This window comes from Cervus canadensis, chromosome 12, assembly GCF_019320065.1.
Source record: "Cervus canadensis isolate Bull #8, Minnesota chromosome 12, ASM1932006v1, whole genome shotgun sequence".
NCBI classification, from domain to species: domain Eukaryota; kingdom Metazoa; phylum Chordata; class Mammalia; order Artiodactyla; family Cervidae; genus Cervus; species Cervus canadensis.
In genome coordinates, this window is record NC_057397.1 from 945,536 (window position 1) to 1,233,893 (window position 288,358).

A 288,358-nucleotide genomic window follows, 5' to 3' on the forward strand; every position below is an offset into this window, starting at 1 on the left:
GGGAAAATAAATGAAAATGATGTGAGTGGAGAGTAAATCTAATGAGCGGGAGACAAGACTGGAGTCTGAGACTGAGGCTTGAGCTAAATGGGGCCTCTATGTGTTATCTTTAAGCCACAGAGGAAATCAACAGCCTGAGTAAAGCAAAGGGTAACAGACCCTTTTCTCTGAAGGGGGCGTTGGTTCTAAAGGAGTGAACCTGTGGGCCTCCTGGCATAGAAGCCTTTCTGTGCCCCACCTCCTTCCTTGATTACAGGAAACAGGCTTCGTTCAGCCTCCATGACCTTCCCTGAGTTCCATGGAGCAGGTTCAAACAGTTGCTAATTAGGGAAGGGAAGGGAAGCGGAGGGTGTTTCCTGGTAGCTCAGCTGGCAAAGAATCTGCCCGCAATGCGGGAGACCCCAGTTCGATTCCTGAGTCGGGAAATTCCCCTGGAGAAGGGATAGGCTAAACACTCCAGTATTCATGTGCTTTCCTGGTGGCTCAGATGGTAAAGAACCCGCCTGCAATGCGGAAGACCTGGCTTCGATCCCTGGATTGGGAAGATCCACTGGTGGACCACTCCAGTATTCTTGCCTGCAGAATTCCATGCAGAGAGGAATCTGGGGGGCCACAGTCCGTGGGGTCCCAAAGAGTCAGACACGACTGAGCAACTAAGCATTAAGCACAGGGGATGCAGAGACCTGGGAGGAACAGTTAAGAAACAATAGTGCAGCCTTGGGGCAGGGTCCTGTTCCCCCTCAGGGGATACATATGGCAATATCTTTCAGCTGTTTGCCCATACTGAAATCCCCTTCAGGTGGGAGAAGTTCACAGTATGCTGCCCACAAGTATGTAGATCCCAGATGGGTTGGAACCAGAAGGTTGAAGATGCTGACTCCCACTTACCTCCCCACCAGCCAATCAGAAGTATGTCCACCAGCTGAGCACGCTCCCTTTGAACCCTTGCTATAAAACTCCTGACTACCTGCTCCAGGTTGGGACACACTGTTTTGAGGGCATTAACCCACTGTGGTTCCCTTTGCTGGGCAAACAATAAAGCTATTCTTTTTGTCTTCACCCAAAACTCAGTCTCTAAGATTTAATTCAGTGTCAAGTTACAGAAGGGGAAGCTATTAGGCTTTGGCAGGACCCTCACTGAGGACTCAGCCTGGGTGGAGGTGGTTATCTATACTCTTTCACAGCCCTCCCACCTTGTTGACCAGGATGTCCTCCTGGGAGACTTTTTGGGTTCATCTCTCATCTGTACCCTTGGGAGACTGTGGTGGATGGTGTGGAACACTCTGCCCCTCCTCCCTGTCCTCCTGCAGAGGATGAGGAGGGAATAGATAAAGAGATGGGAAAAGAGGGGTCAGGGACCAAGTCTGAGAGGGCTTTCTGGGGAGTCTGGGCTATATCTTCTGAGCAGGCAGACCTGCTCATGAGATCTTGCTCATGTACATCTTCCTTCTTGTTTTCATTTATGGGTTCATTCATTTTTTCATTCAACAAATGAACTGTACAAAAAAAGTCTTCATGACCCAGATAATCATGATGGTGTGATCACTCACTTAGAGACAAACATCCTGGAATGGGAAGTCACGTAGGCCTTAGGAAGCATCACTACGAACAAAGCTAGTGGACGTGATGGAATTCCAGTGGAACTATTTCCAATCCTAAAAGATGATGCTGTGAAAGTGCTGCACTCAATATGCCAGCAAATTTGGAAAATTCAGCAGTGGCCACAGGACTGGAAAAGGTCAGTTTTCATTCCAATCCCAAAGAAAGGCAATGCCAAAGAATGTTCAAACTACCACACAATTGCACTCATCTCACACACTAGTAAAGTAATGCTCAAAGTTCTCCAAGCCAGGCTTCAACAATACATGAACCATGAACTTCCAGATGTTCAAGCTAGGTTTAGAAAAGGCAGAGGAACCAGAGAACAAATCACCATCTATTGGACCATAGAAAAAGCAAAAGAGTTCCAGAAAAACATCTATTTCTGCTTTATTGACTATGCCAAAGCCTTTGACTCTGTGGATCACAATAAACTGTGGAAAATTCTGAAAGAGATGGGAATACGAGACCATCTGACCCGCCTCTTGAGAAATCTGTACACAGGTCAAGAAGCAACAGTTAGAACTGGACATGGAACAATAGACTGGTTCCAAATAGGAAAAGGAGTAGGCCAAGGCTGTATATTGTCACCCTGCTTATTTAACTTCTATGCAGAGTACATCATGAGAAACGCTGGGCTGGAAGAAGCACAAGCTGAAATCAAGATTGCTGGGAGAAATATCAATAAACTCAGATATGCAGATGACACCACCCTTATGGCAGAAAGTGAAGAAGAACTAAAGAGCCTCTTGATGACAGTAAAAGAGGAGAGTGAAAAAGTTGTCCGAAAGCTCAACATTCAGAAAACTAAGATCATGGCATCCGGTCCTATCACTTCATGGCTAATAGATGAAGAAACAGTGGAAGTAGTGGCAGACTTTATTTTTCTGGGCTCCAAAATCACTGCAGATGGTGATTGCAGCCATGAAATTAAAAGACACTTACTCCTTGGGAGAAAAGTTATGACCAACCTAGACAACATATTAAAAAGCAGAGACATTACTTTGCCAACAAAGGTCCATCTAGTCAAGGCTATGGTTTTTCCAGTAGTCATGTATGGATGTGAGAATTTGACTATAAAGAAAGCTGAGTGCTGAAGAATTGATGCTTTTGAACTGTGGTGTTGGAGAAGACTGTTGAGAGTCCCTGGACTGCAAGGAGATCAAACCAGTCCATCCTAAAGGAGATCAGTCCTGGGTGTTCATTGGAAGGACTGATGTTGAAGCTGAAACTCCAATACTTTGGCCACCTGATGCAAAGAGCTGACACATTTGAAAAGACCTTGATGCTGGGAAAGATTGAAAGTGGGAGGAGAAGGGGATGACAAAGGATGAGATGGTTGGATGGCATCACTGACTCAATGGACATGAGTTTGAGTAAACTCCGGGAGTTGGTGATGGACAGGGACGCCTGGCATGCTGCATTCCATGGGGTCGCAAAGAATTGGACACGACTGAACAACTGAATTGACTGACTGATGCTAGTCATGCCATTGCCAACAGTGTTAGAAGCTAGAGTGAGACATGGTCCTGATCACTTTCCTTCACTGAATCCTTTCCTCTATGAGGCTGGATGCCACTGGCCTTGAAGCTGGCCAATAGCAGTCTTTTTGGAGGTTGGATTCTCTGGAAGAGACGCAAAATCCTTCAATTGAAACAAGAGGGACTCAGAGCATTGCATTTTAAACTGTTAATGTGAACTATGATCTCATCTGTAATTAGCAGATGGGAAAGTCACAGATAACTAGTAGTTTATTATAAAGTGTGGTAAAGTGTGAGAGCACGCTCCTGGGGGTGCAAGAGAAGCAGGGTGCCAAGACACAGTGTGCGGTGAGGGAGTTGGGGAGGACACGCTGGCATGCTGGTTGTCGACTGTCAACTTGGCCTCACTGTCGCCCTGTCCTAACTTAGCTCCCCTCTGCATCACGGAGGAGCCAAGAACTGCACCCTAGGATTCCCTTCCCTGTGGGGTTCTGGGCTATCATTTTCCAAGGTACAGGGGGTTGGAGGGATTTTATTTCTACTCAAGGAAAAATCTAGGACCTGAGGTGGAGGTAGCTTGTGTACAGTTTCGTTTGGGCAACATATTGATAGATTTGCAATCCAGTTCCCCTGGCTCCAGAGTCTACAACTTAATCACTTGATGACAGGGCCTCATTGGATCCTAAGCAAGTGGGCTTCAAGTCAGAGAACTATCATGGGAGGAGAAACCAGCCTATTCCCTTCAGGGTCTTAAGCAAGGCTCTCGGTGTGGCTCATGCATGCCTGTGTGATGTGCGTGGGCTTGTGGTAAGAGCCGGAGCTCAGGAGGAAGAAGGAGAAGGGAAGGCTGGATGGAGAAACAGCTTGATGTACTTCCGCCAAACTGGATATAAGGAGTTGCCCTCAGCCTGGTTGGGGCCACAGCGAGGCAGAGGAAGAGAAGATGAGCTTCTTTACAGAGGATTAGACTTGAAGCTTGTGGGACAGCCAGGGCTTTGTCTTGGAACCTGTTAGATATTTGATTTCCTAGTTCAGAAGAGAGGTCTGGGCTTACCCTTAGAATCATCTGCAGAGATGGTGGCTGGTGTCATGGGAAGAAGTCTGATGGATTGTGCCAAGGAGGAAGGCAGCTTAGGAGGGAGGAGCCGGAAAGCTGCAGCAAGACTGAAGTCTTGCTCTGTAGGGAAGTAGCTATGAAGAGCAATGGAAGAAAGCATCCTATGAAGGAGCCAGTGGAGGGCTGGATCAAGTACTCCAGAAAGAACCAGCATCATGATTGCATCTTCAGATTGGATCTTTCCTCTGCCTTCCAACTTGTACATCTGGCAGGATCAGCAGCAGGATCTGCTTGGCAAAGTACTCTGAAAATGTTAATTCTTATGATCATTATGGTCATGATAATATCAAGGTAGGGGGTTAGTGTATTCTGAAAAGACTATGTTTGAAATTGTTATTTCCAAACAGAAATTGATTGCATTTGCGTCACACTGTTTCATAAAAGTTGAAGACAGTTGTATAACATCGCTTATATAGAATCTACAAAACTGGTACAGACGAACTTATTTTCAAAGCAGAAATAGAGACACAGACCTAGAGAACAAATGGATGGATACCAGGGGGAGGGGGCAGGGCGGTGGGATGAACTGGGAGGCTGGGATGGACATACACGCCCTATGTGCCATGCCTGTCCCTAGGTCGTGTCCGAGTCTCTGTGACCCCAATGGACTGTAGGCTGCGAGGCTCCTCTGTCCATGGGAATTCTCCAGGCAAGAAGACTGGAGTGGGTGCCATGCATGCCCTCCTCCAGGCATATATACAGTACTATGTATGAAATAGATAATTAATGGGAATTTACTGTGTAGCACAGGGAACCCTACTCAATGCTCTGTGTTGGCCTAAATGGGAAGCCAATCCAAGAAAAAGAGGGGATATCTGTATCATGTGGCTGAGGCACTTTGCTCTACAGTAGAAACGAACACAACTTTGTAAAGCAACTATACTCCAGTAAAAATTAATTAAAAAAAAAAAAAAGTAAAGACAAACGCACAGAATCAACTCAGAAGGGTTGGGGTGCTCACTCCAAGAGTGGGGATATTACCTTCCCAGGGTGGGAGAGGCAGGAGGGTGGCTGACATGCAATTAATAATTCAAGGAGGCACAAGGTGTCATCCTGCAGGGCACCCTGCCCCTGGTAACTCATCAATAAAATATTGGGCTCAGTGTGTGGAGCCCACAGCTAATCTGAGAGCAACATTCTCACTTGGAAAGGCTGGTTGGCATGGGAGCCAGAGTGTCAGAGAAAGCCATGGGTCTGGAATGAAAATGTCATGAAAGAGAGTTTCCAACACCCCTTCCTTTACTGCATCCAAAAGAGCAGCTCTAAAATCAGGTCAGCAGTGGTTATTACGGCCCTGGGAACATTCTACCCACGAGATGGGGGCTCCTGCACGCTGTCTGGCTGGACCCCCTCTGCTATCTCCACCCCGGGAGTGGTCCAGACCCTCTGACTCAGGGTTGACTCTCCAAGGAGCCAGTGAGACCTTTTGCAGCCTGTTAGGTAAACCCATGTGTTTACTTTTTCTTAATTATCATTTTTCACTCTTAAAGGAATACCTACTCATTAAAGAAAAGTTTGCAAATATAGATGATGGTGTTAAGACAAGAAAAATGGCAAATGTCCACTATTTAAATAAAATCATGTGTTTAATAATTATAATAAGAAATGGTGCAGCACAGGGCCAAGAGGTTGGGTGTACTAGGTGCATTTTCATCTGTTATCTTCATGGCAGCCTTACCTGGCGGCCTGGGCAGCAATGCTGTAACTCCACTCCAAACCCAATGAGATCTAGAGACTGAAATTTGTTTTATAATGAATTTGGGGGCTTAACATGAACTGAGTCCTACTTATAGTCTTTAGTTAAGCTGCTTGGTGTGAATATTCATGTATTAATACAACATTATTAATGGTTTTAATTACTGAACACTGTCTCAGGCCCCTCTGGGGATATTTTTTAGTATGTGGTATCGTTTACCATATTTCTCAAATCTGAAAATTTCAAAATTCCAAATCATAATGGCATCCTTTATGATCCCCCTGTGACAGCTGAAGACCTTGAGGTGCAGAGTTTATGCCACTTGTTGGTCACTCAGTCATGTCTGACTCTTTTGTGACCCCATGGACTGTAGCCCACCAAACTCCTCTGTCCATGGAATTTCCCAGGCAAGAATACTGGAGTGGGTTGCCATTTCCTTCTCCAGGGGATCTTCCTGACCCAGGGATCAAGCCAGGTCTCCTGCATTGCAGCTGGTTCTTTACTATCTGAGCCACAGGGAAGCCCTATACCACAGGCCTGACATCAAACAGCTGAGAAGAGGTAGAGAGAGGATTCGAACCCAGGTCTGCGCACCTCAAGAAACTATGTACCTCCCAACCCTCCCCACATCACAACACACACGAAGAAGGATAATGGCTGTTTCACCCACGGCGACAGAGGATGAGGGTGCTCAGAACCAGAACAAGGGGTCCAGGCTGTCCCGACGGCAGCTGCTTCAGAGTCCTGCCCTCCTCACCCCTTCACTCAGCCTGCCACCCCCTGGTGGGGAGTCTGCCCAGACTTTAAGTTTCGTTTATAGAGTGTGATTCACCCATCACAGGGCTGGGCAGTGGTGCTTCAGGGCAGAACTCTAGAATCTGACCGCCTGGGTTTGAATCCCAGCACCTCAATTTTCTGGTTGTAAGACCTTTCCTGGAGAAGGAAATGGCAACTCACTCCAGTGTTCTTGCCTGGGAAATCACATGGACAGAGGAGCCTGGTGGGCTACAGTCCCTGGGATTGGACCCGACTTAGCGGCTAAATGTCAATGACAACAAAGATCTTTCCAGGGTGAGTTGCTCAAGTTCTCTGTGCCTCAGTCCCTTCATCTGTAGAATGGGGATGACAACATTGTACTTACTTCCAGCTGAGAGCGGCGGCACTCACGTGGTCCCCAAGGCAGGAGGGAAGCAGAGAAGCTGCTGGGGGGGACCCTGAACTCAGGATGATCCTCTTAACATTTGGGGATGGTGGATTGGGAGGTAGCAGGTCCTCAGATCCAGCCCTTGGTAGGTAGGTAGACGCCTTGCCTATTCTCTAAGAGAGGCTGCGCTTGTCTCGCAGGAAAATGTGCATTACCTATGCAGGCTGATCAACAGAAGGTGGGGGCTACCTGGGTCAATGCCCAGAAGATGTCTTCATCAGGTCAAGAATACAGAGCTGTTGAGAAAGCCTCTGTTAGGCCTGAACACACGTAACCTAAGCCAGTATCATATTCTGTGTTTCTTTTTGCATTTCACCGTTTGGGGAACTATACTTTCTGCCAGAGTTGATACTTGACATTTCTAAGATCAAACCTAAAATGTCACAAGTAGAGTTCAGAGGAGAAAAGGTGAGGCTGGAGCCCCTGGATGGAATACGATGCCAGGATTATTTCTGAGTTATGCCAGGTTCCTGGAAATCCCTTGACATTTGAAGTTCTTTGAACAAATGAGCTGAGTGGACTAAAAAGTAGGTAAACAGAAAATATATCTGATTTCAGGAAGACCGTCACCCTTCACTTATCCAAGGCCCAAGAGGAGGTGTGCTTGTCGGCTATTCAAACACAGGCCGGTTGCCTGGTTGTGTCTCTTGCCCTTTGCTCTTCATATGCAAACTCTGCATGCCCCGTGGGGTCATGAAACAGACTGGCCTGGGGGGCAAGCACTGAGTGATTTGGGGCTGGGCATTTTGGAGCAGAGACGGAACCTTCTCTTTGTGGGGTTCTTGATGATCTGATGGTGATTTTCAGCACCGCCTTGCCCCCTTGCTCCTCTGCTTGATGGAACCTGGAATGAAGCCACACCTCCCAGACTCAGGATGGGGTCTCCATCGCCTCTATCTCCCTGCCCCAAATTTCAACATCCCTGAGTCAGGGATGGGTTCTGGGTGAAGCTTCACAGCGGCGGCCTCATGCTTACGCCCAGATGGGCAGCATCCATGGACCTGTGTTTGGCCCCATGCTCCCTCCCTTAGGGTCTGCCCAGCTATCCCACCTGGGGCCACATTCTGCTTCTAGTCCAGGGGCCTTGTCCTGAGTCCTAGCTCTGAGTTTAGGGACAAAACCTCTGTTCCTGGGGCAGGATCCAGCTCCCCCGGGCTTGTCTGCTCACTGGAGCCTCTTGGGGACTGTCCCCAGGTTCCAGAAGGGCCCTGTGTTCTGGATTAGCCCAAAGCCAGATGCCACATGTCAGATTTCTCTGTTGGATGCTGCGCTTTCTCAGCCAGACTCTCCACCGAGGCTGGCCTCCTGCTGTGATGTTTGCTGGGTTCCCAACCTACCTGGACTCAGCTCCCCACCTCTATCCTGAGGCTCTAGGACTTGGCATGCCCTGAACTTTTCCTTGTTTAAATGTCCCCAGCAGGTTGGACTGAATAAACCTTAAGGTTTTCTCTGGCTTTCTCTGAGTCTGCAAAGATAATAATCAGCTGATAATGGTCTAGGGCTTTGCTCACAGAGGCTTTCTCACCTGACACCCTCTGCGTGTTCCACCGGGGCCTCCTGTGCTTCTTTGACATGTGCAGTTTCTGAGAACGAAAAACTTTCTGAACTTGGCTCCAAGGTCAAAGTCCACCTGAGCTTCAACTCCTCCTCTGTACTTTGTGCTTCTCATGCGTTTGTGCAAACTCTGGGAGATAGTGATGGGCCGGGAAGCCTGATGTGCTGCAGTCCATGGGGTCACAGAGTTGGACAAGACTTAGCGGGTGAACAACAGCCGAGAGCGTAGTTTCTCTTCTGTCATGGGGGTCTCACCTGAGGTAACACAGGTAGGTATTTGTTTGAGAGTGTATCTACCATGGATTCCTTTCCTGATGCTAAGTTTCTTTTCAATGAGTTGTTGTTAAGAGTCAAGAGTTAGATAATAACTGGAATTTAGTACTTTTCATTACTTAAACCTTGTCCTCCCCTCCATCATGAAACTTACCAGAAAAGCTTTGTGTTTGCACACAAAGTGGGCTTAGACAGGTATGGATTCTTTTTTTTTTCTAAGATATTTTTGGAAGTGTACTATTTTTAAATCCTTTATTGAATTTATTACAATATTGCTTCTGTTTTATATTTTGGTTTTCTGGCCGTGAGGCATGTGGGATCTTAGCTTCCTCCCAGACCAGGGATTGACCACCCACCCCCTGTAATGGAGGGTGAAGTCTTAACCACTGGACAACCAGGGCAGTCCCCAGGTATAGATTCTTATGGAAGAGACAGTATTTCTCGTTCCATTTCAGTTTTCTCTTAGTGGCAAACACAGGAAGAATCTGTCTCCTAACCTCCCTTGCCTTGAGGTGGGACCAGTGACTGAGTTCTGGTTGATGATAGGAAAATATAATAATATGGGTGACTCCCAGGCCTGGTACCCAAGACCTTCTGAGTGACCTCCCTTCCTTTCCCTCTCTTCCCTATAGCTGGCTGGATAGAGAGGATCAGGCAGAGGACTCCAAGTGGAAGGAGACCAAGATCCTGAGACCATTACCAGGAAGGCCCCGCCACACATCCAATAGGATGTAAATAAGATCTAAATCTCTCATTTCATTTTAGCTGCTAAGTGTAGGAGTTATTTGTTAAGAGCACTTAGCTATTGTTGACCAATACAGTTCTGAGCCTAGTTTTACACCTAACTATAAGATCTTGGGCAATTCCTTTACTTTTTCTGAACTTTCTCATCTGTATGAAGCTTTGCTGGCAGGCTCTGTGATCAGAAGAGCAGAGCTTAGCATGCAGCCTTCCCAGGAAACAGCGTACCTGCCTAAACCTGCTCACCAACCTGCTGCCTTCTCATTGTGCTTCCATCCGATCCAGTGGTCTCGAGCCCACCTCAGGGCATTTGTACTTGCTATTCCTTCTGCTTGGGTCACTTTTCTCCCAGGATCTATGGCTTTCCTCCTTCTCATCAATTAGGGCTAATCTTTAGCATCATAGCCTCAAAGATGCCTTCCCTGGTGTCTACAGTTCAAAGAACACACTTGACTTCCAATTCTTTTTTTTTTTTTTTTTTGGCCACAGCATGTGGGATCTTAGTTCCCTGACCAGGGATTGAACCTGTGTCCCCTGCATTGGAAAAGCAGTGTCTTAACCTCTGGACCGCCAGGGAAGTCCATGATCTTCAATTCTTTATCACAATTGTCCTAATTTTTTTTTGTTGCCTCTACCCCTCTCTGAAAGCATTGTTCCATGCTTAGTCATGTCTGATTCTTTGCAGCCCAACGACTGTAGCCCACCAGGCTCCTCTGTCCATGGGATTCTCCAGGCAAGAATACTGGAGTGGGCTGCCATTTCCTGCTCCAGAGGATCTTCCCAACCCAGAGATCGAACTTGCATCTCTTGCGTCTCCTGCATTGGCAGGTGGATTCTTTACCACTGTGCCACCAGGAGGGCTTCCCTGATAGCTCAGGTGGTAAAGAATCTGCCTGCAATGCAGGAGGTCCTGGTTCAACTCCTGGGTAGGGAAGATCTGCTGGAGAAGGGATAGGCTACCCACTCCAGTATTCTTGGACTTCCCTGGTGGCTCAGTTGGGAAAGCTCAGGACGGCTTCCCTGATAGCTCAGTTGGTAAAGAATCTGCCTACAATGTGGGAGACCTGGGTTTGATCCCTGGATTGGGAAGATCCCCTGGAGAAGGGACAGGCTACCCACTCCAGTATTCTGGCCTGGAGAATCTGGTGTCACAAAGAGTCTGACATGACTGAGCAACTTTCACTTTCACCTCACTTTCACTTTTCAGTGCCACCAGGGAAGTCCCTAAATACTCTGAAAGCATAGTATTATGTATTGGTTTATAGGAATATTATCCATTAAAATTATCATGTACCAGGCACATGACAAGCGCTCTATAAGCAGTAGTTCTTTATGCAGATCCCACTATACTGAGTCTCTGTTTACAGATCTCTCTTTTCACACTCCATTGTGAGCCTCTGAAGGTCAAGGACAAGGTCTTACTTATATTCGCTTCCCAATAAACCATGTATATAAGAGAAGATGAAGAAATGTCTGTGACGGGAGAGAAACTCAGATCATGTCTTCTATCTAGAGCATCCAGAGACCAACGAAACCATCCTTGTTCTAAAAAAAATTAAACCTTTTTATTAGTATATTTATTTTATATATAAAAGAAATACAAAAAAAGAAACACAAAGAAAATGCGTTTATGGCAACTCGGACTTGTCGGCGCCTTCGGCGGGGGCTCCCGGCTCTGGCCCGCTGGGTGTCAGCAAAGTCCGCCGGTTGTAGTGGCCCTTGATAATGCCCGTGTTGTTGTTCTCGTTCAGCAGCTGCTTCTGCCTCTGCCTGTTGAGGGACTGGACGAGGCCCAGGACGACCGCGGCCAAGGAGTACTGCCCGGGCAGTCTCCTCGGGGGCAGGATGAAGGGGTTGGGCTGGACTCTTCCCAGGAGAAAGTACGTTTTGATTTTCCCTTCCTGCTCGCTGATGCCCTTCACGTAGATCTCCCCTCGGTAGTCAAAGGCAAAGCCCTGGTCCTTCAGGATGAGGTAGGTCTCCTCCGGGACCTGGATCCTGCCGCTGACCCCCGTGCTGTCCATCCGACTCGCCAGGTTCACGGTTTTGCCCCAAATGTCGTACTGTGGTTTCTTGGCGCCGATGACGCCGGCTACCACGGAGCCGTGGCTGATGCCTGTGAGGGAAGCGAAGGAGCAAGAGATGAGAGAAGAGGGAGGTCTCGGAGGGATCCACCTCCACCGTCCATGGGATTCTCCAGGCAAGAATACTGGAGTGAGTTGCAATGCCCTCCTCCAGGGGATCTTCCTGACCCAGGGATCGAACCCACATTTCCTGTGGTTCCTGCATTGGCGGGCAGAGTCTTTACCACTGAGCCACCTATTTTCATCTCATCTTACTACTATGAGGTAACAATACAAAACCCAGTTTACACAGGATAAAGCTGACACTCAGAGAGTTTTGTTTTTGTTTTCTAATTTTGGGCCGCACCTCGAGGTATTTGGAATCTTAGTTCCCTGCCAGGGGATCAAACCTGTGCCCCCTGCAGTGGAGGCGTGGAATCTTATCCACTGGAGCACCAGAGCAGGGCAGTCCCAGAGGATTTAAAAGACTTGCCCAAGTCATAGAGCTGGTCACAGCAGACCCAAAACACAAACTGAGGTGCCTGATCCCATTGGGAACATAATTTTCCAAATTCCAAACTATGCCTCCAGTGTAAAGTACAGGTTGGCCTTAATCTCAGCAACATCTCCTGAAATTACAAAGCCATTGCTCAGGGTTATAGTTCTGCTTTTTGTTCTTGGTTCGATCATGTTTTCAATGATTTCAGAAAGGACATGTAGGGCCGCTGAAAGATGTGGAAACAAGCCCTGAACATCCCATCCATCGATCAAAACATAAAATATCAATGCTTTATTCCAGTGAACAAAGGCAGTCCTTAGATCTGACAAGTCAGGCATGGGTATTACTTGACCTTTTATACTTGAAAGCTACTAAAGCAGAACCAAGAAAGTAAAATGGCACACCAGCCAGAGGATATCTAAGACATAAGAACTGCAAGAACATCTGTTTTTAGATTGCACACTGGACCCCAGAAGGTCACTGGTCTCAGTAAGGAAATCTTGGAGCTGCTGCTGGAGGACCATTTGGCTGTGTGATCGTAGGCTAGTCGCTCCCCTTCTCTGGACCTGACTTTACCCATCTATACAATGTGAATGTGGACTAAGCAGGGGCTTTCAGATTGGGCTTCCCAGGTGGCTCAGATGGTAAAGAATCTGCCTGCAGTGCAGGAGACCCAGGTTCGATCCCTGGGTTGGGAAGATCACCTGGAGAAGGGAATGGCAACCCACTCCAGTATTCCTGCCTGGAGAATCCCATGGACAGAGGAACCTGATGGGCTACAGTCCATGGGGTCACAAAGAGTTTGACATGACTGAGCAACTAACACGTTCACTTTTAGACTGTGCTTTAGGAGCCACCCCACCCCCACCCCCCAGGCTCAGTAAAGATGCTGAAAAAATTAACAAGTTTTACAAACTGTAAATGACTATTATCATATCACTGTGAGTATTGTGCTGTTGTTTTGCACAAGGGTATCCCAAAGCTCAAAGGATGCTGAGCTATGTGGCTGATTGAAGAACTCTAATGCTATCTGCCTGTCCCTGGCTCAGTTCAGCATCTGACATCCTCAGGAACAGAATCCTGGCTTTTGGCTCAAGGCATGACCCCCAGCATCAGATGACACAGAGGGAAATGACTGACAGTCAGCTTTCTCTCTACCCAGGGCTTGCATGGGTGGGATTCCAGACAAGCTGGAGGAGGGGGGAGCCATAGCCTATCATTTGCTTGGTATTTCTGCACACAGGCCAGAATCCTTCCCCTGCTTCCAGCATCTTGAGCAAGAAGAAGCCCAGACAGGCCTGTCCTTGACCAGGTCACACTGGCTCTGCTGTATTCTTGCGGGAAAAAGCGCCCCTGGCTTGATGCCCAGGGCATGGGAGGGCTCAATGGAGTGAGGCCAGCCAGCCTTCCAGCTGCTACTCACCAATCCGGAGCTCAAAATTGTTGAAGGAATGCTTGTTGATCTCCTGGATGCTTTCAGTCAGGGCGAGGGAGAAGTCGGCCAGGGCACACAAATGCCCCCACTTATCTTCGCACTGCTGCAGCAAATGTGAGAGAAGAAGTCATTGGACGGGCAAACAGGATCGTTTCTGCTGCAGGGGTCTGGTCTGTGTCCTAACCTAACTCCACCCACACCCGCCTTCAAGGGAAGTAACCAGGTTGTCAGCCGCTCAGTCATCAGTGTCCAGAGTCACAGGGTGCCAGGACATTTGCTCCAGAGAGTGTGTGACTCTCAGATTCCATTCCCTACCCCTACCCTTGTCTGTTCAGGTTGATGCTGCTCACAGGGGTGTGTGCGTGTGTGTGTGTGTGTGTGTGTGTGTACACTCCTACATTCACATGTGTGATGTTTCCAACCTAGGAGCCGTGTCTCTTTCCTTTGAAGCACTCACAGTGTCTGTTTAAGGGATGTTTCACGTAGACATTTGCTTTCTGAGCCTCAGTTTCCTCGCAGCAACAAAGACCCAGTGCAGCCAAAAAAATAAATACATAAATTTTTTTTAAAAGTCTGACTTTCATTTTTTAAAAGTGGAGCTATTATTATCATTACTTTTGGAGGAGAAAACAAAAGTAAGAATAAGAAAACAGGCTGGGATCAGGGGTTTAGCAACATCTGCAACTGGGTCATAATTGGTATTTCTCATTCCTGACTTTGCACATCAAGTGAACAGTGAGGTTCTGAGTGACGCCTAGAGGCTTCTCAGTCATAAAGAAGCATTGTTTCACCCAGTGGATCCTGCTTACATGGGGAACAAATACATCACGCACCTGGAAGGTCCACTTATCAGAGTTTCTCCCTACAGGTCGCCAAGTCTCCTGGCGCTGACAGCCCACCACGCTCCCACCTTCAGCGACAGGACCACAGTGTGGTCCCTGCCGGAGGGTGTGGTCGAGTCCAGAGCATTCTTTACCTGCTTCTCAGGTGACAGGCCCGACACGGCCATGTAGGTGCTGCCAATTGTCTTAATCTTCTCAATGTCCTGAAACCGGTCTTCTCCGAGCAGCTGAAACAGACCCAGACAGCAGCATCAGTCCTGGTCCTCATGCTCCCAGCAGCCTGGGGCTCCTGGAAACAAGCCCTTGGCTCACGGTAAGGACCACCTCGGGCTGGGTTAGCATCCTTGAGGTAGCCACTTTCCTTTCTCAGAATCAAACATCCAGGCCGTCAACATATGTTTATTGATCACATGCTAAGTGTTAGGTGCCCAGACGGGTGTGACCAGATACTCTAAGCACTAGATCAGTTCCTATGAGTCTCTGAAATAAACAAATCTATCTTATTAGATTAAAGAAGAAACAGCAAATATTCTGAAATCCATCAACATCTCCTTTTGGCTTTACTGTCAGTGTGTATTTAAAATTTTAGCATTTCATGTCAGCATCCTGGTCTAAGGCACCTGGTTTGTAGTTATTGTTGTTTAGTCGCTAAGTCAAGTGTGACCCCAGGGACTATAGCTCATCAGGCTCCTCTGTCCTTGGGATTTCCTAAGCAAGAATACTGGAGTGGGTTGCCGTTCCCTTCTCCAGGGGATCTTCCTGACCCAGGGATCAAATGTGCGTCCCCTGCATTGGCAGGTGGATTCTTTACCACTGAGCCACCAGGAAAAGCCTTATACTTGGTTACTGTATTGCAGTAACTTCACTTCTTGAGCTAAAGTTAAGCCACTATTCTGAGATCCTGCAAACTGTGCCCCGGGCAGAAAGTGGCTGGAGCGGTGTCTGTCCTCAGCTGTTTAATGCCTGACGTTTATCCTCAGATGCCACTAAGCAGGCTTGGTCTCTTAGCAGCCCTTTGACTATTGATATTTTAGCTCAGAGATTTTGGCATGTTTTTGGTTGCCCACCTCCCTCCCTCTGCCTCCTTACAATTGCATTTCCCCAGATTCCTGCAGGAGGGGGAGCTGCCTTCCTCTCTTCTCTTACGAACTACTTCATGCATGCCTGCTAAGTCGCTTCAGTCGTGTCTGACTCTTTGCGATCCAATGGGCTGTAGCCTGCCAGGCTCCTCTGTCCATGGGATTCTCCAGTCAAGAATACTGGAATGGGTTGCCAGGGGATCTTTCTGACTCAGGGATCGAACCCGTGTCTCTTATGTCTCCTGCATTGGCAGGCGGGTTCTTTACCACTAGCGCCACCTGAGAAACCCTCGGAACTATTTGGCTGAAGGCCAATTTCCAGTCCAGACAAAGCTGTTCCCTCCTCAAAAGTCGATTAGGAGGCTTTGCTACTTCGTTTTACATCCACTATGCAGCTAAGAGCATCAGGAGCCATGATGGGGTTCCTTATCAGTGCCTTTATTAATTCTCTGTGAGGAGCACTGAGATGTGAGGGACTCTTCAGCCTTCGATGAGGCAGAGGCTGGGGATGAGAAGTCCTGCCATTGGGTTATCACAAACCCAGTCCTGGAGCGTGTGCTCCAGGCAACGTTCCGCCTTTCTCTGAGCCGGGTTCCAGTGGCAATTACATCAGAAGAAGAGCAACACGATTACTGAAAGGTATCTGGTTGGAGATCAGTCAAGGCAGAGTCTAGAGGGTCTCTTTGGACCCAAAGGAAGAAGGCAATCTGACTTGTCACTGTTGGTAATAACGGTAAAATATTTTCTTTAATTTTAGGATCCCCAAAGCTCACATTTCTCTCTAGGAGATGAGGCTGGTCTCTCCAATGTGTATCTTCACTGCTTGCTATATCCTTTAGGTAACAATATGTTATCTGCTTCATCCAAGCAGTGTCTATATGTGATCTGACAAATCTCCAAACTTGCCAATTATTGTTATAAATGCCATGTACTTTGTCCATCTATTGCATTTCATTTTTCTTGCCTTGCAGAAGTTCATTATATATTTGTCACATTGATAACTTTTTGTTATAGCATGTAGACTATAATAAAAATAAATAAGTATTGTGTGGAAAAAAAACAAACTCCAGAGAGCAAAGAAAGAAGGCATGTCCAGATGATCCAAGAACCCATGCAAAGAAGGCTGATGGGGCTTGGGGTTGGCAAGCCAGGGAGTCTTATTTTTCCTTCCTGTTGACTACATTCTCTTCTTTCTTCCTTCTCCTCCGTGGCTTCTCTTCTTCCTCATCTTTCCCCCTCTTCTTTTTCTTCCACTCTCTCATCTCTGCTTCTCCTCTTTCTTCTTTCACCTTCTCCCCAAATCTCCTTTTTCCTCCTGTTCCTCCTGATCTAAAACCCCTTAGAAGGACCGATTCCTTCTCTTAGTCTTTCCAAGTTCCCTCCTCAAACCTTCATCTCTACCAACAGAGACGCTGTCTTCGACCTCTGTTTATTGGGAAGACTGGCAAAGAGGAGCCGCCAAGGGATTTTAGGCTTCAAAGGAATGTAACAAAATACTGTTGCTTTTGGTGGTTGCTGGTAGTCAGATGCAGAAGCGTGAATGGTAAGCTGACTGTACTCATTCAGATGAGAAACAATATGGACTAAAGCAGGTCAAGGGCCACTTTGATGGTGAGATGGTGAAGGGCGTATCCAAGAACTATTAAGAAGCAGGACTCCACAGGACATTCTAGATGGATGGTGGGGATTAAAGGAGAGAGCTTTGTTTAGGGGGATGGGGTAGATGCTGTTGATACCAGCTCAGTTCTCTTGTATGGGCTCATTCTCCTGAGAACCCTCAGGGCTGGCTGCTAACAGTGTACTGTTATACCCATTTTGGAGAATAGCCCTGAAAGCCCTCTTCTTGACAATGCCTGGAAGATCACACACCCCCACGGGGGTGGCCCATGGCCAATGGCTGACCTAGACAGGTGTACAAAAGCCTTGCCTCAAGGTGGACCTCTGTGGTACCCCTTATAGCCTTGAGCTCCCTGGGGGATCAGGCTGAGGAGGCTGGACTTCAGCTGAACCCACATTTTTGCCTGGCTTCTTCCCTGACATCTTTTCAATTACTCACAAACTTCCCATCTAGGATTTAGGCATGTGGATGGACATGGGTGTCCTGTCAAGCTAGGGGGTGGTGAGGAGGAGAAGACCCCCTCCTGCAAAGCCTATTAATGTAAAGTGCGGCATGAGGGTTTCCCCCATTCCTGAAAACTGGAAGAAGAAAGTATCATCTGGGGTGCGTTTATATTTTGTGTAGGTCTGTGAGCAAATGCTAATTGATGGTTTTATCTTTGGCAATTTGAGCAGATGGAGAAATGGCCCCATCTCTGTGATGTCAGGGCCTTGTAGCACTGGCCTCTGGTCAAGTCCTGGTTTTGCCATTTGCTGGTTGCATGACCCTGGATTAAGTTCCTAGCCTCACTGAAGCTCACGTTCTTGGTCCTCCAGGAGAAACAACCGCCTTTATCTCATGTGATAATGAAATTAGATGACACATGTCTGTGTCTATAATGCAGTCTGGAATTCTGTAAGTGCAGACATTGGTTACAATGAGCAACACAACACTACAACAGCAAGGATGCTTATTCGCGATTGTAAATTTCTGAGGCTCCCGTTTACCTCATCGAAGTCAGCAATGATCTCATTCAGCAGGCGGAGGCATTCCACTCCTTGGTTGTTCATTTCAGTCTGAGAGTAAAAGTCTGCAAACCCCGGGATGGAGGCAAACATCACCCCAACGGCGTCATAGGATTGAGAATACAGCTCCTGGACAGACAGACACAGAAGGAACCAGAAACAGTCCTCAGAGGTGAAGTTCTGCGGTGATGCTCCCTATGTACATGCACCTGCAGCCACGCACAGGCACCCGGAGAGGACAGAGAACGGGACCCTGACAGCATCTCACCGTAGCCTCGTCACCAAGTGGGCTGGGACCATTGAAAATTCATGGTCCCAATTTCGCTGACTTGAGCTTAACTGAAGCCCAAAAATTGACATAAAATGAGTATAATGGTATAATATGCCATGTAAATGGGCATGAATGACAAACGCTTACTAGAAAACTGTTTTTTAATGACTAAACATTCACAATCTTCTTTTTTTTTTTTCTTTTGCTTTTCATGTTGAATTTGTTTCCAAATCATTTTTAGTGTGTTATTCTAAGACCAATTGATAATTTTAAGTGGCAAAGCTATGGCTGATTCATGTTGACGTATGGCAAAAAGCTATCACAATATTGTAAAGTAATTACCTTCCAATTAAAATAAATACATTTTTAAAAATAAATTATTTTTGCATTCTATTGTAAAAATACATTGTACTAATAGTCTGTATGAGGATTAAAAAAAAAAAAACTATGACGAGAAAAAGAGAAAATTTGTAAATTCATGGTCTCCAGTCTCAGCTGGGCCCAGATTTCTGCCTGCGCATCACTGCCCTTGGTCAGCTTCCTTTTCTGCTATTCTCAGTGGCCCTTCTCAGCTCTAATCACTCTCCTTAGCTTCACTCTCCACTTGATTCTTCTCAGTAGATGGTCTTGTCTGATATGCTATTGAGAACACTGAGGCTCTCACTTTCCTCACTCATACAATCATCTCATTCATCATATCTTCATCTCTTTGGCTTCAACTCCAGACAATGCATCTTCCCTTCTCCTGCTGAATATCAATGCTTCTTCCTCATCTCTGGGTCCCCCTCTAACTTCTTCAAACTTGCCCTCCTCTAGTGATCCCTTCCTTTCTTCTTTCTTTCTCCTCTCCCCCTCCACTTTCTCTAAGTGCCTCTGATAAAAAAAACTGCAAGGTGCTCTGGATGCTGAAGACACTTGTAACTAATCATCTCCACCCTAACTTCTCAAACTAGCTATCTCTAGTGCCTGTTCATGCTCTGTGTCCATCTGCATGAAACGAATCTAGGGAAGGTCAGATTGCCAGCCAAAATGAGGACATCACTACACCAATCTCTGTGCAAGGCTCCCTGGGCATCCCTGGGAACCGGTGTGGTGATCACACCCAAGTTCATAGGTCTCTTGACTTCTCTGTGCTTGTTATACCACATCTATTTTCTTTGTGTCTGGCCCCTTCAAGGATTTATTTATTTTTTTTGGCTTATGTACTATCTTCAGTGTTGGTGATTGTTGCTATGGTTCTGTCCTTGACCCCTACAAGGTTCACAGTGTGCACACTCACCTGGGCCATCTTGTTCACTCTCAACCTTTCACCAACAATCAGGTGTGAGTCTCTAGAATCCCATTTCCAAGTCAGTTCTCCTTGGGCTCCAGGCTTCTCTCTTCCATGCTGGGTTTCCTTCACACGCCTCAAATTACAAGTGCTGCACCTGACTGCATGTCCTCCGCACCTACACCTGCTCCTGTTTCTTCATTCTCTGACTCAGTTGGTGGCACCGGCATGGACAAGTCATCCAAGTTAGAGACCCTCAGAGTCATCCTTGACCCTTTCTTCCCATCATATTCAGATCCAATAAACTGCCAAGTCCAGGCGGGTTTCTTTTTGTCTCCAACATATTTTTTCTAATCCTCTCACTGTTCCTATCAGGTCCTTCCTGCTTTCCTCCTTGACTATTTTTTTTAAACATTTTTTAAAAAAGATTTTTAAAATACAATCCAGCTATAAGGTTTTTTTGTTTGTTTTGCTGCACTGTGTGGCATGCAAGACCTTAGTTCGCTAACCAGGAGTCAAACCCACAGTCTCTGCAATGGAAGGCAAAGTCTTAACCATTGGACCACTAGGGGAGTCCCTTCCTTGACTATTAATTAATATGAGACCCTCTTCCTGGGTTCAGGACTGGTCTTATCTCATTCAAAGGCATGTTCCATATGGCAACCAGAGTGATATTTCAAAGATAAAATACTGACCATGCCCTTCCCAATCTCAAAACCCTCCAACTGCCCTCAGGACAAAGTTGAAACACAGGAGCATGACCTATATTCACATATTCCTGCCCTCGTCTCCGCCTATCTCTTCCGCTTCATGGCCTGCAATTCCCTGTGTTGGACCTTCTGTTCTAGAAACCCCGAAGCATCTGTATTCCTATACGCCCACGATGGCGGATGTGGTAGGCACCTGGCCTGCATTCTCTCTTCCCAGGTTCTGCCGTCAGCCAGCCCTTGAGTTTCTTTGCACAGAGTTTTTCTCTGGCCACTGGAGGGCACTCTGCCCACGTGCGCCGCAGGCTAAAATCTCCAGGAAGCAAACGCCCACCCCCTCCACTCCCTGCCCTTCCTCAAGGAGCTGCTCTTAACAGATTCCAGATGGACACCAGCATAGAGTCCTCAGCACCTTCACCCTTTGGGCAGATAATTTTGAGGCACGCGTTCTACACCATTTCCCAGGTTTTCCACCGAGATTCAGCTCCAGTCACCCACAGAGCTAACTAGTCTGATAACGCCTCAAGATTGGATTCCTTTCCTTTCCCTACCATCTTTCTTCCTCTCCTGTCTACCTGGGTGGGTTTCCTGGGACCACCTCCAAGCAAGATACTTGCATGCGAACGCTTGTCTCAAGGAATGCTTCTGGAAGAAGCCGAAGACACATCTTCTTCAATGCTTTCATTTTTACGGTCTGTCCTTTGATAGAATATGTCCTTCCTTCCCTGCAGTGAGCCTCCATAACCAGGCTAACTCTAGCTTTCTGCTTTCACTACCCACCTAGGTATCATATCTTCCTGCAAAACTTCCCGGACTCACCGATAGGGGTGGGAGGCTGACTTGGGCCGTGTGGGCACCTGGGTCACTATACACCAGAGCGCTTGCCGTGTACACTGTCTTAATGTCCCTCTCTTCATTTACCTGTGGACTCTGCAAGGGCAGGGACTCCACACCATTCATCTCAACGTGTTCAAATCATGCAATTAGTAGTTTTTGGATGTCTGCAATGTCATACATGCCCCATACAGGGTCTGAAGTGAAAGTGAAGTTGCTCAGTCGTGTCTGACTCTGCAACCCCATGGACTGCAGACTATCAGGCTCCTCCGTCCATGGGATTTTCCAGGCAAGAACATTCCAGTGGGTGTTCTCTAGGAGATCTTCCCTGACCCAGGGATTGAATCCAGGTCTTCCGCATTGTAGGTAGATGCTTTACCGTCTGAGCCACTAGGGACTGGTGCAAGGTAAATGCTCACAGTTTTGTTAAGTTGATGACTCTTAGCCTGTGTTGTTGTTATTGTTGTTTAGTCGCTCAGTCGCTCAGACCTCATGGACTGTAGCCCGCCAGGCTCCTCTGTCCATGGGGAATCTCCAGGCAAGAATACTGGAGTGGGTTGCCATTTCCTTCCCCAGGGGATCTTCCTGACCCAGGAGATCTTCCTGACCCAGGAACTGAGCCAGGGTCTCCTGCATTGGCAGGCAGATTCTTTGCCACTGAGCTACCAGGGAAGGCCCCCTTAGCCTGTGTAGGAAATGTTAAAGCTTTACAAAGCATTTTCATATGAATCCGATGCTTTAATCCTTGCACTAATCCTGTGCGAAGTAGGTACAATTTTTATACCCACTATACAGATAAGGAAAATGAGACACGGATGACATAAGGCATTGGGATCATGCAGTTGGCAGCAGAAGAGCCAGAGTTAAAGACGTCTGGGGTCTTCCCCACTCAGCACACCTGGACTTGCTTTCTCTGCCTTTTATGCCCTTGGTCTGAGAAAGAGGTTGTCCCTGACTCATGATCAGTTGACTTGAGCTTTAAGAGTGGGTATATCTGAATGGACGGTTTTGCTAGTCCTCATTCAAAAGGTGGCTGGTGACCAGCTGGATTGGGTTGGGTTGGGGGACAGTGCAGATTGTAGCCAAGTTGCAGAGCCATGGTACACAGCTTTCTGAGGCTGGGTCATTCACCTTGGCCTTGAACAATGGAGTTAGACTGCAGGAGAAGCCTGACTGCTTTATGGGTCTGAGAACCTGCATAAGCAAACCTACAGAACTGCATCCTCTGAATGGCTGTGATTCGGAGAGAAAAAAAAATCTGTTTGCTCAATTACCTGCTGTATTAGTCTGCTCAAGCTGCTGTAACAAAGTACTGCAGCCCGAGTGGCTTAAACTACAGAAGTTTACCTTCTCACAGTGCTGCAGGCTAGAAGTTTAAGGTCAAGGTGTTGCCTGGGTTGGTTCCTTCTGAGGCTGCTCTCCATTGGCTTACAGATGGCCTTCTCCCTGGGTCTTCACATGAGGTCTGTTACACGTGTATCTGTGTCCTAATTTCCTCCTTTTATAAGGACACCCAGAGAAGGCAATGGCACCCCACTCCGGTACTCTTGCCTGGAAAATCCCATGGACGGAGGAGCCTGGTGGGCTGCAGTCCAGGGGGTCACTAAGAGTCGGACACGACTGAGCGACTTCACTTTCACTTTTCACTTTCATGCATTGGGGAAGGAAATGGCAACCCACTCCAGTGTTCTTGCCTGGAGAATCTCAGGGATGGGGGAGCCTGGTGGGCTGCCGCCTATGGGGTCGCACAGAGTCGGACACGATTGAAGTGACTTAGCAGCAGCAGCAGCGGCATAAAGACACCAGGCACATTAGATAAGAACCCCATCCTGTCCCTTTAAAGACCCCATCTCCAAACACAGTCACATTTTGTGGTCCTAGCTGGTAGCAAGAGGGTTCTGCACTACTGGGCTGGCCAAGTGGAAGGACAGAACTTCTTTGTCTTGGGCACAAACAGGTCCCAGAGGAAATAAGACAGACTGAGGGACTCGTGAGCCGTTAGCACAGTAGTCCAACGACTCTGGTCTCCCCAGTCATATCCACTAGGGCAGGGAAGATGGGGTAGGCAATGATGAGACCCCCTCCCTAGCACTGCCCCAGAGACTGGAAGGTGTCACAGGAAGTTCTTTCCTCAGTGGGCCAAGCCGGGAACATGTGAAGAGAGGAGACGATGGCCCTACAGATGTAGTCCTGTGGCCTTGGCCAGGGAGAGAAGTTCCCTGCTTCAGGTCCCTTGGGGGTAGAGGAGATGCTCATGTCTGCTCTGCTGTTGCCCTGGTTTCCCTGAGATGCTCTGTGTCACATCCCTTGATCCTCTGCGCCACGGTCAGCAGTGGCTGCCTTCTCCTGGTGGCCCAGCTCCTGTCAAATATTCTTGCCTGGAGAATCCCATGGACAGAGGAGCCTGGCGGGCTACAGTCCGGGGGGTCACAGAGAGTCAAACATGACTTAGCAATTAAAGGACAACAGTTTACAAAGGGCTTAACTAGGAAGATGAGGGTCAAGTATAAGTTTACCCTAAGAAATCCCTTATGGATACAGGGCTCGTGGCCGTCGAACTGCGGCAGTTGAGCTGCCATCCTCCTGGGCTCAAAGGGATGAGAAGAGCCAGAGACAAGGATGTTGATTTGACATCGGAGGTGGCCCAGCAGCGGCCTTGGGAGGAGCTGTCAGTTTCTGTGGGGGATGTAGGCAGCCTTAAATGGATCCCAAGGGAGGGAACCAAAGGAATAATAATATACTGACCTCATTCTCCTTCCCCGGCTCCTGGATCTCTGGCCCAGTGTCCCCAGTTAATGACCCTCAGCTGGGTGTCAGAGGGCTTGCGAGGTCACTGCCGTGACCCACGCAGGTTGCCCCCTCCCTTTCCAAGCGAGCAGGGAGAAGGGGGTGGGGGCGCTTGGAGGGGCTCACAGGAGAGCTCCAGCCCCCTGCCCACACCTGGCCACACCTTTAGAGACATCCTGTCACTCGACTCGCTCCAATCAACCGCGCCGAGTGTGCCATCTGGTTCTTTCTGTTTTGAGTTCTAAAAAGATAAAAACACTGTACACTGCGGAGGGATTGATGAGTATAGAAATGCTATTACTGTTTCATTGTCACCCTCCTCTGGCTGGATGTGCAGGTTTGGGCTTTGCAGAGGATTCGGGCACCTGCATGCTCCGCCCTCTGCCCCCTACCCAGAAGCCAAGATGAAGATTTTGCCCAGGGAACCAGGTCTGGTTTTTCCCTGGCCTAGGCCTGTCTGACTCAAAGCCCTGTGTCTTGTACTAAGTGAAGTCACCTCTCTGCAGGGGAGAAACCGTGTCTGATACCTCCTGGCCTTGTAAGTATCCTCAGGTCTCAGCTCAAATGCCATGTGCTCAGAGAGAACTTCCAGGAGCCTCCAGTGAAAATGCCCCCCTTTCACACGTGCTTTTCTCTCACTCGGGGATACCGAGGTGGCTCAGTGATAAAGAATCTGCCTGCCAATTTAGGAGACTCGGGTTTGATTTCTGGGGTGGGAGATCCCCCTGGAGGAAGAAACGGCAACCTACTCCAGTATTCTTGCCTGGACAATCCCATGGACAGAGGGGCCTGGCAGGCTATAGTCCAGGGGATCACAAAGACTTGGACATTACTTAGCAACTAAACAACAACAACAATTCTCTAACTCAGCTTCATCCACCCTCATAGAACATTAACATTAACATATAACTGTGTTACACATTCTTTTGTTTTAATGTCTGTTTTCCCAGAAAAACACGTGCCTCACATCAGGCAGGACTTTGTCTTCTTTGTCCTTCTTTGTCTGAACCCCAGGATCTAGAATAACATGTGGCACTTGGTTGACCCTCAAGAAATCCTTGGGGAATGAATGACTGAGTGAATAGGTGGGAGGTGGGGCTGGGAGTAGAAAAAAGTAATGATGACTCATATTTTCTGAAATAACAACAGCAAGAATCAGAGGGCTTGTAGAATGTGCCAGGCACCACTTAAGCCCTTTATGCGTAATAACTCATGTAAATGTTGTAACGTAAAGTTGGGGGATCCTGTTCCTGTGGAGATGAGGAAAATGAGCTCTAGAGAGGTTCGCCTCTTGTTCATGGTCACAGAGTCGTGAGAGGAAGAGCCAGGACTGAAGTTCAGGCATCAGATTTTCAAATATACCAAATGGCTCTGCTATCCTGAGCCCCGCTTACAGCCGGCCACACTGGGCACGTCATGTGTTCTTCTTACCCAATTTAATTCTCACACTAGTTCAGCAAGGCTGGTATTATTTCCTCCTCAGTTGGATGACAGAATGGATTCAGAGAGGTTGCGTAAGCCGCCCTGGGTCACACCGCTAGTTCGGGGCAGAGGTGGCACCAGCACCTGAGACAGCTGCCCTGGGCACTGTCCTTCCGGAAGTTCTAACAGAGCCAGGATGAGCGAGCAGGTTTCCTGGGACTCAGCGAGCACCTGCCTGACACTGCTGACCCAGCCCCGCTGGCCTGATCCGCAAGAGCCCCTGCCCGGCGTGCTGAGTGCTCTTCGAGGCCGGAAGTCGAGCGGAACAGCAGGAATGCCAGGACCTCTGCGCGGATGACTCAGCCGGAACAGACTCGGACAGGATGTTCCAGGGTGCGGCTCTGTCAACCGCCCTAGGTTTGGGTGGCTCACGTCATTCCTTGTCACTGCTCCCCCATCTCTGCCACTCACACCCCGACAGCAAAGTGCAGGAGAGGAAGCACAGCGTTTGGCTGGGAGGTTGTGCACACCTGGGCTTGAACTCCAGCTCACTACACACTAGCTCTGTGACCTTGGGCAAAGTCCTTTACTTCTCTGGCCTCAGTTTCTCCATCGATGAAATGGGGATAATCATTCTTATTCCTTGTTGCCCGTATCTGTGAGCACTGCCCTCGCCTCTGAAAGCTGGGACCCAAAGTCACGAATGTCCCCAGGCAGATATTCACAGGTTTGTATCACAGTCAGATTTGTAGCAGGAGAAGAAGCTAAAAATGCCTCTTATGGAAACAGAGCATGAAATCGGGAATTCTTGCAGGCTATAGCTGTCCTGTCTCTGTCTGTCACCCCTTCACATGTTACACCACTCTGCCTGTGTCTCCTGCACCCAGACATGCACAGGCACATGTAGACACACACAAATGCCAAGTTCTTCCACAGATACATTCTTATTTCCATACACACAACCCAATCTTTCCAGATACCTACACAACATAAATCATGCCACATAGACATCTTCTATAACCATCACATATACACGTACACACTCCCTCATCTTCACAAACTCCTGGGGCACCATGGGTAGCAGCACAGTAAGGAGTGACGTGGCACAGATGGAAGAAATTTGAGGGACTGGATCAGAGTTGTGGCTTTGCTGAAATAAACAGAGGTACACCATGGACCTCTCTGAGCCCCAGTTTCTTCATCACTACTGTGGGGGTCACAGAACTCTCCTCTTCAAGTTGTGAATAGAATGAAAGGTCATTTTCATCAATTGCCTGTCTCAGTACTTGGCACACAGTAGGTGTTCAGTAAATGATATGGCATCATAACGTGAAGTCGTCCAGGCAATGTGAAAACTTCCTCTATTTAAGCCTAGCCAAGTGCAAACTGTTTAAATATTTATAAAACCACAAATTAACTTGACAAGACTTTCTATTGAGAATGCCTCATCCATGTGATGAAGGCTGAGCCTGACCTTTATTTTGCTCAGTGGGGGTTTGGCTCGAATAATCGCTGATGACCTGGGGTCTGGGCATCTCTGGTTGGTTTCCTTCATTTCAGGATGAAGTCAGCCAGTGCATTCTTGTTCTTCCCCACTGGTTCCAAATATCTCCTTGTTTTGGTGTCTTGATTGACAGGTGGCTTTCCTTTCATTTCTTTGTGGGTCTTCCCTCCGAGGGCTCCAGTGTTCCATCTGCTCCTTCTGGTGGTCGCGGTTGATGCTCAGCAACATTTCGCTTTCTTGGCTTCCTCAAGAAGCTCTTGCAACAAAGTCCCTGACCTTAGGGAGCTCTGAGGAAACCAGGCTTGAACCCAATTCCAGAGAACTCCATCTGTTGAGGGTGTTTGGTGCCTTAATCTGCATCCAACAGACTCTCAAGGGCGTAAGTTCATCAAGAACTGATTATTCAAGCAGCAGATGACTCATGCTCTTGGCTTCTCTCCCACTGGCCTTTTACAGAGGCTCGGATGGGAAATGGACCTTGTAGGTCTCTCTTAATTCTACCCTAAGGCAGGGGTCACAACCCCAAATGTTTTCAGAGGTCCAGCAGGTAACATATGTGTCAAGGTAGAGATGGATAAATTGGAGAGTCCACTCCAGTGTCTAAAGGCATCGAATCTACCAATTAAAACAAAAAAGCAAAACAACCAACTGACCACTGTCCCAGCCCACTGGCTTGCTGGTCAGATTTTGTCTCAGAATCAGCCAGTCTGTGAGCTTTGTTCAATGAGTTCTTCATCCCCTGTTTGACTCGGTTTGAAACTCTCTATTGGAAGGGTTGTCTTGGTCCGGTCTCCCAGACAACAGACCTTGCCTTTGTAGTGTCCTTGGCAAGGACTTTCCTCTCACCACTTAAAAAGTTTCAGCAAAGGAGCTCACCATTCTAGTTCATCCACAAACCTTTAGTGAGCAGGACCACGGGGTCCTGCACCAGGGCCCAAGGATCAGTGGTGACCAAGGCTGATGTTGTCCCTGCTCCTGTGGGTCTCACAGCCTGATGGCTCTGTCACCATAGGATTCTACATAGTGTTGAACACAGAAATATCCCCCGAGGGCCGTCCACAGCCCTGGGTCTGCCCTCTGGAGCCTCACAGAGCAAGGTCAGTCCCTCTCATGCGATAACCCTTCAGGTCTTTAAGGGCATCTGTTATTTCCCTCTTGAGTTACTTTTTTCAACCAAATGGCTTGATTTTGTTTTTTTTTTTTTTTCATTTCTCATCTTTCACATCTACTCCATTATCGAGTCCTGTTGATTCCAACCTGTAGAGATACCTAGGATTCATCCATTTCTATCTCACTGCTACATCTTAGGCCTCCCCATCAGACCCTTTCCTGGGCTATTTTAGGCTCTCCTAACTAGTTTCTGGTTTTGTGACTCTCTTATCCACACTCTATTAGCATTCGGTCAGATTAGGTAACACACTTTCCAAAGGATCACACAGCACTTAAAAGGGTGCCCCAAACCCTACCATACTCCTTAAGACCCAACTGCCAGGCCCTGGCCCCGGTTTTTCTCACATCACTCATCACTCTTCATCCTTGGAATGCGAAGTGTTCCAAATTCACGTCCCCCGCACAACCTGGGCTTCCCATGTGGCTCAACTGGGAAAGAATCTGCCTGCAGTGTGGGAGATCTGGGTTCGATCCCTGGGTTGGGAAGATCCCCTGGAGAAGGGAAAGGCTACCCACTCCAGTATTCTGGCCTGCAGAATTCCATGGACTGTATAGTCCATGGGGTTGCAAAGAGTCAGACATGACTGAGCGACTTTCCCTTTCCCTTTCTTTCCACAACTTCAGAATGTGCCCTTATTTGGAAACGGAGTCTTTGCAAACGTGATTAAGCTAAGATGAGGTCATACTGGAAAGACAGAGTCCTAAATCTAACAACTGGTATCCTCAAATGAAAAGAGGACACATGCCCTTATAAGCAGGGGGAAGGCCATGTGACTAAGGCAGAGATTAGACTGATGTGGCCACAAGCCAAGGAGTGCTTGAGGCCACCAGAAGCTTCAAGAGGAGGAAGAATTCTTCCTAGAGACTTCAGAGGGAGCATGGTCATGTTACTACACTGAGTTCAGATTCTGGCTGCCAGGACTGTGAGACAATGCATTTCTGTTGCTTTAAGTCATGCAGTATTTATTAAAACGGCCTTGGGGAACCGAGACAATCCCCTAGCCCAGCCTTCCTGTTCCGTGGGCACCCCAAGCTCATCCTCACCCCGTGTCTCTGCTTGTGTTCTTCTCTCTCTCCTGGATCGTCCTGCCTCTTCCCCACTCTCCTAGGATGACTTGGTCCTTCCTATCACTCAGTCGCAGGTCAGGTGTAGGCATCTCCCCTGATCACACCTGTCCACGCCTGCTGCTACTAGCAGGTAACCTTTGTTCACCCATCAGAGCAGGGCCCTCACAGTGCGCTTCTGTACTGGCCTGTTATCTCTCTGCCCCCATTTGAATATAAGCTACACGATGGCAAGCCCTTGTCTAGTTAATCCCCCAGAAGCATCCCAGGGCCTTTTAGATGTTTATTGCACAGTCTGTGCCTGAGAAATAATTTTTGACTGTTTGTTGTGACTCAGATACCAGGAAGGTTTAGTTTGCTTTGCTTAGACAAGGCTGCCCTTTTGTGGTCAAAGGCTAAGGCTTACTTCACTTGCTGTAGTGTCTTCAGGCTTCATCCATGTTGTAGCATGTATCAGAATTTACTTCCTTCCAAAGACTGAACAACATTCCACTGCATGTATAGACACAACATTCCACTGTACGTACAGACCCCGTTTCCCTTATCCATTTATCATTTGATGGAGTCTTGGATGATCCCAACATTCTGGTATTATAAATAATGTTGCTATGAATATGAATGTGCAGCTATCTCTTTGTGACTCTACTTTCAGTCCTGTTGGTTACATAACCCCAAAGTGGAATTGTTGGATTTATATATATATACACACACACATCTATGTAAAACTTTAAAACTCCAACTCAGTCTTGCACTAGTGACCTTATTACATGCATCTTACAGATGAGGTACCAGAAGCTGGGGAGGCCACACGTGTGTTTCAGAGTGCTGGGGAGTGGGCCTGGCCTCCATGCTCAGCTGAGGACAGTGGGGCCCTCTGAGCGCCTGGGATCAGGGTGTCCTATCGCAGCCCTCCCGCGGCTGCCCGTCCTCGGGGCAGATGAGCCCAGGCTCACCTCGTTGTCCCGGTCCTTCTCCAGGAAGTGGCGGGCCACGTGGCTCGGCAGGATGTTCCGCAGCATGTTCTCATTGTGCTCCCTCAGCTCCTTCATCTCGTTGATCTCCTCTTTGGCCTGGACTCGCCACAGGAAGTCCAGGCGGGCCGTGTACTCCAGCTGTGGTTCAGGGGACAGAAGGGGAGGACAGGGTTCAGACACACGTCTGTGGGAGGTGGACAGGGCTTCTCCCGAACCCTCTGCACATGAAACAGAACCCGAGCCAAACATTTCGGGAGGCCTTTGCCTGACACCAGGAGACCGGAAGATGAGTAGCTTTTACGGGCCGTGTGCCTCCCATTCCGAGCACTGCGGCACCTGGGATTTTGTCGTCGTTTCTTTCCTCCACTGTGCACTGCAGGTGCTGTGAGGTCAGGGTTCTGCCCCCGCCCCCCATTCAAATCACATGCTTGCCATATAAAAACCTTCCTGGCACAGGGCTGGTGTTCCATTAATATTTCTTGATTCGACAAACAAATTACAGTAGTAAAAGCAGCTAGCACGTAAGCTGTGCTCATCAGATGGTGCCAGGAACTGTTCTAAGGAATATACATATATTAATGCCTTTAATCTATGCAACAAGGACTTCCCAGTGGCTCAGTGGTAAAGAATCCCCCTGCAGTGCAGGAGACGTGGGTTCAATCCCTGGGTCAGGAATTATTTAGGAAGTTGTAGGTAGAACATATGACTCACAGTAGGTATTTAATACCTATTAGTTCCCTCTTTTCCTAAAATCCTGTTTGTTTTTTAATTTTTAAAAATTGTTACTCTTTCCTAAAAACTTTATCTTTTGTATTGATATTTCAGGTGGACAGCAAAGGGACTCCACCATACATACACATGTATCCACCCTTCCCCAACTTCTCTCTCAGCATTTCTTTTCATTGGAAAGTGGACAGTTTCCTTTTTAAAAAATCTCACAAGCCATATTTATGAGGGCTTTTGGTAATGTCATTATTTCAAAGTCTTTAACTGTTGAAATGAACAATATGTTGCACCATTTAACACATGGTTAGACACCCTGAATTCAAGGGCTTAGAAAAATTCAGCTAGTTCTTTTCTTTGTCTTATGTGCAAGTCTCAGTGAATGGCAAAAGTATGAAAAGGCAGAGGTGCAAGGTTATTCTTTCAGCAGAATTTCTAATAGCAAAAGCTGGAAACAATCCAAGTGCTCATTTTGCTGGTTGAATAAACTTATATACAGCTATAAAAAGAAATGAAGAATATTTCTCTATATGTACTTTGATGGGTTGGTATCTAAGACGGAGAAATACATGAACAGTTTGTCATTATTGATCTAATGAAAGGGGATATCTATATATCTCTCTCTCCATACATATATATATATATATATATTTATTTATTAAAAATTGAAGTACAAAAACATAAAACATAATTACAACGAGATGAGAAAGGTGGGGTGAAGGAATAGGGATACATTTAAACTTTATAAATTATATCTTGTTTTATAAACCTGACTTTTGAATCATGGAAATATTTTACTTAATTATGAAACTGGATGGAATTTTTAAAAGCTCAAAGAAGCAAACCTACAGGTATAACCGCACAGAGAATAATTATTCCAAATGTCTTTTAACACAATAAGTTGAAGGCACATTTGTGAAGAGAAATATTCTAAGGCTCAAAAGAGCTCAACAAGAATCCTCAAAGTGTTTACAACAATCACCTGGTAGGTGGTGGTGTCTGTGGTATTATTGTTACATTACTGTGGTTTGGAAAAGACTCTTGAGAGTCCCTTGGACTGCAAGGAGATCAAACCAGTCAAGTACTAAAGGAAATCAGTCCTGAATATACATTGGAAGGACTGATGCTGAAGCTGAAGCTCCAATACTTTGGCCACCTGAGGCAAAGAACTGACTCATCAGAAAAGACCCTGATGCTGGGAAAGACTGAAGGCAGGAGGAGAAGGGAACGACAGAGGGCAAGATGGCTGGATGGCATCACCGACTCAATAGACATGAGTCTGAGCAAGCTCTGGGGGTTGGTGATGGACAGGGAAGCCTGGTGTGCTGCAGTCCATGGGATTGCAAAGAGTTGGACATGACAGCAACTGAACTGACTGTATCTGAGGGGCTTCCTTGGTGGCTCAGACAGTAGGGAACCTGCCTGCGATGTGGGAGACCTGGGTTCCGTCTCTGGGTTGGGAAGATTCCCTGGAGAAGGGAGTGGCCACCCACTCCAGTATTCTTGCCTGAAGAATTCCACGGACAGAGGAGTCTGGGGGGCCACAGTCCATGAGGTCACAAAGAGTCGGACATGACTGAGCGACTAATACTTTCACTTGCATTGTATCTGAGTTGCAAGATAAAGCAAATGAATAACCCTTTTCAACTTTTTGTATTCTGATTTCCCTTCCCAAACCATTTAGGAACTGGCTATATGAAAATAGTACCAAGTGTTTGTGTGCTCTCAAAATTCATATTTTGAAATCTTAACCCTCAAAGTGATGGTATTAGGAGGTGGGGCCTTTGGGAGGTGTTTAGGTCATGAGGTTGGAACCCTCATGAATGGGATTAATGTCTATAAAAGAGATCCCAGAGATGTCCCTGTGCCTTCTGCCATGTGAAGATGAAGTGAGAAGATGCCTGTGAACCAGGACGTAGGCCCTCCTCACCAGACACTGAATCTGCCAGCACCTTGGTCTTGGACTTCCTATCCTCTACTGGGAGAAATAAATTTATGAGTTTATAAAAGAAAAAAGAAAAGAGCACCAAAAGAACTAACAAACATTGTTTATATGTTTTGTGCCAGGCTCTTAACACAGAATGATAATTAACACGGACTGAGTCCTTGTCTTGAACTGGGCACTGTACTTAGCATTTCAAACATACTGAAAGTCTTTTAATCACACTATGGCTCAACAAAGCAGGTACTTTTTTATGCCTGTTTGATAGCTGAGGGAACGGAGGCACAGGAAGGCGAAGTCAGGTGCCCAAGGTTTCACAAATAGCGGCTGGGCTTTGAACTCAGGGCATTTGAACTCCAAGCTGTGATTCTTAACCCCTGCACTCTATGAACATGACTTCATTCAGCTGTTTTCCAACTCTTGATAGATAACTATTAGACTTTTCCTTTTGCAGGTAAAGAAATGTCAGCTCTGAGAGGTTGAGCATCTCAAGGTCACCTATTCTTCCAGGAGCCTTGCTGGGATGCAAATTTAATAATTTGGTCCCAAGACTTGGGTCTTTCTAAGCTGCACAATCCCAGTGCCTATCTTTATCAGACCCGGAAGTAAGCAACTAGAGACCTGACCTCATTAATCTCTATCTCTGTGCACAGGTGTGCCATCCTCTGCTCTGAAAGCAGAGCTGAGGCCAAGCCCAAACCTCAGGGCTGCAATGAATCAGGCACGAGGTGGGAGGCACCTGGCTGTCTGCTCTCTTCTGTCCAATGTTCGGGAAGTTCACCTGCCTCAGAGGAGGAGGAAGTGTTTGGTGTATCACTTTCACATATGTGCAGAATGAGAGTTCCCAATTATTCGGTTGCATAACCGCCTCCGTCACTCTGGAGATGTACAATTACACATGCTCCCACCGGGATGCTGCTGCGTACCAGGCGTCAGTGGGGATTATTCAGGCTTTAGTAAAAATAGAGGGCCTCTGAGTCACCAGGGAACACAGTGGGAGCAGGTAGCAGACTCAGAAGTGGACGGACTTGATCCGGATGAACAGGACTCTTATGGGGTCATGAAATGATGCTCGAGGTGATGCAGTTCAGCAGAAAGGTACCCTCTAACAGATAGGCAGCACCACGTGGTGGAGAGGGTGTGGACCGAGAAGTTGGATGGAGCATTTGCATCCCTGTTTCTGTCTGGTTCTCCTTGACTTTGTGACCTCAAGTGACTTGAGTCTCTGCTGTTGCCTTGGGACCAGATGGATGATAACGCTTTCTCTGTTTGTCTCAGACTCTTGCTTCCAAAGTAAAATATTAATAGCTCATGATGTTTGAGCACTTACTCCAAGTGCAAATCACTGGGAGAAGTGAATTTTAATTATATTCTCATATAATACTACAAAAAAACCTACAGAAACTGTTACTATCATACCCACTTTATAGGTGAGAAAACAGAGACACAGAAAGTTAGATAAATGACTGAAGGTCACATATCTACTGAGTGGCAGAGTAGGGATTTGAATAGTATCTACCCCACTCCAAAGGTTACATCTGTAACTGCTACAGTTATGGGATGTAGTTATGTCATTTTAAAACCTTTTGAGGGACTTCCCTGGCGGTCCACTGGTTAAGACTGCTTTCCAATGCAAGGGGGGCAGGTTTAATCCCTGGTCGGGGAACTAACATCCCACATGACTTGCAGTCAAAAAAACCAAAGCGTGAAACAGAAACAATATTGTAGCAAATTCAATAAAGCCTTTAAAAATGATCCACATTAAAAAAATCTCTTAAAAAGCCTTTGAAGGTTAAAAATAAAAAAGAAAATAATCAGATATCACTTAAGTACTCAGGCCCTCACTATTCACTTACTTGCTCTTTATTCATATTCTTCATGAGATGAGGTTATCTGCTTTTGCAGGATAAATGGAAAATAGAGTAAACTGAATCAGAATTTCAGAAGGGCTTTGCGGCGGCACTAACAGGCACAGAGTAATCCTTAAGGTGACAGGGAAGGTAGAAACAGCCTTCCTATTTTAGAATGAGGACTCCCTCCCCATTCTGAACTTATGCTCTCTTAGCATAAGAGAATTCTCTGAGAACTTCTCACTTGTCAGTTTAAAACCCGTGTGATGGAGAACACGTACACTTTTCTATAGGATTGCCTTGTCTGATTCTGTCTTCACAGCCCTCAAATGGCTTGTCATTTGCATGTCAGATGAAGAATTTCTCCCCTGTGACTAGAAGCTATCAGGATGTGGAGGACATGATCCCAGCTCTCACAGAAAACCAGAAAGACCTAAGTAGGGGGATTCTGCCAATGGCCAGACTTTGACCTTCGGCTTAGTGTTTCAGCTGAAACTGAAGGGCAAGGTGAGGTCATATTTCAGGATTGAATGCCCTTGGTGTCGTGAAGATACATAGACAGTGCCTTTTGTTTTCCCCCGATTGAGAAAGTGGAAAGGTGGGCTCTGGAGACAGATCTGGGGTTGAATTATACTTTTCTCACTTTCTAGCTCAGTAGCCTGACTTCCTTCATCTGTAAAACAGGATCCATCATAACGACCATTCAGGTTGTTGAGATGATTCGATAATACAGGTGAAGGCCAGGCACATAGTAGGAGGCCGATACATGCTAACTCTTGCCTCCTTTTCTTCGATTGCCAAGGTTAGTTTTATTTATTTTGTCCCCCTGAGTACATTTTACCATCGGCTTCCCAGGTGGTTCAGTGGTGAAGAATACACCTGCCAAGCAGGGGATGCAATTTCGATTGCTGGGTTGGGAAGATCCCCTGGCAACCTACTACTCCAGTTTTCTTGCCCAGGAAATCCGTGGACAGAGGAGCCTGGTGGGCTATAGCCCACAGGGTCACAAAAGAGTCAGACATGACTTCATGACTAAACAACATGTTACCATCCCGCTTTATTACAAATAACTTTATGTATGTATCTCTAGCTTCCTGGGGTTTTTGGCTGTTTCATCCCTGGTTTCTCAGGATTCGTTACCTCCCTGTCTCCATGGTAATTTCTCAGTGGTATGTTTCTATTTCTACTCTGGCTGATAGTCTTGTTTTTTTCCTTTCCTGGTTACTTTTTTTTTTTTTTTAAGTACACGCACAGAGAGACAGGCTGGGATCCAGAGCACAGCAGTGAAGCAGACAGGGCCTGGCTCTAGCAGAAAGTGATGAGTGTTGCAGCATTCATGGTCTGTGTGCGCATGGAGAAACCCTACTGGTTGTGGAGAACCGGTGACATCTCTTGGGTGAGGTCTGGTATGATGCTCCATGCAGAATAATTTCTGCTTCTCTGACTCTTGCGGTCCTTGGACAAGGCTGGTTCACTCATAGCACATCCCACATTGCATTATTTAGGGTCCACTCTCCTCCAGGAGACAGGAAGCCTTGGGGCTAGGGACGGGGTTTTGTACGAGGCTATCCAAGGTGACGCCCCAGATCCTGGCAGACGGGGAAGTGGCATCAATACTCTAGGCACTTTATCTACTCAGGACAAATCAATGATGAAGTGCCTCCTCTATCTCTGAAAGGCAGCGCTCAAAATGCTACATACAATCATCTCAAATGATTCTTCAAAACAGCCCTAGTCAGGAATTACTATCTTATTGTAAAGAAGAGGAAGCAGAGAGTCAGGGAGAAGGCCACAAACTTCTTGGAGGCAGGGTGGGATTGGAACCTTGGTTAGGATGGTCCTCAAGCCCGATTGGGAGTTTGGAATAGACCTGTACCTGTGTGTGTGCATGCTAACTGTGTGACTCTATGGACTGTAGTTTTCCAGGCTCCTTTGTCCATGGGATTCTCCAGGCAAGAATACTGGAGTCAGTTGCCATACCTTCCTCCAGGGGATCTTCCCGACCCAGAAATCTAACACACGTCTCTTATGTCTCCTGCATTGGCAAGTGGGTTCTTTACCACCCAGATGACATGTACACATACCTATATTTAAAATAGGTAACCAACAAGGAAGAAGGAAATGGCAACCCACTGCAGTATCCTTGCCTGGAAAAGTCTGTGGACAGAGGAGCCTGGCGGGCTATACAGTCCATGGAATTGCAAAAAGGTCAGACATGACTTAGCAAACAAACAATTGTACAGCACAGAGAACTTTGCTCCATACTCTGTGCATGTTGTGCATGTGTGTTATTTGCTCAGCCATGTCTGATTCTTTGCGATCCTGTGGACTGTAGCCTACCAGACTCCTCTCTCCATGGGATTCTCCAGGCAAGAATACTGGAGTGGGTTGCCATTTCCTTCTCCGGAGGATCTTTCCAACCCAGGGATTAAACCTGTGTCTCCTGAGTTGCAGGCAGATTCTTTACTATCTGAACTCAATACTGTATAATAACCTAAATGGGAAAAGATTTTGAAAAAGAAGAGAGATATATATAACTGAATCACTTTGCTGTACATCTGAAACTAACATAACATTTTAACTCAACCATACTCCAATAGAAAAAAAAAAAAAAGCCAAAACACAAAATCCCCAAACCTGAATGTTTACCTTATTTACACAACTTCCAATGTTACTGTTTAGTTGCTAGGTTGTGTCGGACCCTTTGTGACCCCATGGACTGTAGCCCGCCAGACTCCTCTATCCATGGGATCTCCCAGGCAAGAACACTTGAGTGGGTTGCCATTTCCTTCCCTAGGGGATCTTCCTGATCCAGGGATCGAACCTGTGTCTTCTACACTGACAGGAAGAATCTTTGCCACTGTCCCACCAGGTTGACTTCCATAGTAATAGTTTTATCCAGGCAACAGAACTGGGAGAGATCCCAGTTGGCCTTAGCCAGAAATTGAAAGCTCTTTTTTTTTTTTTCCTTATAATAGTTTCACTGAAAGAGATACAACTAAAAGGAATGGAAACCATATTGCTCTCCAAATCATCTCCATCTTAGTTTTTTATTAAGTGTTCCATACTAGGAATTGCTTTGTTAAGAATCACAACTTGCTGGGAATTCCCTGGCTGTCCAGTGGTTAGGACTCAGCGCTTTTAACTACCAGGGCCTATGTTCAAACCCTGGTCAAGAAGCTAAGATCCCACAAGTCATGCATGGCTCCGCCAAGAGGGGGGAAGAAAAAGGAAAGAAACAAAAGAAAATAAAAGAAGAAGAAAAAGAAGAATCGCTACTTGCTGCAAGTTACTAAAAGTCATTTACCACAGAGATGAGTGGTGGCCCCCCAGGCCAATTTTATGGCAGCAGGAAATACCAGGTAATCACAGGCAGTCAGAGGAAAATGTCAGATTACCTGCTGTCCATGGTAGAACACAGCGAGAAGGAACATGGCCATTAGCAGTAGTGATGCTTCCTTGGTCCCCAGGAAATCTCTGCCAGGAGAAAAAATGCAAATAGTGGCGTGGTTATTGACAACTATGAAGGGACTTCAAGGAGACCCATTATGAAACTGAGATTCAGAGTGGAGTGGGATAAAAAGAAAGGAGCAGTTGTTTTCTGAGCTCCCACTATATGATAGGGGCTCTCTGAAGGCCTCCACATAGGCTAATCGGAAACCAGTTGACCCCCAGGGCTACAAGGTCATGTAGGTCATACCTGATGGAAGACTCCAGAATCTAACATCTAGACAATGCATTCTCATTAATAATGATGTCTTCTATTGCAAAAAGCTTTTTTTTAAATTTCAAGGAGCTCTTACACTTTATTGTCACAAAGGTCCACATGAAGACAGACATTCTCTTTCTTCAGTGTTGTCCTCTTTAAGAGACAGGCACATTGGAGTTGCTATGTGGCAGTACCTGTTCTAAGTGCTCTAAGAATAACACTTCAGTTCAGTTCAGTTCAGTCGCTCAGTTGTGTCTGACTCTTTGTGACCCCATCAATCGCAGCATTGGAAAAGACCCTGATGCTGGGAGGGATTGGGAGCAGGAGGAGAAGAATAACACTTAGGTTTTTATAAAAAATCTTATTGCAATTTTGGGCACTGTTGTTCTCCTTTACAATCTCTTTTCTGCATCGCTGCTAGAGTTTTGTTTTTTTAATACCACGAAAGCCAGAAAGATCGAGGGCAAGAAGAAAAGAGGGCAACAGAAGATGAGGTGGTTTGATGGCATCACTCACTCAATGAACATGAGTTTGAGCAAAGTCCAGGAGATGGTGAAGGACAGAGGAACCTGGCCTGCTGCAGTCCTTGGGGTCGCAGAGTCGGACATGGCTTAGTAACTGAACAACAACAAAACCAGATCACATCACTCCTTTGTTTTATAGCTTCCCAACCACAAGCATACATACACTCAGAACTCATTCAGAGGTAACTTGACTCTTATGTGTTAAAGGACACAATGGGGCCATAAGAGATGAGATGCAGGGCTCAGAGAGAGAGCAGAATGGGCACAAATATGGCGGCACCCAGGCCATCTCCAGCCTTCCCTTTTCTATTCTCCCTGGAGAATAGCAGGAGTAGCACGGGGCTCAAGGAAATGACAGCATGAACTCAGCTGCCAAGGCCAGCTTTTCACCTAGCTTTACACTAAAAGACCCTTCCAGCTTACACAGGGCCAGACCCAGTCCAGCTCTCCAGGCAGAACGGAGACTCGGGAATGGAAATGTGCTTTCTCTTGGGGAGATACTGTGTGCATGGGGACCCAGGGCTCCGAGGAACCCTGGCTGCAACAAGATGCAGATTCGTGAATTCCTAGTTCCATTGCTTTTCCTTGGAGATAAGATGCTAATAATAGATGAAACTCATTATTACATCTCTTTTCTGTAGCCCCAATGATGCACATAATTATTGACCATCTACTGTGTACCAGGCACATGCTAGGATACAGAACTGAAGAAGATACCTTGCCTTTGCCCTCAATACAGTTCAGTAAAGGAAAGAACTAGACAGATGATTTCATAACATGGTAACCCCATAGTAAGGATACACCCTGGTTGCCATGGGAATATAAGGGAAGAGAAAGTAAACTAGGCTGGATATTCAGGCGAGACTCAAGAGCCGAATACTAAAGGCTGATAAGAGTCCATCCTAAAGGAGATCAGTCCTGAATATTCATTGGAAGGACTGATGCTGAAGCTGAAACTCCAATACCTTGGCCACCTGATGCGAAGATCTGACTCATTAGAAAAGACTCTGATGCTGGGAAAGACTGAAGGTGGGAGAAGGGGATGACAGAGGATGAGATGGCTGGATGGCATCACCAACTCGATGGACATGAGTTTGGGTAAGCTCCGGGAGTTGATGATGGACAGGGAGGCCTGGTGTGCTGCAGTCCGTGGGGTCGCAAAGAGTTGGACACGACTGAGCGACTGAACTAAACTGAACTGAAGAGTTTGGGAGGAAAAGGGGGGAGGGGAGTCTATAGGTATAAGGCATAGATCTTACTTAGCTAGCAGCTGGTTTACAAGCCTGTAGTGCAGGGAGGATAAATAAATGCCATACGTCCAGTCTGAGGCCACACGCAGACTCAGCAGGAGAGAGTGCTCAGATCTGGGAGAGCCATACAGCTTACAGCTGGACTGTAGGTCATGTATTGTCATCCAGAATTTTAGGGGCTAGGATTCATTCATTCATTTGGTCACAGTCACCATAGTGCTGAGCACAGGTACATACTAACACGACCCTTTTTTCATGTCACAATTCTCTGGCCTTTCAAGCTTGTGGACACCTGACAAAATCAATTCACGAGCTTTGTACTCATGCAGACCCAGCTTCCAATCTCAGTTCTGCTACTGACCAACGGTTTGACCTTGGACAAGCTACTTAATACCTCTGAGCCTCAGTCTGTTGCCTTGTGAAGGACACTAATTGCATTTACCTCCTTAATTGTGAGAAATAATTGACCAAATCTTGGCAACATACATGCTTGGCATGTACTCTCTTTATCCCTTAAAGCTCCCAGTACATCAACTTGCTCCTAGTGGTGGTATTTTACAAAATCACTCATTCACTTGGCATAGATTGAATGGGACGTGTCCTATGTTTAGCTCCTCATGAATATAGCCTGAACTGCTGCCCTGACTTTCCTTTCTGATGCAGAAGAATTTTTAAAACTCAGCAACTTATCACATAAAACATACCTTCAAGAGAAAACGTAAATACATCTTGAATCATTGTGAAAGTAGTGGTTGACTAAAAATAGAGAGATGACTAGAACACATTCGGAAAAAGTAAAGGAAAATTATAAACAGTTGTTAAGTCTTCAGGATGTACTTCAAATGGAAAAAATATGGCCTAACTAGAGACTACAGAATATGCCCAGTAAGTTAGTCAGGCCAAAGAACATCCAGAAAAAACTGTGATTTGAAAGGATTTTTTTTCTTTGTAATTTCGATGACTATTTGAAGAACTTCCAAAGACAGCCAAATGACTGAAATTTGTACAAAACTGTAATACTTTGCCAGATATTAAGTGGCAGAGACATGAAACCAAGGAGATTTTGAACTAATTTATTTGTATTAACAAAATTACTGAGTTGATAGTATCCTCACCCTATGCTCATAGAAAAGGACATAATTAAGTGAAAACACATGTAGAATAATGTGATCCTCAGGGCTACCACAATCTTCAGAGACCATCTTATCTGATATCTCATAAAATTAATATTTAATTTGAGCATTAATCATTGCAGAGTACTCATACTAGTTGTAGTGAATTCGGAAGCTAATACAAATTCACAAATTAAAAAAAATAAAAATTGTTCTTCAGCCTATCACCCAGAGAAAACAATGATTAGTATTTTGGAATCAGCTCAATGTCATTTCCTTTTCCTTCATGCAAAAATATATTTATGTTTACAAATTTAGAATCAGAGGGTTCAGACTGCTTTGTAACATATTTTTGCACTTAGTATGTATTACGAAAATAATTCTATGTAATTAAATACTACACAATGTGAATTTAATGTATCCATCCAATTCCATATTATGTGTGCCATACATCATATGATGGTCCTTGCAAGCCCTTTAATTACTGGTTGAAGACTAAGCCCAGAAAGAATAAGATGCTTGCTCAAGGTCACCCAGCTGATTTGTGTCCCAGGATGAGAATTCACATCTCAGGCACCAAGTCAGAGCATTAGCCATTGCGCATCTGATGCCAAATTTTAATGCTGCAATTAGTTCCCATTTCCCCTTGTGGAACCCAAAATAAACCAGCCAGTTTGAATTTATCTTTTATTCTGTTGCCATACTAATGACTGCATTTGCTTAGCACTGATTTTATGTCATACCTCTAATAACACTTTGCGTACATTGCCTGCTTTAATTGTCACAGCAACACTTAAAATATTATTCTCCCTATTCTAGTAAAGCAGAAACTGAGACTCAGATGTTAAATGAGACACTCTAATTCACAAATCTAGTGAATGATGAAGGCTGACTATCAGTGCACATCTCAATGATGCTTTTTCAGTAAGCTCCCATGGCTTTCTAACATGCACTTACTTATAATTACTTGCTTCTAAGCTCCTTACCCCAGATGGCTCAGTGGTAAAGAACCTGCCTGCCCATGTAGGAGACGAAAGAGGCAGTGGGTTCAATTCCTGGGTCAGGATGATCCCCTGGAGGAGTATTCTTGCCTAGAGAATCCCATGGAGAGAGGAGCCTGGAGGGCTATAGTCCATAAGGTTGCAAAGAGTCAGACACGACTGAAGCGATTTAGTAGGCAAACTCCTTGCAGTATCTTGTTCATCTGTGAATCTGCAGAACCTACCAAAGCCCATAGCAAAGGTTATGACACTTAAGTTCGGAAGCAAATTCTCCTGACAGCAAGGGGAGCACCTGGTTTGCGAGCACGTGAATGTGCGCTCAGTTGCTCAGTTGTGTGTGACTCTTTGCAACCCTATGGAATGTAGCCCGCCAGGCTCCTCTGTTCATGAAATTTCCCAGGCAAGAATACTGGAGTGGGTTGCCATGCCTTCTCCAGGGGATCTTCCCACCCACAGGATCAAACCCACATCTCTTGTGTCTCCCGCATTGGTAGGTAGATTCTTTACTACTGAGCCACCCAGGAGATCATAGGGTGTAGGCAGGTGAAACTTAGCTTACTGTGAACTAGTGGTGTAATATGATCCCAAATGAACTACTATTTCCATCAGTCACTCATTCATTTCATTCAACAAGCATTTAATTGGACATCTGCTGCCAGATACTCCACTAAGTGCCAAAAATTATGAACATGGGTAATGGCCCTTGCCCTTAAAAGCTCCTATTCTAACAGAGGAGGAAGATATGGAAATTAATGATTACAATCAGTGTAATGATAAGTGCAATGATAAAAAATTATATGCATAGATTAGAAAATGAGGAATGATCAAAGAGGGCTTCATGGAGGAGGCGGTCTTGAGCATGATGGGTTGGCAAGGGGGGAGAAAGTGCAGAGACTCATGTGGGCAATGGCACATGGTTTCCCATGGCTAGAATGTGAGATCTAAACAGTGACCTGTGGAGTTGTAGGAGATAAGGTCGGAGGAGTCAATGGGACTCCAGGGAGGGTTTTGAAGTTCTTGACAAACAAGTTGAACTTTCCTCGCCTTAGAGGTAACAAGGAACCCCTTAAGGATTTTAAGAAAGATAATGAGTTGACCAGATGGCTTTGAGGAGGATGCCTTGAGAGGGCAGTTTAGGAGATCAGATATGGTACAGCAGTCCAGAGATGAAAGCAGGGATATTTCTAACAATAGTAGTATTTGTGCTCTAGAAAGGGTCATGTCTAACACAGTAAGTCCCTTACCCATAAACCTTCAAGCTATGACCTTTCAAGGATGCAAAGATGCATTCACATGTCCAATCATGCAAGTTAGTTCACGTGTCTGGCTACATTGTACATGCATGCATCTTCTGTTGTCCAGTAACATATAGAATACAGAAGTACAGGGTCTTTATTTCAAGCCCAGGATGTCCGGAAGCAAGAGTACAAGCAGTGATGTAGCTGGTACTGTACTGTAAGATTAAACATGTTTTCTTTATTTTTTGTGTTTGTTTTCTATGCATTATTTGCTTGTAAAGTATTACAAACCTATTACAGTATAGTACTATTTAGCCTATTGTGTTAGCTGGGTATCTATTTGTTGGACTTACCAACAAATTGAACTTATGAATGCACTCTCAGAAGGGAACTTGTTCGTATGTAGGGGACTTACTGTAATAATCATTTATATTCATCAAGTGCTTATTCTATGCCAGACCTTGAGCTAAGTTTCCACTATCACAATTTATCTCTCGTATATTCCTACAACATAGGAACTATTATCACCCCCACTTCGCAGATGAGAAAATCAGGCTTAAAGAGGTTAAGTTGCTTTTAATTCATTTTCTCAAGATCACACAGCTGGCTGATGAAGGTGCTGGGATTTGAAGACAGGTGGTTTGGCTCCTAAACTTGTACTTGCAGGTGTCACGATATAGTCTTCCTTACTGGGGGTGCTGAGGAGGATGAATTTCTAGGGGCCGATAAGATATTGGCAGTGAGGGTACCTCCCCTGTTTTGCGCTCACTGTCATCCATGGAGACAGGGGGTTGTCATGGAGGGGGCCTCATGAGCAGATAGAGTCCGAGTATTGGGGTCATCTCAGTGTGGATGTAGCCAGGATGCCCTGGGCTAGGTTCTCTGTACTTTCCCAAGCACCCAATCCCCAGGAACAATCAGCAGAAATGCCCCAAACCAATGCGAGCTCCTACGGATTGGTTAAATTCCAATCGTATGAGCAGATTGTGACTGCTAAATGGATCCACAGTGACTACTGACCTGTTGATTTATAAACATGGCCGAGAGGGAAAGCTGAATGGACTCTTCCATTTCTCATTAATTTAACTCTGTTGATAGAGTGTGAATCAATACAAGACTAACTGACAATCAACCTTGAGTCAGGAAGCTGAGAAAAGCAGCAATGAACTTGGGATTATGTGCACTCTTAGAATCCTACTTAACAATTTAACAGTAAGTTTTTCCTTAAGACCTTAAAACAGAATTCAGAACTAAACCTTTCTCCTGAAAAGGAAGGATGGGATAGGAGTGAACAGATGCTGAACACCGACCATGGGCAGGCACATCGGAGTCTCAGGCAGCCCCACAATTGAGTACAATTACTTCACTTCGCTGATGAGTAACCTGAGGTCCAGAGGTGGGAAGGGACTTTCTAATGCAGCAGAGTCTGGACCTGACGCCAGAGCCCTGGTTTGCTCCATTAATACTTTTTAAATTTCCTTTGAGTGAGTAGGTTTTAGGTAATTTTTATTTTTACCACAAAAATGGCCTTCCTTGTTCATATATATTTTTGCCCTCTTTTGTGCTGATTTCTGCTTGGCCATGGGAGGTCTGTTGCCACTAACCATTTAATCTAATTTGAAACTATTTTGACTTTCTTTGAACCCTGGGCATTTGGTGAGAGATTCTTCATCTTGATGTGAGAGACTTGTATCCAGTGTTTACAAAGCTGGGCTTTTGAGCCAGAAAGACCCGAGTTTGAATCCAGATCTGTCATCTATTGGCCATGTGCATCCAGGTAATTGTTGAACCTCTCTGAGCCTGTGTTCCTCAGATTGTTGCCATGAAGGTTAAATAAGGTAATGGGTATAAAGCAGATGTTGTATTTGCATAACAGGCACAAATTAGTACCTAGAAATTATAAGGAACCTTTACAAACCTAGTAAGAAAAAGGCAAACCACCTAATAGAAAACCAGGCAAAAGATATGACCTGGAAGTTTACCGAAAATGGCCAATAAACAATAACAAGCTGCACAAACTTATTCATGATGAAGGAACTACTAATGAAAATAATGAGATAAAATTCTCACTAAGGAACTGAATAAGAATTACAGAGACCACTGCTTGTAAGAGATAAACCATTCCAAACTTGTTGGAGAGCCATTTGGCAAGATCTTAAAAAGTTGAAAATGCAGATACCCTCTATTCCAGTAAGTGTGTTTTGAGATCTAAACCCAAAGAGATATTTTCAATGGTGATCATGAAGTATCAATAACGTTTTAATAGGTTAAAGGATAAATATATCTTGGTATGTTCTATCTAAAATGAGCTAAATCTGTAGATATGAACCTATACGAATTTAAAAAATACAATATTACATGATAGCATAAGAATTTTATAAACAACTTAAAATATAGATACAACTAAATATATACTGGGTTAGCCAAGAAGTTAGTTAGTTCTGATTTTTTCAGTTTATAGAAAAATCAGAATGAACTTTTTGGCCTACCCAATATAAAACACATGGATGGGAAGGATACACATTAAATGCACCAGAAGTTGACTCTTGGGAGGAGGATAAAAGAACAATGCTGGGGAAGGGAACTTCAACAATATCTGAAAGACTTTATCCTTTTAAAAATGCAGAAGTAAACATGACTAATTGTATGCATTGTTTATTTCCAGGAGCTGTATCATAAATGTTCCCATTATTAGTCTCAGGCACATTTTCTGGGGCTTCTAGGACTGTCTTGACCGCCTCTATTTCTCAGACTTTGGCCACGTGTTCTGGTCTCAGCGAAACTTCTGTTTTTCCCACCTCCCGAGGCCAATCAGCCTCCTGCTCGGTGTCTGGCTCCTTCCACCGCTTCCAGCCCCCGTGGAGCTCCACAAGGCAGGTGTGGGGTCTGGTTTCCCCAAGGGCTGTAGAAATGGCTGGAGTACATCACCAGGAAGTACATCCAGAATATGAACTGAGACTAATGGGAGAAACGAGAGGGAAGGAACCAACAGATTCCATCCCTCCTGTCTGAGACATTTTCCCTACCTCTTCACCTACCCAGAGAGACTTCGAGACATCCTCCAAAGCCCCAGCTTCACGATTCATCTGGGCAGCATAACATGGCTTGTATTTCCCTTCCATCCTTTCCTTCTTCACTTCCTTTCCCCTCACTTTTGCCGTCCTGGGTTTGGATTAGCACTTCATGCTTGCCTCGGGCTCTGTTCTCTAAGGAATCTAGGCTAAGATTTTTGTTGTTGTTGTATTTTTCCATATTTCAAAATAACACAATGTAAGGAGTTTAGCAACTGCTCGATGCACAGGTCTGCTATTATTAACAGCGCTGCAGCAAAGTGACAATCAGACCTCACAAATCTTGGAGCTATTACAGTTGAAGGAATTATAAATTATTACATTTAGGGAGACTTGAGCTATGGTTTAGTCCAAACTTTAATCCATGAATTAATCTGTAGTGAATATACATGATAAAATAGAAAACTAGGAATTTTGCCTAAACTTGTCATCCACAGTGCGTGAGAAATAAGTCAATATTCAATCAGTCTCTAAGTTTCTCTGCCTTAATCATTTTCCCAATGGTTTCATTTCCCACTAGACGCTGAGCTCTTTTTGAGCACAGTGGTGGGCACTTACTCTCCACTGTGGCTCAGGCTGTCGTAGCGCAGAAAGAGGCCTGCATAGATGGTCTCGGTCAGCAGGGCATAGATGGCAATCATGATGAGGAGCACGGCCAGCTTAAGCACAGAGTTGAGTCGGAGGAAAACCGCACAGGTCACCATGGCCAACACCCCCGTGAAGATGAAGTACTGGAAACAGAGAAGGGAGCTGGTCAGATTCAACAGGAATGTGGGCTGGTCACTCTCCTAGTCATAGATTCCAGGAGGTCGCTTTATACGGCTGTTTGCTGAGCATCTCCATTTGGAGGTCTCAGGCCATCCTCAAATTCAACAGGTCTCAAGTTGAACTCATCATTTCCTTACCACTGAGAGAGTCAATTTCCAGGTAGGCTGATAAGAAGTCCAGAGTCCCCGAGGAGGAAAAAGGGGTCCGGAGCTCTCAAAGAGGAGGTAGGGGTCTGGGGTTCTCAAGGAGGAGAAAAGGACAAATGTTTTTTTCTTTAAACCCAGAGCTGAGGATTACACAACAAAACAGCTCATCTTGCTCAAGGATATGTTTTCCCTTAAACTCTGTACCAATGATTATATGACAACAATGTACCGTGCATGAGGACATGTTTCTCCTTAACAAGAATCTTCTGACTAATCTTGTTATCTATCTTAAGATGTATATTGTGGGAGTGGGTCTGGTAGTGGTGGTATAGTTACTAAGTCCTGTCCGACTCTTGTGACCCCACGGACTGTAGCCTGCCAGGCTCCTCTGTCCATGGGACTCTAGGCAAGAACTAGGAGTGGGTTGCCATTTCCTTCTCCAGGGGATCTTCCTGAATCAGGAATTGAACCCAGGTCTCCTGAATTGCAGGCAGATTCTTTACCAACTGAGCTACAAAGGCAGCTCTAAAGTGAAAGTTGCTCAGTTGTGTCCAACTCTTTGTGACCCCACAGACTATACAGTCCATGGAATTCTCCAGGCCAGAATAATGGAGTGGGTAGTCTTTTCCTTCTCCAGGGGGTCTTCCCAACCCAGGGATTGAACCCAGGCTCCCACATAGCAGGCAGATTCTTTACCAGCTGAGGCACAAGGGCAGCTCCATGGGTCTGGTAAGACCTTTCTATTGTTAGTTCTAATCTTATTAATTTAAGATGTATGTTGTGGGAGTGAGTCTGGTAAGACCCTGCTATTGTTAGTTCTAACCTTGTTAATTTAAGGTGTATGTTGTGGGAGTGGGTCTGGTAAAAGTATATAAGGCCTTGCTAAGACTAACGAGTGGGGGTACTTGCCATACTCCTTCTGATGTCTATGTCAGGAAATTTCTCTGTCCCTTTCTCACTTTAATAAAACTCTGCTACACAAAAGCTCTTGAGTGATCAAGGCTGGTCCCTGGTCCCGAAGCTAAATCTTCCTTGGAGTCACGAATCCAACATCATTCACCATAAGCTATCACCACCTCCCCCAAAGTCTCTTTCCAATTCTTGGCAGAACCATTGGCACCATTTCTCAAGCCAGAAACCTTAGTCTCATCTTTGTTGCTTTTCTTTCCCCCCATATTCCACAGTCTGGTCATCCTAAGTTTGTAGATTCTATTTCCTCAATAAATCTCACATCCATCCACCTTTCTCCTTCTATCCTATTTCTGTTTTAGTTCTCACCTAGTTTTGGAATAGTTTTCTGGCAGCTGTTTGCTTCCAGTTCCCAATCCCTACTGAATATACACTCGTTTTTTTTTTTTTTTTTTTGGCCACACCACGTGGCATGTGGGATCTTAGTTCACCAACAGGGATTGAACCTGTGGTCCCCACAGTGGAATCTTGGAGTCTTAATCCCTAAACCACAAGGGAAGTCTCTGAATACACACTGTTATTTTCCAGCCGGTATTTCTGAAACTCAGATCTAACCATGTCACTCCTTAACTTGAAGTCTTTCCATGGCTCTCTAGTCTCTCAAATTAGAATCTCTTTCCTGCATGGCAAAATTCTCAAGACTGTCATATATCAGATCCCCTTTCACTTCCCAAATCCCGACACATGTTCCAGCCTCACTATGAACTGGCCGTCTCCCACCAGCTGTTTCCCTGCTCGCTTGTTCCTCCAGGGTTTTACTTCTCCAGTGTCCTGTTTCCCTCAGGTCTCATGCGGGTGGCCAAGCCTTACTCTTCTCATAGCATTAGCTCAGGTGTCCTCTCCTCCGAGAAACTTCCCTGCAAATCCTCCAGGTGGATACGGCCTCATTCCTCCACGGCATCCTTCCTGGACTAGCATGATACCTGCCAGCTCGTATTAGACGTAGCTGTGCAATAGGCCAGCTGGGAACCAATCACGGGCGGCAATGTTACAGTGACCCCCAGGTGTCAGTCTGCCCAGGTAGATCTCAGCCTTCTGCAGGAAGATCCTCAGCCCATTTCCCTTACAGAAGGACCCACTATGTCATTTTGGTTGAAAGGTTAGGATTCTGAGTATCCAGTAGGAAAAAAGAATAAAACTTGCATTATCAAAGACCCACTTGATGGTGGTACTTTGATTTTTATACACATGGTCTTCCCTTGTGATTTTTCAAAGCAGCTGGTCAAGATGGGATTCCTAATTTCCATTTTACAGGTGAAGAAACTGAGGTTCATAGAGCTGAAGTAAAATTTTCAAGTCCTCATAATTAGAAAATGATACCGAGGACACGTGGATACAACCTGTGCTTGTGACTGTTAACTCTAGTGGGCATACTGGGCTTAATAATTTCTAAAAACCATTCCAGCCTTGTTATGCATGGCTCTTTCCAATAACTGGTTGTCCTCTCTCTCCTGGGACATCAAGAGACAATTTCTGTATGGGTAGAGGAGACAGGTAAGAAATACTGGAAATCTCTGAGCAACGACTGAAGGAGTCCCAAGTCTTGACAAAGTGTTGAGGAGAGCAATATTCTGTTTGCTTGAGACAAGCATTTTATAAACTAAACAGTGAAGTTTTTCCCTACAATTGTAGTCTGGGGACCTGCTGGACACCAAGAATTGTTCCAGGCTGGAAGGCACCATCCTAATGTCAGGACATTGTCACAATGCATCATCTTCCTCTTAGAGAAGGAGGAAGAAGAATTTTACACAATGATAACCTAAAGGGACTTGCGCATCTGCTGACAGGGGTAGTATATACTGGAGTGTCTGTACCCATTTGATTGCTGTCAAAATCCCATGGCATTATGAAGTCACAGAACAAGAAGGAGAGAGAGCAGAGAGTTTTCAAAGAGAGGATCCAAACTTCCCAAATCACATGAAAGCGAACATTTAGCAATTACGAGTCTAGGTACAAGCACACAGTGAAGGGTACACAGTCCAGCAACAGTGGCTTCCCTGTCTCTTCCTGACCTCGGACTCCTCTCATGGTCCAGGAATGAGGCTGTCATGAACCCGGGGTCAGCACGGGTGCTGGGTGGGGACGACTGATCTGACTCTCCCAGCTGTTCCCTGGACCGCATCAGGTAGGGGAAAGGAACATTTCACACGTGTCTGATGCTCTGGGACAGTCTGACTGTGTTGGGCTTGTCTGAGCTCCACGGTTTCCATGGTTGACGTCCCCCCTCCTCCCAATACTAGAGGAAGAATGATGAGTATTTTTTAGTTCCTCATAAATTGTTAACTTAGATCTGTTGAAACTGTATTTAAATTCCACAAGCAGATGTGCTGTTTGTGTCTGACTTGGGTTGAGGATGGACTCTTCTGGTTATTTCCTAGAAGGGACTGCAGCCCCGGTCAATATTTTAACCTCATAATAATTCACAGGAAGACATAATCTCTGTTAATGATGTTCACAAACGATGACTCACAGTGTAGTAAGAAATAAAACCTAACCAATGAGCAGGCAGATAGCTAGTTCTTAGGGAAAGAATTTGATATTTTCTATACTTTAAAAAAAATATATAAGAATTATGCTTCTTTTGATGATGCTTATTGGTCAATTCAATGTAGTCACCTTAAGGAACTATGTGTTTATCTTGATCCTGCTTCTTTGATGACTGAGCTCAGATCCCTGTAAATAATCTTCAGAGTCCAGTTTTGAAAAATGCCCCCCAAAATGCAATTTTTCTATATTTGATTCCTAAACAATGATGTCCAACCAGATTATGTCTCCCACATTACAGGTGAATTCTTTACCGTTTGAGCTACCAGGGAAGCCCAAGAATACTGGAGTGGGTAGCTCATCCCTTCTCCAGGGGATCTTTCCAAACCAGGAATTGAACTGAGTTTGCTCGCATTGCAGGCAGATTCTTTACTAGCTGAGCTACCAGGGAAGCCCTTTCACTTTCACTTTTCAAACAACAATGTCCAGCCAGATTACACAACTTGGTGACTTTCAAAAGTTAAATTTGTTCCCAGAGGATAACGATTTGATATTGCTGGACATACCTAGGAAGTATATGCTGTCAGCAAAGAACAGTTAGCAAAGAGGAACGCGGGGGTGCTGTTGGAGTGAGCGTATCCTCTCCAAGGCCACTCTCTTGGCTGGGGCAACACGTGGAGGTCTAGGAGGAACTGGCTTCCTGAAAATGATCCAAGTCAAGGTGGTTGCCACTTTGTAAATAATTGATAGGAGACTGATATTGCAATGAAAGTGTGGCCCACTCAAATTTTTAATCACATGCTATATATGTGATTATGCAGATAATCTCATGTTTAGAGCATGAAGCCTTGCACCTTTTTTTTTTTAAAGTCATTTTATTTATTTATGACTGTGCTGGTTCTTCGTAGTTGGGCAGGCTTTTTTTTTTTTCTAGTTGAGGTGAATGGGGGCTTCTCTCTATTTGTGGAGCTTGGGCTTCTCTTGTTGGGGAGCATGGGCTTTACGGTGTGTGGGCTTCAGTAGCTGTGACTCCAGGGCTCTGGAGTACAGGCTCCTTAGCTATGGCACACAGGCTTAGCTGCTCTGCCATATGTGGGATCTTCCCAGACCAGGGATCAAACCCATGTCTCCTGCATTGGTAGACAGACTGTTTACCACCGAGCCACCAGTGAAGCCCTGGCTTAAAAAAAAAAAAAAAAAATTGTTATATTCTTATTTCCCTCCTTAAATACAAATCTCTACTTTGGCAGATACTATTTACTCAATTATCAAAGCTTTAAAGAAAGAGGAGAAAAGGAACTAATATTTAGTGAGTGTTTTAGGTGTATTATCTCTATTTGTCACCCAAACAATCTTAAAGATAGCTATTGTTAATAATTCCATTAAACAGATGAGGAAACTGAGGCTCAAAGAGGTTAGGTGATTCCCCCAAGGCTAAATGGCTAGTCAATGGCAGAAAAAGAGTGCTTGCTCATTCTGTGTCACCTCACAGCTTCTATCATTCAAATCTATCCTATTTTCCATGCACAATTAATGTCTTTAAACATTTGGAATCCAAGCTTCAGTGAGATGGGACTTGGTTTTTGGATCACATTGTGTTATTACAGCTTTTGGCTCTTTGTGGGGAAAGGCAATTCCAAAAATTAATTATCATTTGGGAAAAAACAAAATGATCTCCACTATGTATTTAGCCATAACATAAACTGGCTCAGTGTAGAAGAAAAATGAGCTTATATAATATCCCTCTGTTCAACTAGAAAAAGTTCTGAAATTACAATGGTGCTATTTGACACATTTTTTGTTTGAAGTTTTTGGTGGGCTTGTCACTGTGAAAGTCTGGAGAATCTAATTTTATCCTGAATGCCAGTTGGAGATTTTAGACTGCAGTGAATACATTTTCCTCCAAAATTACTCAAGGCTCTGATCCCTACCTGAGAAGTTAACCAGAGAAATGAAGGCAAGAGTTTAAGAAAATACCAATTTTTACAGTCACTTTTGGAATTTAAAATATCTGCTTATTTGCTTGAGGAATTCCACGGACAGAGGAGCCTGGCAGGCTACAGTCCACGGGATCGTGAAGAGTCGGACATGACTGAGCGACTACCATGAACTATTTGCTTTATTGTCACTCTTCTGTTTCTGTTCCTCTCTTTTTGCTCCTTCTTGGTTTTTCTCCCTTTTGTCTTCCTCTTTTAACTCCCACCCCCTTTCATCCCTCATCTTCATCATCATGATCAACTGATGTTTAATGAGCATTTATTATGCACCAGAAACTGTAGTAAGTGTATACATGCATTCTCTCAATCTAAGTCTCATGATAACACTGTGAGGTAGGCACAGCTGTTATCCTAGTGTGGAAATGAGGCTCAAAGAGCTTAAGTAAGTTGCTCAAGACCACAGCTGCAAGTTGAGCCAAAATGTTCTGACTACAGGTTTTCAAGACTCTTAATTCTCTTCCCCTTTCTCTCTGTTTCCTCTTTTGCACTTAAGTTTTAAAATAGTTTTCTTCAGTTATGATTCACCTACAGTGAACTGCATGTATCTATTGCATATACTTTGCTAAGTTTAAGTATTTGTATAGATCCACAAAACCATCACAATTACGAAAATGAACACTAGCATGAGTTTCAGTGTATCCCTTTAGGATTCTCTCCTCCCATGTTCCTCCCTCTCCTCCAGAGGCAACCACCTATTTCTTTCTATTATGTATCAACTTATCAATACATTTTCTAGAGTTTTAGATCAGTAGGACCATACAAATGCATACTTTTGCTTTGTTTTGCTTATTTCTATCAGCATACCGATCTTGGGATTCATCCATGTTATTGCACATATATCCAGAGATCATCTCTCTCTACCGATGGGTAGTAGTCCCCTGGATGGTTATTCTACAGTTTCTTAGTTTCTTTATCCTCTTGACTATTTAGGGACAATTGGGTTATTTTTAGTTTTTATCTATTACAAAGAAGGCTGATATGAACATTCTTTTCCAATACAGAAATATAACTGTATTTTCTACTATAAAATATTTTACAAGAAGTTTATTAAGCAACAGAGTGGTTGACTTGAAGGGAAAGCATTCTAGGATTCATTTCTTTTAGAATAATTTATCCTTTTTTAAAGATTTATTGCCCTATATGTTTACTTCATTATCTGATTGGATTTCTTTTCATTTTTTGTAACACAAAATAATAAACATTTTGATCTTTATAAAAAGGAGAAATGTCTTCTTAGACTTTTGGTGTTACTTTTCTTTTCTTTTTTTTGCCACACTGCATGGCATGTGGAATCTTAGTTCCCTTACCAGGGATCGAAACCCAGCCCCCTGCATTGAAAGGGCAGGGTCTCAACCATGACCACCAGGAAGCCCCATCTTCCTTTAAGATTATTTTTAAGGAAGAACTAGAGCAACAACATATAATCTAGGGGTAATTACTGAACACTACTGAAGCAAAGCTCATCTGATTGCTCTACTTAATGTCCCATGAATTATGGTATTTTTCAGACTGTGGGAAAAGACACTATTCCCAGCCCAATGTGAGAGCCAGGCACTAATCCTTTCAGATGTTTTTTTTCTGGAGCATCACTGTTTCCTCATATGCATGCACTGATCAGACCTTCTGCAGATCTCTGAGTCTTCTCTCTCAGAAACTCTTCTCTCTGGCAGTATGTCCTACAAACTCTAGCCACCTTGGTCCCCCCAGATTCTCAGTTTTTATCTCCTCAAATCAGGAAGTTGCACTGAGTTCCATGTGCGTTCTTCCAACCGGAGCCAGTCTGAAACACTCTTAATGCAAGATACAGCCCAGGCAATCATAGGGTTCACTTAATTTGCTTCCTGTCTTTCAGGGATTGCTCTCCTTCAGTACCTGATGCCCAGTGTCTTGAAAACTATTGTTTCAGATATTTTGTTTGTTTTTAGCTATTTCAGGTAGGAAGGCAATTTTATCTCTACTGTTCCACTTGAAATTTATCTTTTTAAAGAAAAATTATTACATTGTGGATTCTGTCCTGTGCTGTGCCCTTAAGGTAATGTTGACTATTGAATACAATATTGTCTTTTCTCCTTAAAGCAATTTAGAAGCTTGAAGAGTTGGAAGAAATGTTCTAGCTACATGAATTATAGAAATGATGGAGTGTGAGTATGAAGATGATGCCTTAAGGACACGTGAGATTGGCAGGAAGCACATGCTAGTAAAGTAATACTCAAAATTCTCCAAGCCAGGCTTCAACAGTATGTGAACTGTGAACTTCCAGATGTTCAAGCTGGATTTAGAAAAGGCAGAGGAACCAGAAATCAAATTGCCAACATCTGTTGGATCAACGCAAAAGCAAGAGAGTTCCAGAAAAACATCTACTTCTGCTTTATTGACTATGCCTAAGCCCTTTTGACTGTGTGGATCACAACAAACTCTGAAAAATTCTTAAAGAGATGGGAATACCAGATCACCTGGCCTGCCTCTTGAGAAATCTATATGCAGGTCAGGAAGCAACAGTTAGAACTGGATATGGAACAACAGACTGGTTCCAAATCAGGAAAGAAGTCCATCAAGGATGTATATTGTCACCCTGCTTATTTAACTTATGTGCAGTGTACATCATGAGAAACGCTGGGCTGGAGGAAGAACAAGCTGGAATCAAGATTGCTGGGAGAAATATCAATAACCTCAGAAATGCAAACAACACCACCCTTATGGCAGAAAGCAAAGAAGAGCTAAAGAACCTCTTGATGAAAGTGAAAGAGCAGAGTGAAAAAGCTGGCTTAAAACTCAACTTTCAGAAAACTAAGATCATGGCATCTGGTCCCATCACTTCATGGCAAATAGATGGCGAAAACAGTGACAGACTTTATTTTTTCAGGCTCCAAAATCACTGCAGATGGTGATTGCAGCCATGAAATTAAAAGACGCATGCTCCTTGGAAGAAAAGTTATGACCAACCAAGACAGCAGAGACATTATTTTGCTGACAAAAGTCCGTCTAGTCAAAGCTATGGTTTTCTCAGTAGTCATGTATGGATGTAAGAGTTGGACTAAAAAGAAAGCTGACTGCAATTCTTTCAAAGAATTGATGCTTTTGAACTGTGGTGTTGGAGAAGACTCTTGAGAGTCCCTTGGATAGCAAGGAGATCAAACCAATCAATCCTAAAGGAAATCAACCCTGAGATATTCACTGGAAGGACGGATTCTAAACCTGAAATTCCAATACTTTGTCTACCTGATGGGAAGAGATGACTCATTGGAAATGACTCTGATGCAGGGAAAGATTGAGGGTGGGAGGAGAAGGGGACGACAGAGGATGAGATGGTTGGATGGCATCACAGACTCAATGGACATGAGTCTGAGTAAACTCCGGGAGTTGGTGATGGACAGGGAGGCCTAGTGTGCTGCTGTCCATGGGGTCTCAAAGAGTTGGACAGAACTGAGCGACTGAACTGAATCTGAAGGGGTTGGGTACACTTGGAAGAGGTTTGAAGGCTGGGTAGAACCTGAATTCATGAAAGAGAAATGGGAGAAAGTCCCAGGATGCAAAGACACCAATGATGATTGATGCCTGTAGGGAAAACTGGTTCTCAGGGACCCTTTAAAACCATAGCATACTCTGTTCTTGCAAGTATAGCTGACTGGTCAATGACTATTCCAATCTGCTAGAGCATATTTAAAGGGGTTTGATTGTAAAACGAAAATCTTCCCATTTAATCTCCTGAGAACCATATTCTGGAGTTTGAGATGATGAGAATGGTTTGTGCGTGTGACTGTCATTCACTTTACAAACTTATGGCTCTTTGCTCTCCTAGACTACTTCTCGAATCATAACTGGAACATGACTTTCTTCATGATCATTTCCTATATCCTCACTCTTTTTTTTTTTCTCTAGTAATTGGCAAGCTACAGTTCAGAAATAAACTTTACTTTATACCATATATGATGACAGGCTTTTATGTTTATGCCACATCATACAGCTTAATTACCTGCTTCTGGACTGAGAACTGTTCCCCATGGGGGAGGTAGACAGGTCCAGTATACAGATGAGGAAACCAAGGCTCAGAGAGAGAAAGTGATTTGCTTGGGGATACACACTTGTGAGTGATGGGAGGTGGCTGTGCAAATTAAGCCTTTTAGAAGGTTTGAATGTCTGATTCCTTCTACTTTGGTAGATAAATCCTTGGGTAGAGAAACATTGCCAGATATATCAAGATGGCAAATGGTGGGTTTAACCAGGTTGCTGTAGTAGCTGATGATGGAAAGAGTCCAGGTGCTCACATTTTAGGCCAGTGGGATTCCTGCACCTGAGGAGATGTCAGAATTTGGCAAACTTTGCCTGGCAAGGGCCAGATAGCAAATCTTTTTGACTTAGTTGCCACTACTCAACTCTACCATTATATTATAAAAGCAGCCATAAAGACATTGCTAACAAATGGGTGTGTCTGTGGCCCAGTAAAACTATTTACAAAACAGGTGGCAAGTGGAATTGGGCCTGTGGTCATAGTTTGCTGGCCCCTGGGCAAGATGATCCTCTGTCTTGGGAGGAAAATTTTAATATTAAAATTGATTCATTTATTTTATCTCATTTTTTAACATTTCTATTTTATGAATATGTTTCAAAATGTACATGACACTTTAGTACAATGGTGCCTGTGTGCATGCTAAGTTGCTTCAGTCACATCTGACTCTTCGTGACCCATGGACTATACATAACCCACCAGTCTCCTCTGTCCATGGGATTCTCCAGGCAAGAATACTGGAGTGGGTTGTCAAGCCCGCCTTCAAGAGATCTTCCTGACTCAGGGACTGAACCTGCATCTTTTACTTCTCCTGCTTTGGCAGGTGGGTTCTTTACCACTAGCACCACCTGGGAAGCCCAGGACATTGGTATATATTACAGATAAGTATATTTTTATGGTGCAAGTTCAAAACCTTTTAACTTAGTAAATGAATCACAGCTGACATTTAATCAGCAGATACTTTGTGGCAGGTGTTTCTCTAACACTTTCCATGGATTAATTCACTTAATCCTCACAACTACCCATGAGGAAGGTATTGTTTCCGTCTTCATTTTGCAGAGAAGGAAACAGAGGCACAGAGATGAACTTATGTGATCCAAAAGCTTACCCACCACTTTTTAGGCCTGGGAAATCCATGAGTGCTGTGGTCCTGAGTTTGGGAGTTCAGGTTTGAGGCAAGGGGTATATACACAGCATTGAATCAGAGGCCCAGATTAATACTTAAACACCAGCTTCAAGTCAGATCACATGTTAGAAGCTCGACGTTTGCCAACTCATTTAGGTAGGCACCATGAGAACCTGATATTCTGTAACTCCACAATCACTGTGCAAAGAAGGTATTATTTTTCCCACTTTACAGATGAGGAAGCTGAGGTTCAGAAAGAGTTTGAACTGATTCAAGATTCCACTGCTAGCAAGTAAAGGGGTTCAGTTAGGAGTGAAATCCAGCTCTTGCCTAACTCTAAATATCTGATTCTTGGCCAACTTACTGCCCCTTGGACACTCTTCATGCTCTCCAAATAAAGGTGTTCTCAGGGGACTGGTGTCCCACAGACTCTACAAAATCGGAGATCACTCCTTTCTTGGTGGGAGGAAGTTCCAGAGCACATGGTCTGCCCCACACAGCTGTGAAACCAGAGCTAGTCCCATCCTGCCCAGAACTTCCTTAGGAAGAGCCTTGTTCTTCCCTAGGGATGGAGCCTGAATTCAGAAGTGTGAGCTCATGAATAAGCCAGATGTGGTTTGAACTGCAGCAGTAACTCTTGATAACTGAATGAAGAAAGGAAACACAGAAAGAAGGAAGAATGAAAAGAAGTGAGAAAAAAGGTGGGTCAGGCAGGAGTAGCAGTGAGCAAGCTACTTTCTGAACCTCCGTTTCATTAGGTACAACATGGAGATGGTAGTAGCATCCTCCACATATCTTGAAGATTTAATGATTTTGTACATATCCAGTAGATGCTCTATTACCTGAGGTCAGACGTGAGGCTTTCTGTCCTTTTCAGAACACCTGGACCAATTCTGGGGCTGAGGTCAGATAACAGAGCGCCTTTCCCCCACCACATACTGGAAGAGGTCTCAGAGAACAAAAGTCTACCCAAGGTCGTCAAGGTTGGCTGCTGTCTGCTGGGACATCCCAACTGTCTTCCCTCCAGACCTAGAGTTTATATCCCAGTATGTAAAGGTCTGGGTCATGGCTTAACAGAGCCAAAGATTGTCCTTTGCTTGACCCTTAGGTTGACCCCAAGACCCAGGGCCAGGCTAGTCCCTGTGAGGGGCCAGGAGATGGTCAGGCTTATACTACAATGGTAAGTGGCCTGCTGGGACACCGCCTGAGTCTGCGATGCTCTGGGCACTTTCTGTACCACTTTAATTTATATTTATTTACTTATCTTTTTTTTTTTTTTTTCGGTCGCACTGCTCAGCATATGAGATCTTAGTTCCCCAGCCAGGGATTGAACCTGTGTCCCCTGCAGTGGAAGTGTGGAGTCTTAACCACTGGACTCTCAAGGAAGTCCCACTTTGATTTATGTTTGGTTGTTGTTTTCTGCATTTGTGATCTACTAGCTTCCTTCCTTCCTTCTATCTCCCCTTCCTTCTATCCATCCTTCCTTCCATCCTTTCCTTTTCCAATGCAGCAAACTCTGAGCCACAGCTCTGCGCTATGCCCTATACTGGAGACAACAGTACATTCTGCTCTAGGGTTTTAAGAGGAGTTGGGGGGAAATGAGAGGGAAGGGGAGGCAAAGGAAAGAAGAGCGTGGACAGAGGAAGAAGTGAAGAAGAAAGAAGAGGAGGAGGAAGAATAGAACAGAAATGGTAAAGAGAGGCAGAAGAGATCAGGAAAGAGACAGAAGAGAAGCAGCAGATACAAGGAGAGAAGGGAGGTCAGAAAAGGGGAAGAAGAAGAAAAGAAGGAGGCAGAGGCAGAGGAGGGCAGGCAGGCCCCTGGAGAGCTAGCCAGTCCTGCCGATTCGGAGCTGATGAAGATGCCTAAGCCCCAGTCTCACCGAGGGGAGCTCGTGAATAAATACCTCTGGGTAGGAGCAGATATCTGTAAACACAGCTGAGGAATTGAAAGTCAGGTTCTTCAAGGGTATCGACTTGTCAAAATCACACCACAGCTGCGGATTAAGAAAAAAAAAACAACAAAAAACAAAACAAAACAAAACAAAAAACACAGGAACAACAAAGTCAGTGCGAGCTGGAGACGGAGTCCTGTGCTATTGCTGCGGGGCTTCGGCAAACAACTGTGGCAGACCGGGCCCTCGAGGGGCTGGATTTCAGAATGCAAGCCCGCTGGGATCTTCTGTTTCATTTTAAAGAAAGGACTGGCTCAGAAAAAAAATTCACAAGCTAGTCACGAAACTAGGGAAAGACTGCTCCACCAGCCCCATCATGGAGGGTCGCTGGAGTGCGCCTGTGGGGCATGGAAGAGAGAACCAGGTGGGGAACACTCACAGCCTGTCTCCACATGAACAGCTGGGGGGACTCAAGGGACCCACAGGGCATGCTTTCCAGAGAGACTCTTAGCACTGGGGTGGTGGGCATTTCCTAGACTAGAAGTTGCTGCAGGAGATCTTTTAGCACTCATAAGAGAATAGCTACCACTGGCTGAATGCCTAGGCTGTGGCAGACACTTTGCACAAAACAGGTGTCACAACCCTCTTGTGATGTAGCCACTACTTTTATCCCCATTTTACAACTGGAAAATATGAAACTCTGAGAAGTAAAGTAACTTGTCCAGGGTCACCGAGCTGGTAAGTGGTGGAGGTGAGATTTGAACACAGGTCTATCTGACTCCAAAGCCTCTGAACTTCCTCCCACAACACTGTGGGACAGTTGGCCCCAGTGGCAACCGTGACCTACAGTCACTGGGATGCCCCAGAAACATCTGATTCATCGAGAGTTGAGATCCTGGCTACAGCTCTGCAGTCCATGATCAATGACTAAGGACTTCTGGTTTTAATTGCCGTCATCTATAAAATGTTCATTAGATGAGGAATTTAATTAGACTATGATTCCCCTTTTCTTTGTCCCATAGTCTCTTTACAACCAGGCCAACCACAGAGCTTGAGCAACGTGGACACTAGGTAATTATTGGTCCAGTGTGAACAATGGATTTCAGGCAGTGTAAATCTCTGACTTACGGGCTGACAATTGTCCAACAGTTGGGCTCCCTGAACACTTGGAGACCCTCCCTCAGGCCCAAAGGACACAATGATGGCTTTGGCCACAAGATGATGCCTTAATTAGTCTCCTTCAATTTTCAAAGCCTGGAATCAGATAAATCTCTCCTAAACATCTAGGTTCCTAAACCATGAACAACACAAGACTATTGGGATAGACACAGAAAATGCCTATAACTACCACGTTACCATTCTAGAGAGAATATGAATTCACTGAAGCATGGATCACCAAGTTAAAGACAGTGATAAATATGGCAGTTGGAGATTCATCTGAGTTCGATGTGTCACATCCGGTATGAACTCTTAGAACGTCATAGGCAAGATGCTCAACCTTCCTGAAAGGCAGCTTCCGCATCTGTTAGGTGGGAACGATAATACCTACCTGTGGCACACAGTAGGTGCTCAATAAATGACAGCTACTTATTTCCATTCTCCCCGCTTCCCCTCCCAGAGATACAGTTGGGCTAACGAGAATGAGCGTGAGTCATGGAGTCAGACAGACCTTATTAGCAAGTTATTTCATGTCTCTGAGCCTCAGTTTCCTCAGCCGTAAAGTGGGGATAAAGAGACTTACCTCACGGGGTTTGTGCGAGAACTAAATACGGAGAGCACAGACAGCTCCTCCCTCAGAGCATGGCACACAGCAGGTGGAAACTTAATGAGGAATAACTCTTGTTTACGACTTTAATTGACTGGCCACTGAAGTACAGAAACCTAAGGGCACTTGCAGTGCCTCTAGAGCAAATAACCTCCACCACCGTTTTCCACCAGTAAAATGCACGGTTCTGACAGTATAGCCACATCTTCTTTCTCTAACCCTGAACTTGGGGTTTGACCAGATACATGAAGGCTTTAATAATTAGTTCCAAGGAAGGCAATGCCAGAGGCTGCAGGTTCTATAAACTCTTCATTCCTGACTACACACTAGACACCAAAGGACTTGCAATGCTTACGATATTTAGGATGGCGCCCAGGAAATTAATCAAGATGGATGCAAAGATGATGACGTTCCTGGCCAAATAGGTCTCATTAATCCAACAGCAGGTCTTCCGGAGGACCAGGGGCAAACACTTGTAATCCTCCGCTGTAGTGATGAGGACCAGAGCCGAGTGCAGCATGATCAGGATGGAAAACTGGATGGCCATGGGCATCACCCTGCGGGAAACACAGAATGTTGGGTCGCGTGGCATTAATGGTGGGATCCCCCTTCACTGTGCAACCCTGACAATCATGTTCACAATCACCTTTCCCTTCTCCTTGTACCCAATAATTCCTCTAAAGCTCTGTTTGCCCAGGAAAGGGGCTATTAACAAGAGACTTTTCAAAAATTACATCCATCCCTATAAAATATTCTCTTGAGAAACTTGGCAATGAACATCAAATATTGGGCTTGGTCTATTGCTTCTGCCCATTTTTTCCCACTTATTTCATCATTCCTCTTTCTCACTTGGCAGCTGCTGCCAAGGCAACACACCACTGGAATTTTATCTGAGTACTCTGGCTGTGGCAGAGCTCCATATGCCCTTTCCCCCTCAAGGTGGGTGTTAGGAAACACTTACCCCCATGACTGCTCCCATACTGAGAACTGAACATGGCACCTCTCTATGTGGCTCAGTTTGGTTAGTGATTATCACAGTTTGCAGAGGCTACACTATGTGCTGTGTGGGAGGTGGGTACCAGTTCAGTTCAGTTCAGTTCAGTTGCTCAGTCATGTCCGACTCTTTTCGACCCCATGAATTGCAGCACACCAGGCCTCCCTGTCCATCACCAACTCCCAGAGTTTACTCAAACTCATGCCCATCGAGTCGGTGATGCCATCCAGCCATCTCATCCTCTGTCTTCCCTTTCTCCTCCTGCCCCCAATCCCTCCTAGCATCAGGGTCTTTTCCAATGAGGTGGGTATATATGACTCATATTTGCCTAAGGCTTCAACATCACTCCCAGTTACACATCTGGAGCTTCAGCGCTATGTCCCATGGTAGCTCCTGCCTATTGGGCACCTCTGTTGGGTGTCAGGTGGTGATCTAAAACCCCATCTCTGGAGGCATCTGCTTCCTCTCCTTATCAGCCAACTTATCACCAGGATTCTCCTTGGGGATTTATCCTTTGTTCTCTCTACTCTGCCCAGCCATTTGGGTCCTCTGCTGGCACCTCAAGTTTCCCTACCTCTGTTTTAGCCAGTGAACTGTTGCCTGTTACATGGTGTCTTGAGGGACGTGGTAGGAGGTTTCGCATCTGTTCCTTCCTCCATAAAATGAAGTTCATTCATTTGGCTTTAATATTTTGACTGGAACTCAATAAATGTACATTGAGTGAATGAAGTTGAACCCACCTTCTTTTTTTTTTTGGCCACACCATGCGACATGTAGAACTTCCCCAGCCAGGGACTGAACTCGTGCCCCCGGTGGTGGAAGCACAGTGTCTTAACCACTAGACCACCAGGGAAATTCCTGAACCCATCTTCTGCTGGCGCTACCACTTCTTACTGTCTTGTCTAGATTTTCTTATTTCTTATGATTAACACTAGCGTAAGTACCGTATTGAGCTCTTGATTATGTCCTTAGGCACATGCTGAGCACTTTATATCAATGCATAATATCTCATTTCCATTCCTCAGAACAAACCTGAGAGGTCTTTTGATCTCTTTTTTCACATGAAGAGTTAAGGCTCAGAGAGCACCAACTCCCCAGGAGTTACTGAGTTGGTAAGTTTTAGAGTTAGGACTGAAAGTCCACTCTGCTTCACCACTTTGCTAAGTCCAGCCATTTTGGTGAGTAATGTAGGTCCCATGATTGCAGTAATCTTTTTTGTTTCTGTGGTTTCATTGTGATCTTTATTCATTCAACAAGCTTTCTTCCTAGGGTACCCTTCTTCAGGGGTACCAAGATGAAAGACACATTTTGCCCATCTTCTAGGAGATCATAATCTAGAGGGGAATATGGATATGCAAATGATGAACTATTACATACTGTGTTGTGATAGAGAAAAGGTAATCAACAAACATGATTTAAAAAAATAAGAAAGGAAATCAAGGAAGACTTCCCAGAAGAGGTGACATTCATGTTAGGCCTTGGAGATTGAAGAGTAGGATTTTAGGGAGGAAAGATTGGGGAATGTGGGCAAAGTAGCAGAAGAATGGGAGTGACCAGTGTGTAGACTGTCAATTTCCTCTGCATGGTCAACCATCATGAAGGCTGGAAAATGACTTCTCCTATAGTCCAGATATCGCTGTTGGAGGGTTTTTTTTTTTAATGCCTGCACAGTTTTGATTTTATGAATCACCTTGATGGGAAGTCTCTGCAGGAGTTTAAGGTAAGAACAGAAGGTCTGTGCAGCAGTGGGTTCCCAGAGGGCTCCACACAGATGGGAAACTTCCCCCCAGACAGGGTGGAAAAACACGCCCTGACAACACACCATTATTCCTGGGCACCCAGGGGAGGCAAATGACGAAGAAGTCAGGCAGATCACTTTGTCAGGTGCTCCCAGGAGAGAAGGGGCCAATTCCAAGGCTGACGCTGATGCAGCTTAATAATGTGAGGCAGCCGCTGAGAATACTTGTTCCAAAGCGAAGGCAGAGGCAAATCAGGCAAGGGGGAGTCTGAAAGCAGCTCAGCGGGAGACTTGGACTCTGAAGGTCAAGGCTGCCATCTGGGTGGTCTACAGACCTCCGCATGGTGTACCGGCCTGGCAGGTTCTCACCGCTGCCTTTTTTCTTTCCCCACCTCTCTGTACCCTCTGGGCAATCCTCAAGCACATGCCCTAAACGTTCCTCCTACCTCTGTATTTTCTCACTCTCTGGGGGGGGTGGTGGTGGGGTGCAGGGCAGGGACATCCTGGTCATTCTTCAAGGCTCAGCTTTCTTTGGATTCTTCCAAGACACTTGGCATAAGGCTTGTGCTTGTGCTAAGCTGCTTTGGTTGTCTGACTCTTTGCAACCCCGTGGACTGTAGCCCGCAAGGCTCCTCTGTCCATGGGATTTCCCAGGCAAGAATATCACAGTGGGTTGCCATTTCCTTCTCCAGGGGATCTTTCCAACCCAGAGATGGAACTCATGTCTCTTACATCTCCTGCATTGGCAGGTGGGTTCTTTACCACTAGCGCCACCTGCGAAGCCCTGGCATAAGGCTAAGTACACAGAAAGTGCTCAATAAATACTCACTGACTTGCTTTTTTTCTCTTCTCATCAGCCTCCATAGGCTGTATTCCTATCCACACTTCAGCCCCTCTGCCTGCCCTCCCTGATGCGTCCTTTACAAGAGGAGGAAGGACCAGCCCTACTGGTCCGCATTCATCTGGGGTGTTCAGTGGACCTGGTTCTTCCTAGAGGGCAGAGGTCAGTGTTTATGCAAAGTTCGGATGCTTGTCCTCTCCTCCTTCTAGATCCAGAAGGAGGATGGGATGCTCAGGAAGCTAGAGCCTTAACTTTCCCGGTGGCAAGAGACTTGGTCATCTTCTCCTTTTGGCCAGACCATCTCTTCCTTTAAGCAAGGAAGCTCAGGTCGTCCCAGGAAGTCCTGATGGGCAGGAGGTAAAAGGTAGCTAAGAGCAAAGCCCTGTGTGTTTGAACCAGTAGCTCTGAAACACAGCCAATAACACACCTGGGGCAAGGTAGCAAATTCTTCTGAGCATCTTACTTAAATTTTTTTTCCCAGTAACTTATTTTTATCTGCAAAACCAGGATTTTTAAGTCCACCTCTTAAAGGAGGCTCTGAGGGTAAAATAATAAAGCAATGTAATGCTTAGCACATAATAAGAGCTAAAAAAAAAAACCCATTCATTTTCTTTCTCTATTCATGGTAAAAATCAGTAAAAGCATTTTAAAGATCTCTGGGAAGAATATTAATGGCAAGATAGGCTTTCTAAGCAAGCTACTGGTGCTACATAAACATTCCTCTGCAAATCTCTGCAGCAGCTCTTCAGCGTTCATTTATTTCTGCACATGTAAACATTATAACATCAATTGCAATTTTTATCTAATTATAGAGCTACTCAGGCATCAGGGATTCTGAATTTTCTTTTGCATTGTTGATGCACGTGAGAGGCAAGGAAACCTTTCATTTCTGAAATCGAATCTGAAAATGAATGACAAAGAATTTGTAAACAGCTCCATCCAAAACATTTCTAGACCTTAAGTTCTAATTTGCAGTATGTCATTAAAACAGGGTGTGGGCTGGTATCATAACTGGGCATTTGCTGGGGAGACAGGGATCTGGGAAATGAGTGAAAAGCCTATGGTGGCTGGTGGTGCAACAGGAAAACAGAAATGCAGACTGAAAGATGACATTCATACCACACTTTAGAACTGGCAAAGAGCCCATGAGTCCAGAGGTATATCTGATCCTCGTAGCAATCCCGAGAGGTCAGTATTTGTAGCCTCTTGATTAGGTGGAAATATGACTCAGGAAGGGAAAGGGAGTCAGAATTTATCAAAATGGGTGTGGCTCATTTGATGCTTATAGCAACCCTGGGAAGCTGGCATTATTTTATAGATGAGAAAACAGGCTTCAGAGAGGTCAAGTATAATACATACAGGCAGCCAGTAAGATGCACAGAAAGAATTAAGATCCTGTGCCTCTTTCTTTCCTCTCTATTTTCCCTCTCTTGCTTGCTCCCTCTCTCTTTTCCCTCCTACCTTTTCCCTCTCCCTTTCTCCCCTCCATCCCTCCCTTTCTCTCATTACCATGCATGCAGACTTAGATACACTCTTCTCTAATTACAAAAGGTATCTTCTGGTCTTTCCTCAGTTTCCCCTTCTGGGAGAGGAACAGCTGCAGGCATGCGGAAATTAAAGGAAAGAGCCAGGCAAAGCACTCTCTTTCTTTGCCAGGGTCCATTAATTTTTGCTTTGGGCCTGGGAATTCGCTGTGGTCATATGAGCAAAGATTGGCTCATCTGCTAAAGAGTCCATGACGGAAGAAAGGCAACTGCAAGGCACCTACCATCTGTTCAGTCTCAGAGAATCAATCAGAAATAAAGTGAGTTGGAGAGGAAAAGCGCTCACAGTGAAGACAGGCTGGGCTGTCTGGGTCCACGGGCCACTCAGTTCCCAACATACGTGGGCTGTCTGGTCAGAGCTCAAACTTGGAAGCTGTCTTCACTGTCAGTGTTTTTTCTTCACTGAGCAAGTGAGGTTGGGGTGTTGGCTGGTGTTTCATTTATTTTTTTTTTATTATTAGAAAGGTTTTTTTTTTGGCTATACCCTGCACGGCATATGGGATCTTAGTTCCTGACTAGGGATCGAACTTGCACCCTCTGCATTGGAAGCATGGAGTCTCAAGTACTGGACCACCAGGGAAGACCCTGGCTGGTGTTTTGTTCCTGGCTTCAGCTTGTACCCCAGAGTCAGAGGCTTCATCCAGTCAGCTGCTAGGTGAGGTTCTAGATCTCTTGCCCCTGGAACCCAGGAATTGGGCATGAAGGTGGCTCACCTTCCTTGGTCACCTCTCCTGGGAAGGCCAGCTGGGAAAGATGGGGCACGGTGACCCCTTCTTCTGTCCCAGGTGCAGGTCCTCAGGTCCAGTCTGGGTTCCTCCTTCACCCTCATCCCCCCTACACAGTCAGTCCTGGAAACTGTCAACTCTCTGTCCTAAGTACGGAGCAAGTTCATCCTCTCGGGCTCACTCCTCTTTCACTGTCTGGTCCCTCTTATTTCTCATCTGGAGTTTTGCCAGTGCCTCCCAAACAGTCTTCCCAACTGCAGACCTCATCCTCGCCCATCATCATCCATCCCTTCCAAACACAAACCCAATCACGTCCCTTGTTGGATTAAAATGCTTCCGTGGGGCTTCCTTAGTGGTTCAGCGGTTAAGAATCTGCCTGCCAATGCAAGGACACCAGTTTGATTCCCTGGTCTGGAAAGATCCCATATGCCAAAGGGCAACTAAACCCAGGTGCCACAACTGAAGCCCACGCACCCTAGAGCCCCTCTGCGGTAACAAGAGAAGCCGCAGCAGCAAGTCCGTGAACCGCGACCAAGACCAGCACCTCTAGCCACGACTAGAGAAAGGCCAAGTGCAGCAACAAAGACCCAGACAGCCATTAACAAAGAAATAAAATTTCAAAAAAAAACTAAAAAGAAACGCTTCAGTGACGTCTTCTCTGCTGACCAGTCATATTACTCTGCAAGGCTTACACATCACTCACCTCCAGAACCCACATTCCAGCTCTCTCCCTGCCCCTCTTGGCCTCCGTCTCATGTCTCTGTCATGACTGGGGAGAGACCTTCAGGCAGTGGTTCAGGTGTCAGCGTCCCCTCTGGGAAAGCTGCCCTGATCCCCCCACCTCACCGCACGCTTGTGCTATCATGAGTTATTGCATTCCGCTACAGTTGTTCAACTCACGGGCTTTCCCCCAAGTAGACTGTCAGCTTTATGATGCCAGGGACCACATCTCTAGTGTCCGGCATGGACCGGCACACAGTAAGTGCTCGAAGGATGTTTGTGGGGAACGTCAACGCCCTGTGCTCCAGGGCGGGAGGGAGCACACGCCAGAGGGAGCACACACCAGCTGTGACCACACCCACGTCCTCCCTGGAAGGAGAGAGGAGGGGAGTCCAGGGGGTTTGGGTAAACCTGACAGGACCCCACAAACACACACAGCTCACCACCCTGAGGCCAATCCTTTCCCTGTGATCCTAGACCCCACATGGCTCTTCGGTAGTCAGGAGACCCATTCTCCTATGGCAGTACCAGGGGGTACCCCATCCTGATTTATTCATTGCCATTTTTGTTGTTGTTCAGTCGCTCACTCATGTCTGACTCTGCGAACCCATGGACTGCAGCACACCAGGCCTTCCTGTCCATCACCAACTCCTAGAACTTCCTCAAACTCATGTCCATCGATTTGGTGATGTCATCGAACCATCTCATCCTCTGTCGTCCCCTTCTCCTCCTGCCCTCAATCTTTCCCAGAATCAGGGTCTTTTCCAATGAGTCAGTTCTTCCCATCAGGTGGTCAAAGTATTGGAGTTTCAGTTTCAGCATCAGCCCTTCCACTGAATAGTCAGGACTGATTTCCTTTAGGATTGACTTGTTGGATCTCCTTGCAATCCAAGGGACTCTCAAGAGTCTTCTCCAACACCACAGTTCAAAAGCATCAATTCTTCGGTGCTCAGTTTTCTTTATAGTCCAACTCTCACGTCCATACATGACTACTGGAAAAACCATAGCTTTGACTAGATGGACCTTTGTTGCCAAAGTAATATCTCTGCTTTTTAATACGCTATCTAGGTTGGTCATAGCTTTTCTCCAAAGGAGCAAGCGTCTTTTAATTTCATGGCTGCAGTTATCATCTGCAGTGATTTGGGAGCCCAAGAAAATAAAGTCTGTCACTGTTTCCATTGTTTCCCCATCTATTTGCTATGAAGCAATAGGATCGGATGCCATAATCTTCACTTTCTGAATGTTGAGTTTTAAGCCAGCTTTTTCACTCTCCTCTTTCAGTTTCATCAAGAGGCTCTTTAGTTCTTCTTCACTTTCTGCCATAAGGGTGGTGTCATCTGCATATCTGAGGTTATTGATACTATTATCACTATAATATCATTGCCATAGCACATACAAATTTACATATGTAGGCTATACCTATCTACATATATATCTACATACACAGCATATAAGTAGCTACATTTATAGCATATACATCTAGACATATGCATATACTTTATATTTCTTTATGTCCTTCCACTAGATGATAAGGCTCAGAAGGGAAGGGTTTTTTATTGCTGTTGTTTTGTCTCTCTCTCTCTCTTTTTTTTTTTTTGCATTTTCTGTTCAGTGATGTAACCTCCGCATCTAGAACATACCTAGCTCACAATAGAGAAGGGTTCCCCAGCTCCATGTGGAAGAGGTACATGGGCCTTGCTTCTCTCTCTCTCCCTCATTTAAAACATTTTTTTTAAAAAATTACAAAATGAATCATAAATACAGAAAACCACATAAGTAGAGCTTAATTAGCTATTTGAAAGTGTCTGCCTTCGTAATGGCCACTCAGTTCATGAAACAGCACTTTGCAGGGCATTTCAAAAGTGCATCCATGTCTCCTGTTCCAGTCATGATCCTCTCTCCCACTCCTTGTTAATCACTTCCTATTTCTTTATAATTTTAGCATCCAGTTTTAGACACTACAGTTCTGTCTTGCCCATTTTTTGCTAAATTTTATGTATCTTGTAAGTCTTTATAAAAAATCTACAGGTTCTCTCTTTACCTCTTTCCTTGCAATTTATTAATTAAGGAGTATACGCCTTTGACATTACTTTGCCAACAAAGGTCCATCTAGTCAAGGCTATGGTTTTTCCAGTGGTCATGTATGGATGTGAAAGTTGGACTATAAAGAAAGCTGAGCACCAAAGAATTGATGCTTTTGAACTGTGGTGTTGGAGAAGACTCTTGAGAGTCCCTTGGACTGCAAGGAGATCCAACCAGTCCATCCTAAAGGAGATCAGTCCTGGGTGTTCATTGGAAGGACTGATGTTGAAGCTGAAACTCCAATGGCCACCTGATGCGAAGAGCTGACTCATTGGAAAAGACCCTGGTGCTGGGAAAGATTGAGGGCAGGAGGAAAAGGGGAACGACAGAGGATGAGATGGTTGGATGGCATCACTGACTCGATGGACATGGGTTTGGGTAGACTCCGGGAATTGATGATGGACAGGGAGGCCTGGCGTGCTGCGGTTCATGGGGTCGCAAACAGTCGGACACGACTGAGTGACTGAACTGACCTGAACTGATATGCCTTTGGCGCTTCCCTCAGAGGCAAAGAATCTACCTGCAAATACAAGGGATGTGAGTGGGGAAGATCTCCTGGAGAAAGAAATGGTAACTCATTCCAGTATTCTTACCTGGGAAATCCCATGGACAGAGGAGCCTGGCAGGCTACAGCCCATGGGGTTGCAAAGAGTCAGACACAAGTTAGCCACTATACAACAAAAACAAAATGTGCCTTTGATCTCACTATCTGGATTTTAATTTTTTAAAGTTTAATTTATTGAATATAGTTGACTCAGTGACTCAGTTTGAATCACTTTGAAGAATGTGTATATATATATATACACACACACATATATATATACATTCTTTTATATTCTTTTCCACTATGGTTTATCACAGGCATTGAATATAGTTCCCTGTGCCATACAGTAGGACCTTGTTGTTTATTCTGGATTTTACTTTTGTAAATTCATCCAGTATCTTCTGTCTCCTATGATTCGTGCAATTTAAGAACCCAGTTCAAAGGCCTGGCCAGACTTAGGTTTGATCCCTTTGATGAGACTATCAGCTTGTGTTCTTCTATCAGGAGATAGACTTGCTTGTCTTTTCTGTGTTGTCAACTACTAAATCAATTAATTCATTGAAAGTTGGAAAATGGTGATATTTTAATTCTGTAATTCCTTTAAATTGTATCAGCTTGAATAATTTTATGAGTTTCCACTCACCTGATCTTGCAGTTCATGCAGGAAAGACAGAAAATAAAATTGTTTCTTTTCTCCTTTTCAGTGGTTTCCAATGTATGTGTGTGTTAGTTCCTCAGTCATGTTCCACACCTTGTGACCCTATGGACTGTAGGCCTCTAGGCTCCTTGTCCATGGAATTCTCCAAGCAAGAATTCTGGAGTGGGTCGCCATGCATTTCTCCAGGGGATCTTCCTGACCCAAGGATCGAACCCGGGTTTCGCATTGCAGGTGGTTTCCTTACCACTGGGCCACCAGGGAAGCCTAAGTATTACAAGTCAGTTCCCCACCATCCACCAAAAGTTATCAACCCTTAAAAATGTCGTTATAAACTCAAAAGTTTAAAATATTTGCTGATATTTGATTGACTCTTTTAATAGTTATCCACACCACAGCTCTAATTATTCCATTTTGGGACAGTAGAAGCTTCTTCAGTGTGGCTTCTGAGTTCTTTAGAGGTGACTATCAAGCATGATGACTTTGTTGCATTCTAGAAGGACAAGAGGTTTCAGCCTTATCCTGCATGTTTCCTGTCCCAGCTCTAGCATCATACATATCTCCAATATTAAAAAACAACAGCTGTGATAAGTTACTTCAAGTTCACAATCTGGCCCCTAATTATGCTTATACCCACTGGGTTGGATATGCTTTCTAGGACTTCCCATACTTATAGCTCCAATCCAGGATACCATCTTCTTTTTGGGTGTCATGTCTTCTTAAGCTCTTCTTGCTGTGAAAGTTTCTCATACTTTCTTTGTTTTAAATGACCTCAACTGTTGGGAGAAGTACTGGTCAGGTATTCTATAGAATGTCTTTTCAACTGCAGTATGTCTGATGTTTCCTCATGATTAGATGATGGGTTTTGGGAAGGAAGACCAGAGTTCATATGTATTCTCATTTGGCCATCTAATGCGAAGAGCTCATTCATTGGAAAAGACCCTGATACTGGGAAAGATTGAAAGCAAAAGGAGAAGGGGGCAACAGAAAATGAGATGGTTAGAAAGCATCACTGACTCAATGGACACGAATTTGAGTATACTCCAAGAGTCAGTCAAGGACAGGGGAGCCTGATGTGCTGGAGTCCTTGGGGTTGCAGAGTTGGATACAACTTCGCATCTGAACAACTCATCACAGCTCATCAACATGGCTTATCCCTGTTGAGTTTAACCATTATCACCTGACTCAGGTACACTCCCCTATTTTTCCTCCATCCACACTGTCCTCCTTGGCAGGGAGTCACTTTCAGTGTAGCCCCACTTTGAGTAGAGGAGATAATTGCACCTCATCAAAGACACAGTATCTACATAAATTATTTGGACTTTTCCCCATGGGAAATTTATTTGCTCTTCATCTTTTCTTTATTCACTCAACCATTTATTTAAATCAGTATGAACCCATGGATATTTATTTTACATTATGGGTTATTGTTGTTGTTCAGCCACCCAGTTGTGTCCAACTCTTTGCAACCCCATGGATGGCAGCATGCCAGGCCTCTCTGTCCCTCACCATCTCCTGAAATTTGCCCAAGTTCACATCCATTGCATCAGTGATGCCATCCAGTCACCTCATCCTCTGATGCCCTCTTCTCCTTCTGTCCTCAATCTTTGGGTAATAACCCAATACTATTTTATGTATTTTCTGGCTCAAGTTGTTCCAACTCTGGTTCTTGGGAGCTTTTCCTATGTCCCTTTGATATATTTCCATCACTGTGTGTTTTAATACTACCTAATTTTCTGGCCCTAAATGATGTCCCAGGCTCATCTTATATATTTACTACTCCAGACTTAGAATCAGCAGCTCTCCAAGGAGTCTGGTGCCTTGTACTGGATATCGATATTAGAAATCAGAATCAGGGTTGTGCCTATCGCTTGATGTGCTATCACTGCTGAGGCATCATTGCTGCTGGAAATTCTCTGCTGACAGAGCAAGGACATTGGGAATGGCAATCCACTCCTGGAGAATCAGACAGAGGAGCCTGGAGGGCTACAGTCCATGGGGTTGCAAAGAATCGGACACGACTGAAGCGACTTAGCAGGCCTTCTAATATGTGTCTATAAATATATCTGCGCTTATGTAGACATCCTATATCCAACTGCATCTATGAGCTCAGTCGCTCAGTAGGGTCAGACTTTCTGTGGCCCCGTGGACTGTAGCCCACCAGGCTCCTCTGTCCATTGAATTTTCCAAGCAAGAACATGAGTGGGTTGCCATTTCCTACTCCAGGACATCTTTCTGACCCAGGGATTGATTTAACGTGTCTCTTAAATCTCCTGCATTGGCAGGCGAATTTTTTTACCACTAGTGCCATGTGGGATGCCCCAAAGGCACATATACTCTAGTGAGCTTAACAAATACATGCTAATGTCTCCAACTTTAAGCCTTTACCATGTGGATCATTCTAGCTTTTTCTCCTTGTCTGTAACCTTCTGGACCAACACTGAGAAACCTGACTCCCACAATCATCCATCCATTAGCTTACAGTGCCAAATAAACTGTGGCTCAAGTTGTTCACACATATGTCCATGAGATTCACCTTTATCAGCTGAAGTACAGTGCTATGGCACAGTTCTTTTTATGCTTAGTTCTAGAGCCCATGAATCCCCAAAACTACTTAGGAAACCCCCTAAGCTACTTAAGAAAACCCCATCTTTTCTCCCCACCCCCTTCAGTAAGGTTGTTTCACACTTTTATTACAGGTATAATCTTTTATCATAGTCTTATTTCATCATGGGGTCCCCTGAACTCCTAAATACTTTTTAAAAAGTTGTATACATTAAGGTCGTTCTTTGGGCTGTAAAGTTTATGGGATTTGACAAATGCATAGTGTCATATATACACCATTACAGCATATTAGTGAATAGTGTCACCACCCTAAAAACATCTCCTGGGCTTCACCTATGCAATAATGCTCTTATCCTCCCTTCCTTTGCATGTTGTCTGATTTTAAATGAGCATTTTATATGATTTCACTTTGTTTCCTTTCTTAGTGTATCAATTTTATTTGTTTATTTATTTATTTATTTTTTAGTATCTGGTCTAGAGTTTACAACGGTTTTAGTATCTGGTCTAGAGTCCTTCAAATTGGACTTCCCTGGTGGCTCAGTGGTAAAGAATCTGCCTGCTAATTCAGGAGACACAGGTTTGATCCCTGGGTTGGGAAGATTCCCTGAGAAAGGAAATGACAACCCACTCCAGCATTCTCCCCTGGGAAATCCCATGGACAGAGGAGCCTCGTGGGCTACAGTCCATGGGGTCACAAAGAGTCGGACACGGCTTAGTGACTAAACACCACCACCAGCAACAACTTTCAAATTGCACTGCAGCACTTCATATGTAACGCTGGTACCTTAAGGCATCCCCAGTTCCTCCCTCACAGGCCTTATCGTGCTGCTGTTGTTCATCTCACTCATCTATGTCTATGACCACTAAATACATCGTTAATATTGTCACTTTAAACAGTTATCTTTTAGATCAATTAAGAATAAGAAAAAAAATTTAACTTCATCTTTTCTGAGGCTCTTCCTTTCTCTGTGTAGATCAAATTTCTGACCTACATCATTTTCCTTTTGTTTGAAAAACTTTTCTTTTTTCTTTTAAAAAAAGCTTTAAAAAATATTTCTTGCAGGGAAGGTCATACAGAAATGCACTTTTTATTTGTCTGATAAAATCTTCAGTTCTCTTTCGCTTTTGAAACATACAGAATTCTAGATGGGTGACTTTTTCCTTCAACACTTTAAGCATTTCATTTTTCATTCTCTTCATGCTTTCATGGTTTCAGACAAGAAGTATGGTGTATTTCTTCCTGTTCCTCCGTAGGTAAGTAGTAACTCCCCTACCCTCACCACTCCAGTCTTCTGTGAAGATTTTTTCTTTGTCTTTCGTTTTTTGCTATTTGAATATGACATACTTAAGTGTGCTACTTACTTATCTGGTTATTTATTTATTGTGTTTATCCTGTCTAGTGTTCTCTGAGGTTCCTGGTTCTGTGATTTGGTATCTGTCATTAACTTAAGAAAATCTTCAGCCATTATTACTTCAAAGATTTTCCTGCTCAGATCTCCTTTCATCTCTTTCTGGCATTCTGATGATGCATAAGTTACACTTTTTGGAATTGTCCCAAAGTTCTTGGATGCTTTGATCTTTATTATTTTTTTCATTTCATTTTTCTCTTTGCATTGCAATTTGGGAAGTTTCTGCTGACCTATATTCAAGCTCACTGGTTCTTTCCTTGACCTTGTTGAATCTATTGATGAGACCATCAGAGACATTCATTATTTCTGTTATGGTGTTTTTGAGTTCTAGTGTGTTTCTTTTTGACTTTTTCTTAGAACTTCCATCGTTTCTTGAACCATGTCTACTTTTCCCAGTTGAACCCTTGGTATGTAGTAATAGCTATTTCAAGTTCTCATGCTGATAATTTCAACAAACTCTGTCATACCTGAGTCTGGTTCTGATGATTGCTTTGTCTCTTCTTCCTTTTTGGTATGCCTTGTAATTTTCTGTTGAAAACTGGTCATATCATATTAGGTTATAGAAACTGAGGTGAACAGACCTTCACTCTGAGGATTCATTAATGTATTAATCAGGCTAAGGGGTGGGCTCTGCTGAGTACTGTATCTATAGGTACCAGTGGCTCCAGATTCTTCTTGTTTCCTTGTGTTTGGCTCTTCTCTTGGACTGAGCTCCCCTAAGTATTCATTGGGCTTCCCTGATGGCTCAGACGGTAAAGAATTTGCCTGCAGTGCAGGAGACCCGGGCTTGATCCCTGGGTTGGCAAGAGCCCCTGAGGAAGGTAATGGCAACCTGTCAAGAAGCATTTAACAGGAGGCTTCCTGTGTGCTGTTTTGGATCTGTCAGGAATCCTCTGTTCCTTACTAATTTCTGAATATTCAGGAATTAAGAGGAGGGGCAAGCCCTTCCCCGGGGCTGAGGAATCCAGGCATCTCCTTTGTTAATTTTTCAATACGGTGATAAGTACCCTCTTCCTTCTTATGAACCATACGGTAAAAAGTGATCGGTAAAAAGTGATCGTTTACAACCCTCTCTCTTTAATATGAATCGCCTTATGTTTTGTAAGTCTGGAATTTTAATCTTTATCTTTGCTGAGAATAACTACCTTGTAAGACAGTATATATGCCCACACCATGTTGATTAAAACACTTTTGCTCCATCAGAGCTTGGGTCCCTGTGTCTTTCTTTCTTCCTCTCTCTCTCTCTCTCTATTTCTGGCTGATTCCCTGGAGCGTGAAAGCCGGCTGCGTAACCCGGGGAATATTAGCCTTTTTCCTTCTTTCACTCTCTCATCATTGATTCTGGACCACCAGGTTCCGGTCCAATAAAGGACCAACAGCAACCCACTCCAGTATTCTTGCTTAGAGAATCCCACTTATCAGAAAGAGCCTGGGTCTTGCAGTTCTTTCAGTCATGTCCTCGAATAATATACTGGATTCTTGATGGTGATAAGGTGTGGGGGATAGGGCTCTGCCAATCCTTTAAATCTCCTTTTTTACTTTAAAAATATTCTTCCTTTCCACCTTCTATTTCTCTTAAGGCATTATGTGCTGCATTTATGTGGCTTATGTTTCCTCACATTAAATCTTCATTCCTGAAATGTACCTTTCTTTTATTTCCTTTTTGAGCACTCATCCCAAATTTCTAAGTTGTTTCTAATTCCGATTTAGGTTGTTACAGGCTGCTTTGAATCACATTAAGGGTTTCAGCTGGTAGGTTAAAATTTTGGTATCTGTTGTAAGCATGTCTTTTGGAGTGTCATTGCCAATAAGGATATCAATCTATTTTTACTTTATTATTGAAGTATAGCTGATTTACAACATTGTGTTAATTATTGCTGTAGAGAAAAGTGCTAATCTACTTTTAATTCTTTTTCTTATAATAGCTTCGTATGAGATTGCCACCAATACATTCTGTTGCTAATTTTTGTGTAATTAGCAAAATTTGTGCAGAACAAAAATTAGTAACAAAATGTATTGGTGGCAATCCCATACGAAGCTATTACAAGAAAAAAAGAGAATTTATAAAGAAGTATGGGTTGGAATAGTTGTTGTTGTTGTTGTTTTTTAAACTCCATAGAGTTTTCTTGTCTTTAAAAAAAGATTTATTTTATTTTGTCTGTGCTGGGTCTTTGGTGCTGCATGCAGCCTTCCTCTGGTTGCAGTGAGCAGGGTCTATTGTTTTCATGGCAGCGGCTTCTCTTGTAGAGGATCACAGGCTTCGGGTGCATGAGCTTCAGTTGTTGCAGCATGCGGGCTCAGTGGTTGTGGCTCGTGGGTTCTAGAGTATAGGCTCAGTAGTTGTGGCGCACAGGTTTCGTTGCTCCATTATGTGGGATCTTCCTGGACTGGGGATCAGACCTGTGTCCCTTGCATTGCAAGGTGGATTCCTAACCACTGAGCCACCGGGGAAGCCCCCACAGAGCGTCCTTTAATGCTTTCATATAGCATTCAAAACTTGATGGCTAGATTCCTTTTCAGTTTTTAATTGGACCATCCCTTTTCTTCTTCACTATAACCCTTACTGTGAGTAATTTTGATCCTATTCACACAGGGCCCTGTCCTGGGAGGGGGATTTGGTTGATCAGTTTTAGGAGCTCACAGGGTCTGATGATTGTAGCTCTTTGAACCTTAACTATAAATCTTCATGCTCACCTGATGTTGGATTGGGCAAACCCTTTCCCACTTTCAGTTGCTTTTGTGCTTTGGTCCAAGGCACTTTCCAGTGGACATCTGTTGGCAATACTGGGACTCTTCTCTTCCTGGATCTGACAGATATCTGCTTGTTTCTTTCCAATTCCTTCCACAGATACTGATATCATACCAGTCTTGGGGCTCTTGGGAGACTGTCATTCCCATTTTGAAATTTATGGGTCTATCACATTAATTCTGTTTGTTGCAAATACGGTCCTTGAGGTTTTTGGTTTTGCTATCTAGTTGCTCAGATTCTGAGAAATTCAGAAACATATAATTTCAGAGATGTATCACCATTTTCCCGGAATCCCCTTTCTCCTTTGTTGTTGTTCCATCGCTAAGTCATGTCCGACTCTTTGTGACCCCATGGACTGCAGCACACTAGGCTCCTCTGCCCTCTACTATCTCCTGGAATTTGCTCAAATTCATATCCATTGAGTCAGTGATGCCATCTAACCATCTCATCCTCCACTGCCCCCCTTCCCTTTTGCCTTCAATCTTTCCCAGCATCTGTGTCTTTTCCAATGAGTTGACTCTTCACATCAAGTGGTCAAAGATGATTCAGCTTCAGCATCAGTCATTCCAATGAATATTCAGGGTTTATTTCCTTGAGGACTGACTGGTTTGATTCTTTCTCCTTATATCCTTGCTAATCAGGAAAAGGTCAAGCATTGCCATGCCCTCGAGTCGAACATCTTTCTTTCACAGAATTGTGCTATAACAGTCCTCAAAAACCTTCAGGGTCTCCTTCTTACTTCCAGATTCAATTATAAAATTCCTTAACATAGCATGCTGACATTGAACTCCTGCTGGTTACCTCCCTATCCAGCCATGGCCCCCACCAAATCCTTGTACAAATGCTTTACAAATGCTCTAGAGTCTTCCACTTACTCACTGTGTTACAGACACGAGGTTTTTCACATCCCTGGGCTTTTTCCTGCACTGTTTTCTAAACTGGGAACACCCTTCCACTCTTTTTCCCTCATCCTGCTCAGCTCAAAACATCAACCCTTCTGCCAACTTTCTTTAAACCACCTAGGCAGGATGAATCACTGATTTTGGCATAAACCAATTAAGTAATTAAAAGCACAGACTGTCTCTGTTAATCCAGCTCCATCACTATATGGATGGGGATTAGAATGCTGCCTCACTTATTGGTTATTTTTGAAGCTTTATTGAGACAATCTGTGTGAAGGGTTTAGCACATAATAGATGCTCAGTAACTGGAAGCCATTATTAAAATCTCTCTCTCTCACTAAATTATGTCTTAGGAGATGCAGACTTCCTCCTGCAAAATGATACCATCCCGAGGGGCCGGCGAGTTGCATTGCCTGTATTAGACATTCAACTAATATTTGTTGATGTTATTTTTAACCATGCAACAGGGGGAAATTCCTGGCAAGTTTAGGGGGAAGGGAATTTATCTGAAAAAGGCAAGTGCTACCTTCCCGTACAGGAGACAGCAAAAAACATGGCCATTGGATGAATCTAGAACTAAATTCAAATGCTGGCTCTTGCACCTGTAACCTGTATGATGCAAGTCTGTGTCTAATAGAGTGTTAAGATCTCCAGGCTGTGGAATCTGGTTTGAATCTAGGCTGTAACATTTTTTAACTGTGAGATGTTAGGCAACTCTATTCACTACCCTGAGCCTCAGTTTTCTCCTTTTTAAGTGGGGATAATAATAGTACTTACCCCATAGGGTTGTCATGAGAATTAAATGTGTTGGTATATGTAAAGAATTTGGATCAGGGAATGGCCACATATATTTGATTGCAGTATTATGAGAGTGCCAATTTTGCTGACCCTGAAAGCTAGGATACTCTATCTATGAACAATAAAGATGCAGTTAACAAAGGGACCCATTGATGGTGATGGAGGGATTTATACTTACTTTCTGCATTCATGGGTGCCATGTCAAATACGAGGGAACCCTATGTTGATTTTTGTTGTTGTTTCTATTGAGATTGGGAAAAAGCTCTTGCCTTGGGAGAGTAATGAGGTTATTATGCAGAGTTATACAACCAAAACAGACCCTGCTATCATCAAATATTTGGCTATGAATCTGAGATCCTGTTATTTCAAATTCCGATCCCTTGAAAAGGTCAGTGGCTGGCTCCAGGTGAGGGCCCATCAGCTCTCAGAGACATTTCATCTGATAACTCAGTCCTTTTATATTTACCTTGAAGAAGGAAGCAAGCTTTGTATTGCCGTGATAAATAGAAGAACGATAAATGCACAGACCAAGTTTGATTTGAATACTTCATCCCTCATTTGAGAATACTGTAATTAAAAAAAAAGGGAGAATGAATTACATTGCAGCAGCGTTGGTCTCTTGGAAAAGTTAAGTTTTTACCAGTGTTTGGAGTCAGGGGGAAACATCAAGAAAAGATAAGGCATTTATATATATATATATGTGTATATATATATATACACATATATATATTTGACATTAAGAGTCATCCATATGTTAATAAATCTTTGCGGGCATTACCTCCATCCCTCCCACCAGCCTTCCAGTGAGAGCCCAGGGGTGAATATGATTTCCTTTATAGCAAAAGGGAACCAATTTCCTTTATAGCAAAAGGGAATGGGAGAGGGACTTTGCATGAGTTTATAAATCAGTTCTCTTCCTTCCTCTGAACTCACATCATCTGAACAAAACAGAAGAGCACACATCCATATACGTAGCAAATCAAATTCACATGGACTTTCTTCATGAGTAAACGTTAAGTCATTTAAGGATCTTGCTCTTGGGGACAAAAGGAAATTTTTGACCATAGAGTCCTTCTGCCTCCCTTTTTCATGAAAACTATTGAAAAATAAAATCATGGAGTCTTAGAATAGAAAATGGCCAAGAAAATCTCCAGCAAGGGCAGTCCTTTCATTTTGTACAAGAGAAACCAAGACTGATGGACCAATATGCTTGATTGTCCTTCTGTTGTCTGCTCGAGGTGGCCCTGGGGAATGGTACTAACTTTATTTTGATTATCCAGAGTACTCAGTAATTTCATTGTCCACCCTTAAAAGCTTCTGGAAGGTCAGCACTGAACGTGTATATACTTGTCTTAGTCCTGCCTAGTTTCCTGAACTGTCTTTGAGTCACTAAACTGAGGAATAATCCAATTCCTTCAGAAGGAAGAAAGGATTTTTTAAAACTGAAAAAGATCTTAAAGTTAGCCTACAACCAAGTCCCTCTTTTTGTCTTAATGCCAGAGAGGTCTAGTAACTCACCATAGCCCACATAGCACACAACATTTTGAGGAGTGGGAACAGAAAGCTAAGTCTGACTGCAATGTCTTTGATTCCCAATTTGAATTTCACCATGATTTTATGAAGGAAGCCAGTAAATAGAGTTCTCATGTTCTATGTCCCTAATACCAAAAGAAGACTTGCTTGGGTCAATGAAATAGTAAAATCAGTCCAACTTGTTGTTGGGAGTCCAATCCCTGGTAGCATGATTTTTACTCTCTTGCCTACTCCTTGGTGTGGTCTGGGTTTTAGACTGAACTTGCTGCTCACTGTCATGGCTGTGATTTGGAGAGTGGAAATGACCTGCAGTTAGTGAACTCCATGGTGCAGGCACCAACGCAGCTCAGAAACTGCACATTCATTGCTGTCAGAGGGCAATGTTTTTTCTACTCACTGGTGCTGAGTCCAGCGCCTGTTTGCTGACAACCTGCTCCATACCTAGAGGTGAACATGTCCCTGAAAAATCACGAAGCACCTTCACTCTTGATAAAATGATAGAAAATTCATGTTACTGACAGTTTTCCAGAGCACTGCCTAAGAAAGGGCACCATCAGAGAGACCCACACATACCCACTTCAAAATAAGAGCTAGTCACAAAGCAGTTAATTCAAAGAATGATAAATGTCTGAATTCTTTCTAACAACCAATTGCACAAGACCTAATTATTCTTTGTTGACTGATTTCAAACCAACTTGGTTACATAGATTTGATAATGCGATTTTAAAAACAATGATAATAATTTTTCTTGTATATAATCCCCCATAATGGCAGAAAGCAGAGGAACTAAAGAGCCTCTTGATGAAGTTGAAAGAGGTGAGTGAAAAAGCTGGCTTAAAACTCAACATTCAAAAAATTAAGATCATGGCATCCGGTCCCATCACTTCATGGCAAATAAGTGGGGAAAAAATGGAAACAGTGACAAAATTTATCTTCTTGGGCTCCAAAATCACTGTGGACAATGACTGCAGCCATTAAATTAAGACTCTTGCTCCTTGGAAGAAAAGCTATGGCAAACCTAGACAGCATATTAAAAAGCAGAGACATCACTTTGCTGACAAAGTCCATATAGTCAAAGTTATGGTTTTTCCAGTAGTCATGTACAGTTGAGAGAGTTGGGCCATAAAGAAGGCTGAGTGCCGAAGAATTGATGCTTTCAAACTAGTGCTAAAGAAGACTCCTGAGAATTCCTTGGACTGCAAGGAAATCAAGCCAGTTAATCTTAAAGGAAACCAACCCTTGACTATTCATTGGAAGGACTGATGCTGAAGCTGGAGCTCCAATACTTTGGCCACCTGATGTGAAGAGCTGACTCACTGAAAAAGACCCTGATGCTGGGAAGATTGGGGGCAGGAAGAGAAGAGGGCAGCAGAGGATGAGATAGTTGGATGGCATCACTGACTCAGTGAACATGATTTTGAGCAAGCTCATTTTCTTCAAATGGCAAGTTGGTTGGTGATAAAGTAGGAGGACTTACTTGGCCCCCAAAGCCTCCACCCTGTCAGTGTTTCACAGTGAACAAAGCCAATTCCTTTCAACCTCAGTTTTCTTATCTGTCAAATGGGGAAATGAATATAATTCATAGGTTTTGCAAAGCTGTTCCATTTTACTGTATTTTGTTATGCTAGAATTTAATAATAACTGCTATCATTTTCATGTTTGAGCTCCAGTGCTTAGCACAGGTCACAGAAAGGAAGAAACTTATAAGATTTGTGAAGATGAGACCAATTAAATATAAAATATTGGTTTCATAATGGAGTGCATTGTTACTTTGGAAATGCAAAGGAGACAGAACTGTGGAAAGAACATCCCTAATTGGCTTAGAATGAGAGGGTGCTGAGACTGAGTGGTGATTCATTTCACTTCCTCTTGACTTGTGAAGATCTGAAGGCTCTGGTTCACAGCTATATTAAGTTACACGTATTCTCCTTCCTGCCATAGTTAGACTCTTTATCTTGCCTCTTCTCTGTCCTCACTTGGCCCCATTTACTCCTTTATGTCTTAGTGGTGAGCATGGCGTAATTTAGAGCTTGACTACCAGGGTTTGAATCCAAGCTTCAACACTTAGGAGCAACGTAACCTTGGACAAATTTACCAAGTTTTCCATGTCACAGTTTCCTCACCCAGAAAAAGGGGACAGTAATAAAAGCTATCTTGGGTGGGTTGCTGGGAGGATGAAATGAGTCAATTTACATAAGGTGCTTATAGTCGTGGATATAGCACATGGTAACCTTATATAATTATTTACTATAATCAATGAATTATACATATTTTATTGCTATACAGTAAGTCCCCTACATATAAATGAGTTCCTTTCCAAGAGTGTGTAAGTCCAGTTTGCTCGTAAGTCCAACAAAGTTAATCTAGGTAAGTAACATAATCGCTCTATGGTATTATACTGTAATAAGCTTATAGTACTTTTCACAAAAATAGCATATGTAAAAAGCAAACAAACACAGAAAATAAAGAATGCATTTTCAATCTTCAGTACCTTGGAAAGTACAACATTTGGCATACAGGGGCTGGCATCGAGTGAACAGACAAGAAGAGTTACTGATGGAGGAGACAGAGGAGGTGGGAGATGGCAGGGCTGAAGGGTCGTCAGCAGTAGGAGGCAGAGGGCAAGCTGCAAGTTCACTCCCACCTAACACTGAAGAACACACGCTTGCATCTTTGAAAGTTCTCAGCATAAACACTCGTATGTAAGGGACTTACTGTATTTGTTACATTTTCTTGCAAGTGTTGCTTTCTAGAATACTGTCTTCGATTTTTCTGTACATAACTGTACCTTGCACTCAATAGGGCGCCCCAAAATGTTGCTGACTGATGGGTCCATCATGTTAGAAAGGATTCTTCTAATGGGAATTACAATCTCCTATGTGATCTTTTGTCTTAGGAAAAGACTTTGTCCTTATTCCTTCCTTTGCCTCCTAAAAGATCCTTCACCAAACAGGTAGAATTGTCCTTTCTCCGTGGACCTTTGGAAAAAGTGTCCTTGGAAATGACCACTGGGCCCTTATAATTCACCAAGTCCTTGATGTATAAGAGGACTTGGCCATTGCATACATTAAAAATGAGGAACTTGAGAATCAGAGATGGGAAAGAACAGGTCAAAGTCAATCAAGTGGTTGGTGGCAAAGTTCAGACAATAAGACACATCTCCTGGCTCCTAGTGGAGTTTTTGCTCTACTACACCATTGTCTTTGGACAGGAAATGGCCTGAAGACAGTAACTGAGCTAACTGTGGATGAGATTAATACCCATTAAAAAGGCCATAATACTTGGAACAAATTACAAATGCTTCCTTTGAGAGCTTAGATTAGAATTTTGATTATAGGTAGCCCTTTGTATCCAGGGGTTCCACACCAGCAGATTCAAACAACCACAAATCAAAAATATTCGTGAAAAAAAAAATTCCAGAAAGTTTCCCAAAGCAAAACCTGAAGTTGCTACTCACTGGTAATTATTTACATAGTATTTACACTGTATCTGCAACTATTAACATAGCATTGAATTGTACGCAAATTAGAGATGATTTGAAGTATATGAGAGGATGCGTGTAGATTATGTGCAAATACTACATCATTGTATGATCTTGGTATCTATGGTCCTGGAATCAATGCCCTGCTGATAGAAAGGAACAACTACTATTATTTTTCAATGTGTAGGGTTTTGGTTGATTCAGGAAAGGGTCAGTTCAGAAAAGAGCCAAAATCTAGTATAACAAATTGAATAATAATGAGTAGGCAATAGGCAATGTGCTTCTTGTGGATGATCTCATTTAATTATCATATCAACATTTTTAAGAAGATTGTATTTATCATATCCCCATTTTGCAGATAATGAAACTGAAAATTAGAATTATTGAGTAACACAAGCAGGACCTCACAGATTGTAAAGAGGGACTCTAGACTGTTTGACCCCAAAGTTCAAGGTCTCATCGGCCATATTATGTCGGGAAAGAAAGAAAGTGAAGTCGCTCAGTCGTGTCTGACTCTTTGCGACCCCTTGGACTGTAGCCCACCAGGCTCCTCCATATGGAATTTTCTAGGCAAGAGTACTGAAGTGGGTTGCCATTTCCTTCTCCAGGGGATCTTCCCGACCCAGGGATCAAACCTGGGTCTCCCACATTGCGGGCAGACACTTTACCATCTGAGCCGCCAGGGAAGTCCATACTATGTCAGGGAAGTGTGTAATTTCCTCGGTTCTGTCTCATCACAACAAAAATCTGAAGCGATGGACCAGCATCACAGCCCTTGGACAGACCATGTCACAATCGCAGCTCTTGGACAGACGGTGTCACAGCTCTCAGGCAGATCAGAGTTACAGCTCCATGTTACAGCTCAGTTTTATTTAGAAAATAAAGGAAAATACATCCTTGAGGCGTGAGGGCATGCCAATCCAAAAGATGAGGAGAAAAGAGAGCAAGCGAGAGAGAGCGAGCGAGAGAGACACCCCTGGACCCTTGGCTCCTCTTTTTACACATTTCTTCTCCTCCCCTGGGTCTGCCCTATGTAAATTGGGCTAGCCAGGAATGCTGTTTGTTCTACCTGAGGTCCCCACTCCAGTCCTCGGACCATCCTTTGTTCTATTTTCGGGGGCTTTTCCCTTCCTTGTCTTTTAGCCACCACCATTCTGGACTCTTTTTTCCTATTCTAACTACTTAACATTTATCTGCTGAGATTTTGCTGTTTTTAAGATAAAATCATCTTCACAAGGCGAACGATCATATTTCAGTGATGTGGTTTACAATACAAAGAAAGAAAACGTGTTAAAAATTTGAGTCTATGTAAATCTTCATTAGAATGAAAGTGAAGCATGATCTGGGCAAAGAATGGACCTTAAAACACTTCATGAATCAGTCTAATACATTGGCACTGCTGCATTTTCATGATTAATTTATGGATCCTCATCACAAAGCAAAGCAAAATAAAGAACCTTTTTCCTAAGGCCTAAATAGGTGAATGAATAACAGGGAAGAAAATAAAAGATACAGTGGATTTTATTAAATGCAACAGAATAAGAGGGACCACCAACTTTCAAATAGTTAAAAAAATGTTTTAAAAATGAAAATTTCCTACTTGATTTGATTAGGTTGGAACTTGGGTTCCCTTCCAAGGACGTAGAGCAGGAAGAACTTGTGTTCCATTTTGTTCATTGTCTGTGGATGTTGGCCCTGCATTCTCTTGAAAGACATGTTCATAAATGAACTCAGAGCCATCAGGACCTATGACTTCCTAGGTCTTTCATAAGGAAGCTTGGAACTGAAGTGTGCTCACACAAGGAAAAGCCCGTTCTATATTCTTCATCTATAGAGATATGACTAGGGAAGTTAGCTTACAAAGGTGATGGACAGAGTTTCTAGTTTTTTATGTTTCTTTGCCTGAGACAGGCCTGGGAAATCATCCTAGGTGGGTCAGAGGGAAATCACCCCACTCTGCTAGATTCTCTAATTTGTTGTTGTAGTTGCTGTTCAGTTGCTAAGTTGTGTTTGACTCTTTGCAACCCCATGGACTGCAGGACACCACGCTTCCCTGTCCTCTACTATCTCCCAGAGTTTGCTCAAACTCATGTCCACTGAGTTGGTGATATCATCCAACCATCTCATTCTCTGTTGCCCCCTTCTCCTTCTCTTCCTGCCCCAAATCTTGCCCAGAATTAGAGTCTTTCCAATGAGTTGGCTCTTTGCATCAGTTGGCCAAAGTATCGGAGCTTCAGATTCAGCATCAGTCCTTCTAGTGAATACTCAGGGTTGATTTTCTTTAGGATTGACTGGTTTGATCTCCTTGCTGTTGAAGGGACTCTCAAGAGTCTTCTCCAGCACCACAGTTCAGAAGCATCAAATCTTCAGCATTTAACCTTCTTTATGGCCCAACTCTCTCATTTGTACATGACTACTGGAAAAAACACACCTTTGGCTATACAGACCTTGGTCTGAAAAGCGATGTCTCTGCTTTTTAACATGCCATCTATGTTTGTCATAGCATTTATTCCAAGGAGCAATTTTGACTATGAGCTAAAACGTACTTACTAAATTCTTACATCTCTATAAGTTGTAGAGGACACTTCAGACCAAAGCAATAATCTAGCCCAAACCACAATTATTTTTGTCTTTTTTTTTCATGTATTTATTTGGATTGAAAAATTTTATAGGTGGAGTGGGGATTTTATTTGTCACCTTGATCTAACTTTAATGAATGCTGATTTCACTTGGTAAAACCTCAGAAATGAGCCATTAACTCCTACTGGAACATTTCCAGTGATGAAGAAGTCAGTCCCTCAGTTGACAGCCCATTCCATCTTTGGATAAATCTAATTTGAAGAATGATAGTTTTCTAGCGCATCTCTCACTAATATAAGTTAATATGTTAAGAATCTCAACTGAGACAATCTACTCATTTTGCATGAGTGAACTAAAGAATGTAACCTCCATTCTATTGTTGGATCCATGCATTGTGAGACCTGGCACTGACTAGAGCACTCTTAAATTAGATCATTTGGGTGAAAGACATAATTACAGTAAAAACCAAGAAACTAATTTTCAGTCCTTTCATATTTTGAAATAGACTCTATTTCCTATCTTGGTGTCTAACCAAAATATTACCAGGAGGTAATTCTATGAGGGACAGGTGTATCTGAGGAATGTCTCACTGGTATACTTCTTCCTAAGAGATCTGACCTTCAAACACAGGTGGTCTCATCTTTAACAAAGTCACAAGGAATCATGCTAATGCGTATTTAAGATGGACAGCTTCAGAAGTGTGAGACAGAGAGGATGCCACCCCAGGAATGACAGAAGATCCTTAATGATAACATAGTATTGTAAATCTGTCTTGACAATGACAATGTATTATGATCTTCCTTGGTGGCTCAGCTGGTAAAGAATCCACCTGCAATGCAGGAGACCTGGGTTTGATCCCTGGGTTGGGAAGACCTGGGTTTGATCCCTGGGTTGGGAGGATCCCCCGGAGAAGGAAATGGGAATCCACTCCAGTATTCTTGCCTGGAAAATTCCATGGACTGAGGAGTCTGGTAGGCTACAGTCCATGGGGTCGCAAAGAGTCAGACACGACTGAGAGACTTCACTTTCACTTTCACCCCCTTCAGTATTCTAGACTGGAGAATCCCATGGACTGCATAGTCCATGGCGTCACAAAGAGTCAGACAAGACTGAGCGCCTATGCACACAATGTATTATAGTCTTCCTGGGGAGGGAGATGGATTGCCATATGAGAATTCCAAGACGAACTTTTACAAAGCTTACAACCCACCATTCTCCCAGCTCACCCTTCTCCAAATCTCTCACTGTGGGGAGGAAAGACTCTTCCTTTCTTGAGGACCCAGTCGCCCAAGCCATGGTGAGGGGATGAGAATGATAACTGCTCCTTGACTTTTTGCTTAGAAGCCCGTAGGTTTAGATGATGCTTATACCCACACATAAAACATCAGATCACTTTTAAAGACTGAGATGATGAACTTTAGGTTGAAATCATCATAACTGTATCATTCTATACTAGATTATTACAGATGAAGTTGGTCCTCCTGACTCTGAAAACGCTGGCTTTGTGGTACTGGAGCTAGCTAACTGATCTGATAAAAAAAAAACAAAACACAAGTGACACAGCCCTTGATCTCATTTGACCTCCTAGAGGGTGTAGAATTAGTAGTAATTTTACAAGATAATATGAAGAATGTAAAGGATTCTCACTTAGCTATTGTTTGAATAGGAATGATTTTCCCCCCAAGCATCTTTGAAATCTGTCCATCTTACCTGAGGAAGATGGTCTAAATATTCTTATTAGTCTGAACCTTACTAGAGCAATAAAACTCAAGAATAACCTGAGGCTACAAAGGAATAATTCCTTCAAAAACCAGAGATCACTTGGTTCAGTGTTCCATGTATCTCTCGTCTGCATCTAAATAAAAAATAGTGTGCTTCAACACATTCTGAACATTTCCCAAAATAGACAAAAGCATTTTTTCTCATTACTTAATCCCAGAATCCAACATCTTAAGAGATTTTTCATTCATTTAGCTACCCTCCTCTGCTTTGCTGAAACTCTTCCCTATTTTAGTTCACTCATTATAACTCCAATATGAGTTTATGGAAAGAAGAAATATTTCAAAATTTGTGACATATTTTTCCTGAAATCTCTTAAGCCTTTGGTTAGCTTTGATTTTCTTTATAAAGGATAGAGAAAACTGAGTGAAATTCTGAACAGATATAAGAACCAACTGTACTCAGCAAAGGATTATATAAAGGTTTCTTTGTGTGACAAATCCTTGTTTTTATGTGGTTACTGAACATAATAAAAGTAATATTAAATGAATGTTTTGAAATATTCAGCACAGAACTTAGTTCATAGCAAGCACTATCTATGGGCTATGGGTGTGTACTTGATTATTATATACCTTACAAGGTTATGAATTTATGAAAGTCATAACCCTAGTACCCTGAGATATAAGACACATTAAGATTGCTCTTTACCACTGTTTTTAATGAAGTAGTTTCTCTAAAGAAGCTGTAGAATTGTAAGATTTAAGTGAGGATGTAGCCTCACCCAGAATTGGATTGGCATAGAATTCATCAGAAAGAAAGGGAAAAAATAACTATTGCATTTATTCAGACATCTATTATATGTGTATTATGTCATCTGATTTTTACAACAATCCAATGAAGGGCAGGTGGTATGATCACCGTCATCTCACTGAGATCAAACACCTTGGCCTCCATCACCCAGCCAGTATTTAGCAGGAATTGGGTTCAAGTCATGTCTACTCAGTAAACAAGTTTATGTTCTTTCCTCTGTCTTTTAACAAAGACCAAACACTTGTGAGCTTCCCTGGTAGCTCAGATGGTAAAGAATCTGCCTGCAATGCGGGAGACATGGGTTCGATCCTGGGTTGGGAAGATTCCCTGGAGAAGGAAACGGCAACCCACTGCAATATTCTTGCCTGGAGAATCCCCACGGACAAAGAAGCCTGGTGGGCTATAGCCCATGGGGTTGCAGAGAGTCGGACATGACTGAGCGACTTTCACTCACTCAAACACTTATGAAATAAATGAAGCTTTGGCATGTATGCAGGGGTGTCTATCAACTTGTTATTATCCAATAATGATCTGTAAGTTAATCAAGTCTCCATTGCACCTACAACTATTTTCAAAGTAGGATTTGAACCAGTGTCTGTTTGACCCCCAAGCCTGAGCCCTTGGAAGGCTTATGGAGACAATCCTTCTAGGCTTATCTGAGACCATGTGGACCTTGTTTATGAACCCAGGACCTTTTGACGTGACCTGAAGGCATGAAGCAAGTGACTAGCTCAAGTTTCAAAGTACAGCCAAGGATGGAGAAGTGTGGCTGGCAACTCAGGACAACAGAATCCCAGGAGGGTTTTCTCAAAATGTAGGTCCCTCTGCAAAATCAGAATCTTAGGGACAGAGTGATGGGCAGGGGTACATTTTAAACAAGATCTTCAAATTTGAAAACTATTAGCCTAGGACAAAGAGGCTTTTTATTGCTTAAATTTGTAAGGGTGCCAAAAGAGGCCTTGATTTCTCAAAGAAAAAATTTCAGAATTTAACAGGAAAATACTGGCATTGAAAGAAGGAAGGAAATCTAATTGCCATAGATATGATTTGATTTTTAACAGCCCACTAAAAGGCAATGGCAACCCACTCCAGTACTCTTGCCTGGGAAATCCCATGGATGGAGGAGTCTGGTAGGCTACAGTCCATGGGGTCGCAAAGAGTCAGACACGACTGAGCGACTTCACTTTTCACTTTCACTTTCAAACATAAAACACTCCACATTAAAACATAAATTTTCAATCAATTTTGAAGTGTGTACTAAACATATCTTAATCTTTATTCAAAATAAAGAAGCTGCCTCATTCTGAGGTGGTCCTGATGTTTTTGTAACATCAAGTTGAGTGAAGTCACTCCAGTAACTATTTCCGTGTGATTAAGCTCTCTTAAAGGCACTAAAGTCTTTCTTTGGCTTGGAAATCAAAGTAATTGTAATTAATTGCCTTCCTCATCTAAGCTTCATTCAGAGCCTTGTTCTAGAAGAGAAATAAGGGGTAGAGGCTGAGAAATATCACCTTTCTATAAGTGTTCTGGGATTAAGATCCTCACTATATAAAGAACACTCACAAATCAATAAGACAGAAATGAGCATCACAATAAAAGAAAACAATTAAGACAAACATTCAAGTCACATAATTAAGACTAATGTGAAGATCACAAAAGAAGAAATATAAAGACCAAAACATAAAAAACATGTACAGAAAGACATTTAACCTCAATAATAATTTTTTTAAATACGGCAAGAAGAAGCTCCTTGTATCTTATCAAGTCAGCAATTTTTAAAAAGTATAGGCACAATTTTTGAGGGTTATTTCAGAATGAAATCAAGTATTTTAAAATGTGCATTCTCTTATGCCCATTTTTATGATTGTATCCCAAGAAAATAATTAAACATGGATGTATGATTTAACTATGACCCTGGTAATGGCAATGCAATTTATAATTTGTAATAGTTAAAAACTGAGGGAACAAAAGCCAAAGGTAGTTAAAATATGCATGGGAATAGTATGCAGTTACAAAAAATATTTTGTAACTAAATATTTATTACTGTGGGGAAAAGTTCAAGTGAAGAATGCTTAACATTGTCTTACAAGGCATGATGTATAAAATGGCCCTGTTTTAATAGACACATTGCATGGGTAAGTAAAAAGAATCACACTCATGAAAGACTAGGATGACACATGACAAAATATTAACAATGGGTATTGTGGGCTGAGATCATAAGAGGTGTCATTTTCTTCATTTTGCCTTATATGCTTGGTATAAGCTTTCGCTAGGGCAAATGCATTACCTTTTTTGCAAAAAAATTCATATATAATAGAAGAAAAAACCCAATATGATTGACAGTATGTGACAAATGCCGTGATTCCTACATCTCTTTATCACAGTTCTAATTTTTTTTTGCCTGTGAGATCTGTAAGCTCCCTTAGGAAATTTTAGCTGGAAGTGAAAGATGGGCAGAAAATTCTTTAGTGGAGGGGACCTTAGATGACTGGATAAGGGCTCCGCCCCCATTCTGGAGTCTTCCCAGAAATCTCATGTGGTTGCAGGGGGGTGAAGATGTTGAGAATCACTACTTCTAACCTGGCCAAGATCCAAGCCTGGGGTCACATGACTTGTCACCCATGTGATTTTTGAGTGAATGGAGCTGCTATTTATAATTACATTGAGAAAACGGATGTAAACTGGGCAAACCAAGACATGTGTTCATCATGACCTCCGGGAACTCACAGCCTCAAAGCATTGACTGCTGAAAGCTACCAGGAGCTGCCCAACCATCTCATTTCACAGATGAGAAAACCTGAGGACAGAGAAGGAAAGTGTGCTGTTTAAACTTGGTTAAGACACAGGAGTCATGAGCATACTTTCTGAAGCTTAACTCGGAAGATTTCTCTGTGTGGACATGTGTGAACCACCATGAGATGACATGGCAGGGAGTAAGCAGAACATCACATTCTTCTCTCCTGAAACTCCACCGCCAAGAGTCAGACCAAAAGCAACCCATGTCTTTTGGATCTTAGGATTCACAACATATAGCCTGAGGCCAGTTGTAAGGGTGAGGCAATCAATCTCCTTAAAGATTCTCCTTACTAACCTGAGTCTTCAATCACTCAACAAGTATTTATGTAATACTGGGAGGCAGGTAAAATGTCCCATTTCACATAACACTTGCTACATATGCTAATTTTTATAAGCTAATGTAACCAAGAAGTGTCTGGATGACATTTCAAAGCAGTTTTTCGTGTTCTCCAATTCACAAATAAACATGGAGAGGAAAACAGTTTCACTTATATTGTTCAAACAGAATGAAGCTTTTTCTTCCTACAGAATTTCCAAGGTAAAAATCATTGCTTCCATTTCCAGTTTTTCTCTCAGAAAATATACCTTTATGGTCCAAACTTGCTCTCAAAAAGCAGGGTAGGGCAGTGGGAAGAGAAAAGACTTTGGTGTCACAAATACAGTAAATATTTCAACAAATCTAAGATGCACAAATTTTACCCTACCTTTTAACACTGAAATCAGAAAGTTATCTTACTGTCAGTGAAGACTTAAAATCTTAAATTCCTCCAGGGAGGTTTGTGATTGCTGCTACTGGTCACCAGGGGGCAATATGAACCCAGTGAAGTGAAAGTCTTGGTCATGTCCAACTCTTTGCGACCCCTTGTACTTTAGAGTCCATGAATTCTCCAGGCCAGAATACTGGAGTTGGTAGCCTTTCCCTTCTCCAGAGGATCTTCCCAACCCAGAGATTGAACCCAGGTCTCCTGCATGGCAGACGGATTCTTTATCAGCTGAGCCACTAGGGAAGCCCCAAAATACTGGAGTGGGTAGCTCATCCCTTCTCCAGCAGATCTTCCTGACCCAGGAATCAAACCTAGGAATCCTGTATTGCTGGCAGAGACCATTTTAAATTCTCTGCCTGACTTTTTTTTTTAAAGATCACATTCAGAGTGCGAACTCAGGTGGCAAAACCAAGTGGATTCCATTTTGGAGTTCCACTTCTTGGAGAGGATTTTTGTTTGCTTGTTTTTTCATCTAACCAGTACCCAGGGAGAGGCATGTGAGTTTCCTTGTTGACTCTGTCCATTAGGTGGTTTTTCTTAGTGCTGCGTAGAAACCAAACACCTCACAGTCGATGGTACCTTAGAGTTGATGAAATATGGCAACCAGATTCTGAGATCTATAACCTCTACTTAACCTCTAAGAGGTTCAGTTTTCTCTTACAAAAGTGAGTGAGATAGTAATGTTTCCCTGAGGATGCAATAGGCCAGTATACCGAAACACTGGCCACAGACTAGATTGCACACAGATGCTATGCTTTAATTCTGGAGTCCTGTGGATTTGAAGGCTCTGCTTTTACTTTGGTAAGGCTTCTGGGACCTTTCTTACCTGACCTCTCTCCCAAATCCCTGCCCTGCGCCTTCTACTTCATCCAAAGTTCAAAGAGAAGAGAACAAAGATGGCAGAGGATTGCCTTCTCTAGACAAGAGCCTGGGGGAGTAGATCCTCAGGGCTCCTGGGAGTGGCAGTGTCCTGACTAGACCAGAGCACTAGCTTTGGGGTCACAGTGAGCTCAGACTGCAATCCCGATACTGACAGCTTGAATTTGGGTGGGCTATTGAATCATTTCTCCCTGCCTCCATTTCATCAACTATAAAAGGAGGCTCATTATAACATCTATTGGGTTGTCCAAAAGTTTGTTTGAGTTTTTCTGTAACATCTTATGAAAAACCCTAATGAACTCTGGCCAACCCAATATTTCATACTGTCATTGTTAGTCAGTTTGTGCTCATAGCTTAGAAATTGTTGTTATGTAGTCACTAAGTCCTGTTTGACTCTTGGTGACTCCATGGACTGTAGCCTGCCAGGCTCCTCTGTCCATGGGATTTCCCAGCAAGAATACTGGAGTGGGCTGCCATTTCCTTCTCTAGGGGATCTTCCTGACCCTGGAATTGAACCCGCATCTCCTGCTTGGCAGACAGATTCTTAACCACTGAGTCACCAGGGAAACACATAACTTAGAATGGTGCCTGTTGTTCAGTTGCTAGTCATGTCCAACCCCGTGAACTGCAGTTCTTGTCTTTGTGACCCCATGAACTGTAACCTGCCAGGCTCTTCTGTCCTTGGGGTTTCCCAGGCAAGAATACTGGAATGGGTTGCCATGTCCTTCTCCAGCGTGAAATAACCACTGGTTACTACTTTTGATACATCCTCTGCTCAGCAGTAGTGCTGCCCCCGAGAGGGTCTCTGAGCAGGAGTCAACGAGGACTGTCTCTGTGACATGAGGGGAGTGAGCACTATCCAGTGTGCCTCAATTGCCCGCCCCTGGGAGCCCATGTGATGCAGAGCATGTGCTAGATGGTATAAGACTGGACTCTCAGTGTCCTAATCCCCACTTGTCTGTTCAGGAGGGGATGCTGTCCCTTGCTTCTCCTAGAAGAACCTCCCTGGTCACAGAAATCAACCTCTGATATATAGTGCCTCCTCTAGATCCGTTCCTCCTCCAACACCAGTGCCTGCAGGTCAGCACCAGACATTATTGAATAAAATTACATTAGAAATGATCTCTAGTCTGCAGGGGTCAGGTCATCAGTGAAGCAAGTACATCTTCAGCAAGAATGAATAAAGGAGTTTTTGTACAGCTCTGGACACAGGTATTTACACAGCCTAATTGAGAAGATTCTTTGTAAGACCACCCTGTCTTTCCTAGCTCCTTCAATGGAGAAGCCAGGATAGAAAATGCATTTAATTATATTACTAACAAGAAATATCCACCTGCAATGGTTGGGGGTGGGTGGGTTGTTAAATAGGCAAAGTGTTTCTTTTCCTTTTGTTTTGTGAGTACATAGATACAATACATTCAAACTGTAAATCGCAGGTAAAGATCTTAATTTTGGAGTTTGCAACCTTCGGATAGTTATCAAAGAGACTCACTGGGAATAAAGCATGTGCTTGGAAGTGTGAATTCTCTAAACCCAGCAAAGTAGAATCTCCCAGGCAGCTGAACAAACTTGCAAAAAATTGCTCACTGGAGCTTTGCAGAGTATCGAATCAAACTCCTGAAATTTGCTTGCAAATCCCCTGCTGTTCTTGCTGGAGGCTCCTGCAGATGCCGAGCACCTCCTGTGCTCAGCCAAGGAAGGTCTGTCAGCTTCCATCAGTGCAAAGGAGCAGCCTAGTTACCCAGGGACAGCACCCACTCATGGTTTGGTGCTGGGGGGAGGGGAGAAGGGGCATGAAACCATGTCATCATCAATACAGTAATGGTGGCCACTTTTGAGCAGTTGATCTCATCAAGGCATTGCCTGGAGCATTTCATCCTAAATTATCAGGGAGGCATGTTCATCAGCCTCATTGTACAGAGAGGATCTCCTGCTCAGAGACACCTTCACTTACTGAAGATCACACAGCAAGGAAGTGGCAGAGGTGGAACTGGAATCCAATTCTGAATCCACTACCATGTACTCTGCGTACATCAGGGGAACTCTGAGCAGCGGACAACTGGGAAAATGGGAGAACAGGAGTCTACAGTCTAACAAAGACAGTGTTTATCACTAATGCTTGCATTAGGTTGTTGGGTGTCCTCATATAGTAGGTTACAAGGGTAGCAGATTCACCGAAAATCAAAGGCAAGTGGGTGCTAACGTCACTTGGGTTAACAATCTTAAAGTGTAAGGAACTCCTTTGTTCTTTCCATCATCTTTTCCATAAAGAGCAAACGATGCTCTCTTTATCTAACCAGCATCTCCTTTCATGGCCTTCGGTCTACTCATGATTTTCAAAGAGAAAAAGAAAAGACAGTACCAAACCCAACAAACACACACAAACACACCAACCAAAACCGCAGCCCCTGGGCTCTCTCTCTAGTCCCATGAACATTTACAACAATTTATTTCAGAAAAAGAGCCACTGTGGAGACCCAGCTCTACCTTGTGCTCCAGGCTGGAGTCTTTAAACATCAGTGAGAATGGCTTGATATGCTCTCTTCTCAATTTATCACCACTCCGCAAGTCGATGGTATGTTCTATTCTCTTGTTAATTTCCTCAGGCCCAGACTGGACATGCAAAGCTTGTGCAAGATGGTTTGGAAGTAGATTTATTGAATTTCTTGTTAGGGCAGCCAGAGTCTAGGGGGAAAGCACATGCAAACACAATAAACCTGCTAGTCCCCTTTGGATTAAAAAGAAAGGCAATGTGTTCAGATTAGGTTGCATTGCAAACAGTAACAGCATTCCATGCAGTTGTATTCAGTGAAACCTACAGAAGTCGGTAAGTTAGCATTTGGTTCCCAGAAACACAACCTGGAAAAACAGTATATCAAGGGGGACATTTCCCTTTCCTCTGTGTAGGTGCACTGAATTCCTTCAGTTCAGGTATTGGGAGAGTTGTCGGTTTGCAAATGTTAACCAAGAGCCTTTCTCTAACCAGGCACATACCTGGTTTGAGAGAAAGAAAACCAATACAAATAACAGAAGGGAAAACAGAGCTGAAAAGCCCACAGAAATGATCCTCTCCAGCCAAGTAGATTCCACATTTTCATGTGCTCTTTCCTTGAATGGTGGTGGAGAGACTTGGGGACCAATGGCTTGCATTGTTTTTTTTTTTTTTTTTAGCATTTCTCATGGACAGTCAAATGAGCCAGAATCTGCTACTTAAACTTGATGGAGATTGTTAGACCTTTTACACTTGATGAATGTTTTTTCCCCATAGACTGTTATATATCTATATTTTCATATAGATATATGTGTTTAATTTCCTTCAGGCAAAAATGCAAGCAGTTGCAACCTCTCACCATTTCACAGGGTTAAACAGCAGGAGGTGGGGAAAGGCACAACCACCATGGTTGATCATTGGGTGTGGCCACATGGATGCAGAAACAGCACTGGCTTAGGAAGACCCAGCAGATTTGGCAGAGGGAACTCTGTCTCCTGACATCTTAGCCGCAGGTGACAAGATCAACCAGTTCGGGATCCAGCCAAATGCAACACCCCTCACAGCTCCAATTTTAACTTCTTTGACCCAAAACATGAGAGTTGGAGCTGGAGGGATATAAGGACAGCAAGGCTCATCTCCTTCCCCAAAAGATTTCTTGAGAAGAGGTGGAAGATGTAGTACCTCTGTAGAGGGGAAGAGAAAGCTCTGCCTCCGAACACACTCACTGCATCTTCTTTACTCTGCCAGCCTCTCATCTTGGCCAATGTTAGACCATAGGCTAGACTGAGATAAGATGATGCAGTCATGAAATAACAGCCTGTGAGAGCTGATAGAACACCTTGGAGGTCCTCCTGCCTGAATCCTGCATATACCCATGTTGCGGTGGTTGTTTAGTCACTAAGTTATGCCTGACTCTTTGTGACCCCATGGACTGCAGCACGCCAGGCTCCCCTGTCCTTCACTATCTTCCGGAGTTGGCTCAAACTCACGTCCATTGAGTAGTCAGTGATGCCATTCAACCAATCTCATCCTCTGTCACCTCCTTCTCCTCTTGCCCTCAATCTTTCCCAGCATCAGGGTTTTTTCCAATGAGCCGGCTCTTCGAATCAGGTGGCCAAAGTATTGGAACTTCATGAGCCTCAAAGAATTCTACTCATGTGCCATCAGCCTTCTCTGCAGCCAGGTCAGACTCTCTGACTCTGGAGCCAGAGTTGGGGGCTTTGATCTCATGGAGCCCACTAGTCCATTCCATGAGGATTCCTCCTATGACACTGTTGGACTCTTCCTCTTAATCTTCATGGAGATACTCAACATAACCTAAATTCATAGGCTCTAAAGAATTCTAGAGCAGGGCTTTATCACTGGTAGAATTTATTGAAAACCTTTACTCCAGCCACACAATAAAAGATGGAGTCACAGGTGCCAACACGAGCAAGTACAGTATATGCTCTGAGGATACTGAAGCTAATTTCAGCACTGAGTGCCAAGGAGGCAACCGCAGAGAAAAAAACAAATATCAGGAGGAGGTATGGAGGAGGAGAGCTGGATCCAAGAGAAGGAAGCAGGTACCAGTGTTTTAGAAAACCGAATAGCAGGGTTCATACTGGGGCAGAGGGTTTGAGCTCTGGGGTTAAATGTTCTTAGAACAGCATCTCAGAAGGTGAAGGAGACTGGAGCCTGCCCTCTGTGGATCTCCTATTGGCTTCTTGGGCAGAAATTCTCTACACTGTTTGGAAATATCAGAATTCAGTCTTCTATCTCAGAGAGGAGGTGGGAAAGACACTCTGCTGCTCACAGCAGACCCCAAACACAAACTGAGGTGTGCCCAGTACCATTGGGAACATAATTTTCTAAACTCCACTCCAGCTCTATGAATTTGTGGAAGTTGTTTAAACCCTCTGGGACTTCCCTAGCCGCTCAGCAGCATTTAAGATGGTTAAGGCTCCACGCTTCAGCTACAGAGGACATGGGTTCAATCCCTGGTCAGGGAGATAAGTTCCTGCATGCCTTGATGTGTGAGGAAAAAAAAAAATCATCAAAGTCCAGATGAAAACCAGAGATCCTTCTGAACCCAAGTTTCCGAACATAGGGTCTTGCTGAGAAGCTCGGGATTTTGTAAACTTCATTTGAATGGGGTAGGAGAATATAAACCCTCTCAAACTCATCATTTGTTTTATGACCAGAAGACTGTTCTTTCGGAATCATGTTTATCTGTGTACACACCAACAACCTGCTTTTTCTTTTAAACAGGTCCTATGGCTTCATGGATAGTCATACACTTTGGTATTCCTTAATCAGTTTGTGCCAGCAAATAACAAATTACTCCCAATAAAATCGCATACTGAAAGTGTACTCTAGAAATATCCAGTTTTGTTGAGTCAAAAACACTTTAGCTGTTATGGATCACATATTCCGGTCTTCAAACACCCTCTACGGCATCCGTGTAGATGCTGCACAGTTTCCGTTCTGGAATCTGGGGAAATCATCCCTCTATTTCATCACAAGATTCTCTTAATTAACTCTTTCCCCAAAATCTTGTTCTAAGGAACACAGGAATGAAGGAATGCTTCTTTACAAAATGGTTTCTGGACCAATCGATTTGGGAAATGTGGATCCACTGTTTGTTTACCGCCATCCATTCTCACTACTCTCCTCCAGAGAAAGGATTTTGTCTCTTCTGCGAATCTCTTTGTCTGGAGTGTGTATGCCAGAACCTGGCACAAAAGTAGGGACTCAGTACTGGTGTGTTGGATGAAAAAATTCTTATATCCTCCTACTGGAGTCTCACAGTACACATTACTGAAATAAAGGTACTGATAAGTTCTGCAGAAATCAGGCTTTTAAACTCTGCATATTCCAAACTTTTATAACCATGGAACAGTTTTTGCTCAGATCTCCTCTCCATGGTCCATGGAGGACCACTTTGGAAATAGTACTCTAAAGTTCTTCCCTGGTTTTGTTTGCAACTCTTCCTTAGTGGATGTGTTTCTGATTTCTGAATACAATCTATTTACTCCCCTCCGCTTTTCTTCCACAGGCTAATGGCTTCAGCTTTCCCAATCACTTCACAGGTGACACAGTTTCCACATAGGACACAGCAACGCTTTCCAGTTTGTGCATACCTTGAGTCACTACTGCACTGAATCAGACCGAATGCAAATGACATCAGACCCTGTGTTGGAGCCTAGGCAACTGATGCAGTATGACCCAGTAAACAATTACTCAGTCTACTACATATTATGCATTTGAATGTGTGGCAGCTAGGTAGAATGTCCTACTGCTTCTCTGAAACCCAATTCAGACATCATCTTCTGCAAGAAGCCTATTGAGTCTGCACGTATCCTTAGCACAGCAGTTACTGTGATGTATTGTTACCGCCTCATTGTGGGTTTGCCTGTTCCTCTAGGCTCTGATCTGGAGGGCCAGGCACTGCATTTTACCCGTAACTAAGCCTTCAGCATCTGGCATATTTGATAGATTCTTAATAAGCACTTTTGGAATGAATGAATGCATGCATGAATGAAAGTTTGAATGGCTGTGTCAGACTATTCTTAGGGCATGTTTTCAATCTCTTGCTACCAAAAGTCTGGTGATGCTTTTCCTGTCCTCCCCCAAATGGACTCCAAATTTAGACTTTGTTTACCAAATTGCATTTATTAAATAAGAGGTAGTTTGTTTTCCTACTATTCAATTAAATGCCTAGTTTTTGATCAGCCTGGGGTAACAGGCATTTGCCACAACAGTTTAAGAGAATTCCAGCCAAGAGCAAGAACCTTGAAAGGCAGCTTTATGACGCTTCTCAGCATGGGGTTTTATTCAGGTGTTTGGAATCCAGAACATGAGGTCACAGATGGGAAAGCACTAACCTACTGTCCTTTCTGGGACCAATGCCTGGATAAACATCAGCTTGAGTGTTTCCCATGAACCAGAATAAAGCAAAGGTTAACCTCATCAGTGAAAGGGTGTCATCTTTTAGCCCCGCGGGAGATGGAGTCTTGAGATTAATTGATAGGTAGTTGTGACTGAGATCCTGCACTGTAGGCCAGCTCACTATTGATTGGGAAAGACCCAGGGAAGATGCCCATCCCAGCAGGCTCAGAGTCTCACAGGGACCTCTGTCTCTTATGCGGAGATGGCTTATCCTCTCCCCAGACCTTGGCTGTTTCCAGCCTCAGGCTGGAGGCTGCACTCCGAGGCAGGTATGCCCAGCAGCTTCCTCAGCTGCTGCAGAGCTTCCTCCCATCACCCCTACGGCAGCATCTCCCTGAGCCTCACCTGGAGGCCTCTGTGGCTCCACTTCAAACTCGTCACCTGCAGGGTTTGGATTTCGGAAAAGGCAGAAATTGTATGTTTTAGTCCCTAACCCATTTTCTGTGTCCTGCAACTATAGGCCGGTGGGAGAAGAAATTGCCAGGAACAAACACCAAGCCTGAAGAAGGGCTCCCAGGTGCACACATTATTCTGTGCTATGCTCAGCCGTGCCCTGCTCTGTGACCACGTGGATTGTAGCCTCCCAGGTTCCCCTGGCCATGGGAGTTCCCAGGCAAGAATGTTGGAGCAGGTTGCCATTTCCTAATCAGGAGATCTTCCTGACCCAGGGATCGGAACCAAGTCTCCTGTATCTCCTGCATTGGCAGGCAGGTTCTTTTCCACTGAGCCACCAGGAAAGCTCATTTTTTTCCTTCTACTTCTATTAACCACCCTCAACCAGTCCCCAGAAGAGAAGACTTCTTTTTTAAGTTATTTTTGTGTTCTTTTTATGAAAGCTCACTTGGAAAAGCTTTGAGGTGATCTAGTCCAAAATTATTTGCTCCAGGAAGAATGCTTGTTGCTTTTGAAAGTGGAACAATTATTATTTTTTCCCCTCAAATCCAGGGATGGGGAGCAGAGATTTCTTTGGGTATGCATGTCATGTTTTTATGGTAAGAAAGTTCTAGGTGGTATTTATTTGGGTAAACGCTGAGCTGGGGGTCCCAGGGAAAATATCCACATGGAGCTTTCCAGAACCTGCCATGTAACAATTTTTCCTTCTGAAAAACATGGAGGTTCTAGTGAATTAGACCATTCTTTATAAGCAAGCAGTGTTAGCCAAGATTGCCACAATTTTCCCTGTCTGTACTGAGACAAAAATGAAATGTCACATTCAAATGATATGCCTGATGCTTTTTTTAAAATTAGGGCTATTGCTTACTTTCTCTCTCTTTAAGATATTTATACCATCATCACCTGTCTCCCAAACAAATCAAAAGAATGTTTAATGAGATCTTACTGTGGGAGGAGGTTTACAGAATACAACTACAGGAAGAGTTGAAGGAATTTTCATAATAGGCTCGTAGCTTCTGCACCAGGAAACGAAATAACAAGCATCAGAATGTCCACTCTGTTGGCTGAAATAATAATCCGGACATTTCTAGCCAGCCTGCTCCAGGATTCCAGTACCCCTCTGTAGCCTGGCTCCCCATTCTCAATTGTCAGCAAACAATGTCAGTCTGGGGCCTGGGCTATTTGAGCCTTCACTGCTTCCCACTTTGGAGCAGCAGCAGAAGTGTGCGAATGTTGGCTGGATGCTGCATTGAATAGGGAATAAAAAATGTATAAGCGCGTTTGTCACTTTGTGGTCTGAAATTTCAAACTGTGTGTGATTAAGAGAACAAAACAATAACAGGGAGGTATCCCAAATTCTGGCAGATTCCACAATAAACATTTACTAATTTGCTGCTGATTTGAACCCCACAAATTCACTCTTGAACTTTTAACTAACATTGATAAGGCAGATCATCAAAACAGTTTACTTATTTGGGGGTTTAGGTCCCAGATATGCTAGGTTCGCTTCTCAGGGTCCTTTGTCTGACATTAAATGCCTCATTCTTTGTTTCAGTTCATCCTACTAGTGGCTCCTGGCTTTGGACACAGGCACGCTGGTTGGTTGCCTTTGGACTGCGTGTGTGCTAAGTTGTTTCAGTCCTTTCCTACTCTGTGCGACCCTGTGGACTGTAGCCCGCCAGGCTCCTCTGTCCATGGGATTCTCCAGGCGAGAACACTGGAGTGGGTTGCCATGCCCTCCTCCAGGGGATCTTCCCAACACAGGGATCGAACCCGGGTCTCTTGGGTCTCCTGCATTGGCAGGAGGGTTCTTTACCACTAGTGCCACGTAGGAAGCCCCTCCCTTTGGCTGAGAGGTGGGCAAATGGTCATTTGTGACTGAATTTTTGGACTGACCACAATTCCAGGTAACTGGGCACAGCTCTCGAAACAAGGTTACCCGGAGCCCACAGAGGGAAGCTCCAGCATTCAAGACTTGGTCCCGGAGCCCTAGTCCAAGGACCTCAGAGCCAGGTTAATCCAGGACAAGCGGTGCCTGACACTGATTCTGTCCGGCCAGGAGTTTGTCTGGCTCTGTTTGACCCATCTGCTAACTAATTCGGGATCCCTTAAGTCTGATTTCATCCTCTGAATTTCTCAGAAAGATGCTAATCTCACTTTGGGAATAGGATTGTACTCTTGTCATTACACACTTGAGCCATTTTTAATCAAAAATAGTTGCTAAACTGCTGCAGAATTGGCTGAAGCAGACCTTGGCACATCCATTTAGATGTGGCCACTTTGAAGTTAGATGATTTGGGGGCAGGCTGCCAAGTGAATTATTAGCTTTTAAAATATCACATCCACAGTAATGTGTGGAAGAGATGTGCAAAGTCCGGCTTGGACCTCATCTCAGGACTGGGTGGAGTGGATGAGAGGGATGGTGTGGACTTAGGGAGGGAGGCAGGACTTCCGCTCTGGATGTGGCTCATGAGCTGGGGAGAGAGAAGCCGACACATTGATGGCTTGTTTATAAAGCCACAGGATAGGTGTGAATCGAAGTACTCACAGCACTGAAATGACTGGACCAAAATGTAATCAGCTGTGGCTGGAGAGGTGGCCACTAGCTCACTGACCAAGTGACCCTTTGTACTGGCAATGAATTGGGCTGGCAATCAGATAATTTCAGCTCAGGAAATGAGTAAATGAACATCTATCAGGACCGAAGTTATTCAGATTTCTTGTGAACATCAGTGATGTAGGCTTTTTGGAAATGTTAATGCCATGGGAAAAATTAATGTGTGTGTGTTATATCTGTGTCTTTGTTTACTTAACAGAAATTTGCAGAAAATTTAAATATAAGAATTACCTTTTTATCTTTTTTAAAAGGTTCTGAAGTAACTCTTTTCATTGAGGAATATGACTTAAATATTACATCAAGTTGCTGTTCAGTCGCTAAGTCGTGTCTGATTCTTTGAGACTCCACGGACTGCAGCACACCAGGCTCCCCTGCCCTTCACTATTTCCCGGAATTTGCTCAGATTCATGTCCACTGAGTCGGTGATGCTATCTAACCATTACATTCTATCAAGAGTTGCTGATAAATTGCTCATATTTGGTGCCATAAGTCTATGGGTCTTATTATACAATTTGATGATTAAGTTTAGTGACTGATGCTTTCCTGGATTCAGCTCCAAAGGAGCTCACATTACTGACCTTCCAGAATCCAGCCTCTAAACTTTTCAACAGAGATGGGGTGACAGACTGGGGCCTGGGACCCTTGGCTGCAGTGCTGCAATGCTTGCACCTAAACACACCTCTCCACAAACAACAAAACAGGAAGAAATTGTAAGGGACTAAAAATAACTGCATGCATGTGCAGTTGGAGCAAATTCTGAACAAAAGATACAAAAAGACCAAAAAAAGCCCAACTGCCACTTCGGAAGAGCCAGGAGCAAAAACAGGGAGTTGGTAGCAAAAGCAGGGTACTGTGCATGCCCCCTGCACACAACACCACCTAAAGGGTGGACAAACGACCTAAGCCACCCTTCTGGCCAGACCCCTGGATACACCTCTACCCTCATCCCATATGAGGAAGAAGCTCGCCCCCACTTTGGGGAATGAGCAAGCAAGGGAATCTGTTACTTGTTCTTGCTCCCTCCAGCTACAGCAGGGGCCCCAGTAAAGCCTTGCCTGAATTTCTTGTCTGGCCTTTGATCAATCTCTGTATACAGGAGGCCAAGAACCCTGGGGGGTTACAATAGCAGGACAAAACTGGGAAAAGAAGAGACTGCTTCCTGGTTTCTACATCCTGTTATCCTAACTTTTCTATCACACACTTTATTAGATTGATGTAATTAATTTAGCTCTTCTTGGCTATCATTATTCCTAATGTTTGTTTCTGAGTTTATCACTTCAGAACAGTCCTGTGTCGAAGCGCTCTCAAGATATGGACACCTGAGTGGGGGCTACCATGTATGACTTGTATGGAGCTCTTATCATCTCAAGCTGTGAGAAGATCCTTTAAGGGACTAAAAATGATACAAAAGTCATAGAGTAGGAAAGACACAATGGAATCTAGTGGTTCATAACCTGGAATTCACAGTAGTGTTTGAAGATCCTTGAGATGTGACGGTCTTTCAAAAAATTCCATCAACACCCAAGGAATTAGGGCTATAACTCCTTGTAGACTCCAGGTGAAGTGAAAATAAGTACATACACAAACAGTCAAGATGAAGCTGGCCAGGCCAACAGAAACATCCACTGTCTGTGCTCTGGGCTGGAACTGAATCATCTTATGTTGGTACCATTCATTTCCTTGTGAAGAGCAGAGTAGCAATGGTGGGTCATGACACATGTGCTAACTCACTTTAAAAAGAGGGAATGCAAATTCACTCACATCAAATGCAATTTTCTTTGGAAAGAAAAACTTTGATATATATAAATTGCACTGGGTCAGAACAATGAAAGGTATTCATGGAGAAAAGATGGGAAAATCTTGACATAACTCAATGAAGAACTTTTACAATGACACATCTCAGCCCAGCAAAACTGGCGCCAAGATGAATAAAACTTAAATCCACTTCTATTTTTTCAAATTGAGGAAATAAGTAAAACAAACAAACAAACAGACTTTTGCTTTCTCTTCCTACCTACCTTCACACAATTAAAATATCATACAATTATCTTCACATATTTAAAATACTATTGGGACTTGCCTGGCAGTCCATTGGTGAAGATCCCTGGTGGGGGAAATTAGATTTCACATGCCTCTCCGCATGATCAAAAGTAAAAATAAATTAAAAAAAACCACCACTGCGTTCTTTGGGTCCAGTTCCTCAGATGTTTAGGGCTCCTGAAACAACTAGTCAATCCCTGGTGAAAGAAGACTCCAATGAGTTTAGCAAAGTTTCAGCCAGCTATTGGCCATGGGGGAGCCACAGGCTATGTCTTGTGCCAACTTACATGCTCCTTTCCAGAGCTGCAATTCCATACAAGCCACAAACTCATCTCTCCCTTTATCTTGTCCACCTTAGTCTATCTCTGGAACTTCAGAGAAAGTGGGAATGTTGCATCAAAGTTAATGGATCAAATTGCCTTCTTAATCCATTCAATGCTCTCTGGATGGCTTCAAATCCATTTGCCTTTCTGAAGAGAGTGAAAAACCAGATCCCTCTAATTCCTGGCTGAACTCAGCTGCTATCTTCAGAGTCGGAACTAAGAGCAGCCTGGGGAGTTTTGTTGTCAGTAAAAGCCACGTTACTGGAAGAGTCCAGATGGACTTCAGGGAAATGTCCAGAACCCATCATGGTGTCTATCCCTAAAGCCTGCAGATGTCCCATCCAATGAACATCAGAGCTTAATTTGATGTTAAAAGTGGTTCAAAAGAAATTACCTATGGAAGAAAATTTGCCTGTGGCTTCCTCTATATCAAGACTGAACACAGACAATTAGATACTCAGCAGCTTGTCATAGAATCAGCCAACTCGGAAAACACAGCTTCCTCTTCAAGACCACTGCCCAGTATTTCAGGAATTTTTAGGGGTAGAAACTTCAGATCAGTGTTCTCAGAGGGGAAGGAGAAGCATGTGCTTTGGTCCTGAGGAGCCGCCCTGCTTTTTCTCTCCTCCTGGGGTCTTGTTCCCTCATCCTTTGCCTCACTCCTGCTTGTCTGTAGATTTCAACGTAACACCCACCTCCTCGGGAAGGTCTTCACTGACTACCTGGGATCACTATTCGGTCATGCTAGAATGAGAGCAATGTCCACTGAGCCTGATGACTTGCTAGTAATACCACCGGACAGTGAGCTCCCAGACAGCTCGGACGCAGTACAACGCTTGGCAAATCATAGTTCATTAAGTAGTTGAATAATCAGTAACTGCCTGAATGAGGAAACAAATGGACCTCTTGGGGGACTGACTTGCCCAAGTCAAATGCTAAAGTAAAATGAGTTTGAATTAAAAGTGTTCTTTGTCTTCTGGCCTTTCATATGCAAAGAGAAGGGGCCTGCCACTTAATTTGCATCCCACCTTTAGAGAGAAACAGAAGGAAAGAAATCAAATCCTAGTGATCAGTTATGTCTTGACAGGAGAATACAATGGTCATGTTGATCATTTTGCCTGAATGACCATTTTGCCTGAAAGATAGCAAAGTGTGACGATGTTTATAATGACGTTTGGTTTTTATTTTTCCCCTCCGTTTAATCAAAATGCAATTATCCAGAACACTTAGAGCAAGGGCAGACTTCATCCCCTAGTTAGATGAAATTTCATCTCAATAATTTTTTTTTTTTTGCTTTAACTCTTGCTTCTGATTTGGTATTAACATTTTAAGACAGTTCATTAGATGACAGTAATGTTAAACTGTTATACTAGGAAAACTGTAAACAAGGGGTATTCCCATTACTTCCCATTATTACAAATAATTAATTGTTCTCTGGGCTTTGGGTGGCAAGATTCTGAAGTGGAGGTAACTCACCAGGATAGCCACAGACTTCCAACATGTGTCTGAGGCTGACAAACTGAAGGGGCAATGTTGGAGCTGAGAAAAGTCATGGGACCATCTAGTCCAGTTCTGCCTTTGCACAGATGAAAACCCTGAGGCCTGGAAGGGAGACGTGGTGGTGGCCCAAGGCCTGCAACAGTATCTGGAGAATCAGAGCCAGGACTCCATTCTCTTGAGCTTCCGTTCCAGCCCTTCTGACTATCACAGGGGCAAATTTGAGGTCCGGCAGAAATTTGCCCCAAGATTAGGAGACTCACAGGGCTAAGCGGCTTACTATGAGGAAACGGGCCCTCAACATCAGGTCTGCATGACTTTGATCAGCAAGGCAATGGGATGAGAGTTTTTTTCTTTCAATGGCTACAGAAAACAGGATCTAAGCAAAGTCCCAGCTGGGACTGATAAAAACATAATAACATAAATATGCTCTTATATCCTGCTTTCAACCATGGCTAGCCTCACTCCCTACACATTTCTGGAGTCAAGGTTCTCTAGGCTAAGTGCAACTAAATCAAATGGTTCATTTTTTGTTTTTATTACTGCATAGACATGAGAGACTTTTCTGCTTAACCCTTTCCATGCCAACAATGATCGCATCAGGACTTTCAGGGAGTCAGATGCTGCTGCTGCTGCTGCTGCTAAGTCGCTTCAGTCGTGACCGACTCTGTGCGACCCCATAGACGGCAGCCCACCAGGCTCCCCCGTCCCTGGGATTCTCCAGGCAAGAACACTGGAGTGGGTTGCCATTGCCTTCTCCAATGCATGAAAGTGAAAAGTGAAAGTGAAGTCACTCAGTTGTGTCCGACTCTTAGCGACCCCATGGACTGCAGCCCACCAGGCTCCTCCGTCCATGTGAGTTTCCAGGCAAGAGTACTGGAGTGGGGTGCTATTACCTTCTCCGAGTGAGATGTTAGGGGCATGCTAACACTTCCTGGAGGAAAAACTGGTCCTTTTCTGGAGTTTTCACAGAAAATTTCTAAATATGCCTGCTGAGAAAGTGAGTCATCTTCAGAGGGTGAAGACACACACATGTGCACACACACACCCCCTTTTAAGCTCGACTGACCAGGAAACAAGGTAGACAGTAGAAGCCTGGTATGCATCTTCAGGACACAGAGAGGAGACACTGCAGCGTGATTTAAAGCATGAAGGTTTTAGAATCAGACATGACCGGGTTCTGGTTTTAGTTCTGTTGTTCACTCACTATGTGGCCTTCAGGGAATGAACTTCTCTCTCATTTCACAATTTTATCACTTGTAAAGCAGGCACATCACACTGACCCAGTAAGACTGATGTGAGAGTGAAACGCAAAGACTTTGAGCAATACTCCCCACATGGTACCTGGCCCCAGGCTCTCTCCTTCTATTAGTGACTCCATGGATGTTTATCTATGTTCCTGGTAAGGAAAGGCATTTAATTTCTGTCTTGCTGTGTGGAACACAGGCATACCTTATTTTAGTGCACTTCATTTTATTGCACTTTGTAGATACTGTGGTTTTTACAAATTGAAGGTTTGTGGAACCCTGCCTCAGGCAAGTCTATGGGTGCCATTTTTTTAAACCGTATTTGCTCTCTTGGTGTCTTTGTGTCACATTTTGGTAATTCTTACAATATTTCAGACTACTGCATTATATCTGCTGTGATCTGTGATCAGTGGTCTGTGCTGTTACTATCATGATTCACTGGAAGCTCAAGTGATGGTTATCTTTTTTAGCAAAAACATGTTTTTTATTAAGGTATGTACATTTTTTAAAGACATAATGTTATCACACGTTTAATAGATTACTGTATACTGTTAATATAACCTGCATGCACTGGGAAACCAAAACATTGGTGTGACCTGTTTTACTGTGATATTTGCTTTATGATGGTGGTGATATTTGCTTATATTGATGGTTTGGAAGCAGATCTAATATAATTTCATTTGTGTTTTCAATCTTCACAGTGCACATATGAACTTCATGCTGCTGCTGCTGCTGCTAAGTCACTTCAGTCATATCCAACTCTGTGCGACCCCATAGATGGCAGCCCACCAGGCTCCTCTGTCCCTGGGATTCTCCAGGCAAGAATACTGGAGTGGGCTGATGACCAAAGTCAGTCTACTGTACAGAAACAACTAATATATACAACAGAAGTACCAAATCTATACTTTCCCCGCCAGTGATTCTTTTAAAAGGTCTAGAGGAGTAATGGAAAAATGCTTAGATTCTGATGTCATGATCAATGTGAAAAGGAGGGATGGGACAATGGTGATGATTTCTCAATAAATGGGGGAGACAACCCAGGCTTTAAAAAAGGGTTGGCTTCTAAAAGAATCGCTCCACCTCTCTTGGCATATCACCTGTCATAAAAACCAAGTTAAGTATATGTATGGCTGATGCACTTTTCTGTACAGCAGAAACCGACACTGACATAGTAGTGTAAAGCCACTAGACTCCAATAAAACACACACACACACACACAACCAAGTTAAGATGATTCATATCCTCACACAATGCACTTTATAGCGACATAAAAGCTTCTACCTTTGATATCCTCTTGTAAATCATAAGTAAAAATGCTCTTTGTCTAATGAATCCATTCTTGCTCCCTACAATCCATTCTCCACAGGCAGCTGGAATGATCTCTTAAACATCTAAATCAAATCATGTCACTGGCCAGCTTAAAATAGTTCTATCACTTCCCTAGAATAAGATTCAAAGTAAACCAGGTTTTCAAGCTCAACCTCTGTCTTCTTTAACTTGATCTTGTGTTCCTTCCTTCCCCTCTCACTATGCTCTAGTCGCTTGGGCCTTTTTGCTCTTCTAACACATCAAATTTTTTCCCACCCCAGGGTCTTTGCACTGGCTGTTCCTTCTATCTATAATGTTCTTTTTCAGGTCATTCAAATGCAGGGCTCTTTCAACACTCATGTAAAATTTTCAGAGGACTCTGATGTAGTAAGTCTGCAGTAATTCTATGTGATTCTTAGTTATATATCCACCTATATTTACTTCTCAGTACTTTTGTGTTTTGACTAATTGTCTGCATTCTCTACTCCCTTAAAATGTAAGCTCATGAAAGATGGGGGCCAAGTCTGTCTTCTCCTTACGGGATCCTCAGCATCTCAAAGACTAAGACTGTTAAGCAATTGAATGAACCAGAGCTCAAGCTTACAAATAGATTTTAGTTATAGCATGCAACCAGCAGGGGAAAATATGATCTTCAGTATAAGGACCCTTTTCTTACATCTTCATTTTCATCTCAAATTTTGTCTCTGTTCTGAGAAATTCAATGACCACGTTGATGACTTACTCAACAGCCTAGCCTTGAGATTTCTTGGACATCCCCCTGGAGGTCAAAATGCTCACACTTTTGGTGTACTTCAGCTATCTACTTCTACTTTTGTAATCTTACATTTTAATAGTCCACGTATGATCATAAGTTTCTTGCCTTCTAGTTTTCTTAATTTCATTCCACTCAGGCTCAGAGTGTAGGAACCCTCACAGGTATCTGAGCCAGGGTTCAGGGAGCCAGGACCCCAAATCAGTGGGGAAGATGTCTGCCCATGTCAAGAGAAAAGGATGAAAAGCACAAGTGTTTAGGGTGTCCGAGAGTGGGCTAAAACAACAATTTTAGCCCAGTGGGGCACAAATACAGAGGCTGGAAAGATGCACAACATCTAAACCAAGAGATTATCTTCAGGTGTAGATTGGGACTGAAGACTCACATAGGGGCCAGAAATAATTCTAAGTGACTTCCCTGGCTCTTGCAAACTACTGACGGACTCCTGAAATGGGTAGTGGAGAGGGGACTGGGGTGGAGTTGGGGGTCTTGGAAATCCAGAGCTCTCTCATATCAACTTGGACAATCTGGCTTCTGATTCACCACTGCATCAAATCTGCCTCTTGCCAATGTTGTTTTCCAATTCACTTCAAATTGGCAATTTTCAGTCGTCCTTTCACTGGGCCTTTTGGCTACACTGGACACTGCTGATCACCTCATCCTTCTCCAAATGCTCTGCTCTTAGGCTTCCATGATACCTCATCGCCTAATCTCCTCTGATCACTTTGCTTCCTCTCTGTCTCTGTCATGGGATCCTGACTCTCCTTTACCTCCATCTGGTGTTCCTGCATTTCTGTCTTATACTTTCTTACTGTTTTATTTTGCATATTCCTTAGCATGATCTCTTTCACTCTCATGGTTTCATCTATCCTCAGATGTTACCAGACTCACATCCCTTCTGTAGTCCTTTTACGCCTAAGCTCCAGAAGTGTGTGTTCAACAGCCTTGGATATCTCTCCTTGGACCTCTCCCAGGCTTTTAGTGTTTCCTTCCATTCCAGTATCACTTATTTCGGTGGGCAGGTCTACCAATCATCCCATCAGATCCAAGCAAAAAACCAGGAAGTTAAACTTGATTGGGTCTTCTCCTTTTCTACCCATATTGATTGTTTAATTCATTCAATCAGCAAACTGTAAACAAGCCTTGTTATTTGCCAGGTATTGTTCTGATTGTGGACTCAACAGTGATAAGGGAACAGACACAATCCCTGTCTTCCTGAAGCATATAAACTATTGGCTAACTTCATCTCTAAAGTGTTTCTTTCCTCTGTCCCTCCTTCTCTATTATTCTAGCAGTAGTTGGCATGAAACAGATGCTCAATTAATCTTTATCGAATGAATGAATACATGAGAATGTAACTACCCAAACATCTGCTATCTATATAGCACCGATTACAGCATGGCATACTGCTGTCATTAGAAATATTTCAAAGCATACTTTATGAATCAATAGAAGCTAAAACATCTGGCCAGTTTAGCTAGAAAACCCCCAACAAAGCATTCGTGTATTTTGTCTGTGCTAAGCTAACACTTGGATGGTCTGGGCTTTCTGTAGCACTGACCAGGTGATTTGGCAGAGCACAGGCTCAGCCAGACCAGTCTTGATCTCTTCCAGGCACAGTCTACAGCCCTGCACCACACATACGGCTCACTGACTTCCAGAGCTAAGCACAAGAGCAAACTCTGAGCGCCTGTGACCATTTTAATTGACTTAACCGTTTCCAAAACGTTATTAGTAGCACTTGGTTATTACATATCATTGGCTCTTAAGTCTTAGGACATCAAAACAAACTAAGATTACTCATCCTGAAGATGGTAAATACAGGCAAAACTCAGGCATCTTAAGAAATATATGGTATGGTTAAACACCAGAAATAATAATCTTTGATTAACAATGATATCTTTATGATATCAGTTAAGATCATTAGGAAATTAGCAGAGGAATATATCTAGTATTCCTACATAATTCTACCAGATCAGTCAATCATGAATTAAAACCAAGTATCTCTACCTCTCTTCTGGGTTCTCAATTCTTAGTAGCAAGGATAGGCACACTGAGACTAGAACAATTATTAACAGAAATTATCCCCATTTCCACAATCAGCTTAAATGGATGGAGTTTTTCAAAAGGAAAGACCAAAAATAAAAGGAAAAGCAAAAAAGCAAGAGAGACAACTTTATGCACAGTTACTGAGGTGCTCAGGGTGAGGTGTGCATCTTTTTAAAAATAACCAGCATTCAGGCTCAAGTTAACAATAGACAGAGGAAACAGATGGTACTTTCAGCGGGGCATGCACCAACTCCAGGAAGTATTTAAGACTGTAATTTTCTATAATAGCAAATTGTACCATGAGCACCAATTCAGGGATGGAAAGAGGTAGGTATTGAAATCAGTGATGACTTGTGTGGGCATAATAATTTGGGAGGAAAGTAAATACTCACAAAAGAACAGTGAGGACCTAAGGGTTGACTCTTGCAATGCATGCAGACACGGTTCAACCTGCATCTTTGCCCAGTGGAATGGGTTCCATGCATTGATCTACAACTCCTTCACACAGAGCTAGAAGGAAACAGAGGTTACCCTGGCCTCAGAGCACCCTGTCGATCTTTCAAATGCAGAAGAAAGAGGCAAGACTTTCAGTATTTTAACCTTTTCTATTTCACATGCCTTTAAGCAGACAGATTTTTCTTAATGACAAGTCAGCGAGAAATGTTCAGTTCTGTGGATTAAAACAATTAACTTCTATATGTCTTCACAAAGCTCCAGATACTATCAATTTGGTCTATTTACTTCATAGTAGTTTCAGCTTTTCCTTGGCTCAGGAGCATGTCAGAAGCTGTTTACAAGAGTTATATATGGACTTTTTTGGGTAAGTTTCTTTAAAAAAGTGCAATGAATTCACGTAATTTACACAAGGTCAACTATGTGTGCCTGGCCTAAATAACGAAAGGGAAAACTCACGCCAGAACAGGTGATTTTGCCCGTGCTCTGACCGAGCACTCTGGGCAGTGGAACATTCCTGAAGCCACTTCAGTTCTCCTTTGATTGACTTCAGTTCTCTGGTGCCTCTCAGAGTAAGAGCATCTCACTAAGTTTAGTGTGATTCTAGTATTTGAAAATATACTTAAAAACAAATTTGATTCTTTGATCATTTACACTTTATGTACTGACTGTGTTGCCCTATGTCTAACGCATGCACTGCTCAATCACTTCAGTCATGTCTGACTCTTTGTGACCCTATGGACTATAGTCCGCCAGGTTCCTCTGTCCCTGGGATTCTCCAGACAAAAATACTGGAGCAGATTGCCATGCCCTCCTCCAGGGGATCTTCCTGAACCAGGGATCAAACCTGTGTCTCCTGCATTGCAGGTGGATTCTTTACCATCTGGGCCACCAGGGATGCTCATCCTATCTCATAGAAGATGCAAATCCATGCTACATAAGAATAGCATCATATTGACGGCTTTGAAATCACTAGCTACTCTTGAATGACCTCATCTTAACCTCACTTGCAGCTATTATATTTCCCAACCAACAGTGACCCCCTGATTCTACATTTCAGAGGGTACCTCAGTTCTCTGAGCCAGCCAACTAACTAAAAAAAAAAGACATTCTCAAGGATTTGACCTTCCTCTTCTGTTGCTAGTTTCATAGCATGAGGTTTATCTTCTCCAACATGAGGAATTAATTTTGGTAAACTGATAATTCAGCTTCACATGACATTTATTTTTAACTAGGTCAAAAAAAAAAAAAAAAAAAGAAGAGGGTGTTGAGAACCCTCTGGGATTCCTGGCATTTCTTGAAATTGACTGCATAAGTGAATTCCATCATGAGGGTACATGTTTGATCATTTACGATTAAGATGCTCAACAGAGAAAAGGTTAAAGATGAATCGTTTCCCCTGAGGCATCTGGGTTGGAGGTGCACATGCATTCACAGCAAACCAGAAGAAGGAAGCCAGGACTTACGTTCTGTTTCCCCACTATGTTATCGAAGGGCAGTTCGGGGCTCCAAGATCCCTCTGTGAACGTCGCCCCGCTGTTTCTCCTGTCTGAGGAGCTCACAGACTCCTTGACGATGTCTTCGGGCAAAGACAGCAGACTCTCCTCAGGCTGCTTAATTAAATAGGTCTCTATATTATGCTTCCTCAAGAATTCGTTCCTCTCTTTACCGTGACCCTCTTCCACATTATAGTCACCGTTGAGGCAGTCCAGCGTGGCTTTGGAAATGTGAATCCGCCTGTGTGGACAAAGCATAGGTTGTCATACACCTGACGTGGCTTGCAAAGGCCATCTCTGTTTTTGGTTCTTGTGCAAACCCGACATCAGGGCTGTACGTGGGTGCCGGGAGGACATGTCCTCAAGGACTGTATCTGTTCCTCTGAAAAAAAGCAAAAAGAATAAAAGAAAACAGAAATATAAGCATAAATCAATGAGCAGAGTATCTATCACCAACTTCACCCCAAGGGACCCTGTAGCCTCTGATAAACTGCAGCCTCATTGAGCCACATTTAAGCAACCTCCTTTTTTCCCTCATGACCATCAGCCTGATCCCAGCAACTTTTAAACACACGTGATTTTTTTCTCAGCTGTGTTGATTATTTTGGAAAAACAAGTTCCATAAATGTTGTTGAACCCAACGGCAGTTATTGTCAGATTACTACACAAATGTATACTTTTCCCATCATTTCAATTTTCACACATTTGTGCCTTATTTCTTCAATTTATCTATAAGCTTCTTAAGAACAAAGGCAGGTCTTACAAGTCCACGGGGCTACATGGAAGGAGCCTTTAGGAAAACCACTGAAAGATGCAATTTCCCCTATAACGTGTATGTGAAAAGCAGAAGAGAATAAAGCTGTGGATATGTGCGGGCTAGGCTCACTCACGGGGTGACAGACTTGTATCAGCCATCGCAGTCCAAGATTCTAGTTTCTTTTCTTAGCCAAACAACAGATGACATCAAGTGCTATAAAGACCAGATGTGAATCTTGGGAATGTCACATGGTAAATCCTTCTGGACAAACGTTTTTCTATTCTCGTCACTAACTGAATCTGACTGCTTATTGTGCTGCATTGTGGTCTGGGCAGACTTGCTTGTTGCTTACAAGCAGGGACACTTTGGCCAGGTTGCTTGCATTGAAACCCTAGCTCTACCACTTGCTAGCTGAAAGATCTTGGGCAAGTTATTCAACCTTTCCAGGTGTCTATTTTCTCACCCATAAAAATGGGAAAAATAATAGTGTTCATTTCTTAGGGTCATCATGAGTATTGTAAGAGTTGATTCATGTAAAGCAGTCAAAACAGTTTGTGGCACACTACATGTGCTACAAAAGAAAACACTTGAAGTACTCTTTGGAATGGCACTATTTTATTTGTTGTTTATTCCATGCCTCCTCAAGGCTTATGGGATACAGTATACATTCTGAACAAGATCTATAAGGTTTCTACTATGTGGATCCTGCTTCTTCAAGGTTCATTTGCTGACACTCTCTCCAGCTTATCAAGTAATTGGCATGTCCTCAAATTCAAGGTGCTATTTCACACCTGCTAAACTCAGAGCAAGCCATTCTCCTTGCCTAGAATGCTCCCCCCGTGTTCCTGATCCAGCACAAATTCATTTCTCTCGGTTGACTTCAGTGCTCTTGAATATATGAATGAATGAATAATGTAGATACTTAAGACTGCTTGGCTTCTGGATTCTAGAAACAATATATCCAAGCAAACAATTTTTTAAAAGTGATTTTTCCAAATGCATTTTACTTAGTACTATCTCTGCTTCTCCCTGTCACCCTCCTTTCTAACAGAGAAAATAATTCACTGCAAAGACATGTAAAGAAACTGCCAACAATGCGTTTCTGATCATTTAAGGTACATTCTGCACATTTCCCAAATAAGTATTCTTGTACACAGGCATTGATGTCAAAGGTGAGGTAACACAGAAGCAGGCGTCACTTCAGTGTGCTCCCCTTTATTTTGCCTCAGAGCTACTTCGTTTCTTTTCAAATACAAATTGCAGGTCTGTGGCCACCTTGCACTGAGCAAGTCTATCAGAGCCATTTGTCCAACAGCCTTTATGTCTGTGTCACGTTTTGGTAATTTTCGAAACATTTCAAACTTGTCCACTATTGTATTTGTTATGGTGACCTGTGATCTTTGATGTTATTCTTGCAAAAAGATTACAATTTGCTGAAGACTCAGGTGGTGCTTAGCATCTTTTTAGCAATAAAGTATCTTTTAATTGAGATATGTGCATTCTTTTAGACATACTGCTAATGCATCCTTCATAAACTGTGGTATAGTGTTAACATAACATTTGTGCTGGGAAACTAAAAACTGTGTGTGATTTGTTTTATTGGGATATTTGCTTTATTGTAGTGGTCTAGACTCCAGTTTGCAGTATCTCCAAGGTACACCCATATTAAAAATAAAAGCATGTGAAAGCTGTTTTGAGCTCTCCAGAGAAAAGTACTAATTACAAAATATTCTTATGATAAATTTTGTTAATATATAGGAACTCAGCTCAGTAGTGCTGACCTAGGAGAATAAAAAAGTTGTTTCACCTTCCATGAAATAAAAAGGTGTCCCAGTCTTTCTCAGATCAGTCTCAGAGCTGGGTGCTTGAAAGCTTTTTCTCGCAGGCAAAATGAAACTCTTGGAAGTGTTTTATAAAGTCCGATAGCTGATTTTCTTTAAAAATAATCAAGTTACACACCAACCCCATTTGGTATTGTCTCTGGATTCTGTATTTTATCATTCTGTGGTCAGTGCTAAGGGGGGCTAATATTTGCATATCCTAAATCGATAGTATGTTTCCCATGGTGAAAGACACCCTTCTCATCATTTACTATGATCCTTCTGCTGAAATTCTAATCCATATTTAAATGCTTTGATAGAAATGGAATTTCAGGGGTTCATTTTCATCCTTGCTACTATTTGGAGCTTTGGAGTAAGATACTTGCAGCTGAGGTCTGGTGACTACATTTCCCTGTAAGGAAATGAGTCAGTTCTCAGACAATATTCACATATATTGGATAGGTAAATCTGACAGTTTCTGATAATTTTTAAATGCCATGACATAATAATAATAGTCATGATGGTAAATAAGCTCTAACAGGTGAGCAACACTTATTTTGCTGCTGCTGCTGCTAAGTCGCTTCAGTCGTGTCCGACTCTGTGCGACCCCATAGACGACAGCCCACCAGGCTCCTCTGTCCATGGGATTTTCCAGGCAAGAACACTGGAGTGGGTTGCCATTGCCTTCTTCAATGCATGAAGGTGAAAAGTGAAAGTGAAGTCGCTCAGTCGTGTCCGACTCTTAGCAACCCCATGTACTGCAGACTACCAGGCTCCTCTGTCCATGGGATTTTCCAGGCAAGAGTACTGGAGTGGGTTGCCATTGCCTTCTCCAACTTACTTTGCATAAATGTTATTTTGTACCCAAATGTAGTCTATATGCTTTTTTCCAGGAATCATCTAATTTCCATTCCTTCCAACAACTGTAGGTGATAAAGCGTTTTCCCCCCTCATTTTGCTGACAGTGAAACTGGCTGAGAGGCAATGAGTAAGTAACTGGATCAAAGTCCTATGAATGGGAGATGACAGTGCTGGATGGGGATTATAGCTTTCACCTTCGGAGTCCTTCCAAGACCCGCAGCTACATCACATAGTCATTACTACAACCGTAACCACCATTACTTCCTGAGCAAAGAACTTTATGTACATTGCTTCACTTAACTAAAAGTTGAGAACCGTGGTCCTCAAACCATGGTACCAAGGCCAGCAGCATCAGCATCACCTGGGAGTTTGTTAGGGAGGCACATTCTTTGTTCCCATCCCAGACGTGTGGATAGAAAATCTGAGGATGGGGCCCAGCTATTTCTGGTTTAACAAAATACATATGGATTTTGCATGACTCCAGGGAACAGACCATCAACCATTATGCCATGGTGTTGTATGCCTCCTTCCCTTCTTCCTATGTTCTCTGCATCATACTCAGCACTGCACACACAGTGAGGGGGCAGAGAGTCATAATAAGGACAATCTTGAGCAAATGGGACTGACAAATTAACAATTGGAGACAGTGATGGGTAGGGAGACCCTTCATAGCTGTGTTTATGTGACAAATTTCATTTCTTTGAGCCTCAGTGTCCCCATTAAAACAAGGAAGCAACTATTCACTATATGGAGAGATCAAATGACATGATGTATTCATGGTATTTAGCAGACTGTCTAGTGCATAAAAGATACCTGACACGGGTTTAGAATTGGGGGCTATCTCTCTCACTGAAAGGAAAAGTAAGCTGAGTTATATCCTACAAAAGAGGGGGGGAGATAACAGACATTAAAATAGCAGAAAAAGCCAAACAACGTCAAATCATGGAAAGTTCAGAGACATGTCTGAGTTTTCAAAGGAAGGTTAAGGTCATATAGAAGGTCCATAAGTCTTAACCCTGGCTGCCCATGAGAATTGCTTTAAGAACTTAGATGAGATTTTGCACAGATTCTGCCTGACATGGACTGGTACAAGGTCGAGACCACAGGATTTTTAAAATGCTCCTGTGCTGTTTCCAAAGCGAAGTCAAATCTGAAAGCCGGTGCTTTACAGGACTGAGTCCAGAACACCTGAGTGTCCTCACTGCCTATAACAAATGTCACTATGACTTTTGGAGCCAATATTTGCATGATGCTTTAAAGTTCTGTGTCCTCCAAAATAATTGTTTCTTGGACATACACTTTTGAATTCTGCACGTGGGAAACCCACTGTCACAAAGAGAGCCAATGATAAGTGTTAAGCGAGGAGACGGCCTTGCTTTGGCTTACCCGGGGATTCCTCCAGATTCAAGTTTGTTGGCAATGTCCACATCCCAAGACCAGACGTCAAACTGCCACTTCCGAAGACCCAACACACCACACAGTACCGAGCCTGAGTGGATTCCAATCCGCATGTCAACATCGTGCTTCGTCCTTGATCGCACATACCTGATGACATAGTGAATGAAGAGACAGATGTCAGAGGCCAGAGTGGGCATCTTGGCCCTGGTGGCAGTTTCAGTCCTGCTTACTCTATAAGTTTAACTCTTGCTCATTCACATGCCACCTCTTCCATGAAGACTTCTTGGATTTCCTGATAACTGGAAAGATACCCTTCCTCCTCCAAACTCCCCTAATTTTTAATCTGAACTTCTAAGGGTCTTTATCACCTTTCTTCCCAAACCTGGTCATCCTATATAACTTCTTTCTCAGGGAAGACAACCCACTACTGCACAAACCAGCGATAGATTCTGCACTTCATTGAACACTTCATTTCCAACCTAAATATTTTAATTTTTATTCCATTTCCTTCTCTCCATTCCTTAAACCAGCATTCTAGTTCAGGTCACCATTAGGCTTCAGTCTGTAGTCCCCTTTCAGCTCATGTTCCACATATCTATCTACAAGACAAAAGTGACTGTCACTCCATCACTCCTTGTCCAAAACTCTTTCCTGACCTCCCAACCCCTTTGAGCAGTGGTTTCCAGAGTAGCTTGCTTACATCCCAGGGCTGAGCTGGGTCAGCTGTTGGGATATATAAAGACAATCACACAACTTCTGTCCATAGCTTTTGTTTTTATCTTTACCAAAATTCAATATATGGATTGACCTTAGGGACCTTACAGGGTCTGTGTCAGACTGTCCTCTGCTTGTGAGTATGGGGGAGGCGTCTTGAAAATAGATTTCTCCATTATGGGCTGCCTCTGGGTATAGCCATCCCTTCCTCATTTTCAGAGTATTTCCAACTACTTCAGTTTAAGAGTTAAAAGATGTCCTTTAAGTAGAAAGAAATTCAAACAGAATATAATACTTATGATAGAAGAGCTAGAAAAATCTTCACTGCCATATAGAAATCCAATGGTTGTTTTACTTCAAAATGCTGAAAGAAGTTGTCAAATTTAAATTTGGACTTCCTTGATGGGTATGGTGGATAAGAATCCACCTGCCAATGCAGGGGACAGGGGTTCAATCTCCGGTCTGGGAAGATTCCACGTGCAGTGGAGTAACGAGGCCCGTGGGCCACAACTATTGAGGCCGAGTTCTAGAGCCCACAACGCACCATAACTGAAGCCCGCATGCCTAGAGCCAGCGCTCCACAACGAGGGATGCCACGGTGCTTCTCTCCATCACAGTGAGAAGCCTGCCCGCTGCAAATAAAGAGTAGTCCCCACTCGCGGCAACTAGAGAAAGCCCGTGCCCAGCAACGAAGACCTACTGCAGCCAAAAATAAGGAAACAAATAAATGAAGAAGATCTACCTCTACGGCAGCTTATATGATCAACACTGATCATATAGATAAGCAACAACAATATATTGTATAGCACATGGAATTATAGCCATTCTCCTATAACAGCTAATGGAGTATAATCTGTAAAAATACTGAATCACTATGCTGTATACCTGAAACTACTATGATATTGTAAACCAACTATACCTCAATAAAAAATAAATTAATGTAAAAAATAAAGATGATTTATCCCTTTTTATTTGACATGAAAGTGAATATTTGGGGAAAAAACCCAAACTTTCTTAATTTGTTTATCCAAACTGAAGAGGATGATTTAAGAAGGAAGGAGAAAGTAACTGCTTTTCCTGAGAAATTTACGCTCTGAAGAGAGAATTTTGAAAATGGAAGTTCGGAAATGTCTCCTTCTCTTTGGGAACTTGACTGTTAAACATAAGTTATATCAACTATCAAAATTCTCAGAAAGGGAGTTCCTTGACAGTCCAGTGGTTAGCAGGCTTTCACTGCCGGGGCCCAAGTATGATCCCTGGTCAGGGAACTAAGATCTTGCAAGCTGGGTAGCAGGGCCAAAACAACTCTCAAAGATGCATATTTACTAATGTCAGGGAGAAAAAAGTTTTCCTTTCCCCTTCTAGTTTCTTCAGACTGTTCTAAAAATTAAATTGACGTGAGACAGAATAACAGTAAAAAATCAAATTTAATTACATACACCCAGGACCTCCCAAGAAAAATGACATCCCAAGATAAGTTAGGGAGTAAAGGCTTCTATGAGAGAAGGGATGAAAGGAAAAGTTAAAGTTTTACATAATCTCCTTCTTCTGCCTCTGTAACTCCACTTGCCCCTTGCAAAGTCTAGATCACGTAGGTCACGTAGTCTCAGAAAGTGGGGACTTGCAATACTAGGAACTGGAGTTTATCTAACTCACCCTTGTCCTGCTCTTTGCAATCACCCAGCCCTGCAAACCTGCTTAATCACGCCTGTCCAGGCCAGGCATCCCCCTCCCCATTTTGACCACTGTTCCGGCACGCGAAACCTCTTCGTTTAAACCAGCCTATTAACAGCTGGTGTTGCCCACTACAGTCTGTCTATAAAAACTCCGTAATCCCTTTGTTCGGGGCTCAGAGCTTGGAGTGTTAACTCCTCTGGGCCCGCCAGCGTAATAAACCTGAGTTCTCCCAGTCTCCGAGTATGGTGCTTGGTTTCTGCAACAGGGGAAGGGGAGAGGAGTTTGGGACTTCAAAGAGGGAAGAAAGCAATTTACAGGAAGATGGGAAAGAAGTGTTTGGTAAATATTTACCAGGCTTTGCAAAGACAATGGGACACACAGAGAATCTGATCAAACAGGACTTGCTAAGCTTCCCCAGTTTAACGTGTTTAGCTCCTATTCCTTCTGGTATCTCTGAGGCCAGGTCTCTTCCTGGAATGGGGCCAATTTAAATTTTTTTAGGCAGTCAAAAGGAGGAGGTAAAAGCTCTTCCTGAGCCTTTTGTTTCTTAAAAACCACCTGCCAGGGCTTCCCTGGTGGTACAGTGGATAAGAATCCCCTAGCCAACACGGGGGACATGGGTTCTATCCCTGGTTCGGGAAGATTCCACATGTCGCAGAGCAGCTAAGCCCGTGTACTACAGCTTCTGAGCTTGCCCTCTAGAGTCTGTGCTTTGCAACGAGAGAAGTCACGGCAATGAGAAGCCTGTGCACCACAATGAAGTGTAGACCCTGCTCACTGCAACTAGAAAAAAGCTGTGCTTAGCAACGAAGACCTAGCACAGTAAAAAAAAAAAACCCAAAACAAAAACAACAAAAATAACAGCCTAAAATAATCTTCATGCCAGACAGACACATTTTGGGGTGGCAAATTTTGCTCCCCTACAGTAATCTACTTTAAAATTTTCCAAGTACAGAATTATGGTAGACTTTGAACCCATTTGTTAAAAAATATAAAAAACCTATTGCCTTATAATGAGTTTGTATGAATAACTCACAAACATCAGAGGAAAAAAAGTAAGATTGGGGACTTCCTTGGTGGTCTAGTGGCTAAAACTCCATGTTTCCAATGCAGGGGACCTGGGTTTGGTCCCTGGTCAGGAAACTATATCCAATATGCCACAACTAAGACCTGCATGCTGCAACTAAGACCCAGAGCAGCCAAATAAGTAAATATTTTTTAAAAAGGAAAATGTATGGCATGCCTTGTATAAGGCTTTGTCACAAATGACTTAGAAAACACAGCCAAGGGTGCAAACACACCTCCAGGACCTGCCTGTCTTTATAAGATGTATATTTCTCTCTGACGGTCCTCAGAGCCAAACACAGAAATAAACTGAATTTGAAACCCGACCTTTGCATTTCTGTATCGTAAACTATTAGGATGAAAAAAATATCGGTTATGTTCAAACCCACTGCTCTCACCAAAACATAGTGAGAGCTGAAAGATCTTTGCACTATCATTGAATTTTAAATATTTGAAAGTATTGTTTATTTCACCAGTATCATTTATAATCCATCTCTCCTGTGCGTTTTATAGTATGTGCTTTTAAATGTATGAATATATTGATAGAATGGACAATAATATAATTTCTAAATTATTATGATCACTTTTGATAGAGATGGGGGATCAAAATATTCTGAAATCACTGGCCTGTGAGATAAAATGGAAAATTCCTAGCCTGGCACATAAAATCCTTCATGAGCTTTCCTGCATCTCAATTATCAGCCTCATTTCTCAAGCATACATTGGACGCCAGGCGTCCAAACTGCAAGTCACTGCCTGAATCCTGGGCCCTCCTCCCCCAGTCTGGAATGTCCATCCCCTCCCTTTAGGTGACATCTGGATTATGTGCTTTTCCCAGTGTTCGTACTGCATCCCATGTAACAATAATTGGGATGCTGTATTATAATCATCTCTTCCCTCTACTGAATTCTAAACATTGATGGTATAGACTTTGCATGGTTCAGTGCCATCCACCCCTCTTAACATGGTACTGTGTTTGGAATGTGGCCCACACTTAATGGACGTTTACTGGATGGAAAAATGGATGGGTGAATGGATGGGTATCCACAAACTATTCATATTCTCATATTTCTTTCTCTTTTTTAAAATTTCCTGACAAGGGATCAAACCCATGCCCCCTGCAGTGGAAGCAAAGAGTCTTAACCATTGGACCGTCAGGGCAGGCCCCATGTTTCACATTTCTACATATAAACTCCTTGAAGGCAGTATTCCTGTCTGAATAATTCCTGTATCTCTCACAGCCTGGAGCATCATGCCTCACATATAGTTTTTTTTTTTTTTTTTTAAAGAATAAATGAATGATTCCAGATACAAGCTGCATTCTCTGTTCTTAACAAGTTTGGCTAAGAGAGTAAAGAATTCACTTGCAATGTGGGAAACTTGGGTTCAGTCCTTGGGTTGAGAAGATCCCCTGGAGAACAGAACAGCTACCCACTCTAGTATTCTGGCCTGGAGAATTCCATGAACAGAGGAGTCTGGCAGGCTACAGTCTATGGGGCTACAAAGAGTCGGACACGATTGAGTGACTTTCATTTCACTTCACTTCAACAAGTTATAAGATAATACACTTATTTAAACAAGAAAGTAAAGTGGAACTGGGTTGAGAATATAGAAATAAATTAGATGTTAAGAAGGCAGCCACAGACATTAGAAAGAATGCTTGTAGCTAAAGGATGAGACAAGTTTTATTCCTGGTGAGGACTCTATAGTTTCTGGGCCATTGTTTTAACTTTAACTTTTAAGTTAAAAACTGCGTGTGTATACATATATACACACAGCCTTCATCCACTGATAATTAAAACATTTGAGACCATTTGAAAAACTCAATAAAGCAAGAGGACAAGTAGCATCTAGCACTTAGGAAGAGCTTTTCAGTTTCTGATGCTTTCTCAATGAGTTTCTGTGAGATGCATCGGTGGGGGAGGTGGTCAGTGTGGTCTACCATGTCTTATACCACAAATTGCAAACACATATTAGGATTGTGTTTTCCTGCATATTTCATGTTATTTTCAGCCAACAAAATGTGAGCAGAGGGACTTTTCTGGTGGTCCAGCGGTTAAGACTCAGAGTTGCAGCACAGGGAGCATGGGTTTGACCCCTGGTCAAAGAATCAAGATCACACATGCCTTGCCGTGAGGCCAAGAAAATACATATTTTTAGGGCAGAAGCTTTAAAAGACTGATCAACCACATTTTCTCTCTGTTCCCACCATCAATCAAGGACACTTGGTGATGAAGCCTTCTTAACTAGGGTTCTTGAATAGTGGTTCCCTGCCGTTTCCTCAACCAGTTCACAATGGACAGAAAATGTGAATGAAAAGTGAATCTTTGTTGAGTTAAGCCATTGAGATTTGGGGGGATGTCTCTCATGTCAACCTACTTGGGACTATCCTGAAGGGTACAGTCAACACCTCCAATCTACATCTTTCTCATGATATGAGCATCACAATAGTGGAGGGAGTAATACAGACTCTGTTGTCAGACTACTTGAGTTTACGTCTGGCTCTGCCCCTTACTAGCTGCACTATCTTAGGCAAATTACTTAACATCTACCTAAAATGGGAATGATAATAGCATTGTCAAAATTAATTGACTAAACATACATACAGAGCTGAGAAGAGTGTCTGGAACATACTACAGACTACTTGGACGCTTATCACATTTGAAGGAACTGTTGTTGTTAAGTCACTGAGTCGTGTCTGATTCTTTGCGACCCCATAAACTGTAGCCCACCAGGCTCCTCTGTCCATGGGGTGTCTCAGGCAAGAATACTGGAGTGGGTTGCCATTTCCTTCTCCAGGGGATCTTCCCGAGCCAGGGATCAAACCTGTGTCCCCTGCATTGACAGGTGGATTCTTTTCCACTGAGCCACCTGGGAAGCCCATGCGGAACTACAGGCAAGTAGGATTTTCTTGTGGCCACACAGCTGAAAAGCAGGATTCTAAGACTAAACCGGGGCTGTTGTTTTTTAAACCTCATGCACTTCACAACGTAGATACTGTACGTGTTATGTGAGTCTGGGCAGATAACTTCATCCAACCCAGAGTTTCAACAGTCGTAAAATAAAACTCTAGCTGATTGTTTCACTTACAGAGCCTCTGTGAGCCCCAGAGGAGATAATGGATGTTAAAGCACTTTGCCAACTAATTGTGAGGGTCTATTAAACAGCACTCTGTGCTAATGCCATTGGGCAATTAACATTATCCAGGGAATGCACTGGAACATCTTAATGAAAAGACATTTAGATTTTTTATTTTTTTTCTACAAAACAAAAATCATGAGAAGACAAACATGGTTGCTACACTGCATTCTTTCTTTTTGTTGTGTCTGGAATTTGACTTAATAAAAGATAAGAATGAAATTATGGCAAAGTAATGAATAATTTACAGACAGTGATCCTCTTTGGAAAGGCTACCCAGCGGTGGCATAGAACTACAAACACATACCATGTGTTTCAAGACCAGTTCTTAAAGGGGTGCTCTGAGTATCCTTGAAACTAAAATGGACCGAATTCTGCTCTGAGTTACAAGTCCTGTTTATTTTTTCCAAAGTAAAGTCACACTGATGCTTTGCTGTGCTTCATCACTGCAGATAAAGAAAAAAATGCCTATAGATCGCTCACCTTATAAACATGTTATTTTCCCTTTCTTCTCCATAAACTCTGAGCTTCTGGAGGGCAGGGGTATCATCTTTCATTTCCACATGCCCAGCACTTAGCACAGAGTGTGTGCTGTGTGCTCAGATGCTCAGTCATGTCCGACTCTTTGGGACCCCATGGACTGTATCCCGCCAGGCTCCTCTGTCCATGGGCTTCTCCAGACAAGAATACTGGAGCGGGTTGCCATTTCCTTCTGCAGGGGATCTTCCCAACCCAGGGATTGAAACCGTGTCTCATGTCTCCTACATTGGCAGGCAGATTCTTAACCACTAGCACATAGTGCTCAGATGTACTTATTGAATTCATGGACAAAATCTTTCTTTCTCTATAGCCTTTGGCTGCTTCTAAGAGCCCCAGGGGAACCATGGAGGTGCCTTTAGCCCTGCCAGTTGGAGAGTGGGAAGAATCTCCACATCTTCCCCCTTCAATTCAAGCAGGTTTGCTCTCATCTGTTTGCATGGAGGGCTTCTACCAAGGTTTCTTTGAAATAAAGACTCCACTTAATAGTTATTACAAAATTTTTTGTAGCTCTAGATCAAGCAGGGGTACCCATAATGCAGCAGTTAACCATAAAAAAGTGATGATGTTATTTCCTGTAACTGAACGATTAAAGAAGAGTGCTTGGTATATGGTAAAAGATGAAGAACCTTAGAAATGTTCTTCCAATTGAAATGCTGGAAAAAAAGGAAGAGTGTGGGAGTTAGTTAAGGAAGTCAGTTACAGTCACTGGGTGGGGCGTTCTGTGCAAGTGTCAAGTTTTATCTTTACAATAACTCTGTGTACCATTGCCAGCACCATTTTACAACTGAGGAAACCGAGTTCCAAGAAGTTCCTTTCTTCTGGTCACACATATAGCAGTGGAATAGCTGGAATTTCACCCCGGGGGTGTGAGTCTAAATCCAGGGGTCCACTTCTACTACGTGGAATGGTTTACTTTGAAAAAGAAGCCATCCTCAGCGGTACCACTGAGGTTTAATCTGGCTCTGCCCGATAGATGGATGACACAGTCTCTGCTGATTAATTTCCAAAGTCAGCAGACCTATGACAAGCTCCCTTCCACAGAATTTTGAGTTCACTGAAGATAGCAAAGGAGTCACTCACTGTCAGGGTGGGGGCTGTTAGCACGCTGGTCATGGAGCCTGACTTTGCCTTCAACCATGATCTATTCCACAGCCTTTACTGGACGCTGGAGTCAGCTTGCCTTACAAAACTTGCAGCTCATCTGCTTCTAAAAAGTTGAAAAACTACCATGTCTTATCCTAGCATGGAAGTTGCAGTCTCATAAAATACTTCATATGATGCCCACAACAGTTCTGATGGGTAGATGCCTATCAGGATTATAAACTTCCATTTTACAGATGAGGAAACTGAGGCTCCCAGAGAGTTAAAACGTATTCAATATCTCTTCTGTGTTGACCTCGTGTTCTGTGTTGACTTCATCATCTCTTTTCATTCTCACAACCACCCGATACTACATATCTTATCCATTTATCTCATTCATTCACCCAACAAGGATTTCTTGAAGACCTCTGCAGATATAAGCAGGGAACCAAATAGACAAAGCAGAAAATCTGTTCCTGTCTTTATGGACCTTGAATTAGGACTCCCCCCCCCCCCATTTTACAGCTAAGGAGCCTGGCACAGAGAGAGGTTAAGTCTCTCGTTCAAGGTCAGGAAGTGACAGGCCCTGATCGGCCCTCAGAATGCCAGAATGCAGGCTGAGAGCTCCGCGGACACCTGGCCACTCCTCGTAGTCCATTCAACATCACCCTCCTGCTTTTGAGAGTGGGAAGGTAAGGGGAGAATCTAGAGCAGGATTTCTGGTCAAAAACAGTGTGAACCCCGTGAGACAAAAGCAAGAGAAAGGATCCAGCCACCTATTTCCCACACTGAGCTCTATGTCTTTCTCTCTCTGTAAAAATAGATGTAAAAAACTAAGGTTGCCCTAAATGATGTGTTTGTGCATGCACACACGTGCACACATGTGTATGTGTGCGTATGTGTGCGTGTGTACTCTACAATGCATATTTCTTTAAACTCACAAGCACTTTCCTATGCCATGGAATACTAACGCAAACCATGGCAACTAATGGTTCCTCATTTCCCTGTTTTGTAATATGCAAAAATTTATCTAACCATTTCCCTGCCTTTGGACATTTAGGGATTCAGATGAATATGCCTCAGGGTCTTTGCCCTGCCACTAATAGGCTGTGCGTCATTGACAGGAATTTATTTATCCAATCAGAGTTTTATTTTCCTCCTCTGACAGTTGGAGAAAGAGACAGCAGTTTCTTCACCTCACAGGGCTGTGGTCACTATTAGGCAAGGTGAGTCAGGAAGGTTATTTAATATAGCGTCTGGCACATGGTAAGCATTCAATCAATATTAGCTTAATGAACTATTGCTACTAAATAGATTTGATCTTCACCATTGTAAATAATTTTGCAAAAAGAACCCTTGCTCACGCATTACAGACAACTCTGCTGCATTTTAAAGAGAACTACAGCTTTGTGGATGCTGTAGTCAATGACTTTTCAGATCAAGGTAAGAAAGGGGTTTGGAAAGGAAAGAAAGATACACAGAGAGACAGAGACAGACAAGGGAGAAAGGGAGAGAAAGAAAAAGCAAGAAAGAAGTTCAAGAGGGAGACGGAAGAAGGAGGAGATGCCCAGAGGCATGCAGTAGGCTTGGGCACTCCTGCCTCTTAAGGGAAGAAAAATAAATCCTGATTTTCATTCCTCATCCTGCCATGCTGCTTGGCAGGACAACCCCACCACAAGAATTAAGACCTTTGCTCCAATTAACCGTTGGGGATAAGCCAGTTTCTGCTTGGCATTCTGGTGTCATTCCATGTCTTTTTAGCAACTGCGCTGAAAAGATCAGGCTCTGAAATTTTCATTAAGTTTCATCAAGGGAGCCTTTGCAGATCGTTAATAAAGACATTGCATATTACAGAGCCTACCTTCAGCTCTAGTGTCTTATAAGCTATCAAGCCTCCCCAGAAATAGAGCCAAGGTGTGTGAAGAAGTGCCACCTGGAGCCACTTTTCAATCTACTTAATGGAACTATTATCTAGGCCTATTTTAATTAATTTAATTTTATGAACAGACATCCATGAGATGCTATTAAATGCTTCATTAGAAATAAAGCTACATTCAATCACCTCTTTTTTTTGCCATTCACCAAGCTAATATCATGTTTCTAAAATCAACTATTTTTTCTGATGGAATACATTTACTAAGAGGTTTGATGAAGGCTTATGATCTTGTGATTGTCAGAGGTTCACTGACTTCTCTTCCCTCTCAAGGTCAGTTCTGATGATTTATTAAGGATGTATATGACACCTTCTAGGCTACCCTGTGACCCTTTGGGTGCCAATAGCAGATTGCGGGCATCAGAAAGAACTCCAGAAATCTAGAGATGAGATGTATCACGCTGTCATGGTTAAAGCCAATGGTTTTGAGGGCAGATGGTTCTAGATTGGTGCCCCTGTTCGGCTACTGACTAGTTCTGTGGTTGTGGGCAATTACACGAACTCTGTAAGCTCCAGTTTCCTCACGGGTAAAGTAGGAGCCTAATTCCAGAGGTGAGTCAGGATGCACCCACACAGCCGTACTGATTGTTTATGGCTAGCACCCACTCAGACGGACTTCCCTGACTAGTCTGATTAGTCCGTGTTGCAGCCCATATTAGTGAGAGAGTCAAGTCCTAGGCAGGCTGATAGGAAGTCTGGGGTCTCCGAGGAGGAGAGGGGGCCTTGGGGCTCTCAAAGAGGAGATAGGGGTCTGGAATTCTCAAGGAGGAGGAAAGGACAATCGCCCTTTCCCCCCTACATTCCTTAGTATTAGTCACCTAAAACGTTTTTTTTCTTTAAGCCTGGAACTGATGATTACACAACAAACTACTCGGTTTAAACTCCTTACTAAGGATTATATAACAACAATGTATCCTGTTTGAGGACAGTTTCTACTTCCTGAAAACCTTCTGACTAATACTGACATCTTAGAATGTATATTATGGGAGTGGGTCTGGTAAGATCTTTCTATTGGTAAGTTCTAATCCTGTTATCTTAAAATGTAAATTGTGGGAGTGGGCCTGGTAAAATGTTTACAACCTTGAGACATTCTTTTGATTTATTGTAATAACTAATTAAAAAGTATATAATTCCCTTGTCTAGCCTAGCAAGGGGGGCACTCCCCGTGCCCCTTCTGATGTCTGTGTCAGAAGCTTTCTCTGTCCCTTTTTATACTTTAATAAAACTCTGCGACACAAAAGCTCTTGAGTGATCAAGCCTGGTCCCTGGTCCTGAAGCTAAATCTTATTCTTCAGAGATCATAGTATCACTAGTTGTTCAATATTTTGCTCTCAGCCCTGCCTAACTCCTAGAATTGCTATATGGACTAACTGAGTGAAGACATGTAAAACACTTAGTTCATGGCATAGAGTAGGTGTTCATGTAACCTTATTGTTATTGTTATTATTTTATTAGACTAGAAGCCCTAAGAAATGAACAGATTTCTGTAACTTAACTGAGTCCAATTTTCCAGTGTCCAAACTCAGCCCTAATTGTAAGATTCTATTAAAAAATTTTTTTTTCTGGTGATAAATGCATGCTATGTATTTGAATTTTCAAAAGAACACTCTGAGTTAGGGCTCTTATGGTTCCCATTTCACAGAAGAGGTCATGCAGGCTTTGAGAAGTGAAGAAGCAGGAACCACATTATGTCTTCTGACTGCAGTTTGCGATCAAGTATGTTCCCTACAAGTCACTCTTCCAGGGAACCATTGCTGTGATCACATCCAGCAACAAACTCTAATAAGGTGGTGTGTGTGTGCTTAGTCACTTAAATGTGCCCAACGCTTTGTGACCCCTTGGACTGTAGCCTGCCAGGCTCCTCTGCCCATGGGGATTCTCCAGGCAAGAATACTGGAGTGGGTTACCATGCCCTCCTCCAGGGGATCTGCCCAACCCAGGGATCGAACTCAGATCTCCCACATTGCAAGCAGATTCTTTACCGTCTGAGCCACCAGGGAAGCCTAGAACCCTGTCCAAATGCTTAGAGTATTATCAATCGACAAGGGAAGTTTACTATAATGATAAAATTTGATTTAAACTTCTAGGTCACATACTGTGTCTTGACGGTCTCTTGGGGTCTCAGCTTTAGAGGATTATAACCCTTTCCTATTTCACTACTGCTCTATTTAAGGTCTTTACTCCTCTTTCCTGTACTGTTATAAAAATATCTCCCAACCAGTTTCCTTCCCCTGGGCCTCTGTTTTCTCTCATCCAGAGTCAACTGGAGAGACTTACCCATCTCCATGGTTACCCTCCTCAAGCCCAGATCGGAACATGACACTTCCCCACTTCAAGTGTCAGAGACTTCCCATCGCCTGAGGGATAAAACCTGATGTATCTCAAAAGGTCACCAACTATCTGTGCACTAACTCCACAGACTGAATTTAGAATTATAGTGACCATGAAGCCTGCTTCAAATCCTTCACACACACACATACATATGCACCAACATACCCATGAACACACATGTATAGACACATAGGTGCACATATACTCATGCATATCCACATATCTCACAAAGACACACACACACCATACGTATACACATACATACACATACACATATATACACGCCACATATACATACATAGCACACATGTACATATATACAATACATACGAAAGAAAGTGAAGTTGCTTAGTATTGTCCGACTCTTTGCAACCCCATGGACTGTAGCCTACCAGGCTCCTCCGTCCATGGAATTTTCCAGTTAAGAGTACTGGAGTGGGTTGCATACATAAGCATATATACACATATACACACACACACACACACACATGTGGTTTCTGCCATTCTTAACTACTAGGGTAACCTTCTTCACAGCCTTGTGTTTTTTTAAAGGTACTTAAAAAAAAATTATCTGGCTGCATTGGGTCTTAGTGTTGCCACCCAGGCTTAGCTGCCCCAAGGCATGTGGTATCTTCCCGGACCAGGGATCAAACCCACATCCCATGAGTGCAAGGTGGATTCTTTACCACTGGGCCACCAGGGAAGACCCACGACTTTGTTTTTAGGAAAAAAACTTTGGATCTCAGTGAAAAGGACCACTGTGGAGATACATAGATGGGGAAACCGTTCCCTTATGCTTTTACTTCTGACAGTCTTGACTCTGTTTCCTTGGGAAGCCTTCTGGTGTTCTGAGTAGCATGCTTATCCCAGCTTTCCAGATTCCAGCTCTCTGTTCCCACTAGTGTGTGATGGAAGGAGAATCCCTATAACATATCTGGAGTGATTGGTGAATAAAGGCCCAGTGCCACTTTGAGCGTTGGTTTGCCATTTGTGCAGGAGTTATAAATCTCACCCAAACATAGACACGACTGAAGCTGCTGGGGTCGGATGCCATCTCACCATCAGAGCACCAGCCCCTCACTGTCAGTCTGTACTCTGGGGACTGGTGTTGGGATTCCGACTCCTTGAGGAAATGCCAAAAAGGGGGACAAAGAAACCCTGACAAGGTGGGGGCAGTACCTCAATAGGGATCCATCTCTAATGACAAATATACAGGGTGGCCATCAAGCCTGGGGATACCAGTCAATAAATGGCTTATTGACATTACAACATACGCAAGTAATGTTAAGTATGGTTCCAGACTTGACGGCTTCTTTGGAGTTTTCCAGTTGGAACAAGTGCCTTTGGGGCTGAATACAAAGTTGCAATGTGTCTAAGTGATGGTTGGTTAAGATTTTTGACTTTTTGGCAAAGCTATAGAACTGGAATTTTCTTCTCCGCCCACTGAGGTGCAAATATTGTCTGCTGGTCATTCCTCAGAGTGCAATACTTGACAGTAGGAGTGGAAACTCTACAAGTCTGAGCCAATTGCAACTAAGGTTTGCCTAATTCGAGAGCTCGTATTTTATTTCTCTGCACCATGCTTTGTTGGTAACCGGAAGAATTCATGCTGGACCTCAAGTCACCCACATTATAATCAAGGAGTTGTTTGAGTATTAATAGACTCTGACTCATGCAGTTAAAAAACATCCTCCTGAACTGTCTTGTTCTAAAGGAAGTAAAAGCTGTACTTAATAAACTAACAAGAGAAAGTCCTTGAATCACTTCAGCCCTCCAAATCTCAGTGTCCTCCCACTCCAAAGCTTCAGAAAGGACACTTTAGATTGGTTAAAATGGTCAGGAGGGGTAAGATCCTCTCCAGAAGATAAATGGTAATGTTCTGAGACTCTTAAAGCATTTTGACAATCAATGTTCATTTCTTCTGCAATGTCATCTCTGCAGCATATCTTCTACTCAAGTTCAAGTTAGAAACTCCTATAAGTCTGTGAATGAATGGATAAAGAGAATATTCTTTCTTTCTTTTTTTCCTTCCTTCTCTCTCCCTTCTTTCCTTTCATCACTCATTTCTTTCTCCCTTTCTCTCTCTCTCTCTCCACACAGAGACAGACACACAGAAACACTGGAATATTATTCAGGTTTAAAAATGAAGAAAATCTTGCCATTTGCAATAACCTGGATGAATGTGGAGGGCATTATACTCAGTGAAATAAGCCAGAAAGAGAAAGACAAGTCCACTTATATGTGGACTGTTTTTTTTTTTAAAAAAAGCTGTACCAATAGACCCAGAGTAGAGAGGTGGTTGTCAAGAGTTAGCGATAAGGTAGAGAACAGGGTAAATGTTGGCCAAAGGGTAAAAATACTCATTATAAGATGAATAGGTTCCGAGGTTTTAATGTAAACGTGATGACTATAGTTAACATTAATTATTGTATATTTGAAATTCACTGAGAGTAGGTTTTAAGCATTCTCATAAAAAGATTACTATGTGAAGTGATGGATGTGTTCATTAACTTGATTGTGATCATCATTTAAAAATGTTTAAGTAGGGTCTTCCCTGGTGCTCCTGTAGTTGAGAGTCTGCTTGCCAGTGCAAGGTACGTGGGTTAGATCCTTGGTTTGGGAATCAAGATCCCACATGCCGTGGAGCAACTTCCCTGCGTGCCACGACTACTGTAGTTTGCGTGCTCTACAGCCCATCCTCATCAACAGGACAAGCCGCCAAAGTGAGAAGCCAGCGCACAAAAACCAGAGAAAGCCCGTGCGCAGCAGTGAAGAGCCCACGAGCCTCAACAAAGGCTCAGTGGCTCTTAATTTTATTGATCAATTTAATCTGAACACAAATTTAAAGGAAGAGAGAAAGTCAGTGGAAGGTTTTGCTACTTACACTTGATTTTGATAAGTCATAAACTTGCAGAGGCCTCAGAGCTGATCTAATCCAACTTCCTCATTTCATAGACAACCAATCCAAGGAACGTCTCTAATGGGCAGCCACAGACAAGAGAGGGACCCCGGAGAGACCCGTTCATCACTGTATTTCTGGGACTTAGCACAGTATCTGACACATGGTAGAACTGAACAAATTATTTGTTGACTGACCTACTGATTGACTGACAGTTCACAGACCTCATCAGATGCACAGCTGGTATGAGACATTGGGTCTTCTGGGTTTCGGGCCCATTGCCTCCTTGAAACCAGTCAACACATTATCACAATTCAACCTAGTTTTCAGGGCAAGACTCTCAAGCATCTGGATTAACAGCTGAGAAGCATCTGTAGCCTTTCCCATCTACGAAAGGCTGATCAAAGGGAACCCTGGTGGGAAGTGGTGGACTCCTTTCTCTATGGTCCCTCTTGGAAGAAACATCTGTATCTCTGTAGAAGAGGAGGTAATAGCAAAGTGGACATCTCCAGTCTCTTTCCAGAGACTGGTCTTAGGGCTTGTGATGGTGGGGTTTTTCATTATATATGCATGTGTGCTAAATCACTTCAGTTGTGTCCAACTCTTTGTGACCCTTTGGATTATAGACCACCAGGCTCCTCTGTCCATGGGATTATTCAGGTAAGAATACTGGAGTGGGCTGCCATTTCCTCCTCCAGGGGATCTTCTCCATCTGGGATCAACTTGCATCTCCTACATTGGCAGGCAGATTCCTTACTACTGAGCTACCAGGGAAGCCCTCTCACTGTACACCTCATGGCAAAGCACCTCACTGCTTCGACCAGGCCCTGGTCATGGTTGGTTCCAGAGGTGGGATCCTGAAGGCCTGCCCAGGGGGCACACCTGCCCACCCAGAGTGTGATGTCAGTCTCAGTCTTGAAATGACCAGGGTTGCTTCCGTGGGACAGGATCGTATTTAAGAAAAGTGCTTCTATGCCCTCATCTTAATTAGGGGACTTCCCAGCCTTTCCCGATGTCAATAGACTTCTGCCTGAAACCTGAATAAAGTCAGGGATCTGTCAGCAGGTAGAAAGGCCAGGCACATGGTGTTGGTCACAGCCAGCTTCTATTGTAATAGAGAGGGAGCCTCCAACTCCTGCCTGTACCCGGACTGGTCTTGGGAACCAGCAGACAAGCTGAGCCTACAGTGGAGGGTGTGCATGGGGGTGCGGGTTGCTGTCTTTGCTGACTTTAACCCAGACTAACACTCCCAAGCATCACACTTGCAACAGGTAGACCATATGACGAAGGTGTGCGTTCACAGGGAGAGTCTTCCAGTCTGTTTTCAACAATACTCTTCTTCTCTTAAAAGACAAGGCACAAGCCACGGAGATTTCTGCCCATGAGTCCTCTCTTTGCTGCCTTTGCTGTGGTTGTGGGAGGATGTGATGCTTGGAGGATCTGCAAACATTTTGGAACCTTGAAGGGAGCTTTGACAACACTGAGGTTTTATCCCACAGCCACAGACAGTCTAGTTCTAAAGTCCTTGACCTCAATAACTTATCCCCCTTTGATTAAATCTCTATTTGTCAGATATACTGACCAAAGCCAAGAGCACTTGTCACACACCCATGAAGACGAAGACACCCTTGGCTGCCCTTCCTGTTGACCTTAGGATAAAATTAAAGTGGAAGTTACTCAGTCCTGTCTGACTCTTTGTCAAGTCTCCAGGCCACAATACCGGTATGGGTAGCCGGTCCCTTCTACAAGGGATCTTCCCCACCCAGGAATGGAACCGGGTTCTCTTGCATTGCAGGCAGATTCTTTACCAGCTGAGCTACTGAGACCCCTTAACGTGACTGAGAAGGCCCTGCAGGTTCTGGCTGGTCCCAGCGTGCAGCCTGCCTGTCACCACATTCCAGCCAAGACCTCACCAACTGCCATGGCACCACATCCCGAATTCTGCACACGGCCATCTATCCTCCAAGCTCTCCATTCCACCTCCAGAATCTAACGTCTTACTTTTCAGGTAACAGCTTAGACATCTGTACACTGGAAAGTCTTCTCCAGCACCCCAGATTGCACAAACTGTTGGTTTTCTATCACCCCAACCACGCTGGTTTGATTCATCTCAGAGCGTACTGTACTGTGTTGAAATTGTCTATGTATTATCTCTCCCACTGCACTGTCATCTTCCTGAAGGTAAGCACTACATTCATCATGTTCCTTGCTGTATCCCCAGAAGAACATTGGTTATACAAATTTGTTGAACAAATAATGAAAAGGAAGTATATCTAGAATAGAATGAAACTAGCAGGTTTATTGGCTTTATGGGAGAACTAATGGGCATAAATCTTCATGAAATAAGTCAAAGAACTCCACCTTGCAACATACACAATTGACCGTAAAGGATAGATAGGGTACTTTTGGTCTTTTCCATCAAGCCCACCAAAGGCCCGGGATTAGGAAGAAGATCCCAAGTTACCTGATGGTTTTGATCATGCTGAGGCCCATTTCAACGCAGCAGTGGGCATGGTCCTGCCGGGGCTCAGGAAGTCCTGAAACGCAGTAGTAGCAGTCCCCCAGAATTTTAATACGAAGGCAGTGATGCTCCTGAAAAGCATAATGTGGGAAAGGATTGAGTCAGCAGATAGGTAAGTGCTTCTGAAAGGCTTGGGAAGGAGGGAAGCTGGGTCAAGAGGTCTGCACCTTGGAATCAGGGGCTCCTACTTTTGAAAAGCTGCTATCATCTTCCCAGGAAATTAGGGGATGTTTGAAGGTATCAGGGGCAGAATGGAGTCATGGAAAAACAGTGGATTCTGAGCCTGACAGATACACAGTCATATCCTGGCTCTAATCTCAATACCTACTGTATGGATGGACCTGGCAGAGTGGGCATTCAACATGGGTATTCAGTGTTCCCCTATGAGTCCTGTTCCCACTACACATTTCTTTTCAGGACATGTCCTGGACTGGTAGTTTTTGTTGTTGTTGCTAGCTCAAAACAAGCACTTAAATATATAAATCACTTAAAGATACCAGCCTTTTCAGCTCTATATAAAGTCCTTTCCCAACTAGGGTACTGGCACCTTAATAAGAGGGACTGACTATGTCTAATACATACTTCCATTCATTTATTAATTCATATGCTTGTTGACTGATAAAAACATCAGTTGAGCACCTATCTATCATAAGGTAACTATTGTCCCTGACACAAAGGTGATTAATAATGGCCCCTAGTATGCACCATGAACTTCCCTGGTGGCTCAGTGGTAAAGACTCTGCCTGCCAAAGCAGGAAACTTGGGTTTGATCCCTGGGTCAGGAAGATCCCCTGGAGGAGGGTATGGCAACCCACTCCAGTATTCTTGCCTGGAGAATCCCATAGACAGAGGAGCCTGGTGGGCTACAGTCCATGGGGTCGCAAAGAGTCAGACATGACTTAGCAACTAAAGAACAACAATATGCATCATATATTAAATGGAATGAATCTCACGACAACCTTGAGGTAGGTACAGTTTTTATCCTCATCATTTCACCAGTGAGAAGCAGGACACAGCTGTTTGGTGGACTCACATTCTTGAAGATATGATTCTTACAAAGTTTCAAAGAACAACAGGCATCTAGGAAACCATGCATCTTTTCATACTGAACTGGAATAGGCTGGATTTTGCAGATTTTAGAGGACAGAGAACTTGGGACAATATAGCATTGGGGCAAAGAGTGTTGGCAGAGGAACTCCACTGTAGCAGGTCAAATCCTAGACCCCCACCTCATCTTTACTGTGTAAAGATCTTTAGGTAAATTACTTAACCTCGGAGCCTCTGTTGCCTCATCTATAAAAAGAGGCTAAGTCTAGGACCTCAGGGATGTCCCTGGTCATCACATGGTTGAAACTCTGCACTTCCAATGCAAGGGGCATGGACTCAATTCCTGGTCAGGGATCTAAGATTCCATAGGCCATGTGGTCAAAAAGTTTAAAAACAAATAAAATAAAATTAGGTCTTTAAGAAAAAAAAAAAGAATAGGACCTCACGGTGTGATTGTAAAGATGAAGGAAGATGATGTGTGTGAAGGTTTAGTATAAGGTCAAGCAGATGGGGCACTAAAAATATTGCCCGTCTCTGTGATGGGGACTTGGTCTCCTGTCCTAGTTCTTCCACATCTCTATCTGTGACCACAGCAGAGTCCCTCTAGATCTCCTTGGGCTAGATGCCTGGGACTCAATGACCTGTGAGGTGTTCTCTAGATTTGAAGCCCTAGGAGCCTATGAGTCTAGGGCTTGGTGGGTGAGCAGCTCTCCTTGGGAAACCAGAGTCCAAGGGCAGGAGGAGGGGAACTGCAGACACCAAGGGGCCTGCTGAGATGCCAGGAGCACACTGATGTCTTGGTACTGCAGGCTCTAAAGCACCATGCTGGCTTCCTAAGCGGAAGAGCGGTTGGGACATCATGTTTGGGTAACGAGTGAAATCACTCTCCCAATAAAAAAAACAAATACCAGACAGGGAAAAGAGAACCAGAACTGGCTCTGGTGTTTCCCTGTCTGCACCAGATCTCCAGGGTCTTGCCAACCTTCCCAAACAGGAACAGATGCGATCTTCAGAATGCTGATAGCATGCACAGCATCCCATGGTTATTTTTAGGAGCATGTAGTTTCTAATCTATTGGCGGCTTCAGTGCCACTAATTTTGCAAGACAACAAAAAGGGAAACTCAAGACTTTTGCTTGTTTCTTCTAACACACTTGAGACTGTGATGGCCAGAATGGAACTAGACAGACCTAGCCCACTGGTTCTGACAGTTTCTAGATTTGTGTAGTCCATGGGACAGTTATATACATATATATACATATATATAAAACAACCAGTGGGCCCAAGGGACTGCACCAAGGTTCAATTTTGTGCTTTGCCAAGGAAGTATGAAAAACATCCATCGACATACAAAAATAACGACCCAACTATCCCACTATTCCCATCACTTTATAAAAGAAAAGGCATTTTTAACCCACTTCACTCTGTATAATAGGTTCTAGGTTCATCCATCTCATCAGAACTAACTCAAATGCATTCATTTTTATGGCTGAGTAATATCCCATTATGTATATGTACCACAACTCTTTTATCCATTCATCTGTCGATGGACATCCAGGTTGCTTCCATGGTCCAGCTATTGTAAATAGTGCACTGAACAATGGGATACACGTATCTTTTTCAACCCTGGTTTCCTTGGGGTATATGCCTGGGAGTGGGATTGCTGGGTCATATGGTGGTTTTATTCCTAGTTTTTTAAGGAATCTCCATGCTGTCTTCCATAGTGGCTGTATCAATTTACATTCCCACCAATAGTACAAGAGTGTTCCCTTTTCTCTACACCCTCTCCAGCATTTATTGTTTGTAGACTTTTTGATGATGGCCATTCTGACTGGTGTCAGGTGATATCTCATTGTGGTTTTGATTTTCATTTCTCTAGTCATGAGTGATGTTGAGCATCTTTTCATGTTTTCTAGCCATCTGTATGTGTTTTTGGAGAAATGTCTGTTTAGGTCTTTTTCCCACTTTTTGACTGGGTTGTTTGTTTTTCTAGCATTGAGTTGTATGAGCTGTTTGTATAATTTGGAAATTAATCCTTTGTCTGTTGTTTAAATTGCTATTATTTTCTCCCTTTCTGAGGGTTGTCTTTTCACCTTGCTTATAGTTTCCTTCACTGTGCAAAAGCTTTTAAGTTTAATCAGGTCCCACTTGTTTACCTTTGTTTTTATTTCCATTACTCTAGGAGGTGGGTCATAGAGGATCTTGCTATGAAGTGAGTCAGAAAGAGAAAGATAAATATCGTATCCTAATGCACATATATGGAATATAGAGAAATGGTACTGAAGAATTAATTTACATGGCAGCAATGGAGAAAGGGACATAGAGAATAGACTTATGGACATGGGGAGAGGGGAGGAGAGGGTGAGATGTAAGGAAAGACATGGAAACTTACATTACCATATGTAAAATAGACAGCCAAGGGGAATTTGCTATATGGCTCAGGAAACAGGGGCTCAGTATCAACCTAGAGGGGTGGGATGGGGAGGGAGACGGGAGGGAGGTTCAAAAGGAGGGGATATATGTGTACCTATGGCTGATTCATGTTGAGGTTTGATAGAAAACAACAAAATTCTGTAAAGCAATGATCCTTCAATAAATAAATAAATAAAAATAAATAAATAAATAAAATTGTGAAGGTCATCGTAAAGAAGGAATGAGAAGCTGTCATATCTTCAAGGAGTCTAAAGGAGACATGAGAACTAAATATAGTATCCTGGTTTAAAACTAAGGCAATTTGAATGAAAAATGGACTGTCATTAATAGTAATCTATCAAAATTTGATCATTAATCTCAATGAGTGTATCATACTAGTGTAAGATTTTCATAATAGGGGAAACTTGCATGTAGGACATATTGGAAATCTGTACTATTTCACAGTTTTTTTCTATAAAGATAAAACTGTTTTAAAAAAAAAAAAAAGATAAAACTGTTTTAAAATAAAAACTACATTCAGCTTTTTTAAGGAAAAAAAAGGAAAGGGCATTTTTAACACAGAAAAAGTAAAAGGATACATGCTTGGAATAAAGAAAAGTTTTTGGCACTAAATGAAATTAATGATAAAAACTCACTGTAATTCTGTATATGTATTACAGATGTGTAGATACACATGCAATTACTGTACATATATATACTGTATATATTGAGATATATATATGTTGTATACATATAGACATGCACACTACAGAAATATGAATTTTCATATACATATATATATGTGTGTGTGTATATATATATGTGTGTGTATATATATATGTGTGTGTGTGTATATATGTATCTCATAGTGGCCACATGTTAAAATTTGTTTGCAAAGGAGCAAATCCCTTGCTCTTATTTTGAGGAGCACACTGGGGCTGGGAGGCAGTGGCCGGTGACATCAGTCGGGCACCCTTCATGTGCAAATGGTCTTTGGGCAGAGCTGGCAGTGACTCAGGCCCCTGGTGACCTGGTGCAGTGGAGACATCTTCCCCCCTGTTGACCATGGGAGGAGGGAGGGGAAGGGTGGAGCAGGGAACACTTTGGTCTAAAAATCAGACCTCCATTCTAGTCAAATTTACCAGCTGTCTGACCTTCGATAAGTCACGGAAGCTACTGATAATGCAGGTTTCAATTTGCCATATATGACTCCAGTCAAAATGATCCGCTTGTCCTTAACAAATAATAAAGCAAGCATGGCCGTCGACTAGCAATGACAATGACAGCTAGCATCTGAAAATAGTCTTCTCCACATTCAACACCACATCTTCTCTTTTCTCCTCTGAGAATCACAACAGCCTTGAACACAGCAGAGCGTGTTTTTAGATATGAAAACTGTGCCACAGGGCAGCTGGCTAAAAATAATGATATGGACTATAAATGATATTCAACAGCTCCAAATTAGTGATTTTTCCATGAAGACAGAGGTGAAAGAATTTTGGAAAAACTTAGGGAAAGGGAGTTGTATTTATTGAGCACATACTACATGCCAGGCTATGTGGTGAAGTTATCACATTGACCTTGTCTAGTCTTTATGACCACATTCTGAGTCAAATGTCACTTCACAGATGGCTTACGGAAATGAAGGTCATCCAGCAAATCAGAGGCAGAGTGGAATTCACAGCATCTCTGTTTGACTTTGGGGCTCCATGCTCTTTAGAAAAATACAGAAATTGTGGCAGAGTCTAGAATGATAGATTTCCTGACAAAATGTGATTTGGAAAGAGACACGTAAAACCGCTTATTACCTTTTGGAGCAGACAGAGAACAATGTGGTAAAGATATTTGAAGGGTCCATTTTCCTTCTAAACAAAAGGCAAAGCTGACAGCTTCTTGAAAAATTGTGGTCCCCAAATAAATACCATTTGTGTATGTATATATGGCTCAGACAGTAAAGAATCTGCCTACAATGCAAGAGATCTGGGTTCAATCCCTGGGTAGGGAAGATCCCCTGGAGAAGGAAGTGGCAACCTACTCCAATATTCTTGCCTAGAAAACCCCATGGACAGAGGAGCCTGGAGGGCTACAGTCCCTGAGGTCACAGAGTCAGACACGATTGAGTGACTAACCGTTTCACATAAATATAATAATAATTTGTGTATGTATATATAAATATAAATAAGGAGATAGTGAGGGACAGGGAGGCCTAGAGTGCTGCAGTCCATGGGGTCGCATAAAATGAGACACAACTTAGCAACTGAACAACACCATATAAATATAAATACAAATATGAAAGGGCCTGTCTTCTCATCTGTCAAGTTCTGTCAATCTGCAGACACATTCTTCTGATCAATTCCTGTGAGCTGTCAGACGATCTGACAGTAATATTCAAGCAACTTCTTTTTTTTTTTTTTAACCAGAAACTGCTTTGAAAAATTCACATTAAAAAAGCCAGGCTCCTTTGAAAAAAGATACAGAAAAAGAAAAATAAAGTCAGGTGAGGGTCTTGTAAATTTTATTCAGTTAGTCCTAATATAATCCTTTTCTTTTCATCTTGATGGCTTTGATATAAAAGTCTTGGGGAAAAAATCCAGAGAATTTAGGAAACCATATATGTACTATAGAGGAGACACAGGTACCAAATTATCAAAGGTGGTTATATCATCGGGGAGGGGTAAGAGAGTGAAGAAAGCTGAGCGCTGAAAAATTGATGCTTTTGAACTGTGGTGTTGGAGAAGACTCTTGAGAGTCCCTTGGACTGCAAGGAGATCCAACCAGTCCATCCTAAAGGATATCAGTCCTGGGTGTTCATTGGAAGGACTGATGCTGAAGCTGAAACTCCAGTATTTTAGCCACCTTATGCAAAGAGTTGACTCACTGGAAAAAGCCCTGATGCTGGGAGGGATTGGGGGCAGGAGGAGAAGGGGACAACAGAAGATGAGATGGTTGGATGGCATCACCAACTCGATGGACTTGGGTTTGAGTAAATTCCGGGAGCTGGTGATGGACAGGGAGACCTGGCGTGCTGCGATTCATGGGGTCACAAAGAGTTGGGCATGACTGAGCGACTGAACTGAACTGAACTGAAGATTATAGGGTTGTGTACTTTCTATATGGTCTCTTTTTAAAAAAGTTAAAAATATTTTTGGCCACATTGCACAGCATATGGTATCTTAGTTCCCTAACCAGGGATTGAACCTATGCCCCCTGCATTGGAAGCAGGGAGTCCTAACCACTGGACCATGAGGGGTTCCATGTGTTGTCTCTATCTTTGATGTTTGAATTTACATAATGGACAAGTAGGGCTTTAGTAATCAGAAAAAAAAAAAAACAAAACACAAAACATGAAAAGGAAAAAGACTCTCAGAACAAGAACATTAGTGCCACGAATGCACTTTAAAAAGTTATATTAGAAATCATGGCAATTTTTATGGTACTTTATCTAATTGCAACTATACAAATTAACACATGAATATATTGCCCTAGTAAAAATAAAGCTGTAGATAAGTCTCCTTGAGTACTCTCTCCCCCTCAGACACACCACACGCTAGAAACCTGGTCCCCTTTCCCCTCTTGAGAGACTGCTGTGCATTTATACACACATTTCTATATTTCTATGTATGCACTATTTTTCATGCTCTTTAGCTACAAATTGATCAATTTTGTTGTTCAGTTGCTAAGTCATGTCCAACTCTTTTAGACCCCATGGAGTGCAGCACACCAGGACTCCCTGTCCTTCTCTGTCTCCTGGACTTTCCTCAGATTCATGTCCATTGAGTTAGTGATGCTGTCTAACCATCTCATCCTCTGCCGCCTCCTTCTCCTTTTGCCTTCAATCTTTCCCAACATCAGGGTCTTTTCCAATGAGTCAGCTCTTCACATCATGTTCATGAGGCTCTTTGTATCACTGTTCATGGGGTTCTCACAGCAAGAATACTGGGGTGGTTTGCCATTCCCTCCTCCAGCAGACCATGTTTTGTCAGAACTCTTAACTATGACTCATCCATCTTGGGTGGTCCTGCATGGCATGGCTCATAGCTTCATTGAGTTATGCAAGGCCCTTCACCATGACAAAGCTGTGATCCATGGAGAGGAAACTGATCATACCATGTTTATAGATCTAAGATGTGCTTTTTCACGCAAAAACTTGTCTTGAAATTTCATGTTTGGTACAGAAATGGCTATCTCATTCTTTAAAATCTATTGATAAGCTTTCCATAGTGTTGGAATAGTTTCTTTTTTTAAGATATTATTTTTTATGTGGACCATTTTTAAAGTCTTTATTCAATTCATTACAATACTGCTTTTGTTGTTTATGTCCTGGTTTTTTGGCCCTGAGGTATATGGGATCTTAGTTCCCCTCACCAGGGATCAAATCCATGCCCCATGCATTGGAGCGTGAAGTCTTAACCACTGGACCACAAGGGAAATCCCAGAATTGTTTCTTGCAACAATAATTTAGGTTGCTTCCCATTTTGTCAGGAATCTGAAACAAGGTTTAAGATGTAATGATGTTGCTTTAATTTTATAATTTTAAAGCCTTGATAATAGCATACATATTATTCCTAATTTGGAAGGGAGAGGGGCAGTTATGAACTATTTTTTTTTTAAAGATCGAAGATCAGAAGTTACTAGAGTTTGCTAAGGGCACCAGAAAGAGTCAAATACATTCTGCTTTGAGTAGCCTGAATCACAAAGGCACTGAGGAACTCAATCACATTAAGAGGATCTTTAATAGAAAGCTTTGAAGTTTTGGCCTGTATCTTAATGATGCAGTGGATAAATGGGCAGCTGCAGTAGACGGTATTTACACGGGAAGTGGGTTCTGTCAGATGTACGACATAAAACAGCAAAGAATTACGGGCACAGCCGGGAGAGGTCATTATAAAGCCACAGAATTTTGATACTAAAAGATAGGAGAAAAGGCAAGTCTAATCTGCTTGTACACAGAAGCAAAATCTGTGACCCACTTGGTTAAGTGATTTGCCCGAGGTTGGGAGGCAAAAGCATTTCAAGTAGGTTTTCGCATTCCAAGGTGAGCTGAATTGTTTCCACTGGCAGGATTTCTCAAGCTTTTTCACGGAAGTCCCCTAGAGTAGAAGATACTGATGCCCCTGGGGTAGGTGGGTGGGTGAAAATGGGGTAGGGGTAGAGTGGGAATTATTGAGTACTTCTGGGTGTGCTGAGGACTTATTTTGAGCCAGACTTTGTGTTGTTTCATTTATCCTTTATTACTATTCTGATAGGAAACTGAGACTCAGAGAGACGATTTGTAGTTAATTGAAGTCCAACCCATAGCTGTCCATAGCTCATCCAGTAGTCACAAACGGATGTGAGAGTTGTACAGCAAAGAAAGCTGAGCGCTGAAGAATTGATGCTTTTGAATTTTGGTGCTGGAGAAGACTCTCGAGAGTACCTTGGACTGCAAAGAGATCAAACCAGTCAATCCTAAAGGAGATCAACCCTGAATATTCATTGGAAGGACAGATGCTGAAGCTAAAGCACTAATACTCTGGGTACCTGATGCAAAGAGCCAACTCATTGGAAAAGACCCTGATGCTGGGAAAGATTGCAGGTAGGAGGAGAAGGGGATGACAGAGGATGAGATGGTTAAATTGCATCACTAACTCAATGGACATGAATTTGAGCAAACTCTGGGAGATAGTGGAGGACAGAGGAGCCTGGCGGGCTACAGTCCATGGTGCTACAGAGGGTTGGACATGACTGAGCACTATTCTGATAGGAAACTGAGGTTCAGGCAGGGAATGTGCAACTGAAGTTAACTGAAGTCCAGCCCACAGCCAAAGTCCTAGAAACCTAACTTTCAGAGTCGTCCAGTGTGAATAACAATAAATCTCTGACATCTCGCTCCATTCCTAAAATGCCTGGGGCATTGCTCGGTGGTCAGAAGCCAGCACCTGGCCTCAGGTGGCCTGAATCACAGAGGCACCACCTACCAGGGGTTCCAGGCAGATTATTTGACTTCTCTGAGTCTCGGTCACTTGTTCTACAAAACGGGAACAAGAAAAAAACTTCCCTTATAGATTTTTTATAAGAACTGCCTAACTGTAAGTTAGGTAATCCAGGGCAAATACACTGGGTAACACAGAATGTACACTAGGCAGTTGATGAATGTTTAATGTGATCGAAATTAATCATTTTACTCCATTGTCTATCTGCGTTTATTTTGATATTCATTTTTAAAAAATCTTTCAGTATGACTCAAGCTCCAGAAGGACTACAGCTTCTTGCAGCCCAGGGACTCGCTGGGCTGTGCACGGCCATCTCACCTCTCCCTGACCAAGTACAGTGTGAAAGTGAAGTCTGTAATGTCTGATCCTCTGCAACCCCACGGACTTTAGCCCACCAAGATCCTCTGTCCATGGGATTCTCCAGGCAGGAATACTGGAGTGGGTTAGGCATTCCTTTCTCCAGTGGATCTTCCCCACCCAGGGACTGAAACTGGGTCTCCTGCACTGCAGGCAGATTTTTTACCATTTGAGCCACGAGGGAAGCCCCAGTGCATAGTGTAGCCAGGGTAAAAAGCCAGAGCTACAAGGTCAAGTCCACATTCCTTAAATGTTGCACTGTGCCCTCCAGACTTGTGTCTGCTCTCTTTTTTAAGCTCACTCCTCACTGCAGTCTCCCATGCCCTTTACGCTTCAGCAATCTTGAGCTCCTTATAGCTCTCCAAACAAGCAGCACACTTCCGCATTTTCACACTTGCCTGCCTTTGCATCGCGGCTCAGCCTGGAAGGTGCTTTGTTATCTAATCTGATGCTGGCAAAGCTCCTGCTCTTCCTCAGACCCCATCTGCATGTGGCCTCTTCTCCTGATGCTGCTCAACCACCCCACTCCTCACCTCAAGCACTGACCGTCCCTTTCTTTGTCCACCAGGACTTCTGTGCCTACTGTCTGCATCACACTGTCCTGCAAAGTTGGCAGACTTGTTTCTCCCTTAGCAGTCTGAGGGCAGGGGCTGATTCTGTCTTGCCACTGCCTCACATGGTTCCTGGCACATAGTAGGTACACAGGCAGTGTTGACTGAACAACTTGGATTGCATCTTTCATAGCAATCCTTTATCTGGGTCAGTGCAGATTACTGTGACACCAGAAACTGACCTTGATCATATCTCTCAGCTCTCTTTGGAGGGCCATTTTTGTTCTTCTCAGCACCTCTGGGCAAAAATATTTAGAAACAGAATATAAAGTAGAAGAACTATGTGCAACTGGCACCAACCATCCTTGAAGCAGTGATAGAAAGCAATGGTGTACATTCTTCCCTGCCTTCAAATTTCCAGCCCTTCAGGTTAATCTGACCCTTCTCCTGAGAGGAGACATGTTTCTACCTCTTCTTCTGCTCCTGTCAGCCTCCTACTTAATAGCTGTCCAGTAGCTGCAGGTTACAATGCAAGGTCCTTGGCCAGTCCTTGCTTATTTTTCTAGCCTCCCCTCTACCCCTTTCAGCAATGCTAAATATCTTCTGGTTCTTCACACACACAGCATCTTTATTTTTGTTCTCTCCTCTGCATACATTGACCTTTCCTGTGTTCTTTACCTCCTAATTGGTGTACAACTTTTATATAATAAAATTTGCCATTTTGATAAATGTGTACAATCACGCTCACATACAGAACAACCAGATCACTCCACAAGTCACCTCACCCTACTCTTCTGTGCATAGAACGACCCTATGCTTCTGTGCATGGGACAACAGAGGGTGAGATGGTTGGATGGCATCACCGACTCAATGGACGTGAGTTTGAGCAAACACCAGGAGTTGGTGATGGACAAGGAAGTCTGGCGTGCTGCAGTCCACGGGGTCGCAAAGAGTCAGACACGACTGAGCAACCAATCCATCCGCTCCCTCCATCCCTTATCCTACCTGGCGAAGACTTACCCCTTTTCCTTCCCTGTAATTTTTGCCTTCTGTAGAATGTCTTACAAATGGAATCACCAACTGTCTAACCTTCTGTGGCCTGGCTTCTTCACTTGTCATATTGCATTGGAAATTCACAGATGTTGTAACATGTAATGGTGGTTTATTCCTTTTTACTGCTGAGTAGTATTCTGTTGTACTTGTCTTCTTTTTAAGACCCAGCCTAAGAATCAGTTTCTCCCAGAAGTCTTCTCTGACCCAAGGCTTATACATCGTTTCTATGTTCCCATGGGATTCTAGACTTGCTTTCATCACAGCATATAGCACACTGTACACTGATGACCTCTTTAGGTATCCCTGACAATACTCAACTCTAAGAAGGGAGAAAATGTGTTTCAGTCATTCCCATATTCCCAATACAACACCTAATAGATGCTTAGATGCAGGATGAATGGATCTCTGTGACAATCTCTGTGACCTCACTCTGAGTGAAGTGACCTTAAAATAGCACATTTTGATGCCTTAACAATCATATGGGCTTATCATATGATTGTTTGATATCATATCATATCATGACCCTGGTGGCTCAGACAGTAGAGAATCTGCTTGCAATGCAGGAGATCCGGGTTTGATCTATGGGTTGGGAAGATCCCCCGGAGAAGGGAATGGCAACCCACTCCAGTATTCTTGCCTGGAGAATTCCATAGACAGAGGAGCCTGGTGGACTACAGTCCATGGAGTCACAAAGCAATGATAAGGTTTCATTCCACTCTCACAACAGCCTGTGAACCTGGCACTACTATACATCCTTTACAAAGCAGGAAGTCAAGTCATGCCAATTTGAATCCAAAACCTGGGCTAAAATACAGTGTGACAATGACATTCTTCTGTGATTTGAGTGGCTTGAGGACTTGAAATCTTTGTTTTGGTGGCAAATGTTCGTATTCTTTAACCTGTTCTCTATTTTAGCTCTGGTCAAGCCAACAGCACAAGAAAGGTAGTGTCCTGTTGGCTAAAACCCAAGCTCTTAGGTCAGACAAAATGGTGGTGGGGCGGGTCAGTAGCTCACTGGTCCTTGAGAAGAGGCCAATTCATTCCAGATGGCTGGGGTTGGCTGGGAAACTGTAGGCAGTCGGCTCTGCATGAAGCAGCACTGAAGCTGCTTGGAGCCCGGCCACAGGCGGAGGAGAATGGAAAACAGATTTAAAAGCACTTTGGTTTAATTGTCACTCAACCAGCTGTCTCTCAGCTGGGAAAATTCATCTGACAAACCGTAAATAACTAACATCAGTCCCCAGAATGCACAATGGTCAGGGGTCCAGGTCTGGGGTCAGGATGCAGAACGGTAGTGACATTGGTGATGAAGACTGAGTCCCTTTCTCCCCTAATTCTGCTTGCAGCCCGTCACTCCTGTGAAGACGAGGAGGGAATTAAATTCAACTCACATGGGCCAGTCGATCAAATCTGGCAAAGAGCTCGTTGAGCATCCTGACCAGCTCCTGAGCAGACAGGGTCGTGGAGAGGTTGGTAAATCCTTTAACATCTGCAAAAAGAATACTAGACAACAGGAAAGGGGTGGGGAGGGGGAAGAGAGCACATTAATATTTGAATCCATCTTGGGAGAAACATTCCCATTCAAACAAACCAACTGTGGCCTGAGATGTTAGCTCTCCTTGCCAGGGGAGTCTCGCGGTATACCTCAGTGTTTACCAAATATTTCAGCAGAGAGTCCACCCAGGGGTTGAGGAAGGACAAGAGAGCAAGAGAAAGCCCTTCTTCCTGTGCAGGACTGTGGAGCGCTGGTGACGCAAACAACCCAAAACGGGAAGTTTTCAGTAGTGAAGTGAAAGTCACTCACTCGTGTCCGACTCTTTGCAACCCCCTGGAATTCTCCAGGCCAGAATACTGGAGTGGGTAGCCTTTCCCTTCTCCAGGGGATCTTCCCAACCCAGGGATCAAACCCTGGTCTCCTGCATTGTAGGTGGATTCTTTATCCACTGAGCTATGAAGGAAGCCCTGGAATAGATCAATTTATTGTGGAAAACAAAATGAAGCCTTATGAATTATCCTTGCAAATGCAGATGTCATGAATATAGAGCGTAATGGACACAGGGACAAAAGGATGCAAAACCACATTATCTCCAGTCCAATGACATATACTCTATCCCAAATTGCAGGCACATAGAGTTAAGATGTTTTTTAAAAATTACGGAAATAAGTAGCAAGCCTGGGAGACCTTAGGCAGAATAATAATGACTTCTCTGAAGTGTATATTTACTAAGAATTTCAGTTAGCTGAGGTCTTATCCTATGCATATGGCTTGGTGGAAGGGAAGCAGTGGTCCTTGAAAGCCTTAACAAAGCAAGGCACTATATGAGCACTGTCTTAGCCAAGTCACCCAGTTAGCCCGGGGGGAAGGCACTGTTCATCCCAACGTGAAGATCAGGAGAGTGAGGCAGGGAATCTTGCCCAACATTCACTGGTAGCCTGTGGCAGAGTTTGAATTGCCCCTGAGGCTGAACTGCACAGTGAGGGACCACTCCTCCCACCTAACACACCATCTCAGGGATCACTTCAACCTCAGGGGCACCGCTGAAAGGAGGCATGACACCAGAAAGGGGGCCGTATTTTCTTGATTCTTGTGTTTCATCATCTCTGAAACTGACTGTACCTTTGCAGTGCATCACACTTTTTGGTTAGTTTTCTTAGTGTTGCATAAAATAATGGTGAGTTTCACCACCAGTGTGACTTAGTTTTAATGAAATAGCTGAATCAGCCAGAAGGCACTGAGGAATGTGCGTTGACTTACGTTGGTCACCCCTGTATTCAGTGGTTCTGAAAGTTGTCTCCATTACCAACCTCTTTAAGAACCTGATAGAGGTTATGAATTCTAGCTCCTAAAAAATGTACAAGTGTTCAAAATTTTGCACTTGATTTCAAGGGATTTGTACCTTCCCAGAAGCCAACTCAGGGACTCATTAGGAATCCTTAGATCTCAATGTTTAAAAATATTTATTTTGTTTTATTTATTTATTCAGTTGCACTGGATCTTAGTTGTGGCAGATGGCATCTTCGATCTTTGTTGCAATATGCAGGGTTTTTAGTTGTGGCATGTGGGGTCTCGTACCCTGACCAGGGATCCAACCCAGGCCCCCTTCATTGGGAGCTCAGAGTCTTAACCACTGGATCACCAAGGAAGTTCCCTTTAGATCTCAATTTAAAAGCTATTGCTTTAATGAATTAGTTAATGCTTTAATTATTTAAGCAAATATTTATATGACCAGCTACACACTGTGCTAGAAAATTGTATTAAATGATAAAGAATGCCCAGGACCTGTCCTCAAGATCCTCAGAGGATGGGGAATGGAGTTGGGCAGACAAAGATAAAAACAAAAACAACACAGGCAATGACTGCTGTAACAGAAAGACTCATGGAGGGGTTTGACCAGCCACTGGAGGATCAGGAGTTTCCTAGTGAAGCCAAGTCCAGGTGGAGTCTTGAATGACCTAGGGCAGGAGTCCCCAACCTCTGGGATCTGAGACCTGGTGAAGTGAGGTGGAGCTGATGTAATAATAATAGAAATAAAGTGCACAATAAATGGGATGCACTTGAATCATTCAAAACCATCCCCTGTCCATGCCCTAGTCTGTGGAAAAACTGTCTTCCACGAAACTGGTCCTTGGGGCCAAAAAGGTTGGGGACTGCTGCTCTAGAGAACTTGATGGTAAAGTGAATAAAAGAATGGGTGCTCTTAGCAAGAGATGAGCACATACTAGGGTCTGGTTGGAGAACGAGCAAACGTACCAAGTTCTGCAAGAATTCAAAGACAGCTTGTCAAAGGGTAGTACTGAGCAAGGAAGGTGGGAAGAGAAGAGGGAAAGGGGGAGAAAGAGAGAGAGAAGGAGGGAGGAAGGGAGAGAGAGATGAGCTCAGAGAAGAGAACAGAGCAATAATAAAGAAGGGCTTGATAAGACGGGCTGATGAATACAAACTTTTTCCTGACCATGGCGGAAAGCGAGTGAAGGGTTTTAAGCATGGGAATGATACTTATAGGTTGTTCCTGTATGAGGCTTCCTCTGGAAGGGTCACCACACTGCTACTGTCCTCTACAGTTTTCTGGTGGTATAGCATCCGGTTACATGCACAGAATTTGTGCCTAGACAGATTGGGGCTCAAATCCCAGGTCAACCACTTATGAATACCATGAACTTCTCCAAGCCTTTGTCTACTGGAGATCACTTCAGTACCTACATCACTGGTAGGTAGCGCGTGCTTAGCACAGTGCCTGGCATAGTAAGTGCCCCATAAATGTGTTAGCTCTTGGCATCATGATTGTACCAAAGTGCGCTATAATTGAATGGTTGAATGGAGGAGACACAAGCAACGAGGTAGAAGAACATCTGACTACTAACTGGATTACTTATCACCTGAAGTTAAAAGAATTCCTAACTGTGGACACAAACCTGAAACAACAATAGCAGCAGTACTCAGAGAGTGTAGACTGTGGACTTGATACTGTTCTAGGAGTTCTACGTGTATGAACTCATTCATTCCTCATAACAACCTATGAGCGAGGATCTAGGATGATCACCTCCACTTTGCAGATAAGGAAGCTGAAGCCTGAGTAACTTGGCAACGCACATGAAAAGCTGGGGTTTGAACCAGACAGCCTGGCTCTGGCATCTTTACTCTTTTTTAAAAATCTTTTGGCCATGCCACGCAACATGTGCGTCCCCAATCAGGGATCAAACCCACATCCCCTGCATTAGAAGCACAGACTCTTAACCACTGGACAGCCAGGGAGTCTATACTCTTTACCAGTATAGTATGCTACCTTTGAAATAAGCCATCATCCTCACACATGTGGGAAGTGGAAGGGTCCAGAGATCGTCCAAATGAACTGCTCACTTTATGGATCTATTTGCCCAAAACTATGGGCTTCCCTGGTGGCTCAGAGGTTAAAGCATCTGCCTGCAATGCGGGAAACCTGGGTTCTATCCCTGGGTCGGGAAGATGCCCTGGAGAAGGAAATGGCAACCCACTCCAGTATTCTTGCCTGGAGAATCCCATGGACAGAGGAGCCTGGTGGGCTACAGTCCATGGGGTCGCAAAGAGTAGGACATGACTGAGCAACTTCACTTCATGGCAGGGATGGTTCATACATTCATTTAACATCTAATAAATTAAATGCCTACTATGTGTCAGATCCTGGAGATACAATGGAGAGCAGAAAGTACAATCACAGCCCTTATGGAATAAGGAACCTACTGAAAAAAGAAATAGAATCGTTAAGAACAAAGGGCATAAAGGTTTCAGATAGGCTGTGTTTCAACACCATCATTTCTGAGTGTGGCCTTCTGAACACATGTTGCCTTATGCACCTGTGTCTGTACAGGGTGTGTCTGCTCCCTGGCATAGCTTTCTTTTCTATTACTACCTACTAAAATCCTACTTGTTAAATAAAATAAAATAAAATAAAATTCTACTTGTCTGCATCCCAGTGTTCACTGCACCACTGTTTAGAACAGCCAAGACATGGGAACAACCTAAATGTCCATCCACAGAAGAGAGGATAAAGAGGATGTGGCACAGACAACAATGGAGTATTAGCCATAAGAAGGGATGGGACTGTGCCATTTGCAGACACGGATGGACCTAGAGACTGTCATACAGAGTGAAGTAAGGCAGAAAGAGAAAAACAAATATCCTGTATTAATGTATGTATATGGGATCTAGAAAAGGGTACTGATGAACCTATCTGCAAAGTAGAAATAGAGACATAGTCATAGAGAACTAACATATGGACACCAAGGGGGAAATGGGAGTGGGATGAAATGGGAGATTGGAATTGACACATATAAACTACTGATGAAAGTGAAAGTGAAAGTGGCTAAGTCGTGTCTGACTCTTTGCTACCTGGTGGACTATACAGTCTATGGAATTCTCCAGGCCAGAATACTGGAGTGGTTAACCTTTCTCTTCTCCATGAGATCTTCCTAACCCAGGGATCGAACCCAGGTCTCCTGCTTTGCAGGCAGATTCTTTACCAGCTGAGCCACCAGGGAAGCCCAAGAATACTGGAGTGGGTAGCCTATCCCTTCTCCAGTGGATCTTCCCGACCCAGGAATCGAACCAGGATCTCCTGCATTGCAGGTGGATTCTTAACCAACTGAGCTGTGAGGGAAGCTCATATGATCCTATGTCTAAAATAGATAACTCATGAGAACCTCTGTATAGTACAGGGAACTTTATTCAATGCTCTGTGGTGACCTAGAAGGAAATCCAAAAAAGAGGGGCTGTATGTCTATGTACAGCTCTGCTGTGAGGCAGAAACTAACATGAGATTGTAAAGCAACCAAACTCCAATTAAAATAAACAAAACAAAGTCCTGGACTTCTCTGGTGGCTCAGTGGTAAAGAATCCACCTGCCAGTGGAGGACCCAGGGGTCTGACCCCTGATCCAGGAAGATCCCACCTGCCGCAGGGCAACTAAGCCCAGGTACTGCAACTACTGAGCCGGTGCGCTAGAGCCTGGGAACAACAGCTATTGAGTTTGTGCGCCGCAACTACTGAGACCCAGCGCCCTAGAGCCCGAGCTCTGCAACAAGAGAAGCCATCACAATGAGAAGCCCAGGCACCCCAACTAGAGAGTAACCCCTGCTCGCTGCAGCTAGAGAAAAGCCCGAACAGCAGTGAAGACCCAGCGCAGCTGTAAATCAATCAATAAAACCCTTTTTAAAATGGTCCACCTTAAAAAAAAATCTTTGGAAAAATAAAATAAAATCCTAGCTGTCCTTTAAGACCCCATTCATATGCTAAGATTCAACTTTGATGGAGATTTCCCCAAGCATAGCTGGTCACCACACTCTAGCTCCTTGCCTAGCCTGTGGGCTCCTCTGTCAGGGCACTAATGCCCTAATCGTGTGTGCTAGGTGTAAAGAACAGGAAGAGCTTCACCTCTGCACCCGAAATCAGAGCACATGGTGGGCCTCATGAAATATCCCCTGAATTGAAACAACAGAAATCTTCAGAATTAAATCGTCCTTCCTCAGAGTGGTCATGGCCACCCCTGGCATCTCCTGGAATCTGCTTGGAAATGCAGAATCTCAGGTCCCACCCCAGACCCTCTGGGTCAGAATCGAACAAGAATTTAACAAGAGCCCCAGGTGATTCGTGTGCATGCTTAGTTATGCAATAAGTTTGTCGAATAAAAGACAAGAAGAAACCAACGCCCTGGTTCTCACTTTATTGTTCATTCTGCTACCCCCAGGTGCTGGGCTCAAGATCAGATCTTTTGACTCTAAATACAAGCGTGTAACCTTCCAAGGTGAATATACTGAAGAGGCCATATTAATTGTCAGATCTAATTTGCTTACATAAGTTGTTCATTTGGCTGAAAATAATTTGGCTGAAAAAAATTAGTCACTCTGCAAATACTGTCCTCAAGGATGCTTAGCAGAATTCACTAGACTCATTAGGAACATGAGCCATGTGTAGACTTTTCTTCCTAACCTGTGTTTTTGGGAAGGTTATTTAATCTCTTTGAGCTTCCATTTTTTGGATAATAAAGCAGAGATCATACAAGCTATTCTTCAAGGTTACTCCACTTATAAATATCATTTATATCACTTATAAATATTGGCACCCCACTCCAGTACTCTTGCCTGGAAAATCCCATGGACTGAGGAGCCTGGTAGGCTGCAGTCCATGGGGTCGCTGAGGGTTGGACATGACTGAGTGATTTCACTTTCACTTTTCACTTTCATGCATTGGAGAAGGAAATGGCAACCCACTCCAGTGTTCTTGCCTGGAGAATCCCAGGGACGGGGAGCCTGGTGGGCTTCCGTCTATAAAGTCGCACAGAGTCAGACACGACTGAAGCGACTTAGCAGCAGCAGCAGCAGTCCTCAATAAGTGGAGGGTATGTAACTCCTTGTGAAAAATTTTGGGAGTTGGAGAGATGGCCACACAAACAGATCTTCAAAGGCAGGTTTTCTAGCTCCACTCAACTGCATTTTGTTTATGTTGAAACCAAGCAGGTTCCTGTGGGGTTCCTGGGCACGAAAGCCTTTCTGTGGCCCCCATTTCTTGATTACAAAAAATAGGATCCATTCAGCCTCTGTGACTTTCCCTGAGTTCCAAAGCGCAGGCTCAAAAAATTACTAATTAGGGAAGGGATGGGATACAAAGACCAGGGAGGAGCAGTTAAGAAACAATAGTGCAACCTTGGGGCAGGGTCCTGGTTCCCCCCTCAAGGGATACACATAACAATATCTTTGAGCTGTTTGCCTGCACTGAAGCCCCCACCACATAGAAGTTAACAGTATGCTGCCCACAAGCACGGAGACCCCAGACTGTTTAAAACCAGGTTGATGATGCTGACACCCACTTATCTCCCCACCAGCAAATCAGAAAAGCATCCATCAGCTGATCACACCCTCTTTGAACTACAAGGCTCCTCACTGCCCCCTCCAGGTCAGCACACACCATTTTGAGGGCAGTAGCCCACTGTGGCCCCCTTTGCTTGACAAAGCAATAAAGCAATTCTTTTCTACTTCACCCAAAATTCTGTCTCCAAGAATTAACTCAGCGTCGGAGTACAGAGGCTGGATTCAGCTTCAAAGTGATGACTGCCCACTTTAACAAGCCTGGCTGGGAAGAAGCCTCCAATCAAGAAGTTGAGTGGACTGTTATGTGAGCATATATGCAAGTGTACATGCTGTGGGGTTGGGGGCAAGAGGAAGGGAGTTAGGGAGCTCGGGCAGAGAAGCTAGCTGTCCACCAAATCCACACCTCCCTGTCACTAGCAAAGGCCACTAGCAGGGCTCTGGCCCTCTTCAATGAAGGTGGGGCCGTGTAATCAGGTCCGATCAACGGAATCTGAGCAGACTGATACATGTCATTTCTGGGCCGAGTGTTATAAAAGCAGGTATGCCTTTTCTCTCCAAGAACTGAATGGTGGGAACGTGGACACCCATGTGAAATGCAGGGGCCTTTATCCCTGAATCACCCACTGACCAGGGTATATAAGGCAGGAGGAAACTGTGTGGACAAATTATATTGAGTTTATATCACTGAAACTGAGAGGTTATTTGTTAGAGCATTACCCTAACTAGCACAAGAAGAGTCTTAAATATATGGGGAGTGAGGAAAGAGAAATAGAACTGGACAGATGGGACTGGAAGCCCAAATGGCTTGCCATAAAAAGCCGAGTGGCCAGGTGGAGCTCCAGAACGAAGCTGGTGAAGTCTCAGATGTTTATAGCTGAAATCGACTTGACAGTCCAAATGTTTTGTCCATTTCAAGCAGCTAGGTTTTTGAATTAGGGAAACGGAGATCCAGAAAGACAAAATGATGCAGGAGATGTGCCTCATAGAAAGCGCTCTGGGATGCGTGCAAACCCGGAGCTGCTCACTGCAGTCCACCCTGGGACACTCATGTCCCCAAGCACAGCTCCTCTTCCCACTCTTTATCAGGACAGGATACAATGAGCTGTATGAAATATAAGAGCTGGACATTTAGAGCAGACTATTTTTAGGGAAAGGTCACAACATAAAAATGACATAAAAGCAACCGAGAAGAAAGAATGATCCAGGTGGGTTGCCTGGAAGAGAGTGACAGGATGAGAACTACATTTCAAAAATGCCACCTTCCTGCACTGGGTGTGCTCTGGCAGTCGGGGTAAGGCTGTCCTCCTCTGCTTTTTTCTTTTTAAATCTCCGGTCCTATTTTAGTTCTCAGTATCCTGGTTATGGGCAGGAGAGGCTCCACCGCCCCACGTTGAGAGCATCTTCCCAGGACCTGCGGGCCGTGGGCATCTCGCAACCAATGCCTCTGTGAACAACAGGGAGGGGAGCCTCCAGCTGCCAGGATCTTTGCACATTCTTCTCCCATTAGAAATGGCTCCTTCACCAGGAGCTCAGGCTGCTGGAGAATGTAGGGCAGCAAACTCAATCTTAATTTAGTGTGGCTCCAAGTTCTGGAAAGGAGTCTGGAGCACAAAAGCTCAGTTTGATGACTGAAAATAAATGGGCAAGGTGCAGAGAGCAGAAGTAACTTTAGTTGTCCTCCACTAAGGGAAGTCCTGGAAATTGATTAATGCAGAAGGAACCCCAAATGTGTTACTTATTGAACGTAAAGCTCCCAAGTACGTTGACATGGGCATGCAGGCTTCTTTATATTTTTATTTATAAATATTTACTTCTATATATTTTTAGGATAATTTTTTTCTCTCCTCTTTCTTCATGGTGACAGGCACTTTTGTAATTTGTCATATATCTATTTTATAATATGTCATATTTCATTACAGTTATACTTCATTAAATTACATATACTTATATATGGGCTTCCAAGGTGGCGCTAGTGGTAAAGAACTTGCCTGCCAATTCAGGAGACATAAGAGACATGGGTTTGATCCCTGGGTTGGGATGATCCCTTGAAGGAGGGCATGGAAACCCACTCCAGTATTCTTGCCTGGAGAATCCCATGGACAGAGGAGCCTGGCAGGTTATAGTTTGTGGAGTCACAGAGAGTCAGACACAACTGAAGTGACTGAGCATGCACACATGCATGCTTATATATAAATCAATATGCTATGTAAATACATATTTCATAATGTCATATATATCAAATATTTATTATATATTTTGTGTTTTTTGTATTTATAGCTCATTGTTCTGCCTTGACTTGTGCTGATTCTTCTGTCTAGGATTCCTTTCCTTGAGTTTTTTCATTTGGCTGACTCAATTTCAAAGAAGCAAATAAGAATCATCTCATCTAGGAATGTTTCTCTATCCACCTCCATCCCCACTCCAGGCCTTCTTCTTTTTATGATCTCTTAGCAGCCTTTGCTTATTTTAATAATAGCACCTCACACTGGATTATAGTTATTGGTACCGCCCTGAGCCTATTCTGCAACTGGTATTGATGGGTTCCCATTGTCTGTGGGACCAGTTCCTTGATCTGGATTGTACTTTTACTACAGCTGCTGTTTGAGAAGGGGCTCCTTGCAAACTCAAGCATCTAAACCAGTGTATCTCAATTCTTGGATGAGAATCTCAGTGACCCATACTTAAACACCCTCTAAAGGGTGGTGTTAGAATCAAGCATTCTGCCAGACTTACTTTCACACAAGTGCCCTGGCACACCAGAAAAACACCCAGGGATGCTGGTAAGAAGGAAGAGTTGTTCTTCCATTCTTCCGAAGTTAGGAGGAAAGGAACTAAGAGGGTACACTGGTGATTTTTAGAGCTGTTCAACCTATAGATTTTCCCCAATGCTTGGGAAATTCCCACCCTATGATATTTGCTTGGAGGGAGATACAATTCTATTGGACAAGCTGAAAAGTCATATTTTTTTACTTTGTTACTTCTGGGGAATGACTGGGGCTCAGCCAATTGGACACATACATGTGCCTCAGGCTTGCTCAACTTGAGATGCAAAGAGGCAGGGTGGAGAGGGGATCAGGGAGGGGGTCGGGGTAGAGGCAGCCAAATCCAGACTCTGGGGCTGCAGGAGGAATGCTGTGTGCAGGGGTGGAGTCCGGGACAGGGCTGGTAGCATAGGGAGCGGATTCTTCAGGAACAGTGTAAGCAGCCAGTGTCCTCACTGGCCCAGTGCCCTGCTGTGATGTTGGCTGAGCTTTCAACTTCATTCCGGCCCGTTTCCTGAGCCTGCCTCTCCATGCTTCCCCAGTGACTATGGGGGCAACCACATGGCCTTTCACTACATTTCTTTTACAACAGCCCGGGCCGGAGTCTTTATTTTCTTTTCAAAGCATCAGTTTTCATTTATTTCAATTCAGACAATAAAAATTGACTTGATTTATCTTTTATTCATTTGTTATTTAAAAATGTATTACTATGACTTGGAACCAATTGCTAATAAATGTTTAAGAATTTTAAATTGTAAAATATTACTAAGATATTAAATATCCTATACAAAATTTTCCTAAATATGTCTCTAAGTAAACTTTGTATGAAGCAAGGAAAAGAGAAACTATTTTTTGCTTATTTTGAGTTATAAAAAAATAAGACCTCAAAACCAACGAATGCTGCTCGACATTTACAACTGATGCTGTTTTACAAATTTTTCAGCTCATGGAGTAAAACAGGGTTGAATTCTTTTCCACTTGTAACCATGAAAATGTCTGAATCTACAGTATGCTTAATGCTCTATGATGTGCTTACACCCATCCTGTGCTTTGTATATATCTTCAGTCACATAATCTGTATAAACCACTGTAATGTGGCTATTAAAATGCCCAGTTTATAGAGAAAGATCCTGAGATTCAGGTATGTAAATTGCCCACGGTCATACACAAGGAGAGGGAGAACTGGAATTCTAAACTGGTCTGCCTCATTAAAGGGCTTCCCTGGGGGCTCAGACAGTAAAGAATCCACCTGCGATGCAAGAGATCCTGCTTTGATCCCTGAGTTGGGAAGATCCCCTGGAGAAGGGAATGGCTACCATTCCTTTGGGAGGGCACTCCAGTATTCTTGCCTGGAGAATTCCACGGACAGAGAAGCCTGGTGGGCTATAGTCTATGAGACTGCAAAGAGTCGGACATGACTGAGCTACTAACACTTACTTTTTCACTGCCTCATGAAGGAGTGCCCCCCCCAACTCTGATTTTTACTATACACCATATCGTCTGGCACAAAGGGAGCATTGATGGATGGGTGGATGGGTGAAGCAATAATAGATGGTTGGGTGGATGGATGGATGGATGGGAGGCCAAAAATATGTTTGCAAAACAAAAATCAGCTGTAAACCTTTTTTTGTATTGTTTTAAAGACACTTATGGGGCTTCCCTTGTGGCATAGATGGTAAAGAGTCTGCCTGCAATGTGGGAGACCCAAGTTTAATCCCTTGGTGGGGAAGATCCCCTGGAGAAGAGAATGGTTACCCACTCCAATATTCTTGCCTGGAGAATCCCATGAACAGAGGAGCCTGTGGGCTATAGTCCATGGGGTTGCAAAGAGTTGGACACAACTTAGTGACTAAACAACCAAACATCTGTAGGTCACTCAGCAAGAGCTTTGGGCATTAGGGAAGCCCAGTAATGTATGCATGTGAGAGCTGGACTATAAAGAAAACTGAGTGCCAAAGAATTGATGCTTTTGAACTGTGGTGTTGGAGAAGACTCTTGAGAATCCTTGGACTGCAAGGAGATCCAACCAGTCCATCCTAAAGGAGATCAGTGCTGAATATTCACTGGAAGGACTGATGCTGAAGCTGAAACTCCAATACTTTGGCCACCTGATGTGAAGAACTGACTCATTTGAAAAGACCCTGATGCTGGGAAACATTGAAGGCAGGAGGAGAAGGAGATGACAGAGGATGAGATGGTTGGATGGCATCACCGACTCAATGGACATGAGTTTGAGTAAACTCTGGGAGTTGGCGATGGACAGGGAGGCCTGGCGTGCTGCAGTCCATGGGGTCACAAAGAGCTGGACATGACTGAGTGACTGAACTGAACTGAACTGAATTGACCTGATGAAGCCTTAATGTGCTGATCTGAATGGGGAATCAAAAGACCCAGTTTTTGTTGTTATAAAACAGCCTATGGGAACATGCTCAGTGCCTTGCTTGGTGTATGTGAGCTTCTAATATTTTTGTGTATCCCATAAATTCGTCAGAGTTAGGAACACTGGTGATGAACATGGATGAGGAGGAATGAGGAGGAACCAGGACTACAGTTCAGCTCAGAAGGGAGCCCTGAATGGGACTTTCACAGCCCCTCACAACTTGACCCTTGTCTGCCAAGGTAGATGGGCTTGATCCAGACAAGTTTGGGCATAGATAGGAATCTACATGATGGAAGTGACTTAGCATGCATAAGAAACATAAAGAAGAGATGTATGTAAGCGCCCCTGAAGCCTCCAGATCATATTCTGGAATCATTTTTTTCCCATGAAAGTATAAAAAGCTCTTGTCTTTCCTACACAAAATGTAAAGGCAGGCAAACCTGCTGCAGGGGAGCCAGGCAAGAAGTTGATTAGCAAATATAACTGCATTTCTCTGACATTCTTCTGGAGGCTCAACTTGGAAGTGTAAAACTCTCTGATGAATAATTACCAGTTAATGAGTTAATCAATCACATGAAGAAAGGCACTGACATTTAGGCAGACAGAAATCATGGCGGTGAGGAGAGAGCAGCCAGGGCAGAGACCTCGGCGGGGGTCTTGCCGCTCACCTGACATTCTCGTAGCGATGGATGTAGATCCGGTGGAATTGATGCTGTAGGTGCTCATCTTCCACGTTGGTCATGTCATTGATCATCTCCAGGACGACAAATCGAGGAAGCACGGACAGCACAAGTCGCTCCTGGGACAAACCAACACAAGGGTGAGAGCTAAAGCACTGCTGCCGAATCAGTAAACAAAGGACATCAGAGCCATCAAGCCATGAAATTACAGCTGCCCTGACGGTGAGCCCTGAGGGAGCTCAGGATGGAGACAGAGGAGCTGCCCACTGCCAAGTCCATCTAGCAGTCAAGTGGCTGCAGCCACCCTGGACCACACACCCTGAAGAAACTCACGATGAGGAAACACACGATACTGGCCCCAGAGAGCAGAGCTGCATATCAAAAGCATGATTTCAATGAGCCCAGATGCTTGTATCTTCCCCTACATAGAAAAGCGCCAAACTCCTTATGAGAGATGTTTGATTTTCTTTTGTTAAGAATAATCCTTTGATGTTCCAACTACCTGGTCTCTTGTTGCAAAAACTCTTATATATCCTGGCTCCCCCATCCGCCCTTGCCTCTTAGAAACAGTTTTCTCAGCATGTCTGAGATGCTGTGATCCAGGCTTGAAATCCTCAAAAAGTCTACTGAATAAAACAAAGCTGTTAGGGGAGTGGGTAAATTTCCTCGGTTCTGTCTCATCACAATAAAAATTTGAAGCATCGGACGTTAAAGCCCTTGGCACGTCACAGCTCTCGGACAGTGTTACAGCGCTGTGTTATAGCTCAGTTTTATTTAGAAAATAAAAGTCATAGCCTTGACTAGACGGACCTTTGTCTAGACAAAGTAATGTCTCTGCCTTTTTTTTTTAATTAAAAAAATTTTTTTTTTCATTTATTTTTATTCTATGATGTTTCCAGTGGTCATGTATGGATGTCAGAGTTGGACTATGAAGAAAGTTGAGTGCCGAAGAATTAATGCTTTTGAACTGTGGTGTTGGAGAAGACTCTTGAGAGTCCCTTGGACCGCAAGGAGATCCAACCAGTCTATCCTAAAGGAGATCAGTCCTGGGTGTTCACTGGAAGGACTGATGTTGAAGCTGAGACTCTGATACTTTGGCCACCTGATGGGAAGAGCTGACTCATTTGAAAAGACCCTGATGCTGGGAAAGATTGAAGGTGGGAAGAGAAGGGGACGACAGAGGATGAGATGGTTGGATGGCATCACTGACTCAGTGGACACGAGTTTGGGTAAACTCTGGGAGGTGGTGATGGACAGGGAGGCCTGGTGTGCTGCAGTTCACGGGGTCACAAAGAGTCGGACATGACTGAGCGACTGAACTGAACTGAACCCTTTTGTTATTCTTTTCTTTATCAAATAAAATCATGCACACACACACACACACAAAAAGAAAATAAAATAAAAGGAAAATACGTCCTCGAGGTGTGAGGGCATGCCGACCCAAAAGATGTGAAGAGAAGAGAGAGAGAGAAAGAGAGACATGGAGAGTGTGCGCGCGTGTGCACACACACAGAGAGAGCGCCCCCTGGCCCTTTGGCTCCTCTTTTTGTTTTTTTCCTCCCCCTGGGCCTGCTCTATGTAAATTGGGCTAGCCAGGAGTGCTGTTTGTTCTACCTGAGGTCCTCACTCTGGTCCTCAGACCTTCCTTTGTTCTATTTTCACGGTCTTTTCCCTTTCTTGTCTTTTAGCCACTGCCATTCTGGACTCCTTTTTCCTATTATAACTACCTAATAATAACTATCAACTTTTAGGTTGCACAATCTTTTTCCAATCAACAAGGGACAGTTTTGTTAAACTGATCACTGGGTCTCAGAAGGGTGGATGGAGCGTGTAGAAGTCACGGGGCTCTTGGTTGAACTTCTTGAGGAACTATTGATTTTCTACCATTCTAGGAACTTGACAAACGTCTACTGAGTACTTGTTATTTTCTGGGCACCGTGCTGAGTGTTAGTAGATGGTGGTGAACCAAATGGATGAGAGCCCTACTACTGTGGGGCTTACATTCTAAAAAGGGATACAGACATTGAATACAACACACCCAAACATGCCCACACACGTTTATGTGTAACAAATGCCAAGAAGAACAGGTCATGATCAGAGAAAATGATGGCTGATGACATAATCCAAATTGGGGGTCAGGAATGACCTTCCTGAGGAACTGATAGGTAAATGAATTTTTGAAAGTTTGAAATGAGCCAGCCTTGTGTAGTGTGAGAAGAGAGCCCCAGGAAGAGGAAACAGCAAGTGCAAATGTCCTGAGGCAAATGAAGAGTAATGGTGTGGGTGGAGGGTGGTAAGAGAGGAGTGTGGTGATATGCAACGAGGTTGGAGGTGTAGATAAATGTGTCAGGCCTGCCTAAGATGTTAGCATTTTATTCCATTAAAACCGGAAGCCACTGCATGATACTATGCAGAGGAGTGACATCAGCTGATATTTTAAAAGAACATCCTTGGCTGTGGTTTGGAGAATGAATCATCAGAAGGGGCCAAGTGTGCGGGCAGGGAGACCAGGTGAGAGGTGATGGGGGGATACGGTCTATAGGACTGGCAACCAGAGGGATGGCAGGAGAGAAAGAGGGTGTAACCATGGTGATAGCTGGGTTTTTGAGTTTGGTTAATGGGAAGCATGTGCTATGTTCACTGAAACAGGGAACATGGGAGAGGAATCAGGCTCAGAAGACATCAACTCTTCCTCGAGAGGAAAGGAAACCAGACATATCGCCTGAAAGTAGGAACCCAACACTTGTCAGAAAAATGTTTTACCATGTGATCAACACGGTAGATAAAAACAAAATAACCCATTAACTAGCAACATGAACTAAATCCTAAAAGGATCTTGTGCTGTGGGAACTAGGCAAGAATCTGCTTCTTTCCTTTTCTATAATTTGCTCTAGTATGGATAGGAGTTTAAGACAGATACGTTTTATTACTATTATTAATTTTCAAAATTTAAGTATAGCTGATTGACAGTGCTAATTGTGCGTTAATTTCTGCTGTCCAGCAAAGTGATTCAGCATCACACACATACACACATATATACATGCATTCTCTTTAAATGTTCTTTTCCATTGTGGTTTTTCATAGGATATTGAATATAGTTCTCCGTCCAAACAGTAGGACCTGGCTGTTTATCCATTCAACCTATAACAGCTTACATCTGCTGACACCAACCACCCACTCCATGCCTCCCCCAACCCCTCCCCCAAGACAGGTGCATTTTAATCATCATAGTTTCTCATATCTTCATAGATACTTATGGATCCTAAGCATTTTCACCATTCATTCTTTCATTTGTTCCTCACAAAACCCTGAAAAGCAGCAGGCACAAATAATTAACTTCACTTAACTGAGAGACTGAATCAAATCAAATTGCTTGCATGACCTGAACAGTTACCACATGGCAAAGCCAGGACGCAATCCTTTACTACGCTTTTCCTGGATGGGATTCTTGGTGAGATGGGAAAAGCCCCAGGTTCTGAGTCTGACTGGAGTTCAGGTCCTGCCTTCATCCCTCAATAATAAGGTAGCACTAGGTGAACTACATCCTCTCTCTGAGACTTAGTTCCCTGATTTGGCAAATAGTGACAATATCACCTACTTCACAAGGCTGCAATGAAAATTCAATGAAATAAAATACGTGCGGGGCCCGGAGTTAATTCCCTCCTGCTTCCTCTCTGCTCTATTCAACCCTGCTCTCATGTGAAGGGCTTTGTCAATGAAGTGTCCACAGAGCTTTACATGATGAGGTTTTTCCCCTTGGGAAAGCTGTCCCACTGTGGGGCTGAGAAGCCTGCTTCCTGCAAACGCCCCTGCCTGATGTCCATTTCATGCTTATTATGCTGTCTGTCAATTTCCAGGTACTTGTGATCCAGTTCAGGTAATCGCTGCTGGATGGGAGTCATTCCTCATCATGGCTTTGAGGGGCACTCAAAGCCTCAAAACTGTAGGTACTAAAGAAATACTTCCTAAACAAATGAGTGAACAGAGAGAGGGCAGAGACTGTGTTCAGCTCATGACTGCATCTCCTTCCATGGCCATCACAGTCCCTGGCACAGGATAATTAATTATTAAATAGATTCTTTAAGTGGCAGTGTACATTCATTCTTCAAGTATGGCATAGATGCTTTGTGGGAGACTTTTATTTTTTTAGAAAACATTTTAATTTCAATGTGTTCCCAGATGGCTAAAAAATTTAAACTTCTTACAAATTATCATACACAAGAGCTTTTTCTGACTAAACCATTTCATGTTTTATTTTCTGACTATTAGTTCTGGGACACTGGTGAACAGAACAACAGATATTATTTAGGAGGTAGATGCACCTTGTTTGCAAACAGAAATAGATTTTTTGTTTGTTTGTTTGCTTTGTTTTACAATCCCAGAAACACAAGGATTTAACATTAAATACCTTTTAATAATCAAAAGGGAATAATCATAACATTGTCCCCATTAATTCTGAAGATATATTTCATAAAATTCAACATCTTTATGGGAGATTTTCAAAATAAAGTTTTAATAGCGAAATTCTCCAGCACTCAGGTTTGCCAGCCTCTGGTTAGTCTGGCTGCTGCCAACTGCCCCAGTTCCCCACCCTGTAAGGCATTTTCTTCCAGATGATGGGAAATTGCCTGGAGTCTGCTTATAAAAGCTCATTTTCAACACTTTTAGTTCCCTCCGATTTGCTAGCTGCTTGAGAAACATCATTCAAATCCCCTGAAAACACAGCCTGAAAGAAAAATGGGAAAGTTTGCCCCTTAATACAATTCCCAAGTCTTACTGAGGCAGAATATCAGATTTTCCGGCTTTGGAGATCAGAGGTACAAGACTCTCTCCTGTAGCCAGACTGTGGCCCAGGGTGGCCTTTGTACTCACATTCTGCACATCTTTCTCTCCCCGGGTTTTTCCCATTTGTATGAAAAGGGACCCCAGGTGGATTTCAAGGGCCTCAGTGGCTCCTGCCTGGACTTGCCTCTCATCTAACTGGCTCTATTCCAGTCATCAAAATGGCTTCATGGGCATCTACTGCTACAGTGCATCCTGAGGGGAAGTCAAGGTGAAAACAATGAGGGAGTCAGCATCCTCATTTTATGCAAATACTTGTCCTGGAGAAGAGAAAGAAACTAGGGCAGTCCTCTGAGGCAGGCAGTACTTCCAAGCTTGCAAGCACCCATGCTTCTGAATGGCTTTGGGAAGAACTCACCATTTAGACCCTCGCAAACCGGAGACCTCCCAATACTCTCTGTACCATAGGCCAAGCAAGGTCAACTGCAGTATAGGTCCAGGCTCTGGCAAGAGGCTTATCCTGGGGTTATAGATAATATCTTTTCAAAAAAATGTTTATTTACTTGGTTGCACTGTGTCTTAGCTGCAGCATGTGGGATCATTAGTGGCAGCAGGCAAATTCCTAGTCAAGGTGTGTGAACTCCTAGTTGCAGCATGAGGGATCCAACTCCCTGACTAGGGATTGAACTCAGGGACCCTGTGTTGGGAGCTTGGAGTCCCAGCCACTGGCCCACCAGAGAAGTCCCCAATAATATCTTATTTTAAAGTGATCGCTCATTGTGTAGCAAGCCAAGTGGTTTGCATTCAGTATCTAATCAAAACCTCACAGTAACCATGCATGCATGCTAAGCTGCTTCAGTTGTGTCCAACTCTTTGTGACCCCATGTACCACAGCCCATAACGCGCCTCTGTCCATGGGATTCTCCAGGCAAGAATATTGGAGTGGGTTGCCATGCTCTCCTTCAGGAGATTCTTCCTGACCCAGGAATTGAACTCATGTCTCTTAACATCTCTTGCATTTGCAGGTGGTCCCTTTACCCCCAGAGCCACTGGGGAAGCCCATAGTAGTGTGAAATGGAGTATCTGCCCTCTTATCAGTAAGCAAGGATGTGACAGCCATCAGGGATTTCCGACCTCCAAATGTGCATCTCTGAGCCCAGAGAGAGCCCAGAGGGAGAACAATGCTTTTGATCCAGTTTCTTCGTCCTCCCTACAGTGAACGAGGACCTAGGGATGTAAAAAAACCAAGAAGCAGGATGCTGGCCCCAGACAGCTGAGATGCATATGAAAGGAATGATTTCAGTGAGCCCAGACACTTGCATTTTCCCATAAAAAAAAGAGCACTGAATTCCTTGATTTGAGATACCTGGTTTTCCTCAATTAACAATAACCTTTGATGTTCAGACTACTTGCCTTTTGCTGCCAACTTCTATCTAACCTGACTCCTCCCCACCCACCTCCTCACCAACAGTTCTCTCAGGGTCACTTGAGATGCTGTCTCCCGGGCTTGAAGTCCTGAGAATTCCCACCAAATAGAAAATAACTCTCAATTTCCAGGTTGTGACAATTTTTTTAGCTGACAGGAGGTTACTATTTTCACTGCATTTTATTAATACAAATAAGATGTTGAGATTTAAAGAATTTAAGCTAAATGAGGCAGTTCAGAGTCATGTACTTGGTAAGTGCATAGTGAAGATTCAAGCCCATTTCTTTTTTCTTTGAAAGTTAGATTATAATTCATCCATTTATTCACTTGTTTCTCATGTCAAGGAGTAGATGTTATGTGACAGGTGCAGGGCTGGGCATAGAGAATAGGCAGTAGACAAAGCCAGACATGGTACTCGCCTTTGCAGAGGTAATATTCTAGCTCATGCTCATGGTTCAGGATCAGGATAAAGATTATGGTGTTAATGGGTGATCATTATAACAGGGGAACTCCCTGGTGGTCCAGTGGTTAGGACTCTGCACTTTCAGTGCTGAGGGCCAAGGTTCAGTCCCCGGTCAGGGAACTACGATCCCACAGGCTGTGCAGAGCAACCAAATAAATAAATAAGTAAATAAAAGGATTAAGGTTGTTCTGCTTTTTATTATCACCATTCATTGGCCGTTTTAAACATTGTCAGCTATAAAATACCCCTCTTCACTCCCAAGACGATTGCTTAGCAGAGAACTTGGCATATAGGACACCTGTAGATCCGCCCATGATGTGGCAATGCACACCTTTGTCATCCATCTCATCCTGACCGAGGCTCAGCACATCCATGGTAACCTGTAGCTGAGGGTCTAGTCTGATGTATCAACCACTATAACATGATGAAATAAAAAGGAAGGCACTTTCTTTTGCCCTTTGGGAATGCAAACGATAAACCAAAGGCAATATGACACTTGGGGAGATGCTATGTTCTCCTAAAGGAATTTAGTCAAATGTGAGGAATAAAGAACACACTTGTTAGCCCAGAAGACATTAGGCACTAAACCTGCTGCTAAGTAGCCTCTCTTGAAAATCTCTCTTTTAAGTACTTCTGAAGGCTTGAGGATTTCAAAGTCTTTTCAGAGAATGCCAAAAGACTCTTTCCCACAAAGTTCAGTACTTTTCTCAGACACAGGTAACACGATTAAGCATTGTGCTATTTTCAACAAAAAGATGTTGATATGTAGGTCAGAAATCACAATCAGAAGAACTAAATTTTTTTTGGCATGTGCTCACTAATTTTCTGATCTTGGACAAATTACTTAATGTCTCTGAATCTGAGTTTTCAGGTATAAAGTGGAAGGAAGTGTTAGTCACTCAGTTGTGTCCACCTCTTTGTGATCCTGTGGACTGTAGCCCACTAGGCTGCTCTGTCTATGGAAGGCTCCAGGCCAGAATACTGGAGTGGGTTGCCATTCTCTTCTCCAAAGGGTCTTCTTGACTCAGGGGTCAAACCCGGGACTCCTGCATTGCAGATCCTTTACCATCTGAGCCATCAGATGGAAGTAAGTACTAAAGAAGGTATAAAAGCAGGTACTAAATCTCATTCTGCCTACTTCGCAAAGAAGCTTTATTGAGGATGAGACATTCCAGCTGGATATTACAGCGTCTTAAAAAAAAAAAAGGGGGGGCTTGCTGGACAGAATCAGAGGAAAACATTCAGGCAATGGGCAAAGATGTGGAGAAGAGATGGAAGGTGGCAAGCTTGTGGAAAAGTTCACCAGTGTGGTAGGTTCTTGGGGAAGAGGCACTGGTCAGAACTGAGACTTGAGAATTCCACTGGAAACAGTTTGGGATGGCCCTTGAATGCTAGAGCAGTTGGGAGAGTAGCAATGACATATACAAGCATCACTGACTCAATGGACATGAATTTGAGCCAACTCCCAGAGACAGTGGAAGACAGAGGAGAGTCCATGGGGTCACCAAGAGTCAGACAGGACTTAGCGACTGCACAACAGCAACAATGTGTGAAATAGATAGCAGGTGGAAATCTGCCGTATAATACAGACACGTCAGCTTGGTGCTCCGTGATGACTCAGAAGGGAAGGATGAGGAGGGCGGGAGAGAGGTTCAAGAGGGAGGGGATGTATGTGTACATAGAGCTGATTCGCTTTGTTGTACACAGGAACTAACACAACATTGAAAACCAATTATACTCCAATAAAAAAAAAAATCTGATCTTTAGCCCATAGGGGAAGAGAGAGCAGTACGTGATTTTTAAAACTGGGAGTTACAGTCAAAAAAGTAAGAAGGCCACAAACATCCTTTTCTGAATCAGAGACTGAAAAGTTAGTGTCTACATTTCCCCAAATCCTGCAATTCTGGATCTGATTAGGGTTTTGACAATTAGATGCTTTTCTGTAAGACTTAGAATTTGGAGGTTAGACAGAAGCTATTTTTCATCTACTTCTGTTTCTTTTTTTTTTTGTTGCTGGCAATCATGATTATGGAGATAATAGGATTTGAAATAGCAGCCTTCTGCTATCTACTCACAAGATTTGCAGCTGTTTGAAAGGTGGCCATTGTCCATATTTTTGCCACGGGGCCACTGAAAAGGTGGCACTGGTCTGGAACTAAGAGCTGTGGCAACAGGGGTTCCATAATCCTCGCTCTCCACAGCATGTGGGAAGCTAGTCCCCAAGGTTTAGAAAAGAAACATCAATGTCCCAAGAGAGAATTTAACCCACCTCCAAGGCCAAGGGACAAGAAAAGCCCTCTTGTTTAACTGTGGCAGGAAGGCATTTTATAATTCCATCGACACTCAAAAATCCTTTCTAAAATTCATCAGGGGACTTCCCTGGTGGTCCAGTGGTTAGGAATTCACCTTCCAATGCAGGGGATGTGGGCTCGATCCCTGGTCAGGGAGCTAAGAAGCCACATGCCAAAAAACTAAAATGTAAAACAGAAAGAATATTGTAACAGATTCAAGACTTTAAAAACAAAAAGTCCACGTTTTAAGAAAAATAAAATTTATCAGGACTTTAGAAATTAGATACGCCTTGCCCTGAAGTCCTCTTGACTATATATTTGCAAATGACACGCACCTCATGTCACTCTGATATTCTATTACACACCAAAAGAGCATGCCTATTTGCCTCTATTTGACTATTCAGTTCAATTTCCTTCAATAAACAGGGTCATGCCTGAAGTGTTCCTAGAAGCTGAATAGACTCCAGCCCCAGAGAATGCACAGCCAGTGGGGAATCCAGATAGGGGAACACTTCAAGGCTCATTTCAGTAAGCGCCATCAGAGAGGCAGGAACCTGGCCCTCTGGGGACACTAGGAGTGACCCAGAGGAGTGGTGGGAGCGTGGGGTCTGATGGTCCCTGTCCCTCAGTCACACCAGGACATTAATTTCAAATAATTCTCTAAATAATTTCATGAAGGGAGTTGGAGTATGACCAATTTAACAGACGGGAAAACCAAGGGAGCTACAGTCTTTGCCGAAGCTTATGCAGTCAATAAAGTGCAAAATTGGAACTTAAACCAAGTCTTTCTAAGTCTCAGAATCGATTAAGTTGCCTATGAACATAGTAGGAGTTGTCCAAAAAATAAATTTTCCAGTGAAATTCTAACACCGAAAAAGTAAAAAATCACAGAGAGGCTTGTCTTTGGAGAACCCTGCGTGACATTTCCCTCGATTCTGATAAACTCCTTTCAGACCACGGTCACTTCAAAATCTGTTATAAAAGCATGCTATCATAGGTGCTGAGAAGCAATGTATAAAAGCTACCAAATGTTGTTTCAATTAACTGGCTACAGAAACATATACCTTTTGGACAACTGCAAACCCTCCTGTGGAAAAAACTTCTAGTGATATGGGGTGTTTTTTGGTTGGTTTTTGGCTTTTGTTTTCCAAGAATATTTGGACAGATGTGGCAGAGCACATACATTTCCAAACTAGCATCCATGTCCTTGGATGGGAACCACTTGGGTATCTGCAAAATGAAGACTTCAGTCTTGAAGGTGAGGTGGGGAGAGAATTTTCCATTGATTCCAAGTGGGCTGATCCAGGCTTGTGGGTCCTGAGACTCCAAAAAGTTGAAGGGATCCTATTTAAGATAAACACCACAAGGCCTTCCCTGGTGGCTCAGCAGTCAAGAATCCGTTTGCCAATGCAGGAGACACGGTTCTATCCCCGATCCAAGAAGATCCCGCATACCTCGGAGCAACTAAGCCCATGTACCTCGAGTATTGAGCCTGTGCTATAAAGCCCGGGAGCCACAACTACTAAAGCCCTTGCACCCTAGAGCCCAAACTTCACAAGAAAGGTTACCGCAATGAGAAGCTGTCATACCACAAACAGAGTAGCCTCCACTCACTGCAACTAGAGAGAACTTCGTTCAGCAACAAAGATCCAGCACAGCCAAAAGTAAAATGAATAAAATTAATTTTTTTAAATGGCTGACATTTACCCAATACATTAAAAAAAAGAAAAACATCACAAATTGTAACTGCAAACTTCAGAGGACCCCTTGGAGGGCCTTAGAACGGCCTTATAAGCGAGGAACCCTAAAACTTAAACTTTATCATTATCACCAAAAGTCTGCTTCTGAGCAGTCAAACCATCTTTCTTTATTATAAATGTTGGACGATGCCAACACTTTGGAGCCTGCGGCTGCGTGTGAACAAATAAAACACAGTATCGCCTAGCTCAAGTATTAATATGCAGCTGTTGCCATAGATACCTGATTAAAACTATGCCACACATGTGTTTTAGAAGGTTACTTGAATACTGTCTCTGATGCAGTGAATTCTTAGTTTCTAATTCAATTGTTATGATTATGGTACCTTTTTTAGATTATTACAGATGTTTTATAACACTCATCCACTGAAATTTTAAAAACATCAAATTTGTGTTTTATCTTGATAGAGAGCAGAGCTTTTCAAGTTTATTCAAGAACATGCGTACATGCTCAGTCACGCAGTTGTGTCCAACTCTTTGTGACCCTATGGACTGTTGCCCACCAGAATCCTCTGTCCATGGGATTCTCCAGGCACTGGAGTAGGTTGCCATGCCCTCCACCAGGGGATCTTCCCAACCCAGGGATGGAACCCACATCTCTTGAGTCTCCTGCATTGGCAGTGGATTTTTTTTTTACCACCGAGCCACCGGGGAAGCCTCTTATTCAAAAACATCATACTTTAATAGCAATTGGGACAGAAAGCTTCAGAGGTTGAAAGTTGGATGAAAATTCAAATAAGGAGCCTCCTGCTGGCATCATTATCAGGAGCTTCTATGTCCTCTTCAGTGACATTTTAAAAATAATACAAAAGAATAACTTACATCCGTAGTGTGTATATAGTTAAAAATTACTTTCACATGTACTTGTCCACTGAGTGGTCAAAAGAATCTTGAAAGTAGAAGTTAGTAAAATGATTTTCAGTTCAGTCGCTCAGTCGTGTCCAACTCTTTGCGACCCTGTGAACTGCAGCACACCAGGCCTCCCTGTCCATCACCACCTCCCAAAGTCCACCCAAACCCATATCCATCAAGTTGGTGATGCCATCCAACCATCTCATCCTCTGTCGTCCCCTTTTCCTCCTGCCCTCAATCTTTCCCAGCACCAGGGTCTTTTCCAATGAGTCAGCTCTTCGCATGAGGTGTTCAAAGTATTGGAGTTTCAGCTTCAACATCAGTCCTTCCAATGAACACCCAGGACTCATCTTTAGGATGGACTGGTTGGATCTCCTTGCAGTCCAAGGGACTCTCAAGAGTCTTCTCCAACACCACAGTTCAAAAGTATCAATTCTTTGGCACTCAGCTTCCTTTATAGTCCAACTCTCACATCCATACATGACCACTGGAAAAACCATAGCCTTCACTAGACAGACCTTTGTTGGCAAAGTAATGTCTCTGCTTTTTAATATGCTGTCCAGGCTGGTCCTAACTTTCCTTCCAAGGAGTAAGCATCTTTTAATTTCATGGCTGCAGTCACCATCTGCAGTGATTTTGGAGCCCCCAAAAATAAAGTCTGACATTGTTTCCACTGTTTCTCCATCTATTTACCATGAAGTGATGGGACCAGATGCCATGACCTTAGTTTTCTGAATGTTGAGCTTTCAGCCAACTTTTTCACTCTCCTCTTTCACTTTCATCAAGAGGCTCTTTAGTTCTTCTTCACTTTCTGCCATAAGGGTGGTGTCATCTGCATATCTGAGGTTATTGATATTTCTCCCGGCAATCTTGATTCCAGCTTGTGCTTCCTCCAGCCCAGCGTTTCTCATGATGCACTCTGCCTATAAGTTAAATAAGCAGGGTGACAATATATAGCCTTGATGTAGTCCTTTTCCTATTTGGAACCAGTCTGTTGTTCCATGCCCAGTTCTAACTGTTGCTTCCTGACCTGCATACAGATTTCTCAGGAGGCAGGTCAGGTGGTCTGGTATTCCCATCTCTTTCAGAATTTTCCACAGATTATCGTGATTCACACAGTCAAAGGTTTTGGCATAGTCAATAAAGCAGAAGTATTTGTTTTTCTGGAACTCTCTTGCTTTTTTGATGACTCAGCAGATGTGGGCAATTTGATCTCTGGTTCCTCTGCCTTTTCTAAAACCAGCTTGAACATCTGGAAGTTCACAGTTCACGTATTGCTGAAGCCTGGCTTGGAGAATGTTCAGCATCACTTTACTAGCATGTGAGATGAGTGCAATTGTGCGGTAGTTTGAGCATTCTTTCGGATTGCCTTTCTTTGGGATTGGAATGAAAACTGACCTTTTTCCAGTCCTGTGGCCACTGCTGAGTTTTCCAAATTTGCTGGCATATTGAGTGCAGCACTTTCACAGCATCATCTTTCAGGATTTGAAATAGCTCAACTGGAATTCCATCACCTCCACTAGCTTTGTTGGTAGTGATGCTTCCTAAGGCCCACTTGACTTCACGTTTCAGGATGTCTGGCTCTAGGTGAGTGATCACACCATCATGATTATCTGGGTCGTGAAGATATCTGGGTCATGGAAATGATTTTACCAGTGAAGAAACTGAGGCTAAAAGAATTTGTTCAAGGCTAGCCTATCTATTAATGCAGGGCATCAAGTCACATATCCTCTTTCTGCTGTATCTCAAAAAACCATGAGTGTCGAGGCCAGAGCTCCAAAAAAGGAACAAAATCAAAGGTTGGAGAGCACGACATGACAGAGGCAGTATGGCTGGTGGCCCCTGAGCGTCCACACCTCCACAAACATAGAAACTGCTTAGGTCAGATGCGGGCACATGGTCTCTATAACCCAGTCTTCAGACCCTTTAACTGGCTAAAGAGTTGAATCATTACTTTTCACTTTGATGTTTAATTCTGAACTCATGTCAATTTTCTGCTCCTGAGAAGAGCAATTATCAAACATTTCTCATTTACATTTGAAAAGCAAGAAATATCATAACTACCATCAGAGCTTGCATGGAAAATACATGCAATACTCATTCATTCACTAGTTCTTTCTTTTATTATTTCAGCAGAGAAATATTGGCAGGCACCCCCTACAACATAAGGTGTAATTCAATTGTCTTTAGTTTTCTTAACTTCTCACACTCCAAACATCTCAATCAGTTTCTCCCTATATTTATTTAAAATCAATTCAGTCTCTAGTAGACTGGGGACTTTATTTTCTGTGGAATGGATTCGTTCAATGAATAAAGTACATGCTTAAGAAAGAGTAGCAATTATATCAACAACCTTACTACGAACAATAGATTTTACTGGGCACTTATGAACCGTCAGGCTCTGTATATGAATTGTTTCATTTGATCCTCACAACTCACAACGTAGAAATATTTCTTCCTGCTATTACACAGATGTGAAAACTGAGGCACAGAAATGTTACATAGTTGTCCCAAGGAGTAAATGGCAGTGCCTGGGTGTGAACCTGGGCATATGGATGTAACTGGGTTTACTCTTTTCATGAGTGCAATGGATCACCTGGGGCTGTCTCTCAAGTCACAATCTTTTTCACACTTTGTATGATCTATTGTGGAGTATCATCCACTACCTATTTATGCATTTGACAAGCTGTTATTTAGCAAACATGCAGTAAGGAATGAGTTAGTGGCAGGCATTGCGCTCGTGCAGAGCAGTGGATAAGCTTCACTTCTGCCTTCTCCATGCATGCAGTCTAGATGACAGAGAGACCAAAAATAACTGCAATAAAATATTAATGACATTATGATAAAAGCCAGCACAGGGCACCACCTGTCACCTGCAATATCAGGATAGCAGATGTGAAAAATGAAATGCTTTGAGCTGTTGGAGAGTCAGGAGGTGTAAAGATGAAGTATTTACACCCCTGTGATTAACAAAGGATGAGGCTCCAGCTTGTGAGCTAAACCACAAACTCTTCTGGACAACGGGGATGAAGAAAGAATAGTTGATGGAGTGTAGACTTCGACAGGAACACCCACTGTGGGATGTGAAAACCTCTGCAGAATCTATCTCCCAACTCACTAGAGGGGAAGGGAAATTATTCTTTGATATTTTTCAACAATGTGCTCCTATTTGGGGAAGGGACCTCATGGGAAATGCTCCTTAATTCAATCATGATTTTATTCATTTGATACAATGTTACCTTCTGAATGTCTAATACCAAGTAAGATATTAGGGTGGGGGATAATGGAACATGAGTTTTCCTGGATCAAGAAGCTTGTAATCCAGTATCAAGATGTAAGACATGCCATATAAGACAAGATGCAAGGTTCCAAACTTACCAAATTCCAGCGTATTCTGAAAAATTGTATCTAAAGATTTTACTTTTATTTCTGGCACCTAACTCAGGGCTTGGTCTACATTTCATAATGTACTAATGTGATTACTATTGTTAACACATTTGTTACCATTATGAAAATTCTGAAGAGGGTTCTGAAAAAAAAGTTATCAAAATGCAAGTGGAATTTTGATTGGATTTTGATAACCGAAGTCCTAAACAGTGAAAGGAAATCAGCCAAGTGTACCAAATAGCCCCTGGATCAAGCTGTGCCTGAAGCCTAATGCTGGTTTGGGAGGAGTGTACACCTTGTAAAATAATCTTTTGCAGTTGTTATTGGTTTCTTGCACTCAGTGGGCAGATTGGTATGGAGTGGGGGCTTTTGGAACAGGTAAGAGGAGAAGGGAGAGCACAGAAACCCCATGTGAGAAAAGCAAAGGGAACTGCCCCCAAACCCTACACTACTCTTGTCCTCCTGGAGTCCATCATGGGCAGCAGGAGCTCTCACTGAGATTTCATTGGAAACTCCACTAGTTTCCCTCCACTAGACACTTTTAGACATTGTCTACCTGCTTTAGACAGTGTTATATAGACAGTGTCTACCTCCACTAGACACTCCACTAGACACTGAGCAGAATCACTATTTCTCTTCCCTACTTAATTCATTGGATTCCCCCAAGTCTCGCTCTTTATTCCCATTGATTACACTATAGTCTTGGTGAGACACTGGTGCACACACCCCTAGATATTCAGTAACATGAGGCAACGCATTCTTCTTACTGCCAAGGCCAAAATTAGTTGGAGAATCTCCAGTGAGGAAGAGAGGGCAAGAGAGTGAGGGCAGGGCCTGGACTGATGCTGGCCTGAGATGGGGAGGACTGAATATGTTAGCTCTTAGCATCACTGTTGCACAAAAGTGTGTTAAAGTTGAATGGTTGGGTGCAGGAGAGAGACAAGGAAGAGGGAAGCGCTGGATAAGCCAGGTTGATGAATACAGACTTTTTCCTGACCATGATGGAAAGCGAGTGAAGGGTTTTAAGCATGGGAATGAAACCTTTAGGTTGTTCCAGAGGCTTCCTCTGGAAGAGTCACAGCACTGCTACTGTCCTCTACAGTTTTCTGGTGGTATAGCATCTGGTCATGTGCATAGGATTTGTGTCTAGACAGACTGGGGTTCAAGTCCCAGGTCAACCACTTATGAACACTATGAACTTCTCCAAACCTCTGTCTACTGGAGATCATTTTAGTTCCTACTTCACTGGCAGGTAGTGAGTGTTTAGCATGGTGTCTGGATGACACAGTGATTGTGCATAGAGGTGGCATGTCCAGGAGATTTCACTAGACACATGGCATAATAGTTGGTGTATGTGCTCTGGAGTAAGACTGTCTAGGTTGCAATACCAGCTGTGCAACTTATTAGATATTGTGTGTGTGTGTGTATGTGTGTGTGCGTTTGCAGTCACTCACTCATGCTCAACTCTTTGCAGCCCTACGGGGGACAAACCCCTGAGGGACTGTAGCCCCCCAGGATCCTCTCTCCATGGATTCTCTAGGCAAGAATACTGGAGTGAGTTGTCATTCCCTTCTCCAGGGGATCTTCCCAAGCCGGGGACTGAACCCGCGTCTCCTGCGGCACTCGGATTCTTTAACACTGAAACACCTGGGAAGCCTGGCTATTATATATAACCTTTCTGTTTATTGGTTTCCTCATATATAAAATGGAAGTTAAAATACCACCCACCTCATAGAGTTGCTCTGAGGATTATAAGAAAGTAGTATATGTAAAGTGTATAGTATAACAATTAGCATATAGTAGATGCTATATATGGGCTGCGTGTGTGTGCTCAGTGGTGTCCAACTCTTTGCGACCCCATGGACTGTAGCCCACCAGGCTCCACTGTCCATGGGGATTCTCCAGACAAGAATACTGGAGTGGGTTGCCATGCCCTTCTCCAGGGGATCTTCCCAACCCAGGGACTGAACCCAGGTCTCCCGCACTGCAGGCAGATTCTTTACCACCTAAGCCACTAGGGAAGGCCAAGAATACTGGAGAGGGTAGCCTACCCTTTCTCCAGGGGAACTTCCCAACCAGGGTCTCCTGCATTGCAGGCGGATTCTTTACCAGCTGAGCTACCCAGGAAGGCCCATCCTAATGCAGTGTAAATTCATCTTTGATCACACTTGCAAAGGCCCTCCTCCCAAATAAGGAGGTCTTGTCTAGTCCACCTCCCATCATCAGTTATGATGTATCTTTACCTAGAGGCAGTAGCATGCTTTTCCAAATTTGTTTATGTCAGCTGTATTTGAAATTGTTAAAACTGTAATTAAATATAGCACAAACAACAGAATATGAGTATAAGAAGAAAGCAAGCTTCTGTTTCTGTGAAAAGTTGAATGCTTCAGAATTCCTCAGTGCCCTTCTTAAAAAGGCTTTTGAATTAGGTGTGGGTATGAAATTTGCAAAAGACTGGAAATAAAGTAAATTTGAGAATGGTTCTATCCTCAAGATTGCTCTAAAAATATTTTTAAATTATCTGCTCTCTTTTATTGTTAATACATTTTGAGTGCAGTTTGTATAAAATAGAGGGTATAGAATTCCTGTCAGTGGACATATACTCACATCCAGATGAAATAAATTATTTTAGGCATGGATCTTTATTTTTCTAAAATATATATATATATATATATATATATTTTTTTTTTTTTTCTTTTCTTTTCCCCTCATCTAGTCTACTACTATTTTTGAAAAGTGCCTTTAACTATAACCAGGCTAAAAAATCCTACCTTCCTTCCAGCATAGTACAATTAGGTTGTGTGAAGTCTCCAATTCCAATTTCCTTTAGCCAAAATTCCCCCAACGAATTTATGAGATAAAAGGGCCCCACAGGGCTGTTGGTCTGCTCTTCAGCCTCTCCTGGCTAGATCAGAGGTGTTGAGGGCAAGGACGGTGAGGGATTTCTTCTTTGTGAACTGCCTCTGGAAATGTTAATTGTATGCAAATTAGTGCAGGATTATGGCCTCTCTTTGAATCAGGGGAAGTATTTAAAATCTGTACCTACACAGGGATGACAGATAGAACACAAACAAGAAGAAACACTGTAGGTACTATGATCAGAGTGTGCTCTGCTCAAAATAGGTCCAGGTGGTCCTATAGGTTCAAGGACCAACTATGATGCCCAACTGCCATCTCTATTACTTGATTTCTTCACAGCAACCTTGAGATAACAGGGATTGTCATTTTTGACAGATAAAGGATCCAACATTTGGAGATTTAAGTGGTGCCCTCAAGGTCACCCAGGCATAGAGTTGGAAAACGTGAAAGTGAAGTCACTCAGTGGTGTCTGACTCTTTGCGACCCCATGGACTGTAGCCTACCAGGCTCCCTGGTCCATGAGATTTTCCAGGCAAGAGTACTGGAGTTGGAATTAGCAATCAAATCCAGGTTTGTCCTTCTTCAAAGCTTTTCCTCTTTTTGCTGTGCCAGAAGATCCAAACCATGTGCTAGAAAGATGGCAAAGAACTAGGCAGCCAGGTGGTTGCCAGAGGTGCAAGGGGGTAAACACAAGACCCTTGAGTGAAGTCAGCTGTTACAGGAGGGTCAAAGTTCATGAACATTTTGCGCTTCTGCTCACTGCGCAAAATCTTACTGACAGAGGCGATCACGGTGCTGACCCCAATACTGGGCAGAGTGGCAAGAACTCATGTTAAATAAAAATATCTAAGTGCCAAGGAGGAAGTAGTTCATGACTGCAAACAGTAAAAGAGGCTTTCTAAAGGGAAGACATCTCAGCATCGGTTTGAGGCGTTGGTGAGACTTTCACAAAAATAGCCCTAACATTTGTAGAGTTCCTTACAGTTGAAATAACGCTTTTTCAGGCATTATGTTATTTGTCTCTGGGAAAACACCCTGTGGGTTAGAGTAGGCATTATCATTTCTAATTGAGAGATGAGGAAATTTATGCACATGGTATTCTCCAGGCAAGAATACTGGAGTGGGTTGCCATGTCCTCCTCCGGGAGATCTTCCTGACTCAGGGACTGAACCTGCATCTCTTATGTCTCCTACAGGCGGGTTCTTTAACACCAGCACCACCTGGGAAGCCCAGGATAGCACATGGGTGGTCTTAATGTAAGAGCTGGAGAAGAACATAAAAGGCTTTTCTGGAGCATAATAAGAGTCATCTAACTGGAGAAAAAAACAAACATATTTTTGAGATTCCAGGTCCATTTTGAGTCTTCCTTGAATGAATGGAAGAATGTCAAGGCTCTGCCTTACTAGTTAGCAATTCTCTACAGTTTCAAAAATACTCTCCTAGATCCCAGTGGGCACCAACATGCACCTAAACAACCAACTCAAAACTCAGTAAGAAACCCAAATTTCTCACCCAATCTATCACCCAAACCATTCGCTTATACCAATATTATCTAACAAAGATGTTTCAGTTAAACAGAATTGTTTTAATACAGCTAAAACATCTGCTGCATTTTATAATAACCTCCCTGCTGTTGCAGCATATGGCAGCATCAGACTACTTTATTCCAGGGCCTTCAGAGCTTCTGAGACACCTCAAAATGCCATATCATCATAAGTAGGTTCTGGCAACTCTCAAAGCTGAAAGAAAAACAATCAATTCATTTTAATATTTAAAATAAACATGGGCCATTTGGATCATTTGGGAAGAGAGGGGGGGATTACAAAAAATTATAATAATTAGAATCTGACTCCCCAAAGAGAGATTTCCTAAAATGTAGCTTCCAGATGGAAAATTCTGCATCAGGTCTGAACAAGAAACATTCTCAGCCTGCGCCAGTATCTTCTGAATTGGAAAAGAGTCCTCCTCCTACTTGACCACCTGATGCGAAGGGCCGACTCACTGGAAAAGACCGTGATGCTGGGAAAGATTGATGGCAGGAGGAGAAGGGAGCGGCCCAGGATGAGATGGTTGGATAGAATCACCGACTCAATGGGTATGAATTTGAGCAAGCTCCACGAGATAGTGGAGGACAGAGGAGACTGATGTCCTGTGTCCTCCACTATCTCCAGGAGTTTGCTCAAATTCATGCCTATTGAGTCTCAAAGAGTCGGACAAGACTTAGTGACTGAACAACAACCACAACCTCTTCCTACCAAGTTTTGAATGGGGGTCACAATGAGCACTGTCCCTTTACTTGTATACAGCAGAATTATGACAGCGTGACTCTTGTGGAGGCAGAAGTGAAGCCAGGAGCGGAAGTGAGGGTTCAGTACAACTCAATGAGATAAACGTGAATCAGAAGATCTTTTATCTCAGCCATCGTGCTGGATAAATACCAGAGAATCAGATGAATGATTCTTCAATTTAATGATTCTTTAGTCAGTTCTTACTGGCCATGGAAAGAAGGAAATGGAGACTTGTAAATGTTACAGAGTGTGAGAGATTCTATGAGAGAGTTGACTTTAAGACATGTTGGAGGCATAAGAGGAGCATTTCACCTCAACCCAGGGAGGTGAAAGCAAGCTTCATGGAAGGAGTGACGTGAAACAGAATATTCAGGGTAGAGATGTTACACTGAAATTAGCAAAAGGAATGTGGGCTTCCCGGGCTGAAAGAACCAAATGGTGTAGAGTAGAGAAACAACCGTTCAGGGAGCTGATGGCCATTTGGCTTCAGGTGTGAGGTGAGGAGGTGGAGAAGAATCCAAGGAGAGAGGAAAAGGGTTAGATCTTGGAGGAACTGTGGGGCCATGCATGGGGGTCTGGGTTTCATCTTGGGGGGAATGCTACCACTGAAGGGTTTTCCTGCAGAGAAGGGTGACATCAATGTCATTATCATTACAGCATTCTCTGTAATAGGCCTTGAGTGCATCCTCTGCCTTGGACTGAGAACTGTTCCTCCTTCATCTCACCACAACCCTGGAGAAAGGTAGAATCATTATGACCATCTTGAACCAGTGAAGTTGCTCAGTCATGCCCAGCTCTTTGCGATCCCATGGACTGTAGCCTACCAGGCTCATCCATCCATGGAATTTTCATCTTACATGGAATGACCATCTTACACCCACAAAAATCAAGGACTTTAGAGGAGGGGAGTTTGTCTGATTTCCCACAATCAGGAAACATAAGAAGTAGGATTGGAATCCAGATCTTTCAGACATTGACAACTGTGCTTTTGACCCCTATAGTGTGCTGGTCCTGAACTAGACTGGGCTTGGGGATGGAGAACAGCTTAGAGAAAGAAAAGCTGGAGCCCAAGAGACCAGACAGGTAAGCGATGCTTAGCATGCCCTGTATTTGTTACAACTGATGACAAAAATTGTTAAAAAAAAAAAAAAAGACAAAGTCCTGTCACCCAGAAAACAGAGCCAATATCAGCTCAACTTCTTGAAGCCAATCATCTAAAATAAGAATGTCAACACTTGGGCCCATTCAGTAGTTTCTTCCTGCTATTGTGCCAGCTACTATGGAAAGGGACAGGGGCGCTATAAAGCTGAGAACCAACATCAAGGAACTTTGTTAAAAACCTAGTTTAGAAGAGACCTTGAGAAAGAGTTTTAGCATTTTGCTGGTTTCTCCTGCCTGCTTGCTCTTGACCTTAAGAACAACGGCTGCAACCTCAGGTTATCCAAGGAAAAAGCCTGATTTTCAGGACTCTGAGTCTCAAGGCTCAGAGCTCTTTCAAGTTCACCAAGATAGGAAGACGGTAAGCAAACATTTTAAATTCTGGGCCATCTCATTTGAAAGCCTTGCCTCCTCTGCCCATCTACCATTGAGGAAGTTCTCAGGGATAAAGGAAACCTGAGTGAGAGATCAATATCAGTGGAAAGAAACTTTAGCACTGAATGATTCAGAGCCAGTTAGCTTAGATACCACCATGCTGAGGGCAGGGGGTGGAGTGGGGTGAGGGGTGGAGGGGGGTGGAGTGGAGGGTGGGAGGTGGGAGGGGAAGGGGATGGTCAATATACCAGAAATTCTGATTATATCAGAAATTCTGATAAAGTATTTTATCAGAATTGCATACACAGGACTATAACAAACTCAGAGCATATTTCACTTAATCCTCAGAACAAAGAACCTTCCACCAAAAGAGCTTCTTCTCATGCTTCATCATAAAATAATGAAGCTGACTTACAGTTTTCTATTGTTTCATATGTGTCCCCTTATTGGAAGCAAACACAATGCTGAAGAAAAGATATTGGACCAAACAAGGAGGAGAAACCTAAGACCGAGAGTTAAGTGGTTAAGGTGGCCAACTAGGAAGTGATATGGCTGAGGTATGAATTCTACAGGACTCTCTTGGTCCCTTAGATGGTAAAGAATCTGCCTGCAATGCAGGAGACCTGAGTTCTATCCCTGGATCAGGAAGACCCCCTAGAGAAGGGAATGGCTACCCACCCCAGTATTCTAGTGAACTTTTCACTGCATTTGATTTGTCACTTGTTCTCACCTTTGGGTATTATTTTCTTCCTCCTATTATCAACTTAAGAAAAAATAAAGATTAGAGAGGATGGAGGAAGGTCTGTGCATCATGTCAGATTGTTATATCACAGCGACTCCAAGACAATGAACTTGAAGAATGGGAAAAGAAGAAAAGTCTTATGAGTACGATAAAGCAATCATTTTTGGTGTCTCCAATATTTCATAAACATTAAATAAAAGACTGAGTTTCCCAGACAACTTATCCACAATTGCAGTTCTGGCTGTGATAGTGCATCAAGAACAGTTGATAAATTATTAATCTGCAGCACTGTCTGAATTGGCATAGATCCCATGGAAAGAGTGGTGTGCCAGTCTAGCAACTGCTCTGTTTTACAGAGTAACATAATGTATACGTGTATATAACCTGGGAGATATCGTGTTTATTGCACAAAGTGATTTCTTTCTTAAAGCAATTTTTATAAATTATTTTACAGTGATGCTCAGGGCAACTACAATAAATCTGTTATGAGGTTCCATGGTTGTTTTAGACATCAACTTAGAATTGTCCTAATTCTAAATCCTATGAAATCCATGTAGGAGCTGGAAATTCAATAATTTTTCTGTGCCCCTGGCAATAACATACAGCACTGGGAGTTGCATTTTGTCAGATTGCACCTTATCTGTCAGCCTCATCCATTATCAAACAGACCTGGCTTTGCTTATTTCAAAGATCCATGTTTTACTGATGATTTGATGAGATTAAGATAAAAAATGTTCCATTTTTGAAGCTATTTTCTTTATAATTTCCCAAACCATTATTGCACAAAGCTTAAAATAACAAGCATGTATCCACAGATGTGGCTTTTAAAAACAAAGCCTTGTATGGTAGAACTAATATATCTATTGAGCCTAGGAGTCCCAAGAGTATATAAACAGTTTGAGCATAAAATATGTTCATTCTATAACCAACTTTAACATATTCCTGTTATTTCTATTTGAACATTACTTTCAGAGGCAGCGATATGCATTAATTTTTATATGTGAAAAATTTAAATAGGAGAAAATCTTTATTTTTTAAAAGCTAATTTTATCTTTGAGAAACATATCATTTGAGGTCAAAACTATTTTTTAAATCCTTATAACACCCACCTAAACAAGATGTCCAAGGAATTCCTTTATTTTAACCTCTTCCAGCTAAAACTCATGGTCTCCACTTTGGACCAAGCTGCTTTTCCTATTGCATCCCCTATCTTGGGACTGGTATCATGTTCCATAAAATTTATTATGTTCAATGATCTCTTCTGAAAATCAGGATGAGTTATTAGGAACTACACATGTACAAGATTTTTCCCTGAGCTTCCTATAATTTGAATTGCTATGTAGTGAAAATTTTATTTGAAATAACAATTTATAGTTTGAGAAAAGAAGAATTAAAGATGAGAATACGAATGGTTTTCAGAAACCATAGCCTTTTCCATAAACACAGATATCAGTGAAAAGCTTCAGGAAATCACTTTATATTTAGACTCATTTTATTTCTTATGTGGAACAATTGAGTGTGGAAACTAAGACCAATTCATTTTGACCTGAGAGTCTAACATAACTATTTCAGCCTCTGTAATCCCATGACACAGACTCTGAGGCAGCACTTGCAAGGCAGCATGTGTTTGGGGAGACAAAATCTCTATGGAATTCAGAGACTGGCTAAGTGATCACCAAGCACAAGGTCTTTTTGGTTGGTACCTGTCTTTGGTTTTCCGTCTCCAGGCGCAGCCTGGCCTCCACACACCTCCGTGTCTCCAGGAAGGCTTGGCGCTGGGCCCGGTCTGACAGGTAACTGATGAAGATTCCAGCTGTGTTCATACACATGAATAACACTGCCTGGGCCACAACCTAGAACAGAATTACAAACACAGCCTGGTCACAGGGTTAAAAGAAGAGCTGCCTCCAGGCAAAGAGAATAAGTAAATAAACAAAAACTTCCAAGGTAGGGCTTCCCTTGTGGCTCAATGGTAAAGAATCCACCTGCCAACGCAGGAGACATGGGTTTGACCCCTGGGTTGGGAATATCCCACATGCCTCGGGGCAACTAAGCTTGTGGGCCACAACTATTGAACCTGTGCCCTAGAGCCGGGGAGCCGCAACTACTGAAGCCTGTGTGCCTAGAGCCTGTGCTCTGCACCCAGAGAAGCCACCGCAACAAAAAACCCGCACACTGCAATGAAGAGCAGCCCCGGCTCGCAGCGACTATTAGAAAACCCAGGCAGCAGCGAAGACCCAGAACAGCCAAAAATACATAAATATGTATTAAAAAAAATTTCCAAGGTAAATCTTAAGGTAACAACCCAAATGTTTAGTAGCAGTTGAATAGAACCATGCCCCTCATTCAGTTCTCAGGTCAACTTATTCCTACAGGCCTTCCCAAACCACCCCATCCAGACTAAAGCTTCCCCCTCCCTAAATCCAGATTTGAACTCAAATTTGAAACCTCAAGCAAAGCTTCCTTCCTCACTCTATCTCACTTATCCCTTCACTAGCTGAAATTTTTAATTTTTAAAAGGGTTGGGGAAGCAGGTGAAAAGACAAGAAGATTAATAAGAAACAGGAAACATGTTAGTTGAATGGTACTATGGTACCCAGGTTGACTCTGGTACCCAAGTTTTCTTGGGGGAGCATCCAAGTCCTGATGTTCCTAACTCAAGAGAAAATATCACATTTGTCTACTGCTTTCTATTTCCATTGCCATTACCCATCTCCCAGGTGCCAAAGTCTCCTTAACTCTTAAGTTAAACTTTGTATCTTCACATTTGAAATTGAAAGTGTTAGTCGCTCAGTTGTGCCTGACTCTTTGGGACTCACTCCATGGGCTATAGTCCGCCAGGTTGCTCTGTCCGTGGAATTCTCCAGGCTGGAATACTGGAGTGGGTTGACATTTCCTTCTCCAGGGAAATTTCCAGACCCAAGGATTGAACCCGGGTTTCCTGCATTACAGGCAGACTCTTTACCATTTGAGCCACCTAGGAAGCACATTTGCCCGGGAAGAAAAGCAGGAGATTCTGGAAAGGAGTCAATACATGGAAGAAAAAAACCAGCATAGTATGGCTTTCTTGATTTTTATGGCTTTAGCTTGAGGGCAGATAACATAAGGTATAGTTTGAGGGTGAAAAATTGCAATGGGAAACCCAGTTGGTCTGAAGAAGCAAAAGAATAAGGTTCAGTACCTATGGTCGATTCACGCTGATGGATGGCAGAAACCAACACAATATTATAAAGCCATTATCCTACAATTAAAAATCAATGAATAAAAAATAGTAAGGTTCAGAACAACCGTAGTTGCTGGAAAGTGATGGGAAAAGCCAACAAAGAAGAGAACCAATGAGGAAGAACATTAAATTCCTATATAAACTCTTTTCTGACCCACATATGCACAGGGCAAACAGCAAATGATCGAGCTGAGTTAATGGTAAAAGAATTGAACTGAGATTTGAATTGCCATAAATAAATAAAATGTTAAAAAAGAATACATAAAATATTCCTAAAGGAAACAGCATGGGAGACTTGCAGTGGTAACAGAACTGTTATAACACTGTAATAATTAAGACATCCTGGTATTTACACGGGGATACAGAAATTGACCAGTGGATGTGAGTGGAGAGCCCAGAAACACAAACACACAAACTTGATAATAATGCATTGTAGTTCTAAGGAGAAAATAAGGCCTTTTCAACAAAGGGTATTAGAACAATTTGTTATTCACTTGGAAAATAAAGTAAAAGTAAATTGCTGCCTAATCCAATATAAAGGAATACACTGCAAGTGGATTAACGTCTTAAATATGAAAGGCACAAATATTTTACTATTTTGATAAATTTTTAAAATTAAATGCGAAGAATACAAACCATAAAAATAGATTGATACATTTGACAAAATTAAAATTAAGCATTTATATTCATTGAAAGACAGCTTTAATTAAATGGAAAACACTATAAGTAGGGATATTTGCAACACTTATAACTGGTAAAAATTAATTTAAGCTCACATGAAGAACTTGTATAAATCTATAAAAATAAAAGCAATCTTATAGGACATAAAGGAAAAAGAGAAGTGGGGTATTTCAAAGACAAGAGAATATCAACATGAAAATAAGTGTAACAATCTAGGAACTATAAGTTAAAAATCCACACCCATTCTACATCTACCAGGCTGGCACCAAAAAGGGAAAAAAAATAGTGGGGCATCATCAAGTCGGTAAGGATCCTATTGGCAATGTGAACTGACATTGCTACTTGGACTTTGCACACTAATCTTGAATTTGCACATCACTAGAACTGACTCTTTCCCCTTCATACCCAGAGCCATCTTTGCACAAACAGCCCAGGGAACATGCCCAAGAATGTTGAGGACAGCGTTTTCTACAAGGGCTTGAAAGTGGAAATAATCTGAATGTCCACCAACAGTAGAATGGATATTTTAGGATGTATTAAAATACTTAAATATCACTCAGTGGTGTTGATAAATCTAACTACTATTGTATGAATCAAAAATGTTTCTAGAGACTTCCCTGGCAGTCCAGTGGTTAAGAATCTGCACTTCCATTGCAGGGGACACAGATTTGGTCCCTGGCCAGTAAACTAAAATCCTGCATGCTGTGTGATGCAGCCAAAGAATATATAAATAAAAATAAATTTAATTAAACATCTTAAAAAAGTAGGATTGCCCTACCACTCTTTATCCCTGCCCACTGTGCACTTATCACAATTTATATTTATTTGCAAGCTTGGTTGTCTGGTACCTATTTTATCACATTGGATTATTACTTCTGACATTATAGGATAATGTTTGTTTTACTGTGTACTGATACCTAGTACCTAGCATAGTGGCTGATAAGTGCTTAAGCACAGCGCCTGTTAACTGGCACCTAATATGTGTGGGATATTTGCTGAATGAGTAAATGAATGTATGAACAGCTCTCCTCTGTACCACTCATCATTACTTACAAGACATGATGGACTAATGATCTTAAAATATCAATAATAATGTAAAATACCCCCAAAAAATCTTTGACAAAATTAAAAAATATGTGGGAACTGGAAAAAACCTAAAGTACATGACTTTACAAGAGATTAAGGAGGGGGAAGCATTTCTGATAAAGGGATGCTAGCTATTAACTATGTAAATAAACTACTCAAATTGCCTTATGGCTTTAATATTATTTGCAATCAAAATCCCAAGTGGAATTTTCATTTGGAACTCGGAAGATGACTTAAAAGTGTATCTGAAAGAATATATGAGGTCAGACTACTGGAGACATTTTTACGAAAGTGATTACAGAAGGTCATTGCACAGCCAGAAGATAATATATACCATTAGGCAATAATAATTAAAACTCTGACAACAGTGAAAACCTCAACTGAAAAATTAGTGACATAAAATATAAAACATAATGAGTTTGTATACAGTACATTATAGCTCAATGATTCAGTGACAAAATAATTGTCGGTAACAGGATAATTTTTCATCTATTGAAAAAATGGATGATAGCCACCTCATAACATATGTCAAAATAAATGCCAACAAAATAAAGATTTAAATGTGAAAAAGAGACTATCCAAAAAGGAAAATAAAAGAGAATATTGCTTTAATCTAAGCAGAAAAGCATGAGTTAAGTCTCAAACATAAGTAGGTTTTTTATAAAAAATGAAATTATTCTGACATATTGCTGGTGTGGGTGGTAAAGTTTATTAATTTCTTTCCACCCAGTGACCCAACTTCTAGTTATCTATCTTAAAGAAACAATCATATATAGGATCAGAAGTTTCTGTTAAGGGATGTTCATTTACTAATGAAAACAAAAAAAAAAAAAGGAAATTGCGTATTTTAGGAGTAGGGGAAACGGCTGAATGACTAAGGCATGCATATATGAGGGACTATAAAGTCGCATTAAAACATTTAATGACATGAGCAAACATGTAAGGTACATTAAGATATAATATTTAAAACTGTATTACACCACTAACCTATAAATTCAATGTGATCCTAATGCCCAGTACAAGAGGAAAAAAAAAAATATATATATATATATATATACTTGTATGTATATGTCCCTGCATGTGTATAAGCGTGTGTGTATGTTAAAATAGGAGGAATAGGTTATTCAGACAAAGGCACTTGTGATGATAAAACAAGGCAGTAAAAACAGGAAAAAACAAAAACAAAAACATGAGGTATCAAGATGGAGAAGAATTACACCCAAAAAGGTGAGCCTAGCATTTGGGGCTTCTTTCTTCCTAAGGGCATCTGCAAATTTCAAAGGAGGTGTCTGATAGCTTCAGAAGCAGAGCTGAGTGTTCAAGACTCAGGAACCAGGGGAACAAAAGCTGAGAGGAAGCAAAAGTGGAGATGCTGGAGGAGAAAAGAGTCCCCAAACAACTTGTATATGGACTTGATCCTTAATCAGTAGTTGACTTCCCAAATATCTTTACTGGTGCATTTTAGTATCAAATAAGTATCTAACAATACTTAAAATGTTGGATTATTTTTTAAAGCAAATTTTATGTAGGTGCTATTCCATTGTAGAAGCTGCGGATCTGTGTTTCCATGAAAGGGTGGGGTATATTTTGCTACGATGTCTCAGGTTGGTTATCTTATACAATCCCTCCAACCTACAACTCTCTCTAGATCCCTGTAAGCCGCACTTGTAAGCCACCTCTGCCCCAGAGCTGACATATTGAATGTGAGATGCTTAAGAAACATCTGTTGATCAATGCTTTGTTTTTCTACCCTTGCATATCTGTAAACTGCCATTGAGAAATCTTCCTAACCCTTCACTACTAAATAATTTATCTATTCACAATTATTTATGGAGCAAGTTCTGTGTGTCGGGTACAGTTTTATAAGCTGGCAGTGTGCAAACCAGACAAAGCTGAACTCTCATTCTAGCGGTAGGAAACAGGTAATAAGTAAATAAACCAAGGAAGAGTTAACACATAGCGGCTTCCCTGTTGGCTCAGTGGTAAAGAATCCGCCTGCAATGCAGGAGACATAGGTGACATGGTTTTGATCCCGGGTCAGGAAGATCCCCTGGAGGAGGAAATGGCAGCCCACTGCAGTATTCTCGCCTGGAGAGTCCCATGGACAGAGCAGCCTGGTGGGCTACAGTCTGTGGGGTTGCAAACAGTCAGACTTGACTGAACACGTCAAGCACATCATTTAACACATGGTGATGCTGTGTGTGAGATAAATGCTAAGAAGAAAAATATAGCAGCATAAGGAGGATAGACAGTGATGGAGTAAGGTTGGGACTGCTCATTTAAAGGGAGTTCAGAGAAAACTCTCTGATAAGAGATATTTGAGCAAGATTTAAAAAAATGAAGAGAGTCATGGGATGTTTGGGAAGAGCAGTTCAGGAGGAGGAAACAGAAAGCAAGAAGAGAAGCAAGAAGCCCGCTCAAACCAACTGTGAAGTCCACCATGGCTGGACAGAGAGGAGGGCAGGAGGATGGAGGCGCTTTTAGGAGACGAGCCCTGAAAGGTAACAAAGCGTCAGACTGTGCAAGGTCTTGCACATGATAAGAATGCTGACTTTAGGGACTTCCCTGGCGGTCCAGTGGCTAACACTCTGCACTTCCAGTGCAGCGGACTCAGGTCTGGTCCCTGGTCAGGGAACTGAGATCCCACATGTTGAACAGCGTGGCCAAAAAATTAAAAGAATATTGGCTTTTCTCTCTGTGAGACAGGAAGGCACTGGAGAGTCCTCGGTCCTGGGAGACATGACCCACCTTCCATGTTTTAAGGGTCATGCACTGGCTGCTGTGAGGGGCCAGGATGGAGTCATGGAGAAAAGTTACAAGGCTCTTAGAAAGGCCCACTGAAGAGAGACCGTGGGCTTGGACCAGGCTGGCAATTGTGCAGCTGGTGAGATCGGGCCAGGCCCTGAGTACATGTCAAAGCTGGAGACAAGATTCACCGATAAATTTTGTGTAGATGATGAAAAGAAGAGAGGAGATGAGAGTGACCTCCAGGAAATTACTCATTCTCACCACACTTGCGAATCATCTAGGGGCTTAAAAAGATGCAGATCCCCTTGGTCCTACTCAGACCTACTGAATAAACATATACAGGGATGAGGCCTGGGAATCTTCATTTTTAGGAATCTCCCAAAATCACTTTCTGCAGTGGGTCCATGGGTTGCCATAGGGAATCACTGCTTCATGAAAACAGTCTGAAGATCATAAATAACACTGCTTTTTGACCTCCTATATATAGGTCCACCAGTCATACTGTAACAGGGAAGAACAAAGTTGACTCCATATAGATCTGTTTCTTTTACTTTAACCTTTATATTCTATTGCTTCACTTAAAGTTAGGAATGTTGCCTATAATTTAAAGTACACAGGATAGCCTATTCTCAAGGCTTTGACTTTAAAAAGTATGATGCTTTTCCACTCACACAAGGGGTAAAAAGTAAACAGAGAGGAACATTTGTTTAGCTGAAGAATTACAGTAGCATTGTAACCTGTCCTATGTGGACAAAGTGTTTCTGCATCAAGAAGTTTGCCACAATCAACCTCACCCTTCCCTCACTTTGCCTTTAAAAATGCTTTGCTGAGACCATTTCCGGGAGTTTGTGTTGGTCTGGGGTGCAAGTCATCCATCTCCTTGCATAGCCCAGCAACAAGCCTTTCTCTGCTCCGAACTCTGGTGTTTTGGTGTTATTTGGCTTCACTGTGCGTCGGGCACATGAACTTGCGTTCACTAACATCACTAAATTCTGGACTCCTACAGGGCAGAGACCATTTCATTGTATCTCATCTCTTAGCACAGGGGCTGGCATTGTGATACTCAACAAACACTTGTCGAATCTAATTAACTTGACAGAGTCACATGAGTGAATTTCAATGACCCACCTCTTGGGTGCAGTTTTGTGATCCCTGGGAAGAGGGATATTGTCACTGTGAGTGGGAAGCCCTCGACAAATTCATCCAGATAGGATGAGTCCCTCCTCACCTTCCCCATCGTCTCTGCCTCCAAGCCCTGGAGATGGAAGCTTCTCTGTGTGGGCCAGGCTGCCCCCTTCCTCCCTGGGGTGTCCACAGCGTGGGCACCACTATTCGAGGCCAGGCAGCTGAGAGCTGGAAGGGCTCGCAGAGTCAGCTGTCTCATTTGACACAGGATTTGTGCTTTTATCATGGCAGCAAGATCTGTGCTGTTCATTGCCAACCGGCCAGACTGGAGGTGGGAGAGAGGCCTGGCTCCCTGGGGATCCCCCCACCCTTCCGCATTCAAAGTATGTCACAGGGATGTGCATCTCATTTTCTCTGCAGTTCGCTTTGTACAGGGAACATCGCCACAGTCTGCAGTCCAAGCTGTTGAAGGCTAGAAAAGGCGCACTCTATTATAAGAACAGGAGAAAGACTTCCCTTCCATTCATTTCTGGGTCTCCAAAAACATCCTTTCAAGTGCTACTGTGTGTATGGAAAGACTAACTCTGGGAAAGTGACTATGGGATCTGTCCCTGTGGACAGTTTTACTTTTTTAATTTAGTAAGAAGGAATTCCCTGGTGGCACAGTGGATAAGAATCCATCTGCCAATGCAGGGGACACGGGTTCGATCCCCGGTCAGGGAAGATTCCACACACCGCTAGGGGGCAACTAGTCCCATGGGCCACAACTGCTGAGCCTGTGTGCTGCAACTCCTGAAGTCCTTGGACCTGCAGCCCATGTTGTGCAACAAGAGAAGCCACCACACCAAAACTAGGGAATAATCCCTGCTCAGCTAGAGAAAGCCTGCGTACAAGCAAAGAAGACCCAGTTCTGGGGTCCCAACAAAGTGAATGGGGCAGCCACACACAAGGGCCTTCACAGCTGCCCGGGGCTGTAGCTTCTGCAACCAGAGACCTGGGTTTACACTTCCTGTCGCCCCCATTTACTAGGCACACGACCACTTTTTGCCTTTTGAACTTTCTCATCTGAACAATGGGAATAACACTTCACCACATAGAAGTACATACATGTATAGCTATATATTTATGTCTAAGAGATGGCGAAGGATAGGGAAGCCTGCCGTGCTACAGTCCATGAAGTTGTAAACAGTCGGACATGACTTAGCCACTGAACAATGAACAATAAATATTTATATTATATATATATATACGAATATGCATAGCAGGTAACAGATCCAATAAATGTTGTATATATAAATATGAGGTTATTATCCCCCCAAATTCTAGTGTACAGTGCAATATATATTTTTTATCTCTGAATAAATGATGCATTATAAATTACTATTCTAGCTGGTTTCGCTTCCTGTTTTCTTGAGAAAGAAGTTACCTCCTAAATCAAGCACTGAAAATCATTCTGTAAGGATGTAGTATGCTATGATGCCAAAAATGAAAAGGTCAGAGGTATAATCCCGAATGTTCCTAGCTCTCTTTAGTTTGACTTTGAGGCTGTTGTCTCTTTGAGTTTATATGAATGAGTTTGAGCACATTTCTTGAGTTAACCAGTCCTACATTGTATTTCTTACTCAAGCTTCAGGGGTGTTCTGAATACAGGAGAAAAAGATTTTCTCCCTTCAGGTTCAGAAATAACCCAGAGGACCATGAAGTATTAACATCTCTTGTATTTACGCTAATTTACAAATAATGTTTTTGCTCATTGTTTATAATGTAGAGAAAGTAGTAGGGGGAATTATGGAGTCATTCAATCCCATCTCTACCTTTCACCCCCTGGGTGACCCAGGCAAGTCATTCCTCTCACTAAGGGGGTGGATATTAAATGGTTTGCTTTGCTTTGCTCTGTAGCACTTAGCAGTTTAGCCCAGTGGTTGAGGATCTGGGTTCCCAATGAGTGAGTGAAAGTGAAAGTTGCTCAGTCATGTCTGACTCCTTTCGAACCCATAGGCTGTAGCCCACCAGGCTCCTCTGTCCATGGAATTCTTCAGGCAAGGATACTGGAGTGGATTGCCATTCCCTTCTCCAGGGGATCTTCCTGACCCAGGGATCGAACTTGGACCTCCTGCGTTGCAGGCAGATTCTTTACTATCTGAGCCATGAGTTTCCAATAATGCCACTTATTTGTTATGTAAACTGGGCCCAGTTACTTAATACAGCCCTCACCTGTAACAGAGGAATGCCCTCCTAAAGATGATGTTGTATAAGTGATGAAAGCAATCAGCAAAAGGCTTATAAGACAATCATTGCTCACTGTGTGTTGACTGAGGTCATGGTCATTATTATTATTATTGCTTTTGTTGTATGTTATATCACAAGAATGACTCATGGACGGTCTGAGCAGGTAAGCAACCTGGGAAGTTTTGTGTTTGAGAAAGATGTCCAGCAATACAGTAGGAGGAAGAGTTTTCACCCTCTTTGAGCTAAGGACTCAGAGAAGACTGGAATGGGGGTGATTAGGACGCTCCATGGGCTCAGCTGAGCCAACTGGAGGCATAAAAGTACCACTGCCAGCGCCCTCTACCAGGGTTGTGGGTTCTCCCAGCTGTCAGCCTGAGACCACACTTCCTGCTTGTCCTTTATAATAGCACCTACTGGATTAGGAGAAGAGATTATAGGTAGTACATGATGAAGTTTAAAAAATAACAGAGCACTAAAGTAGTAAACTTAAGAGTATATCTAAAGGAAAAAAATGATGCTGGCATGCTGAATTCAGAGGGCATATGGTATCATGATGAATTAAATGATGAAAAAAGTGCATTAAAAACCTCTGAGTTCAGTGAGAAATGACCAAGTAATGAGGGGAAAAGGCAGTCTTTTCAGATGAGAACAGGAAGAGAAAATTTTGAAAAACAGAATAAAAAAAAAAAGAGGAGTATAAGATTTTTTTTAAAAAAATGGATTAAACAAAACTTTGACATTAAGGAAGAAGTAAAAATGTTAAAGGCTAAAAATAGGAAGGATTGGAGGTGAGGAAAAATAAATGATTAAACCCTTCAAAAATAGATAAGGTAAGATGATAAAGTTAAATTTTTAAAAAATATCAGAAGTATAGCAAGCAGTAGCTCAAAATTTAAAATAAACTATTAATGGCAACCCACTCCAGTTCTCTTGCCTGGAAAATCCCATAGATGGAGGAGCCTGGTAGGCTGCAGTCCATGGCGTCGCGGAGAGTCGGACAGGACTGAGCGACTTCACTTTCACTTTTCACTTTCATGCATTGGAGAAGGAAATGGCAACCCACTCCAGTGTTCTTGCCTGGAGAATCCCAGGGACAGGGGAGCCTGGTGGGCTACTGTCTATGGGGTCACACAGAGCCGGGCATGACTGATGTGACTTAGCAGCAGCAGCAGCATGCTCATGCAAAGCAGCTTAAGATAATAGCCCATTTATAATGTCTATTCCACAGTATTCAGAGAAAGGGACAAACCAAGTGGCCAGTAATTGTCCCAACAGTGTTTTCCAGGCTCAGGTCACTACCCTTAGCATCTCCTGCTTCTTTGCAAGGGAGGGAACATGAGGAGAGCTTCCCTTTACACTCTAATTGTGTGCCAGACACTGAGCTCTGGCCGTTACGGATGCTATTTTATAGTCACCCAAAGGAGCTTCCCTGGTGGTCAGAATGCAAAGAATCTGCGTGCAATGCAGAAGACCCAGTTCCTATCCCTGTGTTGGGAAGATTCCCTGGAGAAGGGAATGGCAACCCACTCCAGTATTCTTTTTTGGAGGATTCTATCGATAGAGGAGCCTGGTGGGCTACACTCCATGGGGCTGTAAAGAGTTGTACATAACTGAGCAACTAACAGACTTGGTCTTATTAGCTCCATTTCACGGAAATGAAAAATAAGGCTCAGAGAGGTTAAGTAATTACCCAAGGCCACAGAGCTAGTAAGTGGTACTAGCATGACCAACTGGTCTTGGTTTTCCTGGAACACAGAACTTTGATTTAAAACCTGGATGGTCCTGGGAAAACCAGAAGGAGTTTTCCTAGCATGCTTTCTGCACAGCTTCCTTGCCATCTACTTCAGTGGTCCCCAAACTTTCTGGCACCAGGGATCGGTTTTGGGGAAGACAATTTTTTCACGGTTGGTGGGGAGTTGGTTTGAGGATGATTCAAGCACATTACATTTATTGTGCACTTTATTTCTATTATTACTACATTAGCTCCATCTAGGATTATCAAGCATTAGATCCCAAAGGTTGGGGATCCATGATCTATTCAACTCACAGAGCTCAAGACTCAGCCTGGTCCTCACCCCATGGAGAAGCAACTCTCCTCTTTGTTTTCTGCTCTGTGGGACTGTATCTCATATAGCTAACTATCATCACTCTTATATGGTGGTGATCAGTCTCATCCGTTGTCAACTCTACATCCCCAGGGCCTTGCATAGTGCTTACACTTAACCTGTGTGCACATGTGTGTGTGTGTTAGCCTCTCAGTCATGTCTGACTCTTTGTGATCCCCTGGGCTGTAGCCCACCAGGCTCCACTGTCCATGGGATTCTACAGGCAAGAATGCTGGAATGGGTAGCCATGCCCTTCTCCAGGGGATCTTCCCGACCCAGGGATCAAACCCAGATCTCCAGCATTACAGGCGGATTATTTACTGTTTGAGCTGCCAGGGAAGCCTGCTCCTCATTCATTCTTAGAGGCAACAAATATTTACTGAGTGCTTCCAACAGGCGAGGCAGCACGCTATGACCACATGAAGGTGGACCAAAGAAAGACAGGCCCTGCCCCCATGAAATATACAGTCTGTTAACACTGAAGGCCTTTGGGATATGTTTGTTGAATGAATGAATGAGCTTGGTGGTGAACAGACTAAAGGGATGTGAGCTGTTCAGCTTCCTGCCTTTCCTTAGGGGATGCCTCAGTTAAACATTCTCAAGACCTTTTTTCTTTTTTTTCTGGCATGTGCTGTGTGGTTTTCAGGCTCTTCGTTCCCCAACCAGGGATGGAACCAATGCCTCCTACAGTGGAAGCGTGGAGTCCTAACACTGAACTGCCAGTGAAGTTCGTGAAGCAAATTTTCATGGATACCCAAGGGAAGAAAGAAAGTGTCTGTTCTCAGCTTTCCCCCTTCAATTATCCAGGAAGCTTCTATGGCTTAGGATTTTAGAGTTTGGGAGTCAGAGTTGAACCCCAACACTCTACCTCCGAGAGCCTCTATTTTGGTTTTTAATATAAATGACTATTGATGACCTATTATACACTTTCTAGGCACTATCCCGGGCGCTGGGTATAGAGAATAAGTCTCTTCTGCCTGAAGCTTATAATCCAGTGAACTTACTATTTCTTCACATGCAAAAGAATAAAGGAATCCCTATGACCTAGGGTTATTGCAAAGATAAAATAACACACAAAACTTGCTCTCAAAGTTATTATAGCTTAGCAGTCATAGCAGAATCATCATAGGTGATGATTCTTTGTGAATAGTTACAAAGATTAAAGGAGGCAACTGTCTGACTTGCCAGGTGGTCCAGCGGTTAAGACTCCATGCTACCACTGCAGAGCGTGTGGCCAAAAAATTTTTTAAAAAGGTTGGGGGGGGGCGGGGAGGCAGCTGCTATACATAAAGAACGACTTAGCATTTACACAGTCAGTGTGTAAATTAGCATTTACTTAGCATTTACACAGTTCAGTTCAATTCAGTAGCTCAGTCATGTCCGACTTTTTGCAACCCCATGGACTGCAGCACGCCAGGCTTCTCTGTCCATCACCAACTCCCGGAGTTTACTCAAACTCATGTCCATTGAGTCGGTGATGCCATCCAACCATCTCATCCTCTGCATCCCCTTCTCCTCCCACCTTCAATCTTTCCCAGCATCAGGGTCTTTTCAAATGAGTCAGTTCTTCACATCAGGTGGCCAAAGTATTGGAGTTTCAGCTTCAGCATCAGTCCTTCCAATGAATATTCAGGACTGATTTCCTTTAGGATGGACTGGTTGGATCTCCTTACAGTCCAAGGGATTCTCAAGAGTCTTCTCCAACACCACAGTTCAAAACCATCAATTCTTCGGTGCTTAGCTTTCTTTATAGTCCAACTCTCACATCCAGACATGACTACTGGAAAAACCATAGCTTTGACTAGACGAACCTCTGTTGGCAAAGTAATGTCTCTGCTTTTTAACATGCTGTCTAGGTTGGTCATGGCTTTTCTTCCAAGGAGCAAGCGTCTTTTAATTTCATGGCTATAGTTACCATCTACAGTGATTTTGGAGCTCCCCAAAATAAAGTCTGTCACTGTTTCCATTGTTTCCCCAACTATTTGCCATGAAGAGATGGGACAGGATGCCATGATCTTAGTTTTCTGAATGTTGAGTTTTAAGTCAACTTTTTTTACACAATAAACACCTTAAAATTGCAGCCACTAGCATAGAAGTTTTCACATAGGCTACCTCCAGAAAAAGGCAGTGGGCAGAGACTAAGGAGGAGCCATTGGGATTTGCTTCTCTGTCTCTCTCTTACTTCTCTCGTCTGTGTTCCCTGGCTTGCAGTCATATAGGATACCTTGGGGTTATCTAGATCAGCTTTATGCCCCTAAAGAGCTGCCCTTCTGTGCCCCTCTCTGTGCTGATATCTCTGGGTGGTATCAGGTCTCTCTGTCTTCAGTTTCCATTTGGGTTCTTCCATGGCTAGTTCAAGAAGGAGCTAGGAAGACAGGAAGAGAGAGAGAGAGACTGGGGCAAGCCCTCATTCTGCAGCAGTCTGGGCAAAGACTGTGTTCCTGTGTAACTAACAAGACAGCTCCCACCAGGTTCTGATGATGCCACCCCTCTCCTTGTTCCATCCGACCTCTGGGGGTGGAGACAGCATTCTCTGTGTCTCATCATGCTTTGTATTTCCCTCAATCCGATCCCGGGGATTCCCAAGTGGCACAGTGGTAAAAAATCTGCCTGCCAATGCAGGAGACCCAAGAGATGTGAGTTCAATCCCTGGGTTGGGAAGATCCCCTGGAGGAGGACAAGGCAACTCACTCCAGTATTCTTACCTGGGAAATCCCAAGGATAGAGGTGCCTGGTGGGCTATAGTCCATAGTTACAAAGAGTCAGATATGACTGATTGACTGAGCTGGCATGCGCGCAATCCTATCCCAAACCTTTGCTTGATTGACAGTGGAACTGAGAATATGTCTGATGTTAACCATCCCATATCACTATGCTCAATCCTCCCCTGCAGAATATTTGGCCCTCCTACTTTTAGGACTCACAAACACTTCCTTGAATATTCCAGTTAAAGACAGCATCATCAAGGAATTCTTATTACTATTAATATCAATTAATATCAATATTAATGGCTTTTGTTTTAGGAGGAGATGCTTCTTCTGGATGCTTGACAACATCAATCAACTCAACTGTTACTTTGCAAGGAAAACCAGGAGCCAAGTTCAGGTGCAGAGTTTTGTCATATGTGCCCTGCCAGGAGCCAGCACACAAGATCCCACCCATGGCAAGGTCATGAGGAGAAAACCTGACAGGCAAGGTGGATCAGGTTTTCAGGGATTCCGAAAAGCTGCCCCCGGGGCTCACCTTAAAGATGATACCTGTCTTTCTGACACTTGCTTCAATAGACTATTCCCTAATTTCTGTGACACATGCAGAAGGCCTTCCCCGATCTCTTTCCAAATAAGAATCAATTTAGAACTTTAATCAATAAGTTTCCCGGGTGGTGGTATTTTATGAGATTATCCAGGGTGAAAGGAGTGTTTTAATTTAAACTCCTTTGCTGGTATTTTAGTTTGTTTGGCAAATGCATTTATGCCCTTGGTACTAATATGCATGACTGCTCATAATACCCTAATCATAAAACAGCATAAAGAACCTGATCATATAAAGGCCCTAATAGACATAGAGCCTTTTTGGGGGGTGAAGGAATCCTATTAGAAAACACAAGAAAAATTATTCTAAAAGTAGCTATTGGGTTAACATTTGCTTGCTGTGTTTTTGCTCTTAATGTGCTAAGGTTGTGTTATAGAAACCATTGTTAATATAGTTATAGATCTAGAAAAATAAGAGCTTAGCCCTAGTGTGGTAACAATGAGATGGTTGTTAATTGTCAGCCAGGAGTGCTAGGCAGAGGCTGCCTCACCAAAGTCACAGAGTCAGTCTGGGGTAAACTTCTTAGATAAACGCAACTGACAACTTCTACAGAAGGATTAATTTTTATGTTAACAAGGTTATACTTCTACTCTGTACTGTTGCCCTATGAGACTGCTACCTTTCAGTTAAGGTCACCACAGAAACGGAAAATAGGTTTACATTCACCTGACCTGCATAAAATGTTAATGGGCCCCAAGGCCAGAAGACCTTTATAAACCTTATAAACCCTTATAAACAAAGAAGTATACAGAAACACCCTGGTTTCGTGAAGAACAAGCTGATGTAATGTTAAACTATCTTCCCCTTAGAGATGTACTAACTTAGGGTATAAGAGCTACGGTAAAAAATAAAGCATTGCCAGACCCTGCCAGACCCTGCCAGACTCTGCTGCATCCCCCATCTGGTCACTCTCTCTCTCTCTCTCTCTCTCTCTTTCTCTCTCTCTCCCTTGCAGGCTTGGCCCCATCAAGGCTGGTCTCACGTGTCTTCTCTCGCCGACGCCGTTCATCCCGAGGGTACCCCCTGGATCCTGGCGAGGCTGGACCCCGGCAGTGGCCAGGGTATTGAAGGAAGCTTCTCCATGGGACTCTGAGTTTTATATGTTGACAAACTATAACCTAGCAGAGTTTTCTCATCTGTACATTTAGCTTCTGTGTATTGCAACTACAAGTAGGGGGTGAGACAGAACAAAGAGAGAGAGGGAGAGAGGTGGGGGAAGGAAGGGAGGGGAAAGGAAGAGAGGGAAGAACAGAGACAGCATATTAAAAAGCAGGGACATCACTTTCCCAACAAAGACCTGTATAGTCAAAGCTAGGGTCTTCCCAGTAGTCACGTATGGATATGAGAGTTCGACCATAAAGAGGGCTGAGTGCTAAAGAATTGATGCTTTTGAGCTCTGGTGCTGGAGAAGACTCTTGAGAGTCTCTTGGATTGCAAGGAGATCTAACCAGTTCATCCTAAAGGAAGTCAGTCCTGAATATTCACTGGAAGGACTGATGCTGGAGCTGAAACTCCAATACTTTGGCCACCTGATGAGAAGAACTGACTCATTGAAAAAGACCCTGATGCTGGGAAAGATTGAGGGCAAGAGGAGAAGAGGATAACAGAGGATGAGATGGCTGGATGGCATCACTGACTCAATAGACATGAATCTGAACAAACTCTGGGAGATAGTGAAGGACAGGGAAGCCTGGCATGCTGAAGTTCATGGGGCCTCAAAGAGTTGGGCACGACTGAGCGACTGGTTTGAGCATGGTGTCTGTTCAGGAGCACGTGGTGTGAGAAGACAAGGATTTACAGTCTGTTTCAGTCTGTGGCCTCCAGCAAGGCACCCACCCCATCGGACTGGATGTGCCACTAGGTTTAAAGTTACATCTCTGTCACATATCATGGCTCTAAACACAAGCCAACCGCTTCATCTGGCCTCAACCATTCCAGGGTAAAACTTGCCTGTGTTGGCTTATGGAGATATGATACATCTATTTGCTGACTTCTTTTGGCATTTAAGAGATTTTTTTTTTTTTTTTTTACAGCCTGACTTTTGATTACGTTGTTTGCTTTAAAACCAAACCTCAGTGTAAGTTGTGATTCCAAAGTAGAGTAGGTTTCACCCAAGTAGTATATGTTGCATTGTGACACGTGTAGCAGAAAATAATGAAGTTAGCAAAACAAGTAGAGATGGGAAAAGTCACAGTCTGGATGCCCACAACTCCTGGAGCTGGCAGGTGAATAATAAACGTTTCTTTGAATGAAAAAAGGAATGAATGACTCATCTGCTGCTGGCAGTCAGGAAAGACTCAGGTGTCCTTTCTGAAAGGACTCTTGATGCAAAAGGCACAGGGCATTTTGCAGCACTGTGTTGGAAATGAAGCCTATAAATATTCACAGGCAGACAAATCAGATATATTTTGAAGACCCAAGTGGACATTGATTCAATTCTCTTCTCTCTCCATCTAGCGCCTGTCAGGCATCGCATCTCAAGTGTTTTATGGATGTGGCTAGGAGGAGGCAAAGGGTCAGCTGGGGAATGCAAGACTCAAATGAATTGCTCCCCTGCTGGAAGGACCCTCCTGGTGGGGTCACTGGCAGGTCATTGATGAAATGTCCCCCTTTGTCACATTCTCTGTTCCTGACACATAGGACATGGAAGAGCTGGGAATCTGTTTTAGCTACTTTTAAGAGTGCTTTCTCTCAGGACTTCCCTGGTGGTCCAGTGGTTAAGGATCTGCCTTGCAATTCAGGAGGTGAAGGTTCAATCCCTGGTTGGGAAACTAAGATCCCACACCCTGAAGAATAACTAGAGAGCCTGTGCTTTGCAATAAAAGATCCCTGATAATGCAACTAAGACCTGACTCAGGCCAAACAAAAAAAATGGGTTCTTCTTCCAGAGTTAGCTTCAAAAATTTTTAAAATGGAGGTGATGGTATGAGCCTGGGTGGTTTTGCTTAGCTTGGAGATAGATGCATGTGCGGGAGTCTGGCTTGTCGTGTCAGACCCGGGGATGTCCTTTGTGACAGAAGGGGTGTGAGAATCGGCACAAGATGGCAGGATCAGGGGTTGCATCACTGCCAGGCGCTGAGGGAGCCCTGGATTGAATAAGGGAGCACCTTGGTGGTCATTTTGTAGTCAATCTCTCCGAAGATGGGGCACCATTCTCCAGGATGCAGTGGACACGTCAAATCAAAGGCATGATGTTAAGCCCTGGTAGGTGGGAGCATGAGTCTGAGAAATAAAGAGGGGAAGCAGGAGTGACCCCACTTACCATCTCTCCCAGTGACCCATCTCGGGAGCCTGAACCCCTGAGTGCTCTAGCTATAGAGTTCCAGCTTTTCGAGGGTTGAAGACTTTTACCAGGTAATGGAGTAACTGTCCTACGAACTACAAAATACGGCACATTGGGCTCGTTATGCCAAGGAACCAGCAGATAAGCAGAGTCATCATTCAGGCAGGAATTATATCCTGGCCTAGGAAAGGCATGGTGACCAGAGGCTCAAAGGCCTGAGGGGTTAGAAACTGGACCATGCCCTCAGGTAAACCACCAAGAGATGCTAAATCACCAAGAGATGTAAACCACTGCCAGAGATGCTAGCTGGCGGTGAGGGGAGTCTAGAACACAGACAAGAGGAGGGACACCATGTACATCAGCTGGGCCCCCAAGACCAGCTGCAGCAGTGGGAACTATGACTTAGCTCAGGCACTGCCCTCTTCTAAGCTTGCCCAGGAAAGACAGGCTCACCAGGGTCATAGAAAAACTGCTCTTAGAACTTGTGCAAAAATGTAGATCCTAGTGGCACAAGGAGTGAGCTGTGGTGGGTCTTGGGATGAGCCATTAGGTCTCCCTCTAGGAACCAAGGACATATTCTCCTAGGATTCCTGCCAAAGGCTGGCATCATTCTTTGAGCATCAACTCAGCTGAGAGGGCCTCCTCACCCAAGGTCACTCTCCAAGACCAATGAACTTGGAGGTATAAATGCTCATAACTTCAGCTAGAAACATCATCCCGGCTTCAGAATTCCCCATGGACTTGTCGGGTGGTCCGGTGGTTAAGACTCTGCACTTCCATTGCAGGGTGTACAGGTTCAATCCCTGGTTGGGGAACTAAGATCCTGAATGCCACATGGATCAGCCAAAAACGAACAAACTCCCCATGGAATTACTGAGGTTGCTGTTGAAATTGATTCACAGCTCAATTTGTCACTCTGTCTAGTTTTACTTTCTTCTCTTCCCTTCCATGGGAGCTGATTCCCAAAACATCCCATAATAAATTCCCAACACTCATCCACCTCACCTGTTCTCAGAGGACCCAACTGGCAATAACCAGAAAGCAATCAGAACCCTCACGAATGTTGTCAGCCTCCAATATTGGTTGAACAAATAAATTTGTTCAATGAGTGATTTAAATAATGAGTGTATTTTGCCATCCAGACCACTAGATGGATGATGATTTGACCATGTCATAAAGAGTTCTCTCCATCCATTTTATATTTATTGAGCCCCAACAACGACCTCTGAAGTGAAGTGAAAGTTGCTCAGTTGTGTCCAACTTTTTGTGACCCCTGGACTATACAGTCCATGGAATTCTCCAGGCCAGAATACAGGAGTGGGTAGCCTTTCCTTTCTCCAGGGGATCTTCCCAACCCAGGGATCAAACCCAGGTCTCTTGCTTTGCAGGTGAATTCTTTACCAGCTGAGACTTAAGGGAATCCCAAGAATACTGGAGTGGGTAGCCTATCCCTTCTCCAGCAGATCTTCCTGATCCAGGAATCAAACCAGGGTCTCCTGCACTGCAGGCGGATTCCTTACCAACTGAGATATCAGACAATGACCTAGACACTGTTTTATTTTATTTAAAAAATTCTTATTGGAGTATGGTTGACTCACAATGCTGTGTTAGCCTCAGATATACAGCAAAGTGAACCAGCCCCTCCCCACACATATATAAACATATACATCCATTCTTTTTCAGATTCTTTTCCCATATAGGCCACCTCAGAATATTGAGTAGAGTTCCTGTGTTATATAATAGGTTCTTATCAGTTATCCACTTTGTACATGGTAGTGTGCATATGCCAAGCCAATCCCAATTTCCCAGTCCACCATGTCCCCCCCGTTTTCCCTCTGGTAACCAAAAGCTTGATTTCAAATACTGTGAGTCTGTTTCTGTCTTGAAAGAAAGTTCATTTGTACCATTTTTTAAAAAAAATTTCACATATAAGTGACATCACATGATATCTGTCCCTGTCTGTCTGACCCACTTCACCTAGGATGATAATATTTAAGTCCATCCATATTACTGCAAATGCCATCATTTCACTCTTTTCCATGGCTGAGTAACATTCTGTCATATATATGTACCACACCTTTTCCAGCCATTCCTCTGTTGATGAGCATCTAGGTTGCCTCCCTATCTGTTTTAGATTCTCAAGGCAAATAAGACCTCTCAGGGCCTTTCCTATGTGACACTCCGTTGGAACTTTAATTTAGATCAAATAGTTCAGGGAAAACCTTTCTGGGGGTGGAAAGTTCAAAGGAAACCTGAAGAATGAGGAAGAGTTGGCCAATAAGAGAGGCAGGCAACAACCACCCCAGGCAGAGGGCAAGGAGAGAGGGTGACCCTAGGGTAAGTGAGGTGGGGGAGGGCAAGGGCAGAGGGCTTCTTGCTGAAGCTCTACAGCTTGTTTCAGCCTGGCGCCCTTGGGTTGAGCCACTTCCAGATCATGGTGAAAACCACAGAAAATGGTCTTTCTACCCAATATATCTCTGCCCCGAGACTCCCTCTTCCTGCGATTTGCACAGATCAGAGCTACCCTTTCCTCTCCAGCCTCCCCCACCGTCTCCTCCTTCCCCTCCCTCCGGAGCAGATGGCGCTGTCAAGGCGGTGTGGTAGCAGTTCCCAAGGAAGTTTTTGGTGTGAGCATGAAGGAGGTGTTGTGTAATGTGATGGTTACTATGGCAAGTTTTATTGGGTAATTGGGTTTGAAGAAACATTTTGATTCATCATTAGCTACTGAGCTAAAAATAGTGCCTCACCAAGAGCCTGTTTTCTCTTAAAATGTGTCTGCTGTTCTGATAAAGTGCAGTATGCACCAAAAATTGGAGCATTTTCTCAAGTCACCTAAATCTTGATCTTGACTCCTCCAAAGAAGGCCCAATTATCATCTGCATTACTTCACAAAAAAGCATGCTTGTTGTTACAAATGAATATAGTATTGACTTAGATGAGAAAAAGAGTCCACTATGTCCTAGTTGAAGAGCCCAATTCATAGAGAAGATAACTTTATAAAGTTTCCCAACTATACAATTTTACAGGCAGGGGATAAAGCCAGTCTCCAAGCATTTCTTTTATCAGATGAATATACAGAATCGAGTGGTTGAAATACGGCAATCTACCAAAGGACAAACACTGGTCAACCTCTGTAGTAGAGAACAGACATTGGCTAATCCATGGCACTAGCGGTAAAGAACATGCCTGCCAATGCAGGAGACATAAGAGACGTCGGTTTGATCCCTGGGTCAGCAAGTTCCCCCAGGAAGAGGACATGGCAACCTGCTCCAGCATTCTTGCCTGGAGAATCCCATGGACAGAGGAGCCTGACGGACTACACTCCATGGGGTCGCAAAAGAGTCAAACACGACTAAAGCGACTTAACACAAGCACAGAATCTGTTGCCAAGACTTTAGTTTACTCTCACTCTTCCAAGTTTACCAATTTAATGTTTGAATCAAATAAAATATTCTTCAAACATTTAAGTCCGTGGTGGTTATGAGTAAGTGCATGTGTTTGGGTCTACAGGGCTGAGTTATATACCTTGTGACACATTAGGTAGTAAAAATATAACGAAAGCCAAGAACATGAAGTGTCTCCAGCCCACGGTGACTCATACCTAACGCCATCCTGTTTGCAATTTTTTTTCATAAATATGCTTATTCTAAGTCTGGCTCTTAATTCTGCTACTGAACACAGCTAAGCCTATTTTGCCAGCTTTAAACAGTGGGACAACTAACTTTCCAGGATCGCCACGAGATAAAAAGAGGTCACCTAAGGGCAAACCCCACCATGCTGTTGGCTCCACTAACCTAGGAGTGCAAAGATCTGCCTCTGGGATTTGAATTCTCAACTCTGCCCCTTACTCAATGTGGGGAGATGGAGCTTTAAATCTCTCTAAGCTTCAGGCTCCTCACATGTTAAGTGGGGATAATAACTGTTACCTACTTCATAGGTTTTTGTGATGGACAGAAGTGATTACATGGATCCCCGGGCATACGATGATCAGTTAGTACGTGTCAGATGTTACTATCAATAGTCATTTCTTTTTCTCAGCTAGACTGTATGTTCCTCTGCATGGGTGCTAAGTTGCTTCAGCCGTGTCTGACTCTTTGCAACCCTATGGACTATAGCCCTCTAGGCACCTCTGTCCATGGGATTCTCCAGACAAGAATACTGGAGTGGGTCGCCCTGCCCTCCTCCAGGGGAATCTTCCCAACCCAGGAGCTGAACCCACACGTCTTTTGTCTCCTGCGTTGGCAAGCGGGTTCTTTAGCACTAGTCCCACCTGGGAAGCCTGCATGTTCCTTTAATGAGTGATAATAGTCATGCCTAGTTCTTTTGGATGCTATAACTATTATGACAATGTATCTATTTTAAAAACTTGGATACTTTTGAGAGTGAAAGGAGGCAGGGACCAATCTGGAGTGTCCTGGGCACTCTGCAATATATAGTCATCCTATCTGTGACACATGCTACTGGCTTAGGCACAGGCCAATTATATAAACCTTCAAGCTACACTCCTGGGAAATAGCTTAATAATGGGCAATGTCTTCAATTCTCTAAGTGTAGGCACAGCTCTAGGGCCTGGGAATATGTCAGTCAACAAAAGAGACCAAACCCCTTCTTCTACTTATAAGGATGCAGACAATAAACAAAGGAATACAAAAAGACAGATGCACCCCCAGTGTTCATTGCAACACTACCTAAAATGGTAAGTAGTACTTAAAACTACATAAAGCAACCTAAATGTCCATCGACAGATGAATGGACAAAGAAGATGTCGTACATACATACAATGAAATATTACTCAGTCATAAAAAGGAACGAAATTGGGTCATCTGTAGTGACGTGGGCGAACCTCGAGTTTGTCATACAGAGTGAAGTAAGGCAGAAAGAGAAAAACAAATATCGTATATTAACGCGTACACATGGAAAGTAGAAAAATGGTGCTGATGCACCTACGTGCAGAGATGCAGACGTAGAGAACGAACTTGTGGACCCAGTGGGGGGAAAGGAGAGAGCAGGACAAGTTGAGAGAGAAGCAGGGACTTACACACACCACCACGTGTAAAAGAGATGGCTAGTAGGAAGCTGCTGCATGGCACAGGGGGCTCCGCTCGGGGCTCTGTGATGACCTGGAGGGCTGGGACGGGAGAGCAGGTCCAGAGGGAGGGGATGTACGTGTACACATAGCTGATGCGCGTTGCCATGGCGCAGGGGGCTCCGCTCGGGGGTCTGTGATGACCTGGAGGGCTGGGATGGGAGAGCAGGTCCAGAGGGAGGGGATGTACGTGTACACATAGCTGATGCGAGTTGCCATGCAGCAGAAACTAACACGACATTGTAGCGCAAGTATACTCCAATAAAAACATACAACACAAAAGCTGTTGGCCCATAAGAAAAATGCAAGGAATACAAAATTATAGTATTTCTGTGCATTGGTGAAGAGTGCTATGGAGAAAAATATAGCTATCTGTGATGAAGTTGTATTTGAGTAGAGAGCTCCCCAAAAGGTGAGCAAACCATGCAGATATCCAACGGAATAATGTGGAGTATATATTCCATTATCGACAAACATTCATAACAATAAATGGAAATCAGAAGGCAAAAATAAAGGATTACAGACAAAATGTAATCTAATCAATTTTACAGAGACTTTAAAAACTCATTTCAGATATGCCTGTTGTTTTCCCTATAATTTTGGCGATTTGATCTTTAAATAATTTATAACATAACAGCTTTACCAGCTGTCATCATTATAAAAACAGTAGTTAAATTTATTATGTATCTCCTACGTGTGTGGTACTTTACCACAATAGGTCAGCTTGGGGGTTATGGCACCTGCTTTTCCAATGAGAGACATGAGACTCAGAGAAGTGAAAATCCTTGTGTGTGTATGTGGCTAGGTAGAGGAACTGGGCCTAAAATACAGATTCCAGTTTGCAGATTTCAAATGTCTTGCTTTTGTCTGATGACTTTGCTTGTAATCTTAACACTTAGATAAGAAGCCTGTGTCCATCTGAGAACAAGAGCAAACATCAAGACATAGTTAATGATGGAAATTCCTTTCTTCCTTCATCATGCAACAAATGCTTTCCCAGGGCCTACCACATGCCAGGTACTGTTCTAGACTTTGAGGATTCATTAATGAGAAGTGGACGTCATTTTCTATCTGTGGGCCTGCCCTGCTGGCAGAAGCAAATAATACAATTACATAAATTATTTGGAGTGGTAGAAGGTGAAATGGCTGGCTTAAAACTCAACATTCAAAAAACTAAGATCATGGCATCTAGTCCCATCACTTCATGGCAAACAGAAGGGAAGAAAGTGGAAGCAGTGACAGATTTTATCTTCTTGGGCTCCAAAATCACTGCAGACAGTGACTGTAGCCATGAGACTGAAAGACGATTTCTCTTTGGAAGGAAAGCTATGACAAACCTAGATGGTGTGTTAAAAAGCAGAGACATCGCTTTGCTGACAAAGGTTCATATAATCAAAGCTATGGTTTTCCCAGCAGTCATGTGTGGATGTGAGAGTTGGACCATAAGGAAGGATGAGCACTGAAGAATTGATGCTTTTGAATTGTGATGCTGGAGGAGACTCTTGAGAGTCCCTTGGACTGTAAGGAAATCCAACCAGTCCATCCTAAAGGAAATCAGTTCTGAATATTCACTGGAAGGACTGATGCTGAAGCTGAAGCTCCAATACTTTGGCCACCTGATGCAAAGAGCTGACTCACTAGAAAAGACCCTGATGCTGGGAAAGATGGAAGGCAAAAGGAGGAGGGGTGATGGAGGACAAGATGGTGAGATAGCACAACCAACTCAATTGAGATGAATTTGAGCAAACTCCAGGAGATAGTGAAGGAGGAAGAGCCCAGTGTGTCCATGGGGTCACAAAGAGTTGGACATGACTTAGTGACTAAACAACAACAAAAAGAAGGTAAAAGGCATGCTTTTAAAATAGAGCAATGGGGACTTCCCTGGTGATCCAGTGGCTAAGACTCCATGCTCCCACTGTGGAGGCCCAGGTTCAATCCTTGGTTGGGGAACTAGATCCTGCACGCCACAACTAAAGATCTTGCATGTTTGGATCGAAGCAGTCAAAGATTCCATGTGCTGCAATTAAAACCCAGTACAGCCAAATAAATAAATAAAAATAAAATACTGCAACGTAAAATACAGTGGAATGTAGGTTGGGGTGGGGTGGGGTAGGGATGCTGTGTGAGGGAGAGGTTACAAATTCACATGAGAACATCAGGGTAGATGCTGTCACCGAAAGGGTGGCTTTCCTGCCAAAGCGTGAAAAAGGAAGGTAACCTGGGGATCCCTGGGTTAAGGACATCCCCAGCAGATGGAAGAGTCTGTGGTCAGGCCAGGAGAGTGTTCTCAAGAATTTCTAGGAGAGAGTTGAGACCGGAGCAGAGTGAACAAGGGAGAGAGTAGTAGAGACCCACGCAGCAGGGGAGGGCCAGAGTGGACCACTTGAGGGACCCCAGCTTGACCAGCATGAAATGGGGAGTCACGCTCGGTTTGCAGCAGGGGAGGGGCTGTGTTGATGACACATTAGTTCCGGGAGTTATCCTCTGAAAAGCCATTGGTCCATCTGCTAGAACCTGCAGAATACACAACGGCTTCCTGAGCTCTCCTAAAATTTCTTCAGCTCAAAGTTCTTCTCCCGACCCACACAAGAAGCTGGAAGAAGGACTCCTGCTTTGATCAGAAGGGACCTTTGGTAGCATGAGCATCCCCTCAAACTTGGAATGCCTGAGATTCTGAAGTGCAGTAGAAAGCCAAGCTAGATGATCAGAAGCACTCAGATTGGTGTTCCTTGCTCCCACCCTTCTGGAGACAATGGCTATGGCTTTGAATTCAAGTACAGGACATATGTTTGCATAGTCGTTCTTTTAGGGTATGGGATGAGAAGATCTGGGAAACCAGATGCTAGAAGAGCTGTCCCATCTCCCGGAGTCTCTGTGGGCAGCTGCCAGAGGGAGCTGCTCTCACTTGTGACCACTAGCAAATCTGACCCCATTGTCCGCTGGAGGCAGGCACTGGAACCAATCAGCAATAGAAGCCTTGTAATGTAAAGTAATGCAATGCGGGTTCAGTCATATCTGACTCTTCGTGACTCCATGGACTGTGGCCCACCAGGCTCCTCTGTCCATGGAATTTCCCAGGCAAGAAAGTTCCAGGCAAGAAAGTGGTCTGCCATTTCCTATTCCAGGGGATCTTCCCAACCCAGGGATCAAACCCACATCTCCTGTGTCTCCTCCATTGGCAGGTGGATTCTTTACCACTATGCCACCTGGGAAGTTATAATCACAATCTATTGACAGTTAATTTCCTTTGCCCATCAGAGTTTTAGAAATGGTGACAGAGAAGTATGCCAAGTTAGAGAAAAAGAAATCCCACTAGTAAATGAACAGTCCTGCACAGTGTCAGGATACTAAGAAACATTTCAGGTGCAAGCTTCCAGGTCTGATAAGCAACTGGGCTAGTAACTTGCCCTCCATAACCAAGTTATTATACCATCTGATACACTGAATATCAGAAAGTTTTAAAATATAAATTGTATTAACAACTGCCAAGTGTATTTTTTGGTATGAGTGCTATGAGTGAGTGGATCATTTAGAGAACGCGTTGGTTCAATGGAAAGAAGTGGGCTTTGAAATACATGTCTTCCTTCAATATTTAATCAAAATAGTGATTCAACAGAGTTCCAGTACTGTCTCTTTTAGCTATTATTTTTTAAAGGTCAAAGAGAATACGCAGAGAAAGAGACACAAGTCTTTTACTTTTTTCCTTTTAGTAAAACACACCATGTTGGAGAAATGAAGTTTGATTACATTCTTTCAGCCTTCCATCAAATGATCTGGAAGTAGCAGTCAAAAAATATCAAAGGCAGACATTTTCATTAATCAGGCTATTCGCTAGTGCTTTGGCCTGAGCCTTTTGCCGACTCTTTCATTTTGGCCATGTCACGCTCCCCAACAGCTCTGTTCATTCATTCAATAATTACCTACATATTATCAGTTATGTGCTAGGCAATGTTGTAGGGGCTGGAAGGATGACAGTGGATTAAAGAATCAAGGTCTCAGAACTTCCCTGATGGTCCAGTGGCTGAACTGTGAGCTCCCAATGCAGGGGGCTCAGGTTCAATCCCTAGTTGGGGAACTAGATCCCACATGCTGAAACTAAGAGCTGGCATGCCACAGCTAAATTTCCCCCATACCACAGCTAAGACCAGGTGCAGACAAATAGATAAAATAAATTAAAAAATAACAAATATTTAAAAAGAACCAAGGTCTTTGCCCTTATGAAGCTTCCACTGCAAACTGTATAACAGGTAACCTGCAAACAGGTGACACAAGACTTCCCCGGTGGCTCAGTGATAAAGAACCCACCTGCCAATGCACGAGACACAGGTTCAGTCCCTGAGTTGGGAAGAGTCCCTGTAGAAGGAAATGGCAATCCACTCCAGTAAGCTTCCCGGAGAAATCCCATGGACAGAGGAGCCTGGTGGGCTACAGTCCACGGGGTCACGACTCGGGGACTGAGCCACACACACACAGGCAACACACATGGCCTAAAGTTTAAAGTCCTAAGGCTTTACCCACATTACCTCTGTTAGCGCTCACACTGGCCTTATAAGATACATACTATAACCATCCCATTTTATAGATGAGGGAACTGAGGCTTAAATAAGTTAAATAACTTGCCGGGTCACAAGTTAGTGAGTGGTGGTGTCAGGATTCAAACCCAAGTACTCTAGTTCTGAAGCATGTCTTATCACTCATTTTGCCAAAACACCTTTAATTTGAGAGGAAATATACAAGTGACACTTCCTGAAAACAAAAATATGGAGGGTATGGATATGGGCATCTCATTTTTCAGCAGTGGAGGGCTCACTATTTAGCCATGCCATTTTGTTGGTACCTCTAAATCTTACCTTTGAATTCCCAGCTCACCTGTTACAGTGAAATTTTCCTGTGTCCCCAGTCAGAATTAATGACATCACTTTCTTTCTGGCTCAAAATACTACAGACATGTCAAGGACTCTCGTGGAGAAATCAAAAAGGGAGGAGAAAAGGAATAATCGTTGTGATGATGAAAATAAAGGTAATGTTGGAATTAATGAAAATGATGATCTGAGATATTGTAGGCAGTACTGGCTTTTTGCAGCACAAATGTATGGCAGCTGCTTACGTCACGTCAATGACAAACAGTATTTTCTACAAGTATGTGTGTCACAAAAGGCCAAGAGCTTCCTGGGGTGGAGTGAGTTTCCTGTCATTGGAGTATTCAAGCAGAAATGGAATAAAAATTTAATAGAAAATATACAGATTAAATGGCTTCCCTGATAGTTCAGTGGGTAAAGAATCTGCTTCCAATGCAGGAGACCCCAGTTCAATTCCTGGGTCTGGAAGATCCCCTGGAGAAGCAAACAGCTACCCACTCCAGTATTCTGGCCTGGAGAATTCCATGGATTATATAATCTGTGGGGTCACAAAGAATCCAACATGACTGAGCAACTTTCACTTTCACATATAGATTAAGCATATTAATCTATATTCTACTTTTTTATGATACTCTTCCCAGACTCATACCCAAAACTGAGAGGAGAAATGAATGTCAGTATGACTCAAAAATTTTCCCTAGTATTACATAAGTTTTCCTTTCATCTACCTATCTGTTTATCTAGCTAGTTAGCTATTTAGCCACCCAATCCAGTACTTGTGTCAACTTCCTCATCGTAAGGTCAATAGATCTTATAAATTTATTTGATAACTCAAGCTTACTGAGATCCACCATAAGAAATAAGCAATAAAATAAGAGTAATTATGTTTAATAAAATTGGTGGTTATCTCTTTAATGATACCATTTATTTAAAGACTATGGAGGTCATGAGTATTTTTATCAGAACATGGACTATTAAAAGAAAAGCATCACCTTGGCTAATGATTTTGTGGTAGGATGACTGCAATTACTACTTAAAGGCAAATTCATCTTCCCTTGATATGATTCCTATTCATCTACTGGTACAAATACAAAATACAAATACAAAATACAGAAGTATTTTGTCTGTGATTTTTAGCCTTATCTAGGATTTGGGCCAGAAAGAAAGAGGCCAGAAGCTTGGTAGAAGCACTAATCTGAACCCTGGTCCAACTCACAATTATCTCACCTTTTTGGACATTAAAATCTATTGTAGTATATCCTTTAGAGAAGTCAGAATCACCACCTGACCCTGAATATCAGCCTTGGGTATTACCATTCATTTGTTCAATCTTATATAAATATTTACCAAACATGGAGGGCTGAGAGTATTCAGGTGTGCAAGCAAATTTGCCCCATTCCTTATTTCATCATACCTACTCTCTGGTGGAAAAACAGACATGGAACAAAAACTCTTACCACACACACACACACACACACAGAGTGTTATGTGTTATCTAAGCAAAGTACAAGAAGAAGACATGTGCTCAGTCATGTCTAACTGAGCCCTCCAGGCTCCTCTGTCTATGGGATTCTCAGTCAAGAACACTGGAGTGGGTTACTATTTCCTTCTCCAGGGCATCTTCCCGATCCAGGGATTGAACCTGGCATCTCTTGCATCTCCTGCTTTGGCGGGTGGATTTATTATCACTAAGCCACACGCTGGGACCTAAGAGAGGGCAGAGGAAGCCTCCCTGAGAAGGTTCCTTGGGTTGAGAATGAGGAAAGAGCTTCTTAGGAAAAGGATGAATGGAAACTTGGGTAGCTCAGAGGCAGAAAGAGACACGGGTCTTTGGAGGAACTGAACGGAAATCAGTTTCTTGAACTGAGTGAGAAGGAGATGAAGAATGGAATTATTGGAGGAAGACAGAGGCCAGATCTTAACGTGGATCCCAGGGGGAAATTCTGCCTTTGCCTCAAGAGCAATGGAAAGCTACTCACCTTTGCTGAAGGATTCTAAGCAATAATCCCCAAGAGAAGAACTCCACCCTGTGACACTGTGGACAGATGACTGGTAAGGGTGGAAAGAGGGTGCAGGGCGGCCACTGTGATTCAGGTGAAGAACAGGATCTCCTGCACTGAGGTGAAAGGATGGAGATGAGGGGGAAGAAATGAGCCTATTCAGACGGCAAACTGGGCAGGAACTTGCAGTAGCCCGGCCATGGGGACTGAGAGATGGAGAAGTGACAGAGATGGGCTTTCTGGTTTGGGCAACTGCAAGGATGGACCAGAGAACCCTGGACCCACTGAGATCAAGATCTGGGTGGAGGGGCAAGCTTAGGGGAACTGCAGGATGTAAATAGCCCCATTCCTTTATGATATTAGAAGGTCTTTTTCGGATTTCCTTTTAGAATCCAATTATTTTACATGTAGCCAATTATGACATCAAGAGTCACAGAGTCATAAGCTTCAAATTAGAAGGGATCTTAAAAATTATTTAGTTCAACCCTTTGCCTTTTGCCCCATATTCCTGATGATGGGCATCTGTCTTCTCCTGAACACCTCCAGGGATGCCTTTTAATCTCACAAAGCCCAGTGTGATTTCAAAGAGTTATAAATAGGAAGGCATCCGTTTCTTCCTTTGGGACATAGTCCTACAAGCCTTCTCCAGCCATAATTATTGCCTGGTATTTATTCTAGTGCTATAAATTATGTATCAGATGACACATCTGACCTGAATCTTTCTTTATGTTCCCTAAACCTAAAGAATGAAGCAAAAAAAAAAAAAATCACAAAATGAAAATGGCTCTGTTTGTCTTAAATGAACAGATCATCAATAGAAGAGCTGCAATCAAGGAGTGGTCAATGGTTATGTATTGGTCAATGTACCATGGATATATTTTGCCATCAGCATTGATTAGTAATCTCATTTGGGATGTTGGTAATGGAGACGTGTGTTCATGGAGTTCCTTGGAAGAAAAGCTATGACAATCTAGACAGTGTATTAAGAAGCAGAGACATTACTTTGCTGACAAAAGTCCATATAGTCAAGTGAGTGAAAAGTGAAAGTCACTCAGTCGTGTCTGACTCTTTGTGACCCCATGGAATACAGAGTCCATGGAATTCTCTAGGCCAGAATACTGGAGTGGGTAGCCTTTCCCTTCTCCAGGGGATCTTCCCAACCCAGGAATAGAACCGGGTGGATTGTAGGTGGATTCTTTACCAACTGAGCTATCAGAGCTATGGCTTTTCCAGTAGTCATATATGGATGTGAAAGTTGGACCATATGGAAGGCTGAACACTGAAAAATTCATGCTTTTGAGGTGTGGTGCTAGAGAAGACTCTTGAGAGTCCCTTGGACAGCAAGAAGATCAAACCAGTCAATCCTAAAGGAAATCAGTTCTGAATATTCATTGGAAGGACTGATACTGAAGCTGAAACTCCAAAACTTTGGCCACCTGATGTGAAGAACTGACTCTTTGGAAAAGACCCTGATGCTGGGAAAGATTGAAGGTGGGAGGTTAAGGGGAAGACAGAGGATGAGATGGTTGATGACATCACTGACTTGATGGACATGAGTTTGAGTAAGCTCTGGGAGTTGGTGATGGACAGGGAGGCCTGGCGTGCTGCAGTAAAAGGGGTCGCAAAGAGTCGGACACGACTGAATGACTGAACTGAAAATGCTTATTTCTTTTTTAAAGCGTTTTTTTTTTTTTTTAACTTTTTGGCAGCACCCAGTGGCATGGGGGATCTTAGTTCTCTGACCAGCAATCAAACCCTTGACCCCTCCAGTGAAAACACTGGCATCTTAACCACTGAACCACCAGGGAAGTCCCTGTATCATTTTTAAAAAAGATGCCACACACTGTACAAGTGATCAGGTACTCAGCCTATGGGCTACTGTCCTGTGTTTGACCAGTTGCAGCCCCATCTCAAAGCAAGACAGCCTGACAATGTGTAACCAACCGTTTCAGGCCCATGTGTGTTACAGAAAGACTACTATTACTACTACAATCCAGGGCTTGGTGACTCCCATTTACCAGCTCGACACTTGTTCTTATTCATCAGCTCCTTTCATATCTACAAACTATGAAGTTCTGACAGCAGGTATCCTCCATCCCCATCCTGTTACGGATCAGGTGACCAATGTACGACAGGATAGAGTGAGTTCCTCAGGGCCCTGCTGTTTATGTCCTGGAGTCTGCAGATGATGAAGAAGAAACCCCAGAAGCCAAACTCCATGCTGTAGGATATTCAGGCTGCATAAATGCCCAGCTCAATCACTTCTGGCTAACACTGACATAAAATAGCTTGTTAATAACCGCTGACATGCACATTTTAAAAAAGCTAGACAGGCAATTCTGACAAGTGCCACGAATCACTAATTAAATATTCAAAGTAAACATTTGTCTATCAATTAACTATCTCAGTTGCTATCCCCTTTGAAACAAATCGAATGACTAAAATCATGTTCAGTTTTACAAGTCACGGAGTCAATGTAATTAAACTACTAGGAGAAACTCAATATTAAATACCATCTAATAAGTAATTCTCTTAGCATTTGCTATAATCTTACTTGTATTTCTCTTCCTTCTCAGAGATCACAGACCTCAGCCAGCTTTATTTTCTGTAATGACTGTCATAATCTGATCTTGGAAGCCAAATAAACCAAGAAAACATACAAATCCTCACCTCCACACTCATTATAACTTGTGGTTCAGTTGCTCAATCATGTCTAATTCTTTGCAACCCCATGAACTGCAGCACGCCAGGCTTCCCTGCCTTTCACTATCTCCTGGAGTTTGTTCAAACCCCATTGTGGCCTTCTCCTCCTGCCCTCAATCTTTCCCAGCATCAGGGTCTTTTCCAGTGAGTCAGCTCATCACATCAGGTGTCCAAACTATTGGAGCTTTAGTTTCAGCATCTGTCCTTCCAATGAATATTTAGGGTTGATTTCCTTTAGGATTGGCTGGTTTGAATTCCTTGCAGTCCAAAGGACTCTCAAGAGTCTTCTCCAGCACCACAGTTCGAAACTGTAGAGTGTGAACCATCTCAAAAACCATTTCATAGTGATAGACTTTTAGAGCTGTGAGGAATTCATTCCAAGGTCAAGACAGGTGGAGTGGTCTGTACAAAGCTGCACGGCCTTTGATATAAAATCCGAGGTCCATCTTTTGATGACTGTGAGCTGCTATTTTCAATGCAATGTGCTATTCCCCTGGCTCCATAAAGCAATAATATCATTATGCGCATTGCTACCATTTGGAATACAAATTTCATTTTTCTTCCCCTTTATGACTTTTAACGAATTGCCTCTGAAATTAGCAGAGTTAATTGAGATAAAATGGTCTTAAAAGACCATCAAATGGAGGGGCAGCTTTGAAATGAGACAGATGTGGTTAAAATCCTTTATTAGCTGTCTGATCAAAGGGATATGATGTAATACGCTGAGCTTAGCATCCTCAGCTATAAAAAGGAAGCAGCAGCACTGATGCTAAGATGATTCCTCAGGCATTGACTCAATAAGCCTCTGCTACGAGCTTTTCCCATGATGTGCCAACATCCATTCCAGAGATATGTATAAGGTCCGTTAGTTAGTTAAGTCATTCAGTCGTGTCCGACTCTTTGCGACCCCATGGACTGTAGCCCACCAGGCTCCTCCATCAATGGAATTCCCCAGGCCAAGAATACTGGAGTGGGTTGCCATTTCCTTCTCCAGAGGATCTTCCCAACCCAGGGATCGAACCCAGGTCTCCTGCATTGCAGGCAGACGCTTTAACCTCTGAGCCACTAGGGAAGCTGTCCTCAAAGAGTGTATGGTTTAGCAGTAGAAACAAATAAGGAAACAATAGCTTCAATCTCATCTACCAACCCCTATTCCTTCTTCAGGTCTTAATTAAGAATACATTTCTCATCTCAGTTCAAGTGTTTTCTTTTAAATAGAAACCAGGACCAGAACTAGGGTGAGACTAGCTGAGTTCCTAGGGTGTACAGTTTAGAAATTTATTTATTTCTTTGGCTCTATATTGCCTTTAAAATGGAGGGATGTAAAGGGCATGAGGAGACCCAAGAGGACAGGGACCTACATCCACCTGGTCGAGTGTCAGAAAGCCCATTGCAGAGAAGGTGGGGTCTCTGCTGAATTTGAAGCAGATGGGCTGGTAAAAGGTAATGAGGTCAGAAAAGAAGCAATATCTAATTCATTCTGTGTGTGTGTTAGTCGTGTAGCTGTGTCCAACTCTTTGCAATCCCATGAACTATAACCCACCAAGCTTCTCTGTCCGTGGAATTCTCCAGTCCATGGAATTCTCCAGGCAAGAATACTAGAGTGGGTAGCCATTCCGTTCTCCAGGGGATCTTCCTGAACCTGGGTCTCCAGCATTGTAAGCAGATTCTTTACCATCTGAGGTACCAGGGAAGCCCCTAACTCTAGCTGTTGAGAAAACTTCAGAATTCTGGCATTCTTTCACTACTCACAAAACCCTTTTAGGCATCAAGAAAACAAAGTCACCTGGCCAATGTCACTGAGAAAATTCAGGGTAAAAATAGGACAACAATTTGTGGTTCCTGTGTTTTTAAGGAAATGTACATACATAGCTTCAGAAATATCTCTCACTGTCCACTGGCACAGTTCACAGATCCTCTCTGGTTGAAATGTCTTGGGCAGCACCCCAACAGCACGTGATGTCATCGTTCACTTGGTAAGAGACAGAGGTTGTGTCTCTCTCATAAACAGAGAAGTAAGCCCTCTGTTCACTGGGTGCTGACTGTCTGGTCCCAAGAACCCATCCTCAAATGAGCTGCCCATCACCAGTAGGCTGGGAAGACTCGTGTAAGTAATGGGAGGAGTTTGATGTTGAAAATAAGTTGGTTCTTACTGATTTTGATTTTGTTTCTTGAACTGACAGTAGAAAGGGAATTGATGGGGATGATGCCTCACAGAACCGAAAACAGGAGGCTGACTCATAGACTTTTTGGACTTCAGGAAGGCTGTTTTAGTTACTTGCATTGGGCTCCAATATCTAAAATCGGGCTCTGCATTGCCTTTACTATTGTCTTACTAATTAATTAATTAATTTTTGGCTGTGCTGGGTCATCATTGCTGCACGTGGGCTTTCTCTAGTTGCTGTGACCAGAGGCTATTTTCTCCTTGCGGGGCGCAGGCTTCTGATTGCAGAGGCTTCTCGAGTTGTGGAGCACAGGCTTTAGCGCACAGGCTTTACTCTGCTGAGGAGTTGAGGCTCTCAGGTCCTAGAGCGTGCAGGCTTCAGTAGTTGCGGCATGCAAACTCAGCCTGGTTCATGGGCTTAGTTGCCCCACAGCATGTGAAAACTTCCGCGACCAGGGATCGAACTCATGTCCCCTGCATTGGCTGGTGGATTCTTAATTACCAGACCACCAGGGAAGGCCATATGTTGGATTTCAGTAGTCTTCAGATAAAACTGGTCCAGTTGGGGTACAAATTGGTCTTTATATGATAGGTTTTATGCTGTAAAAGTGGGAGACTAAGTATTATTCAGTTATTACACTCAGCAAGGTCAGCTGGGTCTGTTCAATGGCCTTCTCTTAGGAGTGAGGCAGACCAGCCTGGCTGGTGAGGGGCGCCAGGAAGCAGGTAAGAAAGTAGGGACACTGCTTGCCCACAGCTACACCTGGATGAAGCTAGAGAGTGAACATCCATAGGTGCCCAGAAGCGGGGACCACTGAGGGCTCTGGCCAAAGAATCGATTCGGGGTAGAATACCACGAAGCAGTATATCACAAAGCACCTGATGCAAAGAGCAGCTCATTAGAAAAGACCCTGATGCTGGGGAAGATTGAAGGCAGGAGGAGAAGAGGACGACAGAAGGTGAGATGGTTGGATGGCATCACCGACGCAATGGACATGAGTTTGAGTAAACTCTGGGAGATAGTGAAGGACAGGGAAGCCTGGCGTGCTGTAGCCTGTGGGATTGCAAAGAGTCAGACATGACTGAGCAAGTGAACACCACCACAAAGCAAGAGGCTTCCCAGGTGGCAAAGTGGTAAAGAATCTGCTGCCAATGCAGGAGACACAAACAATGTGGATTTGATCCCTGGGTCAAGAAGATCCCCTATAGAAGGAAATGGCAACCTGCTCCAGTATTCTTGCCTGGAAAATTCCATGGAAGGAGCCTGGAGGGCTGCAGTCCATGGGGTCCCAGTCAGACATGACTGAGCACACGCACAATGCATGCATGCATGTACAAGGACAAAAGATGATGGACCACAGAGGAAAGAGAGCCTGAGCGAGGTGTCGTGTTGGGGTCCAGAGCCAAGGTGCTAAAGAACCAAGAAGGAAGCCAAGGAACTCGCATTAATACCTGGACTCTACTTTGTGTGGATGGACTGGATCCGTTTAAAATTTTCAGGAATGGACAAATAGGTATGGATAATTTAGGTCCATCATTTTTAATCTCATTTTCCTATTTTGACTGAAATGATCTGGATAATGACTTAAATTTTTCTTCATGTTATTTAATATAACTTCCTTAACACAGGTCTAGCGAGCACTCAGGTTGCAGCTTTCTGCCCAAAGGACTTCTTGGGATAACATTCAGTGCACTTTTGCCTGTATTGACCAGAGAAATGGATTCCCCCCCCCCCCACTGGTTTCTCACTGATTGTGTGTGTTGAGGGGTAGCCAGGGAGAGGACAGGGGAAGGAGTTGATCATATAACTTCACTTATAACTGCACTGTTTAGTACTGTTAATGTGGCAGATACGATGCTAGGAGCTAGGGACACAAAGATGAGCAAGACACAGTCCTTGACCTCAAGGGGCTCACAGCCTGGTAGGCACATGAAATGTTACAAGTTGCTTTGATAGTTGAAAATGCAGAGTGTAGAAATGTACCAAGGAGAGGGAACTGAGCCTTGCTTAAGCTCCTTGTCTGCCCACCCTTGTGTGAAATGGGTTGCCTGGAGCTCCAAGGCATCTGCTCAGTTTCTAGCTGGAGTTATTGAGTAATGTGCTTCCCAGGTGGCCCCAGTGCTGAAGAACACGCCTGCCAATGCTGGAGATGTGAGAGACACGGGTTTGATTCCTGGGTCAGGAAGAACCCCTAGAGGAGGAAATGACAACTCACTCCAGCATTCTTGATTGAAAAATCCCATGGACAGAGGAGCCTGGCGGGTTACAGTCCACGGGGTTGCAAAGAGTCAAACGTGACTAAGAACACAGAGCAGCTAGCAGAACCTGGAGCTGCTGCCAAGCCCGAGCTTCTCAACATGAGGCAGATGCTCTCGTGCATCTGCTGATCACCAGGCTTGGGATGCGTCCAGTCTGTGATAAGGTGATGCTTTATAACTGACCCCCTGGCCCTTCCCAGGGTCTCTTTACCCTCTTCGCCAGGAAGATCCACACCCTTTTACAATTTCTTCTAAAGTCTGACCTTTCCTTTCACACAACTCCTAAGAGAAATCCACTGTAGCTTTGATTTTTTTCATGCTTTAGAGACTGTAGTAAAAAGAGCCCAAGACCTGCATAAAACACTTACCCAATGCTGTGTGTTTCAGACAGGTTCTAAGAGTCAGTTATAAACCTCCCTACCTCTGTACCAGATTCACAAACTTCCCCCGCCCCCCCAGATCCATTCAGGTATCCCCCTCCTTAAAGTGACAACCTTGGCGGTATAACACACAGCTGTCTCAGAATCTAGAACCCAACAGTCAGTCAACAAGCATTTACTGAACAGTCTTCCTACTCAATCCTTATTCTCCTCTTCTTCCTAAGTCACTCTTGATTTTTTGAGAAGCAGTAAACTTGAATCTATTTTTGCCATCTTTTCATGATGATGGAGGAGGGGCCATGTGTCAGAATTCAGAATTCTGGTCCCCAAAATAGAGGCAGATGGCATTGGGTATGGGTCCCAGAGGACCACGCAGGGGTCCCTCCTGAAAGGGCTACAAGACTAGTGGGCAAATGCCCTTTGGTTGAGGGAGGGAAGGGGCAGGCCGAGCTGACTTCATCTTGAAAAAGAAGGAAACTCCATCTTGCACTTTCAGTGAGCTTTGGACCATGTGCCTGGTAGCCATGGGGATAACATACCCATGGCCGAACTGGCCTCCCGGACTGATAAACACCAGATTCCATACCAAGATTTCCTGTCACCAAAAAGAATGTAATGATCCCCTGTGTAGTCAATCACCTTTGTAATCTTTAGGGCACCCATTGGCGTAGGCGACAATGCAGAACCAGCTGACCCTTCTGATTATGAACCATGGCTGTAACCTGATTTTATCTCCCTTTAACACTTTCCAGGCTAGATTTAAGGAATCTGGGGATGTGGGCTTGAGCAGTACACTTAAGGTATATAAGGTTTTCATAAAAGTTGGTTGGGGTCCTTGGCTGAGAGGAGACTCTGCCTTGGGCTCGCCGGTGTAATAAACTGTACCCTACTATCCGCATTGTCTTTTTGAGTGTGTGTTTCCCGGAACACATGGCTACAACATGGTCATCTTGACTGCTTACCCTTTGCCCTTTGTCCTCTCCTTTTTTCTTGCCTGCAAAGTGGCTGTGATGGCTTAGAGATGCAGCCAGTTGTTTTCAAACGAACTTGAGCAAAAGATCTTCCCTGTGCAATTCTCCGTTAGAGCATCTTGGATAGATTTCTATACAGCTTTCTCTTGATGAATCCCCTGACAGGGAGCTCATCACTTAAAAAACATCCCCCTGGGTGGGTCTAGTTGTTATAAACCCTTATGAGCTTTAGGTGAACCAAAATCTCTCATGGTATAAAGACCACCCGTTGGTCATTATTCTGTCTTAAAGAATACACCTAAAGTAAACAGTCTCTCTTTGTCATGAAGTACCTCCAATATTTGCAAACACTGACCATATATCTTCTATCTTTAGGCCTTGCAGGAGTGCTTCTGTTTGTTTGTTTTTCTAGTTCTGTTCTATTTTGCTGCAGTTTTTTCCATGTTCTGAGTGAAAGAAATACATTATATTTTGACTATACATTCTCTAATCTTTAGTCATCTTGGTTTTATAAGCAATCATGTGTATTCAACACACAATCACACACAAAAAAGGAGAAAAGATTCTGAAATGGTTTACTCTAGCCAACTGGAAAACCAGCTGACACAGGACAAGGACGTAGTTTATAAGACAGCTCAACAAAATAATTCTTCTTTCACATGAAAATTTTATGCTGGTATGCTTTTTATATAGATGTGGCAGTTTTTAAATTTTACTTGTTAAAAAAACCCCCAAACATTAATATGATTTAATTTCACACTTAGTTCATGTCTTCACCATGTAAATTTTTACCGCGTTCTGATTTAGGAGGATTTTGTGTTTCAAAGATATTTTGCAACTCGTAACACCTGAGTTTGGAGGCATATAAATCAGGAAGTGGGGTGGAAGAGATAGAAAACCTCACTTGACTAATGAATATACAAGGTATTATACATATTAAAACACATGACGTAGGTAAAAATAAAATTCAGATATAAAATCACAGACATGCCCAATCAGAGTCCGAAGCAGAGATATCAAGGAAACACGGAACTGTAGGTTTATCTGACAACACTGAGTTATAATCCCAGTTCACTGGTTGAGAGGGTGGCACGCATTTGTATTCACGGGTAGAATGGCTTTTATTCCTCCTGGGAGGTGGCCCGGCATCCCTGGGAATGTCTGGGGCCTCAACGGTTAATTAATCTACCCAGCATTCTTCTGTACCCTGCAGAGAGCTAACTGTGAAAAATCTTGCAGTGAGAAAAGCTGCCTTCCGAAGTGCTGCTTAAGTGACCTGACTTCTTAAAATAGTTCTTTATAAACAAAACTCACATGATCTAATTTGAGTGTGTAAATCCAATTATGTTCCCTGGGGAAACACAGGGAAGATGATACAGGCTCTCGCTGCTCTGTGATGGCTGGTTGGGCAGAGGAGCATTCTTTTACTTCAGCCCCAAGAAAACGCTGGGGGAGAAATTATGTATGGAACCCATTTTCTTGCTAACTGAGGGTCAGACCTATACATCCCAGAAACTTGCCTATTTCCTGTTCTTGGTACCTTGTGTTACAGAGAAAGTAAAGAACAGGCCATATGTCTAGTGAACTGATATGACATCCAACTGCATATTCTAGAACTCCTGGTTGATCACAGCATCAGTATTGTGCCCATTCGTTGATGAAAGGAAGGGTATGGGATAAGTATTGCAAGTGTCTCCCATGTTCTGAAAACAAACACATGTAGGATCAACTCAAATAGATACACTTGGGAAATGAATAAATTATCATCCTAAGAAATATTTAGACAACAGTGAAATGTCACATCAGGGCGATTGTAGTAGTATCCTTTGATTACATGTTGCCGGCAGCACTGAAGTTGGAATCAACTTTTTTTTTTTTTAAATCTTTCCTTTTAATGCTTGGTTTCACTTATTTTTGATGAGCTCTTAAAATGCCATCAATCATCAAGGTGTAAATATGACTAATGCACTTGTCCTACTTAGCATGGTACTGCAGCAGCTGCTCCAGAAAAGTCCTCCCAGTCTTCCCAGTTCCCATCTAATTGTGCTCTGACTCACTGAAACCAGTCAGGTGACATTACTGGCTAGGCAGAAAAACAAACTCATAATTCAGTCTTGCAAAGACCACACCACACGGCATTTTACAACTCGGTCTAAACACACAGATGTCAAGCTTATTGGCCACTCCAGGGCAAATGTATCTACAGATAAAGGCTGAAGGGACTTAGTTGGTCATTCCCGATGTCATTAAAAATGTCCTTTGCAAAGCCTACTCTTCATCAAAAAAAAAAAAAAAAAGAAGAAAGGAAGGAAGGAATAGATAGAACCAAAAAGGACAGTCTCTGGGCATTTTTCAGAAGTAAGAGAGGATAATATTTCCATTTCCTGGCGTTCAGAGGACCCTCTTGGGAATGCTGACACTCAAATCTGCTTTTGAAAGTCATTTTCTCAGACAGGTTGGAATGCTGCAATTATTTTTTTTTTAAAGCCTACATGAATTTGCCAAGCGAAAATGCACAGAAATGGAGGTATTTGGGCTTTTAAAAAATGCACATCATAACTAGTGAGGTGCTTGAAATAGGACTCCAGTTACACTCGTTTAATGGATATTTGTGTTTTCTGAAGTATTTGTCTTGATATCAAATACCAAATGAAGATAATTTAAATGACATGTCATTTGCCGTGCATTAAGTAGTCATAAGATTCCCTTTATCTGACTTGGATTATCAGACTTAGACAAAGAACATATAACATATGCTTATATTTAAATTTTATAAATGGGGAGAAAGATGTTGGTAATTCCATTACACTCACATTGTCTTTACTGTGAAGTCAACCCTTCGTTCAAATGATCAGAAATGTGCAAAGGCTACTTCTCTCCTGAGCCCCACCTGCTCATACCAGGCACCACTATCTCACCTAATATAAATGACAGATGCTCCCTAAAAAGATTTTTAAAGGCCAAATGGTAAGCTATGAGTTCCTTGTTCTCAGTCAAGTGCAATGATCGTGCCTTAATTAGCATTCTCTGGCACTGGTCTCTTCTGTTTCATCGGATACATATAAGATTGGGAAAAAAAGGCTGCTTTCCAAATTCAACTCTGACAGCATGACCTTGAGCACTAACTTACCTGGATTTGCATACTTGGCTGCATTTGCTCTAGAGTTATCTTGGAGAAATCACCTCCTCTCTGACACTTCTGCTCATCTGCCTCACCAAGAGGTTCAAAGGGCTAATTAGCCACTAGCTGCAACATTTTAGAATCCCCAGAGGGAAGCATAATGCAGCAATCTTTTGGTTAAATACCGCTGTCTCTCAGTGTTCCCATAACTAAATGATTTTCAATAACTAAATGATTTTCTTATCACTAATGAACTGAAGAATGAGAACAAGACAAATTTCAAATGTTAGGTAGCCCGTATTATTGTCACCAGCAATTAAAATAGAGTAAAATGCTAATTACAGCAACAGAACTGAGGCTGTATCTACCGTGTGGAAGAACTTAACAAATATGACCTTATCACTCATAAGTTATTTACACATATAATGCCATTCTGTAATGAATTTTTAGATGGGTAAATTGAACTGGCAAGATAAACTATTTGTTTAACATGTGGAAGAATTCTGTGTTGTAGAGGAAATCTGGACAAAAGTGCTACTATCTTTGGCTTGAATCACATAATGAAGCTGTTTGTTTCTTCAGTTGCTGAGTTGTGTCTGACTCTTTGCGACCCCATGGACTGGAGCCCACCAGGCTACTCTGTCCATGGGGTCCCCCTGGCTGAAGTGGGTTGCCGTTTCCTTCTCCAAGGGGATCTTCTCAGATCAGGGATCAAACCCGTGTCTCCTGTGTTGACAGGCGGATACTTTACACTGAGTTACCAGTCACTCAGTCATCTCCGACTCTTTGCAACCCCATGGACTGTATAGTCGATGGAATTCTCCTGGAGAGGAATTCTCCTTTCCTATCTCCAGGGGATCTTCCCAACCCAGGGATTGAACCCAGGTCTCCCACATTTCAGGCAGATTCTTTATCAGCTGAGCCACAAGGGAAGCCCACAATCAAACTGATTTAACTTAAAATGGATGAGACTCCCCAAGGAAGCAGTAACTGCAGTCTTAGTATTACCAGTAGCTGAACTATCTCAGGGGGAGACTTCAAAAGAAAGGAATCCTTTGAACTGGGCTTTGTACCTTCTAAGGGTTCCTCAATATTTTCAGTGCCCCTTTAGACATACAAAATATGCAGGGATCATATCTGTGTATTTGAACAGAACCTCCTTGGGTGGGAAGCTCACAACTTTCCTCTAACGGTTCACCAGGTGGAGAAAACAGAAACCATTTCCTTACTGATAGTAAGGAACCTCCTGGTTGGCCCTTTTTATTGGGCTGGCCAAAAAGTTCACTTGGGTTTTTCTGTATGGTATTACAAAAACCCGAACAAACTTTGTGGTCAACCCAATAGGTTCCATCTTGGATCCACAGTGGAAAGCATATGAAAGTTGAATGAACACAGGACTCTCTCTCTTCATATAGGGTATCTGCAGAGATCTGCAGCTTGGCTGTTACCTCGTCAAGCCATAGATACCACAGTCTTCCAGAAAAAAAGAGAAGCCGACTCTCAAGCCTGGATTAGAGAAGGCAATCACTGGTTCATTTGTTCCTTTTGAAAATGGCCTTTTCAGGGAAGAGAAATAGCTGAGAGGTGTGTTCGCTATATCCTCAGCTTCCTGCTTCTTGAAAATGCTAAGTTCAACATGAGCTATCCACTTAATGGGAATTGAGATTAATGTAGGGAAAGAAGATATGCCAGTGTTTATGCCCTTCAGTTGACAAATTTATATCCACTGAGCTAGATGATGAGATGAGCTAGCTACAAAGAGCCTATTCCCTGCAATTCAATGATTTCCCCCTCCTGACTGCCCTTTGGCTGTTTTGTTAAATGTTAATTCTTGGGCTATATGGGGTATTACTCCCTTGAGTGGTGAAACACGGGTGAAACTCTTGCTCTTAAGCCACTTCAAATACTTATGTTTTTAGAAGGATGCTCTCTGAAAAGTTTCTGAAATATGATTATCATTGAGCTAGGATTTGAATTCAGCCCCCACCACTTGTTATTCTTATCTTCCAGCTGTCCCTTTAATGTTTCTAAGAACCTGTCATTTCTTCTCTGAAAGAAAAGTGATGGATGTTACCATCTGTTTGGCATTACCAAATGAGATCATGTATGCAAAAGCTCTTGGTTACATGCAAAATATTGTACAAATGTAAAGAGTTGCTACCGTGCTTTGATTTCCCCAAAGGTGTTTATGTGTAAAAGACTGCCTTGCATACATAGCTTGTGAGTGTGTGTGTGTTTGTATATAGAAAGCTTTCACCAACACCAACGTCAGGGCACTTCGCTATTTCATAATATTGCTTATGCAATGAGTAGTCTTGCTCATTCAGTTATTGAAGGGCCTACCAGGTGCCTGGCATTTTTCTAGGTGATAAGGATAAAATGATAAACACGATAGACAACGTCTTGCCTCTTACATGGTGTTTACATTCTTGTGAGGGTACGGGGTTGGGAGAAGAAACACAAGAAGTACAAACAAATCAGATCATTGCAGATGATGCACGTGCTCTGGAGAAAACGAGGCACGTCATGTACCAGGGAGTGGCACCTGAACTGAGTCTGGAATCATGAGGACGTGTCAGTCATGTGAAGACCCGGCAAAAGTTGTTCTAGGCAGCAGGCATAAAGCCTAAGAAGTGGGAAAGAGTTCGGGATATTTGAAAGACAGGAAAACAGTGATTTGGAGGCTGAGGAGTAGGAGAGAAAGAAAGGAAGAGAGAACGAAAAGGAAAGAGGAGAGAAGAAAAATCTAATTAGCAAGAAAAGCAGCATCAGATAATAGTGGATCCAGTAGCCCATGGTAAGGAGTTAGGATTTTATTCCAGTTTCTATACAAGGTAGTTAGCAGGTATTAAGTATGGCCTGTTTATCACCAAATGGTATACCAAACATCACCAATACAAAAATCACATGCTTTTTTTTTTTTTTTTTTTTAAGCGGTTAATGCTTCACTTCATCCACCTGCAAGATCTAGGAAAAACACTTGAACCTCTAGAGGGCGCCAAAGGAAAATGTTTTGTAGCCACCAAGGCTCTTTTCAGCACCTAAAATCAGAGGAAAGCGCTCCACTTGTGCCTTCAGTCTGGTAAAAGGTGACAAGTTATGAGAGGATGGTTCATCTACAGTTCCTACCCAAACAGAAAGTTGGACGAGCTTGATATGCAGGTACCAGGACCCTAGTCTTCACACCGAAGGATTGTTTATGATGGGGTGGGAGTAGGAAGACATTTGGGGGTTATTTTTAATCTTCTCCCATCTGGTAGTATTTGAGTGGAGTATAAAACAAATATAGATCCAAAATTTACTTTCTGGATTCGTTTGGCAAAGAAAGTATCTCTATACTTAGGGCTTTGAAAATATTCATCATTTGCCACTTAGGATGTGTTATTCTAAATACTATTCCAAACTGACTTGATGAAGTCTTTCGGTAATGCATACCAAGAAAGGCTACTGCATGAGAAACAGTGGATTATGATAAATGGAATTTTCCGCAAATGGCCAGATAGTTATATTATGAAAACGACTCATAGCGAAAAAAAAAGAGAAGGGGAAGGAAAGAGGAGAAGGAGACAGAAAAACTGAGAAGGGGAAGAAGGGGAAAGGAGCAGGAGGGGTCAGGAGAGGTCAGCTGATGTCTAGGCAGGTAATAAAGGAAATGCAAAGCAGGAAAGAACTTGAGAGAAAGGGAGAGAATCAGAGGACACTGGGGTTCAAATCACTGGGTCAACGAGATTCAGAAACACAGTTAACATGTACTTTCCTATAATCTCCAAACTGAGACTCTTATCATAAGTGGATATTAAAGGTTCACGGTGATTTTGAGAAAACATTCACTATTATCTTTAAAAAGGAAAAATTCAGCTGGTCAGACCTTACTCACAGAGGCTCTCACGTCCTCATTTCATGCCTGATGATCACAGCCAAGTACTTTATATGCTCTTTGCTCTACCCAGGGAGACTTCAAAAAGCATCATAAAAGCAGTCAACCAGATAAGTAACCTGAGCAAATGGATACAGAGCCAGCAGAGAAGAGAGAGAATCCCAAATCAGCTAGAAGCCCAGAAGGTCAGTGATGGGGAAAGCACTCTGACAGTGCCAGCACTCTAAAAGTCATGAGCAGTTTTCATAGGTGTTGTAACTGTTTATTCTAAGAAGCATTATTCAGACCAGACCTCAAGAGGAGCCTCTGAACTTCCAATAGAGCAAAAGTACCCCAGAGGCTGAAGCTAAAGCAGAAACATACAAAGCATGCCCCTCTTCAAGCACCTCTCATCAGCTTTTTATTTGAAGCCACTTCCGCTGATACGCTTCCTTCATTTTTATGGAGATGACCCTCCTTCCATTTACTCTTGTTACTTACCAGACATTTGGCCAAGGAAGTGCCAGGACATTAATTATCTATTGATTTCAATGAATTTAAACAATAGTCATCAGCTACCTCCTCCTTCACAGATGAGGAGAATTCTGTTCACAAAACCACATCCATATTTAATGGGGAAAGACAGGAAGAAAGAGGGAGAAAGAGACATAAAGAGTCAGGTTCCACCTAAATATTTCAAACCATCTACATCAAAATGCCCCTTTCCAGTGAAGCAAAACTTGCCTTCTTTGCCAGTAACATGCCCCCTCTCCCCACCAACCCCAAGTTTTGAGTTTGACTTATTCAAAGCATTAGGGTTGGATCCTGTAACAAGAGAAGATAACCTCGTAGACTCACAAGACAAAAAAGAATTCCCACATAAAACATGTGTCACGGGCTTGACTGTCTTGATCGTGTGAGAAAACTTAAGTAGGGTACCCAGCACCAGAAATTAGTACAGGGTTAACAAATGTTGATTCCTTTGGGGCACAGAGATTCAGAGAAAACCAACACTGAATCCTACAGTCCCTTACAACCCCCTGCTGTAATGCTTGTGAGTAAAGCTGCTAAGGAATGGGTCACCTTCTAAATTGGGGTGCTTCTCCTCCCCCTTCCATCTCCTGCTCCAGAGCCTCACTGCAGCAGCCCCTGGGGGATGTGTGAGGAGCAGAAAGAAGACTGTACATCAGCTAAGAAGCTAAGAAGAGAGGAATTTCAGAATCAGGGTGGAATGGTCGAGCTGGTAGAAACTTTAGAGGTCATTTAGTTCCAGTTCCCTCTAAGAAGAAAGAAATGCCACCCCAGGGCGACCCAGGACCTCCTAGGTGCAAGGCACTGTGCCAGGCTGGGAGGAGACTCCAAGGGAGCCAGGTAACCCTGCTTCTTAGAAAAGCGATTTCTAAAGAACCCCCAGGGGAGTCAGGGGAAGAGCAAGGCAGGCAGGACTCACCTGATTGATGGAAATGACCGCCAGCCTGGGGATGACCGCCTGGAGGACCACCTGCATCAAAGAGGTGCCTAGGCCGGCCAGGATGGCCCAGGTGAGCGGCAGCGGCAGCATGCTGTAGGTGGCGAACAGGGTGAAGAGCACGTAGCCGATGCCGTCTCCCAGGAGCCCGTAGCCGAGACCTGCTGCTAAGATCTGGGTGGTCATGGCCACCCAGGTGACCACACCGCTGTACTGCAAGTATGTGTGCGAGGTGGTGTCTTTCCTGACCACCACCAGGGCGCAGATCACCACCTCTATGCCCGTGAAGAAGCCCAGCAGGATGCCCTTGAGCGGGTCCATGGGGGCCGAGGCCAGGCTCAAGTGGAGAACCAGGAGGGTGAGTTTGGTCAGCACGTCCAGCACGTTCATCACCACCTCGGATTTGCGCCTCTGGCCCAGGAAGTAGCGCTGGTACAGGCGCTCCAGGTCCCGGGACTTGAAGGAGTTGCGCAGGGTGGGGAAAATGACCCCTCGGTAGCTGTAGCCCCCATTGAGGAAGAAATCCGAGTTGCTCGGGGCGCAGTCGAGGTGCAGGAAGCCCAGGTCGCCGCCGCCGCCGCTGCCGCTGGCGCTGCCGCTCCCGCTGCGTTCCGGGAAGACTTTGGGGCCGCCGGTGCCGTGCGCTCGCTCCCCGGGGCCCAGCGCGTAGAGGGGCAGCGCCGAGTCGCCGGACAGCTGCGACGCGTGGTGGTGGTTGGGGCCGCCGCCTCCGGGGTCCGAGACTTTGCTGGAGCTTCCGTTCCCGCCGCCGCCGCCGCGGTGCCCGTGGATGAAGCGCTGCTCGGTGATGTGCCGCACCGCCGTCTGCCACAGCAGCCGCTGCGGCCGGGAGCCGCTCCCGCCGTCGCCGGCCGGGGGCGTCGGGTGGATGGTGTAGAGTTCCTCGCTGCCGCTGAGGCAGCGCACATCGGAGAGCTCCATGGCGCCGGGCCGCGGGGAGGGAGGCGCAGGACCGGCGGGAGGCCGCCGGGAGAGGAGGTCCCTAAAGAGCCAGAGGCTGGCCTGGTCAGAGTTGGGCGGCGAGCCCTTCTCTCCCCAGCCGCCCCGGGCAGGAGGGCCCCCGCGCGTCAGGTCATAGTGCGCCCCGGGGCAAAGGGCGTCTGGTAGATCGCCGCAGACCCCTGCGTCCTTGCGCGGCGCCCTCCCGCCAGCCCCGCGCAGCTTGGGTGCGTGGCAGCCGGCGCTCGGTGTCCGCAGCAGCCGCGGCGTTCGGAGCCACGCAGCCCCCTTCCCCAGCTCGGGCTTCCCGGCTGGTTCTCGGCTCGGCTTCTCGGCGTAGCCTTTGCTCTCCTAGAGGCTCCCAGGCGCCTGGGGCTCCCGGCTTGAGATGCGCGCCGGGCGGGTCCTGGCTGCGGCACTGGGCTCCGGACGCCCACGGCGCGGCGGCTGCAGGGGGGCTGGTCGGGGGGTGACCGGAGGCGCAGATGGGTACGAAGTTAGCAGCTGGGGCTGGAACAGAGCCCTTCGGAGAACTCCATTGCGCCGGGATGGGGAGCCGGGGCGGAGCTGGGGGCGGGGGGAATGAAGGGGGAGGAGTGGGGGACCGTGAGGTGGCGGGTGGCCCGCGGGAGGCGTGGAGGGGTGCTAGCCTCAGCGCTTACGAGTCACCAAACAGTTAATTTGGAAGTGGGGGTGTGCTGAGGCTTCCCCCCCCCCCCCCGGGTTCGTTTCTGGCTGTCTCCACTTCCTGAGCGAAGACTGGCAGCGCTGACCTGGCTCTGGCCCGACGCATCCCTCGGGGAGAGGGGAGGATCTCAGAGTCCCAGTCGCTGCTGTAAGACGAAGCCCCCCTTTCCAGCTGTGCTTCCGAGGGGTCGCCGCCCAAGCTTCTCACCCCCCTTCACTTCCCTCGTTGGAATCCATTTGGCCCGGAGCTGGGAGGAGAGGGAGGCGGGGGCAGGGAAAAGTAGGGAGGGCTCCCAAGCCAACAATTCGGAGAACGGAGAGAAGCCACCGGTGCAGAGCCCTGAGGCTAAGATCCGAAGCGGGGTGGCTGCGGCGGGTGTAAGGCTGGAGCGAGAAGGGAGGCCCGAGGCCGCGTGGAAGTCGCCTGGAGTCGCCGCCGGATCCAGGGAAGCGCCGCGTGCCGCCCTGGCGCTCTGAAGCGCGCTGCGGGCACCCGGCGACGGGGAAGAATTTGGAGACCTGTCAGAGCGGCCGGACACCAGCGGCCACTTAAGCCCGCCCCCACGCCAGGCCACACCCCCCGGAGCGGGGCGGGGGCCGGGGGGCAGTGGCGGCGGGGACCTGGCACCCAGATCTGGCCAGGGCGCCCCGGGTCTTGGAAGCGGCAGCGCGCGCACTTCCGCGCGGGAGAGGATGGTGGGGCTGCTGCCGATGCCCCCAGCCGGTCCGGGACGCCGGGCTGCAGCGCTCCAGCTGGCGGCGCGGGCCGGTTCCTCCGCGGTTCTTTTTTAGGTACTGGCTCGAGTCCTGGGCAGGTGCGCAGCCGGGACTCGTAGGCCGCTGTGCCCACGGAATCCGAGGGCCCAACACCAAGGAATAGAGGGTTTTCTTTACGCGCTCTCCAATGGGGTGTCTTTTGGCAAAGCCAACTTTCGGGCTAAAAGCAAAATGTCCCCAAGAAGCCGCAGTTGTAGAGACAGGCAGCTTCCCCAGAGTCTCTTAACCACGCCAGTCCAGGGGGTGGAGGGCGCGAGGCATTAGAATACAAGGCCCCCGGAGTGCCTCGCACGCCGAGTTTCTCCCGGCTTACAGGCGGGGTGGAGGACGAGGCCGCGGGGAAGGCATCGCCAGCCGCCAGCTGAAGCCGGGTTTCCCGCCCGCCGAGCTCGGGTTGCGAGCAGTTGCGGACACAGCGCTTGGCGGCGCTCGGGGCAGAGCCAGGCGCCACCCGGGGGCGCGTGGTGTCTGCGCCCGCGCCGGCCCGAGCACGGGCCCCGGGCGCCGCAGTCCGGAGCCCGGCTGCAGGTGGCGGAGCCACCGTGGCCTCCACCTCCGCCACCGGGACTGCGGCTGCAGCGGGTGGAACCCGGGCCCTGAGCACGGTCAGCTGATGGCCAATGACGTCAGGCCCCGGGCGCTTTGCGGCTATCCGTGGCGCCCCCCGAAAACCCCAGGGACCGCCTTGCCACCCCCTTCAGACCCTCCCCAGCGGACGGTCCCCCGCTGCTTTCCCTGGGAGAAACTCCCCTCCCTTCGCCTGGCCTGGGCAAGAATAGCTTTGCCTACCTCCCTTCTCAACCGCTTACACCATCTCCAGGGTTATTTGTGTCCACCGTGTCCCAGAAACACAAGATTTCATTATATCAAGCCTTTCTTTTCCACACACATGGGTTTCAGTTGAAGCCCAGACTGGTCAACTGTCTTGCACATAGAATCGCCCCCACCACCGCCCTAAAGCAGGAAGCAGATAGCATTTTCCCCTAAGAGTAGATTTCTGAGATGTTATACACATCCTGGAAAAGACTCCTTTAATTCGAGTCCTTTTGAGTTGCCTTCTACCACTCTACCCCTCAAGAAAGAGAACTAAATTAAAGGCTCCATTTTAAATGGAAAGAAGGTCGGTTCTATTTTTAACCCAGTTGTAGATGTATTAATTCCTTAGCTGTAAAGAGGCCCCAGAATAGCTGGTCTCTTCGGTGAGACTGGAACTTAAGGGCAAAGCCCTTCCCCCCGCCCCCAACCCACTTTTGCAGTTATCTAGACCTTAATGAAATCGTCCTGGGCATCACATTCCTGAGAAAGAAATGCTACTTGCTTTCTCCCTTCTTAAATTCCTTGGACTCTGCCTGGTCAGCTCTCCTGAAACTCTGGGTTGAGTAGTAATTATCTTGACTTGAGGGAGGGAGTCCAAACAGGGCAGAGGGCGGGGTGGGGGAGGGAGGGGGTTCCTGTGGACCCCATGCCGGGATGTGTGGGGAGCTGTGTCCTCAGGCTGTAGGCACAGCCCCAAGTCATCTGTGCTAATGACCATATTAGTAAACTTGGCAGTGGAAGACACCTCTTTATTTTCTCAATTCTTTCTCCTTGGGAGCCTGAGAACTCAGCCTGAATAAATGAGGGGTTGAATGCAGATGGAACTTTCCTATGAAAATCTTCCTCCTGGACATATCCCAGGATGATTTATTCAGCAGCAAAAGGAGGCGTGCCAAGGAGGGGGAGATTGGACCCAATCAGATAAAATGACTCAGGCTGATGAATGAGCAGAGCGTGCTAACAGAAAGCAGCTCCAACAATTTCATGAACTTAGAGGTCGAAACTAACATGTCAGGGAGAAAACATTGCATCTGGTCGCCCGACTCCTCCGAAAGTTCCTTTGTGGTAGGGGGTGTTAGGACATGTTGTTTGAAAATAAGAGGGTGGATGACAGAATAAGATTTACATGTTATTCTTCTTGTTGGAATGACACGATGCCGTTCAGCACCCCCCAAATTCTGTTTTTGGATGACAGCACTGGCTCAGCACACATATTGGGAGGCTTTTGGGAACATGCAAACCACCATATGATTATCACTCAAAACAAGAAAAGTCAACACATTGCTTTGAGGCTATAATGGACCTCTCACAGTGCCTTCATTTAATTCCCTGCATAATTATTATGGCTGGGTCTCCACTGTAGAGGGACAGGATTTTGCAGACTCCATGTCTTTTTGTACATAGCCTCCTCTTCTTGGAATTTCCCTCTATTCCTTTCATAACCCTCCTTCAAAGCCCTACTCATCTCATTCCTTCAAAGCCCAAGCACTGTCATCTCTGCTTTCCTGGTATTTCCAATGAGAATTAGTGGTTTCCTCTTCTGTTGCTCTGGTTTTCTCTTCTGTCATTCTGTTGTTCTCAGCCACTCAGTTGTGTCTGACTCTTTGCGACCCCATGGACTGTAGCCCGCCAATCTCCTCTCTCCCTGGAATTTTCCAGGCAAGAATACTGGAGTGGGTTGCCATTTCCTTCTCCAGGAGAGCTTCCCAACCCAGGGATCGAACCCTTTATCTCTTGTGTCTCCTGCATTAGCAAGCAGATTCTTTACCACCGAGCCACCTGGGAAGATATTCTGTTCGGCTCTTCAGTATGGTTCTTACTTACTCATTTATCCCTCCATGAACTGGTGAGCTCATTGAAGGGCAAAACTGATTTTCCTTGAGTCCAAGTCCCCCTGTTTCTAGCAACTCTAGTGTACATAGAGATGATAAAATTAGCAATAGTAGATGGCACACTTCACCCTTTACAATGATCTTTATAACTGTCAATTCTCTGAGTTAGATCCTTCTCTATTTTTTATTATTCCCATTTTACTGACTCCACTGAGGCTCCATTCAACTAAGGAAGTTGCCCAAGATCTCCTCTATAGCAAAATTCCAGCAGTTAAATTTAAATTGTATAAACCTAGCCTCCATGTGCTCAATAAAAATATTGTGACAAGCAGGTCACACATTTTTGACCTAATTTAAATAGGATTGATAGAACAGAAAATGTCAAATATATTTGGACTTTCCAAATGTAAATTAAATAAGAGACTTCTGAGATGTTTGGGCTTTGAGAAGTCTAATGGGGTGAGTCCAAATGGATGAGGTAACAGAACGGATTCTTGTTTCTATAGAGGGTCTGCTAGGTTTTGCTCAGTGCGAGCTATGGACATTATTCCTAGGTTGTGAAAAAGCAGATTTTTCACATATTGGATTTAACCAAAATAATAATTATCGCTCCATACTCATTGGCTAAGAGTAGTAATGGCAAAACAGCCTCTTGCCCCATTGGAAAAAAAGTATTTGCTTTATGATGTTGCTGCCTACTGCTGGCCACATGTATAGTAGATATGGGAAATTTGTTCCTCTCAAATGCTTCTTTGACTTTCTAGGCTAACTAGATTAACATATGATTTAAATTTTATAAGAGCTGTGCTCTTTGCAAAATATCCATAGAAACTCTAACACTCACTGAAGACATATAAAATATTCACATGTAAAAGAAAAGATGGATTCAGTTCAGGAAGGAGACCTGAAACCAGAGAGATCCTGTTTCCAGAGGGAAGGAGGGTGTTGATGACAAGGCAGCTTCCAAAGCTGGAAGTCCTTAAAGGAAAAGTGCAGGAAATTTTCTGAGGATAGATCTTAAATATTCACACACACACACACACACACACACACAGAGGAAGGGAAAAAAAAGGAAGTGGTAACTGTTTGGGGTAATACATATGTTAATCACCTGATTGTGATGAACTCATTTGTATATCAAAATATCAAGTCGCAACCTTAAATATATACAGTTTTGGGGCTTCTTGGTGGTTTGGTGGTAAAGAATCCACCTACCAATGCAGGAGATGCTGGTTTGATCCCTGGTTAAGAAAGACCTCAGATGTCAAGCAGCAGCTGAGCTCGTGAGCCACAGCTACTGCGCCCGTGCTCTGGAGCCTGAGAGCTGCAACTACTGAGGCCCCCGCTCCCTAGAGCCTGTGCTCAACAAGAGAAACCGCTGCAATGGGAAGCCCATGGACCACAACTAGAGGGTAAGCCCCACTCGCCGCAACTGGAGAAAGGCCCTCACAGCAGCAAAGAGCCAGCACAGCCAAAACTAAGTAAATAAATACTAAGAAAAGAAATGAAATATATGCAGTTTTTATTTTCAGTTATACCGCAACAAAGCTGGGAGGCGGGGGTGATGAAAAGGATGTGACTGTCTTGCCTAGAAGCACTGCTCTTAGGAAATATCAGAGCATGGACTACTTTGATGGAACTCCAGGAAAAGTCAATGTCTAAATTACATAAGGTTCATCCATGGAAAGGGCCTATGAATGACCAAATTTGCACTCACATTTCATCTGGAATGCAGCACAAATATACAATAGAAAGATTAAAATGTCCATTTTACTCCTTGTACGTATTTTCTTTGCATTGTAAAATGTAAGAGAGGGAAAATTTTGTGTACATTTTGGATCTTCATGGGAACTAGGTTCAATTAGATTCCGGCGCCTGAGAGAAGAAATCTCATCAGTGGGAAAGTGATTGTGAGACAGCATATTTATACACGGAATTCATCAGTTAGGCAAGTCAGAGAAAGATCTGTCCAAGGGAGACAGACATAATCACCATTTTCTTCTTAAAAGATGATTCCTTTGTCTCTGGCTTCACTAGGGGTGTGAGCTTGCTGTGGCAGCACTTATGAAGCCTTCATGTGAAATGATAATAAGAACACACACACATACTCATGCAGCCCATTGGACAAGCTGTTAAGATGCTCCCTAAAAGAAGTAGTTATAAAAGAAAAAGTAAAAGAGTTTGTAGGTAGTTCACCCACATCAGCAAACCTTCTTTTGAAAGTGAAAGTGTTAGTTGCTCAGTACTGTCCGACTCTTTGTGACCCCATGGACTGTAGCCCACTAGACTCCTATGTCCATGGAGTTCTCCAGGCAAGAATACGGGAGTGGGTTGCCATTTCCTTCTCTAGGGGATATTCCCAACCTAGGGATCGAAACTGGGTCTCCTGCATTGCAGGCAGATTCTTTATTGTCTGAGTCACCAGGAAAGCCCAACCTTCTTTTGGCAATGGTTTAATATCTGCTTTTTAATCTGGCGCACCAAAGTCTTAGGGCAAAGTGATCAGACCCAACGGGAAACAAAGTAGATCATTTTCTTCTACTTTATCTTTTAAAAATATACCTGATTCTTAATTTAATACAACAGACATTTTCTTTTTCTTTTGGCTGCACTGTGAACCATGTGGGATCTTATTCCCAGGCCAGGGATTCAACCCAGCGCCCCCTGCATTGGAAGAGCAGAGCCTTACGAGTGGGGAAGTCCCCACTCTTCTTATTTCTTGAAATGTTTCACCTTGTTACTGTTTCCCTCTTGGAGATATCTGGGATCTATGTAGAATATTTAGGGTAAAGGCTCATAGATGGTAATACACATTTAATGTAGTTAAATTTATTGATGTAGTTGTGTATATGGATCTCGGTCCACTGATTAAGTGTGAAAGAAACATTTCTCTTCATCTTTTAAAAATCAATGTATTTCTGTTTTCATCCAGTTTGTGAGACATTTAACCTGCATCCTTCTTGATGCAAGGTACAGCTTTCATCTGTACCATCCTAATCCCAAGAGGATGCCACAGTTCCAGGCTCTTGTGTAGTGCCCAGGTGTGTGTGGGAGGGGTGAGGAGGAGGGTATGCACGCCCTCTGGTCTTTGGCGCTCTTATTTGTAAAAGCCACGACTGAGGCAGTCAGTCTTTGGTCCTAATGACATGGTTCCTATGGGGCCAGCAGCATCTGCATTGCTTCTTCTGAACACAAACAGGAGAGCCTTCGAGGTCTGCTTAAGGGCCCATATCCCTGACACCAGACATCATCCCTCCTCTTCAGGGTGCTGGAGCCTCTCTAGGGCAGCCCTGGGAAGTCGTCATGTAGTATGCAATAGCTCCCTCTCTCTCTGTCTCTGTCTGTCTCTCTGTCTCTTCCTTTCTCTTCTGCCCCAGTGTGGGAATATCTCCTTTAGTCTGGTCAGAATCCTCGCTTTATGTTTCTTACAAGCCCGTCTGATTTTTCCTGTTCTCTTTGGGAATTTTTTTTTTTAATAAAAACAAAAGATGGAAAGACTACTTTTGCTTTCTATTCATTCTTTCTGGAAGCTATTTGTGGAAGGCTTGCATGAAGGAAAGGGGGAAAAGGACTACGCAAAAGCAAATCTCATAAATTAACATCTCAAAATAATTCACATATACAAAATGGGTGAGATGAATTTCTCCTGATCAGTTTTTTTTTTTTGCACTGTGGGTTCCAACCAAATCATGGGGTGTGAAATCCACTGGCTGGGTCACAATTAGCACTTAAAGAACAAATTAGTAAAACAGTAGAACACAATCATAAGGATAATCATATCTTGCTACTCTTTATAAAGGCTTTCTTTTTTATCCAAATTCTTCCTCTCTGATGTTAAAAACAGAAGCAAGATTGATAAAATCTCAGAAAAATACCTTATCAAACTCTTGGCATGGGATTATCTGAAGTCCACAAAACAAAATTTAGTACAGTACAGCATTTCTCACTATCCAGCATGATATTTAAACTCACATGATACAGTTAGAAATCAAGTAGATTTGACTATCATAAGCTACATACACACATATTCACATACTCTATATGTACTGGGTACCATTTAACATAGATTTTGTAATGTGAATTAAAGTAAAAAAAAATTTGGAAGAGATTGGTCTAGCCCTCAGATCCTTATTGGAATTATTAAATACTATGTTTCATAGCTCTTGCAGTGCAGGAGACCCTGGTTCAATTCCAATGTTGGGAAGATCCCCTGGAGAACAGAAAGGCTACCCTCTCCAGTATTCTGGCCTGGAGGATTCCATGGACTGCATAGTCCATGGGGTTGCAAAGAGTCGGACACAACTGAGTGACTTTCACTTTCAAGTTTACTGAAATGAGGTGCTGTGGCAGTTAGGAAGACCCATTCTTGAGTTGTGACTTTACAAGATGCCAGGTCTGTGATCTTGCTCAATTACTTGGTGTTTTTGAACTTTTGCAACATGGGGGGAGGGAAATGACAACTTCACCAGGTTTTGTGAGGACTGAAGGTATCTTGTATAAAATGCCTGGCACAGTGCATCATACACTGCAAATGCTCAGTACAGAAGACTTCACCCCACCCCTCAAACGGGTCAGCTCCCCCAGTGAACCTAGCTCCCTCTTCTCTCTGAATCCATGGACTTACTATTCCGTTTGCTTAGAGCCCTCTTTCTCCACATCCTTCTGCTCTTAGCATGGATGTCCCTTTTTTCAAGAAGTTTCCCTGGCTTTCTAGGTCTAGGTTAGATGCCTCTACAAATGAGAAATTCTTTTGGCTGCAAATAATCACAAAACCAAAATAAAGACAACTTAAGCAAATAGGAGTTAGTTTTTCTTTCATGGCAAGAATTGGGAATATAGAAATTTGCTGCTTTGGTTCAGGAAGTTAATTATATTAGAGACTTCGTGCTGACTCTCTAGAATTCCTTTGGCCTTTTCCTTATGGTCACAAGACGATTGTAGCATCTCTAAGCGTTCATTTTCTTATACCACATAGAAAGGTAGAAGCAGAAGGAGGAGTGATGCTCAGAGTTTCTCCTCAGTACCTTCTTTTTTTGTTTTTTAAGAAAAAAGTTTATTTATTTGACTGCAGCAGATCTTATTTGCGACATGTGGGATTGAGTTTCCTAACCATGGGTCAAACCCCTGCACTGGGAGGGTGGAGTCTTAGCCACTGGACCACCAGGGAAGGGCCTCCTGGGTACCTTCTTTTTATCAGAGATGAAAAAAGTCTTTCTCCCCTCCAGACTCCACCATCGTGATAAAAGAAAACCACTTAGGATTACGATTCAGGCAGATAAGAGATTGCTTCCCAGGTAGCTATGGTAAGTTTTCAAAAATAAATGAATAAATAACCCAAACAAACAAAAACCATTTAGATTTGCTGTAGTTCAGTCAAGATCATACATGTCACTGAGAACTAATCTCATGTGCTCAAATATTTGAAACTTTCCAAGTCTACAGTTAGTCATATCTGTTTCTCTGCAGTGACCTTGAATAAATACAAGGTACAAAACAGGAGGCATCAACTAGGAGAAACTGCCCCTTTCCCTGGTTCTGATCTCCCGAATCTCTCGTTTCTTTGTGTATCCCTCATTAACCAAGACAGTGAGAGAAAGACGGATGTATCGTAATAACACAACAAACACCTTTATCCGCTTTGCCACTTTGAGTGTTATTCCCGTGTTTCAGTCTTTTACAATTCGTTGGCCTTGCCAGACACCCAGGGAAGTCTCAGACCTCCTGTGCCTGTGATGACTTCACAGGTGGCAGAAGGAGAGGATGAGCAAAAAGAGGAAGTCTGGGAAAGGAGAGGAAAGGAGGGAGCAAGGGAAGACTGGAAGGAAGGAAGGAGGAAGGCAGGGAAGGAAGGAGGAGCGTGGGAGGGGAGGTGGAAAAGGTTTTGAAAAGAGCAAGATGTAAAAGGGAAGAGGACAGAAGAAGAGAAGGAAGGAGAGTAACCTGAACTTGTTCACCGTAAACCCAGCCCTTTCACATACTTCACTGTATCAGATCCACACAAGGACCCAGTGAGGTAGACACCGGTCCTCCCATAGTACAGATAAGCAAGCTGAGGCCTCATCAAGCCTACACAGGGATTCCTCCAGATGGTTCAGGAATGGGACTCGGTATCAGTGGAAGCTTTCAAGTTCTTGTGCTTACTACTACATCATAGGAGAAAAGACCTAGGGAGGTAGGAGAGAAAATGAGTAGGGACCAGCAGGAGAGCAGAGGAGAGAACAGGGACGGGTAAGACAACGTGGCCCTGGTTACGATCAAATGGTACATCTGGTGCCCTTTTGTCTTCATTAAAGCTGTGCTTACTCTTTAACGACAGTGCACACTATTAGATTAATTAATTAGACTTGAGTGTACTCCTTACAAACCCCAGGGAGTTCACCAATAAATAGTGTCTAGACATGGTGGCTGTGGAACCCAGAAGGAGGTCATCACACATAGAGCTTCACTCTTTTGGCTTCAACTCCAGGGTGAGGCTGATGGTTGGAAGGCAAGGATTTGGTTATGAGTTCTCCATGTGCCCAGAGCCTAAGACCACACTGTACCCAACCCAAATTTATCTGAAAGTTCCCTCATGTTGGGATGACTTGGAGTGGAGAGATGGCCCTCAGTGGGGCTCCCAACACAGGGGGCTTCACTGTCACTCAAATTGACAAAGGACCACCAATCTACCCTTTGGAGTTATATCTCCATGAAGTAGTCTACAAAATCTTCTATTGACATCATCTGATAAAATCCAGAGAGTGCCTGAATTAAAGCTGGGGAAATGAAGATAAGCAGCTTGGAAGAAAACCCAGGAGACAATAGAAAATCCTTTTAAGAAATGAAATGATGCAATACCAATGTTCTTGATGTCATAGAACACTGGTGACTCTGAGATGAAAAACCAATCAGAATGGTACCACTTTGAAGGTTTTAGGAATATTTTTCTCAATTTATATCAGTTATATTTTCATATATATATATTTTATCTACAAGTGTGGTATCTGTTAAAATCTATATTTATCTATTTAAATGCTCTTTCAGTAAGTATGCACTTAAAATTCTAAGTGGTAAAAAGCATTGCTTTATAGTTTCATTAGCAGGATTTGTTTTTCTTTTTTAGTGCTGCATGAAATAATGACGTGTCTAAGAGTTAATGGAGTCTTACATTCCAAGAAATACAGTATGTCGTGGTGATAATAAAGCCATTGACTTATGGGAAGGGATAGAAGAGACTCACATCTTTTCATTTCATAGATGAGGTCGGTTGCAAAGAGGTTAAAGGACTGGGACCACCCTCTACTCATTACAGGACCGGTAATTCATCTGAGGGGCTTACTGGGTGGCTCAGCAGTAAAGAATCTGCCTGCAATGCAGGAGACGTGGGTTCAGTCCTTGGGTTGGGAAGATCCCCTAGAGGAGGAAATGACAACCCACTCCAGTATTCTTACCTGGGAAATCCCATACACAGAGGAGCCTGGGAGGGGTACAGTCCATGGGGTTGCAAAAGAGTCAGACACGACTGAGCAGCTAAACGGCAACAATGGTTCATCTGAGGGAAACACACACAGTCTGGAAGTCAAATCTGGCTCAAATCCTGACTTCCCCGAGGCAGCCCTGTGCCCTTGGTCATGTAACTTAACTTCTCTCCTCTTTACTGTCTTTATCTGCATGTTAGGGATGATAATATCATAACAGGTATCAAAAAAGATATCTTAAAATTACAAAGGGGACGTTGTAGAGTCCTGGGTACAGGTGAGCTTTCAGTCTGAGACAGTCAGAGTTACTATGAGGTTACCAGAAGTTTCTTTCCAGACTTCACCTTTTGGAGAAAGACTCATCTCTCCCCCTCACCCTCAGTCCTCCCTCCTTCTCCTTCTTTTCTCCTTTCTTTTCTCTCTCCTTTCTCCTCACTCTCTTTTTTCTTTTTCTTCCCTCCCCACTCCTTCTTCTTTATTGTTTTTGAAACCTATTTCTTTATTTTTCCTCCCGTCTCCTTCTTTCCTCCCTCTCTCCTTTTCCTTATTTCTCTCTTTTCTTCCCTTCCCTTACTTCATCTGCCTCTCTCTCTGTCTCCTCCTCTCTGTCTTATCAAGAAAAAATACTTTAAAAGCACTGTCTCTTTTTACAAGGGCACTAATCCCATTCATGAAGACTCTATCTTTATAGCTTAATTGGCTCTCAAAGGTACTATCTACAAATACCAGTATATTGGGGGGTTAGGGACTCAGTATCTAAATCTTGGACGAACACAACATTTGGTCCATAACACCTTTCCATACAAATAATGAATTTCATTAGTTGCAGTTCTTTTTGCTGCAAACTATAGGAAAAGTCTGCAGCTAGTTTAAGCCAATAAAAGTAGAAAGGATGGGATTTCATGGTGGGAAACTGAGATGTTCACAGTGTAAAAGGAAGAGATGAACAGTGGAACTTGGGAAGGATAAAACCTGGGACATCGTTGAGGACTTCAGCAAGATGTTTTATTGCTCTTTTTTCTCTGTTTCAGTCATTGATGTAACTCAGTTCCAACTGTCCCTTGGTCCCTGGAATCTTCCTTTCAGCTTTCTCATTCCCAGAAAAGAGAAATGATTGACTGACAGCCTACTCAAGTGTTTCTACCTCAACAGTACTGTCTTTGATCAGGTAGACATAGTCTCATAGTATCCCATGTAGCTAATGGGATATGGCAAGTGAGTCACCTGAATTGATGTTTACTGAATACATCAAACATTTATTAAATATCTACTGTATGCCAAGAAACACTCAGATGAATGCAACACAATTCCTGTCTTCAGGTGTTTATAACAATCTGGGAGAATTCCTCGTTACATCTTACTACTAACTTTCCATAAACATATTCCCATTTAATGCACTCAAGCGTTGTGATTCTTGGCAACCTTGTCCTCTTCCATTGATGTATAACATTGGGATTAGGAGCCCTAGCTGTGGAGTTCAACTTGGGTTTGACTTGGCTTAAGTGCAGCTCTAGGTGCATTACTTAATTTCTCTTCTCTGCACTTTGGTTGCCTTTTCTACAAAATAGGATAATAGCTCTAGCTAATAGATGTGTGTGTGTGTGTGTGTGTGTGTGTGTAAGAGTGGGAATTGAGTAAGACAGTACATGCAAATAGATGCCCAATGGATGTCAGCTATTGCTGATATTGTTATCATGATCTTAATGATTTTGATTACTCGAGTTTCAAAATTGAGTTTCAGAAGAAGTAAGTAATTTGCCCAATATCACATTTGCTGATGGAGTTTGATTTTATTTTAAGTGGAAGTGCAGAACCTCCTACATGGATATATGGCCCTGACTCCCAATTCTAAGGCAATGTAATAGTCAGGACAGCTGAACACCAGGCAAATCACTTCTGTCTATACTGAAACCTGGCGGGTGACAGTGATGACTACAGGACTTTAGGCTCTTGTGACATTTCAGAAGCAGTTGCTGATTGTTTTGTGTCCTCCCATATGCACGTATGTTGCCTGTGTGCACGTGTGTGAGTACATGTGCAGGCTTTTTCCCACATCCTACTTAGCTCTTGAAATATATTTAAAGGAGCTGCTTTCATAGAAATTCTAGTCAAACTGGAAGCCAAGCACTTTAGAAGGAATCAGAAAATGGGCCTTTAAGAATCCTCTAGCCAAATACTTTCAGACAAGCAAGAGTTCACTTCTCTTTACAGTGATGACCAAGAAAATCAGTGTTTAGAAGAAACCTCGGTCCTCTTGAATTCCAGGAGCTTTAATGAGCAGATTCCCTTGCTGACCCAGGTTGAACATATCACATGAGTAAGAGATAATTCTTATTTGTGTTGAGCCATTGAGATTTAGGAATGTTTGTTATTATGGAATAACCCAGCCTAACATGACTAATAGCAGGAATTTGAACTTCACAGCAGGAGCTGGGTGGGTTCAGATATTTTAGCATTAAGTCGACCCCAGCTGACATGGGGATTACCCCATAAAACTCACTGAGAACCTATTTGTTCCAGGTTATGTGGGAATGTGATGTGCAAATATGTTTGTCTTCTTAAGGTGTATCAGTAGAGAGAGAGAGACCAACCAATAAATTGGTGACTATAGGTCAGTAACTCTCAGCATATTGTTGGAAGGCCAAGAAGAATTTCTTGAGCCATGTTTGGATAAGCAAGTTAAAAGTAAATTAACATAAGGAGGTAGAGGGCATTTTAGATAGAGGGAGCCATGAACAAAAGGAAAATCAATTTCAGGGAACTGCAAAGAAACATTGCATTTGGGTCAAGGGAGAATGAGGGGAAATAGGCTGAAATGAAGCTACTGAGGCAGCCAGACCCAAGGTCAAAACCACCTGGAGTGCTGTATTAGGGAGTTTGACTTTCATTTGGCAAACCATAGTATGGTACCTGGGCTTCCCAGGTGGTGCTAGTGGTAAAGAATCTGCCTGCCAATGCAGGAGACATAAGAGATGCAGCTTCCATTCCTGGGTCAGGAAGATGCCCTGGGGGAGGGCATGGCAATCCACTCCATTATTCTTGCTTGGAGAATCCCAAGGACAGAGGAGCCTGGAGGGCTGCAGTCCTTAGGGTCACATAGTTGGGTATGACTGAAGTGACTTAGCACGCATGCAGGATGGTACCCATTAGACTGTCTCACAGCAAGTCCATGAGGCAAATGTTATCACCACTAATGCCCAGTGATAAACTCAGGTTCAAAGAAGTCAAATAAGATTTTTTTTTTCATCTTTCACTTTCAGAATCTTTTATTTATATATTTGTGATACACTTGACATTGAACATTGTGTAGATTTAAGGTGTACAATGTATTGATTGGATTCACTTGTATATTGCACTGTGATGACTACCCTAGCATTAGCTAACACCCCTATCAAATCCCATAATTATCATTTCTTTCTTTGCGGTGAAGACATTTAAGATCTAGTCTCTTAGCAACTTTGAAGTATATAATACAGTATTGTTGACTATAATCACCATGCCAAGCACTACAAACTTGCAGTTAGAAGATAAATAAGTTCTTGAGAGTAAATGAGATGTTTTGATCCCATACAACTAGTAAGTGGCTAGTTGAGACTTGAATAGTTCTTCTCTGAACTTTTCAACTTTTCATCTCACTTTCCCGCTTACACAGGTGACTATGGCCATAGCGACCTACATTTCTCCTTCAAATCTCCAAATTATCTTTATGTGTTAGGGTTTTGTGCTTGCCTCCCCTCTGGCTGGTCTCTGGGTCCCCAGATTTTCCATCGACTGCTTTTATTTTACCATATGACCTGTCCTAAATTGTCTCTTGAGTGGCATGCTGTCTGAAACACCCACTGACCCCAACTTTTTGCATCTCTCTTACTCTAGTTATATTTTTTCTTCATAACACTTACTACTACTGAAAATTTTCTTTGTTACATAATTAAATGTTTTCTCCTTGTTTTTGTCCTTTAGAATATAAGCTGTATGAAAACTGGACAGTTATTCATTTTGTGTATTGTGTATAAGTTGCTCAGTCATGTCCAACTCTCTGTGACCCTATGGACTGTAGCCCACCAGGTTCCTCTGTCCATGGAATTCTCCAGGCAAGAATACTGGAGTGAGTTGCCATTCCCTTCTCTAGGAGATCTTTCTGACTCAGGGATCAAACCCTGGTCTCCTCCATTGAAGGCAGATTCTTTGCCATCTGAGCCACCAGGAATATTGCTTGCTTGAACGTAGGTGCCTGACTCCTGGTAGAAGCTTAACCCATTTCTGAAAGGGGTGAGTGGCCCATTGAATCACAGCTTCAAGGTCACAGCCTTGCACTATGCTGAGGGTTGGTGTGAAGCTGCCATGAACCGAGAAAAAAAATCTCTGGGTGATTCCTATATATCACCCTGCTTGAGTACCAAGGAGTTCAAGCAAAGAAGAAAGAAAGAAAATTCTTCCCAAAACAATCAAGAAAAGTTATGCATTTAGCAGGGATCCTTTGACTTAATCAAATATCTACTGAGCACTGAATATGTGTTAAATCATCCCTGGGATTCAAAGATAAATGATACGACATCCCTGATTTTATTACCTAAAGCTTGCATCTTTTTACATCGTTATTTTATTTTCTTGACTTTCACTGATAATCTGGATAACATTTTATATCTGGGAAAACACACAGTTCCTGAGTAAAATAGTCCTAATCGATGAAACGATGTGAGGTAACAAAGGTAAAATTCCAGAATTTTAGCAGTATGTGGCCTCACATAAAGTTTCAGCTCATGTCTTCGGTTAAGAGATGGAAAGCTGAGTCACAGATTTTGAGTGACATTTCTAAGACCGCATGTGAGATAATTGAGAAGTTATTGGGAATTAAAATTCTTCTGAGTCTTATTTTAAAGTATTTTTCCTGTGCGGAAAATTGAAAATAAAAAAGGAAATAGATGAGGTTTCTTTCCTTTAGAGAAATAATTTAGCCACTTTGAAGGGCCATTACTGATGGGATTCGCAATGAAGCATGATTTCCACTCGGTGATTCCTTAACCAAACCAAAGCCCCCAGCTGAGTTATGTTGATTTCTTTACTACCTGACAAGAGTGACAGAATATGAAGGAGTTTTATTTTCACTAATTTGCTTCTGAGGTATTGTTTGGATGGAATTGCACCTTTAGTCATTATTTTCAACCTCCATGTATAATGCTCTGCTGACTCATATTTACTTTAGATTTAAAAGCTCAGTTTTGTCCTCAGTAATTAAAATGCCCACATTTCTTAGATGGGCTCAGAAGACGGAGCTGTATTCTGCTGCATAACAAATAAGACCATTTGGGGAAGCACCAGGGTGTGTTTATTTGAATCCATTACCATCCCTTAGGGATGCCAGCACACCTGATGTGCTATGGATAGGTTTGAAAATGGCAACCCACTCCAGTGTTCTTGCTGGAGAACCTCATGGACAGAGGAGCCTGGTGGGCTATAGTCTGTGGGGTCACAAACAGTCGGACAGGACTTAGTAGCAACAACAATAAGCCCACACTCTTGTCCTCCTCATACGGAGGGTGGAAGAGGTTCCTTTAACTAGAATTCTATAGAACCTGGTTTCAATGGAGTGAGTTCCTGGGGTAACTTTGTCATATTCATCTCCATGGCTGCCAGGATCCAGGATCCAATTGGCTTCACAGACTCATGGGAGCTTTTGGACAAAGAATGACTGAGATCAAGGGCGCCATTGCAGACACTAACCAGAATAAGCAACATCTGATTCTTCTTGTTCTGTTGATATGAAACATGGCCAGGGGAGCACTTTTCTGCCTTTTTGGACCAGACTTTGGCAGAGCTGAAGGGGAACTTCACGTTTCAGGTGCCTCAGAAACACAGCCTGCAGCCCACATAGAGGAAAGGCTAAGAAATCATTTTTGCAAAGCCTGGAAACCACAGCTTCAGGGACCAGGCCAGAGACTCTGTTTTCACAAATACGGATATTTCCGTTTAATTTGCTGTTGATGTGTTCTTTTAGTGATAGTTTTTTTTTTTTTAATGCTCTTTCAGTCCAAACCAGCTGTAGAAGATAATCGCCTTCACCATTCATGTATATTCTCCAAAGAGAACTTGTGTGTTGTTTTGAGATACTTTATATGAAAACGTTTGATTGCATTCGCCGTCCATTCACATCAGTGAGGGAAATTTCCTCCATACTTTGTCAGTAAGAGAAGAGAAAGATCTTTTGGATTCTGTATATTTCATTTCAGCTGTTGCAAATTTTGAATGGTTGTGAAATGGTTTTACGTTTTATTAACACCTACTCATACAAAGTTGGTTTTTAGTTGTGGTAACTATTAAAACTTTGAAAAGAGCCTCATTAAAAAGTATCCATCAAAATTTGTGTGTGGCCAACTGAAGCATAAAATCCACTATGAAATAAAAGTTATCACCAGAGAAGCAAGTTCAAGTTGCCTATTAGAATTTTGATGGGATTTTATGCAGTTGTTTCATATGAGTTTAATATTTAATACCATTCACAATACTTTTTTCATTTTATCTTTTCTTATCATAATAGTACTTTATAAGAAAGTTAAATGGATTTTCTTCTGCTACCAGCATTACTGCACTAAAAAAGAGTATCATGTTTCCTTTTGCAGTGGGAAAGAAAGTTCTACACTACACTGCATGAGCAGACCTTTTACAATTCCTTATTGTGGTCTGGATAATAATCCTAGTTAGAAGTGATTTACTCTCAGAAAGGGAACTTCTCACAAGCTTATAGAACATCCTGGTGAATAAAGCAGATTCTCTTTGTAAAGATAGCACAAGGAAGCCTTGAGATTGAGCGTCTTGCCTTCATTCATGCAAACTGTAAACGTCCATCTCTTTTGCCTCCTGGCAAAAGAGATGTGCTTTGCAGAGTTGGGCAAAGTTTCTGAAGAAAATAGATGATGCTGTCTATCCAAACTAGAAAAACTGGGATGATACTGTTAACTTCAATGTGCTTCTCATTTTTATTATTTTTAAAAAATATAATCCCAGAAGGCTCCCCAGGTGGCTCAGTAGTAAAGAAACTGCCTGCAATGCAGGATACTGTTAACTTCAATGTGCTTCTCATTTTTATTATTTTTAAAAAATATAATCCCAGAAGGCTCCCCAGGTGGCTCAGTAGTAAAGAAACTGCCTGCAATGCAGGAGCCTCAGGAGATGCGGGTTCAATCCCTGGGTCAGGAAGGTCCCCTGGAGTAGGAATTGGCAACCCACTCCAGTATTCTTGCTGGGATAATCCCATGGATAGAGGAGCCTGGCAAGCTACAGTCCATAGCATCACAAAGAGTTACATATGACAGAGCAATTGAGCAAGCATGCATGCATGATCCCAGAAATCCACACAGGCATTCATCTTAATAGATTACTGAACACTACAAGAAAGGGAAAGAAAGAATAATTCTTCCAGTTATAGATGTTGCTTTACTCTTGGACAGTGGGATATCTGGCTGAGAGAAAAAAAAATGCTCCATTAGGTTTCAGAAGAGTATACAAAAAGGTCCATGATCAGGAAAGTGTAAAGTGATATATTTAGAAGAAAAATAATTCAAAAATAATCCAAGCCATGTATAACTCACAGTTTTCAGGCCCACAAATCTAGGTGTAAATCTAGGGTTATTAGAACATGTGACTACAGTCCTTCTTCAGCTTTGTCTCATTGACTATTGCAAGATGTCTGTCATATTCAAACATCTCTCAAATCGTTCTACTTTTTCTTCCAATTCTATCATCACTTCCTCTGTCCAAGCTATAATAATGTTTTCTTCTTCTAGCCATGCCACGTGGCATGTAGGGTCCTAGTTCCCTAACCAGGGATGGAATTCACACCCTGCATTGAAAGTGAGAAATCTTAACCACTGGACACCAGGGAAGTCCCCCAAACTATAATAATCTCCCTTCATCCTTTTTTCTCTTTTGTTTATTCTCTTCTTCACTGTCAGCATAAACATTTGGCAGTACTAATCTGGTATTTAACACACAACACATCTACTAAACCCCTCTGGTATCAGTCTTCCTACCGCTCGTATGCTTAGGACAGAAACCCCCAGAATGGACTTCAGGGCCTCTCTTGACCCAGCTTCCATCTGTCTCTCCTCCTTCACCTGGCCCCAAGCGTCCTCTCTCATCACATTCTCTAAATATACCTGGTCCTCACTGCTTTTGCCCACATCACCCCGCTGTGTTTTCCTGGTCCCTCTCGTCACCTCAGTCATGTATTTTCATCCTTAATGTCTCACTTCCTTGTTATATCCTTAGAAAACCTCTCCCCGATGCCCTGATTTGGTCAACAACTCTAACTACAGGCTCTGAAAAGACGGCATAACTTATTCTTGGTTGTGCTTTTCATATTTGCCATTTTTCATTTACTTGGCAGTTATTTGATAAATGTCTTTTTCCTGCCAGACGGTTTATACCCTCTGAAGACAGACTGTATTTTTTACTTTTGTTTTGGCTCACCATTGTGGCTTCAGACTACAATATGGTGTTGAATCAAGTCCAGTGTGAATGTTTAGTCCAATACATTTCAGCTGCTATTTATTATTAATTGTTTTTTAGTGGATTCAGTGTATGTACTTCTGGTGAACGTCTTGGTGCTTTCTGTCATTTTCCCTTTTCCTGACTGTCTCCTCCAAGTCCTGTGCTAGCCAAGCCTGCCTGCTGCCTCCATCGCCAAGTACTATCGCTGCCTCCTCTGGGTACAAGAGCCAGGCTTCAGCCGAGCCTCCGAGGACCCTCACTGGTGAGGACTGAGGGAGCAACAGCTTAGGTTTGACCCCGTCAGACCCAAGAGGCTTTCCAAAGGACTGGCGGGAAAAGCCAGGTACCATAGCCAAGCTCCATGATGCAACTGACACCCCAGGGGGTGAGCGTGGGCCAGCGAGATACAGGAGACAGGAAGGATGGGCAGATACATTGCTAGTGCTTCTTCTGTCTGAAGAAGTAAAGTACGCAGCCCCACTTGGCTTTTCCAGGGACACCCTTGTGACTGATCCACCCTCTCCCTTTAGAGTCCCCTGAAACTTGGGTCAGTTTAGCAAAGCCCATTTCATATTTCCCTTGGAACTTCGCTCAGTTTAGTAGCACCCATCTCATATTTGTTTTCCTTGCTTCCTTCTCTCTTCCTTTTTGCCCCCCCCTCATATATACCAGCTGGACACCCCCATGAAAAATAGCAGCTAAGATTTGCCTCAGACTGTTTTCTAGGAAACCTAGGCTTGGATAACTTTCCCTCTTGTTTCCAGTATCACTATAATCTTCCTTTGGGGCACCAATCTAAGCAACTGGACAATGCTGGACCCCATTCATACATTTGTGAGCTAAATATTTATCAAGTTCATACTAAGGGATGGACTTTATTTGGGGTCTTGTAGGTATGAGAATGGAGAGAAAGCTATTCGTGAGCTTTAGAGGCCGTTTCTGAAGTGGGAGAAGGGGAAGCAGGCATGGAAATTAGCTATCAGGAGACTATAGTAAGTGTTCACTGACCTAACAATCATTAGTTTTGCCCAGAGTTGTCAGGAGAGTTTTTTCAGGGGGCAGTAACGTATGATGAGGAAATGTTACCCTAAAGGATAAGGAGTGATCTTCCCATCAGACAAAGTGGTCAGAGAAGAAGCGAGACAAGAGAAGGCTCTCCAGGTGGAGGGAGGAACAGGCATGCAAAACAGAGATAGTGGCACATCCGGAGGAAAATTGCCAGAGTTTATCAGAATAAAAGGAAGCTGGGGAGGACGTGGGCTCAGAGCCACAAAGGAGCATTGACTCTACATTGTGGTCGGGCAGCCGCATTTCTGATACACCCGGTAAAGATGCATCAGAATAAAATGAAGGTGATGGAGGGACCGGGTATCAACTAATTTTGTTTAATTTTTCCTGCTTCATTTTGTAGCAGAATTTCAGGCACACTGAGCGGCCCAAGCTTAGAAATATGAAGAATGAGAGTTACTATAATCATAGAACCTGCATTTTTACATGAGGTTGCTTGCCCTTTGAAATCCAGAGACTGAAGTGACAAATGTAGCCTGGTTGATCCCCGAAGCAGATCTGTTTTTGATGTCTCCTTCTACAGGGCAGAATTATTTTCAGTAATAATCAGTGAAAGGGATGAATATGTTTCATGTATGAGTCAAAGTTTGTATTTCACATTTTAAAATTTTATGCCCTGAATTTCACATTCTATTTCACTTTTAAATTGAAATAAACACTTTAAAGGCACGTGGAATGACAGAATTGAAGTGACTCTAGTTCTTTCTTCATCTTTACCATCACTGTATCATCACTGTTTACTTCTCACCTGTAGGTTAAATATAGAAATACGTACTATATCCACAGGGTTGGATATGTGATCTATATTTGCACCCACAATAAGCACAAACAGTTCTAAATCCGAGGAAAACTTGCTCTTGAAAGCTATGTGTGTTGCTGGGTTTATCTATGTCAGGGGAGCTCTTTCAATCAACTTCCGTTGTTCATTGTATTAATGAACAACAAACATGTACCAATTTGAAGCCTATAGACACATTAGTAAAACTCATCAGTAGTAACAGCGATTGTTGGGAACTTGGGACAACAAATAATTTGGGGGAATGTGCATTTTCTCACTGACATTGTTCAGAATTGCTAGTGAATGGTGATAATAAAAGCAGATGTTGTTGAACTTCCCAGGTGGTGCAGCAGTAAAGAATTTGCCTGCCAGTGCAGGAGAAGCAAAAGACAACGGTTCTATCTCTGGGTGGGGAAGATCCCCTGGAGAAAGAAAAGGCAACCCACTCCAGTATTCTTGCCTGGAAAAATGCCATGAACATAGGAGTCTGGTGGGCTATAGTCCATGGGGTTGCAAAGAGTTGGACACAACTGAATGACTAAAACAAACAAACCAAAAAACATACAGTGAGTTTTAGCTCATCTAGCTCGAGAAGGGAAAGTGAGACCCTAGGGGGAAAACTGAGGTAGTAGCTGAGACAGGATTGAAACCCAAATTTTCATATTTTAACTCAGTTCTCTGATCCCTTAGCAACATTGATTAGTATGATTATGGTGACAAAGTGAATGGTTGATCAACGAGCCCTGAAGACTCAGAACTTTATGAGAAGTGTTGTTTTAGGAAAATTGGTTTATGCAGTTGTCACATACTAGTGTTAAAAAAAAAAATGCTTTCTTTTTTTCGGCAAGCTCTGGGAGATGGTGAAGGACAGGGAAGCCTGGTATGCTGCAGTCCACAAAGAGTCGGAATGACTAAACAACTGAACAACAACAGTTTTTCAAAATTGGGCTGGGGATAACTTCTCTGTCTCATGGTGACATGAGATGCCATTATAAACTGAGTGAGATGATGTATCTATAGCAGCCACACACTGTCTGCACCTGCTTGCTGCTCAAAAACCCCTATGATTTTCGTTACTATTGCTATTATACATGAGTGCTGCCCAATAGAAATATAATACAAGCCACAAATGCATGCCACATATGTAATTTTGAATTTCCAATAATCACTTTTCAAAAAGTAAACAGAAACTATCTAAATAAATTTTAATAGTTTAATGATACGTTTTATTATTTAACTCAATATAATTGAATATTATCACTTCAACATCTGATCAATATAAAACTTAGTAATGAAATATTTTGCATTTCTTTTTAGAGGCATGCCTCATTTTATTGCATCTCTATTGTACTTTGCAGATACTACATTTTTTAGCAAATGAAAGGTCTGTGGTAACCCTGCATTGAGCAAGTCTATTGGTGCCAATTTTTTTCCCCAACACCATTTGCTCCCTTCATATCTCTGTGTCACAATTTGTAATCCTCACAATATTTCAAGCTGTTTCATTATTCTTGTATTTGTTATGATGATCTTGTGATCAGTGATCTTTGATATTACTGCTAGGACTTGCTGAAGGCTCAGATGATGCTTAACATTTTTTAGCAATAAAGTTCTTTTTATTTTTTTAATTTAAATTTTTAAAAATTATTTTATGTGAACCACCATTAAAGGCTTTATTGGATTTGTTAACATATTGCTTCTTTTTTTATGTTTTTTTTTTTTTTTTGGCTGTGAGGCATGTGGGATCTTAACTTCCTGGTGAGGGAGCTTCCCTCTGCCTTGGGGGCAAAGTCTTAAAGACTGAACTGCCAGGAAAGTCCCCAAATTTCTTTTTAATTAAGGTATGTACATTGGTTTTTTAGGTGTAATGCTATTACACACTTACTAGACTATGGTATAGTGTCCATATAACTTTTAGATGCACTGGGAAGCCAAAAAACTCATATAACTCTCTTGCAATATCCACTTTATTGTGTTGGTCTAGAACAGAGCCTACAATCTCTCTGAGGTTTGTCTGTACTTTCTTAGTCTTTGAAGTCCAGTGTGTATTGTATGGGCTTCCTAGGTGGCTCAGTGGTAAAGAATCTCTGCCTGCCAGTGCAGGAGATGCAAGAGATGAGGGTTCAATCACTGGCTCAGGACGATCCCCTGGAAAAGGAAATGGCAACCCACTCCAGTATCCTTGCCTGGAAAACCCCATGGACAGAAGAACCTGGTAGGCTCCAGTCCGTGAGGTCACAAAGAATCTGACAGGACTGAGAGACTTAGCACGGGGTCTGTTGTATGCATAGTCACATTGCAAATGTTTATTAGGCACGTGTGAGTAATGGTTGCTATATTAGGCAATACAGGTATAGATAGTTACTCTAAAAGGTGACATACGTTAAGAACATAAAAAGCTATTAAAGTTTTGATAGTGCCATTTACCACATTTATAATATTTTGGGTAATCAAGCAATCAGGGACATTTGAAGGAAATCCTAAAACTTAAAAGTATTTGATATAATATCAAGATTTGTGTGTGTGTGTTTCCAATGATGCAAAAAGAAAATTAGAGATACCAAGGGAACGTGTCATGCAAAGATGGGCTCAATAAAGGACAGAAATGGTAGGGACCTAATAGAAGCAGAAGATATTAAGAGGAGGTGGAAAGAATACACAGAAGAACTGTACAAAAAAGATCTTCATGGCCCAGATAATCATGATGGTGTGATCACTCACCCAGAGCCAGACATCCTGGAATGTGAAGTCAAGTGGGCCTTAGGAAGCATCACTACAAGCAAAGCTAGTGGAGGTGATGGAATTCCAGTTGAGCTATTTCAAATCCTGAAAGATGATGCTGTGAAAGTGCTGCACTCAATATGCCAGCAAATTTGGAAAACTCAGCAGTGGCCACAGGACTGGAAAAGGTCAGTTTTCATTCCAATCCCAAAGAAAGGCAATGCCAAAGAATGCTCAAACTACCACACAATTGCACTCATCTCACACACTAGTAAAGTGATGTTGAAAATTCTCAACATCAGGCTTCAGCAATACTTGAACCGTGAACTTCCAGATGTTCAAGCTGGTTTTAGAAAAGGCAGAGGAACCAGAGATCAAATTGCCAACATCCGCTGGATCATCGAAAAAGCCAGAGAGTTCCAGAAAAACATCTACTTCTGCTTTATTGACTATGCCAAAGCCTTTGACTGTGTGGATCACCACAAACTGTGAAAAATTCTTCAAGAGATGGGAATACCAGACCACCTGACCTGCCTCTTGAGAAATCTGTGTGCAGGTCAATAAGCAACAGTTAGAACTGGACATGGAACAACAGACTGGTTCCAAATAGGAAAAGGAGTATGTCAAGGCTGTATATTGTCACCCTGCTTATTTAACTTATATGCAGAGTACATCAAGAGAAACACTGGGCTGGAAGAAGCACAAGCTGGAATCAAGATTGCTGGGAGAAATATTAAAACCTCAGATGTTCAGATGAAACCACCCTTATGGCAGAAAGTGAAGAAGAACTAAAGAGCCTCTTGATGAAAGTGAAAGAGGAGTGTGAAAAAGTTGGCTTAAAGCTCAACATTCAGAAATCTAAGATCATGGCATCTGGTCTCATCCCTTCATGGCAGATAGATGGGGAAACAGTGGAAACCGTGGCTGACTTTATTTTTCTGGGCTCGAAAACCACTGCAGATGGTGATTGCAGCCATGAAATTAAAAGATGTTTACTCCTTGAAAGGAAAGTTATGACCAACCTAGACAGTATATTAAAAAGCAGAGACATTACTTTGTCAACAAAGGTCCGTCTAGTCAAGGCTATGGTTTTTCCAGTGGTCAGGTATGGATATGAGAGTTGGACTATAAAGAAGGCTGAACGCAGAAGAATTGATGCTTTTGAACTGTGGTGTTGGAGAAGACTCTTGTGAGCCCATTGGACTGCAAGGAGATCCAATCAGTCCATCCTAAAGGAGATCAGTCCTGGGTGTTCATTGGTAAGACTGATGTTGAAGCTGAAACTCCAATACTTTGGCCACCTCATGTGAAGAGCTAACTCATTGGAAAAGACCCTGATGCTGGGAAAGATTGAGGACAGGAGAAGAAGGGGATGACAGAGGATGAGATCGTTGGATGGCATCACTGACTCAATGGACATGGGTTTGGGTGGACTCCGGGAGTTGGTGATGGATAGGGAGGCCTGGCGTGCTGTGGTTCATGGGGTCGCAAAGAGTCGGATACGACTGAGTGACACTGAACTGAACTGAAGAAATAAATGTAAATGTCCAGTGCAAAGGAGTAAAGCTAGAATCACATTTCTTTTCTAATGTATAGTTATGACTCCTCTGGTCATATTTTGAGACATAGATCTATTGAAGTTGATTGCATTGCTCTTTCTGCCTTACTTTGCCAGGAAGCTCTTAGCTAAATTGAGCATTCTACTGTAGTGGTTATCTTTAGGCTAAGTATCTTTTTTTCTACCTGCTCTATCCTCAGCTCTTGTTTTTTATTCTAATTTGCCTAATTTCCAACATGTTTATTTATTATTACTGAAAATTTTTTGAGGAGAATAAATAATATATAAAGGAATAAATGTATAAAGCATCCTAAAAGCATCTTTTGGTACCTGCTTCAGACAGACTATTGGGTTGAATGAATTACAATCCTATGTGAGATATGACCTAGAGTTTAGTACTCTTAGGAGAATAATTAAAACTTAAACTATAGATTTAGATATTGTCAGAATCTGGAAGGGCTGGGAGATTATTTAGTTGGACTCTTGAGTTCCAGATAAGTTAAGCAAACTTCTTAAAGGTTTCTAGAAGTTTAATGGTAGATCTGGCCTTTAGACTGGTCTTCACAGCATATGAACTGCCTCTATATCCATTTTAGTAAGATTCTGATGAGCTAATTTTCAAAGAATCAGCTCTCCTTGGTGGGTGGGCAGAGACGTTTTGCCTGGGGCAGTTCAAATCTTGACATTTGTTGGTACAATGTACATGGACTAATACAGATTTCTCTCTTATTTGCTGAGGGCAAACTCAGCTAGACATAATCGATCTATTCTGTGAAGGAGTCTTGTTTCTCCATCCCTGATAATAGAACCATTATTCATGTGAGATGACTTTCCACTGGTAGTTTGGACTATGGATATTGGTTTTTATCAATCATGCTTGATTAAACCACACAACATGCTAATTGCTGAAATTATTTAATAAAATTTGGCATTGATTTGGAAGAAAAAACAGACATTCTAATATAGTCTTATACTTACCTCAAGGTTTTTGGAAAATAATTTGCTAGTGTATATCAAAAATCGTAATCATATACATGTCCTTTGTACCAAAAATATAGCTTCTAGGTATTTATCCCAAGACAATTCAGAGCATTGGCTTACACGTGTATGTTATACAAATTACATTTATATCACATCTCTGATTCCTTATCAGGGCCTGGGAATTGAGTAGTTCTAATTATACCCATTTTACAGATTAAGAAGCCAAGAGTTGAGGAAGTTCGGGTAACTAGCTAATTGGTAAAAACCTGTCTGCAATTTACTTCATTTGAATTATGCAGACAGCCTTTGAGACAAGCATTTTAGTACAAACTGACAAAGAATATCTTGGAAATGAGAGGAGACAGGAAAAAGAGCAGAGAGAGAACAAGGCTTCCGTAAGTGATTTGTTTTATTTGATCCTTAATTATGTTTGATATAAAAATAGCAGATTAAAAGATACTAGACTTCAGACTCAAAGTTAGTAAACATTCAGATCACAGTGAAATCATGCATTGCTGCATTGCACATGAAATGAAGAAGTATGTGAGATATATACTGAACTCAAAATTCAAGTTCAATGTGATACAGTATTTGCTTTTCATGACTGTTCATTTAAAACTAGGAAAGATTAGAGCTGGCTACTGACTCTTATTATTTGGACTAAAACAATTTTTTTTTTTTTGCAAGAAAAAACCAAAGGATCACCTACTATTTTAGCTTATTTACTTTTTTTTTTTTTTTTTTAACAAGCTTGGCTTAGCTGGAGGAGAACCCACCTGCCAATGCAGGAGATGAAAGAGATGAGGGTTCAATCCTTGAGAAGGGAAGATCCCCTGGAGAAGGAAATGGTAACCCAGTCCAGTATTCTTACCTGGAAAACCCCATGGACTGAGGAGTCTGGTGGGACAGTCCATGGGGTTGCAAAGAGTCAGACACAACTGAACACGCACATACACAGAAAACCAGTGCAGCTGTTGCAAGGAGAAATCAACTCTGACTCCATGTTGGAACTGTTTCTTTGGCTTGCTTTCTGTTGCTTTTGTTATTATAATCATACATAATGGCTGGCCTCAGAGAAGACTGCCCCTCTGCCTAACTATCAGAGTGCCTTTGTTCAGAACCCTGTAGATGGCAAGAAGGAAGAAATGAACACATACCCCTGTCTGAGGCTTGCCATTCTGGGAGACATTTGTAAGATTAGATGGCCTTTTACTTTGTTTCCTCACCACCCTCTAGCTCTGATTTACAAAAGAACCTGGCATCCAGACCCAGGTAAGATGGTTATTTTGAGATATTAGTCTGCCATCTTCTTGGTCAGAAGGCTTTCTGAATAAAGTCCTATTCCTTGCTTCAGCTCCTCGTCTCTCAGGTTCATTGTCCTGTTGTGTGGCAAGTAGAGCAAACTTGGACTTGGTAACACAGCCACTATGCACCCTGCTTGACTGCTGACCTGGGGCCAGCCCTCCAACCTGGATGGAGTTTCTATTCTGGGAACAGAGGGTATGGGAGTCTCTGTGGAGCCTTTCTGTGTCCTACTGGCAAGGTTGTTTTTAACTTTCAGTTGTGAAACTTATAATGAGGGATTTTCTCACTTTTCAGTAGGAGTCAGACTTTACACCCTAACACGCAGGATTTTAAAATGGAGAATTGTAGAAAGATGCTTGTGGGATGCCTACAGGGCAAAAGAAGCCTTTGCCTTTGGTGGTTATGGATATCAGGCAAAGTCCATCATCACCATTATCATCACCTTCATCATCATCACCAAAATAATTCCAAACATTGGGTCAAGCATTATGCTAAGCACCCTCAGCACATTATCACGTTTAATCTTCATCATACACTCTGAGGTAGCTACTATTACCCCTGACTTACAGATCAGAAGACTACAATTCAGGGTACAAGTTGTCTGCCTCACATGAGGGTCATAATTATCTCACGACCTTCAGTGTCAGCCCTGGTGGATAGGAGCTTTGAGGAAATCTTCAGTGAAAGAAAAACTGAAGGAAACAGTTAAAGCCTTACATGCATTTAATAATCTCCGTTGTATCAGATGAGAATGAAAATCACTTCACTCACCCTGAGTCCTGCACACTTTGAAAGGCTGGAACTAAATAAAATTAAATTGCTGTTTTTCTCTTGAGAAGCTACAAAAGAAATGTAAAAACAAAGAAGAAGAATCAGAAGTTAGTCCGGAATCAAGGGCTGGTAAGTACTATCTGTCTATGCCACTAAAAATGAAATTCATTGAAATGATGTAATTCATTGAAAGCACAGTTTCTGTGGCTCAATGGAGGCAACATTTTTTTCGTAGAGAATTAACAAAAAAGAAAACTTTAAAACTAGAGGGAAAATTAAAATGTAGTAGCTTTTAAATGTGAGTACCTTCTAAGCGCCCAACCCTACTTTATGTGTATTTTCACATTAATTTTTTACTGCTTTATAGATTTAATTTTCCTGTTTTATAGATGAAACAATTGGGGCTTGGAGATGTTATATGATCTGTCTGAGGTCACAAACTGCCCAGCTCTCTGACTTTGAATGATTTTTTTTCGTAATTAATGCTCCAGAATGTTCCAGAAACTATTTTAAGGACTTAGCATAGTTTGACTCGTTTAATCCTCACAGTAACCCTAGGAAATAGGTTCTGTTATTGTCCCCATTTTAAAATGGAGGCATTCAGATGGGTTACATCAATGTCCCAGATCACTATGTGCCCCAGGTCACCTGGCAGACTCAGGATCTGAATCCAGGTGGTCTGGTTCCTATGATGTGATGTCTTCGGCTCTCAAACAAGCAGTGTGCCGTGGAAGGAGTAGTGGCAGGTATTACAACAGTGATTAGAAGCAGTGTGTAACTAAATGAAGAAACTTTTATTAGTCAGGATTTCTCTTAGGTGGTCTAAAAAGGACTTGAGTGTATGAGCTGGAGGAGGGAGTAGGTCAGATGCTACTCGAGGCAGAAGAGTTAGAATTTCCTCATAATTCAGTTCAGTTCAGTCGTGTCAGACTCTGTGACCCCATGGACTGCTACACACCAGGCCTCCCTGTCCATCACCAACTTCCAGAGTTTACACAAACTCAAGTCCATTGAGTCGGTGATGCCACCCAACCATCCCATCCTCTGTCATCCCCTTCTCCTCCTGCCCTCAATCTTTTCCAGCATCAGGGTCTTTTCAGATGAGTCAGCTCTTTGCATCAGGTGGCCAAAGTATTGGAGTTTCAGCTTCAACATCAGTCCTTCCAATGAACACCCAGGACTGATCTCCTTTAGGATGGACTGGTTGGATCTCCTTGCAGTCCAAGGGACTCTCAAGAGTCTTCTCCAACACCACAGTTCAAAAGCATCAATTCTTCTGCGTTCAGCTTTCTTTATAGTCCAACTCTCACATCCATACATGATTACTGGAAAAACCATAGCCTTGACTAGATGGACTTTTAATGGCAAAGGAATGTCTCTGCTTTTTAATATGCTGTCTAGGTTGGTCATAGCTTTTCTTCCAAGAAGCAAGCGTCCCTGGACTCAGTGGTCTCTTTTTATGGAGCAACCTTTACCCTATGGGAGTGGTCTTGACTACCAGTTATTCTTTCGGTTTCAGTGACATGCATTGCCCACCAACATTATGTCTAAAGTAATATTCTTAGTTTATTACCCTCACAGTCCTCTAGAGGATGTATCAAAACAATTAACACATGAATGTTAGGTTACCACAGGCAATTTGGAATCCCACACTCAAGCAGCATCATGTGAGATGAATCTGAAGATGGATTGACCCTAGGATGTGTGTCTTGTGTGTCTAAGAATGCCAGCCTTTCTATTTGACTGAAGAAGTAGAGATTCATAGGGATGTGGTTACTTCTGCTTGGTTACACAGCTGGTCAGTGGCAGAGCTGGGTCAGGAAATCTTGTCTCGGGGTTCTCAGTATATAAAGCTTGGTGTTTGAAAGAGAGGTGGATACAAAATTAAGTATTTTAATACTAAATTGTAGGAATGTGGCTTCCTTGATTAATAAAAGTTCAAGGGAATTCCCTGATGGTCCAGTGGTTAAGACTCCACTCTTTCACTGCTGAGGGTATGAGTTCAATCCCTGATCCAGGAACTAAGATTCCACATGCTATAGGGAGCAGCCCCCCAAAATAAACAAAATATGAAAGCTCAGAATGTATATTATACATATACACAAAATGCATATATAATTATATAATTTTATATATGGCATTGAAAGGCACTATAGAAATGTGGAGGAAATTTGCTCAAAATATGCATATTTAAGTATGAAGAGGAAACAGCAAAAATGAGAAAAAATGATAAGAAGAAAAGGAGAATTTAATATGCTGAGTAATTTACATACTGACAGTAAGTTTCTTTGAATGGAACATACAAATGTATGTAAACTGGACAGCCTATTTAAGAAAAAGATATGCAAATGCATGTCCACGGAAATCTGCTACCCTTCCTGTTGAAGTAGAATAACAAGATGCCTAATTTTTGCTCAAATTATTTTTTTCTTTCCAGAATGTTCCCTCAGGAAACTGTAGGGCCAAATTCTTACCTGTCTAGATTTTAATCATTCATTCATCTTTGTGTTCATCTTACTTGTACTTCAGGCATTATGCAGAATAATGAAGTAACAAAGGTGAATAAGACACAGAAAGTACTGATTTATTGCATTTATTGTAAATTGTGTGCCTCCGCCCCATAATTGAAGCTCCTTTGCGGGCAGAGCTCTTTATCTATTTTGCACAATAAATGCCTAAATCTGCGTCTAGAAACACATGAGGAGCTCTGAAAGTATTTGTCAAGTGAGCATGCCTGGCTTAAAGCAAGTGCTCAGTCATACTTAGCTTTCTTTTTCCTACCTCAACTTCAAATGAAAAGCTACATCCAGTTACAAGACAAATAAGTACTAACGGTATAATATACAGCATGATGGCTACAGTTAGCATGGCTGTATGTTACTTAAGAAAGCTGTTGAAAGAGTAGATCCCAAGAGTTCTCATCACAATGAGAATATTTTAAAAGACTGCTGTCATTGTTCGGGTGCTAAGTCGAGTCCCTCTCTTTGTGAGCCCATGGACTGTTGCCCGACAGGCTCCTCTGTCCGTGGGATTTCTCAGGCAAGTGTATTATTGAAGTGGGTTGCCTTTTCTCCTCCAGGAAATCTTTCCAACTCAGGGATCAAACCCGCATCTCCTGCATTGGCAGGTGGATTCTTTACTGCTGAGCCACCAAGGAAGCCCCCCCCCTTTTTTTGATTCAAATATTTATTGAGCAGCTAGGGAAATACATAGTCAGAGGTGAGGTAATTGCACAAATAGAAAGCAAAGTATAAGGTTCACTGAATCACAGCAGTCAAAGTGTTTTAAGAGATCAATTGATTGCTTCCAGCCTGGAAGGAGGCATGGGTGGGTGGCCCATCAGGAAAGGGGATTGAGATTAAAATAGAAGACTTCAGTTGGGACTGTTGATGATACTCAGTTTGGACCACTTGCGTCTCTCCTTTTCCTCTCCCCATCTTTGGACTTAATTTACCAGTAGCTCCCAGGATTGTTCAATGTGCTTTTTCTAGGCTTGCTTGTATTTTTGCTTTAATATCTTCTACAGAGCTAGGTTCTTTTGGTGTCTTAGGTGTTTTTTTCCTGTTTTTTGAAGGATTCTTGACCTTTTGATATTGGTGTTGACAGTTTTGAGTCTTTTTCATTCTGGTTTGATTTTTGTGCGTTTTTGGCTGGAGTATCTCGTACAGATTTCTTTACTGGAGTGTTTTCTTCGACTTCCTCATCAAAATTGTCATCATCTTCATCATCATAATCATCATCTTCAGCAGCAGCAGCAAGCTTTACTTTTTTCTGGGGAAACTTGCTACCTCTTCCAGGGGCAGAACGATTTCCAGATATACTTAGGAGTTTCACATCCTCCTCCTCTTCATCTTCTGACCCTGCATCTTTCTCCACAACTACTAAGTGCTGTTCTCTGATATGCACAGGCCCTGAACCACACTTCAACCGCAAGACCACAGGTGGTGTAATTTCAAAGCCCCCAAGAGAAACCGTTGGCTGTACAGACATTTTCAAAGTTGCCAGTGTTACTTTAATTGGACCGTCTTCATAATCCATCGCCTCTGCTTCAACAATGTGTGATTCATCCTTTGCTCCAGCCCCTAAACTGACCATTCTTAAAGACAACTGGTGCTTATTTTCATCATTATCCACCTTGAAGGGATAATCTCTGTCAGCCTTTAGTTCACAACCCAAAAGATAGTTTTGGGGCCTCGAGGGGCTCATATCCATGTCCATTGAATCCTCCATGGGTTGGCGGCATGCACTTATGTGGGAGAGAAGCCGGATGGAATTAAATGACTACTGTTTAAATGAGCAACCGAGCAGGACAGGGTCACACCAGGGAAAGCGGAAGCCCTTTTAAAGGACTAGAAATACTTTATTTGACAGAACCGTATGAACCGATGAGAATTTAGTTAATATTTTTCACATGTTATTATCATTGTAACTTTAAGCAGGTAAACCTTGCCAAATATTAACATTGCTTACATCATAATTGATTTGCCTAATTTTAATTACAAGAAATAGTCAAGTTTTATTTTTTTTTCTTTCATTGTATCTCTATGAGATGATGGATGTTAACGAAACTTATCTCGGTAATCATTTTACAATCTATGTGAATCAAACCATTGTGCTGTGCATCTGAAACTTTCCCAGTAATGTTGTGTCAATTATTTCTCAATAGAACTGGGGAAAAATGAAGAGCTACAGAATGTCTGTTAGGATTGAAAAAAGCAATGACCACCAACCAGCTTTCCTCTCTCTCCTCGCTGTGACAGGACTCTGCTCAGCCTGGGAGGTAATTAACACTCGTAAGGTGACACTTCTTCCACCTGGAGAGGCAGTTGTTGTCCTTGGCGTGGGTTCATCTCTCTTTGGGACAAATGCCATGTTTCCTTCCCCTCCTCTCACCAGATGCCACGTTCCACTTCATCCCATGAACAGAGGTATCATGTGTCTCACCAGGAAAAACGCTGGTCCTTCTTTCTTCTTTCCCCTTCTCAGCATCAGACACTGTGTCATTCAGCCTGTTTCATGGCTTTACTTTGTTGAAGGGATTTTTCTTTGCCGATGTGTGAGCAGAGTTTCTTCCCTCTTGGTCACATCCACTGTGGCTTCTCAGCCTCCTCTGGGCTGCTTCTATGATTGACTCCTCCTGATATGTGCTCTTGGGAAGGACTGATAGATGATGGATTATTAGTAACTGCACATTGTCCAAGCAGTGTACGTCATCTCACAGTTTATAAAGCACCTCCCTATTTGTGGGCTTCTTTATTTCTCACAAAGCAATTGGTCCTGCTTGTGATGATTGAGAATAAATGGCATTTAGAATGAGAGGACCTCTGTTCATATCAGAGCTTGTCCATTCATCAGCTGTGTGATCTTGAATATCCCTTGTGGCCTCTCTGAGCCTTATTTGAATCTGGGCTAATGACTGAGGGATCATACAATGTGTCATCACCAAACCTGGATAGTTTTGAGCTTCCAAGTGATTACTTTTAATAATCGTATGAGAATACAAGCACATATAGCTCTGTTCTGGGCCTGTCAGATATACGATCACTCCTGTTATACTAACAGTTCTATTGCTTATGATACAGGTGCTAAGACAATACAATAACAACTACCATTGATGTTATAATGTTAGTGATAAATACCTATTTCACCAGGTTATTGTGAAGGTTAAAAATGCATGTTAAAAACACTTACATCCTGTTATATGTTATGTAAATATTCTTTGTTTAATTAAAACCTGGGACAAGAGATCAGGTAGATCATTCCTGAACAGGTGGCAACTAAGGAATAGAAATGCTAGTGGGCTTTTTTGGAGAATCCCAGTTGGTCAAGGTAGAGCAAAATTTCTAACTTTCAGTTCTAAATGGATGCCTCTGCTTTCTTTTTTGCAAGATTCAGAAGCGTATTCTATTATCTACCTAGAGGTTGGCCATGGCGGTTTGCTCAGTGATGATTTCCTTGAAGGCAGGGCCTGTATCTTTCTCATCCATGTCCTTTCGGTAACTTTCAGAACACCTGGCATTATGCACATGCTCAAAGGATGTCATGATGGATGAACATACCGCTGGAGAGCAAAGTTCTAAAGGACAGTATCATTTTTTTTTTAAGATTTTTTTTTTATGTGGACCATTTTTAAAGTTTTCATTGAATTTGTTATAATATTGTTTAAAGTTTTTTTTTTTTTTGGCAGCAAGCCAAAGCTCCCTGACCAGGGATTGAACCTGTATCCCCTGCACTGCTAGGCAGAGACTCAGTCACTGGGCCACCAGGGAAGTCCCCAAAGGATGGTATCATGACAGGTACTCTCTTTTCCCTGGAAGGCAGGCAGAAGGAGGGACTTGGGATGCAAGCTAGAATCAGGGTGAGAGACTCTATATGAATGCAAGTGATAAAAGCCCAGAATGGTGACCTTAATTTCTATCTAGTCTGTTTATATTTGCATTGCCAGTTTCTAGCACAGTGCTTGCTCTTAGGAGGTTTCTAACAAATTGTTGTTGAATTGATAGCCACAGCTGTAATCTATTTGACATAAAGAGGAACATGGAGTTTTTCCAGAAAAAAATCAAGTGGTTATAAACTTTTGACCAAGAGAATCAGATACCTGAAAAGGACGTGGGCAGATGGCAGTGGATTCTAGCTTTGGATGTGCTGCAGGGCTTAAGTCTGATGAATGGTCTCCAAACTGTGGTGCTGGAGAAGACTCTTGAGAGTCCCTTGGTCAGCAAGGAGATCAAACCAGTCAATCCTAAAGGAAATCAACCCTGAATATTCATTGGAAGGACTGATGCTGAAGCTGAAGCTCCAATACTTTGGCCACCTGATGCGAAGAGCTGACTCATTGGAAAAGACCCTCATGCTGGGAAAGATTGAAGGCGGGAGAAGGGGATGACAGGAGATGAGATAGTTGGATGGTATCACCAACTCAATGGACATGAGTTTAGCAAACTCCGGGAGATGGTGAAGGACAGCCTGGTGTTCATGGGGTCATAGTCAAACACGACTTGGCGTCTGAACAAGAACAACCCCAGCACTGCAGTCCCTCCCCAGCAGGAGACACTGGCTGCTCACATCTTGCTCTGGGTTGACCTGAGCCTTCTCACAGGTATAACACAACTCTCCTCAGACCACACATCTCACAGCTGGGTATGCCAGGATGTTAATCCAAGTACATTCCACTAAACTACCTAGTGTTCAGCTATTCACCTCTTCTAATTTAGGTTTCCATAAAATTTCAATGAAAGGAACATCTGGAAAATTTTGTACACCACACACATAAAACTATTCCCTGACCAAAGTGACTTACTTATAAAAAGTAAGACCAGACTAGCATTTTCCAAATTAGTATTCCATATAACACTGATCCAACAAGATGTCCCATGACAAAGGGTCCCATGGATAATAAGAGAAGAATATGTGGTATCTTATATTTTTTCCCAATTAAAGTTTCCCAGTATACCTTAGAGACTATAAGTTCTTACACAAGGAAACCTGTTGAACTTCATGAAACACAGCATTCTCTATATTTATTTTATTCCCAAGCCTCCCTTCCCCACATAATAATGTCCTGCAGTTCTGGGGTTTAGTATAACATACATTGGGAGGTGTTGGGCTGAGATAGTTTCCAAAATTCTTACCAATTCTGAAATTCTGTTCATCTATTTAAAGAGAGCAGCCAGTAGCTTATTTACCCTGCTTGAATAAATGCTGCTGGTTCCTAAACCATACTTGGGGGATTTTATTATTTTTTTTAACAGCTGAGTTAGGGTGCTGGCATGAATTATTTCCCTGGTGGCTCAGATGGCAAAGAATCTGTGTGCAATGCAGGAGACCTGGGTACAATCCCTGGGTTGGGAAGATCTCCGGCTACCTATTCTAGTATTCTTGTCTGGAGAATTCCATGGACAGAGGAGTCTGGTGGGCTACAGTCCATGGGGTCACAAAGAGTCAGACGTGACTGAGTGACTAACACTTTCACTTTGATGGTTTATTTAGAAAATGTGAACCATTCTCATCAGAAGCAGTGGTCTCTAAGAAGCTGCCCGAGTGATGGATCATTCATGAACCATGTGTCTGTTCATATTCAGGGAACTGTTTGTAAAGAGGAATTCGATCTCGGACAAGGCCCTGAGATGCATGAGGTTCCCAGCTCCAGATGACTCAGCAGAGGATGAGCTTGGAACCTATTTATTACATTTCAGTGGCTGGTTTGGGGCTGGCAGGGGGGCGAAGGGAAGGATGCAAGCCTCTGAGATCATCAGACAGTAAGAACTGGTACCTTTTAGGAAAGAGACTTTAAATAACTCAGAGCAGGCAGTCCATGTTCAGGGGGATGTGTCGTCTCCAGTTTTCACTTTGTGAGGTCATTCTTATCAGTCTTATGACTTAAAAAAAATTCTCCCTCCAGCTTTTCCAGCCCATCATCATGGAGGTGTTAGTGGGGACAGAGGCCAGTCTTTAATAAGGGAAAGGACAGCTCCAGACCTTCCACCAGGCAGTACTGTCCCACCACATGCAGTTCATTAACAACATCCAGAGACATAGACCCCAGAAAGGCTTGCACCACAGTCTCTTTGCCAGAAGTGGACCCCTTGGTAGAGATGATTCTTTGAGATTGAATTCAAAACTGTGTTGTGGAAAGAAGATGATGGAGAGCCTTGACCACAGGGAAGCACAGGACACAGGAGGCCTGATTCCAACATGCGCCCTGTCCCCTACCAACTTGGGCTTTGAACAGAAGTCTAGGTCTTTGGAGATTCAGATATGATCTTGCTTTCATGCAACTTGTATTCTCATGGAGTGGTTGGTGGGTAGTAGAAAATGCATAAGCAGATAACCAGATAAATAAGAGAATTTCAGATGGGTATAAATAGCTGTGAAGGAACAAAATGTAAAGAAGTAAGAGAGTGCGGTGAGATTGGGGTGGCTAGTGGGGGTCAGAGAAGGCCTCTCTGGAGAGATGGCATTTGAACTAAGAGCTGAATGACAAGGAGGCGCTCCCATGGAAAGTGTCAAGGGCATCCTTTTGTAGAGTTAATGACTGACTCTATTTTTAAAGCACTTCGTTTATTGAGTTCAAAATAACAAGGGCAAAATTACCTTTGGAGGATCCCCTGGAGAAGGGAATGGCTACCCATTCCAGTATTGTTGCTTGGAAAATTTCATGGGCAGAGGAGCCTAGTGGGCTACAGTTCATGGGGTTGCAAAGAGTCAGACATGACTAAGAGACTAACATTCACCCACTCTTTTACTGAGTTCAGAATAACATGACAAAATTACCTTTAGCTCTGTTTTCTCTCTGATTTATCCGCATTTGATTGAGTCCTAGGCTCCCCTTCGTGATGGGTTGCATTCTCCCACGATTTTCTTTGTTATCCATCTGTGATAACCATGTACTTTTATTCTTCTGCCTTTTCCCATCTCCCTCTCTCTTTATTTACTTGTAGAGAAAGATGGAGAAAAAAGGAATAGATTTTTCTAACCAGTGGGACATCGGTTGTTGTTTGTTTCTTCCAAGAACATTTTAGCAACAAAGGGACAGTCAACAGCCAGAAGACATTTATGCAAGGATATTGGATGGGTCCCAAATATGTGTAGTTATTTGAATATTTCTATTAAAAGAATAGAAGTCCACTTTTTTACAGGTTCCATCACATGTGTTCTCTCTACGTATGTTCTTACAGCTCTGATTAAGGAACAACAATAACTTAGTTTTGCCTAAATGTAATGGACCTCAGTGACACCCGAGAGGGATTGTATTGGCAACTGTATACACATGTCATAACTCAGAAGAAAGATTTTGGTCAGCTTTGTCAGTATTTAGCGTGTTTACGGTTGCAATCACCCAGTATATTTATGGCTGCAATCATCAAGCATATTTATAGTTCACATATGTGGGAAACATATATAGGACTGAGCTTTAAGAGATTAGCAGAGTAACAGACAGTCATGAAGGAGGCTGAGATGGGTTAGCCAGAAATCTTAAGAGAAACCACTGGGAGGGTGAGATGCCATGGAAACCAGTGGAAAAAGTTACTTCAGGAAGGAAGCACATGTCCATGCAGATTAAGATAAGGAGTGAAAATGCCCATTGGATTTATTTTTAAAGAGGTCACTGGTGACCTTGTTTGGGCAGTATAAGTGGAGGGTGGATTAGATGCTAGATTTCTGTGGATTGAGGAATTTCAGTGAAGTAAGAAAATGATAACAGTAAATATTAATAAGTAAGTTGGTTGCATATGTTGGTAGTTTGAGGATGATGTGGAGTAAGATGACATTATTTGTGAATAAAAAGAAAATGCACATAGCATCCTATACTGGCCTCTGTCATTAAATTTATCACACAGTGACTGTTTGACTTTGAATTTTGACCATGACATTTTTGTCCATCTTAGAATCCCCAGTCCCCAAGAATAGACAAGATTTTGTTGTTAAAGATTGCTTAATAATAGAGTGAATAAAAAGGACGTATTTAGGAATATCCTTATGCAAAGATATTCCATTTGGTTGTTTGCATTGCATTTAAAAGAAATAGCTACCAAAAATCAAATGAGCTTGCCCAAAGATTCTCTTTGCTGGAATCTGATGTCTTTTTAAAAAAAATATTTATTTATTTGACTGTGCCAGGTCTAGTTGCAGCATGTGAGATCTAGTTCTCCGACCAGGAATCAAACCAGGGTTCCCTGCATTGGGAGCTTGCAGTCTTAGCCACTGGACCACCAGGGAAGTCCCTGGAATCTGATGTCTTTATAGCAGGAGCAACGTGTTTTTCTCTCTTTTCGTTCAGCACCAATCACATTCCCCACACATAACGTGTGTGTGCTCAATCACGTCCAATTCCTTGGGACCCCATGAACAGTAGTCTGTTAGGCTCCTCTGTCTAAGGGACTTCCCAGGCAAGAATTCTGGGGTGGGTAGCCGTTTCCTTCTCCGGGGGATCTTCCTGACTCAGGGATCGAACCTGCATCTTCTGCATCTCCTTTATTGGCTGGTGATTCTTTACCACCAGGCCACCTGGGATATCCCTCGCCCCGCTCCTGCCCCACACACATAATCCTCTCTAGAGGCTTCTCACTTTAAATAGCAGTGAAGTGACTGAATGCATGAGGATGGAGAACATATACTTAGTCTGATTTAGACTTGGGGAAGAGAAGTTTTCCAGGTTTGCAGTCACCTTCTTCAAATATCAGGGACCTGTCAGGTACCATAAAGATTAGTTGTCTTTTCTATTATCCCAAGAAAAAGGAATCGAAAAAAGGGAGGAAGTCAGCAAAATACGTCAGCAACTGAATTTAATGATGATTGCTCATGTATGGTTATTCTGTTGATGGACCACTAACATTGTTATGCATAATTCATAAATGAGTGTATGTTTATTCCATGAAACTTATTTTTCTTGACTTCATTTCAGCAAAAATAGTTTCTCATACTTTTAAAATAGAAAATATTCATGTTGTTTGTGTTCTATTGACTGAAATACTCAGCAAGATTAAAATATAAAATGGAGTTCTATTCAAAGTATGAAAAATTAGAATATATTTCCATAAAATGTAAGCTAAATGCAAGTGAAAGTGTCAATTTTATTTCTGTAAAATATAAACATTTGAAAAATTAGCATCATTTTGCATATGTCTCCAAAATGTTGTCTTATAAACTTTCAGTGTTGCTTATTAAAATTAAAATATACAGTATCGGTAAGATTGCTTAATATCAACATTTTATTCAAAATCATTCAAATACAGTTATTTAATTTTTTTCAGTTATTTAATTTTTAAGTGTAATTAAATATTATTAAATATATGTATGAAAATAGTCTTCACATTTCTTGCACCCACTGCCCACCAGGTTGCCAATATAAAGTATTGGAGTAACATCCCATACATATTACACTAAAGCTTAAGAATATGCAATTTTAAGAGTGAAGTGCATTGTTTAACATTGCAAAATGTTTCCTAGTTGACTCATGCATATATTCTGAATCTTGAGTTAATTCTGAGTACCTCTGAAATCACTAATTGGAATATAAAGAGATTCAAGATCAATGGATAATTGGCATCCTTGGGAAACTGATGCTTTATTACACCAAAAGCTAATGCATCCTTGAGAGGAAAGAGTCGATGGAGTAGTTGCTTGATCTTTTCTCTTTTTTAAGCATTTTCCCCAAACAGGTGATTCATGTGCATTTGTATCCATCTCCATTCACAAAGCTTCACACATTTGGACTCAGCCATCTTTCAAGTCACTCAGTTGTGTCCGGCTCTTTGAGACCCCATAGACTGTGGGCTGCCAGGCTCCTCTCTCCATGGGGATTCTCCAGGCAAGAATACTGGAGTGGGTTGTCATGTCCTTCTCTAGAGGATCTCCCAACCCAGGGATCGAACCCAGGTCTCCCACCTTGCAGGCAGCTTCTTTACCATCTGAGCCACCAGGGAAGCCCCATCTTTCAAGAATTTATGGTAAAAGAAACATTTCCTGGATGCCCAAACAGTGTTAGACACATGAACTAGTGTTTAGGTTTATGAATTGTTCTGTGCCATTGCTGAAAGAGGAGAGTGAAAAGTTGGCTTAAAATTCAACATTAAAAGAAAAAAAAAAACAAAACTAAGATCATGGATCTGGTTCCATCACTTCATGGCAAATAGAAGGGGGAAAGGTGGAAGCAATGACAGATTTTACTTTCTTGGGCTACAATATCACTGTGGGTGATGACTACAGCCATGAAATTAAAAGAACCTTGCCCCTCGGAAGAGAAGCTATGATGAACTTAGCATATTAAAAAGCAGAGACATAACTTTGCTGACAAAGGTCCGCATAGTCAAAGCTATGGTTTTTCCAGTAGTCATGTGCAGATGTGAGAACTGACCATAAAGAAGGCTGAGTGTCCAAGAACTGATGCTTTTGAATTGTGGTGTTGGAGAAGAGACTCTTGAGAGTATCTTGGACTGCAAAGAGATCAAAGCAGTCAATCTTAAAGGAAATCAATCCTGAATATTCATTGGAAGGACTGTTGCTGAAGCTGAAGCTCTAGTACTTTGGCCGCCTGATGCAAAGAACCAACTCATTGGAAAAGACCCTGATGCTGGAAAAGATGAAGGGCAGGAGGAGAAGAGGGTGACAGAGGATGAGATGGTTAGATAGCATCTCCAACTCAATGGACATGAATTTGAGCAAACTCTGGGAGAGAGTAAAGGACAGAGAAGCCTGACATGTTGCAGTCCATAGGGTCGCAGAGTCAGAAAGGACTTAGCAACTGAGCAACAACAAATTGCTGAGTATCAGACCCCAAGAGACAGTGGTATACATATGTACTTTCATAAATTTGCTTTTGATATACTTTTGTGATATGTAGGATGCTCAAAAGAAAAGGGTCCAGGGAAAGGATGTCTTTGTTCTAGCGCCTGAGGGAGGTACCAGGTAGATCTGGCAGGTCAGCACTCAACTTCCCATACAACTTCCTTCTATACACCTTTATTTTTGTAAAACTGGTGGTCTAAAAATTACATTTCTCAAACCCCCTTATAACTAGGGTTCTGGTTAAACTGAGTTTCTGTTAGAGCAATTGCACTCACAATGAGACTTGGAAGGCAAGATTTAGCCAGAAGCTTTCTTTCTGTGGCTATAGTAGCTGCAGCTGGCAAAGCCAGTCATGGAGATTTGGGGTTTCAGGCAGCAGCATTCCAGGTTCCAGCCTGGGTGTGGGCCAGACTGGTGTTCACCAGTGCAAAACTGGCCTGCAGGGAGAGACCAGGTGAGGTGTCTGCCTCAGTCCCTGCAGCACAGACAAGCTGCTATCTTCCTGGGGCCAACAGGTGTTGCGGCAGCCCCCTCACCCCTCCTTATTACCTGTGGCAGAGTTAGCAGCTCTCTGTTGGGTGATGCTGTCTTATGTCCTAAAAGGACAGCAGGGAGCAGAGGCTTGAGCTGGGAGACAAAGTCCAGGTACAGCCAAAGAGGAGAGGAAAATAAGCCACATTCAGTGGGTGCTTACTTTCTGTCTTTTCCACTCCACACTTGCATTTCAGACCTTATCTCATTTAACGACACCAACTCAGTTTTCTATTTAATTTTTTGCCTCACCCAGTGATTTGTGGGATCCTAGTTCCTTAACTAGGAATTGAACCTGCCCCCCCAGCAGTGAAAAGACAGAGTCCTAACCCCTGGACAGCCAGGGAATTTCTACCAATTCAGCTTTTAGATGGGCAGATGAAGTAAAACACCTCACCTTGACTGAGATCCCTCTGCAAGCAAGCTTTGTTCAATTGCTCTATCTTTCACCTGAGTCCTCAGAGCATAGGTTTGGACTACTGATCTTCACTTTACAAACAAGGAAATTAAAGCTCAGTTAGATTAAGGGCTTGTGTTCAAGAAGAGGTGATGGGGGTGTTTTATTCTTATCACCAACTTCAAAACCCTGTCTCTTTCTCTATCACATGAAGGCTAGAGATGCAGTTCAAGAAAGTGGATGACTCAGTTAACTCACAGTAGACTATTGGGATGACCCATATATGTTTTCTGCATATCTACAGCATCCTCTTTGCTTTTAAAAAGTAGTAGTAGCTCATCCTATATAAAAATTGTTCATTGATTTTTTTCTTATTGTAAAGTGCTACTTACTGTGAAATTTACCTGAAATAATTTGTATAGCACATGAAAGCAGGAAAGAGGACATAAAAATTCCGAGTTCCACTGCTCTCGAATTAACCACTGTGTTCATTTTGATGTACACACATCCTTCTAGGTTTCTATTCTTTCTCTGTAAATGAATGCACATAATTATGGTTATACAGCTCATTTTCTAATAATCTGCTCATTTCACAATTGCTCACAATGATTGTCAGTTGAATATCCACCTGGTATTCCATCTTATTGATTCTACAATTTATTTCTCTGGTCTTGCATTTCTGAACATTTCTTTTCCCTTTTTTTGCCTGGCACATACAATGCTGTATTGACCATATGTGTTTATATTTCTTCACATGCTTAATGATTTCTTTAGAGATAGGGTTTTGAGATCAAGATACATTTGGGGGCTATATATCAAAAAAGATGTAGCTTCTCATCAGTATTCTGCAAAAGTAGCTGCCTAGAGCCCTTCATTTCTGTGATTATTAGCTTTAAAAATAAGCCAAAAATACCACCTTAAATAAAAGTTATCCCTAATTAAATTAAAGCCATGTTAATATTGAGTAGTGTGAGGCTTTGGGGGAATATATTGATTCTTCCCATCACTCCATTCAATTTCCATGGAAGTTCGTGAAGAATGACACCTCTTTTATTCTTACTGTAGAGTCAAAACTTCCTGCCAACACTTGTCCCCTCCTCACACCTGTGAGGGTTAATCTTACCATCAGGATGTGATAGCATGCTGTCTGGCCAAAACCTTTTTTTGTCTCATTATGGGCTTCTTACCTAGCCCCATTCTGGCAGTGCAATCAATGTTTGTTCAGTTTAAAAGAAAAGGTAGAATAATCCCTAAATATATGAACTATACCAGCAACTACACTTGGAACTGGCTTTAGTGTACCTATTTTTAAAAGTCACTTTTTGTAACTAGGACTTTGATGTTATTTTCCAAATTCCTTTTGCTGTGATCAAAATCAATGTTGAGCAAGGTACTTGGCTGGGCTCTAAGGTGCTTCCAGGAGGTCTTTGTCTGGTAATATATATAGAGAGAGAGAAGGGGGGAAAGAAAAGTGTCCTTAAGGTCTGAGGGTGGGAAGGGAACCTGAATGTCACCTTTCCATCCTCTTTTCAATCTTACATCTGAGAAGAAAAGTTTACGCCTTCTATTCCCTTTTAAAAACAGTTCAGCCATAATAGATGTACTTTGCCAAGCAGTTCCAAGCATCCTATCTACAGTAACTTATGTGTTCTCATATAATAGCCTGGAAGAGTCAGCCTGTTATTATTCCCATTTTACGAATGAGAAAAAGGAGACACGGAGATGAATTATCTTGCATGGTTTCCCAGTTGACTCCTGCCTGCAGTGCAGGAGATGTGGGTTCGATCCGTGGGTTGGAATGATCCCCTTGAGGAGGAAATGGCAACCCAACCCAGTATTCCTGCCTGGAATGTTGCATGGACAGAGGAGTCTGGAGAGCTACAGTCTATGAAGTCCCAAAGAGTCGGACACGACTGAGCGACTAACACACATGCATACACATATCCATTCAGCTGCTCAGCGGCAAAAAAACATGCAATGCAAGGGAGTTTGATTCTAGGGCCCACAACCCCCATCACTCTGTTCTTTGCCTGATGGTGGAAAGTAAGCTGCCAGCCAGGCAGACTCAAGTTTGATCCAAGCTCATGACCTCCCTACTTGATCTGCCCTCTAAGTTGCACTATGTTCTAGAACATACTGACTGGTAGTGGGGTGGGTGCAGAGAAAAGAGGATGGGCTTTCACTTCATCCCAGCCATGACTCCTCCACTTCCTCACCTCAAATTTCTCAACCTCTCTGAAGCCTTGCTTTTTCATCTGTATCCTGGGGAATCACAATAATCACAGCATTACTTGGTTGTGAATTTGCAAGAAAGGCTTAGAAAAGTGTTTAAGGGAATAGATGGCTAGCAAGTTTTATTCTTCCTTTTTTTTTTTTTTTTTTGTCGTAAGAGATCATATATCAAATTTCCCAAGGCTCAACTTGGATTCATTTTCCTCTTTGATAAATATTCTTAGCTCCATTATCTATTTTTTAAAATATTTATTTGTTTATTTGTCTGCAGCCAGTCTTGGTTGCAGCATGTGGAGTCTTCCATCTTAGTTTCAGCCTATGGATCTAGTTCCCTGTCGGGGATGGAACCTGGGCCCCCTGCATTGGGAGCACAGTCTTAAGCCACTAAACCACCAGGGAAGTTCCAACTTCATTATCTTTTAATGGTAATAATTATATGAATAACACTGACATCAGCTTTACAGAAATCATCCTGGTTCATTCTTGATACAATTCTTACTTCTATTCCTGCAAGAGTGGCCGTGATATTATTGTCATCTCTGATTATGGAGGAGGAAGTGGAGGAGGCTCAAGAAGGTCAGAGGACTTGTCCAAAGTTAAAGCCGCTCCACAAAATTGAATCTGTGTCTTGAAAACAGGTCATCTGACACCAGCAGAAGAACTCTTTCCATCCCAGCTCCCCTCCTTCTGTGTCTTGCATGATGTATTTTCCAAACTTTCCCTTACTCCTCTGACTTCTTTTTTCAGGGTCACAGTTGTTGCCAGTCAATAACTTCTTGGAAGTGACTAGAAGTGGGTGCAGCATGTCAGATGAGACTTGCCCAGGACCGCACATTTTATTGTTTGTTCATCCCGTGATGCCTGGAAGAACGGGTTTTGGTCTGAGCTCTGTCTCAGACGTGTTATGTGAGAATGGTCAGATTGTTTTCTCTCTCTAGTCCAGAGTTTCCTCATTTGAAAAAGAGGCAATTGCTAGCAATTCCTTCTACACTGTTGGTTTTCAATACATTTTGTTTGAATGAATGAATGAATAAAATAGATTGTTTCTTAACTCCTTATACTTCTAAACTTTAAAAGCAGGCATTCAATAACTAGTACACTACCTATGTAATTTCATTTTTTAAATTTTTATTTGGAGGATAATTGCTTTACAAAATTGTATTGGTTTCTGCTGTACCACAGTGTGAATCAGCTATATGTACACATATTTCCCCTCCCTCTTGAGCCTCCCTCTCATTCTCCATCCCACCCCTCTGTAATTTCTTAGTTTCTTTAAAAACACTCTAAATTGACCCAAGATTCTAACTGTTTTGGGGGGTGAATTTCCTTCCTCCTTGGCTTCATGTTTTCATACAGAAAGTGCTCCATTATAGTAGCATTTGGCCTGTGGCACAGGCCTCTTTGTCTCCTCCCTTAGGGAAGAGAGAAGTTTCATTGATTAATGAATTGCTCAATCCATTCTGGCTCTTCTTTCGGGGCATATTCTTACCTTTAAAGAGGAAGTTTCTGGTCTATAGTTTCTATTTTGTACCAATTTAAGGGAGGCAAGCTTCATGTGCCAAGGAGGGTGGGGCAGTGACTTGGGAGGAAATTCAGTTCAGAGTGCTAACAAGCTCATTGGCTATGCTTGGAAGCCATGATGGTTGATATAACTTTTATCAGAAATGAAATTGACATTTTGATTTCCATCTCTCTAATCCAGGGTCCACATGCCATTTGCTCCATAATTAGAAAAGGGTGAGGCATAATTTACTGACACAAAAACCCTTTCATTTGATGAGAGCAGATCATGATAAATCACAGAGAAGAAATATTTGGGGTCAAAATGTAAGTCATTGTGATAGAGGATTTGTTGGCTTGGAACACAGCAAGGGCCCAAAGTTACGGTTTGTGGTGCCCATGTGGGATTTTGACTAATTTGCATTGGCTTGTGTTACCCCATGAGGGTAGTTTTTGGTTTTATCCTTGTGCTAGTGACCCTTCTGGAGGTTTTTCCATCAATGAATGGTTGCTATTATACAAACAAAGGTGGATTTTAAAAAGCATGGACTTCAGAATATGCTGGTCATTTAGATCTTCATTTTGGTCTCCTGTAACTTGACCTTGAACCACACAGGTATGGCTTGGACTAGTATTTTAGGAGAAGCTGAGGCAGATGTTAGAAGTTCTGGTCTTGATACGTGGCACAGTATTTCTACTTTTCCTGAGGTCATTAGTCAAGAGTAGGTCTACAAGTGGCCATTTTAAGCTGCAAAGGCAGTTACACTCTTCATGGACTGCAGAATCTTACTGCAGAAAATTCTTACTTTAGAATGTTATTGCCAGGCCTAGGTAAGCAGCACTAAACCTGCTGCCCCCAACTATCCTTGCAACCTAAAGGGACAAAGGATGAACCCAGAGGTTCTAATATCTTATAAACATGGACTTGTCTACTGGTTCTTGAGAATTTATTCTCTACTCTGTGATCTCAAGTTGGCACGGGGGTTTGTTTATTTTGAGGTTCTGCCCATGGCTTTAGTTTCCCAAGACTGAAACTATGCCTTCACCCACAGAATGGTGGTGGATTTTATTAGTCAACAGGTAAAATAATAGGAGATCCTTACTGTAAAGAAGAGTAAGCTATTTTCTTGGCAGGAATTATTAAAAATTTGGAAGTTAAAAATCTAGAAAAATGGTACAGATTCCTATTAGCAGGACAGGAATAAAGATGCAGATATAGAGAATAGACATGTGGACAGAGAGGGCGGGAAGGGGAGTGGGATGAATTGGGAGACTGGGATTAACATTTATACACCTCTGTGAGTAAAACAGATAGGTAGTGGGAAGCTGCTATATAACACAGGGAGCTTAGCTCAGAGCTCTGTGACGACCTAGATGTGTGGTATATGATGTGGTTGGGAGAGAGGCTCAAGAGGAAAGGGACATATGTATGCCTCGAGCCAATTCACTTCAAAAACAGTAGAAATTAATACAACATTGTAAAGCAATTATCCTTCAACTTAAAAAAAAAAAAAGGCAATTAAAAAGCCTGCCTGTGCCTAGACTACTTCACTTCTAGGAGCCATTTTATTTAGAAACTCGAGGAGGAAATAGAAATCTTGACTAGCGTACTTTAGTCACTCCCAGCAAGAGTAATGGAAGCTTCAGAATCAAGCACAGGATGACAGTGTTAAAGCAGAAATACACCTCCTTAGATAAATGTTGACATCTTGGCAGAAAAAATCAGGCAGATATGAAAGGGAAATGAGATATCAAGGACTATGATAAGCAGATATAAAATAAAAGTAGCTGCACCTAGATGTAATTGCTGTATAAAAGGGCATTAGAAAAGAAGGCATTTTAGTTGTTATTAGATCAGACAATTTGACAGTTATACAAAGAAATATAGCAGGAGGAAAGGCGAGATTTGAGAAAGCAGACCGGAATGAATGTCCCAGGATGCTGACAATCACTGAGAGGGGACCACATGAAGAAACCATGAAGTCTGGGTGAGACATATAAATGACTCCGAATATTTGGGCAGACAAGAGACATCAATAAAATGCACTCAAAAGAACTTCTGGATTTTGGAGACTTGACTGTTCTAGGTGGGTTTTCAGCTCTTGTCTCTGCCATTAGAAAAAGGCTTGGTCTATTTTTGGATTTAGGATTTTAAGGCCATCATTCTATCTGAATGTTTAAGTGATTAGATTAATCACACGACCATACAGATAATCTTCCTTTTGATGAACTCAATGTCGATTGATGAGTAACATTAATTATATTTTCAGAATCCCTTTGCCATGTACTGCAGCATAATCACCAGTGTGAAATCATAGTCGAAGTCCCAGGGATCAGGGTGGGATATCTTGGGGACTATTTTTAGATTCTTCTTACCACAACACATATTAAAGAGGATCTAGACAGAATAATGATAGATTAAATCCAGATATAGTCTGATGGACGACTCTCTCCTGGGTAGCATGACTCGACTCAGAAAATGATAATACACAAGATTTGTTGGAATGTTAGAGGCTTCTGGCAGACTTCAAAATTATTAATTTTATAGCTCTCATTGTGGGAAACCATATGAGATAACATTTAAAGGATAGTGTTGGATAAATAAACATCTTGGCCAGAAAGCAGAGGGAAAAAACCGAAAGGAAAGAAGCAAGGAATTTAATTCCAGCAAGCAATAGAGGTCCTCCATTTGCTTGAGAAAGAAGGGGGCCAAGCTACAAAAGAGATTAAACAGAAATTCAGTTGAACATTTCTGTGAACCTTAACAGCCCAACAGAGAGGAAGGAAAAACTGGAGGCATAGTTTGCTTGTGTGCGTGCTAAGTCGCTTCAGCCGTGTCTGACTCTTTGCGACCCCACGGACAGTAGCCTGCCAGGCTCCTCTGTCCAGGGGATTCTCCAGGTAAGAATACTGGAGTGGGTTGCCATGCCCTCCTCCAGGGGATCTTCCCGACCCAGGGATTGAAACTGTGTCCCCTGCGCTGGCCTGAAAGGGTAGGACAAGATAGTCTCCAGGGTTTCTTCTAGCTCTGATGTGAGGGTGCTGCTGGGAGAGCACTGAGGGGAGGAGGTTCATGTTCGCGGCCTGAGTTGTATCTCCGTTCATTGTCTTTGAGTGTCCTGGTCGTTATCCGTGTATTATTGGCGGATTTGGGGAACTGATGGAGTAGGACATGGCAACCCACTCCAGGACTGTTGCCTGAAAAATTCCATAGACAGAGGAGCCCGGTGGGCTGCAGTCCATGGAGTTGCAAAGAGTCGGACACGACTGAACACTCACTCTTTGGGGAACTGGATTCCCAAGCCGGGGTGCCGTAAATGGAGTCAACAAATCATTGCTATTAGGGTCAGCATGACTGTCTCTGGCAACATTAAAAATAGAACAGAGCCTTTTTTGGTCTCCCTGCCTCTTCATGGCTAGATACATCTGATAATTAAGAGTCTGATAATGTGGATATTTTCTTCAGAGCAAAAATGAAAATAACGCCAAAAGCACCAAGTAAGTTTTAATCGATTTTGGCTGGATTTAAGAAGTGTGTCTAGGAGTTTAAATGATCTCTTTCCCTTAAGGATAATTTTAGAGTTGGTACCCTTGTCTCCCTCCTCCTGATGTCTTTCTCTCTCTGGTTCTTCCTTTCAGCCGTAGTCCTTAGTGTCATAGCCTGTCTTTCACTTGAATCCTGTTTCTGTTTCCAATCACCACCGCACCTGTGTTCCTTGACAAGCAGCTTTTTATTTTAGCATGAAGCAGAGTGAGAGAAGCAGGTGAAAGCTCAGGGCTAAAAAGAAAAATTCTTGAGCCTATGTATGTAGTTTTAAAATATTTTGGAAAGTTAGAAGTTGGTGCGGGGGAAAGCCAAAACTTTGAGGATTTCTTTTGCATGTCATTTTCTGTGGAATGGGCTCCTTCATACCCTCAACGATATAGTTCTTTGCATATTCTGTTCCCTTTCTTTAGAACCCCCTCCTCTGTTTTCCTTTTCTTTCCCTCCCTTCTCCCCATCTAGCAATCTCTCTCTCTTCTTTGCGTGTCTAAAAACCCATCCTTCATTAAGTTTCAGCCAAAGCATCACTTTTTTCAGGTGACTTCTCTGGACTCCTCTGTCTGGACCCCTTCTACAACTCTTTACTGATGCTACACTTGTGATCACACACTTCATGTCTGTTTATCACTTTAGACCGTAAGGCCCCTGGAGGCTGGAAATGTACCTGTCTTGTCCAAATTTATTATTTTTTTTTAAATTGCAGTATAGTTGCTTTACAATGAATGTTGTGTTAGTTTCCGCTGTACAAAGAACTGAATCAGCTACATGTATACATATCCCTTCCCTTGTGAGCCTCTTTCCCACACCCCCTCTATCCCAACCCACCCCTCTAGATTACCACAGAGCTCAGCTCTCTACTCTGAGAACCAACTTTATCTTAAAAAGCCAAATACTTTTTTTAGGAACCCCAATTTCTATGTGTGTGTCCTCAGTCATGTTTGATTCTTTGCAACCCCATGGACGGTAGCCCACCAGGCTCCTCTGTCCCTGGGATTTCCCAGACAAGAATACTGGAGTAGGTTGCCATTTCTTTCTCCAGGGGATCTTCCCGACCCAGGAATCCAACCTGCATTTCTTGAGTCTCCTAAATTGGTAGGTGAATTCTTTACCCTCTGAGCCATCTGGGAATCCCTTAATTTCTATATATCCCAACTTCTACCACTGTGAAAGTGTTAGACACTTCTACAGAGTAGAAGACAAAGTAGATGATTACTAGGTATTGACTTTATAATTTAGTGAACATACTAATGAAAGACTGTGCTGAAGATATATTCCCTGCTCCTGGTGTTTCCTTCCTTATAAAGGGATTTTTCACTTTACTGACATTCAAGCCATCTCCTGACCCTACTCTTAAGCCTCCTCATGGGAGGACAAGTGGTTGATTGAATAAAGATAATGAAGGACAGGTATACATAGCTCATCCTCCCTCTGGGAGCCCCCTGCCCACAATATACATGAGTTACTGCTCTGTTCCTCCCCTGCTCTGCATTTCGAAAGGGTTTGCCCACAAACTGGGCGGGAGCCCTGTGGCTGATGTTCAGAATTAGAGAGCCTTTTTTGTTATGCATCTTAACCACTTCATCAGTTCAGCTTTTATCAATAACAAAGTTACTTAAA

General features: G+C 43.2%; 2 protein-coding genes across 6 annotated transcripts; both read right to left on the reverse strand.

Moving 5' to 3' along the window:
- Positions 1–11,205: 11,205 nt before the first annotated feature.
- ADCY8 (adenylate cyclase 8) lies at positions 11,206–238,083 on the reverse strand. Of its 4 annotated transcripts, none has more exons than XM_043484063.1 (18): positions 235,035–238,083; positions 188,097–188,246; positions 164,002–164,132; positions 151,246–151,357; positions 138,407–138,534; positions 120,554–120,712; positions 115,700–115,970; positions 97,100–97,297; positions 80,517–80,617; positions 62,140–62,341; positions 60,032–60,121; positions 47,188–47,360; positions 38,123–38,201; positions 30,189–30,347; positions 18,188–18,334; positions 14,639–14,731; positions 13,651–13,765; positions 11,206–11,781 (listed from the first exon to the last, which is right to left on the reverse strand). In XM_043484063.1, the coding sequence occupies exons 1-18, from the start codon at positions 235,992–235,994 to the stop codon at positions 11,294–11,296; spliced, it is 3,756 nt and encodes a 1,251-aa protein (XP_043339998.1). In that variant the 5' UTR covers positions 235,995–238,083; the 3' UTR covers positions 11,206–11,293. The 4 variants fall into 4 exon arrangements, with proteins under 4 accessions (XP_043339998.1, XP_043339999.1, XP_043340001.1 ...); XM_043484064.1 differs by having other exon boundaries at positions 13,651–13,762; positions 235,035–237,282; XM_043484066.1 differs by lacking the exon at positions 97,100–97,297 and having other exon boundaries at positions 235,035–237,281.
- A 30,689-nt stretch (positions 238,084–268,772) lies between these two features.
- LOC122451316 (nucleophosmin-like) lies at positions 268,773–269,480 on the reverse strand. Of its 2 annotated transcripts, XM_043484068.1 has the most exons (2): positions 268,947–269,480; positions 268,773–268,874 (listed from the first exon to the last, which is right to left on the reverse strand). In XM_043484068.1, the coding sequence occupies exons 1-2, from the start codon at positions 269,478–269,480 to the stop codon at positions 268,797–268,799; spliced, it is 612 nt and encodes a 203-aa protein (XP_043340003.1). In that variant the 3' UTR covers positions 268,773–268,796. The 2 variants fall into 2 exon arrangements, with proteins under 2 accessions (XP_043340003.1, XP_043340002.1); XM_043484067.1 differs by having other exon boundaries at positions 268,773–269,480.
- Positions 269,481–288,358: the final 18,878 nt, after the last annotated feature.

What these genes read in the sequence shown, in the direction of transcription:
- ADCY8 (XM_043484063.1), bottom strand. Translation starts at nt 235,994, where the DNA reads ATGGAGCTCTCCGATGTGCGCTGCCTCAGCGGCAGCGAGGAACTCTAC. An exon ending in CGGTCATTTCCATCAATCAG is followed by an intron (nt 188,247 to 235,034) that starts GTGAGTCCTGCC and finishes ATTCTGTTCTAG; the next exon opens with GTTGTGGCCCAGGCAGTGTT. An exon ending in CATCGCTACGAGAATGTCAG is followed by an intron (nt 151,358 to 164,001) that starts GTGAGCGGCAAG and finishes CCTGTTGTCTAG; the next exon opens with TATTCTTTTTGCAGATGTTA.
- LOC122451316 (XM_043484067.1), bottom strand. Translation starts at nt 269,480, where the DNA reads ATGGAGGATTCAATGGACATGGATATGAGCCCCTCGAGGCCCCAAAAC.